This window comes from Moschus berezovskii, chromosome X (genome assembly GCF_049115385.1).
Source record: "Moschus berezovskii isolate FMDL1 chromosome X, NW_MosBer_1.0, whole genome shotgun sequence".
Classification (NCBI taxonomy): Eukaryota; Metazoa; Chordata; class Mammalia; order Artiodactyla; family Moschidae; genus Moschus; species Moschus berezovskii.
Genome location: NC_142488.1, coordinates 17,437,499 through 17,725,856, shown reverse-complemented (window position 1 = coordinate 17,725,856; position 288,358 = coordinate 17,437,499). Strand labels below are relative to the sequence as shown.

The following is a 288,358-nucleotide window of genomic DNA, read 5'->3' as shown; positions in this document are numbered from 1 at the left end:
TCACTAGGCAACTCTGCTAAGAGAATGTCTGAAGTATCACTGCTCTCAGAGGAATCTTCAAGTGGAAAAACCTTTCAAACCTGCATCTTCCCTTTAAAAAAATGTAACCTAGTGTGATATTTTGCGGCTAGTGGCCCTTCTGTGCCACTCAAATCTTCCGCCTCATGGGAGATGTACTGGTCACAGTGATGTTCCCATTTCTCAACCATCTGCCTACAAGTGGCTTCAGGCTTTATACAACTTGTCACCAAAAGGGATCCTTATAGCTCTTAAGATAAAATGCAAGAACAGTCAAAGTCTGACAGTTCTTCTAAAGTAGACCAAATTTCTACACTGTGAAGTGCTTGCTTCAGGGGCAGGATTATAAAACAGAAACATGGAAGCCATGTGCTGTTCCAGAACAGACCAGGGAAGAAAGGAAGTTATTGGAAGCATCAGGTGGTAGTAGGAGGAAGGGTAGCGGGTGGACCATCACTGGGTCCAGCTTAAGACCCAGGAGAAAGTCTGGGGAGCCTCCCATTCCCCATAAAAAGTGCCCTGTCACGATTCCCTACTGTCTCCCAGGCCTGCTCACAGCCCACCTCTCAGCCCATCCCTGACCATTTACTATACTGAATGCGACTACTCCCAGGCCCAGAAGCTTCCATCTGCACCTGGTGTTAGTGAAGTGTCTACTTCTACTACCCTAACAGATAGGTGGCGGAGAAGAGGAGGGCACATAGGAAGTTGGATCACTGGCATTCCAAGTCAGAATCTTCAACACACTTTTTACAGAAACACTGCTGTCATAAAACAGTGTTTGAGCTCTAGGATACTACTATACTCCTGGAGCACTGGTTAAATGTGTTTTTCTGGCCTGATCTGGGCCCTTAATCAACCTCTGTAACCCTGTTTCTGAGAGAAAATGCCATCAATTTAAACATAAACTTTTGGAGCAAAACCTCTTGGTAATTTGAAACCTCTCTCTCTCTCCCCCTCCACCTCTTCTGCTTCCTCCTCCTCCTCCTTTCCTTCTCCCTCTCTTCCTTCTTATATACACACACACACACACACACAAACATACGCGCACCCACATATCTCTCAAGTATTAATTAAAGGATCTAACCCTTACAATTGTCTAAAAATATAAGCTTCAGATAATATGCATTAGGTTTCTTCACTCATTAAACTGTAGCAAATTTCTGTAGACAGAACACATAACATAGGGAGTCAGTATGCAGGCCCACTCCTGCAATAGTGCACTCAAATTATACACACATGCCCTCAGCTTGCTCTGAGCTCTGCTACTCACCAGCAGGGTGACTCTGAACAAGTAACTTCTCCTCTTTAAGTCTTGGTTTCCTCATAATTGTACCTTCCTTTGATTAGCTAGAACTCAAAGAGAATCAGGTTTTATTACCATAATGTGACTACCACTGAAATAACTGCAACCAAGCCTATATTTACTCAGCACCTAAAAGGCTTCTTTGCCTCTATTTCAAATTAAATATGGTTCCAAAAGGTTTCCTTCAAAATGTCAAAGTGGGGAAAAGACTTAGTCATAGTTAAACAATTTGAGGGAGCAATGGTGCCAAATTGACACCATCTGGGAAATCCTCTGTCTATATTTAATGTATCATCTACTCATTTTTTTTTCGCTTTGCATTTTGTCCTGTTGAAAGCATCCATTTGTAGTGGTATCTGTTACTCAGATAATTAAGTCATAAAAATGTACAAATCATGGACAAAACCCTGACCTCACACTCTCCTTCCAGACTTGTGCCCTTTGCTTCTTGTGTAACCCACACAAAAGTCAGTGTTTCACGTAGTCCAGTCTCCATACTGAATGCCATTCGAAGCAGCACAGCTTAGCCTCCAAAAGTAACTAAACTTCGCTGAAATATCTGAGAGAGTACCAAAGCAGGCCCAATTTTCAAATCCCACAGCAATTATAATCCAGTTCTCTCCTTCTCACTCGCAGCATCTCTCCTATCATGTAAGTGCCTTGAATTTCTCAATCTCATTCTCCATCAATACCTTTTAAAAATCTCTCTATAACACTTAGCCTATATGATGTTCTCCCTTTTTGACTAAATCCTTCGACCCCCAGTTCAATCTTCTCTTCTTGCTCACTTTTCCACAGTAATATCAAATCAGCCATGTGCCTTGCCATTCTCCAGCTCTTTCTCTTCATTATAAGGACAGCCTCAGACTTTTTCACACGAGGGGGTACCATGGAAGGAATTGAGTTAAATTAAAATTCATATAGTGGAGCCCTGATTCCTAGTGTAACTGTATTTGGAGAGAGGCCCTTTAAAGAGGTAAATAAGGTTAAATGAAGCCCTTAGGGTGGGTTTGAATCCAATAGGACTGGTGTCCTTCAGATAAAAGGAAGAGACGCCAGGAATGGGCATGCACAGAGGAAAGGCTGTGAGTGGGAGGACACAGGGAGAAGACAGTCGTCTGCAAGCCAAGGAGAGAGGCCTCATGAGAAACCAAACCCGCTGACATCTTGATCTTGGACTTTCCAAAACTTTGAGAAAATAAATTTCTGTTGTTTGAGTCACCCAGTCCGTGTTACTTTGTTAAAGCAGCCCTAGCAAACTAATACAAAGGGCTTAGGGCAACAAATTGGTCTAGGCAAGATTCTGTAAAAATTGCATGTTTACATCAACGCACTGTATTTATTTAGACTGTGTATTTATTTAACTTGGGCTTCCCCAGTGGCTCAGCAGTAAAAAATCTGCCTGCCAATACAGGAGATGCAGGTTCGATCCCTGGGTCAGGAAGATCCTCTGGAGAAGGAAGAGATAACCCACTCCAGTATTCTTGCCTGGGAAATCCCATGGACAGGGAGCTTGGCAGACTACAGTGCATGCCATGGGGTCGCAAAAGGGTTGGACATGACTGCGACTAAACAACGTTTATTTAAATTGGCTTTCATGATGGTGAGGGTTGAAGAGATTATTTGTGGCATTCAAGTCCCCCACCACAAGACCCCTGTTTCCCTGTTTTTGCTGTTTAGTTGCTAAGTCGTGTCCAACTCTTTTGTGACTCCATGGACTGTAGCCCTTGACCAAATCCATCTGGTCACCATCTCCTTTACTCTGAGATATTTGAACACCTTGTTCCACTCTCTGGCGAAATTTCTCATCATCTCCCAGCTCTGAAGTCTGCTTTATCCTAACCAAGCAAACCTGCCTTCTTTGACCACAGGCAGCTGGTCTGTATGATGACCTCAGCATACTTCCTGTCCCTTCCTTCCCACCTCATTTTCACCAAAGATGCTCATGCCATTGCCTATAAGACCCAGTAGTCAGGGCATGTATTGAGAGCACTGTGCCCAGACTAAAGAAGTACATACTGCCCCCTCCATATTCATGTGCTAGGGCCGTGCTAACAAAGCACTGTAGACCAAGGGACTTAAACAACAGAAATTCACTGATTCACAGTCCTAGAGACTAGAGGCCCAAAGTCAAGATGTCAGCGGCAGGCATGGTTCCTTCTGAGAGCTGTGAGGGAAGAGCCTCTTCACTCCCTGGCTTCTGCAGGCAATCCTTGGTGTTCCTTGGCTTGCAGCCACTTCACTCCATTCTCTGTCTCCATGTTCCCCTGGCGTTCTCCCTGTGTGTGTGTCTATGTCCAAGATTTTCCACATTGGGTTAGGAGCCCATTCCAGCATGACCTCATCTTAACCAATTATATCTCATGATCATATTCCCACATAAGGTCACATTCTGAGGTACCAGGACGGGGGTGAGGTGGGGTGAGGTTAGGGCTTCAACATATGAATTTTGAGGGGAGAACACAATTCAATCCATAACACCCACGTTATACAAAAATATCTCTGGTTTCCAGAACACTTTAAAGCCATCTGCTCCTCCTTCCTCCTCCTCCATGGGAGTTAAAGAGAAGGGGAAATGGCAGAAAACAGCATGGTAGAAAGGCCACGCCATTTTCAAAGAAGGTTTGTGAGCATATCTCTCTGTACCTCAGTATAGCCTCCTCAGTAGTGATGTGAGGGGGCTGGGAAGCACTAGCTTGCTGATAACACTCCTAACTCCAAAGTTCACAGGGATTCCCCGGCAGTCCAGTGGTTACAGCTGCACTGTCACTTTGATCCCTGGTTGGGAAACAAAGATCCTGCAAGCTGTGTGGCAGGGCCAAAAGAGAAAAGAAAGATTCTCCAATCTATGGAAGTTAAGTACTTAAATTTCAATAACAAAAGACAGCCAAGTTAAAAGTTCCATAGATTTATTTTGGTGGTCATTTTGTAACATATACAAATATTGAATCATTACTTTGTACACTTGAAACTCATATACCCAATTATATTTCAAATTAAAAAATTAAAATTTAAATTAAAAATATTTATGTATACCAGACTTTTCCACTTGCATGTTAAAAACCTTCCAGTATGTAAATCAGCTATATTTCAATAAAAATAAATAAACTTAAATACATACATGAATAAATAAGACCTTCCAATGACTTCCCGTCATTAAAAAAAAAGAGTTCTAGAGCAGGGATTCTTAATCTGAGGTCTGTGGATTTGTTTCTGGTAGGGGTGGAGGGTGTCTATGGCTCCTGAAAAATTCCATGCAGAATGTGGGTTGATCTTGTGCACTCTTCTGCCTTTCTGAGGAAACAGTTCATATTTTTCATCAGGTTTTCAAAGAGGCCATACCTGCCAAAACTTACAGTCTTTGTCTGGGAGGCTAGAAGACTCACGCTCAGCAGAGCTGACCACAAAGCGATCACCAAGTATGGGCTGAGGTCTCCCTTGGTCGCCTACAACTTTTCTTAGGAATATGTCTCTCTGACTCAGCTTTTCACACCTGTCACCTGTCATCACTGCCTCTGTTTTCATCTCTGACTTGACTTCACTCAGCCTGTCCCGCCCACCTTATCCCTGATGAGACTTTACTTCTCTGTGGGCCTATTCCCCACCACTCTAACCCGAATTGTTTAATCTCTCTCTACCTCCATCTTTCGGCCTTAGCTGAAAACTATGTCTGCCCAGATACCCAAGTCTCCAGATCTCAAAATCCCTTAGAGAGGGTCACGCTGGGGCAAGGGTCTAAACTCGGAGCTGCTGCGCACTTTCCCCCATTCTAACTTGGGCGTTCAGGTGAACTGAGGTGTAAAGTAAAAGGTAGGACCTTGGGAGGCTGGGTGCAAAGGAGAACCAATAGGTTTAGAACCTGAGAACTGGACCAGGTTCCTGTTTGGAGCAATGTGGGTGATGTAGAGCCAGGGGACAAATCTAATCAGAGTCCCCAGAGACTCCAGTAGAAAGACCAAGTACATTTGTTCTACAGGTCAGGGACAGGATCTTGTAAGATTGAGAGTTACACATCAGAGGGAGACTAAACTTGGATAAAGAGCAAGGTAGAAACAAGTGAGAAGGATCCAGTACCATGGTCAAGGTGGGTTTAAGATACTCATTTTTATAACGGCGGTAGAGTGGTTCCTGGGAGAAGGAAATGGCAACCGACTCCAGTATTTTTGCCTGGAGAATTCCATGGGCAGAGGAGCATGGAGGGCTCCTGGGGTCACAGAGTCATACACGACTTAGCAACAAAACAAAATAACAAGAGTGGCTAAGACCATAGTTTAAATTTCAGCTCAGCCACTTCCCAGCTGACCTTGGACAAGTTACTTAAGTACTTCATGCCTCAGTTTACTCATCTAAGTGAAGTGGTGAGTTCAGTAGCTCATTTAGCTTCTATGAAGTTCCTCTTGAATAGAATTTATAGATAGAAACACTCAAGGTGATGTATTAGTTAAGTCTGTTTGGGGCATACATGTATAACATAAGCACATATACCTTTATCAGTTTGTGCACAAAGACTTCAAGGATTCAGTCCAGGATCCGTTTAGGTAATTAATATATTAGACATGATGGTTGTTCTCAGCTAATTACTGTTAGTTGCTATTTAAGACGATTTTTACTGCTTCCAAAGAAATTTTTTAAAATTTTAATAAAAGAGAGGCAAACTCCTTTCTCCTGGCACTTGTGATTTAAATCCTCCCTGCCCTCTTCCCACTTACCAGGCCTATAAGATTCCTTCCCTTTCCAGCTCTTTAACCTACATTGGTTCTTTCCTCCTTTCTTCAGTGACACAGGGGTCTTCATTATTTTGGAAAAGCCTGTCACTGCTACCTCTAGCTACCATCCCATTTTTCTCTGTATTTTACTTGCTTCCTTTTTGAACATGTGGTCAATATTCCCTGCTTTACTGCTGCAAATATCATGGTGTGGACAGAATGGAAATATGAAGACAAAGCAGAAGTGATGTGTGGAGCCAGGAATTTTGCAAAATTTGATCTAACTCAATAACAACTGCATTAGTCACTGTGTTCGGACCCCAGGATACAAAACGAATCAAACATGGCAGGTTCAAGAATGGGCTCCAGGTCACAGGTAGTAACTGGTGAAGCCCAGATTCCAACTTAGGTGTGTGACTTCAGAATCTTCTTTGGATGGATTTATTTGATGGCCAATGGAGAGGCAAGAAATGTGCCATGGGATTTCAGAAGAAGACATGCTTAATTATTAGTGCCATTTCAAGGTAGACAAGAAGTAAGAGGACTGGGAAAATGACAGCTTCCTGAGAGAACTAAAGATTGTCCAAGAATCTAGGTTCTCCTGTGCATCTGCAACTGGCCAGAGCTGAGAGAAAGTTAGGACCATCAGAAGCTCTTCTGGACTTGACCCTGTCCTGTTCAAAGGACACTAGGTGGTCAAGCAACTGGCAAAGCCCATGGTTTTTGGCTCTTCTCTTGCGCTGATCAGCATGACCTTAGAGGCCATACTCTCTCCACCATCTGCTTCTGCCTTTGATGCAGTTCACCTCTTTACCTTTCCCTGTTTCCTTGTATCTTCCTATTCCTTACTCTCCAAGAAAAGGCTGTTAGTGTACCGTCTTTTTCTCTTAATCATTCATCGCACAAAGTATATACAATCCCATGGCTTGAAGACTGCTCCCAAATCTGAATCAACAGCTTGCCTCCCAAGCCCCTGGCCCCTATACAAATGAACTTCCTCTAATCTTTCCCAAATCTTCCTGTCCCTCTCAGTGGCATTTACTGTCCTTAAGGGCATTACTATTCTCCCAACCCTTGTGAGTTCTGTCAATGATTTCCCAGTTTCTTTTTATTTCTTCCCTATTTTCACTCCTGGGGCCATGATCATAATTCAGTTCATGGCCTCCTTGTGTCATTCAACAATGACTTTGACCTCTGAACAGGGTCTTCTGCCTCTGGTTATCTCTCCCCTCCAGCCCACCCTGTGTGGAGATGCCAAGCTGACCTGCCTAAATCACAGCTTGGATCCTGTCACTGCGTGGCTAAGAAAACTAGGACTGCTCATGCTCTGCAAAGAAAGATCCAGGCTCCTCAAGGGACCGTGGAGGCCTTTTGTAGGCTGCTCCTTCCCTGGCAGGTAGAGGCATGAGCAGAATGATCCAGCTGGGGAGAAGCTTCAGACTTAACAGAGTCCTGCTCCAACCAGACTGCCACCCTGGCCAGAACTTCTGACTTACCCAACCCTCTGCCGGCCATCCAGGACGCCCCACTCTGTGACCGCTGCGATTTGACACATTCTGTTTTCCTTGTTTGGAGTGCTAACCCTCTTCCGACCCACTATACAGATCCCAGGCGGCATCAAGATCCCATTCCATTCCCACTGTCCATGAATTTCTCCCAGACTCTTCTTAGCGCTCCTTCCCTCTTCCAATCATCTCTAAAGCAGTCATGTGAGAATTAATCTTCTACTGCTATCACTAGATGTCTTGCACTGGCATGTCAAATTGTCAGTTTTCTCTTCATCTTTGTGTGGTCACCACCAAGCAAGCACTAACCTGTAACATAAAAAGTTATATTTCATGCCTTTGCATAGTAGATAACATCGTTAAAATTTTTAATATTTCAAATATATGGAGAGTAAAGACACCAGTATAACAGACAACAACATGGCAACCAAAACCCAGATTTAACAGATGCTAATATTTAACAAAATTTGGAACAATTAAAGCCTGCCTCCTTGGGAATCCCCTGGTTGCCTAGTAGGATTCTGGGCTGTCACTGCCATGGCCCAGGCTAAAAAAAAAAAAAAAAAAAAGACTGCCTCCTCCTCCTTTCTCTCCAGAGGTCACCACTCTATTCATTTCCATGAATGTTTGTACTTTTAATGATATATGTATATTTCTGTAATTGCATACTTTAAAATTTTGCACAAATATCATATTGTATCTTGGAGAAGGAAATGGCAGCCCACACCAGCATTCTTGCCTGGAGAATCCCTTGGACAGGGGAGCCTGGTGGACTGCTGTCCATGGGGTTGCACAGAGTCAGACACGACTGAAGCAACTTAGCATGCATGCATGCATTGGAGAAGGAAATGGCAACACACTCCAGTGTTCTTGCCTGGAGAATCCCAGGGACAGAGGAGCCTGGGGTGGGCTGCTGTCTATGGGGTCGCACAGAGTCGGACACAACTGAAGCGACTTAGCAGCAGCAGCATATTGTATCTTATCTGTTCTAATGTAACTTTTTCTATCTAATGAGGTAGAAATCTATCTATTTTTGAGGTATATTCATTGTGCCATTATAGAAATTGAATCAACCAGTCCCTTTAAGAAAGAGATGGGGAACTTGAAAGGAACTGAAGAAATTCTTACTAGAGGTGTGGGGGAGTTCTTTTGCTGCTGGGGAGTCACCTTTATTACAAAGCAAGGTGACAAATTAATGCCCAGAAAGGCATTAGGATGGTGAAATGTATTACCTCTTAAGGGCATTTGTGTTTTAAGCACTGACTTAAATGGCTGGAGTTCTAACAATGGATTTTAAACAGACAATTTCAGAGCTTTCTGACACATATAAAAGCAAATTTTTTCTCTCCTTTGAGAGGAAAGCCCTTGTCTTCTTCTTCACCACTTCCTCCACAAGCTTATTTTATTTTTCCTCATCCAGAAGAGTTCCTAATCTTCTAACTTTGGAGATGTAGATTTTAAATAGGTCCACATCTAGCAGAAGACGCCTGTGTTCCATCCTGCCAGTTTCCAGGACTTCCTCCTGGCTACAGGAAAACACTAAAAGTCATTATTTTTCCTGTAGCCAGGAGGAAGTCCTGGAACACAGTGCCATCTGTTGCCTAAAAGTGGGAAGCACAGCCAGTTCCTTTAACGCTTCTTTTACAAGAACAGGATTTTTTTTTTTTTTCTTAAAGGGGACAAACATCATTTTGGCTTGCTTTGCTTTGTATTGTAACATGGATGAACATCCGCATTCCTACATAACTGAAAAATTTCCCGAAACTTTTGGTCAGCTAAGAAGACATTGCCCAAGAAGTGTATTCTCTCTCAAGGGGTCTGAATCTGAGATTGCGCATTTCTAACAAGCTCTCAGATGACACCAAGGCCCCTGGTCCCAGGACCACATTCAAATAGTTTAGGGATAGAACAGAGTAGAACTTGCACCTGGGCAGGGGCCTTTTCAAAATGACCCTCTTTAAGGATGTAGATTTAGTTCAGATCCCGCATCGGGTTGCTGTTTGATTCTGTTTCCCCGGCTTCCTCCTAGCTAGGCAGCAAAGCCACTGATAGTTGTCTCACAGTGCCATCTATTGTCTGAGAGTGTAAGCACCTGAAAGTTCGGTTATTGTATATCTTCTCTCAAAGGAAACCAAGATTATTTGATTCATTGGTGTGTTTTGTTTTATAACACTAATACTTTTCTGAAGTTTTATATAAAAACTTTTTTAATGTATTTATTTTAATTGGAGGCTGGTTACATTATTGTATTGGTTTTACCATACATTGACATGAATCTAAACTTTTTAAAAGCCTTAAAGTTCTTTCAGTTCCATTCAGTTCAGTCGCTCAATTGTGTCTGATTCTGTGACCCCATGAACCGCAGCTCGCCAAGCCTCCCTATCTATCACCAACTCCCTGAGTTCACCCAAACTCATGTCCATTGTGGAGAAGGCAATGGCACCCAACTCCAGTACTCTTGCCTAGAAAATCCCATGGATGGAGGAGCCTGGTAGGCTGCAGTCCATGGGGTCACGAAGAGTCGTTGAGTCGGTGATGCCATCCAGCCATCTCATCCTCTGTCGTCCCCTTCTCCTCCTGCCCTCAATCTTTCCCAGCATCAGGGTCTTTTCAAATGAATCAGTTCTTTCCATCAGGTGGCCAAAGTACTGGAGTCTCAGCTTCAATATCAGTCCTTCCAATGAATACCCAGGACTGATTTCCTTTAGGATGGACTGGTTGGATCTCCTTGCAGTCCAAGGGACTCTCAAGAGTCTTCTCCAACACCACAGTTCAAAAGCATCAATTCTTCTGTGCTCAGCTTTCTTTATAGTCCAACTCTCACATCCATACATGACTACTGGAAAAACCATAGCCTTGACTGGACAGACCTTTGTTGACAAAGCAATGTCTCTGCTTTTTAATATGCTATCTAGGTTGGTCATAACTTTCCTTCCAAGGAGTAAGCATCCTTTAATTTCATTGCTGCAGTCACCATCTGCAGTGATTTTGGAGCCCCCCAAAATAAAGTCTGCCACTGTTTCCACTGTTTCCCCATCTATTTGCCGTGAAGTGATGGGACTGGATGCCATGATCTTAGTTTTCAGAATGCTGAGCTTCAAGCCAACTTTTTCACTCTCCTCTTTCACTTTCATCAAGAGGCTCTTTAGTTCTTCTTCACTTTCTGCCATAAGGGTGGTGTCATCTGCATATCTGAGGTTATTGATATTTCTCCTGGCAATCTTGATTCCAGCTTGTGCTTCTTCCAGCCCAGCCGTTCCTCATGATGTACTCTGCATATAAGTTAAATAAGCAGGGTGACAATATACAGCCTTGACAGACTCCTTTTCCTATTTGGAACCAGTCTGTTGTTTCATGTCCAGTTCTAACTGTTGCTTCCTGACCTGCATACAGGTTTCTCAAGAGGCAGGTCAGGTGGTCTGGTATTCCCATCTCTTTAAGAATTTTCCAGAGTTTGTTGTGGTCCACACAGTCAAAGGCTTTGTCATAGTCAATAAAGCAGAAGTAGATGTTTTTCTGGAACTCTCTTGCTTTTTCGATGATCCAGCGGATGTTGGCAATTTGATTTCTTTAGGAACATTTAAATAAGGGTTTTAGAATTTCTTTGAGCCCTCTAATAATCTAAAGTTTTGATTTTTATTATGTCTTCATTGGATGGTGCCAGAAATGAGATTTTCATTTAATTAGGCTGCTGAGGGAGGAAAAATTGTTTTCCCTCTACTCTTCTAGGTTTTTGGCTGAGACCTCCCTATAATAAGACAGATTAACAAGGGAAAAACAAACAGAAGTTTAATAATATATATTCTCCTGTATTCATGGGAGAGACCCCTAAAATGAGTTACTCTTGTAAATGATCCAAGTCATCACCTTAAATACTATCTCTAGCAAAAAACAAAAGAAGATGTTGATGGGGCTAAGTTATCAGACAAAGCACAGTAAACAAAGATAAGGCTGTTATGAAGATTTAAGTCCAAGCATTCTCCATTGGGAAGAGTTTCTAGAGATTCAGAGTCCTCCTCTTCCTGGTATAAAGAGGGAGTGTGTATGTTAGTTGCTTCTGTCGTGTCTGACTCTTTGTGACCCCATGGACTGTAGCCCACCAGGCTTCTCTGTCCATGGGATTCTCCAGGCAAGAATACTGCAGGGGGTTGCTATTCCCTTCTCCAGGGGATCTTCCCCACCCAGGGATCAAACCCATGTCTCCTGCATTGGCAGGCAGATTCTTTACCACTGAGCCACCAGGGAAGCCCTACAGAGAGGGAGAGACACTTACAAATGGAGATTTCTCTTATAAATGGAAATGTGTCTTATGAGAAGGTAACTTCTACTGGGTTTCCTAAGCTTTTGCTTTCTCTGCTGTTTCTTAAAAATAACAAGCTCAAAATAATCCATATGCCAAAGGAGCATATTTGGGGTAATATATTGTTTCCCTTCAAGGCTTTCACACCATGAGTGTTTTTAGAGCATCTACTAAGGACAGAGTTCTGTGCCTAGACCTTTGCAGGGATTTGTAGGTAATGAGACTCCCCAGAGATGGGGCTGGAGATGTACAAAATCCTGGTGGAACATGAAGATTTTGCTGATGGAGGGCCAAGCTTTCCCTTAGGAGAGAGAAAGCTCAGAGGGGCTTCTTGGTGATGCTTGGTGAAAGATTACCAGAGAGAGACCATCTTTCTCTTTCCCAGGTTTGGGAGGCAATCAGCTCTAGCAGGGACATTTATAGACCACTCACCCTCAGAGCACCAGTCAGAAAGCCCCTCTCACCAAAGCATCAGTTGTGGCATCAGGATTCTCTAGTTTGTAAAACCTCCATTTTCTTTTGAATGGAAGCAGTAAAAATGCCTCTCCTTCTACTAGAAGTGATCGTTTGTCACAAGGGCACACATTCAGGATTGCTTTTGTGCTGAATTCCTACAGAATTTATAATGAAATCATTTTCCCACTTAAAAAAAATCCTCCTCCTTTACCCATAGGGCTTAGGTCTGGTGCTAAGGGATCAAGGCCATGAGGTAAATTTGAGTGATCAATTTCTTTTGGGGAGTTATACCTCACACAGCCCAGGCTCTGTCACTTCACCAAGTTTGATCCTCTGTTCCTGTAGGATGGGTTTGTGACTGCGAGTCTCCTCAAGCTGTGCCTGGGTTCATGTCCTTTCAGATTTAAGAGTTAGCAACCCAAGTCAACTGACTTAAGCTAAAACAGAAACGGGTTTGTGTTACTGAGAAATTTGGGCATAAACTTCAGGCATGGATGGATCCAGGGGCCCCCAGGATGCTAACAGGGCTGTCTCTGTTTCTAACCATTAATTCTACTTTTTACTCTGCTTGGCTTCATTCTTTTCCAGTTTATAAGAGCTTCCTCCATGTGGTTGAAAACATGACCACCAAAGTCTTCAGACTTATAGCACTGCAGCTTGAGAGTCAAGGAAAATGAGCGTGGCTCTCATTCCCAGCACCTGTATATATGATTCTCAGAGATGCATTCAAACAGGCCTCATTCGAGCCGTATGTCCATCCCTCAACCCAATCAGTGGCTAAGGTGATGTGGTGGTGAAGTCAAGCGCTGCAGTAACCTGCCTCCATGATGGCTCCCAAGGATCCCAACCTCTTGGTTTTAACTCTCTTGTGTAATGTCCTGCCACATTGTATCAGGCTGGACTGTGCGACCAGTAGAAAAAAGCAGATGTACCAGTATGTGACTTCTGATACCAGGTTATAAAATGTCCTGAAACTTCCTCTGGGTCTTTCTCTTGGATCATTCCCTCTGAGAGAAGCCAGCTGTGTGTCCTGAGAGGCCCACATAGTGAGGAACGAAGGTCTCTGGCCTACACACCTCAAGGAACTGAGGCTTCCTGCTAACAGCCACATGAGTGAGCTTGCAAGCAGATCCTCTAGCCCTGGTCTAGGCCTCAGATGATTGCAGTCCTGGCCAACATCTCGACTGCTACCTCCAGAGACACCCTGAGCCAGAGCCACCTGGCTAAGCTGCTTCCAAATTCTTGATCCATAGAAACTGCGAGATAATACATGTTTGCTGTTGTGAGCCATTAAGTTCTGAAGGAATTAGTTATGTAGCAATAGATGACTAGCACATGTGCCAACATTTGTGGTCAGGGAAGCCAGGTAAAATAATTGAAAACCCTATCTGAACCAGAGCCAAACCAAATGGGACAAGTGGAAGCTTCCCAAAGGAAAGCTGAGATGTCAATACCAGAAAAATGGAGATCTTGCTGATTCATGAAAGGATACTGGACAGGCCAAAATAACAGCTGTCTAATAGGTTCCAAATTGGGAAAGGAGTACGTCAAGGCTGTATATTGTTACCCTGCTTTTTAAACTTATATGCAGAGCACATCACGCGAAATGCAGGCTGGATGAAGCACAAGCTGGAATCAAGATTGCTGGGAGAAATATAAATAACCTCAGATATGCAGGTGACACCGCCCTTATGGCAGAGAGTGAAGAGGAACTAAAAAGCTTCTTGATGAAAGTGAAAGAGGAGAGTGAAAAAGCTGGCTTAAAACTCAACATTCCAAAAACGAAGATCATGGCATCTGGTCCCATCACTTCATGGCAAACAGATGGGGAAACAATGGAAACAGTGACAGACTTTATTTTCTTGGGCTCCAAAATCACTGCAGATGGTGACTACAGCGATGAAATGAAAAGATGTTTGCTCCTTGGAAGAAAAGCTATGAGAAACCTAGAGAGTGTACTAAAAAGCAGAGACATTACTTTGCTGACAAAGGTCCAACCAGCCAAAGCTATGGTTTTTCCAGTAGTCATAGATGTAAGAGTTGGACCATAAAGAAAGCTGAGTGCCAGAGAATTGATGCTTTTGGTGTTGGAGAAGACTCTTGAGAGTCCTTTGGACTGCAACGAGATCAAACCAGTCCATCCTAAAGGAAATCAGTCCTGAATATTCATTGGAAGGACTGATGCTGAAGCAGAAGCTCCAGTACTCTGGCCACCTGATGCAAAGACTGACTTGTTGGAAAAGACCCTGATGTTGGGAAAGATTGAAGACAGGAGGAGAAGGGGGCGACAGGATGAGATGGTTGGATGGTATCACTGACTTGATGGACATGAGTTTGAGCAGGCTCCAGGAGTTGGTAATGGGCAGGGGCCTGGTGTGCTGCAGTTCATGGGGTTGCAAAGAGTTGGACATGACTGAGTGGCTGAACTGACTGAATACCATTCTTCAGACAAATAAGCCTTCAGTCTCCTTCCAGGACTTCAAACCTGCCCAGGTTGGCATGAAGCCCAGTGGTGGCCTTGGCTCCAGTTCCTTCTACTACTACTAGAGGATTCATTATCAAATGTACAAAGTTATTTCTGGGCCTAATTTTCCCTGTTACCAAGAGATGGATCTCGGCTGCCAGCTGCACGACTATGTTGCCTCTCTAAGACTCATCTTCCTCATCTGTAAAATGAGGTAACAGTTATATCCACATCTTAGGGCGATGGTGAGGATTAAATAAACATATGTGCTTAGCCCAATACTTCCCATGTAATGAATCTCAAATATATGCTGCTGTTAGAGTATCTGGATTGGCCTGAAACGCAGGCCAACCATCTCAAGGGTCCTTAAGAGAGAAAGGCAGAGGGAAATTTCATAAACAGGAGAGGAGAAGACAATGTGACCACGGAAGTAGAGGTTGGAGCCGTGATGCCATGAACCAAGGATTGCTGGAAGTCACAAGGAAAAAGAGGCAATAAACAGTTTCCTCAAGAGCCTCTAGAGGGAGCATGGACCTGTTGACACCTTGCTTTTGGCCCAATGAAACCGGTTTCAAACTTCTGACCTCCAGAGCTGTAAGAGAACATGAGACGAGTTGACTCACTGGAAAAGACTCTGATGCTGGGAAAGGTTGGGGGCGGGAGGAGAAGGGGACGACAGAGAATGAGATGGCTGGATGGCATCACCGACTCTGTGGACATGAGTTTGAGTGAAGTCCGGGAGTTGGTGATGGACAGGGAGGCCTGGCGTGCTGTGATTCATGGGGTCGTGGAGAGCCAGACACGACTGAGCGACTGAACTGAACTGAACTGAACCTGTCCAGTCCAAGGCAGGCAATGTAAAAGAAGATGCAGAAATGGGAGTGATTTAGTCATTAGACTTCATTGTTCCTGGCATCTCCTATGAAATATATAGAAATAGCCTATATTATAGAAATGTAGACATTCACTTTTAACTTGCAAGCTAAAAAGATTAAAAGAACTTGGCAGAAAATTTGACCTGAAAGTTCTAAAGAGAGAAAAAGAGATCTTAAAATGGTACTTAAACACTTTTTTACTGTCAATAGCATAAACTACTCTCCTGAAAAAAAGCTTTAAATCATATGAACACACTAGTTTGGGAACTCTTTTCTGACAGTTCTTTTTAGAATGCTTCTTTATCAACTTATCACCTTCAAATTTTGGTAGACTGAGAATATTGCTAGCAGAATTTGTCACCAGAGCAAAGACTTATCTAAGCCATCTATTGAAATTCTTTTTGCAGACTTCTATTTCAGGAGTGTAATTAAAATCAGCTACAGAAGCTTGAATTCTCACTGGATGTAATCTCTGATGGCCAATCTCTTTTGTGAATTCCATTTCAATGTTATATTAATTACACAATACATTTAATTAAGTTTTCTACTTTGTGGTCCTTCTGCTATGCTTTATGCCTTGATATTCCTAAGGTGAACCTGACAGTCATTGCTTTGTATGTGCATCATGTGTATGTTTTGTACCTACAGGGAATTCCACAATGTAGAAAGTTAGAATTTGTGCTTTATAAGGCATAATGTCTGGGGGACTCTTTCTATATTGCCTCTGTTGATGGAGGATTTGTAGCTGTAATACCTTGGTTCTTACCAAGCCAGCTTCAAAACTACCCTATTCTGGGTACTAGGGCAAGGTATGCTAGAACTGCAGGGCACAGATGCCTGGGTGTTATCAAGACAAAGACTCGGATGGTACAGCCACAGAGACAAGAGCTCCTGCTGCTCACTGATTTAACTCTTGTGTGTGGATACCAAAAATAGAAGCAGATTCTACCTCTTCTTTAGTGGCTTCCCGCTAATGGCATAATGATGGATCAAATGTTAAAACTTCCAGGGCTTCAAAATCCTGATTTCACACTAATTGAGCCCCTTTAAAACTGTCATGACCATGTGACACAATGACAAAGGAGGTGGTTTTGAGAAGCACAAACCTATCAGGACAGCAGCAGGCGAAAGAGAGAGGACTGTAGTCCATATACCGAATATGTAGACACCATACATGGTAGGTGGCTGGGCCAAGACTCACGGTCATGAGGGGATATGAATGTGAGATCTTTCTAAACACTGAATTATACACCATGATTTTCAATGTTTGAATCATCTGGATCTTGATAGCTTTACTTCATATGTGCTGAAAAAGTTTCAGTATGACTTTTCATCTGTATCCAAACGCATGCTATTTATCTTCTGCAGCTGACTCTGCTTTGGGTTCGTGTTCAGTTTGTTCAAAACTGAGAATAAAATTGCATTTAGAGAAAATAAAATTACATTTCAGGGTCAGAGATTTGATGGGCATGTCCCAACAGTAATGCTGAAGAAGCCGAAGTTGAATGGTTCTATGAAGACCTACAAGACCTTTTAGAACTAACACCCAAAAAAGATGTCCTTTTCATTATAGGGGACTGGAATGCAAAAGTAGGAAGTCAAGAAACACCTGGAGTAACAGGCAAATTTGGCCTTGGAGTACGGAATGAAGCAGGGCAAAGGTTAATAGAGTTTTGCCAAGAGAACACACTGGTCATAGCAAACACCCTCTTCCAACAACACAAGAGAAGACTCTACACATGGACATCACCAGATGGTCGACACCAAAATCAGATTGATTATATTCTTTGCAACCAAGGATGGAGAAAATCTATACAGTCAGCAAAAACAAGACCAGGAGCTGACTGTGGCTCAGATCATGAACTCCTTATTGCCAAATTCAGACTTAAATTGAAGAAAGTAGGGAAAACCACTAGACCATTCAGGTATGACCAAATCAAATCCCTTATGATTATACAGTAGAAATGAGAAATAGGTTTAAGGGACTAGATCTGATACATAGAGTGCCTGATGAACTATGGATGGAGGTTTGTGACATTGTACAGGAGACAGGGATCAAGACCATCCCCATGGAAAAGAAATGCAAAAAAGCAAAATGGCTGTCTGGGGAGGCCTTACAAATAGCTGTGAAAAGAAGAGAAGCAAAAAGCAAAGGAGAAAAGGAAAGATATAAGCATCTGAATGCAGAGTTCCAAAGCATAGCAAGGAGAGATAAGAAAGCCTTCCTCAGCGATCAATGCAAAGAAATAGAGGAAAACAACAGAATAGGAAAAACAAGAGATCATTTCAAGAAAATTAGAGATATCAAGGGAACATTTCATGCAAAGATGGGCTCGATAAAGGACAGAAATGGTATGGACCTAACAGAAGCAGAAGATATTAAGAAGAGGTGGCAAGAATACACAGAAGAACTGTACAAAAAAGATCTTCATGACCCAGATAATCACGATGGTGTGATTACTCACCTAGAGCTAGACATCTTGGAATGTGAAGTCAAGTGGGCCTTAGAAAGCATCACTACAAACAAAGCTAGTGGAGGTGATGGAATTCCAATTGAGCTATTTCAAATCCTGAAAGATGACGCTGTGAAAGTGCTGCACTCAATATGCCAGCAAATTTGGAAAACTCAGCAGTGGCCACAGGACTGGAAAAGGTCAGTTTTCATTCCAGTCCCAAAAAAAGCAATGCCAAAAAATGCTCAAACTACCGCACAACTGCACTCATCTCACACGCTAGTAAAGTCATGCTCAAAATTCTCCAAGCCAGGCTTCAGCAATATGTGAACCATGAACTCCCAGATGTTCAGGCAGGTTTTAGAAAAGGCAGAAGAACCAGAGATCAAATTGCCAACATCCACTGGATCATGGAGAAAGCAAGAGAGTTCCATAAAAACATTTATTTCTGCTTATTGACTATGCCAAATCCTTTGACTGTGTGGATCACAATAAACTGTGGAAAATTCTGAAAGAGATGGGAATACCAGACCACCTGACCTGCCTCTTGAGAAACCTGTATCCAGGTCAGGAAGCAACAGTTAGAATTGGACATGGAACAACAGACTGGTTCCAAATAGGAAAAGGAGTACATCAAGGCTGTATATTGTCACCCTGCTTATTTAACTTCTATGCAGAGTACATCATGAGGAACGCTGGGCTGGAAGAAGCACAAGCTGGAATCAAGATTGCCGGGAGAAATATCAACAACCTCAGATATGCAGATGACACTACCCTTATGGCAGAAAGTGAAGAGGAACTCAAAAGCCTCTTGATGAAAGTGAAAGAGGAGAGTGAAAAAGTTGGCTTGAAGCTCAACATTCAGAAAACTAATATCATGGCATCTGGTCCCATCACTTCATGGGAAATAGATGGAGAAACAGTGGAAACAGTGTCAGACCAATTTTTGGGGCTCCAAAATCACTGTGGATGCTGATTGCAGCCATGAAATTAAAGGATGCTTACTCCTTGAAAGGAAAGTTATGACCAACCTAGACAGCATATTAAAAAACAGAGATATTACTTTGCCAGCAAAGTCCGTCTAGTCAACGCTATGGTTTTTCCAGTGGTCATGTACGGATGTGAGAGTTGGACTGTGAAGAAAGCTGATCGCCAAAGAATTGATGCTTTTGAACTGTGTTGCTGGAGAAGACTCTTGAGAGTCCCTTGGACTGCAAGGAGATCCAACCAGTCCATCCTAAAGGAGATCAGTCCTGGGTGTTCATTGGAAGGACTGATGCTAAAGCTGAAACTCCAATACTTTGGCCAGCTCATGCATCGAGTTGACTCACTGGAAAAGACTCTGATGCTGGGAGGGATTGGGAGCAGGAGGAGAAGGGGATGACAGAGAATGAGATGGCTGGATGGCATCACCGACTCGATGGACTTGAGTTTGAGTGAACTCCAGGAGTTGGTGATGGACAGGGAGGCCTGGCGTGCTGTGATTCATGGGGTCGCAAAGAATCGGACTCGACTGAGCGACTGAACTGAACTGAAGTGAGGGAAAAGGGAGGCCCTTGAAGCCAGCCAGATCCTTCCTTAATGCCACATTGCCTGCTAAGAGGTGGGACATAGGTTTAGTCATGTAACTCTACTCTCTAGAAAATTCAGAGGCACCACAAGGAGGCAGGTTGTCAAGTACAGTGGTATCATAATATTTTCTCAAATGATCATTGTGGCTGCTACACAGCTAGTAATTACAATTAAACTTCCTTAATAACTATACTAGTAACATTGACTTTGTGGTTGAGCTGAAGCATATTGTATTTTCTAAATGAAAATCTGTTGAATAAATTAAGAGTGCAGACAAGACCATTGAGTGGAGAGGCTGTATTCAATCCCTTTAGAGGCAGCCATTTACATATAAAATGCAAACACTTGATATGCTAAATATAAGCACTAAATCAGTATGCTGATGACAAAAATGTTCATTTACTTGCTAAAATTGGTTTCCTGGGCAATGCATCATTAGTCCAATTACAGATGCTGTATATTCTTGAAAGCATGAAAATGTGTTTTGCTTTAGATAAAAATATTCCTGCTGTTCTCTAAATGAATATACTTTTGGTTTAACTATTTCTTAAGTAATAGAAATCTGATCTAATCATGTCATTTTAGTGACTGAGGATCAAGCGCTTCAATGATGAGAATACACATTATTCTGTGACAATTGGGCTACTGTCATAGACTTGAATACTTTCTTTCATAAGCACAAAGAAGGTTCAAAGACACTGTCCTGCCACAGTGGTCACTGTAAGCTGCTACTTTTGCCATTTATATTCTCCCCCATCTGTTTGGTGGGGACTGGCATTTGGCATGCATTTCAACCTTCTCATGTGGATACTGTACCACAGGGGCTAAAAAGCTAAAAACTACATTCCCCAGTGGAAGTGAAGTGGAAGGCACCTACTAGCTGTTTCCATGTTTACGCTGACACACACAATCCTGAAGACAATCTGGGGTCTAGTCAGCCTGGTGAGTGGCAAGAGGCCACCATAGCCACGGAAACTAGGTTTTAGTTGTGTATCCAATCATTATAATAGCAACCCCTGTTTTTCAGCTTCTTTTTCACTGCAGCCCCAACTCCAGGAAAAAGTGTCCACTAAGACCTACTCTCTCTCCACTTAAGCTACTCTGGGTTGCTCTAGCACAGCTGGAGGACCCAGGATTCTATATCCACCTTGGTCCCTGCACTCCCTGCAAATGAAAGCTGATGGGGAGCTCTGGGAGTTTTAATTCTTTTCTTGAAAAAACAAACAAATGTCGTTTCTGGGGGAAAAAATCTTCCTCATAATACACATTTGGATAGACAGCACAGGAAAAAAATACAGAGGCACTTGAAAATTTTTGTTCTTAATCTGTAAGAAGTGAAAGTGAAGTCGTGTTCGACTCTTTGTGACCCCATGGACTGTAGCCTACCAGGCTCCTCCATCCATGGAATTTTCCAGGCAGGAGTACTGGAGTGGGTTACCATTTTCTTCTCCAGGGGATCTTCCTGATCCAGGGATTGAATCCCGGTCTTCCACATTTCAGGCAGACACTTTACCATCTGAGCCACCTGGTAAGAAATGAGGAGCAATGAAATGCTTTAGCATGATAACAAAGATATGTCTTTTACAAACAAAGATATGTCTTTTACAAAGATATGTCTAACAAGAATTAGAGAAGAAGGTGGAATCAGGTAAGCTATAGAATTAGGTAAGCTACCTAGCAGGCTGTTTTCATAGAGACTTCATTCATTCATTCATTCATTCATTTGAGAGACACTTAACAAGTTGTTATTACTACCCAGGCTTTGCACCAAATGCTAAGCATACAGTTGAAGCAAGATGGACTATGCCTTAGAGAAGCTTATAATAATTAAGTGAGAAACAACAATCCAGCATACTAAATGCTAAATAGAGGATACTCTGAAAACACTTGGGTTTCCCTTGTGGCTCAGCTGGTAAAGAATCCGCCAGCAATGCAGGAGACCTGGGTTCGACCCCTGGGTTGGGAAAATCCCCTGGAGAAGGGAAAGGCTACCCACTCCAGTATTCTGGCCTGGAGAATTCCATGGACTATATAGTCCATGGGGTCTCAAAGAGTCGGAAATGACTGAGCAACTTTCACTTCACTGAAAACACAACAAGGACAAGTAGAAAAAGCAACATTTAAGCTGACAACTGAAGGATGAGTGAGGAGTGACTCCACAGAAGGATGAGGTGAAGTGGTGGGAAAATCCATCCAGGCAGAGTGAAAAGCATGTTCAAAGGCTCCCAGGTGAGGAAAGAGAGCTTCTTTGAGGAACTGGAAGACGTTTGGTGTGTCTGGAGCCTCTGAGTTGGAAGATGGGAAAGAGGAGGGGAAAATGGGGAGAGATGAGATTGGAGAGAGAGAGTGAGGCTTTGCAGGGCTTTCCAAACCTGTTACGAAGTTCAGGATTTCTCCAGGGAGCATGAGACAGCTACTTAAGCAGAGCAGGGACAAGATTACGTTTGCACTGTAGAAATTCATTGTCATACAGAAAATGGATCACAGGGGAAGAAACCGAAGGTTGAGAAACCCACGGGGAGGCTGCTGCCCTAGGCTAGGAGCAAGACAATGATGGCCTAGATTAGGGCAGTGGCAGATGGCAATGGAATGGACCCAAAACACTTTTCAAAGAAGGATCTTCAAGATGTCCCTTTGTTCAGTTTTTTTTTTAATAATTTCAGTTTTTCAAATTGTTTAAGTAGAATTATAACTTTGATACACGTCTTATTTGGCAACATTGGAGTGGCCTAACCACTGGACACTATACACTCAACAGTAGCTGCTGAAATGAGGGGCTTAGGGCCACAGAGAATATAACAAACTCCTATAGGGAGTCATGAAAAATTAAATCAATTTTGTGATGCCAAATATCTCCCTCAATTCTTTAGCTGAATTCTTAGATTCCAGAAGGCTAGGCTTGTGGTGTGAGATGACTGTGGAGAGGGAGGAAGGGGTCAGTTCATGGAGGACCTTGTAAAACTCAGCAAGGACTTTTGTCTTTATCTGAAGAACAGTGGGAAACCATGGAGGGCTATTCCAATTGAGAACAATAAAAATGGTAGATTGTAATTTTAACAGAGAAAAAAGAATTTTGGAGAGGACCCAGTAAGTGTGAGAAGATCATAAATTCACCTTAGGGCCTGATGAATTTGGATGAATTTGAAGAACCTTAGAGCCATGCAAGAAAAGTCAAATCGAAAGTGAATATAAATGCCTGGCACTCATGGGAGAGGCCTGGAATGAGCATAAAAATTTGTGTGGAAGTCATCTATGCATAAACTGTTATCTTTTTTCTTAATAAATGCTGGTTCTTTATATATTATGGAAATTAATTATGGGACTATAATTTCTGTAACAAATATTTTCTACTGGTTTACTGTCTTTAAACTAGTAGTGTTTTTTAAAATAGGAGAGAAGGTTTAATCTTTACTTGGTTAAAATTATGAATATTTCCCTCATTAGTTTCTGAACTTTTTTCAGGATGATTGACTCTGCATCAGGTTTATAAACATGCTCCCATATATATTTTAAAAATATTTTCAGAGTTTTTTTTTTACAGTTACACCCTCAATCCATCTGGAATTCCTTTTTGTTTATTGTGTAAAGTATGAGTCTTTTTTTCCCCCAATAGATAGCTAATCATTCCAACACTCCTGACCAGGCTGTCCTTTAATTCCACCTTTATCATACGTTATGAGTCTATTTCCAAACTCCTTATTCTGTTTTATCAATTTGGTGTCTTCATTAGTATCTAGTTATAGAGAATATTTTGATATCTGGTGAAGTATTGTCTCTAATTGGGCATGAGTAAGAGAGTGCCTGGAAAATCTCATGGACAGAGGAGCCTGGTAGGTTACAGTCCATGGGATTGTGAAGAGTCCAACATAACTGAGCGACTTCCCTTTCACTTTTCACTTTCATGCATTGGAGAAGGAAATGGCAACCCACTCCAGTGTTCTTGCCTGGAGAATCCCAGGGACGGGCGAGCCTAGTGGGCTGCCGTCTATGGGGTCTCACAGAGTCGGACACGACTGAAGCGACTTAGGAGTAGCAGAAGAGAATTCCAGAAAAATATCTATTTCTGGTTCATTGACTATGCCAAAGCCTTTGACTGTGTGGAACACAATAAACTGTGGAAAATTCTGAAAGAGATGGGAATACTAGACCACCTGACCTGCCTCTTGAGAAACCTGTATGCAGCTCAGGAAGCAACAGTTAGAACTGGACATGGAACAACAGACTGGTTCCAAGTAGGAAAAGGAGTGCGTCAAGGCTGTATATTGTCACCTTGCTTATTTAACTTCTATGCAGAGTACATCATGAGGAACGCTGGGCTGGAAGAAGCACAAGCTGGAATCAAGATTGCCGGGAGAAATATCAATAACCTCAGATATGCAGATGACACCACCCTTATGGCAGAAAGTGAAGAGGAACTCAAAAGCCTCTTGATGAAAGTGAAAGAGGAGAGTGAAAAGGTTGGCTTGAAGCTCAACATTCAGAAAACAAAGATCATGGCATCTGGTCCCATCACTTCATGGGAAATAGATGGGAAAACAGTGGAAACAGTGTCAGACTTTATTTTTTTGGGCTCCAAAATCACTGCAGATGCTGATTGCAGCCATGAAATTAAAAGACACTTACTCCTTGGAAGGAAAGTTATGACCAACCGAGACAGCATATTAAAAAGCAGAGACATTACTTTGCCAACAAAGGTCCGTCTAGTCAAGGCTATGGTTTTTCCTGTGGTCATGTATGGATGTGAGAGTTGGACTGTGAAGAAAGCTGATCACCGAAGAATTGATGCTTTTGAACTGTGATGTTGGAGAAGACTCTTGAGAGTCCCTTGGACTGCAAGGAGATCCAACCAGTCCATCCTAAAGGAGATCAGTCCTGGGTGTTCATTGGAAGGACTGATGCTGAAACTGCAACTCCAATACTTTGGCCACCTCATGTGAAGGGTTGTCTCACTGGAAAAGACTGATGCTGGGAGGGATTGGGGGCAGGAGGAGAAGGGGACGACAGAGAATGAGATGGCTGGATGGCATCACCGACTCGATGGACATGAGTTTCAGTGAACTCTGGAGTTGGTGATGGACAGGGAGGCCTGGAGTGCTGTGATTCATGGGGTCGCAAAGAGTCGGACTCGACTGAGCGACTGAACTGAACTGAACTGAAGTTCCAGTGCTGAGATTTGTCCCTCTTCTTTTGTTAAAGAATCCACATGATCCATTCTCAACTTGCATTTGTCATTACAAAATCTCATTTTACACATTACAGTTTCCAGGTTAACTGGAAATTTTCTTTCATATTTTAGGTTGATAAAAGGTTATAATCTTAGCATCAGTATGTGTTAAATTACATCACGCTGGTATAACCTGGGACAGTTTCCATCAGCCAACACTCTCCATGCTGTCTAGATTCTCGTGAATTACTAATAGTATTCATTTCTTTTTGATCTTTGGTCTGGATTTAGGAGGCTTTCTCTATTAATTTTGACTGATCTTTAGCTACCCATTAAGTACCTCATTTACACTAGGAAACTGAATTGTCTCAGCTTCTTGCATTGAATTGAACGTCATCAAATGTTAGCTCTGCTTTTATTCTGATAGATGGGCACACTCTTTCTGTTGTTTGAATTTAAGCAGCGAAAGACACAGAGGAGAATGTCTAACTTCTCAGCAACTTTTAGGTTGCTTTAATTTTTAAAATTTCATTTTTTTGGCCACACTGATTGGCTTGTGGGATCATAGTTCCCCCATCAGGGATCAAATCCATGCCCCTTGCATTGAGAGTGCAGGGTCCTAACCCTTGGCCTGCCAGGGAAATTCCTGGGTTGTTTTTTAAAAAATGTTATTATTCACTGCCTCCAGCCCATTAAGAAAGTATTGGGTATGACTGAAAGCTTTGTGTGAAGTTAACTGTAGCTAGAAAAGGAGAGGTGGCTTGATTTCTATGACTTGCCCAATACATTTTTTTTAAAACTAGCAAAATAAAATATAACATCTTTTAACTCGAATAAAAAGGGGTATGGCATTAAAAAGGGATATGATCAAGATGTGACTAGTAAAAGTTTTCACTATTCATCAATATCCTTATCATTTAAACTATTAGGGGACTTCCCTGGTGGTCCAGCGGTTAAGACTTCACTTTCCAATGCAGGGGGTGTGGATTTGATCCCTGGTCAGGGAGCTGAGATCCCATATGCCTCAGGACCAAAAAGGCAAAACATGAAGCAGAAGCAATATTGTAACAAATTCAATAAGGACTTAAAAAAAATGATCCACATTTTAAAAAATCTTAAAAAAATAAACTATTATAATTTTTTTTAAATGTGAAAAATGCAACAGAAACTGGTTACACGAATAGTTTTTGTCAGAAATCCTTCCAGCCTGGAGTCTGCCATAGCTATAGAATTTTGAAACCTCACACACGGTGAGGCCAAACAAACTAAAACAAAGTTTGGAGCAGAGAAAGGTTTACTGCAGAGCCACACAAGGAGACAGGTAGTTCATGCCCTAAAAAGCTCAGAGGTTCCTGAAGGGTTTTGGCAAAGCACTTTCATTTTATTTTTTATTTCCTTCTTTTTTTTCTCTCTTTTAATTTATTTATTTTAATTGGAGGCTAATTACTTTACATTATAGTATTGGTTTTGCCATACATTGACATGAATCTGCCCCGGGTGTACATATGTTCCCCATCTTGAACCCCCCTCCCACCTCCCTCCCCATCCCATCCCTCTGGGTCATCCCAGTACACCAGCCCCGAGCATCTTGTATCATGCATCAAACTTGGACTGGCGATTTATTTCACATATGATAAGATACATGTTTCAATGCCATTCTCCCAAATCATCCCACCCTCGCCCTTTCCCACAGAGTCCAAAAGACTGTTCTATGCAAAGCACTTTTAAAAGCCAGGTGAGGGAGGTGGGTCGGAAGGTCTGTGATCAGCTTGTGCACAACTTCCTTAATGGCTGATGGTGAGGTAGCAGAGTGATGTCATAGGGGTGAACATTATCAGTCCTTAGGCTCCAAGAGGCCTGGGACTCTGTGCTCAGTCATCTCGTTCTTCACATAGTTAACATATTCCTTTTGCTGGAGAGAGGGAGTTTTTTACATTTATATAGCCCAGCTGGTAAAGAATCCATCTGCAATACAGGAGACCCCAGTTCGGTTCATGGGTTGATTTATGGGTTGGGAACATCCTCTGGAGAAGGGATAGGCAACCCACTCCAGTATTCTTGCCTGAAGAATTCCAGGGACAGAGGAGCCTAGCAGGTTACAGTCCATGGGGTCGCAAAGAGTTTGACACAACTGAGCGACTTTCCCTCACTCAGGTTCTTCAGAAAGGAGCTAAGGCAAAGGATATGGGGATATTGGGGAAGGCCGGTCCTGGGAAGGCCCTTTAGTGTCCTGCTTGGTTGCAATTAGGTTTCAGTCCTTTTACAAAAGGAGCTTTTCAAAGCAAACAAACAAATAAATGCTCATCTACATGTTGATGAACAAGTTATTTGCATGTTCATTGAATGTCTCACAAACCCCCAAACTCATGTGGCCCACCCTTACAAAACCTCATGTTATATTTGTACATTTTCCCCCTCTGTCCTTTATAGAGGCTATAGGGACTTCTTTGTCTCTTGCCTGAAATTTCCTCACCTGTGAACTCCAATTCAACTATGGAGATCCAGTTCAAATGTCACCTCCTCTCAGAAGCCTACTTTATCTTCCCAGGCAGAATTAGTCACTTTTCTCATAGTAGAGCTTCCTTACTTCTGTAGTATCAGTTTACTTGCTCATCATCCTTTAAAAACTGAGATCCTCAGCACCAAACAATATTTCCACAGTAGTTGTGTACAACAATTGGAATGAATGAAGGAATAATAAAAGCTGAGATTTACTTATCTTTCTCTTCTTGATATTCCATTCCTTATTCTTTTCCTTAATATGCTCTCAGTTCAGTTCAGTCTCTCAGTCATGTCTGACGTTTTGCGACCCCATGAACCGCAGCATGCCAGGCCTCCCTGTCCATCACCAATTCCCAGGGTCCACCCAAACTCATGTCCATTGAGTTGGACCATCCAACCATCTCATCCTCTGTCGTACCCTTCTCCTCCTGCCCTCAATCTTTCCGAGCATCAGGGTCTTTTCAAAAGAGTAAGCTCTTCACATCAGGTGGCCAAAGTACTAGAGTCTCAGCTTCAATGTCAGTCCTTCCAATGAACACCCAAGACAAATCTCCTTTAGGATGGACTGGTTAGATCTCCTTGCAGTCCAAGGGACTCTCAAGAGTCTTCTCCAACACCACAGTTCAAAAGCATCAATTTTTCGGCGATCAGCTTTCTTCACAGTCCAACTCTCACATTCATACACAACCACTGGTAAAATCATAGCCTTGACTAGACGGACCTTTGTTGGCAAAGTAATATCTCTGCTTTTTAATATGCTGTCTGGGTTGGTCATAACTTTCCTTCCAAGGAGTAAGTGTCTTTTAATTTCATAGCTGCAATCAGCATCTGCAGTGATTTTGGAGCCCAAAAAATAAAGTCAGTCACTGTTTCCACTGTTTCCCCATCTATTTCCCATGAGGTGATGGGACCAGATGCCACGATCTTAGTTTTCTGAATGTTGAACTTTAAACCAACTTTTTCACTCTCCTCTTTCACTTTCATCAAGAGGCTCTTTAGTTCTTCTTCACTTTCTGCCATAAGGGTGGTGTCATCTGCAATACGCTCTCAGAATTTTTCAACAATACTAATGTCTTGTTTTTCATAGTGTTTTACATTTTCTTAAGTAGTTCCATTTATTTCCAGACTTTCAACTTTCTTTTGATGGGCAGGGTGTATCCTCCCCCACCTCATTTTCATCAATGAGGAAACTGAGACCCAGAAATGCCAAGTGTTGCATGATTGCCCAATTAGAAAGAGAATCAGAAATGGATCTTAGGCTTTCTGACAACAGTCTAATGTTTTTTTTCCATGATATGATGCTTTTTCTACAATATCTTCATTCTCCAGAGATTTAGTTGAGTTAGTGCAAAAAAGCAAAATGGCTGTCTGAGGAGGCCTTACAAATACCTGTGAAAAGAAGAAAAGCGAAAAGTAAAGGAGGAAAGGAAAGATATAAGCATCTGAATGCAGAGTTCCAAAGAATAGCAAGGAGAGATAAGAAAGCCTTCCTCAGTGATCAATGCAAAGAAATAGAGGAAAACAACAGAATAGGAAAAACAAGAGATCTTTTCAAGAAAATTAGAGATATCAAGGGAACATTTCATGCAAAGATGGGCTCGATAAAGGACAGAAATGGTATGGACCTAACAGAAGCAGAAGAAGAGGTGGCAAGAAGACACAGAAGAACTGTACAAAGAAGATCTTCACGACGTAGATAATCACGATGGCGTGATCACTCACCTGAAACCAGACATCTTGGAATGTGAAGTCAAGTGGGCCTTAGAGACCATCACTACGAACAAAGCTAGTGGAGGTGATGGAATTCCAATTGAGCTATTTCAAATCCTGAAAGATGATGCTGTGAAAGTGCTGCACTCAATATGTCAGCAAATTTGGAAAACTCAGCAATGGCCACAGGACTGGAAAAGGACAGTCTTCATTCCAATCCCAAAGAAAGGCAATGCCAAAGAATGCTCAAACTACCGCACAATTGCACTCATCCCACACACTAGTAAAGTCATGCTCAAAATTCTCCAAGCTAGGCTTCAGCAATATGTGAATCGTGAACTTCCAGATGTTCAAGCAGGTCTTAGAAAAGGCAGAGGCACCAGAGATCAAATTGCCAACATCCGCTGGATCATGGAGAAAGCAAGAGAGTTCCAGAAAAACATCTATTTCTGCTTCATTGACTATGCCAAGGCCTTTGACTGTGTGGATCACAATAAACTGTGGAACATTCTGAAAGAGATGGGAATACCAGACCACCTGACCTGCCTCTTGAGAAACCTGTATGCAGGTCAGGAAGCAACTGTTAGAACTGGACATGGAACAACAGACTGGTTCCAAATAGGAAAAGGAGTGCGTCAAGGTTGTATATTGTCACCCTGCTTATTTAACTTCTATGCAGAGTACATCATGAGGAATGCTGGGCTGGAAGAAGCACAAGCTGGAATCAAGATTGCCGGGAGAAATATCAATAACCTCAGATATGCAGATGACACTACCCTTATGGCAGAAAGTGAAGAGGAACTCAAAGGCCTCTTGATGAAAGTGAAAGAGGAGAGTGAAAAGTTTGGCTTGAAGCTCAACATCCAGAAAACGAAGATCACGGCATCTGGTCCCATCACTTCTTGGGAAATAGATGGTGAAACAGTGGAAACAGTGTCAGACTTTATTTTTTTGGGCTCCAAAATCACTGTGGATGCTGATTGCAGCCATGAAATTAAAAGACGCTTACTCCTTGGAAGGAAAGTTATGACCAACCTAGATAGCATATTAAAAAGCAGAGACATTACTTTGCCAACCAAGGTCCGTCTAGTCAAGGCTATGGTTTTTCCCGTGGTCATGTATGGATGTGAGAGTTGGACTGTGAAGAAAGCTGATCGCTGAAGAATTGATGCTTTTGAACTGTGCTGCTGGAGAAGACTCTTGAGAGTCCTTTGGACTGCAAGGAGATCCAACCAGTCCATTCTAGAGGAGATCAGTCCTCGGTGTTCATTGGAAGGACTTATGCTAAAGCTGAAACTCCAGTACTTTGGCCACCTCATGAGACGAGTTGACTCACTGGAAACGACTCTGATGCTGGGAGCGATTGGGGGTGGGAGGAGACGGGGACGACAGAGAATGAGGTGGCTGGATGGCATCACCGACTCGATGGACATGAGTTTGAGTGAACTCCGGGAGTTGGTGATGGACAGGGAGGCCTGGCATGCTGTGGTTCATGGGGTGGCTAAGAGTCGGACACGACTGAGCGACTGAACTGAACTGATACTACAAAAACATGCAAAGCAAATAACATCTTAATGTGAAACTCTGAAGACTTTCTTTAAATAGGGGAAAAGGCAAAAATGATCATTGTTCAGTCAGTTCAGTTCAGTCACTCAGTTGTGTCCGACTCTTTGCGACCCCATGGACTGCAGCACGCCAGGCCTCCCTGTCCATCACCAACTCCCGGATCTTACTCAAACTCATGCCCACTGAGTCAGTGATGCCATCCAACCATCTCATCCTCTGTCATCCCCTTCTCCTCCTGCCTTCAATCTTTCCCAGCATCAGGGTCTTTTCCAATGAGTCAGCTCTTCACATCAGGTGGCCAAAGTATTGGAGCTTCAGCTTCAGCATCAGTCCTTCCAATGAATACTGATGCTAAGACAAAAATGGTCATTCTTACCACTTTTAATTCATCACTTTGAATGTTTTAAATATTGCACAATTTTAAAATTTATTAAGCTAGTTTAAAAAGCAGAGTCTAATCTTTAATCTCTAACTTTGTATTTTAATTCCTGCTTTGAACAATAGCATTTGTTTTAATCTGAAAAATAACCCTAATCACAAATCCTGATTTTTTTTTTTTAATTGGTACTCGACATACACTTGATCTTAGCCAAAAGGCTGAGAAGCGATGGGTACTTGACATACAAAAATTACGCTGGCATGTTTCATACATTTTTGGATGAACTATGTCCCTTTATAAAGTCCACAGGAAAAGTTTTCTGAATTACATAAAGAGAGAAAGCAGCACCAAAATATGTTCTTGACTATTAGCCATTTCTTGAACTGGTGCAAGCAATGAATGAATGTTCCAAAATTATTCATTCGATTTGGAACTTGGCATATGTTGTTCCTCATAGTTGGTGTTCCCAGAGTTTCCTCCTTTGTTCCTCTTTTCTTCTTCAACAAAGTGTTCTCCTTGGATGATCCCAGCTCTTCCCATGGCTTCACCTTCTAGATGCCTGCTTATAACTGCCAACATTTTAATTTCATCTATGATCAAAGCGGTTCACTAAGAATTTTCTCAGGCTACTTGATACTTCTTCCTTGGTGTCTAAGTCAAATTGAACGTGAACTCATTATTTCCTGCGCTCCTGGCATTTTGTCTCCTTGCTCCCACCTCCTCCACAAATACTGTAGGAACTTATTCTCTATCGCCAGGGCCACTTCCTTATCCAGGTCTTTGTCTCTAGCCTAGTCTGTCCCAGAGTGCTTATCTGATTTTTTGGTCCCCTGTCTCCCCCTACTGGAAACTTTCCTGGTGGTCCAGTGACTAAGACTCCGCACTCCCAATGCAGGGGGCCTGAGTTCCATCCCTGGTCAGGGAACTAGATCCCACATGCTGCAACTAAGAGTTTGAATACTGTGACTAAATATCACACAAGCTGCAACTAAGACCCAGCACAGCCAAATAGATAAATGAATATTTTAAAAAATCAAACAATAGGGAAAACTGGTACGTGGTATATGAAGACTTTCTGCACTATTGTCACAACTTTTATGTAGGTTTGAAAGTATACTAAAAATTAGAATGCATTTAAAAATTTTAAAGCGAAAAGAAAAAAAACGACTCTCCTGGCTACATGTTTATAGGATTAATCTAAACCCAGTGTCACTGACATCAGAAAGTCCTTCACAATCTGGCTCCATCTACCACTACAGACAAAGTTTCTGCTGCTGCTGCTGCTGCTGCTAAGTCGCTTCAGTCGTGTCCGACTCTGTGCGACCCCATAGACGGCAGCCCACCAGGCTCCGCCGTCCCTGGGATTCTCCAGGCAAGAACACTGGAGTGGGTTGCCATTTCCTTCTCCAAAAGTTTCTGCTACTTTCTATATATCCAGTGCTTCGCTCTCAATTTACTGTTCTCCAAATGTACCAGGTTTCAGCATATTTTGTTGGGTCAATGGTTAGGTCTGCACGCAAAGCCCTATTTAACCCAAATATACAAGACGTGTTGGTTGCACTCATTCCAAAAGACATTAGGTGTGCTAAGCTTGTTAAAAAGCAAAGTAAACTGCTTTGCAGTACCTTGCCCATCAACCTTCTATACAATGTCTTCGGCCTTTACTCTATAAGACATTGGTCTTTCAAAGAATTCTAGTATGATTAAGGCAAAATATTAATAAAGAGAAAATAAACCACTTTTGATCTTGATTTTGTAAGTTTTGCAGTATAATTTCAATTTTGTAAAAATACCTGAAACAAAAAAGGGCATTTATGCCTAGGAAAAGAGAAAAAAAAAAGGAAGGAAATCCATTTAAAAAATAAACTATGTGTACTCCCAAATGGTGAATTATAGATAATGTTTCTTGCCTTTTTGTGCTTTCTTTTTGAAAATTATGACATATAATAAACATGCAAAATGTATGTCAAGCACATGTACTTTTACTTTAAAGCCTAAACCAAATACAGTGTAACTGTCACCTGTGTCAATAAAATAGATCTTAACAGAGGTTTTCCACATGCTACCTCCTTGACCATGACCCTCAGCCTTCCCAGAAGTAACTGGTAAGTCCTGATAAACAAGTCCTTGTTTTCCAAGTTTGTTTTGTTTTACCCGTAGGTATGCATCCTGGGCTTCCCAGGTGGCTCAGTGGTAAAAAATCCACTCGCCAAGCAGGATATGTGGGTTCGATCCCTGGATCAGGAAGATCTCCTGGAGAAGGATATGGCAACCCATTCCAATACTCTTGCCTGGAGAATTCCAGGGACAGAGGAGCCTGGCAGGCTACAGTCCATGGCGACGCAAAAGAGTTGGACATGACTTGGCAACAGCAATGCTGGATTGAGTGATATCTGAATGGAATCATAACATTTGGGTCCTCTTTCTCTCTCTCTCTTCCTCTCACTCTTGCTATTTCTTCTTTTTTATTTTTCTAACATTATGTTTTGTAGCTGTGTATTTTCATTGCTATTGAATATTTATTTTGTTGAATAATTATGCCACAATACATGCTGCTGTTGTTGTTCAATCGCTAAGTCGTGTCCGACTGTTCGCGACCCCATGGACTGCAGCACTCTAGGCTTCCGTGCCCTTCACTATCTCCCAGAGTTTGCTCAAATTCATGTCCATTGAGTTGATGATGCCATCTAAGATATCATCTTCTGCCACCCCCTCCTACTTTTTCTTTGATCTTTCCCAGCATCAGGGTCTTTTCCAATGAGTTGGCTGTTGACATCAGGTGGCCAAAGTGTTGGAGATTCAGCGTCAGCATCAGTCTTTCCAATCAATGTTCAGGACTGATTTCCTTTAGGATTGACTGATCTGATCTCCATGCAGTCTAAGGGATTCTCAGGAGTCTTCTCCAGCACAATTCCAAAACATTAATTCTTTGGTCACAGCATATATTCCCAGTTTACTATAGGTGGACCTGGGGGCTACTACAAATCATGTTGCCATGAACATTGTTAAAAGTTTATTTGTGGGACTTCCCTGGTCCAGCGGGTAAGGCTCCACGCTCCCAATGCAAGGGCCTCTGGTTCAATCCCTGGTCAGGGAACTAGATCCCACATGTCACAACTAAGACCCTGCACAGTCCAAAAAAAAAAAAAGGTCTATTTGTTTATGATGTGCATGCACGAGTTTTCTGGGGCATATACATAGAAGTAGACCGGCTGGGCCATAGTCTGTGTTTATCTTCCACTTTACTAGATAATGTCAAACTGTCTTCTAAAGCATTTGTACTAATTTATACTCCCACCAGCTGTTTATGGGAGTTTCTATGCTCCACATCATTCTCAAAACCTGATAGTCTTTTTTTTTTTTTTTAAAACACCTTTTTATTGATGTATAATTGGCATTCTTTTAAAAGACTGCAAATAAATTTTTTTGCCAGTCTGGTGGGTTTGTAGTGATATCCCACTGTGGTTTTTATTTTCATTTCCCTGATTTCAAAAGAGGTTAATGGAGTTTTCTCAGGTTTTGATTGGTAGCCAAAGATTCCTACTTGCAGTTCCAAACTTTTCCTGCTTCTTGTCTAACTTCCCTTCTTACCATATCTAAGTTTATATGATCACCAGAGTCTTAATTATTAATTTATTGACTCTTGGTTCCAAGCCCATCCTTCTTTTTCCTACTTTGTAATACGGAACTGGTCTCTGCAAACCCTATTTTCTCCTTTGGCAACTGGCTCCATGTTAGGCCTTGCCAATAGGAGGCGCCAGAGGACTTTCCTGCTTCCTGTTTGCTTGTTTCTTCCCACTGCTGCGATGGGTCGACCGGCTCGAAGAGCAACTGATCCCTGCAGCATTCCTATGCGGTGGGGTGCTCTTTCTGCCCAGCCGCCTCCCGCGGGTTTCTCCCGCACTCTGGCTGGCGGTGGATGAGGTGTTTCTGCAGCAGACCGCACGATCTCCTTAGAGGTCTGAATCTCAGCTTTGTAGGGGGAGGTGGGAATCTCCTTGAATTTTCCAAGTTCCTTCTTCGTTTACTTTTCCCTCAGCCCTGAAAGTGGCAGCCTCTTTCCGCAGTAATTTCTGTTACACCTTTTGGTTCTCTCTGTTTCAGAAGTTAACCACCCTTTGCTAGTTAATAATTCTTCATATTCAGCTTTCCCTGTTCAAATCGCTGGTGTGGTTCTGTTCCCTGACTAGACTCTGATTCTGATTTTGACTCCCCCTTGCTCTCTATCCCTTGGGCTTCCCCAACCAAGTCCTGAGATAGATAGCTCAGTTGGTAAAGAATCCGCCTGCAATGCAGGAGACCCCTGTTCGATTCCTGGGTGGGGAAGATCCCCTGGAGAAGGGATAGGATACCCACTCCTGTATTCTTAGGCTTTCCTTGTGGCTCAGCTGGTAAAGAGTCCGCCCGCAATGCGGGAGACCTGGGTTTGATCCCTGAGTTGGGAAGATCCCGTGGAGAAGGGAAAGGCCACCCACTCCAGTATTCTGGCCTGGAGAATTCCATGGACTACAGTCCATGGGGACGCAAAGAGTCGAACACGACTGAGCTACCCTCACTTCACTTTTCTCTATATCCCATCCGGGAACTGCAGTTTAGGGGCAGTGCCCCAGTTCTTGCAAGGATCCCAGACTAATGAAAAGATGTCATATTCTCAAAGCTACTGACCAAAAACGAGGGGCAGAGGCCAAGGTAGAATTAAATGATAAGATCTGGAGCCCCTAATAGGGAACTGAGATGTTAAAAAAGTTTCCAGAACAGGAACTAGGATGCGGTGACAAAGTCAGAATCAAATTATGAGAAAAGGCAGCCTATGTCCAGTCTAGCCTTGCAGGTTGCTAGAGGCTGTTAAATGCTTCCTGCTGTAGGTCACTTTCATCCTGGGATCTGGATCAGCCTTGATTTTACAGGTGTGGCCAAGACTAGACACATTACTTTCTCTCTTGTAGTTATTTCTGCTGTATATATGTCACCTCCTCCACAGGTCTGCATGTTCCCGAGGCAGGGCTTTCTCTGGTTCACCTTCTTATAGTTCCCATTGTACTTAATTCAGTGCATTGCATATAGTGAAAGTGACTGATACATATTTATTGAGTGAAGAAAGGAAGAGCCCTGGATCTCCAGTGAAGAAATAGGAACTGTGGTGTGGTTGTTGGGGTTGGAGAAGGAGCTGTACATTCAAAAAACGTAGACCCGCTTGTCAATGAGATGTGATGAGAAGCCAGGACCAGTGAAGCGTGGGAGAGATGCTAGGCTGGAGCAGGGTAATTTGGGTTGAGGGGATGGAAACCCTGTTTGGCAAAGTTGGGAGAGGAGGCTGTTGTGCGCGAGGTCCCCTGGGTAATTATTTGTAAGAAGGAAATTATATGTGTAGAGGTGTGTGTGTGTGTGCGCTCAGTCACTCAGTTGTGTCCAACTCTTTATGAACCTGTGTAACGTAGCCCACCAGGCTCCTCTGTCCATGCGATTATTCAGGCAAGAATACTGCAGTGGGTTGCCACTTCCTACTCCAGGGGACATTCCCGACCCAGGGATGGAACCCGTGTTTCTTGTATCTCCTGCATTGACAGGCAAATTTTTACCTCTGTGATATGTATATTGGTTAACCCAATATATAGTCAGATACAGGTCAAAGAGTGGCTGAAAGTGGAAACTTGCTGAATATGTAAATTAGGAGATAATTATATGCACAACACAGTGGTTATTTCATACAGAAAGATTTGTTATAGGGTTGCTCATAAAAGCAAAAATAGCAACAAAAGTCAAGGTCCAGTAAGACATTTGGAATTTGATTCTGTTCCACTGGCAAAAAAAGGTTTGTGTACAGTTTTTCAGAAGTACATCCACTTCAAGTGAATATGTGCATTCTAATTTTTCTATTTTCTTTAATTATGAAATATTTTATATGTGACCTGTTTTTAATGGACTTTAGGTACACATGTTTGGATTAATTTTAACCCTTGGTTCAAGACTACTCTCATCATTATTCCATTTTTAATACTTTCTATTATGTCTATCTATCTATCTGTCCATCTATATAATTACATTTACAGTTAAGTAAGAATGATTGGATCTACCATCTAACGTGAAAGCTAGGACTTGTACAACAGTGGTCATCCAGCTATGTGATCTTCAGCCATTTCATCACTCTGGCTTCTCTTGAGCTGAGCTAAGCATCTGAATCCTTTGTTAGTCATTCTCTTGCTTTCCTTTTTTTTTTTTAATTATTGGACTACAGTTGGTTTACACTGTTGAGTTAGTTTCATGTATACAGCAAAATGATTCAGTTATGGATATACAAATATCCACTCTTTTAAAGATTTTTTTCCCATATAGGCCATTACAGAGTATTGAGTAGAATTTCGTATGCTACAGAGCAGGTTCTTTCTTATTAGTTGTCTATTTTATATATAGTAGTGTATATATGGGGCTTCCCAGGTTGTGCTAATGGTAAAGAACCCAATTGCCAATGCAGAGGACATAAGAGACATGGAACCTGGTGGGTCATAGTCCATAGGGGTGCAAAGGGTCAGATATGACAGAAGCGACTGAGCATGCATGCACACAGTGTGTATATGTCAATTTATCCCTGCCCTCCCCTTATCCCCTGGTAACCATGTTTGTTTTCTACATCCGTGACTCTACTTCTGTTTTATAAATAGGTTCATCTGTATCCTTTTTTTTTTTAAGATTCCACATAACAGTTCAGTCACTCAGTCATGTCCAACTCTTTGTGACCCCATGGACTGCAGCATGCCAGGCCTCCCTGTCCGAGAGTCCACATATAAGTGATATCATATTACATTTGTCTTTCTGTATCTGACTTACTTCACCTAGTATGATAATCCCTTGGTCTATCCATGTTGCTGCAAATGGCATTATTTTGTTCTTTTTTATGGCTGAGTAATATTCCATTGTATATATGTTCCACATTTTCTTTATCCATTCCTCTGTTGATGGACATTTAGGCTGCTTCCATGTCATGGCTATTATAAATAATGCTGTGATGAACATTGGGGTTCATGTATTTTTTCGAATTATGTTTTTTTCTGAGTATGTGCCCAGGAGTGTGATTGCTGGATCATACGGTAGTTCTATGTTTAGTTTTTTGAGGAACCTCCATACTGTTTTCCATAGTGGCTGTACCAATTTACATCTCCACATCCTCTCCAGCATTTATTATTTGTAGATTTTTTGATGATGGCCATTCTGACTGGGTGTTAGGTGATACCTCACTGTAGCTTTGATTTGCATTTCTCTAATAATTAGTGATGTTGAGCATCTTTTCATGTGCTTTTGACCATCTGTATGTCTTCTTTAGAGAAATGTCTGTTTAGCGCTCTGTCCTGCTTTCCTTGATCTTATCTATATTCAGACCTAAGTCCATTTTTAATTTTAGTTGTTTTTAACTTTTAAAAAGGGTATCATGTTGTATGAAATATTTGCCCTTACTCTTTTCACTTAGTATTATATTGCTAATATTTGTCCTTGTTGGTATGTGTTGCTGTAGCTTATTCATTTTGACTGACTATAGTATTTCATTTTATGAATGTACTACAGTTGATAAATCCAGTCATCTATCGATGAATACTTGAGTTGTTTTCAGATTTTTGCTATTGTGAAGAATACTACTATGACTATATATGTGCATGTCTCCAAGGATACACATGTAAGAGTTTCTCTGTGATAAATTTAGGAGTAGAATTACTGGATCATAGGGCATGTGACTGTTCAACATCATGATATAAGGTCAAACAATTTTCTGAAATGATTACATCAATATGCACACCTAACAGCAGCAATTCTGTTGCTCTATATCATTTTCAACACTTGATATTGCTAGACTTTAAAATTTTTGTCAATTAGTATGTGGAAAACAGCATCTTATTTTGGTCTTGGTTTGAATTTCTCTGATCATTAATGGTATTTAACAGATTTTTCACATGCTAATTGTTCATATGTGTTTTGTCTTCTGTGAAATGTATGTTCTTGCCTGTCTTAGAGAGTTGGACTGTGAAGAAAGCTGATCGCCGAAGAATTGATGCTTTTAAACTGTGGTGTTGGAGAAGACTCTTGAGAGTCCCTTGGACTGAAAGGAGATCCAACCAGTACATTCTAAAGGAGATCAATCCTGGGTGTTCATTGGAAGGACTGATGCTAAAGCTGAAACTCCAATACTTTGGCCACCTCATGCAACGAGTTGACTCACTGGAAAAGACTCTGATGCTAGGAAAGGTTGGGGGCGGGAGGAGAAGGGGACGACCGAGAATGAGATGGCTGGATGGCATCACTGACTCTGTGGACATGAGTTTGAATGAACTCCGGGAGTTGGTGATGGACAGGGAGGCCTGGCGTGTTGTGATTCATGGGGTCGCGGAGAGTCGGACACGACTGAGCGACTGAACTGAACTGAACTGAACAGATATCATGGACTGGGTGGCTTATAAACACCAGAAATTTATTTCTCACAGTTATGGAGGCTGGGAAGTTCAAGATCAAAGTGCTGGCAAATCTGGTGTCTGGTCAAAACCCACTTTCACATTCATACATGATCATCTTCTCGCTGTGTCCTCACATGGGAGCCCTCTAGAGTATCTTTTATAAAGGCACTGACCACCCTCATGACTTAATCACCTCCCAAAAGCTTCACCTCCCAATACCATCACATTGGGGGTTACTATTTCAACATATAGATTTTGGGGGACACAAACATTCAGTCCATAACAATGCCTTTTGCCCATTTTTCTGTTTGGTTGCTTGTGCTTCCTTATTTATTTGTTGGAGTTCTTTATATATTCGATTTGTGTGGATTGAAAATATATTCTCTTAGTTTGTAATTTGAAAGGAGGACTATGTCTGGGCTCGATGGTCTATTCTAAGGTCATGTAATTGGCCTAGTTACTATAGCTTCTGAGATCTGGGAGACTAAGTCTGTTCTACTATAGAAGTATTCTGGCTATTTTTGGTCCTTTCCCTTTAAAGCCATAAAGCTGTCGTTCTCTTCTGGAAGTGAATTTGTCACACTCAGCCCCACCCCTGACACTGCACTGGCAATGTCTGTAGTCATTTTTGATTGTCACAACCTGCTATGTAGTGGGAGATAGGTTTCTACTAGTATATAGTAGGTTGGAGAAGGCAATGGCAAGCCACTCCAGTACTCTTGCCTAGAAAATCCCATGGATGGTTGAGCCTGGTAGGCTGCAGTCCATGGGGTCGCTAAGAGTCGGACACGACTGAGCGACTTCACTTTCACTTTTCACTTTCACACATTGGAGAAGGAAATGGCAACCCACTCTAGTGTTCTTGCCTGGAGAATCTCAGGGACGGGGGACCCTGGTGGGCTTCTGTCTATGGGGTCACACAGAGTCGGACACGACTGAAGTGACTTAGCAGCAGCAGCAGTATATAGTAGGTAGAGGCCGGAGACGCTATAAAACATCCTACAGTGACCAATGCCCTGGGAGAAAATATTATTCAGTCCCAAATGTCAACACTGTCAAGGGTTAAGAAGCCTGTATATAAAATTTATAATCTGATTATCAGAATTCTTGGGAAAAAACCCATTGAAATTTTGACTGAAATTTCACTGAATCTACAGGTTAATCTGGGGAAAATTGATGACTATATGGATCATTTTTCATGTTGCTGTTGTTTTAAGAACCAACTTTCAGCTTTGCTAGTCTCTGTTCTTTGGTTTTCATTTCATTGATATTCTCACTTGTTTTTATTTTGTCTTTCCTTCTACTTTCCTTGGGTTTATGCTTTCTGTTTTTAATTTTAAGTTGTACAGTTTAATTAATTTTAAGGCTTTCTTATTTTCTACTCTAGCCATCTAGGGCTATAAAAGTTAAGTTATCAAGCATAATAAGAAAATTAATATTTTGGTACCAACCACCTTCTGTTCTCTGAACACTTCCCTTTCACATTTTCCTTATTAATAGTATATTTTGACTCTTATTTCTTCATAGTTGGGTAGTCTTTTTTCTGGGGGTTTCTTATCTGCTGCTACTGCTGTTATAGTATTGTGACTTTGTTTTATGTGGGTCTCATTATTGGTTCATTTAAGTCAACAAGTAGATGTCCATCTGCAGATGAATGGATAAGAAAGCTTTGGTACATATACACAATGGAGTATTTCTCAGCCATCAAAAAGAATGCATTTGAATCAGTTTTGATGAGGTGGATGAAATTGGAGCCAATTATACAGAGTGAAGTAAGCCAGAAAGAAGAACATCAATACTGTATATTAACGCATATATATGGAATTTAGAAAAATGGTAACCTGAACCCTGTATAAGAGACTGCAAAAGAGACATAGGCATTTAGAACAGTCTTTGGGACTCTGTGGGAGAGGGTGAAGGTGGAATGATTGGGGAGAATGGAATTGTAGCATGTATATTATCATAAGTGACCAGTCCAGGTTCGACGCATAAATTTTCCTCTGTTCAAAAAAAAAAAAAAAAAGAAATGCTCAGGTCTAAAAAAAAAAAAAAAACAGTGCATTGGCTTATTGAGTGACAGTTCATCAGCTGTGTTCTGAGAGATAGGCTAACACGGGTGACAACTAATAGTGTTCACAAATATTGTCACCCGCCTCCATAGTTAGAGCAAGGACAGGGCAAATACAGTATGGAGCAGAGCTGCTAAAATGGAAATGTGTGGAGTAGAAGTGCACTGTATTATACAGCAGGAAGGTGATGTCTAAGGGGACCTTGAGGAAAGGAGATAGACTTAAATGAGTTCCTTCCCCCCACCGTGTGCAAACAGTCATGTCATCTCCATCAAGCCTTCCAGACTACCAGGCCAAGATACACCGAGGTTTCAGACTACTGCTCTAACATTCTGGGAAACTAAAATATCAGGTCATGGCAAATGCTTAACTGCCCTTGAAGACACAGAATTCAGAGTTTCCACAGCATCTCAAAGGGTCTCACCTACTGGTATCAGAGAAATGATTATTTGAATTGATTCTTTAAATATCCTACCTTCAGTTCAGTTCAGATACATCTTATATGTGATTCAAACAAAAGCTTTGGATGTGTTTTTATTATAGATTTTTGATCTCTTGTATTAGATAAAGAAATTTATTTTCTATACCTAGTTTGTTAGAGATTTTTTACCACAAATGAGTATTGAAATTTATCAAATGCTTTCTCTGTATCTTTTGAGATGTTTCTCCTATAATCTATAGGTGTTTCTCCTATAATTTATGTGGTAAATTATCTTGGCTCTTTTTGATTCTATTTATTTGTGATGAGCCAAACTTACATTTCTGGGATAAGTATATACTATGCTTTTTTTAAAAATTCATTGTTAAATCTGTCAAAATTTTGTTGTGATTTTTTTAATCTATGTTTATGAGTGAGACTGACCTATGATTTTTTTCTATACAGTCTTTGATTTTGATTCTAAGTTACATTCATCCTTTGGAAGAATACTCCTTTCTTTTCATTTATCTGGAAAACATTCTGGACATTTAGAATAATCTGTCTCTTGAACATTTAGTAAAACTTCTCTGTAATATGAAGAAAAAAAAAGTCAACAAGTATATATTTTAGGGTAGGATTTATAGGCTTCAAGAAATTAGAAAATTAGAAAAAAATCTCATTTTTATCTAGAGCTAATCATTTTATTTAGAAAACCAAGACAAAATTAAAAAAAGGTAAGATGTAGCAAAACCAAAAAAGTCTCACACAGAATTCTGATTATATAACATAGAAATTGGCAAAATAGCCAAAACCTTATATATCAACACTTCATGTTTTAGCTCATGAAATACAGAATAAGCTCTTTAGCTATGTTTCTAAACTACATAGATTGTTGGATTTACTTTTAATGCCATTTCATTTTACCCCTATTTAAAAATTTAACACCCAATTTTAAGATCAGAAGTAGTTTTGAAATCTAATAATTTATAGTTTTAACTTGAGCTGCCCATCAGAATCCTGGGGAATTAAAAAAAAAAATCAATGCCCAATTCCAGAGTGAAGGACAGGGAAGCCTGGTGTGCTGCAGTTCATGGGGTCACAAAGAGTTGGATACAACTTAGTGACTGAACAACAATTCCAGAGTAATAAGGATCACTTAGAGTGTGTGCGTGTTAAACATATTGGTTCCCAAGCACCTGCTCTGAAGAGTCAAGTGTAGTAGATCTAGAGCAAGGCCCTGGACCCTGAATGATTCATGAGTGTACTAGGTGATTTTCATGATCAAGCTAGGTCTGGGAAATGCCAGTTTGGACCAATGCTCCTCAAACTATGCACACAAATCGCCTGGGTGATTTGTTAAAAATGAAGATTCCAATTCCGTGTGTTTTGTGTAAGGCATGAGATTCTGTCTTTTCAACAAGCTCTTGGACTTCATTGGTAGTCCAATGGTTAAGACTCAATGCTTCCAGTGCAGGGGGCGTGAGTTTGATCCCTGGTCAGGGAACCAAGATCCCACTTGTCACATGGTACAGCCGAAAAAAAAAACAAAAAACAAAAAAACAAACAAGCTCACACATGCTGAAGCTGCTGGCCTACCTTTTGAGTAATAAAGATTTAGAACAATAGAATTTTATTTGAGATGGAAATGTTCTGTACTGTCCAATATGACAGACACTAGCCACAGCGCTTGAAATCAGACTAGTGTGACTGAGGAACTGAATTTTTCATTTTATTTTAATTAATTTAATTCAAAATGACTACATGTGATTTGAAAAAGAATAAATACATGTATACCTATAACTGAATCGCTTTACTGTATACCTGAAACTAACACAGCATTGTTCATCAACTATGCTCCAATATAAAGTAAAAAAGAAAGATAGCTATATCTGGCCAGTGACTACCACAGTGGAAGCCAGATTTAGAACAAATATCCTTCAGGATAACTTGCAGAAAGAACTCTAGAATCATTTCAGATTAGTAAGTTGTACTGGTGTGTCACACCTTTGATTTAGTAATCAGCATTCTCATATAGTGAAAACTGTGAATCTTATACTATTTCTGGAAGCCTCAATAGAATCATGTTGTTTTTAATATGCTTTCTAGGAAATTTTTATTTATCTCATCTTCTGCAATTTAGCTACGAAAGTTCGTTTCTCATTTACAAAGTTTTTCAAAGTCACTTAATATTTGAGAAAGGGAATTAGGACAACTCATTTATTGAAATATTTGAAAAATATCCTCCAAAAATAATCCTGAATGTCCAATTCAGAAATAGTAAAACATATTTGGGACTGTCGGCAACTCTATTTACTCAGGATTTAAAATACTTAAGGCTGTTCACACCAAAAAACATTTGCAGTCATTTCCTCAGAGAGACGGCCAGAAAGTTGGCCCATCCTACACTGCCAAAACGCTTTATGAAAATTTTAAGCTTGCCTGTTATTTGTGGAAACTTGCTAGCAAATGGGTAGACGACAAGGACTGGATTGTTCATGATACTAAACCTTTAACGTGTTGTGTCATGCTTTGGAAATTCACGGAGTTAGACTTGGTAAATTTTTTTCCCCTTTCCTAGCCGATACTATATAATAAAAAAGGTTTGCACACTTTGGGTTTACACAAAGCATCCCACAAAACCACAACTTTCCATCTTCTTTTCTCAGGCACCTGGATTGAGGTCCCTAGCACTAGAGGGGAGAAGAGAGGCCATTGAGAGCACTATGCTATTCGAGGCCTGCAGGACCCTGGGCTTTAGACCATGTGGTTGACTGACTCCCTCTCTCTAGATGCCCAGAGGCATGGTTTGGAAAGACAGCTTGCTGGAAATGTGTGAAGGAGAGTTTGGTGGAAATTTCCAAAAGCCAGAAGCTAAAGATTTTCTTTAAGAAAAGGAAGAAAATATTCTCTGAGTGAACTTCATGTTGGCTTGTCTGATTTTACTATGTCCTATATTCAAAGTTTACAAGATTTTGTATGAAGGGTGATTTTTATTCATTTACATAAACATAGGTAAGGGAGCTTCCCTGGTGGTTCAGAATCTGCTTGCAATGCAGGAGACAGAGAAGATACCGGTTCCATCCCTGGGTCGGGAAGATCCCCTGGAGAAAGGGAAGGCAACCCATTGCAGTATTCTTGTCTGGAGAATTCCATGGACCATGGAGCCTGGTGGGCTACAGATCATAGGATCAAAAAGAGTCGGACAGGGCTGAAGCGACTGAGCATGCATGCAAACACAGGTAAGAGTCCATTTGCTTAACAAGTGAATACCTACTGGTGCCTATAATTGGTATGTTAATTTCACTGATAGCTCTTTGCCTTAAGATTGCTTCTTTGTCTGTGGGTTGTATGCATTTAGCACTTGACCCAAGTGTAGTAGGCTCAGTAAATATGTTCTTCCTGAATGAAGGCTGAATGTGTCCAGGGTATCATGCAGACGGATTACAATGCCAGATACTGGGTTTAGACCAGCCCAAGTGGGGCTTATGGTTGGCCGGTGGGGTTGTTGGAGTCTGGTGCCCTTTAAATCAGTCACAGTCCTAGAAAGGAGCAGAGCCTAATTTAACCCAGGTCCCCTGACTCCCCATGCTTTCTCTAATGCTGCTGCTGCTGCTGCTGCTGCTAAGTCACTTCAGTCGTGTCCGACTCTATGTGACCCCATAGACGGAAGCCCACCAGGCTCCCCCTTCCCTGGGATTCTCCAGGCAAGAACACTGGAGTGGGTTGCCATTTCCTTCTCCAACGTGTGAAAGTGAAAAGTGAAAGTGAAGTCGCTCAGTCGTGTCCGACCCTTAGCGACCCCACGGACTGCAGCCCACCAGGCTCCTCCATCCATGGGATTTTCTAGGCAAGAGTACTGGAGTGGCTTGCCATTGCCTTCTCCGTGCTTTCTCTAATACCCTCATGATAAACCCTATTCAGAAACCATGTACTTTGGGAATAGAGGTACTGCTATAAAACCTGTCTAGAATACTTGAATTGTGGTTATCTTTCTAAATTCAAACCTTTGAATGTCCAAGTGTCCACAGTATTGCTTTTTGTTCTTTCCATCAATTTGCTCATTAACTCAACATTGCTGTTATTATTGTTCTCCTCTTTTTAAAATCCTTCCTAAATCTTGATGAGAGACTGTGTAGATTCCAAAACAGTCTTAACTTACTCTATTAATTCAAACAAATAAATTTAAATATTTTTTAAAGGGTAAGCCTTTGTTTTTGAGTTTCTCTAATGTGTGTTTTGTGTTTTGGGAAACCAGGATTTTTCAACTAACAAATTGTAAGGGGAAAAAAAACAGATGGAGGAGTAACCTATAGATAAAAAGACTCTAAAGTCTTATCATCCAAACTTGTGGACCTTATTTACATCCTTTTTTTCTAAAGCTGGGAAAAAGTGTAGTATTTTATGGGACAATTGGAAATTTGAACAGTGAATGGATATTTGATGATATTAAGAAATTATTTCTAATTACTTAGGTCTTGCTGTTATTCTGGTAGATAACAGAGGATAATGGCTTTTCTCAAAGATGTTCACATCCTAATCCATGGAACCTGGGATTGTATGGCAAAAGGGACTTTGCAGGTGTGGTTAAGTTAATGATCTTGTGTGGGGAAATTATTTTGGATTATCTGGTGTGCCCAGTGTAATCACAAGGTCCTTATGAAGGAAAGAGACAGGGCAGGGGAGTCAGAGAAGTTGAGATAGTGGAAGCAAAGGTCAAAGTGAGGAAGTTTTGAAGGTGTTATACTGCTGGCTTTGAAGATGGAGAAAGCAACTGTAAACCAAAGAATGTAGGTGGTGTCTAGAAGCTGGAAAAGACAAAGAAACTGATTTTCCTCTGCTGCTGCTGCTGCTAAGTCACTTCAGCCGTGTCCGACTCTGTGTGACCCCATAGACGGAAGCCCACCAGGCTCCCCCATCCCTGGGATTCTCCAGGCAAGAACACTGGAGTGGGTTGCCATTTCCCTCTCCAATGTGAAAGTGAAAAGTGAAAGTGAAGTCGCTCAGTCGTGTCCGATCCTTAGCGACCCCACGGACTGCAGCCTACCAGGCTCCTCCATCCATGGGATTTTCTAGGCAAGAGTACTGGAGTGGCTTGCCATTGCCTTCTCCGGATTTTCCTCTAGACCCTCCAAAAGAAACACAACCCTGCCTACTCCTTTTGGACCTGAGACCTCCGGAACTATAAGATAATAAACTTCTGTTGTTTTAACTTGCTAAATTTGTGTTAATTTGTTATAGCAGCAGTAGGACACTGATATAGTTATGTTAGACAAAGAGTCATCTTTTAGAGATATTTAATGAAGTATTTACAAAATAAATATGACATCTAGAAGTTATTCCAAAATAATAGATGATAGGGGAGATTCGAGAGGGGTGTGACTGAGACAGAATTGGTCATAATCACTGGGGCTGAGTGATGGACGCCTAGGGTCCATTAAGCTATTCTACTTTTGTGTAGTTTAAAAATTAAATACATACACAAACACAAAAAATAGTTAAGTGTAAGTGTTATGACCTAAAAGACTTCAGAGATCTAAGTTGGTAAAATCAAAGCTGTACTCACTTAGGGATGGTAACACAGCCAGAGTAAATCACAATGAACATCCCACCAAACATATATATATATAAAAGTATTATCAGTATGAGTAGTGAGAGGGGCCATTTGTCAAACTGGTACTGGAACGGGAGGCTGGCCCAGAAAGACAGGGATTGGAAGGGAAATGAAAGGTGTGAAGCCCCAGGGAAGTTGAAGAGTTACATCTCCAGACATCCATATTCACAAAGGAACAGAAATGCAATAAATTGAGCCACTCAGGAACAAAGAACATTCCGTGCTTCACAGGACAAAAAAAATGTTATGTGCTATCTCTTAGACCTCCAGTCACCTTGGCCTTTGAGGGTAGGCAGGTAACTACTTCTATTCACCATGTTCCCACTTCTCTCGAACCCAGACTCTCCTAATTATACTCTTTCTTTTGTCAGATGCCATTGCCTGCTTTTCCATTATTCCTTATGTTAGTTTGCTTTTCTACTTTTCCGATCAAATTCTCTTGGTTGTTGGCTTTATTTTTTTCTTGTTTACTTTTGGCAGAGCAGAAGTAAATAGCAAACAAAATGCAACTGCCCAAATCTATGGACCAGCCCCTGTATTGGTTTACAAATCTGTATTTAGACAGAAAACTCAAAATGGAAGAAAGGTCAATAGTTTACCTACACACTACCCCACCTCGCTTGACTACGAAGTGAAACCTGCCCTTGACTTTGAATAAAGCAAAACTTTAATTATCAGATAACTAAGGTTTACTATAATTGGAGGCCAAACTACTGCCTTAATTAAAGAGAATTCATCATAAGAAGGAAAAGGAGAAAATAATTGGAAGACAAATTACAATAGCTTTAATCAAACAGAACAGCTTGTGGGAAAGTGGGGGACAGCAAAGTCATCTGCAATGCTTGCTAAGAATGAGGGTGATGCTTCAACAATATGGATGAATCTTGGGGACAAAATGTTAAGTCAAAGAAGCCAGACACCAAAGAGGACATACTGTATAAATCCATTGGTAAGATATCCAAGAATAGGCAAAACTGATCTACAATGATAGAAGTCAGAACAATGGTTACTTGAAGGCAGGAAGGGAATATTCTTGACTGGGAGGAGTCATAAGATTTTCTGGGGTGCTGGAAATCTCTATACCTTGACGTCAGTGCGAGTACATCTGTGCATGCATATGTAAAAATTAATCGAACTCTACATTTATGATATGTGCACTTTATTGAACGTAGGTTTAAGGTCAATTAAAGAAAAGAAACAACCAACAATGAAACCACACTTGTTGAAATGGCCTTGTGAGGTGGTCAGTCCAGCTTGCCAGCTGCCTGTTCTGATGCTCCAGTCCTCATTCCCCTCCCTGTGACCATCAAAGCCCAATTGCTCTGACTGTTCCCAACCTCTGCCCACTCCAGTCCACACTCTCCAAGGCTGCTGCTGGATGGCCAGTGGCCTCCTGCCAGCACGTGCCCATCTTGACTGCTCTCACAGAGGTCAGCCTTCCATTGGGAGACAGGAGCAGAGCCCTTGGCACTGTAGCAGCAGCTTGAGGGGTTGTGGGATCTGCATTTCTCTTTCTGCAACTACCCTGCTTAGCAGCCTTCAGTAGTTCAAACACCTTAGTGTGACACTCAAAGTCCTTTCTAAATTGACCCCTTCGTATTTTGTACAGCGCAGTGAATGTTTTGAATCTTTCACTGTTCAAAGACCATGCTGTGACTTTTCATTACCTTGCACATATGCTGTTCCCTATGATCTTGTTTGTTTGGCAAACTCTGCATTCTTCCCCTCTGAGTTCAAATATCACCTCTTTCACCCTCTAAAAAAATAGGCTATGGGGAACTAGTAACTGTGGAGTGTTTATTATCAATAAACAGATAGTATTTAGGTGTTTTTTTTTCACACATTATCTTCTTTAACCTTCACTCTAAGACAATATCTCCAAGTTGATTTTATCCACAGTATTATAGTGACTTGTTTACACATAACAGGCTATGACATCCTAAGGTGCTATATAAACCACAGTGCCTCAGGTTTATAAGTTCTCAAAACAAATATTTGAACCCCCTATTCCATCCTCTCAATTGCAAGGCTTAAAATATGAGAATAAAATGATTTCAATAATGGTCCAAGCGGGAACAGAAGGTACAGTCATATATAATTTTGAAGAGCATTGAATGAATTATTTACAGAAGTGTAGGTAGATTTAGGGAAACTAACAAAGGATGCTGAGATTGCCTAGGAATTAGTAGAAACTGTACCTGCTCCTCCCTCTTCCTGAAGGCTTAGTGAGAATCAGTCTTGAAAGGGGAGACCCTGCCCAGAGCTGTCGTAGTGGAGTCACTGTCACTGGCAGTCTGAGGTCCCAGGCAAGAAGAGAGTGAGAAGAACTCTGTTTCCCCATCCTGTGTCCCCCTAACCCCCATCACATTTGCCATTGGCCAAACCAGCTGACAAAAGGGCCAGTGCTACTGAAAAGTAAGTCCCCACCCAGGGACAAAGAGGGTAAAAATGCATGGGGGAGGCGGTGTGGGTAGTGGCTCAAATGGAGAATAACCAGCACAAAAAGTGTAAAATCAGAACTAGTAAATGTTTTAATTAACTGTCCAAAGGACATCATGTCAGTTGGTCAACTGCAATTCCATTCATACAGTCATGCAGTATTAGATGGTACATCTAAGAATTTTTGATATGATGAAGGGTGTGATAAGAGATACTTGTTCTTTTGAAGATTTTAAACCCCCTCCTTTCCTCCCTCTTTGGATTGGGTGTAAACTCCTGGAGTGTTCAGTTTGTCTTATTCATTTTGATATCCCCACCTCCAACAGAGCTGCATACAAGTGTTCGATAAATGTTTGGTTTTTGACTGAAGGACTGGGTGAATGTAATAATGGCAAAGTGTACCCTATAATCGGAGAAGGCAATGGCACCCAACTCCAGTACTCTTGTCTGGAAAATCCCATGGATGGAGGAGCCTGGTAGGCTGCAGTCCATGGGGTCGCTAAGAGTCAGACACAACTGAGCAACTTCACTTTCACTTTTCACTTTCATGCACTGGAGAAGGAAATGGCAACCTACTCCAGTATTCTTGCCTTGAGAATCCCAGGGATGGGGGAGCTTGGTGGGCTGCTGTCTTTGGGGTCGCACAGAGTCAGACACGACTGAAGCAACTTAGCAGCAGCAGTAGTATCCTCTAATGTTCATTGAAATTATGCTAATTTTCACAGTATATAAAATATCTGACTTGGACAAAGTCATCTTATATCTCATACATTTTGTTGGGAAGAGATGAATCTATGGTTTGTTTTTTTTTTTTTAAGTGTGGGGATCCATTAAGGGAAGACCTTGTGGTTTTCTGATAGATTTGAGTAGCACTTTCTCAGCTGTGGAGTGTGGCAGATTTTATTACCTCCATTTTTAAAAGGAAAAAAGTTGAGGGATGGAAAGATGCTAAAGAAATCTAGTTAGTAGATGATAGACTAAGAATTCAAGATAAGAGCTCAGACCTCCTGATGCAGCTCTGTCTTTTGATAAGACATAGTCTTTCTGTTAGATTGGCATCTCTCTCTTCATATCACAGACTTTACCTCTTGATATTTTTCCAAGGAAGTTACTATTTTGAACTTAGGAAAAAGAAGTTTATTTTAACCAACAATAATAATCCTAAATAAAAAACAATTTATATCTTATTGATATGTGCTCTTGATTTTATGGGGAAAAAGTGAAAGTGTGTTAGTCGCTCAGTCATGTCCAGCTCTTTGCAACCCCAGGGACCGTAGCCCACCAGGCTCCTCTGTCCATGGAATTCTCCAGACAAGAATACTGGAGTTGATTGCCATTCCCTTCTTCAGGGGATCTTCCTGACCAAGGGATCTAACCCGGGTCTCAGGAAAGGGTCAGTTTGTTAGAAACAAGTATCTGAAGATGTTTGCAAACCCAGTTACTATTTTAATTAGTTATTCAATACCAACTATATAGATTTTTTCACTAAAGTGAAAACATGCATGGTGAGTTTACCAGGAATACTTTGGATCTCTAGCCTCTGCCAGGCTTAGGCTTCTGTGTTTTAGGGAGAAAGGAGTGCATGAAGTGGGAAAACTAGAGTGTAACTTCACTAAGCATCTGAAAACTTGAACTTGACTTGTGCAAATAATATCGTTTCAATATACAGATGCCTACTGATGGAAATCTAGATTAAACCTGCTTACCTAGGAAAGATTACTGGAAAAACAATAGCTTTGAATCCCAGATTGGTGGGAAAGATTGAAGGCAGGAGGAGAAGGGGACAACAGAGGACAAGATGGTTGAATGGCATCACCAACTCAATGGACATGCATTTGGGCAAGCTCCGGGAGATGGTGAAGGACAGGGAAGCCTGTTGTGCTGCAGTCCATGGGGTCGCAAAGAGTTGGACAGGACTGAATGACTGAACAACAACCTAGGAAGGAAGATCATATTTTCATTCTGATGAACTAATATTAAATCCGAAAGAAAGGTACAAAAGGAAGTAATCAAACATACTTGAGATACAGGAGTATTTTGCATTGGATTTGGGCTGGCTGGGGATGACAGATCTCCTTTAAGCTTGTCACAGGTTTTGGGCTGAGTCAGGAGAACGATAGGAGCAAGTCCACAGAAGGAAATCTGAGGCTTGAAAAATAAGCATGAAATTTAGATTTTACTAGTCTTAGTCCTTATTCTTTCAGTTCAAATAGTCTCATTTTCATGTTTTCTAGGCAAAATTAATTAAACATCATAATAGTGGGTATTCATTATCCATTCATCTATTCACTCATTCAACAAATATTTACCAGCTTTTTACTGTGTGCAAGACACTTCTGTGTAATGTAAAAGAAACAGTGATGTTCCAACCTACGCTGACACTAAAAAGCAGTCTTGAGTTTATTTTGGCAAAGGGAGAAAAGCAAGGTACAAGTAAATAAAATAATTTTTATTGAATGTCTACATACACTTTGCTGACAAAGGTCTGTACAGTCAAAGCCATGGTTTTTCCAGTAGTCATGTACAGATGTGAGAGTTGGACCATAAAGAAGGCTGAGTGCTGAAGAACTGATGCTTTCAATCTGTGGTGCTGGAGAAGACTCTTGAGAGTCCCTTGGGCAGCAAGGACATCAAACCAATCAGTCCTAAAGGAGATCAACCCTGAATATTCATTGGAAGGACTGAGGCTGAAGTTCCAATACTTTGGCCACCTGATGCAAAGAGCCAATTCATTGGAAAAGACTCTGATGCTGGGAAAGATTGAAGGCAGAAGAAGGGGGCAACAGAGGATGAGATGATTGGATGGTATCATCCACTTAATGGACATGAGTTTCAGCAAATTCTGGGAGTTAGTGAAAGACAGGGAAGCTTGGAGTGCTTCAGTCCATGGGGTCTCAAAGAGTCAGACATGACTGAGCAACTGAACAAAATACATGATCTATGACAAAAGCATATGATTGATGACTAAGTTGGAAGGGATGGGGAAGTTTCAAGTGTATATTCAGAAGCTGATTCTGGCACGTATTTGTGATGTAATGTTACATTTCCTCGTCTGTAAAATGGGAATAAGAACTTTGTGAAAGACTGTTATGAATTTTGAAAATTATGTATCTAAAGAGGCTATCATGATTCTCAGCACTTGGTAGGTGCTCAATAGATGGTGGCTGTTATCGTTAATAATATTTAATATAACAAGGAGGCTCTTCTATAAATGCTTAGGTGATCATAGTCAATGAGAAGATATTCTAATATAGATTATATAAATTAAATTATTAGAATTAGGACTTCAGTAATTTCATGGGAAATATGGGAAGTAGATGAGGCATTCTTGAGACAGGCAGTTTACAATCAGAGTACTATTTCTACAACTTAAGAAATGGTCCATACGTGTAAGAGTCTTAAGTGATAACTCAAGTCTTTCAGAGAATGTAGGATGAATTTCAGATATTTTCTACTGCATCAGGATTAGAAAGACAATGGCCAGTAGTTAAAAATTTACCCCCCGCCAGTAGCCCATACTAAGGGTTTGCTAAGATTAAACTTAAATCTGTTTATTTTTTTTCTGTTAAAGGTAACTTTCTAGCTTTTAAAAACATTTTGAACCTTCATCTTAGACCATTTCAACTTTTCCTCCTATGTGATAATATACAACTGATGGAACAAATCTCGCTTTAATATGCACCTGAACCAGTGAACCAGTGAAGTTGTTCAGTCGTGTCCGACTCTGCAATCCCATGGACTGCAGCCTACCAGGCTCCTCCGTCCATGGGATTTTCCAGGCAAGGGTACTGGAGTGGGTTGCCATTGCTGTCTCCACCACGGAAGCCCTACTTTGCACCTAATATGGCCTAATTTTTCTATTTTCACCTTCAAATTTTCTTGAATTTTGCACTAACAATTATTTATTCATTTTAAAGGATGCATTTTGATCTCGTGCTATTCTCTAGTGTTTAGATACAATACACAATACTTTAATTTGGTCCTTGTTTAACATTGCATAAGTTGTGTCATATGAAAATAATTTTATTCTGCATTGTAGAAAATAGATATATTCCGCATTAAAAAAATTTAGGTTTCTATTCCAGAATTATGATTTAAAAACTCATATCCTATATACTAAGCTAAGCAGATCACGGATGCAAAACCTTCATCCAACTTTTGAAAAAAGTTGTAGAGAGAAAGGCCTGCCAATGGTTTACTTTTAGCTAACACAGCACATTGTATTATTTTTCAGACAAAACTTTTAAATCTGCCTATACCCAACCTCACAACGAGGAATGGGATGTTTTTCTCTGTTTTTTTGTTTGGTACATTTTGTGCGGGAGAGATTCCTTTTGGAGCTTCTTCTAACACCCGCCCCCTGCCCGTAGGTGCGACCTCCACCTGCGCAAACCGCTGGGTTCGGGGCCAGGGGGATTGAGCAGAGGAGACCCCAAAACCCACTCTCGAAGACGCTCCCGAGTACCTTCAAGCGTGTGAGCAAATTATTTTACTCTCCAGGTTAATCTAGTTCCCGTTAGCTCAAGCCTGGGTTTAAAGGAACAACTAAATCTGGAATGTGGAGCTGGAGGGGATTGCTGGCAAAAACTCATGGAAAAAAAAGAAAAGCTGTTTCAAGGGCTATGCTGCAACCCGCGAAGGAGTGGCTTTGCTCAAGCTGCTCTAACGAACTGCTTTTCCCCTGCTCATCGAACTTGCTCGAGCTTCTAGGGGAGCGCCTGCCTTTTCGGTGCGTGGCCAGGGTGGGCGGTGGCCGAGAGTCACAGTCGATGGCTAAGGGGAGCGAGTTCCCCTTGGATGAAACTTGATGCGCATCCTGGGCTCCCAGTTGGGGGCCCACCACGGTCTTGGGTGCAGGGGCTGCGACTTTTTTATTTTTTGGCGGGAGGGCAGATTGGGGCGGGGTTGGGGGGGGGCGGACGAGGGAAAACTGGCAAGGTCTTGCCGGGGCTTGCAGAGTCTCACTGTTGGCCACCCGGCGGGAGCTTCCGGCAGAGCCCCCGGCTCGGGCCCCGCACGCGGCAAACGGTCAAAGTGCGCGGCTGCGGCAACCGCAGGGCACGCGGACAGAGGGGAGGGGGCGGGGCCGCGGTGGCGGTTGCGGGGCATGCGCGGCTTCGCGCGCGGCTTCTCAAACATGGCGGCGGCGGTGTGAAGACCGGTGCTGGCTCGCGGGACCTGTGTGACAGAATTTCGCTCTTTTCGCCGACGAGACTCGAGGTGTGAGGCGACTCCGGGCTCCGTGAAGACCAGAGAGGCGGAGTTTTGGCGTTCTGGGCTCTGGCTGTTTTCCGCAGAAGGTAGGGAGTCTCCGGCGGCGCGTCCCCCGCGAGGAACGCCCCCTCACCGCTCCGCGGGGTCCGGCCCCAGATCGGTCCCGCACTCCGGCCAGTCACTCTCCGCGGCTTCACCCCCGAGGTCCGGGCTCCCCTACACCTCGGCGGCCTCACCCCCAAGGCCGGGGCTCCCCTGCCCCATGTAGCGCTTTCCGCGACGCCCCTCAATCGCTCTCGCGCCGCCCCTCACACTCACTTGGGGCCCGGTCGCCCGGCACCGGCCCATCCCGCCCGCGGCGTTCGGAGGCCTCACTCCTCCAACGGTCCCCTGACCCGAAGCGCGGACAGCATCTTCTAGAGCATCCTCCGCCCGTAGGTGGGGCTGGGCCGGGGTCCCGGGGCAACGCAGGTGGGTGGCGGGGCTGAGGAGCAGGGATGACTTTGGTGGTCTGTGCTGAAACTGGCCCCGGAGTTTTCCGGAGACTTGTGAGAGAACTTTTGGAGTTTCTGAAGGAAATGTCAGTTGGGAAGGATGCGCTTGTGGCCGAGCGCGGGCTTGGGCCCCAGTGCCAGGTGTCTACGTTAGACTCGCGGCCCGGGTCTCGGAGCGGATGGGTGGGGGGCAGCGCCGGTGGCTCGCTCTCGGGGGAGATAGGGGGCGGGAGGGCGCGGCAGGCTCTGGCGCTGGGGTGCGGGTGGGAGTGGGGGGCCGGAGAGTGGGTCTGCAGCTCTAGGGAGCGGCGAGGCGGCCGCCGCGTTATCGTGGCGAGACCGGGTCGCAGGACTACTGTTCCTTTTCGAGATATCGTTCTCGCTTTTTCCACCTGGATAGTGGTTGTGCTACATTCTAGTGTGAATCGCCAGGGGGAGAGCGAGTAGGAGAGTTGAATAGATTTTGCGTCTTGAAGTTGTACGTAACTTTGAGGGCTGAGCTATAAATTCGCGCCGCCTTCCCCTCGTCCCTCACCCCAAATGTTAGGGCAGCACAGGTAGTGACAAGTTTACGTTTAAGACTATTGATTTTTTTTTTTTAAGGTTGTAAATACATTGGTCATTCATTATAAGGTGTGATTACAATTTTGAACTAGCCTCTACTTTGAAGAATTAGAAGATTAGCATTTACGACTTAACGTGTAGGTTGACTTTAGGACAGACGTCTCTGAGAGTGAATGGGGCGGCTGGAAGGGGAAACTGAGGCAGAGAAAGTGAATATTTCCTTATGATCATATGATGTACAAAGTTATTGGAGATGGTTTTCTTTCCGAGATGTTCGTATGTCTGTTTTGGGGAAAGAGTATTATAAAATGTGTAACGTTTATGGAGTACAACTTCCTATGACAATCAGTTGTATTTTAACTATAACTCATAGATGCATGCTGCTACTGCTAAGTCACTTCAGTCGTGTCCGACTCTGCGTGACCCCATAGACGGAAGCCCACCAGGCTCCCCCGTCCCTGGGATTCTCCAGGCAAGAACACTGGAGTGGGTTGCCATTTCCTTCTCCTCATAGACGCATATTTATTATTTTTTTTCAATAACACTGCTTGGAAATGTTCAATAAAGACAGTTTTGCCTTTCTTACCATTCTTTTTCTTAATTACTCATTAAATGTGTTTCCAAGGATGAATGTTTTCTTTAATTATGTTTGTGGTTTTGTATATTCAATGGCAGGAATGTGAAAATAGCTTTTGGAATTGAGTCCATTTGGGATTTTGAGAATAGAGTTCATCAGTACTTACATGATGCCTTGCATTTGTTTGTCTGTGACTTTATCCATGTTCTTCAAAACAGTCGGGTGGATTTTTTTTCAAAAACTTAGCCAAACAGTACTTCCAGTGGCTCTGTCGTTTTTGAGTAAATTTCATGTATATCACACAACCTATGATCTTCCAAGGATGTATACCTGTTTCCCCCTAGAGAACCTGATTTGTTTTGAAATTGATACTTTGAAAAAAGATAAATGTGGGCAAACTACATTGTTAATGTGTGAGGATGCTTTAAAGTTAATGATGTCATATGTACACAAAAACTGGAGTCAGTCTTAAAGAGGTGGTTTTTCTCTTGAGGCAGCAGTTGGTCAGTCCTTTTGATTTATAATTCAATCAACACATCTTTATTAAGTACCTATGCTGCCTGTAGTATGGCGTTTAGTTCAACTTACTGCTATGTGTGCTGGTTTCTAGGGTGTGTAAGGCTTCCCATTAGTAGTTTATTACTGAAAATTTCAAGGTTATAATTAAGAAAATCATTGTGAATGTAGAACAAGTAGTCTTTTTCTTTCAGTGGCAAATTCAGGGAGTCAGTGTTTTGGTCAAAATTTTCTAAACAAAATTTGAGTCTTAACTTGAATTATTTCTGACTTATGTGATATTAACTGTGCTTCTTTTGTTATGATTATATACACCTATATATATATATTTTAAATAATTTATGTATTTATTTTTGGCTGTGCTGAGTCTTCATTGCTGCGCAGGCTTTTCTCTACTTGTGGCCAGCAGGGGCTACTTTCTAGTTGCGGTGTATGGGCTTTTCATTGTGGTGGCTTCTCTTGTTGCAGAGCATGGGCTCTAGGCATGCAGGCTTCAGTAGTTGTGGCACATGGGCTCAGTAGTTGTGGCTTCTGGGCTCTGGAGCACAGGTTCAGTACTTGTAGCCGTGGGCTTAATTGCTCCACTACCTGTAGAATTTTCCCGTACCAGTGATGGAACCTGTGTCTCCTGCATTGGCATGCAGATTCTTTACCGCTGAGCCACCAAGGAAGCCCAAAGCTATATTTTATGAGAGATTATTTTTTGGGTCAAACAGATGTCATACTGGTTAGGCTTGAGGGAGAAAATGAATTACTGGTAAAAATTGAAATCAGTACGGGTTCTGGAGAGTGGGTATTTTTTAATGCTAAGTAACTTCTGTGACTGAGTAGTTTAGGCTGTAACTAGATATTAAGTGACAGTTTAGAGCCCTTTCTGTTTTTCATAACATTTCAGATGTCTCTCTGAGCTAAAAAATAACAAGGGTTATGATGGTCAGCTATAAGCCAGATGTGACTCTCATTTTCTTTAGGGTTTGTTCCTTTTTAGCTGCCTGCCTGTTCCTCCCAGATGCTTCCTATCACCCCTCTTCCTGCCCCTGTTCCCTTTGCTGTTGGTGTCTGTTTCCGCATCAGTGAAATGGTCAGGGTAATCCTGCACTGCCTCACTGAGAAATAATTGATAATAAAGTGCCTTGTGAAGGCTGAGTAAATGCCAATTTTTTGAATGAGAATGATGTAGTCCCTTGTTCCATTTAAGGAAGGCCCAAATGCCAATTTTAGCTTGAGCTCTTAGAGTATGGGGAGAGAGGGAGGGAGGAGGAAAATTGCACTTGAAAATTTACTGCCCCCCCCACCCCGTTTTGGTTAATAGAAATGACTGTTGGAACTTTAGAAACTGGAACACTGATGAGTGCAAAGGATCCTTCGCTATTTGAGTCATTAGTCACCTCAGTTTTTTGTTTTTTTTTTTTGGCCAGGTTACTTTGTCTGTTCCTTTTTACGTTTATGCCAGAACACTCTTTTAGCTCATCTCCCTGGGAGTCAAATTGTCTTTTCCTAGTAATATTCCTGGTTTTTAGAATATGTAAGATATGAATTAAGTGAACTCTGCTAGGCATCAGCTAGCAGAGCCATGAGGGTATGGTATGAATATTGGTCTGGCATTACCAGGTATTTTGTAGTTTGGAGTGAGAAAATCAAATACCCCTAGGAATTTAAGGAACATTATTAGTGTCTGAAAATTACTACATCCATTATATCTTAGAATTTGAAGTGATAGTTGATTTTAGGAAGCAAAAGCCTGGATGTTTTGAAAACGGCAAATGTGGTTCAGTTTGAAAGAAAAAGTTTACCCTTCCTTAGCTTGGGCTCTTAATCTTTATAATCCTTTTGTCTTGGGGAAATAAATGAGAGAAACCACTGTTTATTTTAGATTAAAATAGCTTGGCATAATTTAGTGGCAAGTAAGTTTTCTAGGCTCTAACTAGTTTGGGCTTTGGTTACTCTTAAGAGTAGAAATGCCTTTACTGTAGTGATAACATTTTTTAAGATACCAGAGGTGGCGGTTCTTAAAGCAGGCTGCTGCTGCTGCTGCTAAATCGCTTCAGTCGTGTCCGACTCTGTGCGACCCCATAGACGGCAGCCCACCAGGCTTCCTGTCCCTGGGATTCTCCAGGCAAGAACACGAGTGGGTTGCCATTTCCTTCTCCAAAAGCAGGCTAACTTCAGAAAATTAAAAAAAAGATTTGAAATATGCATGTGCTGTTTGGTTTTCATGAGGAAGACATTTTTGCTCACTTTATCTTTATGTTGTCTAATATAAGTAATCCTTGGTTACCTTAGAAATAATAATGCTAGTTATTTTTATGCTAAGTGATTTCTACTAAACATATATCCCTAAATTTTTCTCTTGCTTTCATTCTTTAGGCATGTGATGGAAAGCTTTTAAAGAAATGAATTGTGTTAATAGTGAAAGATTTGAGGCTTCTATAAGCAGTTTATATGATGGTGCTGTTCAGTTTAATTTCATATTCATCTGACATAGACTAGTGAATTTCTTATTTAACCAAGGAGTTAAAAAAAGAATATGCTTTGTATGAGTAAAGAGCTGGGAAACATTTGAAGGTAGAGAGCATTTGACTGCCTACTACTTGTGACCTGTGTTTATGGCTGTGAATCTGCCTCTTCCTAAGTTTATAGGAGCAAATTGTTGTAAGAGCGGAAAGAGAGTGCCCACCTTTTATGGTAACGTGCCATTGTAAACTTCAGAAGGGACAGATATATTGCAATTCTAGGGCATATCTTGAGAACACTTTCTTTTCTCAGGGGAAAGTTGATGGAATTCTCTTTGCTTATTGTGTTTAGAATACATATTTGATTTTTTTCGGCCTCTGTTTCTCATAAGGATTAACTGGTGCTGAACTCCAGACAGACAGCTCCATTTGCTTGGGTACCTTGTAGCCTTGATATCGTCTTATAAGCAGATGTATTGACAAACTTTTTTTAGTTTTAAATTAAGCAGTGAGTGAATCACATGTTTCTTCGCTTCTCTTGCCTCCCTGAATACAGTTGTAAACTTGTGCCCTTTGTTGTGAAACTGCCTTTTTTTTTTCCTTTGAAAGATGTGAAGTATTATTTGGAATATTTTCCAATATACTTTAAAGGTATTTGAAAGGTAATGATCATTATTCTCTTTGTTTTTTTATTAATTTGGTAGAGTTTCATAAATCTGTTCAAATGAACTACATTGTCTTTGATGATTATTAAAAGAATTAAAATATAGTACTCAGTAATTGAAATACATTTATATATTGCTTGGTTTTAGATTATAGACTCTTGAGATTTTTTTGTGTTGAGATTTTGAGAGATTGTAGAAATATTTAAATGGGTAGTTTACTGACACATGCTTCATGTTTGAAGTATGGTCATGGATGTTTAGTTTTCTGGTCACTTCAGATTATGGTTTATTGCTTGCTTTTCTGTAATCTGTTGTCTAGCAGGGATTTTTGCTGTCATCATTTCCATTATTTCTTGTAGGGCCAGTGTTAGAAGCCATAAATCTAGACGTGATAATAGGAACAGGCTGTAACCTGACCCAATTCTTTTGTCACAACGTCCGCACTGAGAGCTGCCTGTAGTAAATTGACATGCCTGGCTATTAACTTCAGTCATCTGCAAATGTCTGTGGGCAGCAGGTCTTTGGGCAATTAGCCTGTGGCTGTGCTTTAAAACCTTAGGAATTTACAACTATAAACTGGATTTTGGCAGCCCTTTCATTTAACTAAATGCATAGATTTCATATATATGTTGTTTTAAAATTGTAGGGGATTAATTATTTAACTTGGAGACTTTAATTCTTTAGATAAATTAAAAATTCTTAGAAGTAGTTGTTTTCTTCTTGGGTTTGCTTTGACATAGAAAAATAACTAATTTCTAATTCGTTGGGGTCAGACTTTACTAAAGCATAATTAAAACTGCTCCTCCAGGAAACTTGTTTTGATACATTTCACGGCTAAAAACATTCATTATGATTATTTACAATTCAGAGATGGGATTTTATTTTTAAAGGTAATTGCAGCCTTAGAATTGAGGTTTTTTTCTGATTAATATGATAAATATATCAGAAAATGGGAAATTTGATTACTAAGTAAATTGAGTAGGTGCTTGTGAAATCTTAAAGTGATGAATCATGTCCAGTTCAACAAGTTATGCTATGCAATGGATATCCTACAGTTGTCCCTCTGTATCCAGGAGGTGTTGGTATCAGGACCCCCTCGAATATCAAAACCTATGGGTGCTCAAATACCTTATAAAATGGATTAGCACAGTCAGTCCTCTGTATACATGGGTTCTGCATCTGTGGATACCGAGGACCAACTGTATACACTTTTTGAAACTGTATCAAGGTAATCATCTTACCAGGAGCAAATTTTTAGTTAAAAGAGCCAGCTTCTCTTTGTCAATGGAAAATATATACCTATAATATATTTCAATTAAGTCAGTAAGTGCTTTTGCATTTAGGTGTAAATGTGCAGTACTTCTTGAAATCAAAATAATAAACGTTTCATGTCAAAATGAAAAACTTAAAGGTGTTGTTTTATGCAGTTAATTTAGACTCCCTGTTATCTTGCATATTGACTGAGCAATAAAGAACTTTTGCATTTGTGTTTCAAGTTTGAAAACAGTATCTTTATAACAAGGTAGACTAAAAAGGAAAAAGCATTCTACCTGTGCTATTTCATTAATAGTCTGTGGTGACTTGTGTGTATATATAACTTTGACCACCTATTCCAACCTTTTCTTTAAAACCACCAGCAACCATATGTTCAAGGCTTTTAGCCTTGAAACTTCTTATACTTTTGATTATGCTCAAGGGGATATAATGAAATATTTTTGCCACTAAATTATTTTGTGTGTAGGTTCTGTGCCTTTTCTCTCTTTTTTGTGAATATTGGTTAAAGCACATGTTTTAGTTCAACTGTTATGTAGTTGGAATTTATAAACTGAATTCTGGTACAGCATAGTACACATAGTTCTTCTTGGAAAAATACTTATAATAACAACATTTGTATTAGGGCCTGTCTTTTTGAGACTTCAAACATTTTAGAAATCAAATTCAGAGTAAAAAAAAAAATGAAGGTCTATCAGATGTTGGAAAGGAGGAAGTTGTGGGAGTGGGGGACTGTCTCAGATCCCACAGAATTTTATCCTTGGCCCATTGATTTAGGCTCTAAGCTACAGAGTAGACGTTGCAGGAGAGAATGGAGAACAATGACAGCCAAAAGAAAATCTCACCAAAAAATTTTTTTAAAACTACGATATTCTAGGACTATATGGTTTAGATATAAGTATACTGTAGCACAACAGATTTACTAATTTTGCAAACATTTTTGGGGCCCTACTTTGTGATAGACCTGGTGGATAGATATTACAGAATACAAAAGTGAACAAGAGTAGGGTTCTAGTAGGGTACCACGCATTTAACAGGAGCTCAGTAAGTGACAGCTCTTAGTATTTATTATTACCACTGCCAGCACCACCATCAGTAGACCCCAGGGACCATAATCGTCATTTTCTCCTATCTTCAAGGATCCATTCTGTGCAGGGTGTCTGTCTTCTTACTTCTCCCTTGTAAAGCACGAACAGTGTTTGGAGCTCTGTCTTTTGTTTTGGTGTCTGACACACCTAGATTTGAATCATTTTTCTTTCACTACTTTCTTTCTGAGCTTCAGGAATCAACAGAACTTGGTAACTGATAAGGTATTGGACAGAGGAGTAGGGTACTCAAAGATGACTTCTAATTCAGAAAGATTGGTAGTTTGTAATATCTAGAGTCTTCATTCCAGTCCCAAAGAAAGGCAATGCCAAAGAATGCTCAAACTACCGCACAATTGCACTCATCTCACACGCTAGTAAAGTCATGCTCAAAATTCTCCAAGCCAGGCTTCAGCAGTATATAAACCGTGAACTCCCAGATGTTCAAGCAGGTTTTAGAAAAGGCAGAGGCACCAGAGATCAAATTGCCAACATCCGCTGGATCATGCAGAAAGCAAGAGAGTTTCAGAAAAACATCTATTTCTGCTTCATTGACTATGCCAAAGCCTTTGACTGTGTGGATCACAATAAACTGTGGAACATTCTGAAAGAGATGGGAATCCCAGACCACCTGACCTGCCTCTTGAGAAACCTGTATGCAGGTCAGGAAGCAACTGTTAGAACTGGACATGGAACAACAGACTGGTTCCAAATAGGAAAAGGTGTACGTCAAGGTTGTATATTGTCACCTTGCTTATTTAACTTATATGCAGAGTACATCATGAGGAACGCTGGGCTGGAAGAAGCACAAGCTGGAATCAAGATTGCTGGGAGAAATATCAATAACCTCAGATATGCAGATGACACTACCCTTATGGCAGAAAGTGAAGAGGAACTCAAAAGCCTCTTGATGAAAGTGAAAGAGGAGAGTGAAAAGGTTGGCTTGAAGCTCAACATTCAGAAAACAAAGATCATGGCATCTGGTCCCATCACTTCATGGGAAATAGATGGAAAAACAGTGGAAACAGTGTCAGACTTTGTTTTTTTGGGCTCCAAAATCACTGCAGATGCTGATTGCAGCCATGAAATTAAAAGACGCTTGCTCCTTGGAAGGAAAGTTATGACCAACCTTGGTAGTATATTAAAAAGCAGAGACATTACTTTGCCAACCAAGGTCCGTCTAGTCAAGGCAATGGTTTTCCCCGTGGTCATGTATGGATGTGAGAGTTGGACTGTGAAGAAGGCTGATCGCCGAAGAATCGATGCTTTTGAACTGTGGTGTTGGAGAAGACTCTTGAGAGTCCCTTATACTGCAAGGAGATCCAACCAGTCCATTCTAGAGGAGATCAATCCTGGATGTTCATTGGAGGGACTGATGCTAAAGCTGAAACTGCAATACTTTGGCCACCTCATGCGACGAGTTGACTCACTGGAAAAGACTCTGATGCTGGGAAAGGTTGGGGGCGGGAGGAGAAGGGGACGACGGAGAATGAGATGGCTGGATGGCATCACCGATTCTGTGGACATGAGTTTGAGTGAACTCCGGGAGTTGGTGATGGACAGGGAGGCCTGGCGTGCTGTGATTCATGGGGTCGCGGAGAGTTGGACACGACTGAGCGACTGAACTGAACTGAACTGAACTGACTGAATATCTAGAATAGGCAGCAGAGGGAGAGAAACTCATTTTGGAGTTTGCTTTTTTTTTGGCCATGCCATGCAACTTGGCTGGAACCTGGGCCCTCTGCAGTGGAAGCTGAGAGTCCTAACCACTGGCCCTCCATGTATCCCCTGAATTTGATTTTTAGAAGTATGTCGTATTTGACGTTGTGAGGCATTCAGAGTGATGTTTACTTGGCTAGAGTAGACATTTTGGAGAGAAGTTTGTATGAGGGGTTTTCATATAGGAGTTATCCACATAGAAGTTTGGGTGAACCATGAAATAGAATGAGATTCTAGGTTCTAAAAGTTTCTAGAATGTAGAGAAAGAGACTGAATGACTAGAGAAGATCAATGGCTAGGACAGTGGGAAGAAGTAGACACAGAGGGATAATAGATGTAGGACAACCAGGGAATAAATAACACGTGGGGCTCAAAGAGGAGAGGTGTCTGGGATGAGGGTTGATGGATCTATCACAGAGGGCTCCTAAAGTGTCAAGGAAAAGTACGACTCAATGCTGAAATAGGGTTTGATGTCTGGGAGGTAACTGGGGCCTTGGAAAGCAGTTTTAAAGAGGGAACGTAGAGGCCAGATCACAGAAAGTTAGGGAGCCCAGCAACTCTGTATTATGAGTGTTATCATTGTATTTATTACCAAAACCCTGGTCATCAGGAAAGATTACTTTGGTAAAGATATAGTTGAAAATCTTTTCTACACCTATAAAAATTCAGTGTTGTCTCTTTTTAAGGTCACAACTCTTTCAAAACATCTGGATTTTAATATCTGTCAAATGGGAGGTTGAATGAACAGGTGAGTAATGAATGCTTAAATTTGGACGCTATCCCCACCTTTGGGGCTTCTGTCTGGCACATATGGCAGCAAACTTTGCTGTGAGTGAGGGAACACATTTATTTTTTTCAGCTTTGCATCTGTATTTTGTTTATGTTCTCTCAGGTTGTGATTCTATAATTCCATCCATTTTATAACATCTGACTAATAGCCTAAATTTAAAAGGGCCCTGGGAAATTTCCTGCTAGTCAGACTTGTTTAGTTCCTGTCCTTATCAAAATGTTATCCTTTATTGACTGTTCAGATAGTGATTTCTAACTAGAGACTCAAGGTGTATTACCTCTTTTTCAAAACAAAACACAAGGGAAAGGCAGAAAGAAAAAAAACACCCAAACAAATAATGGAAGAGCCCTGTAATCTTAGAATTATGGACCCGTTAACTTGCTAAATAGTTCTTTAAAATGGTCTTTTTAAAAAAAAAATTGTAGAATTTTCTCCAGAATCTGATAAGAGCAATAGGGGTTTTAGGTTGAATAATTCCACTTTAATCATTGTTTTGCATTGTTTAATCATAGTAAGAAAATGATTTAAAACAGTGTAAGACTTTCAAAGCATTTTTGATTTATTATCAGCTCTTAATTCTGTTATAAGATATAATTTGCAAAACAAATGGTTTTGTAAAAGACCCCTGCCCCCCACTATCTATCCTTGTTCAAAGCCTTCTAGATACAACTGCTAGATTTAACGTAATTGTGGTCTTTGGTAAAGGAAATGCCAGTGTCAGATACTATAACATAGTACCGTTTTTGGCTTATATTTGAATATTTTTTTTTAATGGCGCGACGTTGCTCCTTATATGCATTTAGTGAAACAACTTCTCTTAGTTCTGGCAAAAGTAAAACAAAACTTCTAATCTTTTTTTTCACCAAAATTTTCTCTCCCATGTAACATGGAGAACTACTTTGGGGGTCTTATTTGAGTTTTTTTTTTTTAAGTGCTGAGTCAGCTCAAAGTATATTGAGAGCAAAGTTAAGCTTTTCTGCAGTTTCTTCTGGAGACTGCCACTGTGGAAATGAGGTATGTCTTTATTTTGGAAAGAAGATCAGGGTCCTAATATTTTCCAGAAAGATAACAGCTGTGCTATATTGCATATCTGGTATGTAAGTCATATGTTCTAACTCCACAGTATCTTTGAGGTGTTCTGAGGATTCAGCTGTGAATTGATGCTATCAAGTGTTTACCAAAAGAACGTGGTGTAGTCCTTTAACTTGTATAATGTCTGTCCTATTGTAAAGACATAAGTGAATTACATTATAATGCTGGGGCATTTTAAGAGGGACAATCCAACTTCTGTTTTTTCTCAAATTACTTAGTCAAAGATACTTTCTATTAAAGTAGCCAATATTCCTTTACATCAAAATCTATACAGATTTCTCCTAGTATTCATCTGCTAGGCAAGTGCCTGTCTTTCCCATTCAATTTGTGTATATTTTTATCTTGAAGTGAGGCTTTGGTAGACCAGAGAGAAATTATCATTCTGGCTGAATACTAAATTTTTTCCAACTAGTACATTTTATTTGCTCTTTTTAATTAAAAGCCCCACTTGGTTACAAGTGTATTTTTATATTGGAACTGCTAATCCTTTTAAAAAAGAGAATGGTGTATAACAATTATATAGAAAGTGGTGGAAAGTTTTGATGAGATCAAACATTATAAAAAATGTTTGATAAGTATAGTGATAAACTTAAAAATTATTCCCAAATCCTAGTAAATGGATTTTCATCTACCTTGTTGTTTATCACTTTTTAGATTGCAGAATAAATAATAACTTTTGTCCTGCTCTGAATGCTAATCTTGAGAATAGTGGAGTTTTTCCTTAAGGCATGAACTGTTAAAAGGCATTTATTTTTGTCTAGTTTTCATTTTAGCTAAAAATATTGACTTTTTAATATGGGCAGAACTTTACTTGAGGTTTATTGATATATGAGATTTGTCAAATGTACATTTAAAAGTACATTTCAAATGTACATTGTATATGGATTTATATGAGATTTTTTTTAAGTTGAAAGGATATATACACCAGATGGTTAACAGCGGATATTGTCTTTTTAAAATCTTATTTATTTTTCTTGAAGTGTAGTTGATTTACAGTGTTGTGAGCAGGTAGTGTTTGATGTTGGGATTATATGTGATTTCCTACCCCCCCCCCCTTTTACCTATCTGTGTTCTAATTTTTAAGAGTTGATGAATGTGTGGAAAAAAAGGAAAAAAAAAATCCCCAAACTATTCTAGTAGTTCATAAAGGCCATTTAGTTCACAAAAAACCTAAAGCTGTTTTTAATACTCACCAACCCTAAAGGAAATAATACATTCATGAATAATTATACCTCAGAGTCATCCAACATGGAGTGACATCAAGATTTTTTGACTCCAGCTAGAATGTATAGGCTTTCTGATAATGCTAGCTGGGAGATGGTGGCTGCTTTCTTTGGTAATTATATGTCTGGGCATTACGTATATGTATATTTGTTAGTTTAATTTAAACTTAACATTTTAGTTTATACTTTGAAAGTGAATAAGTAATTCTCACGAATCAAAGTAGGACTATAGGTTCATTTTACAGCATAATTGCTGTTGTGTTAATGCTAAAACTCATTCCTCTTGGGGAGTTTTAATTAGGACAGATGGGATGGGATAGAGAACAGTTTTTGAGTTTCTAGTTGTTCAGGATACTATGCTAGATGCTCTACCTGCACTATCTCATTTAATTTCATGACCACAGTACAAAGTGTAGATGGTAATAGTCTTAATTTACACATGGGAAAACCAAGACTCAGGGAGATGAAGTAATTTGTAATGGCTTTGAGCACTAGAAATAATATTTCTGTGTAATTGTTATGGCTACCAGTAACCATCACAGTAACCACATAGTTTATTAAAACTTGTGTGATAAGCCAGGCATTTAGGGATTATTAAAAAAGAAAAAACAACTGTCAGGGTACATTTCCCCGCAAATGAAAATAGCTTTCTCTGGTTATTTAATATATACTATGGTAAAGAATTCAAATCATATGTAAAAATATAAGGAAGAAAATAAAGTTCACCTAAAATTTCACCACTCTGTGATGCACAAAAGGAGGATCACCAAAATATTTTTGCATTACTTTATGCAAACTTATGCAAACTTTTATACAAATAGAATTATATCACACAAAATAGATTTATAATGCCTCCACACATACCATCATCTTATCTTTACCTTCCCAAGTAAGCCTTAATAACAGCCTAGTATATGTCCTATGTTTCTTTCCATGGTTAAATAACTTCAATCTGTTATTCATGTAATCCTACAGAGACCTATATATACACTTAGAGTGAGATTTTAGTTACTATCAGAACGTTTGAGTACTTCTTTATAGGTGCAAGTCTTTGTGCTAGTTGTGGGAGAACTACAAGGTAGAGTAAGTGATTGTCAATCACTTTGTAGTATGTGAGGAGAGGTGAGCAGGTAAACATACAAGACTTGGTTTGATATCTGCTAAATGTTGGTTGGAAACACAGGCTGGGAGCCCTGCAGGGGAGCTCCCAGAGGGCAGAGGTCTTGCCTTGTTGATTCTGATGGGCATAAATTCTTCCCTTGCTTGACCCATGGGATTATGGGTACATGTCTGTAAGTAAAAGTATGTGTTTAAAACAAAAATGATTATTCTGTTTACAGGTCTAAGCGGATTGGCTTTTGTAGTTTGAGAGTCCAATAGAGAAGCAGTTGGTATATTTGTTTCTTTGTAATGGAATTATCCATTTTCCCATCAGAGAGTTTATTTCTTTTTCTTTTAGAGTTTGGGAATTTTTGTAACAAGGAGGACCCTGTAATATTTCACTGTACAGTTTAGTGTGTATAGTGCAAGGCCCTTTGAAGTTTAAGATAGTTGAAGTAGTTAGTGATTCTTTCTAACACAGATCCTTATTTGCTCAAAAGTAAGCTTAAGCATTCACTTTGATTGTACATTTGATGCATAAATTGAATGAGAATTTATACATTTGCATACGCCAAGTATTGAACTTGGGGAGAGTAAGAAATAAGTCTCCAATGAGATGATTGACTTTCAAAATGTTTGAAAAGAAATAATGTTTTATTAAAGGTTGGTGAATATTCACTCAGGTGTTCAGTTTGCCTAGCACTGTTCTAGATGCTCTGATATATATATATATATGCTGCTGCTGCTCCTAAGTCGCTTCAGTCATGTCCAACTCTGTGCAACCCCTGGCAGCCCACCAGGCTCCGCAGTCCCTGGGATTCTCCAGGCAAGAACACTGGAGTGGGTTGCCATTTCCTTCTCCAGTGCATGAAAGTGAAAAGTGAAAGTGAAGTCGCTCAGTCATGTCCGACTCTTCGCGACCCCATGGACTGCAGCCTACCAGGCTCCTCCATCTGTGTGATTCTCCAGGCAAGAGTACTGGAGTGGGTTGCCATTGCCTTCTCTGATATATATATATATATATATAAAAGAAATAAAACAGGGCAGGATCATAGTCTCTTAAGGGGAAAACTATTTCATTTAACATTGAAATGAACATGGAAGCTATGTGGCTCGAGGGAAAGCAGTAAAGGCTGTTTATAGTGAAGAAGAGTGTTTAGGGCAAATGATTTTGATTTTATTGTGACCCTGAAAGAATCCTTAAATTACTGCGATGGACACAAGCTCACTTTTGTTGTCTTAACAACTCTGAACTTTAACGCCATAATGACTGAAAAGGAAGGTTTATTTAGTCACTGACTCATTTCCTAAAGAGTTTGGGTTCTTTTTGTATGCTGAAGTCTTTATTTGACATGACTTTGGACTTCACAGGAGGATAGGTCTGCTCATTGGTGCTGAATGTCTATGATAATTGAAAAGGGAATGTTTCTAAACTCTAATAAAAGAGTTGGTTTTATTTAATATGGCTAATCTCAAACTAAAGGGGTCTGGAATTCTTCCTGTTTTTATCTAGGGATAAGTAGAATATTTTATTCTTTGGTGTGTGGTTCTACTTCTAAAGTAAGTGCTTTGGATTCCAAAACATTAGTTTTAAAGTTAAGAATATTTACTTTGTGTTTAGCTCTAAGAAGGTTCTATGTTAAAAAATACTTGTTTTCTATTACCATCAGCAATGAATGAGTTCCAGTTCCTCATCTTTACCAACATTTGGTAGTGTCAGTCTTTTTAATTTTAACCATTTATGTGGTGATATATCATTGTGGCTTTAACTTGTGCTCCCCTGAATACTGATGATTTTAAACATTTTTTTCACATGCTAGTTGGCCATTTGTGTATCTTTAGCGAAGTGATTGTCCAAATCTTTTGCCAATTATGCTTTTATTGGGCTCTGTTTGCCTTTTTAAAATTGAGTTGTCAGTTTTTTGTATATTCTGGATACAGGTCTTTTATCAGAAATGTGTTTTGGAAACATTTTTTTCCGTTCTGTAGTTTATCCTTTTGTTTTCTTAATAGTGTCATTTGAAGAGCAGTTGTTAATTTTTATGAAGTCCAATTTATCAATTATTTGTTTTGTACATTGTGCTTTTTTCTGTCATATCTAAGAAATCATTGTCTAATTCAAAATTACAGTATTTTTGTGTTTTCCTCTAGAAATTTTATAGTTTCAGGCTTTATGTTTAGATTTATGAGCTATCTCAAGGTAATTTTTGTTTATTTTGAGTGAAGCATTGTTTTCTTTTTTGTTGTTGTTTAATTGAAGTATATTTGATTTACAATGTTGTGCCAATCTCTACTGTACAGCAAAGTGACTCACTTATAAACATACAGACATTCCTTTTTGTGTGCTTTTTCATTATGGTTTACCATAGGTTATTGAATATAGTTCCCTGTGCTATACAGTAGAATCTTATTGTTTATCCATCCTATATATAGTAGTTTGCATCTGCTAATCCTACTTTTCCAGTTCTTCCTTCTTCTACCCGCCTCTCCCTTGGCAACCACAAGTCTGTTCTCTATGTCTGTGAGTCTGTTTCTGTTTGTAGATAGATTCATTTGTGCCATATTTTATCTTATTTATTTATTTTTAATGTTTTTTAAATTATTTTATTTTTTTGCAGTCTTTATGTTTAATTGTAGGATAATTGGTTTACAATATTGTGTTGGTTTCTGCCATATATCAACATGAATCAGCCACAGGTATATATGTCCCCTACCTCTTGAACCCATCTCCCACCCCACCCCACCTCTCGAAGTTGTCAGAGAGCACTGAGTTTGAGCTCCCTCTGTCATACAGCAATTTCCCACTGGTTATCTGTTTTACATACAATAATGTACATGTTTCAGTGCTGTTTTCTCCATTTGTCCTACTCTCTTCTTCCCCCACTGTGTCTACAAATCTGTTCTCCATGTCTGTGTATCCATTACTGCCCTGCAGATACATTCATCAGTACCATCTTTCTAGATTCCATATATATGCATTAACATATGATATTTGTTTTTCTCTGACTTACTTCACTCTACATGATAGACTTTAGGTTCATCCACCTCATTAGAACTGACTCAAATGCGTTCCTTTTAATGGCTGAGTAATATTCCATTGTATATATGTACAACTTGTTTATCCATTCATCTGTTGATGAACATCTAGGTTGCTTCCATGTCCTAGCTGTTCTAAATAGTACTGCAGTGAACATTGGGATACATGTGTCTTTTTCACTTATGGTTTCCTCAAGGAATATGCCCAGCAGTAGAATTATTGGATCATATGGTGGTTTTATTCCTAGTTTTTTAAGGAATCTCCATACTGTTCTGCATAGTGGCTGTATCAGTTTACATTCCCTCCAATAGTGCAAGAGTATTCCCTTTTCTCTACACCCTCTCCAGAATTTATTGTTTGTAGATTTTTTGATGATGGCCATTCTAACCAGTGTGAGGTGATATCTCATTTTAGTTTTGAAAACAAATATCATTTCTCTAATAATGAGCCATGTTGAGCATATTTTCATGTATTTTTTAGTTATCTGCATGTCTTTGGAGAAATGTCTGTTTAGGTCTTCTGACCACTTTTTGATTGAGTTGTTTGTTTTTCTGGTATTGAGCTGATGATTCTTTTATTTATTTATTTTGGCCATTTTTTATTTTTATTTTTTTTTAACACTCCAATAAAATTTTACTTTTTTTTTCTTACTTTACATTATTGTATTGGTTTTGCCGTACATTGACATGAATCTGCCCTGGGTGTACATGTATTCCCCATCTTGAACCCCCCTCCCACCTCCCTCCCCATCCCATCCCTCTGGTTCATCCAAGTACACCAGCCCCGAGCATCCTGTATCATGCATTGAACCTGGACTGGCAATTCATTTCACATATGATAATATACATGTTTCAATGCCTTTCTCCCAAATCATCCCACCCTCGCCCTCTCCACAGAGTCCAAAAGACTGTTCTATACATCTGTGTCTCTTTTGCTGTCTCGCATACAGGGTTATCATTATCATCTTTTTAAATTCCATATATATGCGTTAGTATACTGTATTGGTGTTTTTCTTTCTGGCTTACTTCACTCTGTGTAATAGGCTCCAGTTTCATCCTCCTCGTTAGAACTGATTCAAATGTATTCTTTTTAATTGCTGAGTAATACTCCATTGTGTATATGTACCACAGCTTTCTTATCCATTCGTCTGCAGATGGACATCTAGGTTGCTTCCGTGTCCTGGCTATTATAAACAGTGCTGCAATGAACATTGGAGTACATGTGTCTCTTTCAATTCTGGTTTCCTCAGTGTGTATGCCCAGGAGTGCGATTGCTGGGTCATATGGCAGTTCTATTTCCAGTTCTTTAAGGAATCTCCACACTGTTCTCCATAGTGGTTGTACTAGCTTGCATTCCCACCAACAGTGTAAGAGGGTTCCCTTTTCTCCACACCCTCTCCAGCATTTATTGCTTGTAGACTTTTGGATAGCAGCCATTCTGACTGGCGTGAAATGGTACCTCATTGTGGTTTTGATTTGCATTTCTCTGATAATGAGTGATGTTAAGCATCTTTTCATGTGTTTGTTAAGCATCTGTATGTCTTCTTTGGAGAAATGTCTGTTTAGTTCTTTGGCCCATTTTTTGATTGGGTCGTTTATTTTTCTGGGATTGAGCTGCAGGAGTTGTTTGTGTATTTTTGAGATTAATCTTCTGTCAGTTGCTTCATTTGCTATTCTCCCATTCTGAGGCTGTCTTTTCACCTTGCTTATAGTTTCCTTTGCTGTGCAGAAGCTTTTAATTTTAATTAGGTCCCATTTGTTTATTTTTGCTTTTATTTCCAATATTTTGGGAGGTGGGTCATGGAGGATCCTGCTGTGGTTTATGTCGGAGAGTGTTTTGCCTATGTTCTCCTCTAGGAGTTTTATAGTTTCTGGTCTTACATTTAGATCTTTAATCCATTTAGAGTTTATTTTTGTGTATGGTGTTAGGGAGTGTTCTAGTTTCATTCTTTTACAAGTGGCTGACCAGTTTTCCCAGGACCACTTGTTAAAGAGATTGTCTTTTCTCCATTGAATATTCTTGCCTCCCTTGTCAAAGATAAGGTGTCCATAGGTGCATGGATTTATCTCTGGGCTTTCTATTTTGTTCCATTGATTTATATTTCTGTCTTTTTGCCAGTACCATACCGTCTTGATGACTGTGGCTTTGTAGTAGAGCTTGAAGTCAAGCAGGTTGATTCCCCCAGTTCCATTCTTCTTTCTCAAGATTGCTTTGGCTAGTCGAGGTTTTTTGTATTTCCATAGAAATTGTGAAATTATTTGTTCTAGCTCTGTGAAAAATACCGTTGGTAGCTTGATAGGGATTGCATTGAATGTATAAATTACTTTGGGTGATATATTCATTTTCACAATATTTATTCTTCCAATTCACGAACACGGTATATTTGTCCATCTATTAGTGTCCTCTCTGATTTCTTTCACCAGTGTTTTATAGTTTTCTGTATATAGGTCTTTTGTTTCTTTAGGTAGATATATTCCTAAGTATTTTATTTTTTTCATTGCAACAATGAATGGAATTGTTTCCTTAATTTCTCTATTTTCTCATTATTAGTGTATAGGAATGCAAGGGATTTCTGTGTGTTGATTTTATATCCTGCAACTTTACTATATTCATAGATTAGCTCTAGTAATTTTCTGGTGGAGTCTTTAGGGTTTTCTGTTTAGAGGACCATGTCATCTGCAAACAGTGAGAGTTTTACTTCTTCTTTTCCAATTTGGATTTCTTTTGTCTTTTTCTTTTCTGATTGCTGTAGCCAAAACTTCCAAAACTATGTTGAATAGTAGTGGTGAGAGTGGACACCCTTGTCTTGTTCCTGACTTTAGGGGAAATGCTTTCAGTTTTTCACCATTGAGGATAATGTTTGCTGTGGGTTTGTCATATATAGCTTTTATTATGTTGAGCAATGTTCCTTCTATTCCTGCCTTCTGGAGGGTTTTTATCATAAATGTATGCTGAATTTTGTCAAAGGCTTTTTCTGCATCTATTGAGATAATCATACGGTTTTTATTTTTCATTTTATTAATGTGGTGTATTACATTGATTGATTTGCGGATATTGAAGAATCCTTGCATTCCTGGGATAAAGCCCACTTGGTCATGATGTATGACCTTTTTAATGTGTTGTTGGATTCTGATTGCTAGAGCTTTGTTAAGGATTTTTGCATCTATATTCATCAGTGATATTGTCCTGCAGTTCTCTTTTTGTGTGGCATCTTTGTCAGTTTTTGGTATTAGGGTGATGGTGGCGTCATAGAATGAGTTTGGAAGTTTACCTTCCTCTGCAATTTTCTGGAAGAGTTTGAGTAGGATAGGTGTTAGCTCTTCTCTAAATTTTTGGTAGAATTCAGCTGTGAAGCTGTCTGGACCTGGGCTTTTGTTTGCTGGAAGATTTTTGATTACAGTTTCAATTTCCGTGCTTGTGATGGGTCTGTTAAGACTTTCTATTTCTTCCTGGTTCGGTTTTGGTAAGTTGTACTTTTCTAAGAATTTGTCCATTTCTTCCAAGTTGCCCATTTTATTGGCATATAATTGCTGATAGTAGTCTCTTACGATCCTTTGTATTTCTGTGTTTTCGGTTGTGATCTCTCCATTTTCATTTCTAATTTTATTGATTTGGTTTTTCGCCTTTTCTTTCTAGATGAGTCTGGCTTGTGGTTTGTCAGTTTTATTTACCCTCTCAAAGAACCAGCTTTTGGCTTTGTTGATTTTTACTATGGTCTCTTTTGTTTCTTTTGCATTTATTTCTGCCCTAATTTTTAAGAGTTCTTTCCTTCTACTAACCCTGGAGTTCTTCATTTCTTCCTTTTCTAATTGCTTTAGATGTAGAGTTAGGTTATTTAGTTGACTTTTTTCTTGTTTCTTGAGGTATGCCTGTATTGCTATGAACCTTCCCCTTAGCACTGCTTTTACAGTGTCCCACAGGTTTTAGGTTGCTGTCTTTTCATTTTCATTCATTTCTATGCATATTTTGATTTCTTTTTTGATTTCTTCTATGATTTGTGGGTTATTCAGCAGTGTAGTGTTCAGCCTCCATATGCTGGAATTTTTAATAGTTTTTCTTCTGTAACTGAGATCTACTCTTACTGCATTGTGGTCAGAAAAGATGCTTGGAATGATTTCAATTTTTTTGAATTTACCAAGGGTAGATTTATGGCCCAGAATGTGATCTGTCCTGGAGAAGGTTCCGTATGCGCTTGAGAAGAAGGTGAACTTCATTGTTTTGGGGTGAAATGTCCTATAGATATCTATTAGGTCTAACTGGTCTATTGTATCATTTAACGTTTGTGTTTCCTTGTTAATTTTCTGTTTAGTTGATCTATCAATAGGTATGAGTGGGGTATTAAAGTCTCCCACTATTATTGTGTTATTGTTAATTTCCCCTTTCATACTGTTAGCATTTGTCTTACATATTGTGGTGCTCCTATGTTGGGTGCATATGTATTTATAATTGTTATATCTTCTTGGATTGATCCTTTGATCATTATGTAGTGTCCTTCTTTGTCTCTTTTCACAGCCTTTGTCTTAAAGTCTATTTTACCTTATGAGTATTGCGACTCCTGCTTTCTTTTGGTCTCTATTTGTGTGGAATATCTTTTTCCAGCCCTTCACTTTCAATCTGTATGTGTCCCTCGTTTTGTGGTGGGTCTCTTGTAGACAACATATATGGGGGTCTTGTTTTTGTATCCATTCAGCCAGCGTTTATCTTTTGGTTGGGGCATTCAACCCATTTACATTTAAGGTAATTATTGATAAGTATGATCCCATTGCCATTTACTTTATTGTTTTGGGTTCGAGTTTATACACTCTTTCTGTGTTTCCTGTCTAGAGAAGGTCCTTTAGCATTTGTTGGAGAGCTGGTTTGGTGATGCTGAATTCTCTCAGCTTTTGCTTGTCTGTAAAGTTTTTGATTTCTCCTTCATATTTGAATGAGATCCTTGCTGGGTACAGTAATCTGGGCTGTAGGTTATTTTCTTTCTTCACTTTAAGTATGCCCCGCCATTCCCTTCTGGCCTGAAGAGTTTCTATTGAAAGATCAGCTGTTATCCTTATGGGGATCCCCTTGTGTGTTATTTGTTCCTTTTCCTTGCTGCTTTTAATATTTGTTCTTTGTGTTTGATCTTTGTTAATTTGATTAATATGTGTCTTGGGGTATTTCGCCTTTTGTTTATCCTGTTTGGGACTCTCTGGGGTTCTTGGATTTGGGTGATTATTTCCTTTCCTATTTTAGGGAAATTTTCAACTGTTATCTCCTCAAGTATTTTCTCATGGTCTTTCTTCTTGTCTTCTTCTTCTGGGACTCCTATGATTTGGATGTTGGGGCGTTTAACATTGTCCCAGAGGCCTCTGAGATTGTCCTCATTTCTTTTAATTCATTTTTCTTTTTTCTTTGTTTCGTTTATTTCTACCATTCTATCTTCTAACTCACTTATTCTATCCTCTGCCTCTGTTATTCTACTGTTGGTTCCCTCCAGAGTGTTTTTGATCTCATCTATTGCATTATTCATTGTATATTGACTCTTCTAGATCCTTGTTAAACCTTTCTTGCATCTTCTCAATCCTTGTCTCCAGGTTATTTATCTGTAACTCCAATTTGTTTTCAAGATTTTGGATCAATTTCACTATCATTATTTAGAATTTTTTATCATGTAGGTTCCCTATCGCTTCCTCTTTTGTTTGCATTGGTGGGCATTTATCCTGTTCCTTTATTTGCTGGGTATTTCTCTGCTTCTTCGTCTTGCTTATATTGCTGTGTTTGGGGTGGCCTTCCCGTCTTCTGGCAGTTTGTGGTGTTCTCTTTATTGTGGAGTTTCCTCCCTGTGGGTGAGGTTGGACGGGTGGCTTGTCAAGGTTTCCTGGTTAGGGAAAGTTGTGTCGGTGTTCTGGTGGGTGGAGCTGGATTTCTTCTCTCCGGAGTGCAATGAAGTGTCCAGTAATGAGTTATGAGATGTCAGTGGGTTTGGAGTGACTTTGGGCAGCCTGTATATTGAAGCTCAGGGCTATTTTCCTGTGTTGCTGGAGAATTTGCATGGTATGTCTTGCTCTGGAACTTGTTGACCCTTGGGTGGTGCTTGGTTTCAGTGTGGGTATGGAGACGTTTGATGAGCTCCTATTGATTAATGTTCCCTGGAGTCAGGAGATCTCTGGTGTTCTCAGGATTTGGACTTAAGCCTCCTGCCTCTGGTTTTCAGTCTTATTCTTGCAGTAGCCTCTAAACTTCTCTGTCTGTCACTTCCAAGGTGGTTCCCTCTGTTTTAGGTTCTGTTTGCTGGTCTCTTCAGTGTCTAATTTCCGCCCTGACAGAAGGGGGCGGTGGTGGACACTTTTTTAAGGCTGACTTTTTCAGTCGTGTTCTGGGAAGGGAAGAATGGTGCAGACAATTATCTCTGGCGTCTGTGGGGAGTGTTCGCAGTGTCTCGGCCACACTGGCTTTGCCCCTGCTCACGGTGTGATTTCTGTCCCAGTCTACACTGCACAGCTTCTAGGTTGCTCTGCCGGGAACTGTCTGAGGCCGGCGCTGGGTTGCATGCACATCCCAGGTCTAAGCCGCTCAGGTTCAGGTACTCGGGTACTCCACAAGGGTGCAGACTTGGTTGGGCCTGTGTTTTGTGCCCTTCCCCAGTCTGAGCAGCTCAGGTGACCAGGTGTTTGGCGAGCGTGGTCACTGCAACTTATCACCTCCCCAGTCCCTGCCGCTGGTTTTTCTGGGTGTACAGCTGTCGCACCTTCTCAGGCGGATGTCGACTGGCCAGAAACCAAAAAAGTCTTGGTTAGCAACGAAGACTGCTTGCAGTTTGGTATCGGATGCCTGTCTGGGGCTGCGATTGCCCCCTTCTGGCTCTGGCTGCCCTTCCCTGCCTTTCTCGGTGGGGTATGGGCTGTCTGTAGCCGACTAGCTCTGCTCAGTCCTTTGTTCTGTGAGCGGAACTGGCGGAGTCTTAGGTTAGGGCTTTTTGCCTTTTCGTGGGGAAGCTATCCCAGTCTGCTTTGCTATCTCCAGTTAGCTCTCTCAGATTGCTCTGGCGGCATTCAGGCCCAGTCCTCACTCCAAGCAGTTCACCCGGCTCCTCCCTGCCCAGCCCCCTCTTGCTAATGGCGGATGCGGGTGTCTGAACTGCTTCTCTGCTGGGAGTTACCATTGGGCGCGTAATCTGTGGGTTTTAATTATTTATTTCTTTTTCCTCCTGGTTATGTTGCCCTCTGAGGTTCCAAGGCTCGCCGCAGACTCACCAGTGAGAGTGTTTCCTGGTGTTTGGAAACTTCTCTCTTTCTTAAACCTCCCTTCCCTGGATGGAGCTCTGTCCCTATCTCTTTTGTCTCTCTTTTTATCTTTTATGTTTTTTCCTACCTCCTTTCCAAGACAATTGGCTGCTTTTCTGGGTGCCTGGTGTCCTCTGTTGGCATTCAGAAGTTGTTTTGTGGAATTTACTCAGCGTTCAAATGTTCTTTTGATGGATTTGTGGGGGAGAGAGTGGTTTCCCCATCCTATTCCTCTGCTATCTTCCGCTATTCTCTATTTTTTAATTGGAGGAATCTTTCTTTAAAATCTTGTGTTGGCTTCTGCCATACAACAGCACAAATAAGCCCTAATTATACATGTATCACTTTCCTCTTGAGCCTCCCCTTCCCCCTTTGCCATATTTTAGATTCCACATACAAGTGATTGCGTATGGTATTTGTCCTTCTCTTTCTTACTTCACTTATGATTATCTCTACTTGCATCCATGTCACTGCAAATTGGCGTTATTTTGTTCTTATCATTTGGTAATTTGATTTTTAGTTATCTGAGAAATCTCCATATTGTTCTCCATAGTGGCTGCACCAACTTAACATTCCCACCAACAGTGTAGGGGAGGATCCCTATTCTCCACACCCTCTCCAGTATTTGTTATTTGTAGACCTTTTAATGATGGTTGTTCTGACCTGTGTGGTTTTGATTTGCATTTCTCTGATAATTAGTATTGTTGAGCATCTTTTCCTGTGCCTACTGGCCATCTATATGTCTTCTTTGGAGAAATGTCTATTAAGATCTTCTGCCTATATTTTGATTGTTTTTTTTTCTGTTGTTCAGTTGTATGAACTGTTTGTGTATCAGTTCAGTCACTTAGTCATGTCCAACTCTCTGCGACCACATGGACTGCAACACGCCAGGCTTCCCTGTCCATCACCAGCTCCCAGAGTTTACTCAAACTTATGTCCATTGAGTCAGTGGTGCCATCCAGCCATCTCATCCTCTCTCATCCCCTTCTCCTCCTGCCTTCAATCTTTCCTAGCATCAGGGTCTTCAAATGAGTCAGTTCTTCGCATCAGGGGGCTGAAGTACTGGAGTTTCAGCTTCAGCATCAGTCCTTCCAATGAATATTCAGGACTGATTTCCTTTAGGATGGACTGGTTGGATCTCCTTGCAGTCAAAGGGACACTCAAGAGTCTTCTCCAACACCACATTTCAAAAGCATCAATTGTTTGACGCTCAGCTTTCTTTCTAGTAGAACTCTCACATCCATACATGACTACTGGAAAAACCATAGCTTTGACTAGACAGACTTTTGTTGACAAAGTAATGTCTCTGCTTTTTAATATGCTGTGTAGGTTGGTCATAACTTTTCTTCAAAGGAGGAAACATCTTTTCATTTCATGGCTGTAATCACCATCTTCAGTGATTTTGGAGCCCCCCAAAATAAAGTCTGTCACAGTTTCCATTGTTTCTCCATCTATTTGCCATGAAGTGATGGGACCAGATGCCATGATCTTCGTTTTCTGAATGTTGAGCTTTAAGCCAACTTTTTCACTCTCCTCTTTCACTTTCATCAAGAGGCTCTTTAGTTCTTCTTCGCTTTCTGCCATAAGGGTCATGTCATCTGCATATCTGAGGTTATTGATATTTCTCCTGGAAATCTTGTTTCCAGGTTGTGCTTCATCCAGCCTGGCATTTCTCATGATGTACTCTGCATATAAGTTAACTAAGCAGGACGACAGTATATAGAATTGACGTACTCCTTTCCCTATTTGGAACCAGTCTATTGTTCCATATTTAGTTCTAACTGTTGCTTCTTGACCTGCATACAGATTTCTTAGGAGGCAGGTCAGGTGGTCTGGTATTTCCACCTCTTTAAGAATTTTCCACAGCCTTTGACTGTGTGTTTGTGTATACTTTGGAGATTAAGCCCTTGCCTTTACATCACTGTTGAAAAAAAAAAAAAAACAAAAACCCAAAACCATCCTTTCTCCACTGAATTACCTTGACACTTTGTTGAAAATCTGTTGGCGATATATATGTGAACCTTTCAGGACTCTGTTCTTTCCATTGATCTATATATCTGCCCATATGCCAATACTGTGCCATCTTGATTATACAGTGTGCTAAGTGGTTTCTGTTGTGTCCGACTCTTTGCTACCCTATAGACTGTAGCCCCCTGGGCTCCTCTGTCCATGGGCTTCTCCAGGCAAGAATACCGGAATGGGTTGCCATTTCCTTCTCCAGGGGATCTTCCTAACCCAGGGATCGAACCCTTGTCTCTTATGTCTCCTGTATTGGTAGGTGAGTACATTACCAGTAGCACCCGATTGGGAATGGGAGCTAGTAATGGGAAGACTGATTATACTGTACCTATGGATAAACAGAAAATTAAATCGTGATTAAATCCAGTTTACCATAGGATTAGTGCATTTTAAAGCCTATTCAAGAAATCTTCCAACTTGTGAACATGGTTCAGTTCAGTAGCTCAGTCGTGGCTGACTCTTTGCGACTCCATGGACTGCAGCACGCCAGGCTTCCCTGTCCATCACCAACTCCCGGAGTCCACCCAAACTCATGTACATTGAGTTGGTGATGCCATTCAACCATCTCATCCTCTGTCGTCCTCTTCTCCTCCTGCCCTCAATCTTTCCCAGCATCAGGGTGTTTTCAAATGAATCAGCTCTTTGCATCAGGTGGCCAAAGTATTGGAGCTTCAGCTTCAACATCAGTCCTTCCAGTGATCACTCAGGACTGATATCCTTTAGGATGGATTGGTTGGATCTCCTTGCAGTCCAAGGGACTCTCAAGAGTCTTCTCCAACACCACAGTTCAAAAGCATCAATCCTTTGGCGCTCAGCTTTCTTCACCGTCCAACTCTCACATCCATACATGACCACGGGAAAAACCATAGCCTTGACTAGACGGACCTTTGTTGGCAAAGTAATGTCTCTGCTTTTGTATATGCTATCTAGGTTGGTCATAACTTTCCTTCCAAGGAGTAAGCGTCTTTTAATTTCATGGCTGCAGTCAGCATCTGCAGTGATTTTGGAGCCCCAAAAAATAAAGTCTGACACTGTTTCCACTGTTTCCCCATCTATTTCCCATGAAGTGATGGGACCAGATGCCATGATCTTCTCTTTCTGAATGTTGAGCTTTAAGCCAACTTTTTCACTCTCCTCTTTCACTTTCATCAAGAGGCTTTTGAGTTCCTCTTCACTTTCTGCCATAAGGGTGGTGTCATCTGCATATCTGAGGTTATTGATATTTCTCTCAGCAATCTTGAATCCAGCTTGTGCTTCTTCCAGCCCAGCATTCCTCATGATATACTCTGTATATAAATTAAATAAGCAGGGTGACGATATACAGCCTTGATATACTCCTTTTCCTATTTGGAACCAGTCTGTTGTTCCATGTCCAGTTCTAACTGTTGCTTCCTGACCTGCATACAGGTTTCTCAAGAGGCAGGTCAGGTGGTCTCGTATTCCCATCTCTTTCAGAATTTTCCAGTTTATTGTGATCTATACAGTCAAAGGCTTTGGCATAGTCAATGAAGCAGAAATATGTTTTTCTGGAACTCTCTTGCTTTTTCCATGATCCAGCGGATGTTGTCAATTTGATCTCTGGTTCCTCTGCCTTTTCTAAAACCAGCTTGAACATCTGGAAGTTCACGGTTCACATATTGCTGAAGCCTGGCTTGGAGATTTTTGAGCATGACTTTACTAGCGTGTGAGATGAGTGCAATTGTGCAGTAGTTTGAGCATTCTTTGGCATTGCCTTTCTTTGGGATTGGGATGAAGACTGACCTTTTCCAGTCCTGTGGCCACTGCTGAGTTTTCCAAACTTGCTGGCATATTGAATGCAGCACTTTCACAGCATCATCTTTCAGGATTTGAAATAGCTCAACTGGAATTCCATCACCTCCACTAGCTTTGTTCCTAGTGATGCTTTCTTTTTTTTGGTTAGTGATGCTTTCTAAGGCCCACTTGATTTCACATTCCAAGAACTATTTAGTAAATATAAATGTGTACTTACTTTATATTATTCAAATTATCTAAATAGAAAATAGCCCATACATCCCTCTTGAGTGTCCACATATCTTGAAGAGTCAATCATAACCGGAAAGTATATCTGATGTCTTTAATGGTACGCCTGGCATCCTTCCTATATTCTTCTTTAAGAAGCATGTCACTTGACAGTTCAAGCATCAGTAAGGGTAAAACAGCACTAGATTGAAACACACCATGTTATTAAATCCATTGGTTCATAACGATACTAAAAAAAGCAAAACAATACTTATTGGTCATCTGTGGAGAATGGTGGGAATATAATTCATTATTTTGAAAAGTAGAAAATAAAGGAGAAAGAATAAAGCATTGATTGTGACTTCCTTTTGTGATCTCTGCCTCAGTGCAAGTGAATGGTTGAAGAGGGGAGTTTTCTCTCTATAGAAGTTTTCTGGCTAATAAAGACAGGATGATAAAATTAGAATACCTCCATTATGTGACCACTGATGAGCTAATGGATCTAGGCAATAGTCATATGTGGCTGCTCATATCACAAAAAGAGAGCTAGGTATATTACGAACCTCCTGTGAGAAGTACACACCACCACCTATGAAGTCATTTTCTCTCTTCTTGAAAAAAAGCTAAACCTGAATGTGGTTAAGCTATTCTGGCTTGAAATAGCTATATCAATTTAGAGAAACTATAAGGACCAGAAGAACCCAGTATCATGAGGAAGTAGCAGACTGGAAAAGTCTGAACTGATATCACCAGCAAAAATATTGCTAGAGGAAGGGAAAATAAACAGAGGAGGAGGAGCCTACAGATCAAAAGAAATTTAAGAAATGTACCTACCACTGTCTGTATGGACTTTATTTGGGTCCTGATTGAAACATATATTTTAAATATTTAAGACAACGGGGAAGTTAAGAAGAGTGACTGCTTATTTGATAATATTGAAGATTGTGGTTAGTTTTTCAGCGTAATAATCACAATGAGTCATTTAAGAAATACATACTATAATAAATGTGGATGAAATATATCTTAGATTTGGTGAAGTTCCAAGGTCCAGTGCTGTTTGAGCTCAGCCTAGCACAGAGAAAAACTTTTCCTAGTCTGTTGAAGGACAGGGAACCCTGGTGTGCTGCAGTCCATGGGGTCACAAAGAATCACACACAACTAAGTGACTGAAAAACAACAAACAGTCCGTTGAATTACATTGTATTCTAGCTTCTCTGTTGTTTTAAATTCTCAGAAGTATGCACTTTATTGCTGGGACACATTATTCTGAATATTGTAAGGATCAGCTTAGCTCATTTTGGTTTATTCATTTATTTAACAAATGTTCAAGAATGTTCTGTATTCACTGAGGATAAAAAGTAGTGAATAAGAGACAAAATGAAAAAAATTCTGACCTTTTGGAGCTTACATTTGAGTGAAATGAGACATGCAATAAACAAATTATAAAGTACATTATATATTAGAAAGTGAAGTCCTATGCAGAAAATGAGGATTTATTTATAAAATTGAAACTGTTTCCTATTAGAAAATACAGTTTAGGTTTTTGTAAGTACTCTTTCAAACTGTTGCTCTGTTCTTCTGGTATTACTCACTAATTTCTTTCTTTTTTTAAAGAGTCAATGGATGTAAAGAAGGAGAATCAAGAGAGAGCTCCTCAATCAGGCACATCTTCTGTGCAAAATGGTAGGTTTTAAATTAATTCAGTAGAACATATATTTCTTCTTCACTCAGTATTAGTATGAACTCTTTTCTTATTGCTTTTGGTATAATCTATGTATAGTAAGCTCTTGTAAATATAAAATCTAAGCAATAGGAAAGACCAAAAAGATAGTATTTAATTTTGAAAATTTTACTTTGGTTTTACATAGAGAAGGATTAAGTTAAAAGATAACTATGTATTTCAGTGCAGTTTTGCCAAAGTAAAGATATCTAGTTATTAATTACCATGTATTTCCAATTTAAAATAATTTGATTTTTAATAAAAACCTTTCTAACAGTAGAGTCAATGTGAATGTCTTTTTTGATGGTTAAAAGACAGTCTAGTGGATTAAAGCTTAGGCATTTGGGGGATCTGACAGAGCTCTTCTAGAATCTTGGCCTCATTTTTTACTGGCCTTGTGACCTTGGGCAAATTACTCAATGTTCTTAGTCTCTGTTTTCTCCTGTGTGGCACAGGGATAATAACTACTTACTCATGGAACTATTAGAATCAAAGAAAAGGAATGTAAAGCACCTAATATAATGCCTAGGCTTGTAGTAAATGTTCAGTAAATGTTAACTTTATTGTCTGAGTTATTAATTCATATTTTAAGCTTTTATTGTTAATAGCATGTGTATAGCACTATATCAGAGGAGAAGGCAATGGCAGCCCACTCCAGTTTCCTTGCCTGGAGAATCCCATGGACAGGGGAGCCTGGTAGGCTGCAGTCTGTGGGGTCGCTAAGAGTCGGACATGACTGAGTGACTTCACTTTCACTTTTCACTTTCATGCATTGGAGAGGGAAATGGCACCCACTCCAGTGTTCTTGCCTGGAGAATCCCAGGGACGGGGGAGCTTGTGGGCTGCCGTCTATGGGGTCGCACAGAGTCGGACACGACTGAAGTGACTTAGCAGCAGCAGCAGCAGCACTATATCAGAGACTCAGGAGATAGATTCTGACCCATTGCGCCTGCTCTTATGGAAAATGAGGAAATAAGTCATATGCAGACAAAAGGTTGAATTAAAAAAAAATACAATAACAAACTTAGTGTGTTTACCAGCGATTTCCAGGCAAGCCTCTTGCCCCTTGTGTTTCTGTTGTACCTTCCCTGCCAACCCCACTCTTGGAGTAAGTAGTTCATCCATGACTTTCTGTTCCTACGAAAAGATTGCCTGTAGAGGTAATCCCGTGGAGTCATTCTTTGTTGCTGTAGCTAGGTCCTCAGTGTTTCCTTAGTTCTCTTTCTCATTGGCCTTACTTGTTCCTCAGCTCTTCCTTCCAATCCCCAAAACTCTCCAAGGAAATGGAGGCTGTTAGGTTAGAGTGCTCTTCCTCATCCTTACAAATTCCTTTCCATTTTTTAATATAATAATTTTATTGAGATATCATTCACATACCATAGAATGTCCCCATTTCAACTGTACAGTTCAGTGGTTCTCAGTAGTGTATTCCAGAGTTGTGTAACCATCACCATGATCAGTTTTAGAATATTTTCATCACCCTAAAAAGCAACCCTAGTAAATCCCATGGACGGAGGAGCCTGGTAGACTGCAGTCCATGGGGTCGCGAAGAGTCAGACACGACTGAGCGACTTCACTTTCACTTTTCACTTTCATGCATTGGAGAAGGAAATGGCAACCCACTCCAGTGTTCTTGCCTGGAGAATCCCAGGGACGGGGGAGCCTGGTGGGCTGCCATCTATGGGGTTGCACAGAGTCGAACATGACTGAAGCGACTTAGCAGCAACAGCAGCAGCAGTACCTAGCTAGTAGTCCCTCTCCATTTCCTCACATTGCCTCTCCCTAGGCAACCACTTATCTACTTTCTATCTCTATGGATTTGCCTATTCTGGAAATTTCATGAAAATCAATTTGAAGAATATATTCTTAAAAGTTGAAACTAGTAACTTTTCAAAATTTTCAAACTTTTCTGTTTGAGAAACTGATTAAAAATGAGATTACTTAGTCAAATTGACAGACATTTGCAGAAATTTCTCAGTGTCCTGACCCTAACATCTTATTTTAGAAATCAGTGAGTGACTACTAGAAGGTAAGCTCCAGAAGATCCAGGATATTTGTCTGTTTTATTAACTGCTGCATCTGCAGTACCTAGTATAGTGCCTGGGAGATACTGGTGACCTTCTGTGGGAATCCAGTAATGAATAAGACAAACATGATTCCTATGGTCTTTGAGCTTGCATGCATGTGTGTTCAGTTGCTTTGAGCTTTGGTAGATATTAAACAAATGTCCAGTTATAGTTGTGGTAAATGCTATAAGGTAGTGGGTGCTGATCATTCAGCTGAGAAGCTTCAAGCTCTAGATACTTTACTCATTTTCTTTACATAGCCTCTGAACCCAAGCCTAGTACTGGTGGAATACATTATGATTCTGATTTACTCTGGAGAAGAATGGGGGGCCTCATAGATTATGTTCATTTTGCTAAAAGGTGTTTGGGCTAGTGTATGGACTAGAATAGATTAGAAATCAAACAAGAAGGACCACAGACATGTGTAAGCAACAAGCAGATCACAACATTATGTACATCTGTCTCATGAAAAGTCCTATCAGTTCCCAGGGTTCTTTTCTGAAAGAGTAAATCCCCACCCCCAGCTGCTAATCTGTCAATGAGGATAAAAATGCAGAGACAGATAGGGACTTCAGGCTTGTCTGCTACTTTCTGAACTATTTTTGTCAGAAATTCTCACTGTGGTATTGTAGATGTATCAAATCTAAATTAGTAAAGCCTTTTGCTATGTGTGTTTCCACTATGTTTTTGGTAGACTCTAAGCATATGGGCATCCAAGCTGAATAGTGTTGTGGACTGAGAATTTTTGCCTTTAAGAACAAAGAAAAAAATTAAGGCTCCAAAGGTTACATTAACTAGCAGTGTGATAGAAAGAACTTGTATTATATAGCACTGATATAAAGGATTTGCTAGCTCAAATTATAGCCCATTATTGCCTGGAGAAATATCAATAACCTCAGATATGCAGATGACACCACCCTTATGGCAGAAAGTGAAGAGGAACTGAAGAGCCTCTTGATGAAAGTGAAAGAGGAGAGTGAAAAAGTTGGCTTAAAGCTCAACATTCAGAAAACTAAGATCATGGCATCCGGTCCCATCATTTCATGGCAAATAGATGGGGAAACAGTGACTGACTTTATTTTTCTGGGCTCCAAAATCATTGCAGATGGTGACTGCAGCCATGAAATTAAAAGACGCTTACTCCTTGGAAGGAAAATTATTACCAACCTGGACAGCATATTAAAAAGCAGAGACATTACTTTGCCAACAAAGATCCGTCTAGTCAAGGCTATGGCTTTTCCAGTGGTCATGTATAGATGTGAAAGTTGGATTATAAAGAAAGCTGAGTGCCGAAGAATTGATGTTTTTGAACTGTGGTGTTGGAGAAGACTCTTGAGAGTCCCTTGGACTGCAAGGAGATCCAACCAGTCCGTCCTAAAGGAGATCAGTCCTGGGTGTTCATTGGAAGGACCGATGTTGAAGCTGAAACTCCAATACTTTGGCTACCTGATGCAAAGAGCTGACTCATTTGAAAAGACCCTGATGCTGGGAAAGATTGAGGGTAGGAGAAGGGGATGACAGAGGATGAGATGGTTGGATGGCATCACCGACTCAATGGACATGGGTTTGGGTGGACTCCGGGAGTTGGTGATGGACAGGGAGGCCTGGCGTGCTTCAGTTCATGCGGTTGCAAAGAGTCGGACACAACTGAGCGACTGAACTGACTGACTGAAGACACAAATGGTGATAGAGTATTTTAAACATTGTCTTAGATGAATTAAGTATTTTCCAGTGTCCCTGAAAAATTTTACAAATGTAACTGGTTTGTGGAAAAGTCTTAAGTTCTTTGAGGTCTAACTGTGAAATGGCTTTGATTTCTCAGTTATTATTTCCAACTTATACTCCTTTCATCCTGGTATGGTGTTTCTTTAATGATATCCTAGTCAGATTTTTTTCCCCCATTCATGTTTTGTTTTCTTCTTCTTCTTCTTCTTTTTTTTTAATGTTCTCCAAGATCATATGGTGGTAGAGCTTCAGTTAGAACCTTGGGTCTCTTGATTGTCAGGTTAGTGCTTAGGAGGTCACTGAAGTAACCTGGTTAGTTAAATTTTGGAGCCATGGATCTCAGTTTTCACTTTTAATATAGCTATTCAGTATTTTTAAGTTTAGGCACAACCATGACATTTCAGTTCAGTTCAGTTGCTCAGTCATGTCCAACTTTTTGTGACCCCATGGATTGTAGCACGCCAGGCTTCCCTGTCCATCGCCAACTCCCGGAGCTTGCTCAGACTCACGTCCATTGCATCAGTTATGCCATCCAACCATCTCATCCTCTGTTGTCCCCTTTTCCTCCCACCTTCAATCTTTCCCAGCATAAGGGTCTTTTCAAATGAGTCAGCTCTTCGCATCAGGTGGCCAAAGTATTGGAGTTTCAGCTTCAGCATCAGTCCTTCCAATGAACATTCAGGACTGATTTCCTCTGGGATGGACTGGTTGGATCTCCTTGCTGTCCAGGGGATACTCAAGAGTCTTCTCCAAGACCACAGTTCAAAGGCATCAGTTCTTTGGTGCTCGGCTTTCTTTAAAGTCCAACTTTCATATCTGTACATGACTGCTCGAAAAACTGTAGCTTTGACTAGATGGACCTTGGTTGGCAAAGTAATGTCTCTGCTTTTTAATATGCTGTTTAGGTTGGTCAAAACTTTTCTTCCAAGGAGCAAGCTATTTTTAATTTCATGGCTGCAGTCACCATTTGCCTTGATTTTGGAGCCCCCAAAAATAAAGTCTGTCACTTTTTCCATTATTTCCTCATCTATTTGCCATGAAGTGATGGGACTGGATGCCATGATCTTAGTTTTTGAAAGTTGAGTTTTAAGCCAACTTTTTCATTCTCCTCTTTCACTTTCATCAAGAGACTCTTTAATTTTTCACTTTCTGCCATAAGGGTGGTATCATCTTCATTTCTGAGGTTATTGATATTTCCCCCAGCAATCTTGATTCCAGCTTGTGCTTTATCCAGCTCGGCATTTCACATGATGTACTCTGCATATAAGTTAACTAAGCAGGGTGACAATATACAGCCTTGACATATTCCTTTCCCTATTTGGAACTAGTCTGTTGTTCCATGTCTGGTTCTAACTGTTGCTTCTTGACCTGCATACAGATTTGTCAGGAGGCAGGTCAGGTGGTCTGGTATTCCCATCTCTTTCAGAATTTTCCACAGTTTGTTGTGATCCACACAGTCAAAGGCTTTGGCGTAGTCAATAAAGCAGAAGTGGATGTTTTTCTGGAACTTTCGCTTTTTCGATGATCCAACAGATGACGTTTAGTTTTATGTCTTTACTTTATTTCACTAATTAGTATGTATTTATCAAGTTATTTACATGCATACTACTTCAGTTCTCAAAAATACCTTATACCATACGTATTACTTTCCTCATTTCATAGATAAAGGAACTAAGGCCGAGAAAATGAAGTGACTTGCTCAGGGTCACTGGCTCGTAAAAGGCAGAGTTAGACTTTTTGTGTCAAGAGCCTGTGTTCTTGACATTTTGCTGCATACTCTTCAGTACTGTGGTAGTGCTTGCTTTACATGATCTGGAAGCAGAATTAAACCCAGTATTTTTTTAAAGTGGAAAAATCTCTATAAGGGTATATACAGTGGTATGATATGACATGCTTAATACCATATGTACACACACATATTAAATGCATAATTTCATGTAACAGTGATACTCCGAATCTTGCTCACGTTTCACATCAGCTCACATTTCTTCCTAACTTTGTGGTTGGTAACTTTACCTTGGCATTTTTCAATCAGCCATGGTGGTGGTATTCACATCACAGAAACATGCAAACACTACCAGTTCCAGTCAGGCTTTTTGTTTGTATTTTCTAGAAAGCTGGCCGTTAAACATTTATCAGCAGTGCGTGAGTGTGTGTGTGTGTAAGTGGAACAGTTAAGTCTTTGAAGAATGTATAAGGGGCTAGTAACAGATTTCCCTAGGGAGGGAACTGTGAAACCCTAATATTTTTAGTTAAGAGATTAAACAGGGAGTATAGAAAAAACATGTTTGATGAGGATTAAACTTTATATGAATTAATAGTACCTTTAATATACTGCTGTCAAGTATTTCAGGGCGTTGTGACTGACACAGTGAATTGAAGTGTCCGGGAAAAGTGTACTGCCTTCTGACCTTTACTTCTAGCATTATGTGTCATCAAGACTAAGTGAGAGAAAGAACGGAAAGAGTTTGCAGAAAATATAGATTGTTACAACAATCTGTGTTAGTCATTGCATTGATGACTGGTTTCTGCTTTGTTCTGCCACCATATTCTTGACACCCTGGATGGAGATCTAATAGTCAATTGAGAAACAACGCTGGTTCTCAGAGTTTTTCTTTCCATAAATTAATGCTTTAGTTCTGCTATGCCACACACCTTTAGATCGATCCCTGTGAAAAACAAAGAAACATCTTCAGAGTAATGGGATGAAATGATAAAGACATATTTTGAGTAAATTTGTGTTAGAGACATATGAGTAGAATTTGCTATTACTCTATAAAAAGTCCTTTAGTTGTTTCTAGAGTTCACATTTTTAGAGTCACTGTGATGCAGTCCTCATTACATCAAGAAGATCTGGATTATCATTTATATCAGAACCATTATTATCAGGAAATGGTCTTATTTTTTATTTCCATGCTGGTAGTCAAATGAGGAAGTTTGAATGTGTCCTTGAAGAAGTTTTTCTTTAAAGAGATATGGAACTAAAATCCATTTTATTCCTGAAAGTTAGTATGCATATTATATATCTTTAAAAAATCCCTGAGAATTCTCTGGTAATCCAGTGATTAAGACTTGATACTTTCACTGACATGGGCTTGGGTTTGCTCTCTGATTGGGGAACTAAGATCCCATAAGCTATGCTGGCAGGGCCCAAATAAACCAAAAAAAAAAAAAAAAAAAAGACGCCTATTTTTGCATGTTTTTTCCAGATGATTTTCAATGGGAAAAATACTTGGAAGAGACTGGATCTTTAAGTGCTCCTTCAGAGTATTTCAGACAGGTATGCCAAAATTCTGTAGATACCATGTTATATTTATTTTTGTAAACTATTAACTTGTTTAAGGGAATCTGTTATTAGGTTCTATTAGTGTGAAGTGATCATGGGATTGTGGCAGTGCTGCTTAAGAACCAGATGGTCTCTTTGCATTCATTGATTAAGAATTTACTTTATGTCAGATATACTAAGCTCTTATGACTGCCCATCTGGAGGGAAAGACAGCCATGTAAATAATTAATGATAAAAAGGGTGATAACTATACTGGAAAGGGCTCACAGAAGAGGTCCTATCTGAGGTAGTTGTAATGAGGGGAAGGATATTCCAGTCAGAGAACATACAAAGGAAAGAGACATGGGCGTAAAAGAACCTGAGTGTTGAGGGATGGTATGGGTAGCTGAAGCACTAAGTAGGTAGAGGTGATAGTATGGGAGTAAGGTTAAAGTGTGGTGGCTTTTAAACTATACTGACTGTTTGGACTTTACATTAGGCAGTGGTGAGCTGCTTTTTGGCTTACTTTAAGAGGAAAGGCCTAATCAAATTCTTACATTAGAAAGGCACTCAGGATGCATTTTAGAGGTTGTATTTGGTTTGCCTGGAAGTGGCAGATGAGTGACAAGCAGTGGGCAACCATGTCAGACTGTGTGTCAAGCCAAGGAGAGAGTTTGGAGATCTTTTTCTTAACCCTTACAGCTCTCACTTTGTTCACCAACTGTTGCAACTGTTACTTAAAATGTTCCTCATGTATTCTGGTAACATAACTGACCATTTGATTTTCCTACAGTTAAAGAGTTTTAACAGAATTTTATTTGTATGTGTTTGTGTATATAGTCTAAGATTCCGCCAGCTAATGACTTCAAAGTTGGCATGAAGTTGGAAGCCCATGACCCTCGCAATACGACTTCAGTATGTATTGCTACAGTTGTTGGAGTTACAGGTGCCAGGCTGCGTTTAAGATTGGATGGTAGTGATAACCGAAATGACTTTTGGCGGCTTGTTGATTCTCCAGACATACAGCCTGTTGGGACATGTGAAAAGGAAGGGGACTTACTTCAGCCTCCACTGGGTAAGGATAAACAGTTTTAAAACAGCATATTCTTGCTAATGTAGTGTTCAGTAGAAATAATTTTAACTGACCTTTTAAAAATCTCTTCTCCTGGGCATTCTGGCAAACAGACGGTCAGGTGGGTACTGTGGAGAAGGTTTGAGAAAGTAACTCAGTACCATATGTTACAGTTTCATTTAAGTACATATTTGGCATATGTGTGGCTAAAGGTTCCCCACTCCAGAGCAAGACTCCTTCTGCCTTAAAACTTGAAATGTCAAAAGCAGCTCTGCTAGATTACACATGCAGATTCAGAAACCCTTCTGGGGGAGAAGTTTGTAGCATTTGATATGAGTCACTTCCTCCCTCAGTATTGTCTAAGGAGCCATTCATCCTTTTTGGTATGGGGATTAGCACGGCAGAAGATGATTTTACATTGGGACTCCAGTGTCAGGCTTGGGAATTTCATCACACCTGTGTGGGAAGAAATCATAGTGAGAGAGGTAGGAATCAGTACCTTTAGGTCTTTGTAAAGGAAGAGATTGATGGAACTCTTCAACAAAGGTTTTTAATATAAAATTCTTGATTTTGACCAAGTTTTTAAAAGAAATAAAGTACGTGACCCTAATTTTGTGCAAACATTTTCTGTTTTAATACTTTGCTGTACCATGGTATTTTGTAGAATATAAGTATTTAGTTTATTACTTACACATTCTGAGTGAATGGTGGGTATTGGTTTTTGTTTCTTTTTTACAATGCTAAAAAATGAAAATGCTCTATTATAATGCACAGTGAGACAATGAATTTTTTTTGTCTCCAACTAGTGAAAGATGTTGTGAGAATAAAAAAATTAAGACAATAATAACTGTTCTTTTTAGCAACATCGTTTTATATTGGCTTTGTTCTAATGGTTAACTAATACTAACTTGGTTTAAAATATTTTTAAAAACCAATCAAGTATGTGTTATTCCCAGGAAGATGGTTTAGGATATGTGTGTTTTCTGATTTTCCCCTTTTCTTCATAACATTCACATTTTTTTGTTGCTTATTTTTATAATATCTTAAATCATACAGACTTCTGTAACAGATATACATCTGAGGCTTAGTGCTTCCCTGTTTGGGTTTTATTTCTCTATTGACAGTATGCTAGTATGTGTTTGTATTTTGTTTAAAGGAAGCATAGCTATTGTGATTATCAGCATTTCAGACACATAACCAAATTTATAATCATTCTTTTTTCAAATTACTTTCAGAGTTTATTAATTAAAAATATGAAATACATAGCAATACATGCTGATTAGTATGTATTTTGATACCACATAAAAAATATAATTTTTGCCAATTTGCTCATGAGATGCTTTTGAATAGTTTAGTTTCCATTTTAATATAACACAACTTACATAGTTTTAGTTAATGGCAAACCACTTCAGTATACTTGCCTTGAGAACCCCATGAACAGTATCAAAGGGCAAAATGTTAGGATACAAAATGAGGAATTCCCCCGGTCGGTAGGTGCACAGTATGCTACTGGAGATCAGTGGAGAAGTAACTCTAGAAGGAATAAAGGGATGGAGCAAAAGCAAAACCAATACCCAATTGTGGATGTGACCAGTGATAGAAGCAAGGTCCGGTGCTGTAAAGAGCAATATCGCATAGGAACCTGGAATGTTAGGTCCATGAATCAAGGCAAATTGGAAGTGGTCAAACAGGAGATGGCAAGAGTGAACATAGACATTCTAGGAATCAGTGAATTAAAATGGACTGGAATGGGTGAATTTAACTCAGATGACCATTATATCTACTACTGTGGGCAGGAATCCCTTAGAAGAAATGGAGTAGCCATCATGGTCAACAAAAGAGTCCGAAATGCAGTACTTGGATGCAATCTTAAAAACGACAGAATGATTTCTGTTCGTTTCCAAGGCAAACCATTCAATATTACAGTAATCCAGGCCTATGCCCCAACAGTAACGCTGAAGAAGCCAAAGTTGAACGGTTCTATGAAGACCTACAAGACCTTTTAGAACTAACACCCCAAAAAGATGTCCTTTTCATTATAGGGGAATGGAATGCAAAAGTAGGAAGTCAAGAAACACCTGGAGTAACAGGCAAATTTGGCCTTGGAGCACGGAATGAAGCAGGGCAAAGGCTAATAGAGTTTTGCCAAGAGAACGCACTGGTCATAGCAAACACCCTCTTCCGACAACACAAGAGAAGACTCTACACATGGACATCACCAGATGGTCGACACCGAAATCAGATTGATTATATTCTTTGCAGCCAAAGATGGAGAAGCTCTATACAGTCAGCAAAAACAAGACCGGGAGCTGACTGTGGCTCAGATCATGAACTCCTTATTGCCAAATTCAGACTTAAATTGAGGAAAGTAGGGAAAACCACTAGACCATTCAGATATGACCTAAATCAAATCCCTTATGACTATACAGTGGAAGTGAGGAATAGATTTAAGGGACTAGATCTGATAGAGTGCCTGATGAACTCTGGACGGAGGTTCGTGACATCGTACAGGAGACAGGGACCAAGACCATCCCCATGGAAAAGAAATGCAACAAAGCAAAATGGCTGTCTGAGGAGGCCTTACAAATAGCTGTGAAAAGAAGAGAAGCGAAAAGCAAAGGAGAAAAGGAAAGCTATAAGCATCTGAATGCAGAGTTCCAAAGAATAGCAAGGAGAGATAAGAAAGCCTTTGTCAGCGATCAATGCAAAGAAATAGAGGAAAACAACAGAATAGGAAAAACAAGAGATCTCTTCAAGAAAATTAGAGATTCCAAGGGAACATTTCATGCAAAGATGGGCTCGATAAAGGACAGAAATGGTATGGACCCAACAGAAGCAGAAGATATTAAGAAGAGGTGGCAAGAATACACAGAAGAACTGTACAAAAAAGATCTTCACGACCAAGATAGTCACGATAACGTGATCACTGACATAGAGCCAGACATCTTGGAATGTGAAGTCAAGTGGGCCTTAGAAAGCATCACTACGAACAAAGCTAATGGAGGTGATGGAATTTCAATTGAGCTATTTCAAATCTTGAAAGATGATGCTGTGAAAGTGCTGCACTCAACATGCCAGCAAATTTGGAAAACTCAGCAGTGGCCACAGGACTGGAAAAGGTCAGTCTTCATCCCAATCCCAAAGAAAGGCAATGCCAAAGAATGCTCAAACTACCGCACAATTGCACTCATCTCACACACTAGTAAAGTCATGCTCAAAATTCTCCAAGCCAGGCTTCATCAATATGTGAACCGTGAACTCCCAGATGTTCAAGCAGGTTTTAGAAAAGGCAGAGGCACCAGAGATCAAATTGCCAACATCCGCTGGATCATGGAGAAAGCAAGAGAGTTCCAGAAGAGCATCTATTTCTGCTTCATTGATTATGCCAAAGCCTTTGATTGTGTGGATCACAATAAACTGTGGAACATTCTGAAAGAGATGGGAATCCCAGACCACCAGACCTGCCTCTTGAGAAACCTGTATGCAGGTCAGGAAGCAACAGTCAGAACTGGACATGGAACAACAGACTGGTTCCAAATGGGAAAAGGAGTGCGTCAAGGCTGTATATTGTCACCTTGCTTATTTAACTTCTATGCAGAGTACATCATGAGGAACGCTGGGCTGGAAGAAGCACAAGCTGGAATCAAGATTGCCAGGAGAAATACCAATAACCTCAGATATGCAGATGACACCACCCTTATGGCAGAAAGTGAAGAGGAACTCAAAAGCCTCTTGATGAAAGTGAAAGAGGAGAGTGAAAAGGTTGGCTTGAAACATTCAGAAAACAAAGATCATTGCATCTGGTCCCATCACTTCATGGGAAATAGATGGAAAAACAGTGGAAACGTGTCAGACTTTTTTTTTTGGGCTCCAAAATCACTGTGGATGCTGATTGCAGCCATGAAATTAAAAGACGCTTACTCCTTGGAAGGAAAGTTATGACCAACCTTGATAATATATTAAAAAGCAGAGACATTACTTTGCCAACAAAGGTCCGTCTAGTCAAGGCTATGGTTTTTCCCGTGGTCATGTATGGATGTGAGAGTTGGACTGTGAAGAAAGCTGATCGCCGAAGAATTGATGCTTTTGAACTGTGGTGTTGGAGAAGACTCTTGAGAGTCCCTTGTACCGCAATGAGATCCAACCAGTCCATTCTAAAGGAGATCGATCCTGGGTGTTCATTGGAAGGATTGATGCTGAAGCTGAAACTGCAATACTTTGGCCACCTCATGTGACGAGTTGACTCACTGGAAAAGACTCTGATGCTGGGAAAGGTTGGGGGCGGGAGGAGAAGGGGATGACAGAGAATGAGATGGCTGGATGGCATCACCGACTCTGTGGACATGAGTTTGAGTGAACTCCGGAAGTTGGTGATGGACAGGGAGGCCTGGCGTGCTGTGATTCATGGGGTCGCGGAGAGTCGGACACGACTGAGCGACTGAACTGAACTGTTTTATTTAAATGTTAAAGGTTATTATTTAAAATTATTTTTTTAAGTTTTAACATACATGGAGAAAAGTGTACAGCTTATAAATGAACACGTATAAAAACCAACACCCAAATAAAGAAAGAACATTGTCAGCACCCTAGAAGCCCCATTCCTGCTGATCCCCAGTCATATCCTCCTCCTTTCCAAAGGTAACTGTCCGGACTTCCTAACAAGATGAATTAGTTTTAGCTGTGTTTGAATTTTTTACATGCACTTTGATCTGTGTTTGACTTTAGGCAATTCAGGATTGAGGAAAATGCTAAATTTAAAAAAAGTCATGGTACCTCATGTAATAGGATAAGATGCAGGTTAAGAGAAAGGCATAAGGACCAGAGAATGATTGTCATGCGCTATTCTAACCATAGTGTGGAGAATCCATGCTCTGGATAGCTATTTAATATTAGGTATCACTAGTAATGGGCTTCCCTGGTGGCTCAGAGGTAACGCGTCTGCCTTCAGTGCGGGAGATCCAGGTTCGATCCCTGGGTCGGGAAGATCCCCTGGAGAAGGAAATGGTAACCCACTCCAGTATTCTTGCCTGGAGAATTCCATGGATGGAGAAGCCTGGTAGGCTACAGTCCACGGGGTCGCAAAGAGTCGGACACGACTGAGCAACTGAACAGAACAGAACAGATCACTAGTAATACTGATTTTTTTTAAGAGGGTGTGTAACAACCCTTTACAATTCCCCAGCAACAATTATTTTCCTAGTCAGATTAAGGGTGTTTTGATTCATGATTATTATAAAATGACTTTCTGTCTGAACTTTCTTGTATATTTTATCCTATTGATGGACCCACTGGCAATGTGATTCATGTGCCTCCCTATCTTAGTGCATGTATTCATCAGGGATACATGCCAAGTTCTCACCAACCAATTCTGGCATCAAGGTAGGCAAGTATTGCATGTAACAGATTGCCCCCAGAAAATAGTAATGCTAGCAGACTCCTGCTCCCTGCTGCACATGCCACATGCTGTGATAGTCACCGTTAATTGATGAGAATTCACATGTTGAGTCTATTTTGATAGCATTTGATACAAATCCTAATATAAGATCATTTAGTGTGTGGGGGGATTGCTAAAGTGAGAGCTGTCTTTTTTCCCAACTTAATGCATGAAAAATTTCAAACATATAGAAAAGGTGAAAGAATTTTCCGGTAAACACCCACATACCCACTGCTGCTGCTGCTAAGTCACTTCAGTCGTGTCTGACTCTGTGCGGCCCCATAGACGGCAGCCCACCAGGCTCCGCTGTCCCTGGGATTCTCCAGGCAAGAACACTGGAGTGGGTTGCCATTTCCTTCTCCAGGGCATGAAAGTGAAAAGTGAAAGTGAAGTCGCTCAGTCGTGTCTGACTCTTAGGATGCCCACTATCTACATTCTACCCGTTATCATTTTACTATACTTGCTTTATTGCTTACTTGCCTTTCTGTTAGTTCATCAGTGAATTACATATATATTTTTTTCATCAGTGAATTATATTTTTAAATGCGGTTCAGGATAAGTTATTGACATCAGTACATTTCCCCTAAATACTTTAGCATGCATATCATTAACTAGAGTTCACTGTTTATTTACAGTTTGTTTTTCTTTTGAGGTAAAATTTACATACAGTGAAATGTACCATCATAAGTGTACATTTACTGAGTTTGACAGAAAACTGTCTTCCTGAAAGGAAGTAAGGCAGAGGCTCTGAGGAAAAAGAGGGGCTGGTAGTCTTTTGCAGCCTTTTTACTCTGCATGTGTGGTGGTTGGTGGGGAATGGAACCTCTCCTGGGTTTTGAATTGGATCTCTCCTAGTATTATGGTCCATTCCCAGCATATATGTGTATGTTTGTGAACCCTAGCTAATGGGTTTTTTAAAGTGAAAATTTCTACCCCCACTGTAGCATTCTTGTCTAACAGTACAGTGGATACAGTAGCACTGATTGGAGGGTGCATCTGCTCCTCTAGCCCATTTCCTGCGTTCCTTGATAAGAAAGTCATTCTTTGGAGAAGAATGGTAAATGGAACGTTTTTTTATGCCAGCTTGCTATAATGTCACAGAGAGGCTATAATATCACAGAGAGGCTTTTAAAGAATACCTGCTTTATTTTATAAAATAGGGTACCAGATGAACACATCATCTTGGCCAATGTTCCTCTTGCGAACACTGAATGGATCTGAAATGGCACCTGCAACATTCTTTAAGAAGGTAAGAAAGATGTTATAAAAAGCTTCCATCAACTGGGCTGTTTTTTTTTTTAATTGATTTGGTGGGGTTCTTAAATGCTTTGTCTTCTCTAACATGTGTATCGAAAATACTTTGTAAACTGCTTGATTGGCAAATGTGTTAGTCTGCTCAGTCTGCTGTAGCAAAGTACCACAGACTGAGTGGCTTAAAATAACTGAAATTTATTTTTTCACATTTCTGGAGACTAGAAGTCCAAGATCAAAGTGTCATCAGGGCTGGTTTCTGGTGAGGTGTCTCTTCTCAGCTTATAGTCTAACCTGTGTCCTCACATGGCCTCTGCTCTGTGCATGTGGTGGAAGGAGAGCAATCTCTGGTTTTCCTTTCTTTTCTTGTAAAGACATCCTGGACTTGGAGCCCCACCCTTATGACCTCACTTAACCTTTATTACCTCCTTAAAGGCTTCTAAATATACTCACATTGGGAATTAGGGCTTCAGTTTATGAATTTTGAAAAGATGTAACTCATTTCATAACAGTGGCTTAAACAGAAGTTTATTTTCTCACTTTGACTTTCTCACGCTTCTTGGTTTATAGACAGCCATCTTCTCCTCTTTGAGTCTTTTTTTTTTTTTTAGATGAAAAAGGCCAATTTTATTTATTTATTTGTTTATTTACTTTACATTATTGTATTGGTTTTGCCATACATTGATATGAATCCGCCCCGGGTGTACATGTGTTCCCCATCTTGAACCCTGCTCCCACCTCCCTCCCCATCCCATCCCTCTGGCTCATCCCAGTACACCAGCCTCGAGCATCCTGTATCATGAATCGAACCTGGACTGACAATTCTCTTTGAGTCTTTACATGAGTTACATATCTGTGTCCTAATTTCCTCCTCTTAGGACACTGGTCATATTAGAACCCATCATAATGACATTATTTTAACTTGATTATCTCCTTAAAGACCCTGTCTCCAAATACAGTCTCATTCTGAGGTATTGGATGAAGAATTAAACATATGTATTTTGGTGGGATAGGGGGTGAGACACAGTTCAGCCCGTAACAGCAAATCATAAAAAACGCTCATTTTTCATCACTCAGTAGTCAAAGTGAATTAGTACCTCTTTCTTGACCTCAGATAGAAATGGGTACTTTACTGGAAGCAGATGTTTGTTACTATTTTTTATTTACCTTCAGAAGTGAAACTTCTCAGTTTGCAATGTTAGTCATCTCTTTGATATTGGAGAAAATGATGGGACAAGAAAACTTGACAGTTATTTGGACAGATTTGGTTGCAGAAGTAAAAGAATGTTAAAAACAGTCATCAGAAAGAATTTTTTTATAAGGAAATACTTGTTATATAACAAAGAGGGAAAATTCCAAAAATAGTTTATGCTCTTGAGAAAAAGTTGAAAGAGAGTACACTGTGTTAAGAAGCAGTGAATGAAAGCTAAGTTTTAGTTAAATTATGGGTCAAAATATTTTTCACTCTGTCCTCATTGTTTTTTCAGTTAAATTTTATTATAGCCATTCGTATCAGGAATGGTAAACATTGATTACAGTTTTAAAACCTTTTCAAGAAGATTAAACGTACAAAGATGTGAAAAGTCAATTGACATGATTTCATCATTGCAGAGAAAAATTCTTTGAGTATAGCTTTGAGCAGCATGAAATGCTGTAAGTATCTTGCCTTACCAACAAGGGGCACAAGTGAATGCAGTCCTTTTGGGCACTGTGTAAAGTGTATTTGACGATAGTTAATAACAAAAGAGATGTTTTGTAGTTCAGTCACTCAGTCGTGTCCGACTCTCTGCGACCCCATGAATCACAGCACGCCAGGCCTCCCTGTCCATCACCAACTCCCAGAGTTCACTCAAACTCATGTCCACAGAGTCGGTGATGCCATCCAGCCATCTCATTCTCTGTCATCCCCTTCTCCTCCCGCCCCCAACCTTTCCCAGCATCAGAGTCTTTTCCAGTGAGTCTGCTCATCGCACGAGGTGGCCAAAGTATTGCAGTTTCAGCTTTAGCATCAGTCCTTCCAATGAACACCCAGGATTGATCTCCTTTAGAATGGACTGGTTGGATCTCCTTGCAGTCCAAGGGACTCTCAAGAGTCTTCTCCAACACCACAGTTCAAAAGCATCAGTTCTTCAGCGATCAGCTTTCTTCACAGTCCAACTCTCACATCCATACATGACCACGGGAAAAACCATAGCCTTGACTAGATGGACCTTTGTTGACAAAGTAATGTCTCTGCTTTTTAATATGCTATCAAGGTTGGTCATAACTTTCCTCCCAAGGAGTAAGCGTCTTTTAATTTCATGGCTGCAGTCAGCATCTGCAGTGATTTTGGAGCCCCAAAAAATAAAGTCTGACACTGTTTCCACTGTTTTTCCATCTATTTCCCATGAAGTGATGGGACCAGATGCCATGATCTTGGTTTTCTGAATGTTGAGCTTCAAGCCAACCTTTTCACTCTCCTCTTTCACTTTCATCAAGAGGCTTTTGAGTTCCTCTTCACTTTCTGCCATAAGGGTAGTGTCATCTGCATATCTGAGGTTATTGATATTTCTCCCAGCAATCTTGATTCCAGCTTGTGCTTCTTCCAGCCCAGCGTTCCTCATGATGTCCTCTGCATAGAAGTTAAATAAGCAAGGTGACAATATGTAGCCTTGACGTACTCCGTTTCCTATTTGGAACCAGTCTGTTGTTCCATGTCCAGTTCTGACTGTTGCTTCCTGACCTGCATACAGGTTTCTCAAGAGGCAGGTCAGGTGGTCTGGTATTCCCATCTCTTTCAGAATTTTCCACAGTGTTTTGTAGTAGTCTTTATTAAATACTTATTAGCTTAGACTGTGGCTTTAGAAAAGCCATTGGATCTATTTTAATTATCAGTTTATCAGTTAGTCACATGCCACATGTCACATACATTGGTTTTTCCATTTTTAAAGTTATAAAAGTAATTTATCTTTGTGTGTGTGGAGGAATCAAGCTATATCCTTAACTAAAGTGGAAAATGAGTGTCCATTTATCCTATCCATTCCTTCATTCTACTCTTCTCTCCAAAAAGTTCTTCATGACCTTTATCTGTGCACTTACAAACATATATGGACTTTATTTCTTAAATGTGAATTGGAATATATTCTATGATTTAGTTTTTCCCCTAAAGTGTGTATGCTTTGGAAATTTCCATTTTGTTTCATACATATTTTAGGTTGTATTGCTCTCTTCTGTGGTATGGATTACCATAACTTATTTAACCTCTCCCTAAGGATTAATGTTTAGGTTGTCTCCATATTCTTGTTTAAATCATCTACAGTGGACATTCTTGTATAGAACTTTTTATATAAGTATGAATGGCTACACTCTTATTAATAGAAGTAGAATTCCAATGTTTTTCAAGTAGTGTTTAAATATATTGTTAAATTGCACCTAAAAAGGGTGTTTCAAACTATTCTCCAGTATTAGTGTTTAGATATGTTCACATTCCCATTCCTTTACTAGCACTGAATATTATCATCCATCTTTTAAAATTTGGTGAATCTTTTTTGGAGGTGGGGATGGTAATGGTATCCCATTGTAATTTGTATAGAAGTAATTACCAGTAAAATGGAACTTTCAAAATGTGTTTAATGGTCTTTTATTTTTCTGTGAATTGGCTGATTATAGATTTTGCCTGTTTTTCTATTGGATTTATTTTCTTACTCTTACTTACTTGTGGGGTGCCCTTTCCAGCCAAGCTCGAAACTTGACTAGGAGCCATGTTAAATCCTCACTCCTTCTTGACCCTGCGCTCTGGATAGCCGATTAATTAGGAAGGCCGCCTACTTAACTTGCTAATTATTTCTTTGTTGTGTCTCTTCTTCCTACTTATTACCACTCCTGCAGGCTTTTCTCTTGTCTGGACTATTCAACTAGCCTTAAAACTGCCTCTAACACCCTTACACACAACACTAGAAATATCTGATACAGGAGCCATAGTGCATTATTCCATACTTAAAACTCCTTTGAAGTTCCCATTTGCATTCAGGATGAAATATGTTTGTTAATATGGCCTTTAAGGTACCTTGTGATCTGGTTTACAGTTGCCACTTCTTGCTTTGGATCTTAAGTTCTAAATTGCTTGTAATAGCATGTCCATACCATGTTCCCCTTTTTAAAAGACTGGTTATCTATGGTTCGTTCCTATTTTTCTTAACAACATTCATCTCAGGCATTAAATCCTCCAAGATATCTTCCCTAATTTCACCTCTCTATTCTTATACTTCTGTAGCACTTTGTGCATATGTCAGTCTTTGTAGATATTGGATTATATTATTATTTTCATTCTCTCTTGCTTCCTAGACTATATAGTTCCTTTTGAGAAGTTAATATGACTTTGTATTCTCATTGCCTATCCTAGGTCCTGGTACATACTTATTTGTTCAATGAATGAAGAAAGAATGAGAAGTACAGGAAGGTGAATACTTAGAGAGGGAGAAGATGGGTTTAGTTTTTGACATGTTGAAAAGTAAAAGTATTTAGAATTTAGAAATAAGATTTAGCTTCGGTACATGGATTTAGGATATTTTAGCTTAAATGGTGGTGATAGAAGCCTTGAGCGTGAATGAGCCAGTTCAAAGGCAAAACAGAGGAGAGAAGAGTGTCAAGTTTAGAACCTTGAGAAATACCCACTCACCTTTATAATATTATAAGTACCCATATCAGGAACTTAGTAGAGGTCAGTTAAAAGGAAAGCTGATTCTTGACTGTTTTATAGAGGAAGTTGATCAGTTACATTAGCAAGAACTGAAGACCAACTGAAAAATGTCCTCAGATAGAGTGAAGTTTATAATCCTGAAGGCAGAATATTGTTAGAGTTCATTCCTAATGGCCTCAGTTTACTCTGAAATGGAAAACCGACAAAGGCTAGAGGGGAGGATTCATACATAGACTGAAAGTATACTATATTCCACCACCAAGGCAGAGAGCTTACTATGTGGTTGGGGAGAAAGTCAATTAACAAATAAAATAATAAACATTTAATGAGGAAACATTGGTCTTAAGACAAATGGTAAAGGTTTGGAATAGCTGTCATATGGGATGGGAGAGGGATTGACCTAGGGACATATGACAGTATTTTGGAGGGTTTACCCGAGGACGAAGACTAAGCATGTGTAGCACTGCATGTAATACGCATGTGGGAATTTTCTCCAGCAGTGCTCAGCAGCTAAGTATAAATAGGTGAAGTGGAGGGTGATACTGAACTAAAGTTTGGAGATAATAGAACCAGGACAAGGGGATAAGTTGGTTTAGGGTGCTGAGAAGAAAATGGTGATATGATGCTCTGTAACCTGGATTTGAAAGGATGTGATAGAAGTTGAGTGTTTGGTCTTTTTCTTTACACAGTAGTTCTCAACAGGGGATGCTTTTGGTTATCACAACTGTTGTGTGTGTGGGGTGCTACTTATATCTAGTGAGTAGAGACCAGGGATACTACTAAACATCCTACAATGCACAAAAGAGCCCCCACAACAGAATATTCTGATCCCAAATGACAATAGTGTCATGTTTGAGACACTGATCTGTATTAATTCCTTGGTGATTAATCTAATTCCTGACTTTAAGTACAGTTTATATGCATATGCCTTTCAGATTTATATTTCTGGTCCAGACCTTTTGCTCCCAACTCAGACTTCTATATCCAGCCCACCTACTCAGTATCCCTCCTTGGGGATGTGTCTCAGTTCAGTTCAGTTGCTCAGTTGTGTCCGACTCTTTGCGACCCCATGAATCACAGCACGCCAGGCCTCCCTGTCCACTACCAACTCCTGGAGTTCACTCAAACTCATGTCCATCGAGTCGGTGATGCCATCCAGCCATCTCGTTCTCTGTCGTCCCCTTCTCCTCCCGCCCCCAATCCTTCCCAGCATCAGAGTCTTTTCCATTGAGTCAACTCGTCGCATGAGGTGGCCAAAGTATTGGAGTTTCAGTTTTAGCATCAGTCCTTCCAATGAACACCCAGGATTGATCTCCTTTAGAATGAACTGGTTGGACCTCCTTACAGTCCAAGGGACTCTCAAGAGTCTTCTCCAGCACCACAGTTCAAAAGTATCAATTTTTCAGCACTCAACTTTCTTCACAGTCCAACTCTCACATCCATACATGACCACTGGAAAAACCAAATAGACATCAAACTGCTCAACTTGCAGCCTTTCCCATATCAAGGAATAGCAACTGTCTTTCCATTTGCTTAAGCCAAAAACCTTGGTGATTATTTTTGTCACACACTGCATCCAGTCCATATGGAAACCCCATTTCCTTTATCTTTAAAATATATTTGAAATCCAACTACTTCTTGCCATCTCAGTTGCTGTCAGACTGGTACAAGGTGCCTTTATCTCTCACTTGGATTACTGAATAACCTCTTTATTGATCTCTTTACAGTCTGTTGTCAACATAGCAGCCAGAGTATTCCTTTTAAGACATAAGTGAGATTATATCACTCCTCTCCTCAAAGTCATCCAGGGGCTCCCTGATTTACTCAGGGTAAAAGCCAGAGTTCTTAAGTGGCCTCCATAATTCTATGATATGACCCCTCATTATCTCCCTGACCTTGTTTCCTACTGCCCTCCTACTTGCATACTACATTTTAGTCACACTCTGCTTCCTTGTTCTTTGAACATTTCAGACACGTTTTCTGTTCTAGGGACTTGGTTCCTAGCTGTTGTTTCTGCCTAAAGCACTCTTCCTCTAGATAACTGGCTAATAATCTCCTTCAGGCTTCTGTTCACATGTCACCTTCCAGATGAGGCTCGTCCTGATTTCCCTGTTTATTTATTTTTAAAGAATTTTATTTATTTATTTATGGCTGTGCGTGCTGCATGTTTGTTGCCGCACGGACTTTACTCTAGTTTTGGTGAGCAAGGGCTACTCTCTAGTTGCAGTGTGCAGGCTTCTCATTGTGGTGGTTTCTCTTGTTGCAGAGCACAGGCTCTAGGGCACACTGGCTTCTGTAGTTGTGGCACCTGGGCTCTAGAGTGCAGGCTCAATAGTTGTGGTGCATGGGCTCAGTTGTTCCACAGCATGCGGGATTATCCTGGATCAGGGATCAAACCCGTGTCTCTTGCATTGGCAGGTGGATTCTTTGCCACTGAGCAACCAGGGAAGCCCTGATTGCCCTGTTTATAATCTCACAACCCCTCCCCTACATTGCTCTCTGGATCTCCCTTACTCTGCTCTCCTCTCTCTTTCTGCAAAACATTTATCATTTGTAACATAGAATATATTTTACTTATTATGTTCCTCATCTTTCTCTTTACTAGCATGTGAGCAGTGCACAGGTGGGGTTTTTTGTTTATTTTGCCAGCTAATATTGGGTTGGCCAAAAAGTTCGTTGGTGTTCAGGTTTTTGCAGAAAAACCTGAATGAACTTTTTGGCCAACCCAATATATATCAAGAACCTTCAGTAGTGTCTGGCACTTAGTAGGCACTCAGTAAATATTTGTAAATGAATAAATGAAGGTTAAAGGACTAGAATTCTTGATGCAATAAAAGAAGTAATTGATTAAAAGTAAGGAAGTAGAAATTTAAGGATAGGAGTTTGTGATCAGAGGTAGACTCCAGGAATATAGCTGTAAACTTAGCTATAAAAGACTCCTTCCTTTATGGGGCTTAACTTCTAGTTGAGTAAATTTATAGTAAATTATAATAAATGCATTGTATTATGCTTGATAGTTGTATATGCTAAGGAGAACAAAGGGGTGATATTTTAGATAGTTTAGCAAGGAAGGTTTTGCTGAGAAGGTGCCATTTGAGTGAAGATGTGAAGAAAGGGAGAGAATGAACCTTGAGACTACAAGGGTAAGAATATTTCAGGCAGAAGGGTAATGTAGATAATGCTAAGACTGGCTTCAGTCGGTGAGATATCGGGGAAAATAGCCTGTAAGAAGAACCATATTGTAGGTAAGCAAGAAGGGAGGTTAAAAGGCCATTCTTTGCTAGCCACCTTTTAGAACATAGTCATTTTTTTACAGTAAAAGAAAAGAGAATGATCCCTTTTTATTTAAGCTTTTGCAGATTGTATCTTTGTGTTTAGGAAGTCATTCAAGAATGGGTAATGACAAACTATATTCTTTTAAAACATATCTTAAAGCAACAGTGTATCATTACCTTTTGTTGACAGCAGAGGGAACCATTTTGCAAATTATCTAAATCTGGAAGGAGGTTGGTTTGTGATAAAGCCCTTTCATTTACTATGTTATGAAAAAAGAGTTAAGTTGTTATGAAACAAATTGAAATTTGTTTTCTTCTAGAGCTCTATTAATACTTATTCATGTAAGAAAATTTGATAGGGTATTCATGAAATTTAGAAGAAATAGGGGTTTCCCTGGTGGCTCAGATGGTAAAGAATCTGTCTGCAATGTACGAGACCTGGGTTTGATCCTTGGATCGGGAAGATCCCCTGAAGAAGGGAATGGCTACCCATTCCAGTATTCTTGCCTGGAGAATTCCTTGGATGGAAGAGCCTGGTGGGCTACAGTCAATAGGGTCGCAAAGAGTCAGATATGACTGAGGGATCAGAGAATGCATGGAATGATGAGATGGGTTTAAAGGGGACATTTTTAAAAGGAACCCATCTACCAGATAGGTTTTAAAAATTATATCTTGTTGAAAGAGGTAGTTCAAAGCTTGTTTACTGTTCTCCAGGTGATTTTTTGGTTCATTCATTTAAAAAAATGCGTGCCATTGGGTACAGTGCTGGAAATAACAATATGAAAAAGATCTCAGAGGAGTGAACACATTTTCATAGTTTCACAATTGAAGGCAAGATTGCCTCTTTGGTGGACCTCAAATAGCAGGCATTGTTCAGGGAAGCTTTAAAGAGACCAAGAGAACTGGGCTTTGAGGTGTGGAAGAGTTGGAATTGGCTTGGCAGATGTTGGGGTGTAGAGTGTTCCAGAAAGTTGACAACTTAGACTTAAAATCTAGCTCTGATACTTATGATATAGTCTTAGGCCATTGTACATCAGTTTTATCATCTGTAAGATGGGTAGAATAGCTGCACTGGCTTCATAGGACTGTTGTGAGTGAGAATTAAATGAATATATAGAGAATATTTAAACTCTGCATATACTCAACAATTGAAGGTGGTTGTTTTTGTTCAGTCGCTAAGTTGTGTCTGACTCTTTGTGCCCCTATGGACTGCAGCACACCAGGATTCCCTGTCCTTCACTATCTCCTGGAGTTTGCTCAAACTCATGTCCATTGAGTCAGTGATGCCATCCAACCATCTCATCCTCTGTTGCTCCCGTCTCCTCTGCCCTCCATCTTTCCCAGCATGAGGGTCTTTTCCAGTGAGTTGGCTCTTCACATCAGGTGGCCAAAGTATTGGAGCTTCATAATCGGTCCTTCCAGTCAGTATTCAGGGTTGATTTCCTTTAGGATTGACTGATTTGATCTTCTTGCTGTCCAAGAGACTCCCAAGAGTCTTCTCCAATACCACAGTTCGAAAGCATCAATTCTTCAGCACTCAGCCTTCTTTATGGTCCATCTCTTACAACTGTACATGACTGTTGGAAAAACTGTAGCTTTGACTATATGGATCTTTGTCAGCAAAGTGATGTCACTGCTTTGCCATCCCAAAGGAAAATAAATGCAAGAAGGCAAAGTGGTTGTCTGAGGAGGCCTTACAAATAGCTGAGAAAAAAAGAGAAGGGAAAGGCAAAGGAGAAAGGGGAAGATACACCCAACTGAATGCAGAGTTCCAGAGAAGAGCAGGGAGAGATAAGAAAGACTTCTTAATTGAACAATGCAAAGAAATAGAGGAAATTGAAGGTTTACCTTTATATAATGTGTTTCCTAATATTATGTATTTTCTGATTTCTGAAAGTCTTAATAGAAGAGAAAGTTAACTTTAAATGTTGTTCTAGAGATCTAGGGGGTAGAATTGGCAGGTTGTAGTCTCTGAATGTGAGTGTTAGGGGGAAAGGATGCGTCTAGGGTAGTGGTTCTCAGCCTTGGATGCACAGTAGAATCATCTGGGCAATTACAATGTGCCCTAGGCCCCATGTCAGACCAGTTTTATCAATATCTCTGGCAGTGTCGCCCCAGGAAATTCTAATGTTTAGTCAGGCTGAGAACCACAGGTCTAGGGCCATTTCCAGGTTTCTGACTTGGGAAACTGGGTTGCTGATGGTGCCATTTACTGGGATAAAAAGCAAGAGTGGAATAAAAGAAGATGTTGCTTTTAATGTAGCCCTTGGTCATTAAGGAATGTTTTTAAATATTTGTTTCTGGATTGCATATCATAAATGACCCTAGACTGTGACTTTCATGTTCTTGTATCTACATTTTATATTTTGAGTTTCTTTTTAGATATTATCTGTTACTATTCCTTCTCTTTGGATTTATCTTTCAAAGTACTCTAATTTACATATTTTTAGGTTTGTTTGACTCCCTCTTTTAAAATTTCTTGTTATTGCTTCCTCCCCTTCACCCTGTCTGGCCTCCCAACCACTGCTACCACCACTATTAGAATGCGATGTCTACAAGAACAGAGATCTTGATATTTTTGTTCACCTATGAATGGTAAATTCCTGGTACATAATATGTAATACACATTTCTTGAAAGATGACCATCAGGCTGGTTTTGTTTTCTTCTAGGTTCTTGATTATGCCCCAGAGTAAGTGAGATATTGTAGAGCAGTGTTTCAAAGGGATCTGTGAGAACTGTCTCTTCCTGTATTTAATTGATAAAAATGAACCTTAATTTTGGTTGCTGAAGATTGTAAGAATACAGTTGAGCAAATGCTTCTTAATACATCTTAACAATGAAAACCTTTTTTTTTTTTAATATTTTGGTAGGAACCACCAAAGCCACCTCTAAATAATTTTAAAGTGGGAATGAAACTTGAAGCTGTAGACAGAAAGAACCCTTATCTGATCTGCCCTGCAACTATTGGAAATGTTAAAGGAGATGAAGTTTATATCACATTTGATGGCTGGAGCAGAGCTTTCGATTATTGGTGCAAGTATGATTGTCGAGATATTTTCCCAGTTGGGTGGTGTAACCTTACAGGAGATATATTACAACCACTAGGAAGTAATGGTAAGATAATAACTAACTAATACATGTTCTTTAATATTTTTGAAGTTAGATTTAACTGCTGTTGACATTGAGGGTAGGATGCTGTTGACATTGAGGGTAGGACTTCATGCCCAACTGAGGAACAGCAGGCAGAACAGTGAGGGCACTGTTCAGGTTAGAGAACTCGAGGTAAAAGGTTATAATTAGAATTCTTGAGGGTCAGCACAGCGTCATGGTCTGAATTGATAGACCACACTGGCCAATATGGGCAAAGCTGCAGGTCACATTTACACCATGAAGCTTTGCTGCTATAAGCATTTTGGGGGTGCTTAGCTACGTTTATAGTTGATGTCCTATTTAAAATTACACATGGCATTCCATTGTTAATATCTTGAAGATTTTTTTTAAAGGTTGGGCATAGCAATTGTTATACATGTTTTAAATGATTTTGGTTGATTTTTCAAGTTAAATTGGTGCTTTGATAGTGTTAAGATTTCACTTCTGTAGAGATTTTACTTATGCATGTTAAAATTTTTTGAATATGAAAGCCATCATAAATTAGTATATTATTTATTATGTTATTTCAGTCAAGTGTTTATCAGTTGTAATGCTGTGCTTCCAAAATTGAATACTGTGTTATCTAGCCTAGATGTTTTCTTTCAGGAAAAAGACATCAAAATATTGAAGCTCCTTGGTCACTCTTCCAAGGACATAGACATACATAACCTGGTCTTCTGTGATGAAATAACTGCTGAGATTTAACTGGAGTCTAAGCACAGAACCCAATCATTTGATCCAAGTTAAATGTGAACTTACTAGTGGAATCAAATCTAAATCTACTTAAAATTTACCCCACTGTATTAATTTATACCAGAAAGAAAAGAAAGTTGAGTGTAGGAAATGAATAGGTAACGTGTGTAGAGGAAGGCAGTACATAAATATGAGCATATAGCCATAATATTCTTGTAACTGCTAGTAGAATCTTATGTAATTTGGAACTTTAAGACATCCCATTATTCTACAGTACTACATACCATGATGTTCTTTTTATTAGGTACCTCTTTTTACCAGTTCCCTGCTGTCATAATTTTAGGTAACAGATGTTAATGGTTGATTTTTGTAAAATTTAGTATGGTACAGATTTATGTGCTGCTGCTAAGTCACTTCAGTCGTGTCCGACTCTGCGACCCCATAGACAGCAGCCCACCAGGCTCCCCAGTCCTTGGGATTCTCCAGGCAAGAACACTGGAGTGGGTTGCCATTTCCTTCTCCAATGCATGAAAGTGAAAAGTGAAAGTGAAGTCGCTCAGTTGTGTCCGACTCTTGGCGACCCCATGGACTGTAGCCTACCAGGCTCCTCCGCCCATGGAATTTTCCAGGCAGGAGTACTGGAGTGGGGTGCCATTGCCTTCTCCGATTTATGTGCATATGATTCTAAAATAAGGCATAGTCTCTGCCCTCAAGAAGTTCACCTTCTACTGGGAGAGGGATGAATGGAGGGATAGACTTTTTAAAAAGATACAATACAAAATTAGCAGTGTAAAAATAGAGATATATTCTAGATATGAAGGTGGCCAAAAGACATCTTGGTTTGTTCAGGCTGGCGGTAAAGGTGGTTGGATAAAGGAACGCTTCACAAAAAGATGCATGATGTGAGTATTAAGAAAGGAGAAGGAGTTTGCCAGGCAGAATGGAGATAAAGGTAGGAGATAAAGACATCACAGAGGTGTGAAATTGCACAGTGTATTCTGCAAACTGATGAGTTCAAGTTGGGACATGGTAACTTCGGAAGGTGTAGTCAAGAATGCTATTGTCGTTCAGTATCTGGTTTCCCCCCTTTTTCTCCCCTTAGTAACAGTTTGGCTGCCTAACGTAAAGACTAGATTTGTAGTCTTTTTAGGAGTTAGTTATGGTCTTGACACTTAAATCCTTGTCAGTGGGATAAAAGCACAGGTAGCGTGTTACAGAGAGGTGAATGTACCCTTCTCCCTTCTTGCTTCTGTTCTGCTGTTAGAAATGTGGTTGTTTTGGATGGAGCTCTATCTTGAACTATAAAGTGGGGACCATATTCTAGGCATTTTGAAGTGGAAAGCAGAAAGGAGCCAGACTCTCTGAGAACTTTGTGGAGCAGAATTTTTATACTAACCTATTCCAGACTGGGAACTTCCCTGGTGGCTCAGACGGTAAAGCGTCTGTCTACAATGCGGGAGACCCAGGTTCAATCCCTGGGTTGGGAAGATCCCCTGGAGAAGGAAATGGCAAACCACTCCAGTACTATTGCCTGGAAAATCCCATGGACAGAGGAGCCTGCTAGGCTATAGTCTATGGGGTCTCAAAGAGTCGGACACGACTGAGCGACTTCACTTCATTCCAGACTGTTATTTGAGAGAAATCAACTTCTGTGTTATATAAACCACTATTTTAGGCTTTTCTGTTACTGTTAGCTGAATTTAATCCTAACTGATTGATTCAGGGTAATTTAGGACATCCAGGTGGACATGTCCATTGGATTGATGCACATGCAGGTATGATGCCTACAAGTTAGGTCTTGGTTGACAAAGCGGCTTTGAGAATCATCACGTTCATTCAAATAAGTACTCTTTGTGTCGGGGGGATTATACTTATTGGCAGGGATGGGGGTTGTGGAGTTAAGGCAGCTTACACATCCTGTTGATAGCAATAACTGGTGGAAGTTTTCGGTGTGATTTTTGGTGCATGTGTAACAGAAGGTAGACGAGGACTGACAGAACCTTGTGGGTAAACATTTAAACCAATAATTCTTACACTTAAATCAACTGGGAGACCTTGTTAAAAGGCTGATACCCTGATACTCATGACTTGGTGTTCTGAATTAGTAGGTCTGGAGTGGGGCACCGGTGTTTCCATTGCACATGGTTTCAAGCCCAAACTTTGAGAAGCACTAGAGTAAGAGACGGGTAGATGATAGAATTCTATTTAGGACACTGAGAAACAATACATATAAATGTAGGAGATTCGTTGGAGAAGGAAATGGCAACCCACTCCAGTACTCTTGCCTAGAAAATCCCATGGGTGGAGGAGCCTGGTAGGCTGCAGTCCATGGGGTTGCAAAGAGTCGGACATGACTGAGCGACTTCACTTTCACTTTTCACTTTCATGCATTGGAGAAGGAAATGGCAACCCACTCCAGTGTTCTTGCCTGGAGAATCCCAGGGACAGGGGAGCGTGGTGGGCTGCTGTCTATGGGGTCACACAAAGTCGGACACGACTGAAGTTGCTTAGCAGCAGCAGCAGCAGGAGATTCATTAGATTGATTTCCCCAGCAATGGAAGAGAAAAAGATTTTAAGTAAATAAGTATTCAACACTATCAAAAGTGGCATAATTCTCTCTCTTTATAATGTTCAACTTTTATCTGTCCTAAAGAGATGCATTTCTTGCAGATAGTTGGATTTTTTTTTGCCATTCATCTAGTTTGTTTTTTTAACTGGAGCTTTTAATCTATTTATATTTATTGTAATCACAAATATATTGAGTTTTCAATATACCATCTTATTTTGTGCTTTTTTAATTTATTTTTTATTGGAGGCTAATTATTTTACAATATTATATGGGTTGGTTTTGCCATACATTGACATGAATCCGCCCCGGGTGTACATGAGTTCCCCCTCCTGAACCCCCCTCCCACCTCCCTCCTCCCTTTATCCTCCCTCTGGGTCATCCCCGCACACCAGCCCCGAGCATCCTGTAACATGCATCGACACTGAACTGGTGATTCGTTTCACATATGACAACATACATGTTTCAATGCCATTCTCCCAAATCATCCCACCCTCACCCTCTCCCACAGAGTCCCAAAGACTGTTCTATACATCTGTGTCTCTTTTGCTGTCTTGTCTTGCCTTTTCCATGTTCTAGTTTCTTTTCTTATCCTTGGATTATTTTTTCTTATTCCATTTGTTCCCCTCTTGTTTGGAAGTTATACACTATATTTTCTGTTTTTATAATACTCTAGTAATTTTAACATGTTTTCTTAAAGGAAGTCTAAAATTAATATCTTTATTCTGCATCAAGACAATAAAGAAAACTTAGAATATTCTACCCATTTATGCCTTTCAAATTCATGTTATTACTGTTGTATATTTTAATTATGTATTTTTGTAACCCTATAAACTATGTGTATGTGTGTGTGTGTGTGTGTGTGTGTGTATGCTTCCCTGATAGCTCAGTTGGTAATGAATCCACCTGCAATGCAGGAGACCCCAGTTCGATTCCTGGGTTGGAAAGATCTGCTGGAGAAGGGATGGCTACCACTGCAGTATTCTTGTGGCTCAGCTGGTAAAGAGTCACTTGGCAATGCTGGAGACCAGGGTTCGATCCCTGATTGGGAAGATCCCCTGGAGAAGGGAAAGGCTACCCACTCCAGTATTCTGGCCTGGAGAATTTCATGGACTGTATAGTCCATGGGGTCGCAAAGAGTTGGACATAACTGAGCGACTTTCACTTCACTTCATATATATATATATATACGCACACACACACACACACACATACATACATATATACACATACTGCATCTTCTTAAACCAGCTGTCTGTTGAAGGGCATTTGGATTGTTTCCATGCCTTGGCTATTTTAAATAATGCTTCTATGAACACTGGGTTGCATGTATTTTTTCAAATTAGTGTTTTCATCTTTTCTGGATGTATACCCGAGAGTGAGATTTCTGGATCATATGGTAGCTCTATTTTTAGTTTTAAAGGAACCTCCTTACTGTTTTCCATAGTGATTATACCAATCTGTATTCCCATCAATAGTGTAGGAGAATTCCCCTTTCTCCACACCCTCTCCAGCATTTATTATTTGTAGACTTTGTGTGTGTGTGTTTTCCCAGTAGAATTTTATTTTTTTTTACAGTTTCAAATTTACTTTTTAAAAAAATTTATTTTTTTATTGAAGGATAATTGCTTTACAGAATTTTGTTGTTTTCTGTCAAACCTCAACATGAATTAACTATCGGTATACATATGTCCCCTCCCTTTTAAACCTCCCTCCCATCTCTCTCCCCAGCCCACCCCTCTAGGTTGATACAGAGCCTCTGTTTGAGTTTCCTGAGCCATACAGCAAATTTCCTATTTTTTAAAATAGCTATTTTACATATGCTGATGTAAGTTTCCATGTTACTTTTTCCATGCATCTCACCCTCTCCTCCCCTCTCTCTGTGTCCATAAGTCTATTCTCTATGCCTGTTTCTCCGTTGCTGCTCTGTAAATAAATTCTTCAGTACCATTTTCCTAGATTCCATATATATGCATTAGAATACGGTATTTATCTTTATCTTTCTGACTTACTGCACTCTGTATAATAGGTTCTAGATTCATCCATCTCATTAGAATGGACTCAAATGTGTTCCTTTTTATGGCTGAGTAATATTCCATTGTGTATTTGTACCACAGTTTCTTTATCCATTCATCTTGTCAGTCGACATCCAGATTGCCTCTGTGTTCTAGCTATTGTAAATAGTGCTGCAGTGAACAGTGGGATACGTGTGTCTTTTTAAATTTTGGTTTCCTCAGGGAATATGCCTTGGAGTGGGATTGCTGGGTCATATGGTGGTTTTATTCCTAGTTTTTTAAGGAATCTCTATACCATCTTCCATAGTGGCTGTATCAATTTACATTCCCAACAACAGTGCAAGAGGGTTCTCTTTTCCCCACACCCTCTCCAGCATTTATTGTTTGTAGACTTTTTGATGATGGCCATTCTGACTGGTGTGAGGTGATATCTTGTAGTAGTTTTGATTTGTATTTCTCTAATAATGAGCCATGTTGAGCATCTTTTCATTTGTTAGCCATCTGTATGTCTTCTTTCAAGAAATATCTGTTATGGTCTTTTTCCCAGTTTTTGATTGGGTTGTTTGCTTTTCTGGTATTGAGTTGTACGAGCTGCTTGTATATTTTGGAAATTAATCCTTTGTCAGTTGTTTAATTTGCTGTTATTTTCTCCCATTCTGAGGGTTGTCTTTTCATCTTGCTTATAGTTTCCTTTGCTGTGCAAAAGCTTTTAAGTTTAATCAGGTCCACTTGTTTACTTTTTTTAAATTTCTGTTACTGTAGGAGGTGGGTCATAGAGGATCTTGCTTTGATTTATGTCATCAAGTGTTCTGCCTATGTTTTCCTCTAAGAGTTTTATAGTTTCTGGTCTTCCATTTAAATCTTTAATCCATTTTCAGTTTATCTTTGTGTATGGTGTTAGGGAAGTGTTCTAATTTCAGTCTTTTACATGTAGCTGTCCAGTTTTCCCAGCACCATTTTTGAAGAGTCTGTCTTTGCCCCATTGTATAGTCTTGCCTCAAACTTTGTCAAAAATAAGGTACCCATAGGTGCATAGGGTTTATTTCTGGGCTTTCTATCTTGTTCCATTGGTCTATATTTCTGTTTTTGTGCCAGTACCATACTGTCTTGATGACTGTAACTTTGCATTATAATCTGAAGTCAGGAAGGTTGCTTCCTCCAACTCCATTCTTCTTTCTCAAGACTACTTTGGCTCTTCGGGGTCTTTTGTGTTTCCATATGAATTGTGAAACTTTTTCTTCTAGTTCTGTGAAAATGCCATTGGTAATTTGATAGGGATCACATTGAATCTGTAGATTGCATTTGGTAGTATGGTTATTTTCACAATATGGATTATGCCTACCCAGGAACATGAAATATCCCTCCATCTGTTTATGTCATCTTTGATTTCTTTCATTAGTGTATTATAATTTTCAGTGTACAGTTCTTTTGTCTCCTTAGGTAAGTTTATTCCTAGATATTTAATTCTTTTTTGCTACAGTGGTGAATGGGATTGATTCCTTAATTTCTCTTTCTGATTTTTCATTGTTACTATATATAGAAATACAAGTGATTTCTGTGTATTGATTTTGTATTCTGCAACTTTGCTTAAATTCACTGATTAGCTCTAGTAATTTTCAGATACTATCTTTAGGGTTTTCTATGTACAGTATCATGTCATCTGCAAACAGTGAGAGCTTTACTTCTTTTCTGATCTGGATTCCTTTTATTTCTTTTCCTTCTCCAATTGCTGTGGCTAGGACTTCCAGAACTATGTTGAGTAATAGTGGTGAAAGTGAACATCCTTGTCTTGTTCCTGATCTTAGGGGAAATGCTTTCAGTTTTTCACCATTGAGAATAATGTTTGCTGTAGGCTTATCATATATGGCCTTTACTGTGTTGAGGTAGGTTCCGTCTATGCCCATTTTTTGAAGAGTTTTAATTATAAATGGGTGCTGAATTTTGTCAAAGGCTTTTTCTGCATCTATTGAGATTATCATGTGATTTTTATATTTTTATATTTGTTAATATGGTATATCACATTGATTGATTTGCGTATATTGAAGAATCCTTGCATCCCTGGAATAAACCCAACTTGATCATGGTGTATGAGCTTTTTGATGCGTTGCTGAATTCTGTTTGCTAAAATTGTGTTGAGGTTTTTTGCATCTGTTCATCAGTGATACTGGCCTGTAGTTTTCTTTTTTTGTGCTGTCTTTGTCTGGTTTTGGTATGGTGGCCTTGTAGAATGAGTTTGGACATGTTCCTTCCTCTGCAATTTTTGAGAGTTTTAGAAGGATAGGCATTAGCTCTTCTCTAAATGTTTGATAAAATTCTTCTGTGAAGCCATCTGGTCCTGGGCTTTTGTTTTTTGGGAGATTTTTGATCACAGCTTCAATTTCAGTGCTTATAATTGGGTTGCTTATAATTTCTATTTCTTCCTGGTTCAGTCTTGGAAGATTGAACTTTTCTAAGAATGTCTGTTTCTTCCAGGTTATCCATTTTATTGCCATATAGTTGTTCATAATAGTCTCTTATAATCCTTTGTATTTCTGTATTGTCTGTTGTGACCTCTCCTTTTTCATTTCTAATTTTGTTGATTTGATTCTTCTCTCTTTTTTCTTGATGAGTCTGGTTAGAGGTTTGTCAATTTTGTTTATCTTCTCAAAGAACCAACTTTTAGTTTTATTATCTTTAGTAGTGTTTCTTCCATTTCTTTTTCATTTATTTCTGCTCTGATCTTTATGATTTCTTTCCTTCTACTAATTTTGAAGTTTTTTTGTTCTTCTTTTTCCAGTTGTTTTAGGTGTAACATTAGGTTGTCTCTTCAATGTTTTTCTTGTTTCTTGAGGTAGGACTGTATTGCTATAAACTTCCCTCTTAGAACTACTTTTGCTGCATCCCACAGGTTTTGAGTTGTTGTGTTTTCATTGTCATTTGTTTCTAGAAATTTTTTGATTTCCCTTTTGATTTCTTCAGTATTCTGTTGGTTTTTAATGAACATATTGTTTAATCTCCATATGTTTGTGTTTCTTACAGTTTTTTTTTTCTGGAAATTGATACCTAGTTTCATAGCATTGTGGTCTGAGAAGATGCTTGATTATTATTTGTAGACTTTTTGATGATAGCCATTCTGACTAGTGTGAGATAATACCTCATTGTGGCTTTTATTTTCATTTTTCTGATAATTAATGATTTTCAGCATCTTTTCACGTGCCTGTTGGCCAACTGTGTGTCTTCTTTGGAGAAATATCTGTATGAGTTTTCTCATATTGCAATTTTTTGATTAGTTTGTTTGGTGTTTTTGATGTTCAGTTGTATGAATTCTTTGTGTGTTTTGGATCTTAACCCCTTGTTGGTGGCATCATTTGCAAATATTTTCTCTCATTCTATAGGTTTTCTTTTAATTTTGTTGATGGTTACATTTGCTGTGCAGAAGCTTTTAAATTTGATTAGGTCCCATTTGTTTATTTTTTTCTCTCTATTTCTTTTGCTTTGGGAGACTTATCTAAGAAAATATGGCTACAATTAATATCAGAGAATGTTTTGCCTATATTCTCTTCTGTGAGTTTTATGGTGTCATGTGTTTTTTAGTCTTTTAACCATTTTTAGTTCATTTTTGTATGTGGTGTGAGGAAGTGTTCTAATTTCATTGGTTTACATGTAGCTGTCCAGCTTCCCCAGCACAACTTGTTGAAAAGATTATTTTTTTCTGCATTGTATGTTCTTGCCTTCTTTGTCAGAGATTAATTGACCGTAGGCTTTCTGTTCCGTTTCATTGATCTGTATGTCTGGTTTTGTGCCAATACCATTGCTGTTTTGATTACTGTAGCTTTGTGGTTTCATTATAACTATTTTTGAATACAAATAATCCAACCTGGCTTCTCTGGTGGCTCAGATGGTAAAGAGTCTGCCTGCAATGGGGGAGACCTGAGTTTGATCCCTGGGTCGGGAAGATCCCCTGCAAATTGAAATGGCAACCCACTCCAGTATTCTTGTCTGGAAAATACCATGAATGGAGTTGCCTGGCAGACTACAGTCTATGGGGTTACAAAGAGTCAGACATAACTGAGTGACTTTCATACACAATCCAACCTATGCCAAAATAGTATTTGGAAGCGGTAGAATAGAAACAAAGATATGCCCCCTGGTACCGCATTCTGATATGTAAAGATTCACGGATGTTCCCACAAGAACCTTAGGATTCTGGGAAGAGTATGGTTAAATGTTGTTAGTTGATATTCAGAGACCTTGCATATAGGATTCACTTTTATTTTTTTCAAGCTTTGCTTATTAATTACAGATAGATTAATAGTTAGTACTATACTTACACAAGCTGAAATACTCTGTTTTTTAGTAGAGAAAACATTTACTTTAGCCAATATATCATTCATTAAATAGCAGCTATAATATAGAAGTATCATTTCTTAGACATAATGTGATATATTCTTTTTATTTATTTATTTTTGGCTGTGCTGGGTCTTTGTTGCTGTGCAGGTTTTCTCTAGTTGCAGTGAGCAGGTCTATTCTCCTACTGTGGTGTGTGGGCTTCTCATTGTGGTGGCTTTTCTTGTTGTGAAACTTAGGCTCCATGGCATGCAAGCTTCAGTAGTGGTGGCTTGTGGGCCTCAGTGGTTGCAGAGCCTGAGCTCAGTAGCTGCAGCTTGCAGGCTCAAGAGTACAGACTCAGTAGATGCGGCACACGGGCTTAGTTGCCCCATGGCTTGTGAAATCAGGGGGATTCTTAACCATTGGAACATCATGGAAATCCTAATGTGATACATTTTTGAAAGCCAAATGTTTTTAAATTATTTTTTATTATTTTTAGTATAATTTTTTCTAATAGAAAGAGTAATAAATGCTTAAAGCAGAACAGTGAGAAAAACATACTGAGATAACCATGGCAAACAGTTTTATCTGTATTTGCCTTCATAATGCTTTTTAAAAATTTTTGTTTTACACATATAGCTTAAGAATACAGACACAGCAAAGCAGTAGAAAAATGTTAAGTTATAGTATATTTATTCTTAAAAATCATATAGAAGAATTTAGAAGAATGAAACTGTTCCTGTTTACTAAGAAAGAAAACTCTTCAAGATGTATTAATTGAAAAGAACAACCTCCCTAGTACATGCAATATAATACCATTAAGTTAAAATAAATATGTATTTCTATATTTAATTTTGAGTTCAGTCGCTCAGTCGTGTCCGACTCTTTGCGACCCCATGAATCACAGCACGCCAGGCCTCCCTGTCCATCACCAACTCCCGAAGTTCACTCAAACTCATGTCCATCGAGTCAGTGATGCCATCCAGCCATCTCATTCTCTGTTGTCCCCGTCTCGTCCTGCCCCCAACCCCTCCCAGCATCAGAGTCTTTTCCAGTGAGTCAACTTGTTGCATGAGGTGGCCAAAGTATTGGAGTTTCAGCTTTAGCATTAGTCCTTCCAATGAACACCCAGGATTGATCTCCTTTAGAATGGACTGGTTGGATCTCCTCGCAGTCCAAGGGACTCTCAAGAGTCTTCTCCAGCACCACAGTTCAAAAGCATCAATTCTTCGGCGATCAGCTTTCTTCACAGTCCAACACTCACATCCATACATGACCACTGGAAAAAGCATAGCCTTGACTAGACAGACCTTTGTTGGCAAAGTAACGTCTCTGCTTTTTAATATACTATCTAGGTTGGTCATAACTTTCCTTCCAAGGAGTAAGCATCTTTTAACTTTAGATATATGTAAATTAATACATAGAACAGATCTGAAAGGCTATACAGATTTGTAACAGTGATTATTTCTGGAAAGGGTGGTAATGGGGACTTTTATCTGTGGTTTTTTGCTGTTGTGGTTAGACCAGAATGTATTGGTATGTTACATTTGTGTCTAAATTAATTCATGGTTTCAGTTTGAAAAGAGATTATACTGCATGCTCCACTCTTTTGTCTACTTTTTCCATGATATCTTGTGACTGTATTCCCATGTGAAGTACATTCCTCCAATTTCAATTTTGCTTGTTTTGTGCTCCATCATGTGGCTGCACCATAATTTATCCAAACTTCTGTTTTTTTTGAATTTAGGCTGGAAAAACAATAGCCCTGACTAGATGGACCTTTGTTGGCAAAGTAGTGTCTCTGCTTTTTAATATACTATCTAGGTTGGTCATAACTTTCCGTCCAAGAGCAAGCATTTTTTAATTTCATGGCTGCAGTCACCATCTTCAGTGATTTTGGAGACCCCCAAAATGAAGTCTGACACTGTTTCCACTGTTTCCCCATCCATTTGCCATGAAGTGATGGGACTAGATGCCATGATCTTCGTTTTCTGAATGTTGAGCTTTAAGCCAACATTTTTACTCTCCTCTTTCACTTTCATCAAGAGGCTCTTTAGTTCTTCTTCGCTTTCTGCCATAAGGGTGGTGTCATCTGCATATCTGAGGTTATTGATATTTCTCCTGGCAATCTTGAATCCAGCTTGTGCTTCTTCCAGCCCAGCGTTCCTCATGATGTACTCTGCGTATAAGTTAAATAAGCAGGGTAACAGGATACAGCTTTGACGGACTCCTTTTCCTATTTGGAACCAGTCTGTTCCATGTCCAGTTCTAACTGTTACTTCCTGACCTGCATATAGGTTTCTCAAGAGGCAGGTCAGGTGGTCTGGTATGCCCGTCTCTTGCAGAATTATCCACAGTTTATTGTGATCCACACAGTCAAAGGCTTTAGCATAGTCAATAAAGCAGAAGTAGATGTTTTTCTGGAACTCTCTTGCTTTTTTGATGATCCAGCAGATGTTGGCAATTTGATCTCTGGTTCCTCTGACTTTTCTAAAACCAGCTTGAACATCTGGAAGTTCACAGTTCACGTATTGCTGAAGCCTGGCTTGGAGAATTTTGAGCATGACTTTACTAGCATGTGAGATGAGTGCAATTGTGCGGTAGTTTGAGCATTCTTTGGCATTGCCTCTCTTAGGGATTGGAATGAAAACTGACCTTGCCAGTCCTGTGGCCACTGCTGAGTTTTCCAAATTTGCTGGCATGTTGAGTGCAGCACTTTCACAGCATCATCTTTCAGGATTTGAAATAGCTCAACTGGAATTCCATCACCTCCACTAGTTTTGTTCGTAGTGATGCTTTCTAAGGCCCACTTGACTTCACATTCCAGGATTTCTGGCTCTAGGTGAGTGATCACACCATCGTGATTATCTGGGTTGTGAAGCTCTTTTTTGTACAGTTCTCCTATGTATTCTTGCCACCTCTTCTTAATATCTTCTGCTTCTGTTAGATCTGTACCATTTCTGTCCTTTATCGAACCCATCTTTGCATGAAATGTTCCCGTGGTATCTCTAATTTTCTTGAAGAGATCTCTTGTCTTTCCTATTCTGTTGTTTTCCTCTATTTCTTTGCATTGATCGCTGAGGAAGGCCTTCTTATCTCTCCTTGCTATTCTTTGGAACTCTGCATTCAGATGCTTATATCTTTCCTTTTCTCCTTTGCTTTTCACCTGTCTTCTTTTCATAGCTATATGTAAGGTCTCCTCAGACAGCCATTTTGCTTTTTTGCATTTCTTTTCCACGGGGATGGTCTTGATCCCTATCTCCTGTACAATGTCACGAACCTCCGTCCATAGTTCATCAGGCACTCTTGTCTATCAGATCTAGTCCCTTAAATCTATTTCTCACTTCCACTGTATAGGCATAAGGGATTTGATTTAGGTCATACCTGAATGGTCCAAAGAGTTCCTTTTCAGTATCCTTCCCCACTTTCTTCAATTTAAGTCTGAATTTGGCAATAAAGAGTTCATGATCTGAGCTACAGTCAGCTCCCGGTCTTGTTTTTGCTGACTGTATAGAGCTTCTCCATCTTTGGCTGCAAAGAATATAATCGTTTTTATTTCGGTGTTGACCATCTGGCGATGTCCATGTGTAGAGTCTTCTCTTGTGTTGTTGGATGAGGGTGTTTGCTATGACCAGTGCGTTCTCTTGGCAAAACTCTATTAGCCTTTGCCCTGCTTCATTCCGTACTCCAAGGCCAAATTTGCCTGTTACTCCAGGTGTTTCTTGACTTCCTACTTTTGCATTCCAGTCCTCTATAATGAAAAGGACATCTTTTTTGGGTGTTAGTTCTAAAAGATCTTGTAGGTCTTCATAGAACCATTCAACTTCAGCTTCTTCAGCATTACTGGTTGGGGCATAGGCTTGGGTTACCGTGATATTGAATGGTTTGCCTTGGAAACGAACAGAGATCATTCTGTCATTTTTGAGACTGCATCCAAGTACTGCATTTCAGACTCTTTTGTTGACCATGATGGCTACTCCATTTCTTCTAAGGGATTCCTGCCCACAGTAGTAGATATAATGGTCATCTGAGTTAAATTCACCCATTCCAGTCCATCTTAGTTCGCTCACTCCTAGTATGTCGACGTTCACTCTTGCCATCTAATGTTTGACCACTTCCAATTTGCCTTGATTCATGGACCTGACATTCCAGGTTGCTATGCAATATTGCTCTTTACAGCATCAGACCTTGCTTCTATCACCAATCACATCCACACCCGGGTATTGTTTTTTGCTTTGGCTCCATCCCTTCATTCTTTCTGTAGTTATTTCTCCACTGATCTCCAGTAGTATATTGGGCACTTACAGACCTGGGGAGTTCCTCTTTCAGTATCCTGTCATTTTGCCTTTTTGATACTGTTCATGGGGTTCTCAAGGCAAGAATACTGAAGTGGTTTGCCATTCCCTTCTCCAGTGGACCACATTCTGTCAGACCTCTCCACCATGACCCGCCCATCTTGGATGGCTCCACATGGCATGGGTTAGTTTCATTGAGTTAGAAGGGCTGTGGTCCCTGTGATCAGATCAACTAGTTTTCTGTGATTATGGTTTCAGTGTGGCTGCTGTCTGATGCCCTCTCGCAACACCCTCCATCTTATTTGGGTTTCTCTTACTTTGGACATGGGGTATCTCTTCATGGCTGCTCCAGCAAAGTGCAACCTCTGTTCCTTACCTTGGACAAGGGTTATCTCCTCACGGCCGCCTCTCCTGCCCTTGAACGTGGAGTAGCTTCTCTCAGCCCTCCTGCGCCCATGCAGCCACTGCTCCTTGGATGAGGTTTATTACACATTTATGTTATTAAATTAGATGATACGAAGAATATATCTTTGCATACTTCTCTAATTATCTACGTAGAATAAGTTTGCTGAGTCAGAGTGTATGTTTCTAAGGCTGACAAATTGTCATTCAGAAAGGTATACTCACATCCATTCCCCGCAGTGGTGGGTGAAAATGTTTTTTCTTTCTCTGGTCAACTTTGGGCATTATCTTCTTAGTTTTGCTAATTTAAAAATTGTTCATTTAAAATTTTACATTTCTTAGATTACTAGTGAGGTTGAATCTTTTTGTTTCCATGTATTTTAAGTATTAATATTCCTTTATAATTTTCCTGCTAATTTCCTTTTCTCACTTTTTTCTTATTCCTTTCCTTGTGGATTTGAGTGCTTCATTTGTTGCATATAATCAACCTTTTGTCGTAAAAATAAAAGCTTTTCCTCAGTCATTCGCTTTTTAATGTTATTTATGGTCTTTTAAGAGAATGTCCAGAAATACTAAACTTATTGACTTGAATATTAAATAACTTAAGGGGCTTAGTTAAATAATTTCAAAAAGGACAAATGATATTAAATTAGTAGAATTTCATGAATTTTTAAAAATCTGTATTTTTATTTGTTTTGAATATTTTTCAAACAGTTTGGAATTTTTTTTTTGACCTTTTTAAATTGCTTTTCCTTTTTTTTTTTAAAGACTATAGCACATAAAAACTTTTCAAATAATTAATGAGTAAAGACAGTTCAGGCTTCCCTGGTGGCTCAAACAGTAAAGAATCCGCCTGTGATGCAGTAGCAGAAGGAGCTGCAGGTTCTATCCCTGAGTCAGGAAGATTCCCCTGGAGAAAGAAATGGCAACCTACTCCAGTATTCTTTGCTGGAGAATCCCATGGACAGAGGAGCTTGGCGGACTATAGTCTGCTGCTGCTGCTGCTGCTGCCAAGTCACTTCAGTCGTGTCCGACTCTGTGTGACCCCATAGACGGAAGCCCACCAGGCTCCCCCGTCCCTGGGATTCTCCAGGCAAGAACACTGGAGTGGGTTGCCATTTCCTTCTCCAATGTGTGAAAGTGAAAAGTGAAAGTGAAGTCGCTCAGTCGTGTCCGACCCTTAGCGACCCCACAGACTGCAGCCTACCAGGCTCCTCCATCCATGGGATTTTCCAGGCAAGAGTACTGGAGTGGCTTGCCATTGCCTTCTCCGGGACTATAGTCTATGGATTCACAAAGAGTTGGATAGGACTGAAGTTACTTAGCATGCATGCAAAGACAATTCACTTGCATAATTTCTTAAAGAAATATAGTGAAGCTTCCATGAGTGCTACTTTATTTGACTTTGCATTAAAAACCTTATTTAAGCTTTACTGCTTTTCTTTTCAAGAATAGTAATAAGGTTTAATTTATTTTAAAACTTTTTCTATTTTTTCCCTGGTGTTAACACTTCTGTAATCAGAACAAGCTAAGTTCTTATCAGGCCTATCATTGGTATAGAAATCCTCTGAGAAACATGCTTTCCATAAAAAATAAAGCAAGCTGAGTGGCTTTTCCCCTTCTTGTTTTAAATAATTTTCCTTTGTTGGCTCTTGTTAATGACTCTCACCCTTTACTTTCAAAGCCCTTTACTTCTATTTGGTGCTGTCACAACTCATCAGATTTATTCTAGAGACCTGAACGGGGCATTTGGTGAGAAAGAGGAAGGAAGTGTGTGCTGCCGTGTCCTTGGCAACTTAAGGCTGAGTCAAGTAAACTAAAACACAGTCCATTGTAGATTTTTTTCTTGCAAAATTTATTTGATCTTGCTGTTCTCTGTTTTGGTTTTCCCCCTTCCTTTTGTATCTTGTATCTTAGTTCTCTTCTAAATAAATGATATAAATTTGGGAATGACTTATAAACTGTTGGTTAACTATTAGTTTCTTTCCACATTGCCTTCCTTTTGTTTCCAGCATATACACTTACTGGAATTTATAACCAATCATTTCATTAAAGTCCAAATGTTTAATACATGAAGAATAAGACTTGGAATCTAGCAACTTAGACTCAGAGCTGGGTCAATCATTGTTTTAAAGGCTATGTATTTTTTTTTTAAACTTCTTTGCTTGTCTTTATTTGGAAAATTTTGTAAACAAATATGTTGCTGTTTTGTTTCATAAACACAGTAAATGTAGATTTTTAGTGTTTCGAGAAATTGGGGAAACTCAGAAACAGGATTTTTTTAAAAATTTGATTCAGTGTTAATTTTTTCTAATATTGTGAGATATTCAAAGTTTTTTGTTTTACAAATACTTATAAACCATTCTACCTGACTTTAAAAGTATTTAAATACTCTTAAAGTTAACTATATAAATTAAACTTTAACTTTGTATAATTTCTGAAACATTAATGAGTTTATTTAAATTAGCTCAGATTTATGCCTCATTGATAATAGATTAATGACCCACACTGGTGTGAAATGTCATCGTGTAGTCTAATTCTTTAAGCATTTGTGGCCATACAGACCAGGAAAGAGGGCAGTAAGCTTCCAGATGCTTAGAGTATAAAATTTCTGGATCCCAAGGGTATAGAGGAATTCCTCTTGTCTGAAGGGAAATGTGGAGGAGGGGAAAACCTAGAATCAGAAAGGTGTAGCCAAGCATTCCTGTATAATGGCACAGTATGTTGTCAGTGATCATTTAAACTCTTCTCTTGATCAAATCCTTCAGTTTATTTGGGTCTCTCACTCCCTGCCTCTCATGGAAACAACTTTAATTTCCAAGTGGAACTCAGTGGTAACGTGTCATTTCATTCACAACTTTGTAAAACATTTCTGATTATGAATAATTGATAGAACTGGCATATTAGATTTTCTCTGTTGGTAATTAAGACATAAATTGTATGAATAAGAACTTTTTTCTTAAGATTAAAGTGAAAAGTTTTAAATATGATTATCTTGGGCATTATTAGCTGCTGCTTTGAGTGATGGTTTATTTTATGTCCTGTGTATGCACATGTTACAGGAAGGGGGACCCCTCCAGGGCCCGAAACTGGGCTCCTGTCTAACACTTGGAAGTGAATTTTCCAAGGAGACACGTGTGCTGACAAAGCAAGTGATTTTATTGGGAAAAGGTGCCCAAGAGGAGAGCAGTATGGTAAGGGAACCCAAGAGAACTGCTCTGCCATGTGGCTCACAGTCTCTGGTTTTATGGTGATGGGGTTAGTTTCCGGGTTGTCTTTAGCCAGTCATTCTGACTCAGAGTCCTTCCTGGTGGTACATGCCTTGTTCAACCAAGATGGATGCCAGTGAGAAGGATTCTGGGAGATGGTCGGACATGTGGTGTCTCCTTTTGACCTTTTCCAAGCTCTTCTGGTTGGTGGTGGCTTATTAGATCCGTATTCTTTACCAGGACTTCCTGTTGTAAAACAGCTCATGCAAATAGTTACTATGGTGCCTGGCCAGGGTGGGCATTTTCAGTCAGTGTGCTTCCCCTAACACACACACATGTATATGGTTTAGTTATTTAATTAAAAATTTAAGGGAGTGGGTTTTAAAATCTAAACTTTTGATCCTTTAAAATATATAATTAATCATTATACGTTATAGTCTTATTTTGCTCTTTGTAACATTTTCCTTTGGAACTATTTAAAAGTTAATCTTTTAAAAAATTTTATTGAACACACACACACATATTCCTATTCAAAGTTAGTTTTTTCAGAAGTATTTCAAAGCTTTTATGTGTGGACAAGAAGTAGCTTTACTCTCCACCCCCATCTCATTCTCATTTTTTAAAAACCAAAACCACAAATTATGACTGCTTTTGCTCTTTGTTCAGGTAACCAGAGGACTATGTGTTTCCTGTAACTTGTGCTTCACCGCTTTAAATTTTAAAATTAAGATTTTATAGTTTTTCAGACATCTTTCCCAATTTTTTTCCCTCTTTATATGACTGTGTGTTGAGTAAACACCACATGAAGCAGCACTTTTCATTTCTCTATGTTGTGGTGGGTCAAAAATAACAGAGGTACTTATAAAATTAAGGCTGTAAAAAATTCAAGGTGTATCAGTTCTATCAGAAAGCTTCTGAATATACATTTGAGTATTTGTTTAGAGTTTTGCCCTTAATGTAGCTTTTAATAAAATGATGTGAAGAGCTGACTCATTGGAAAAGACCCTGATGCTGGGAAAGATTGAAGGCAGGAGGAGAAGGGGACGACAGAGGATGAGATGGTTGGATGGCATCGCCGACTCGATGGACATGAGTTTGAGCAAGCTCCGGGAGTTGGTGATGGGCACGGAAGCCTGGTGTGATGCAGTCCTAGCGTCCCAAAGAGTTGGACAAGACTGAGCAGCTGATGCTTGATTTATGCTTAGTATATTTAGTACTTTTCCTGTTTGGTATAAAATAAATAGTTAGAAATGCTGTCAGCCCAAATTATTCACTTACAAGCCAAGAAATTTTAAACAGCTTATACTTTCTTTTTCATATGAACAGCTTGAAACAAATGTTTTGCTTGTGCAAATGAGATAGCTATTATGATGCAAAGGAGTATCTTGAAGAAAAAAATAAATGTCCTTTCTTTGTTTTAAGTACTTCAGCTAAGTATTGCAGTAATTGCAAGCAGAGCCTGAAGCTTTTTCTTCTGTTTTATGATATATTTTAACAAGTCCTCTTGAGACTATTAAAATGTCTTGGTTTTTAGTAGTCCAGCAGGGATAACTTTGTCTGTGGACACAATCGGGTTGGCAGTTAGATTTTTGCTTGTCTTCTTGTTTCCAGATTCTGTGACCCAGGGTAACCTTTGTTTTTTCTCTGAAGGCAGGAGTGAAGGAAGTTTGAGCAGGTGACTGATGATCACTGTCTATACAGCCCACAGACAATATGTGAATTACTTTAGCAGTCCTCTTAGTCCCTTCCTCCCACTCTCCCCTTCCCCAAACTAGCAGATGCAAATAGCTTCATCCCTATTTGCTAGAAATTCAGGCTTACTCCAGCAACATGGGCTTTGTTGTTAACTCGCTTTCTCCAGAAAGGCAGTTTTATTCCCGGTAAAGGAGAAAGGCTATCAAGTGGAACCTAAATCACCCTCTTGGTAAATACAGCACCAGCTTGTTTCTCTTGAATATTTCTAAAGGTAGGAATTACCCCCAGAGTTTCTTTCTATTGCAATTGAAGTGTGGTTAAAGAAATTCATTGTCTGCCTTGTTAGCTTTTGTATACTAAATATCGCAGGCATTTCTGTTAACCAAAAAAAAAAAAAAAAAAAAAATCCTCTATTTGTTCTAAATATTCTGTGCTAAATTGTTGGCACCAATTATTTGGTTAGTCACTTCTAAAAATTGTTTTATAATACAAGGAAAAGTCAGATTTTGGTTATTTCCATGATAAAAATATTTTAAAATAGGAAAGAACAGCCTTATTGTAAATCAAACTTGATCATTTAAATCTCCAGTTAGTGATGAAAAGTTGCCAGATACTTTTCTATAGCATTGAGGAATTCAGCATGGTTTTTCACTGGTATTACATGAGACTTATTAAAAGGATTTTTATGATATAGAAATGTATATAACATTTTGCTAATTAAATATTGTATCAATACATTTAATGTGTTTTGTGGAAATTATAGTGGTGACTGCTGTGATTTTTTTTTTTTTAATTTTTTGGAGCATAATGAAAGTCACTCTATAGAAGTCATTTGATAAGAAAAAAGACACTATGGTCTAAAAATGGAGTGACTTTTCAAAGCTGAGTCTTGTTAGACTATATGAATTGACCTGACACAACTGAAGTTGCTTCTTTTTGTGCACACTTTCCTTTGAAAATTTTCTTTTGTCAGTTTTGGTAACTGTTATCTTCTTCAGTAATGTCATTTTAACCAAAATTTTGGTTTCTTATGAACTGAGCAGATAAGAGTAGTAACTGTGAATTAAAATGATCTTCATGGAAAGCACCACCCTTGAAGCTGAAGGGAGTGGTTTACAAAGCATCTATGATCTGCAAGTCGAAAACAAATATGTTTTTAAAACAATTGTCTTAAAACCCTTCTAAATTCTAATTATGACTTCTAGCTTGTTCTTGCATTTTTATGATTTTGTTTATAGACTAAATACATATAAGATATAATTATATAACAGGGTAGGGAAAAACAATATAAATTCAACTAATAGATTTTCTTATTTTAATTTTGCATATATGCTAAGGGAAGAAGACATTGTCACTTAGGCTTGGAGATGAACAAATTTAACTGGACTTTTGCAATTTTTATAAGTTAGAGAGCTATTGTATATCTTTTCAATTTTGTTTGGAGAATTTTCCCCAGAAACATTATTACATGTTTCAAATCACCTTAAGTTGGAATATTCTATGCAGATTATATTTTATAAGGCAGGTGTTTGAAGAATTTCTTCTCTCTTCTTTAATCTTTTTATATTATATCTCCAAGCCCTGTTTTGAAATGGGGGGAAGGACTGATTCAAAACTTCAGATCTTTTCAATATATTTGATTTTGACTTAGTTGTCTAGGCTTCCCTGGTGGCTCAGATGGTAAAGAATCTGCCTGCAATGCAGGAGACTCTGGTTTGATCTCTGGGTTGGGAAGATCCCCTGGAAAAGGGCATGGCAACCCACTCCAGTATTCTTGCCTGGAAGATTCTGTGAACAGAGGAGCCTGGTAGGCTATTATAGTCCATGGGATTGCAAAGAGTTGGACATGACTACCAGAAAAGACATTGCAGCACTTCCCAAGTGGGGATGCACTCTGAAGACCCCAAAAGCAAGTTCTTTTTTATTTTTTTTAACTTTTTATTGTATTGGGGTATAGCCGATTAACAGTTTTGTGACAGTTGCAGGTGAACAGTGAAGGGAACTCAGCCATGCACCTGTTATTGTTCAGTCACTAAGTCGTTTCCAACTCTTTATGACTTTATGAACTGTGGCACACCAGGCTTCTCTGTCCTTCACTATCTCCGGGAGTTTATTCAAGTCCATGTCCATTGAGTCAGTGATGCCATCTAACCATCTCATCCTCTCCCATACATGTACATGTATCCATTCTCCCCAAAATCGCCCTCTCATCCATACTGCCACATAACATTGAGCAAAGTTCCATGTGCTATAGAATAGGTCCTTGTTGGTTATCCATTTTAAGTATAGCAGTGTGTACATGACCATCCCAAACTCCCTAACTATCCCTTACCCTTCCAACCATAAGTTTGTTTTCTAAGTCTGTGAGTCTTTCTGTTTTGTAAGTAAGTTCATTTGTGTCACTTAAAAGCAAATTCTTTTAAGTAAGATCTTTATTTTTCTGAGTGAATTTCTTTTTATGTGTGAGTTACCTTTTATTATATGTTTAAAGTGTTTTTAATACTGTAAAACTGTGGTTCTTGGTGTTGAGAGAAACCTTACATGGGTCAAGAAGGACAATCAGGAAGGACAGTGGAGGAGCTAAGGGTTTGTTCACTCTAAGGGTTTGCTCACCCACCAACCAAACCATCTCTGCTTGGTCAGTGAGCAGAAAACTGGGCAGTCCTTAGGTTGCAATAGGTAACTGGCTGCAAAGTCCAGCGAAGGTTAAATTTGAAAAGACAAGTCCCACCTCCATAGAACCAGAAGAGTTACCACTAAAAATTGGACATCTTGTTTTCCTTTGTAACTCTTTTTCCTTGTAGTGATTAGTTGTGAAGCAAATAAACCTTTTAAAATGAATGAAGAGTGAGGAGTGGGGTGCAGAGGTCAAAAAAGGACTTTTATGTTTGTTTTGGTCAAGTTCAATTCAGTTCAGTCACTCAATCATGTCCAACTCTGCGACCCCATAGACTGCAGCACGCCAGGCCTCCCTGTCCATCACCAACTCCCGGGGTTTACTCAAACTCATGTTCATCGGGTCGGTGATGCCATCCAACCATCTCATCCTCTGTCTTCCCTTCTCCTCCACCTTCAGTCTTTCCCAGCATCAGTGTCTTTTCAAATGAGTCAGTTCTTTGCATCAGGGGGCCAAAGTATTGGAGTTTCAGCTTCCGCATCAGTCCTTCCAATGAATATTCAGGACTGATTTTCTTTAGGATGGACTGGTTAGATCTCCTTGCAGTCCACGGGACTCTCAAGAGTCTTCTCCAACACCACAGTTCAGAAGCATCAATTCTTCAGTGCTCAGCTTTCTTTCTAGTTGAACTCTCACATCCATACATGACTACTGGAAAAACCATAACTTTGACTAGACAGACCTTTGTTGGCAAAATAATGTCTCTGCTTTTTAATATGCTGTCCAGGTTGGTCATAACTTTTCTTCCAAGGAGTAGGCATCTTTTCATTTCATGGCTTCAGTCACCATCTGCAGTGATTTTGGAGCCCCCCAAAATAAAGTCAGCCACTGGTTCCACTGTTTCCCCATCTATTTGCCATGGAGTGATGGGACCAGATGCCATGATCTTTGTGTAGTGAATGTTGAGTTTTAAGCCAACTTTTAAAAGTGGTATGATAGAGAAATCTTTAAGTGATGATAAATGGAAGGATAAGCAGAGACCTGGGGGAGGCAGGATTGAAGTGTGGAAGTGTATTTGACCAGGATAGAGAGTGCCCCTGCTACTATGAATGGTAGGCACCCTATGTCTCTGATGGTCAACTGCTTGAGCAGTAGAGATGCTTTCATGATTCTGTTCTGCTGAATCAACTTCTCTGAAATATTTCTGCCTTGGTACTAAAGGGATCTGCTCTTCAGTTCTGAAACTGCTGGAGCCTGAGCTGTAGATTCTGAAGGTCACTGTAGGTATACAGTGAGCCTGTGTGAATTTTTCTAATGTTATTTTTAGTGGATTTATGTATGCTAGTCTAAAAGTTGTATGGCTTTTTATCAAAATAGAATCTTATATTTATGTTGAATGATTGTTTTTCTTTAGAGACATCTAAATAAAGTGACTGGTTCTATTCTTATTCAGGAAGTGACTGGGTTTATCTTTTGTTGGGGAGTTCATATTTTCAGTGACAAAATTGGTGTTTATAGTGGAACATTTAGAAAACAAAGATAAGTGATGAGTAAAATCTAAAAATTGCTTATATTCCTACCATCTAGATATAATCACTGATAATATTTTGGTATATGAGCATTGCTGCTGCTAAGTCACTTCAGTCGTGTCCGACTCTGTGACTTCATAGACGGCAGCCCACCAGGCTCCGCCGTCCCTGGGATTCTCCAGGCAAGAACACTGGAGTGGGTTGCCATTTCCTTCTCCAATGCAGGAAAGTGAAAAGTGAAGTGAAGTCACTCAGTTGTGTCTGATTCTTCGCAACCCCATGGACTGCAGCCCACCAGGCTCCTCTGTCCATGGGATTTTCCAGGCAGGAGTACTGGAGTGGGTTGCCATTGCCTTCTCCAATATGAGCATTACGAAGCTTTAATTAAAAAATGAGAAATATTATTGCCAAAAGTCATTCAGATCAGCCGAGGACATATGCATATGTTATGTTCTATTGCATGCACACAAAATTGTATTAATTTGGTCTCATCTAGTTAATTGTTATTCTAGTAATTAATAGATACAAAATGTGTTATGATTGTAAATATTTGAATTAGAGAAAATCCACAAGAAAATTAAAAGAATAAAGAAAGACTGTCAGAAAGTACTTCAATATTTGATGCAATTTTTTCCCTTAAGGGTTTATATTTGGCCACGAGAAGTGAAAAATCTAAAGCACCTAAAACACTGAATTATTAAGGGCATATTGATCAATTGTTTTCAGTGTTACTTTAAATATTTTTCTTTGCTGTTTACATGTAAGCTTCCTCAAATTTCAACCTGAAAAAATGTAATTCTGCATCTTCTTCATTAAGTTTATAGAAGAAAATATTTTAATTAAAAGATCACATCTTTTCATTTTTTTCCTCATTAATAAAAAATAGTACCCAGTTTAAGCAAAGAGCATTGGCTTTTGGGTGATACAAACCTGAATTTGAATCTCATTTCTACCACTTCTAGACTGGATGTGTGGATTTTGCTAATTTTCCTGAGCCTCTGTTTCTTTATGTGTAAAATCAAGATATTAGTACTTGTTTTACAAAATTTTCAACACAAATTTTAATAATATATGTGTAGTCTCTGTCTCATTTCTTCCCTTTTCTCCTCTAGTATGTTTTTTAAAATTCATTTAATATAAAACCAGACATTTAAAAACTTACAAATTTGGGAGCATTTAGAGCTTCCCTGGTGGTTCAGCTGGTGAAGAATCCGCCTGCAAAGCGGGAGACCTCGATTTGATCCTGGGTTGGGAAGATCTCCTGGAGGAGGGCATGGCAACCCACTCCAGTATTCTTGCCTGGAGAATCCCGTGGACAGAGGAGCCTGGCGGGCTACAGTCCGTAGGATCTGCAAAGAGTCAGACATGACTGAAGCAACTGAGCATGCATGCACACACACTATAAGATCTGTGCCAGTAGAGATAAACTCAGTATGTGTGTTGTATGAATATTAAGATTCTATGGTTTGACTTGGAACTTAGTGCTTGAATTTTTCAGAGCCAGTTTTTGAGCTGAGTTCCAAGTAATGTAGGTAGTTCAGCTAGTGGCAGGAGAGGGAAGGCTTTTCTTGGGTCAGCTTCTGCAAAGACAGTGAAGGTCAGAATGTTTGGGGCTTTGAAGCAGATGATTATGGCTGACTGAAATGATAGATCGGAAAGAGATGAAGCTGTGAAGATAACTTAGTGGGTCTTGGATACCCGGCCAAGGAATTCAGATTTTAGTATATGGGTAATGTGACATCACTGATGATCTTAAATGGAAAAGTTACATACAATTTATATTTTGAAAAAATCATGCTAATGTACTATTAGAGTATGGATTGAAAACAACAGCCAGGAATGCCAGTTAAAAAGCTAGTACTGTAGCTTATATGAGAAGTCATGAGGTCTTGGAGCAAGTCACTGACAGGCACAAGGAACACAATTAGGAAATACTTAAAGGAAATAGTCTTGATTAAACACGTGAAGGGAGGATAAGTACAAAGATGGCTTCAAGGTTTTTGACTTCTGGTAATTTTGTGGAAAAAGGTAATATCATTCATCAAGATAGAACATATAGGATAAGCATGAAGATTCTGCTGTTGGACATTTTGAGTTTGAGATGCCTATTTAAATTGTCTAGAGATGTTGAAAACAGCTCTGGAACTTGGGATAGGCTTGTGGGGGCTGTGGTAGGGGGACACGGGCATGTAAATGCTTGAGTGAGCAAGAGAACAATTTGGGAATCATTATTATGTGTAGACAGTAGCTGAAATCAAGGATGTGAACTAAAGTGCTCAAAACTGCGATGAGGGTAAGGAGAAGATAGCTTATCCTTGGGAACACCATAGGAAAAGTGAGAGAGGAGGTAAGAGGAGAACAAGGAGTGAGTGGCCATGTGAAATCAAGAAAGAACTTTAAAAAGAAGTGTTTGGTGCTTGCTGGAAGTCAAATAAGAACAGGAAGAAACATCATTGTCAGTGATTGTTAGGAGGTTATGGGTGGTGTTAGCACTCAGATTTCCTAAAAAGAGGTGCCTTGGAGTATTTTTGTAGAGGGTGGAAAATTGAGAAAATGAAAATAATAGTGAATGAGACCTAATCATTCCAGAAGTGAAGATATTAGCTGTAGATAATGTAGATAAATAGGAGTTCCTTCTTTGGGGGACTTATTTCTTCCATTTGTCAGTCATTGACAGCAAGATTTCCCCAATATCCAATCCACTGGTGAGGAGGGCAAGGAGCACTCTTTGGGAAGGAAGAGTAGGATGAGACAGGGATGATGATGATGGTAATAACAGCTTTTGAACTGTAGTGCTGGAGAAGACTCTTGAGAGTCCCTTGTACTGCAGGGAGATCCAACCAGTCCATTCTAAAGGAGATCAATCCTGGGTGTTCATTGGAAGGACTGATGCTAAAGCTGAAGCTCCAATACTTTGGCCACCTCATGCAACAAGTTGACTCACTGGAAAAGACTCTGATGCTGGGAAAGGTTGGGGGCGGGAGGAGAAGGGGACGACCGAGAATGAGATGGCTGGATGGCATCACCGACTCTGTGGACATGAGTTTGAGTGAACTCCGGGAGTTGGTGATGGACAGGGAGGCCTGGCGTGCTGTGATTCATGGGGTCGCGGAGAGTCGGACACGACTGAGCGACTGAACTGAACTGAACTGAACTGAACCATGTACCACATGCAGATTTCAGATAATTTGCTCAAGCTATTATTTCTCATAGATACTGTGTGGTAAAGCTGGATTTGAACCTAATTAATCTGGAACCAGTATCTCTGCACTAGATAGTAAGAAGCAGGAAGAGGGAATCGGTATAAAGAGTGGCTAGTACCAGAGTTCCATGTCCATCTTATCTCTACCCTGTTTCTTCCGAGAAAATTCATAGTCCTTTGCTGGCTTCTGCCTTCCAAAATGCCTGCTGTGATAAGGGTCAGGAACCTGCTTGCTTGTTTTCTTTTCTACTAGTAACTACCCCTTGTGGTTTCCTTCAAGAGTTTTTCTTGGCTTATTTGAGATTTTCTAAATGGATTTTTTATTGCTAAAAATAAGGAAATAAATGTATTTAAAAGACTGTCAGTATGCTTATGAAAAGGTAGAGTTATTCTTATGTTATAATAATACCCCTTTTGTATTCATAAAGCTAGTTTTGAAGCTTGTCAGTTTTGAACATTTAATTCCTAAAGGAAGGTTTCTGGGATGGGATTATGGCTTCTTTGGTATAGATTTGGGGAGAGGAGAAGAAATGGGGTAATGTCTGAAGATACCAGTCAAGGAAGCCAGTGCTGTGGCATGAGATGGCAGCAGGAATGAATGAAGGAAGGGAGTTCAGAGGATTAATACTTGACTCTGCCTCCCCTTGGCTGTTACTGCTGCTGCTGCTGCTAAGTCACTTCAGTCGTGTCCGACTCTGTGTCCGACTCTGTGTGACCCCACAGACGGCAGTCCACCAGGCCCCCCCCGTCCCTGGGATTCTCCAGGCAAGAACACTGGAGTGGGTTGCCATTTCCTTCTCCAATGTGTGAAAGTGAATGTGAAGTCGCTCAGTCATGTCTGACTTGTAGCGACTCCATGGACTGCAGCCCACCAGGCTCCTCCGTCCATGGGATTTTCTAGGCAAGACTACTGGAGTGGCTTGCCATTGCTACCCATGACCAATCAGTTTGTGGCAACATGGGCTCTATGGAACAGAGAGTAAAGTTCCAAGTAAGGGCATTGGGTACCTTGAGTGAGTTTCTGTAAATACCAGACCTCCAGGTTGGATAGGTTAGGTGTAGCCATCTCTGTTAATAATTTTCGTATTTTTAAAAATTGAGGTGTGTTGTTTCTTTGGTTTTATAGTTACCAGTATGAAAGATCATTAACAGTAATGACAGTTTCATTGTACATACATTTTTAAATATAAGGAAGATGACTTGCGAAGAATTTCTAAATCTGAAAAAGTTTCCAAAATGAAATGTTTACAGTGACAGTTTTTTTCTTTTTTACTCAGTTTTGATTTTTCCACACCGTATTTTGCTTTTCTATTTTTGTCTATTCATACTTTGATTTTGTCTATTTCCAGCCTCAAATTCAAGGCATCTGTTTTCATACTGGTTTCTGCCCTTATGGTATGGTTATATATACATAGCATTAAATTTCTGAGGAGAAAGAAATCATAATCTATATACTTAAGGAGATATGAATTATATATATATATATGCACAAATATACATATAAGAGGTGAATGGTATTACTCGGACCATATTTATTTCTTCTTAATGTCCTAAATTGCTTAGATTGGTAAAAAGAACACACTGGGTATGATGGATGGAAAAATATGGAGAACAGTAAGCAGTCATATCTCTATCAAATTTTTTAGATCAAAAGCAAGATCCATATTAATTTATATCTCTAATCTATGTTCAGAATATGGTCCACTAGAGAAAGGAATGGCAAACCACTTCAGTATTCTTGCCTTGAGAACCCCATGAACAGTATGAAAAGGCAAAAAGATAGGACACTGAAGGATGAACTCCCCAGGTCGGTAGGTGCCCAGTATGCTACTGGAGATCAGTGGAGATAACTCCAGAAAGAATGAAGGGATGGAGCCAAAGCAAAAACAATACCCGGGTGTGGATGTGACTGGTGATAGAAGCAAGGTCCGATGCTGTAAAGAGCAATATTGCATAGGAACCTGGGATGTTAGGTCCATGAATCAAGGCAAACTGGAAGTGGTCAAACATTAGATGGCAAGAGTGAACGTCGACATTCTGGGAATCAGCTAACTAAGATGGACTGGAATGGGTGAATTTAACTCAGATGACCATTATATCTACTACTGTGGGCAGGAATCCCTTAGAAGAAATGGAGTAGCCATCATGGTCAACAAAAGAGTCTGAAATGCAGTACTTGGATGCAGTCTCAAAAATGACAGAATGATCTCTGTTCGTTTCCAAGGCAAACCATTCAATATCACGGTAACCCAAGCCTATGCCCCAACCAGTAATGCTGAAGAAGCCGAAGTTGAATGGTTCTATGAAGACCTACAAGATCTTTTAGAACTAACACCCAAAAAAGATGTCCTTTTCATTATAGAGGACTGGAATGCAAAAGTAGGAAGTCAAGAAACACCTGGAGTAACAGGCAAATTTGGCCTTGGAGCATGGAATGAAGTAGGGCAAAGGCTAATAGAGTTTTGCCAAGAGAACGCACTGGTCATAGCAAACACCCTCGTCCAAAAACACAAGAGAAGACTCTACACATGGACTTCACCAGGTGGTCAACACTGAAATCAGATTGATTATATTCTTTGCAGCCAAAGATGGAGAAGCTCTATACAGTCAGCAAAAACAAGACCGGGAGCTGACTGTGGCTCAGATCATGAACTCCTTATTGCCAAATTCAGACTTAAATTGAGGAAAGTAGGGAAAACCACTAGACCATTCAGATATGACCTAAATCAAATCCTTGTGATTATACAGTGGAAGGGAGAAATAGATTTAAGGGACTAGATCTGATACAGAGTGCCTGATGAACTATGGACAGAGGTTCGTGACAATGTACAGGAGACAGGGATCAAGATCATCCCCATGGAAAAGAAATGCAAAAAAGCAAAATGGCTGTCAGGGGAGGCCTTACAAATTACTGTGAAAAGAAGAGACGCAAAAAGCAAAGGAGGAAAGGAAAGATATAAGCATCTGAATGCAGAGTTCCAAAGAATAGCAAGGAGAGATAAGAAAGCCTTCCTTAGTGATCAATGCAAAGAAATAGAGGAAAACAACAGAATAGGAAAGACAAGAGATCTCTTCAAGAAAATTAGAGATACCAAGGGAACATTTCATGCAAAGATGGGTTCGATAAAGGACAGAAATGGTACAGATCTAACAGAAGCAGAAGATATTAAGAAGAGGTGGCAAGAATACAGAGAACTGTACAAAAAAGATCTTCATGACCAGATAATCACGATGGTGTGATCACTGACCTAGAGCCAGACATCCTGGAATGTGAAGTCAAGTGGGCCTTAGAAAGCATCACTACGAACAAAACTAGTGGAGGTGATGGAATTCCAGTTGAGCTATTTCAAATCCAGTAAGATGACGCTGTGAGAGTGCTGCACTCAATATGTCAGCAAATTGGGAAAACTCAGCAGTGGCCGCAGGACTGGAAAAGGTCATTCTTCATTCCAATCCCAAAGAAAGGCAATGCCAAAGACTGCTCAAACTACCGCACAATTGCACTCATCTCACATGCTAGTAAAGTCATGCTCAAAATTCTCCAATCCAGGCTTCAGCAATACGTGAACTGTGAACTTCCAGATGTTCAGGCTGGTTTTAGAAAAGGCAGAGGCACCAGAGATCAAATTGCCAACATCCACTGGATCATCAAAAAAGGAAGAGAGTTCCAGAAAAACATCTATTTCTCCTTTTGACTCTGCCAAAGCCTTTGAGTGGATCACAATAAACTGTGGAAAATTCTGAAAGAGATGGGAATACCAGACCATCTGACCTTGTCTCTTGAGAAACCTGTATACAGGTCAGGAAGCAACAGTTAGAACTGGACATGGAACAACAGACTGGTTCCAAATAGGAAAAGGAGTACGTCAAGGTTGTATATTGTCACCCTGCTTATTTAACTTCTATGCAGAGTACATCATGAGGAATGCTGGGCTGGAAGAAGCACCAGCTGGATTCAAGATTGCCGAGAGAAATATCAATAACCTCAGATATGCAGATGACACCACCCTTATGGCAGAAAGTGAAGAGGAACTCAAAAGCCTCTTGATGAAAGTGAAAGAGGAGAGTGAAAAAGTTGGCTTAAAGCTCAACATTCAGAAAACGAAGATCATGACATCTGGTCCCATCACTTCATGGGAAATTGATGGGGAAACAGTGGAAACAGTGTCAGACTTTATGTTTTTGGGCTCCAAAATCACTGCAGATGCTGATTGCAGCCATGAAATTAAAAGATGCTTGCTCCTTGGAAGGAAAGTTATGACCAACCTAGATAGCCTATTTAAAAGCAGAGATGTTAACTTTGCCAACAAAGGTCCATCTAGTCAAGGCTATTGGTTTTTCCCGTGGTCATGTATGGATGTGAGAGTTGGACTGTGAAGAAAGCTGAGTGCTGAAGAATTGATTCTTTTGAACTGTGGTGTTGGAGAAGACTCTTGAGAATCCCTTGGACTGCAAGGAGATCCAACTAGTCCATCCTAAAGGAGATCAGTCCTGGGTGTTCATTGGAAGGACTGATGTTGAAGCTGAAACTCCAATACTTTGGCTACCTCATGCAAAGAGTTGACTCACTGGAAAAGACCCTAATGCTGGGAAGGAGGAGAAGGGGACAACAGAGGATGAGATGGCTGGATGGCATCACCGACTTGATGGCCATGGTTTGGATAGACTTCGGGAGTTGGTGATGGACAGGGAGGCCTGGCATGCTGTGGTTCATGGGGTCGCAAAGAGTCAGATATGACTGAACGAGTGAACTGAACTGATCTGAATCCATGTTAGTTCCTCTCAAGTCAGACACACGTAAACCAATCCAGCAGTCCCTTAAAATAGGGGGTTGCTGTTCATTTCTAACTATAGTTCCTTTTCTGAGGTGCTACTCTCTTTTCTTAGTTCAAAGAGTACAAACAGTCTCTTTCAATAATAAAGCATCTTCATGTGTCAACAGAAATGTACATTTAATGAGTATGTTAATTTGGCAGCAAATAATTAAATAAGGTTAAATCCCCAGTCTTGAAGAGTTTTATCAGCATGCTTTTGTCTGTACTTGTTAATGTTTTCTCCTTGTAAGTATGCCTCCATATCGTATTTAAAAAAAAAACAAACCAAGACTCCTTCTGTCAGAGAGCACCTTGCAACTACTAGTGAACTCTCACATAGGAGTTCACAAGATTGTCTTTTGGGCCTTCTTTTTTTAAGAAAACACACGCACTTTGACTCAGGACAGTGAATTTAATAGCCTTTTTTTGTTAGAGGACAGAAAGCAAGGTGGCATATTAGAAAAAGTGCAATTAGAAGTTAGAAGCCTCTTAGCCAAATGGGTGATATCGGCAAAGTTACCTAACGTCACGGAACCTGAGTTTCCTCGTGTGTAAAGTGGGGAACAATACCTACCTCATAGGACATTTGAGAGGATTACATGTGATAACAGATATTGAAGTGCTTAGCATATAATGGGTAGCCAATAAATGTTGGCATCTAGCTCCTTTCTTTCTTTGGTTCCCCCTGTTCCATGCCTTATCTTGAGTTTAATTCCTGCCTTTTTATTGTTTCCCAAATTTGTTCATTTCTTTTGCATTTTCATAATTGAGTAACTTCATTATCTTACCCAAACATTGTCTCTCTTACCTGAAGAAAAGCTGAGGAACCAGGTAAATTTTGTGTTAGGTATTCACATAAAAATTTTATTGAAGATGATTAGCATATCCTTCTATATATATTTTATATGCTGTTTTCAAAGATGTTTTTACTGTTAACACTATAAATATGGTTATAGTGCTATATATATACTTTTAACCTTATCTCTTAAACAAATCTATTTTCCTTTAAAATAGTTTAATATTGAAAAGAATTTTAGCATGGTGTGTATATGTTATATGATTGCTCTTTGGAGGAGAGATGAAAATACATGTATAGTGTATATAGTTTAATTTTGTTCAGTGTATTGAATGATTATTCATTCCTGTTTAGTTAAAGTAGTTTAAAAAGTATTTTGTTCTAGGCACTGGGAATATGGCAGTGAACCAAACTGAATCTTTGCCTTTGAAAAGCTTGCTTTCTAAAGTGAAAAATTTTTTCATACATAAAAGTTTTTATAATGCATTTTCTTTGCTCATACATACATTTATACCATGCATCAAAAAGTTCTTATTGTAAAATAGAATATTATATTTTGGGAGACTCTTTGAAGCTACAGCTCAAATATTTGTGTCCCAAGATTTATTAATATCAAATTTCAACATTTTTATATCAAATATTGCTTTCATTACATTTGCCACGTTCCACAAAGTAATGTTTTATTTGTTACTACGTAATTCTTTATATAAAATATACTTGTTTTGGAGGTGAAACATTGGCTTGCAGGTTGAAAGTATTTTTCATTTATTTGGTAAATATTTTTTGAGGACCTCCTATACTCCTAGGTTCTGTCTTAAACTAATCTAGTGTAGGAATTTAACCTCAGGTCCAGAGCCCAATTGTATTTGCTTTTCTTCATGCCATATATTAAAAGGTGGGGACCAGAACTGTGGAGATGAAGAGATTCATCAAGAGAATGAGGATTTATTTGGATTTAGATACTAGGAAGAGGTCATTACTGACCTTAAAGTGGTTGGAGGAAGAAAAGCTTATTATAGGAGGCTAAGGAAACACAGACTAATAAGGAAATTGAAATATCAAGAAGTGATTCTTCTTTGTATCATGGTAGTGAGTAGGAGGAAGATTTATGCATGGGCTAGAAAGTACCAGAAACTAGGGAAGGAAACTTCAAAATAAAGGATATATATTTAAGGGTTGTAAGAGAGAGCAAGAGTTTAGGGATCAAGTGATTAAATACTGTGAAGAGAGAAGATAATTGAAACTGTAAAATGCCAGAGAAACCAAAGAAGATAGTTATGGACTTAAGTGAAAGGGGATTTGGCTTAGAAGAGTAAAGAGAAAACTTCATTTGATAGAATAGGAAAAGATGAGAATGAATGAAAATAAGAGTATTTTAAGATGGAGAAAGTGAAAGTGGAAGAAAAGCTGTGACCAACCTAGACATCACATTAAAAAGCAGAGACATAACTTTGCTGACAAAGGTCCATCTAGTCAAAGATGTGATTTTTCCAGTAGTTGTGTATGGATGTGAGAGTTGGGTCATAAAGAAAGCTGAGCACTGAAGAATTGATGCTTTTCAACTGTGGTGTTGGAGAAGACTCTTGAGAATCCCTTGGACTACAGAGAGATCCAACTGGTCCATCCTAAAGGAAATCAGTCCTGAATATTCATTGAAAGGACTGATGCTGAAGTTGAAACTCCAATCCTTTGGCCACCTGATGTGAAGAACTGACTCATTTGAAACGCATCCCTGAGACTGGGAAAGATTGAAGGTGGGAGAAGGGGATGACAGAGGATGAGATGGTTGGATAGCATCACCAACTTGATGGCTATGAGTTTGAGCAAGCTCTGAGAATTGGTGATGGACAGGGAAGCCTGGCGTGCTGCAGTCCATGGGGTCGCAAAAATGACTGAGCGACTGAACTGAACTGAAGATGGAGAAATGGGATGGTTATGATCACTCCCACAAGATAGCCTTTAATCTTCTCTTAAAGTAGAAGGTAGGGTCATTTGCTGAAAGGAATAAGGTGAGAGGGAGAGAGGAATTTAAAAGGGGGAGAATGTTCTGCCATGGAAACATACTTGGAAATCAGTGAGTTCAAGCAGTGACACCTTAGTTGAGATTAGCATAGATGTTACAGTGTTCAGCAGTATCCTAATGTTCTGTAGCAGGAGTTGGCAGAGTATAATCTGAGGACCACATGTAGCCTGTGAGCTGTGAATACTTTTTATATTCATAAAGGATTAAAAAAACTGAAGAGACAAGATTGTGTGAGAGAGACCACATGTGACATTTAAAGCCTGAAATATTTACTGTCTGGTCCCTTACAGAAAGATTACTGACCTTTGTTCTATAGCTCAGGACCAGAGGAAACAAATGAGAGTGTGACTCAGAGGTTGGAGCTGACATGTTGGACATGATCAAAGATCAGGGTGTGATAATGTAAGGGATACTAGTTACGGAGATTTGGTGGGGGTGGACAGTTGGGTGCAGGTTAATAGGGAGTAAAGTAAAGCCAGAAGATAGCTAATAAATTGGATGAAAACGAAGAGGGCTTGTGACTAAGTCTTATAATGAGAATGAAAAGCATGATCAGTTGGTATGAAGCAAAAATGACAGATAAGGGAGCTGGATGTAGACAAGGGGAGCACAGTTGATTATCTTAGAGGTAGAAGAGCTTCACAAATTGTCTAATGATGAGATCAGGATGATGAAGCATCAGAAGTATGATCTTTCAATTCCCGAAGGTGATATCTGGGAGACTGTAAGAAGAACTAATGTGAATTATGTTGCTAGAGTTATTTGAAAAAAGTGGAAGTGAGCATGGAGTATGAATTAGATGATGATAAAGAGTTAAAAAGAGGCCAGTGTAAGTAGGTGAATTACTATAAGTAAGGAGAAGAGAAAAGAGAAGGCGGCAGTTAAGTGGTCTTACATTTGCCCTGGCAGCTGAGCTGTTCCACCCTCTTGACTTGGTGACTGATAGAGATAGATAAAAAGGCTGCAGGGAAGATGTGGTATTCCCCATAGAAGGTCAGTTTATACCTAGTCTTTGAGGATGGGAGAAGCCAAGTGGTAAATTCGTTTCAGGTTGTAAAATGTTGTTGTTGTTTGGTTGCTAAGTTGTCTTAGACTCTTTTGTGACCCCGTGAACTGTAGACTGCCAGGCTCCCCTGTCCGTGGGATTTCCCAGGCAAAGATACTGGAATGGGTTGCCATTTCTTCTCTAGGGGATCTTCCTGACCCAGGGATCAAACCCACGTCTCCTGCATTGAAGGTGGATTCTTTACCACTGAGCCACCAGGGAAGCCTTAAGTTGTAAAATGAAGCTCTCAAAATAAAATTGCAGTGCTTGATCACTCAGTCTTGTTTGACTCTTTGCAACCCATGGACTGTAGCCCGTCAGGCTCCTCTGTCCATGGAGATTGTCCAGGCAAGAATATTGGAGTGGGTTGCCACGCCCTCCTCCAGGGGATCTTCCCAACCCAGGGATTGAACCCAGGTTTCCCGAATTGCAGGCAGATTCTTTACCATCTGAGTCACTAGGGAAGCCCAAGAACACTGGAGTGGGTAGCCTATCCCTTCTCCAGGGCATCTTCCCGATCCAGGAATCGAACTGGGGTCTCCTGCATTGCAGGCAGATTCTTTACCAACTGAGCTACCAGGGACCAAATAAAAGTAGTTGATTTTTTTTTCATAGATGTATACAGAATCAGGGGGCTTCCCTGGTAGCTCAGCTCTTCCTGTAAAGACTTTTTGACATCAGTATTATTTACTAATTAAAATTCATTTTTTTGTACTAATGAAATTAAGGGATTAATACTAAAAATATCTTTTTACTTAACTGTGAATATACGTAAGAGTAACCTGGCAAGTACCCTTCATTTGAAATATTAAAGCTGTCTTGATTGGGCTGCAAGTAACAAATTCAAGTCATTTGGATATGATGGTCCTTCTGTGACCATGTTAATGTAGAGTCTATATTGTAGCTTATAAAACTTTACTATTAAATATACATATAGGGATATAATGTATTTTAGCCACTAAAAATCAAGTAGGGTGATTCCTTTGACCTTTAGAAGATGAAACAGGAGCCATTGTAGCTGCTTTATGTTTTTCTATATTGATGGGCAGAATTATTCCTATATATGGCATCATTGGATAGTATTTTCTGAAGGAAAAACTTTTATCTGCCAAGGAAAAACTTTTATCTGCCAAGGACTAGAAATATGAGAAACAGACAAAAGGTAAATTGATAAGAGTTTTTCAGTGTGCCAGGTAGTTTGAAGTTACTGGTTCTTATAAGAGCATCTTTATTTTTTCTAGAGAATCAGACTATTTCCTGATAATCTAAAATCTTAAATATCTGTAACTTGATTTTAAATGGTACCTTTATTTCAGGTGATTTTCAATGAGTAACCTTTGGAATATTTTTAAATATTGAGTTAAAGGTCTTTTGAATCAAGAAGAAAATACTTTAATTATGTCATTTACTTTAATCATATTTTTGTGTTGTGTGTTTTTTCCCTCAGTTCTTGTTACAAAGAATACCGCAAAAACACAGCCACCTCTTTCCAAGGCAGCTCAGCGCTCAATGCAGTCTCCACAGGACAGTGCTATAACATTACCAACACAAAAGAATAAGAAATCAGATCGGATTAAACCACCTGGATATCCTTCAGTCCCCAAGAAGGGAAGTTCTGTTAAGAATACCACAACAAGGAAAAAAGGCACACAGTCAGGAAGAAAGGTTAGTTGTATCTCCTACTAATTTCTATTATGGGTCTCTGTAGTGCCTTATTATTAAACATACAGTTTAGGATTTACTAAGAGTGACTGTGTGGATCACAATAAACTGTGGAACATTCTGAAAGAGATGGGAATCCCAGACCACCTGACCTGCCTCTTGAGAAACCAGGTCAGGAAGCAACAGTTAGAACTGATCATGGAACAACAGACTGGTTCCAAATAGGAAAAGGAGTACGTCAAGGTTGTATATTGTCACCCTGCTTATTTAACTTCTATGCAGAGTACATCATGAGGAATGCTGGGCTGGAAGAAGCACCAGCTGGAATCAAGATTGCCGGGAGAAATATCAATAACCTCAGATATGCAGATGACACCACCCTTATGGCAGAGAGTGAAGAAGAACTAAAAAGCCTCTTGATGAAAGTGAAAGAGGAGAGTGAAAAGTTTGGCTTGAAGCTCAACATTCAGAAAACAAAGATCATGGCATCTGGTCCCATCACATCAGGGGAAATAGATGGGGAAACAGTGGAAACAGTGTCAGACTTTATTTTTTGGGCTCCAAAATCACTGCAGATGCTGATTGCAGCCATGAAATTAAAAGACGCTTACTCCTTGGAAGGAAAGTTATGACCAACCTTGATAGCATATTAAAAAGCAGAGACATTACTTTGACAACAGAGGTCCGTCTAGTCAAGGCTGTGGTTTTTCCCATGGTCATGTATGGATGTGAGAGTTGGACTGTGAAGAAAGCTGATCGCCGAAGAATTGATGCTTTTGAACTGTGGTGCTGGAGAAGACTCTTGAGAGTACCTTGGACTGCAAGGAGATCCAACTAGTCCATTCTAGAGGAGATCAGTCCTGGGTGTTCATTGAAGGACTGATGCTGAAGCTGAAACTCCTATACTTTGGCCACCTCATGCGACGAGTTGACTCACTGGAAAAGAGTCTGATGCTAGGAGGGATTGGGGGCAGGAGGAGACGGGGACGACAGAGAATGAGATGGCTGGATGGTATCACCGACTCGATGGACATGAGTTTGAGTGAACTCCGGGAGTTGGTGATGGACAGGGAGGCCTGGCGTGCTGTGATTCATGGGGTCGCAAAGAGGCGGACATGACTGAGCGACTGAACTGAACTGAAGAGTGTTATATGGGCTTCCCACATGGCTCAGTGGTAAAGAATCCACCTGTCAACAAAGGAGACGTGGGTTTGATCCCTGGGTTGGGAAGATCCCCTTGATAAGGAAATGGTAGCCCACTCAAGTATTCTTGCCTGGAAAATCCCATGGTCAGAAGAGCCTGGTGGGCTCAAAAGATTTGGACACAACTTAGCGACTGAACAACAGCAAGAGTATTATGACACCCTTGAGGAATGTACCAAGAGTGTATAAGGCTTTTTAACAAGGGGGAATGGGGAGAGAAAGGGGTTGGGATTTTGGGACTAGCAGATGTAAACTGTTATATATAGGATCCAAATACATCTTGTCTGTAAGAAACATACTCTTTAGTATAAAGGTGTAGAATCTTGGATAAACTTAAGACTGAATAGTGTTTGACCTCTTCAAAGCCACACTGAAAATACTGCATGGGTGTATTTATCTTTGGGGCAGTTTATTTAAAACTCAGTATACTTTAAAAGGGCTTCCCTGGTGGCTCAGCAGTGAAGAATTTGCCTGCCAGTGCAGGAGATGCAGGTTCGATCCCTCAGTCAAGAAGACCCTCAGAGAAGATACTGGGAGAAGGCAAGTATTCTTGCCTGGGAATTCCCTTAGACAGAGGAATCTGGCAGGCTATAGTCCATGGGGTCGAAAAAGAGTCAGACACAGCTTAATGACTAAACAACAATACTTTAAAAATAACATAGTTTACTGTGCTACTGTGAACCCAGATAACGGTCACTAATTTAAACAAAGAAAAATCCAATAACACAGAGTGTTCTGCTTTTTCTCCTTTGTCCCTGCCTTTTAAATATCTCTATTATTACCTTTGCTAGGCGCAAGGTCCTCTTTTCTGATACTGGAGAGTCTTGTTTGAAGTTAGCTCCTAGAAAACGCCAAGAGCTGATATAATATAAACCACTAGTGATTTTTAACAATACCCAGAAGACATTTGTTCTTACATACAGTGGACGTAATTCTGTATGGACTTTAGCAAGCCACTTTTAATTTTGTCAACATTATCATGTGTAATATGGAGTAATGCAGGCTAGATACAGTAAAAACCCAGATGAATGACTGCTTTCTGAAGACAAACTGTCCTCTGCCTTGTTGAGGTTCCCCAACCTCATTTGATGAATTGCTGAATTAGATTTCCAGAGTGTATAAAACTTACATGTGTGCATGCTCAGTTGTGTCTTGACTCTTTGAGACCCTATGAACTGTAGCCCGCCAGGCTCCTCTGTCCATGGCATTCTCCAGGCAAGAATACTGGAGTGGATTGTTATTTCTTCCTCCAGGGGATCTTCCCGACCCAGGGACCCTGCATCGCTTGCATTAGCAGGCAGATTCTTTACCACTGAGCCACCTGGGAAGCTAAAAAACAAAAAAACAACAAACAAAACACAGGTTTTGCATAGTAACTATTTTGGCTAAGGTATGACTAGGTGGAGCAGGGATAGCATTGGGAATCCCAGCCTTTTGGTCTCTTCCTCTCCTACTTGACTAGCTTATGGACCCTCTTAGCACAGTTTGAAAAGTACTACAATTTGTAACAGAGAAATTTCCATCCCAAAGGACTTCTGACCACTGATCATTTGTGGACCAGTGATGCCAATGATTTTCTGACCTGCTTATCTAGGAATTTTTTCTTTTTTAACAGGAAAAATGTATTCCTGTCATTTGCTCCACATCTTCAACTTCTCTAAATGCATTGGCCAGAGACCGTGGTAACATTTCATATGATAAGGATGTTGTCCCTGGATCATCTAAGATAGTGATGTCTACAGGTAAATTAGTATTTTTAGGAGTATAAAATTAATACTTTTGTTGTATTCAATGTCTTTGAAGTCCTGAAAATAAAATAAGAGGGAGAGAAGATGATAATAAGCATTTCTTTGAGCATTTTTCATATTAAAATATTTTGAAATTCTAGTTGTTTATTTTGATGTTAAGGAAAAACATGAGTCTGTTTAAATACATGAGTCACTTGAAAATTCAGCATCCTTAAGGTATTTTATCCCTCTTGGTAAAATTTATAACATTTACATTATTGTCAGATCTGTTCTTGTTTTCCCATTATCTCATTTCACAATTTGTCTTTTTGTCTTGTATATATTTTTAAAGCTACCTCAAACCTTTTTAAAATGCCTTTTAAAATTTTCACAGATCCTTGCCTGTCAAGGGACATGATGACTTTAAATTGCTCCTTGCTGTGTAAAGAATGTGAAATGACAGGCACCCAAACTAATTAATCCCTTTGATTTGTCATTTTCTGCAGATTTCCTTATTCCTTTCCTTTTTTTTTATAGCAAGTTTTATTGCTTCCTCTCCTAGATTCTTAATTATCTCTCTCTTACATTCTTCTCTTCCCTAGACTTTTCCCCTCAATTTTTCTTTTCTTACTAAAAAGAAATTATACTTTAATTTCTTGAAATAGGTATCACTTTTAAAAATTATTATTGTTACATTTCCCATTTTGTTACTTTATTATTTCTGATTTTTAGTCCATTAGCTGGTGAGACTGACTGAATGAGTATAAACATTGAAATCATTGTTTAGCTCATTTGTGCTCAGTAGAACTTTGTCCAGGCCATCAGTACCTCAGGTTGTTTTTAGTACGTGATATTTCTATGGCAGGATTGATCCTTCTTCTGGCTGTTGCCATAAAGTTGAGAATTATCATATATTTCAACATGGTGAAAGTGAGATTAATGGGTTTTTATTGTACTAAATACAGACTTTGTATAGATGAAAATTTTGCAATAAAGCAGTGGAGAAAAATAACATACCTTTTGATTTAGGGGGACAGTATATTTTCTTTTTGGTAATAATCATATTACATTGTACGTTGATTACAATTTGATTCTCAGTGAAGAAAAATTAAGGAAACCTGACTGTGATTATAGGGTATTTACTTTTTATTATACTAAGGAAAGCATTTATTCTTAAAATTTTCTTTTGTGAACCTCAGCATGTATAGAAAGAACATTTTTATTTTCTTAAAATCAATGAAAAATTTTCTCCAGATCATTAGAACTTACTGTGACACATAAATTATGTGGTTACTTTAGAAAATACTGTATAATGAATAAATGCAATATTGTTGATTTAAAATAAATTCAGTCTGAAAGGAATGTGCTAACATGACCAGTTTTGAGAGAAAATTCTTGCACTGTGACTGCAGTAAAATATTCTTGTCTTTAAGCCATTTTTATATAATACAGGAATGTGCAAAGAATTGTTTTGTGATGCTACTAAAACTTCTATTGTTTCTATAATTAGTTTGGCCAGAAATCTAGAAAATTGAAGAAGCTTTTGGATTATTTCTTTCTATGTTTAATATATTTACACAATGTGAAACTATGTTTACATATTTTTAGGTAACAGAAATGATCATTGATATTAACTCTGTTTAGGTTCTCTTTGAGTGAAGTGTGGCTAATGGGATATATAGTGATTATGTAGTGTTTATGTTCCTTCTAACTAATCTCATTGTTTGTTATATCTATATACACACTTTTCATCAAGTCTGTGTCTATATAAACAAACATGGAAACTGTGGCCCTCACCTGGATCAGAAGAAAATCCAGCAGCTGCCAGACCACTTTGGCCCAGGCCCTGTCAATGTGGTGCTCCGGCGGACGGTGCAGGCCTTTGTGGATTGTGCCATTCAAAGTAAGACTGTTTTTGGATTCCTTAAACCAGATCATCGTGGAGGAGAAGTGATAACTGGTATGCACATCTAATCCTTTATCAGCTTTTGTTCTCTAATTGGATGTTAGGTTTCAAGAAGGCAAAGATTTTATAAAATACATAGATTATTTTCTAAATTTTTATTCTATTAATGATAATATTTGAATATTTATTTTGTTAATATATAGGATATTTATAATAATTATATGTTTATAGACTTTTAACCCTATTTTGAAAAGGTTAACTTTTAAAATAGACCAATGTCAGAGTAATACTGTAAATTGAGGTAAGAGATACAGATTTTTCCTTTTACCTTCTTTATTAAGCTCACTATAGATAAAGTGAGCTTTATATTAATATATTTTAATTTTTTTAGAAAACAGACTAATCTATAAGAATCTCTAAATAAAAATGTGATTCAAGAAGTGATTAAGGGATAAGATACATATGGCTTTCATGATTGTGTGATCAGATACTGCATTTGTACCCATGGAATGTTTGGAAGAGTAGAAAGTATTGTAGATCAGTGGGTTTCTATTGTTGTTGTTTACTTTATGAATATTTTTAAATGAGAATGCTTTTCTTAGTTCAGACTATTGTGTTTGAATGAGAGGAACTTAACATATAATTTAAGATTATTCCTTTATAAATTACAAAAATCACACATTAGACTTATGTTTTCTAAATTGATGGCTTTTTTTGTTGTTTATGTTATGGTTCTCATCTTTCTATTATGTGACTCTGACATCTTTTTTCCCCTTATAATAGCTGCATTTGATGGGGAAGTTCATTCCATCCAGCTGCCTCCAGTGAACAGTGCATCATTTGTTCTTCGCTTTCTTGAGAACTTGTGCCACAGCCTGCAGTGTGATAACCTTTTGAGTAGCCAGCCTTTTAGCCCTTATAGAGGTAATACTCATAGTCCTGAAGAGAGTGATCAAAATAAACCAGGTAAGAGAAAATGTAAAATTTTATACTGTGCTTCTATCTTACATTAGATTCTTCACTAACTTGAGAGTCTTGTATAATTCAGTTTTTCCTTGTGTCCTTCTTAAGGTAAATCTTTTGGCCACAGTGAACTATCTAGGCATGTATAATATATAGTTTTTTGTTCATTCAAAATGGAAAAGTAATTTCTTACTGTATTCATAATGAACTTGAGAATCAAAACCTCAAAGCTATTGGGTTGGCCAAAACCTTTGAGTTTTTCTGTAACATATTATGGAAAAACTGGAATGAACTTTTTGGCAGCCCAATATCTTTTTGGTTTGATTTGCATTTTCCTAGTGGCTAATGTTGAACATCTTTATGCTTATTGGCTATTTGTACATCATCTTTGGAGAAATGTGTATTCAAATCCTTTGCCCATTTTAATTGGATTATTTGTCTTTTCATTATACAGTCATTTTTATATTTGTTATATATGTATATATTTGTTATATATAAATATATAAGGAATTCTTTATATTCTGATTAAAAGTTCCATTCAGATATGTGCTTTGCTTATATTTTCTCCCATTCTGTGAGTTGTCTTTTCACTTTCTTAATGGTATCCTTTGAAGTAAAAAAGTTTTAATTGTGATGAAGTCCAATTTATCTATTTTTTCTTTAGTTTCTTGTACTTCTGTTGTCATACCTAGGAAAACATCGCTTAATATAAGTTCATAAGGTTTACTCCATGCTTTGCCCTATGTTGTGAGATGTAGGGGCCCAATTTCATTCCTTCACATGTGAAATCTAGTTGTTCATGCACTGTTTGTAAAAGGCCACTTTTTCCCTCTTGTCTTGACACCCTAGTCAAAAATGAGTTTGCTATAAATCAAGGGTTTATTTCTGGATTTTCTATTTCATTTATGTCTAGGTCTATCCTCATGAAAGTATTATACTGTGTTGATTACTGTAGCTTCTTGTAGTGAGTTTTGAAATTGGGAAGGATGAGTTTTCCAACTTTGTTCTCCTTTTTAAAGATTGTTTTGGCTGTTCTGAGTCCCTTGCATTTCTATATGAATTTTAGAATAAGCTTGACAGTTTCTGCAAAGAAACCAGCTGGGATTATAATAGGGACTGTATTGAATCTGTGGTTCAGTTTGGGAATAATTGCCGTATTAGTATTGAGTCTTCCAGTTCTTGAACATAGAATGTCTTTCCATTTATTTAGGTCTTTTTAAATTATTTCAACAGTCTGATATAGTTTTCATAGAGTACATCTGGCAGTTCTTTTGATAAATTCATCCATAAATATTTCATTCTTTTTTATGCTATTGTAAATAGAATTACTTTCTTAACTTAATTTTTGGCTTGTTTATTGCAAGTGTATAGAAATACAATTGATTTTTGTATGTTAATCTTATAGTCTATAACTTTGAATTTGTTTATTAGTTTTCATTGGGATTTCTGTATGTGTATGAATTCCTTAGGATTTTCTTAAAGTCTATTTTGTCTGATATTAGTATAGACATTTCATTACTGTTTGTGTGGTATATTTTTTTCCAAATCCTTGTATTTTCAACATTTTTGTGTATTTGAATTTAAAGTTTGTCTCTTGTAGTAAGTTTGTAACTGGAGCTTAAAAAAAATCCATTATGCCAATCTAATGTCTACTGGAGTGTTTATTTCATGTACGTTTAATATACTTACTGATAAGATAGGATTTACTTCTACCATTTGATATTTGTTTTCTATGTGTCTTTTTTGAGGGGGGAGTTCTTTTCCTCCATTATTGCCTTCTTTTGTTTTAAATAGATGTTTTCTTGTGTGCCATTTTAATTTCCTTGTTCTATTTATTATTTTTAATTAATTTTAGTTGGAGGCTAATTGCCTTACAACACTGCAGTGATTTTTGCCATACATTGACATGAATCAGCCATGGGTGTACATGTGTCCCACATACTGAACGCCCCTCCCACCTCCATCCCTATCCCTCAGAGTTGTCCCAGTTCATCAGCTTTGAGTGCCCTGTTTCATACATTGAACCTGGACAGGTGATCTATTTCACATATGGTAATATGCATGTTTCAATGTTATTCTCTCAAATCATCCCACCCTCGCCTTCTCCCACAGAGTCCAAAAGTCTGTTCTTTATATCTTGTGTCTCTTTTGCTGTCTCGGATATAGAGTCATCATTACCATCTTTCTAAATTCCACATATATGAGTTAATATACTGTATTGCTGTTTGTCTTTCTGACTTACTTCACTCTGTATAGTAGGCTCCAGTTCTGTCCACCTCATTAGAATGGATTCAAATGTGTTCTTTTTAATAGCTGAGTAATATTCCATTGTGTATATGTACCACAGCTTTCTTACCCATTCATCTGTTGATGGACATCTAGATTGCTTCCATGTCTTGGCTGTTGTAAATAGTGCTGCAGTGAACATTGGGGTACACATGTCTCTTTCAATTCTGGTTTCCTCGGTGTGTATGGACAGCAGTGGGATTGCTGGGTCGTATGGCGGTTCTATTTCCAGTTTTTTAAGGAATGCCCACACTGCTCTCCATATTGGCTATACTAGTTTGCATTCCCACCAACAGTGTAAGAGAGTTCCCTTTTTTCCACACCCTCTCCAGCATTTATTGTTCGTAGACTTTTTGATAGCAGCCACTCTGACATGAGATGGTACCTCTTGTGGTTTTGATTTGCAGTTCTCTGATAGTGAGTGATGTTGAGCATCGTTTCATGTGTTTGTTAGCCATCTGTATGTCTTTTTTGGAGCAATGTCTGTTTAGTTTTTTGGCCTATTTTTTGATTGGGTCGTTTATTTTTCTGGTATTGAGCTGCATGAGCTGCTTGTATATTTTTGAGAATAATTCTTTGCCAGTTGCTGCATTTGCTATTATTTTCTTCCATTCTAAAGGCTGTCTTTTCACCTTGCTTATAGTTTCCTTCGTTGTGTAAAAGATTTTAAGTTTAATTAGGTCCTGTTTGTTTATTTTTGCTTTTATTTCCATTACTCTGGGAGGTGGGTCATAGAGGATCCTGCTGTGATTTATGTCAGAGTGTTTTGCCTGTGTTTTCATCTAGGAGTTTTATAGTTTCTGGTCTTACATTTAGATCTTTAATCCATTTTGAGTTTATTTTTGTGTATGGTGTTAGAAAGTGTTCCAGTTTCATTCTTTTACAAGTGGTTGACTAGTTTTCCGAGCACCTACGTGTTAAAGAGATTGCCTTTTCTCCGTTGTAAATTCTTGCCCCCTTTGTCAAAGATAAAGTGTCCATGCTGCTGCTGCTAAGTCACTTCAGTCGTGTCCGACTCTCTGCGACCCCATAGATGGCAGCCCACCAGGCAAATAGGTGTGTGGATTTATCTCTGGGCTTTCTGTTTTGTTCCATTGATCTGTATTTCTGCCTTTGTGCCAGTACTATACTGTCCTGATGACTGTAGCTTTGTAGAATAGTCTGAAGTCAGGCAGGTTGATTCCTCCAGTTCCATTCTTCTTTCTCACGATTGCCTTGGCTGTTTGAGGTTTTTGTATTTCCATACAAATTGTGAAATTATTTGTTCTAATTCTGCGAAAAATACCATTGGTAGCTTGATAGGGATTGCACTGAATCTGTAGATTGCATACTCATTTTCACTATATTGATTCTTCCAATCCATGAACATGGTATATTTCTCCAACTATTTGTGTCATCTTTGATTTCTTTCACCAGTGTTTTATAGTTTTCTATATATAGGTCTTTTGTTTCTTTAGGTAGATCTATTCCTAAAATATTTTATTCTTTTCGTTGCAATGGTGAATGGAATTGTTTCCTTAATTTCTCTGTTTTCTCATTGTTAGTGTATAGGAATGCAAGGGATTTCTGTGTGTAAATTTTATATCCTGCAACTTTACTATATTCATTGATTAGCTCTAGTAATTTTCTGGTGGAATCTTTAGGGTTTTCTCTGTGGAGGATCATGTCATCTGCAAACAGTGAGAGTTTTACTTCTTCTTTTCCAATCCTTTTATGTCTTTTTCTTTATGATTGCTGTGGCCAAAACTTCCAAAACTATGTTGAATAGTAGTGGTGAGAGTGGGCACCCTTGTCTTGTTCCTGACTTTAAGGGAAATGCTTTCAGTTTTTCACCATTGAGGATAATGTTTGCTGTGGGTTTATCATATATGGCTTTTATTATGTTGAGGTTTATTCCTTCTATGCCTGCTTTCTGGGGCGTTTTTATCATAAATGCATGCTGAATTTTGTCAAAGGCTTTCTCTGCATCTATTGAGATAATTATGTGGTTTTTATCTTTCAGTTTGTTAATGTGGTGTATCACATTGATTGATTTGCAAATATTGAAGAATCATTGCATAGCTGGGATAAAGCCCACTTGGTCATGATGTATGATCTTTTTAATATGTTGTTGGATTCTGTTTGCTAGAATTTTGTTGAGGATTTTTGCATCTATGTTTATCAGTGATATTGGCCTGTAGCTTTTTTTTGTGTGTGTGGCATCTTTGTCTGGTTTTGGTATTAGGGTGAAGGTGGCCTCATAGAATGAGTTTGACAGTTTACCTTCCTCTACAATTTTCTGGAAGAGTTTGAGTAGAATAGCTGTTAGCTCTTTAAATTTTTGGTAGACTTCACCTCTGAAACCATCTGGTCCTGGGCTTTTCTATTTCATTGCTTGTGATGGGTCTGTTAAGATTTTCTGTTTCTTTCTGGTTTAGTTTGGAAAGGTTATACTTTTCTAAGAATTCATCCATTTCTTCCAAGTTGTCCGTTTTATTGTCATCTAGTTGCTGATGGTAGTCTCTTATGATCCTTTGTATATCTGTGTTGTCTGTTGTGATTTTCCACTTTAATTTCTAATTTTGTTGATTTGATTCTTCTCCCTTTTTTTCTTGATGAGTCTGGCTAAAGATTTGTCTATTTTATTTACCTTCTCGAAAAACCAGCTTTTAGTTTTGTTGGTTTTTGCTGTAGTCTCCTTTGTTTCTCTTTCATTTATTTCTGCCCTAATTTGTATGACTTTTTTTTTTCTTCTACTAACTCTGAGGTTCTTCTTCTTTTTCTAGCTGCTTTAGGTGTAAAGTTAGGTTATTTATTTTATTTTTCTCTTGTTTCTTGAGGTAAGCATGTATTGCTATGTTCTTCCCCTTAGCACTGCTTTTACTGAATCCATAGGCTTTGGGTTGTCGTGGTTACATTTTCATTTGTTTCTATGCATATTTTCATTTCTTTTTTGATTTCATCTGTGATTTGTTGGTTATTCAAGGCATGTTGTTTAGCCTCCATTTTCTCCTGTAGTTGACATCTAATCTTATCTCATTGTGATCAGAAAAGATGCTTGAAATGATTTCAGTTTTTTTGAATTTATCAAGGCTAGATTTATGTCCCAGGATGTGATCTATCTTGGAGAATGTTCTGTGTGCACTTGAGAAAAAGGTGAAATTCATTGCTTTGTGGTGAAATGTCCTGTAGGTATCAATTAGGACTAACTGGTCCATTGTATCATTTAAAGATTGTGTTTCCTTGCTAATTTTCTGTTTGGTTGACCTATCCATATGTGTGAGTGGTGTATTAAAGTCTCCCACTATTATTGTGTTACTGTTAATTTCCCCTTTCATACGTGTTAGCCTTAGCCTTACATATTGCGTTGCTCCTATGTTGGGTGCATGTATGTTTATAATTGTTATATCTTCTTGGATTGATTCTTCGATCATTATGTAGTGTCCTTCTTTGTCTCTTTTCACGGCCTTTATTTCACAGTCTATTTTATCTGATATGAGTGTTGCTACTCCTGCTTTCTTTTGGTCTCCATTTGCATGAAGTATCTTTTTCCAGCCCTTCAGTTTCAGCCTGTGTGTGTCCCTTGTTTTGAGGTGGGTGTCTTGTAGACAGCATATATAGGAGTCTTGTTTTTGTATCCATTCAGCCAGTCTTTGTCTTTTGGTTGGGGCATTCAACCCATTGACATTTAAGGTAATTATTGATAAGTATGATCCCGTTGCCATTTACTTTGTTGTTTTGGGTTTGAGGTTATACACTTTTTCTGTTTCCTGTCTAGAGAAGATCCTTTAGCATTTGTTGAAGAGCTGGTTTGGTGGTGCTGAATTCTCTCAGCTTTTCCTTGTCTGTAAAGTTTTTGATTTCTCCTTCATATTTGAATGAGATATTTGCTCAGCGCAGTAGTCTGCATTGTAGGTTTTTTCTGTTTCATCACTTCAAGTATGTCCTGCCATTTCCTTCTGGCCTGAAAAGTTTCTATTGAAAGATCAGCTGTTATCCTTCTGTGTAACAAGATTATCCCCTTGTGTGTTATTGTTGCTTTTCCCTTACTACCTTTGCTATTTGTTCTTTGTGTTTGATCTTCGTTAACTTGATTAATATGTGTCTTGGGGTGTTTTGCCTTGGGTTTATCCTGTTTGGGACTCTCTGGGTTTCTTGGAGTTCTGTGGCTATTTCCTTCCCCATTTGAGGGAAGTTTTCAGCTATCATCTCCTGAAGTATTTTCTCATGCCCTTTCTTTTTGTCTTCTTCTTCTGGGACTCCTGTGATTCAAATGTTGGAGCGTTTACCATTGTCCCAGAGGTCTCTGAGGTTGTCCTCATTTCTTTTAATTCTTCTTTCCTCTCTGCTTTATTTATTTCCATCATTCTATCCTCCACCTCACTTATCCTGTCTTCTGCCTCAGTTATTCTACTATTGGTTCCCTCCAGAGTGTTTTCGATCTCAGTTAACTCAGCAGTGGCCACAGGACTGGAAAAGGTCAGTCTTCATTCCAATCCCAAAGAAAGGCAATGCCAAAGAATGCTCAAACTACCGCACAATTGCACTCATCTCACACGCTAGTAAAGTCATGCTCAAAATTCTCCAAGCCAGGCTTCAGCAATATGTGAACCATGAACTTCCAGATGTTCAAGCAGGTTTTAGAAAAGGCAGAGGCACCAGAGATCAAATTGTCAACATCCGCTGGATCATGGAGAAAGCAAGAGAGTTCCAGAAAAACATCTATTTCTGCTTCATTGACTATGCCAAAGCCTTTGACTGTGTGGATCACAGCAAACTGTGGAACATTCTGAAAGAGATGGGAATACCAGACCACATGACCTGCCTCTTGAGAAACCTGTATGCAGGTCAGGAAGCAACAGTTAGAACTGGACATGGAACAACAGACTGGTTCCAAATAGGAAAAGGAGTACGTCAAGGCTGTATATTGTCACCTTGCTTATTTAACTTCTATGCAGAGTACATCATGAGGAACGCTGGGCTGGAAGAAGCACAAGCTGGAATCAAGATTGCTGGGAGAAATATCAATAACCTCAGATATGCAGATGACACCACCCTTATGGCAGAAAGTGAAGAGGAACTCAAAGGCCTCTTGATGAAAGTGAAAGAGGAGAGTGAAAAGTTTGGCTTGAAGCTCAACATTCAGAAAATGAAGATCATGGCATCTGGTCCCTTCACTTCATGGGAAATAGATGGTGAAACAGTGGAAACAGTGTCAGACTTTATTTTTTTGGGCTCCAGAATCACTGCAGATGCTGATTGCAGCCATGAAATTAAAAGACGCTTACTCCTTGGAAGGAAAGTTATGACCAATCTAGATAGCATATTATAAAGCAGAAACATTACTTTGCCAACAAAGGTCCATCTAGTTAAGGCTATGGTTTTTCCTGTGGTCATGTATGGATGTGAGAGTTGGACTGTGAAGAAAGCTGATCACCGAAGAATTGATGCTTTTGAACTGTGGTTCTGGAAAAGACTCTTGAGAGTCCCTTGGACTGCAAGGAGATCCAACCAGTCCATTCTAAAGGAGATCAGTCCTGGGTGTTCATTGGAAGGACTGATGCTAAAGCTGAAACTGCAATACTTTGGCCACCTCATGCGACGAGTTGACTCACTGGAAAAGAGTCTGATGCTAGGAAGGCTTGGGGGTGGGAGGAGACTGGGACGACAGAGAATGAGATGGCTGGATGGCATCACCGACTCTGTGGACATGAGTTTGAGTGAACTCCGGGAGTTGGTGATGGACAGGGAGGCCTGGCGTGCTGTGATTCATGGGGTCTCAAAGAGTCAGACACGATTGAGTGACTGAACTGAACTGAACTGAACCGATTACATTATTCATTATTGATTGACTCTTGTTTATTTCTTCTAGGTCGTTGTTAAACATTTCTTGCATCTTCTCAATCCTTGTCTCCAGGCTGTTTATCTGTAACTCCATTTGGCTTTCAAGATGTTGGATCATCTTTACTGTCACTATTCTGAATTCTTTTTCAGGTAGACTCTCTATCTCCTTTTCTTTTCTTTGTTTTGGTGGGCATTTATCATGCTCCTTTACCTGCTGAATATTTCTTTGCCTTTTCACTTTGTTTAAATTTCTGTGTTTGGGCTGGCCTTTCTGTAGGCTGGAAGTTTGTGGGTCCTCTTTATTGTGGAGCTTGCTCCCTGTGAGTGGGGTGGGACTAGTGGCGTGTCAAAGTTTCTTGGTTAGGGGAAGTTGCATCTGTGTTCAGGTGGATGAAGCTGGATCTCTTCTCTCTGCAGTGCAATTAAGTGTCCAGTAGTGAGTTTTGGCTTGTCTATGGGTTTGGCTTGGCTTTGGGCAGCCTGTATTTTAATGCTCAGGGCCGTGTTTCTGCATTGCTGGAGAATTAGCGTGGTATATCTTGCTCTGGAACTTGTTGGCTCATGGGTGGAGCTTGGTTTCAGTGTAAATATGGAGGCTTTTGGATGAGCTCTTGTTTATTAATATTCCCTGGAATCAGGAGTTCTCTGGTGTTCTCAAGTTTTGGAATTCAGCCTCTGACTCTGGCTTTCAGTCTTTTTATTACAGTAGCCTCAAGACTTCTCCATCCGTACAGCACAGATGATAAAGCATCTAGGTTAATGGTGAAAAAATTCTCCACAGTGGGGGTCACCCAGAAAGGTTGAGATACATGGAGAAGAGAAGAGGGAGGAGAAAGAGGTGACCAGGAGAAGAGGGGGAGTCAAAGGGGAGAGAGCTATCTCGGCAGTTATCAATTCCCTATGTGCTCTCCACAGTGTGGAACACCCAGAGAGGTTCATGGAGTTACACAGAGAAGAGAAGAGGGAGGAGGGAGATAGAGGTGACCAGGTGGAGAAGAGGGAAAGTCAAAAGGGGAGAGATTGTTCCCTAAGTGTTCTCCACAGCCTGATACACCCAGGGAGATTCACAGAGTTAAGTAGAGAATAGAAGTGGGAGGGAGGAGATATCAGTGACCAGGTGGAAAAAAGGGATTGTCAGAAATGGAAAGAGCAATGAAGCCAGTAATCACACCCCTTGTGAAAATGGTTATTGCAGGTTAGATTCTTAAAGGTACAAAATTGATAACAAATACCAAAAAGCAAAGATTAAAACCCTAGCGTAGAGATTAGACTCTGAAAAATACAGTATTAAAAATACAAAACAAAATCACAAAAATTATAAAAAATATATATATGCTATTTGTGTTAAAAATAGGGTCTGTTTTTGCAAGTTAATAGTAGGTTATAAAAATGAAAATTAAACTAGTAATAAAGCACTTAAAAATAAAATATGGTAATAGTAAAAATATGTTTAGAAATTTCTCTGGAGCTGTTGTGGGCAGTGTGTGGTCAGTTCAGTTTCAGATATTTCCTTGTTCCAGCTTATACTTCTTTTCAAGGTCTATAGGCACCTTCCAATGCTTGCTGCTGCTGCTGAGTCGCTTCAGTCGTGTCTGACTCTGTGCGACCCCATAGACGGCAGCCCACCAGGCTCCGCCATCCTTGGGATTCTCCAGGCAAGAACACTGGAGTGTGTTGCCATTTCCTTCTCCAGTGCATGAATATGAAAAGTGAAAGTGAAGTCGCTCAGTCCTGTCTGACTCTTAGCGACCCCATGGACTGCAGCCTACCAGGCTCCTCCATCCATGGGATTTTCCAGACAAGAGTACTGGAGTGGGTTACCATTGCCTTCTCCACTTCCAATGCTTAGTCAGTGTTAACTACAGGGTTTTAATCTGTTGCACCTGTCAGTTCCAGAGCAGTGCCCTCTTCTTTATTTTGGCTTCCTCTGTTTGCAAGTCTCTTCAGGGTCTAATTTTCATCCTGAGACAAGTGGGCAAAGGTGGTCACTTATTTAGGCTCACTTGTTCAGTTGTATTGTGGGGAGGGAGTAACACTGCAAACAAATATCATGGGTGTGTGTGGTGAATGCTCACAGTTATGGACCACACTGGGTTTTCCCCAGCTCATGGTGGCCTGTGCTTTCCAGGTCTACACTGCTCAGGCTCCAGGTTGCTCTGCAGGGGTCCTGTCCAAAGCGGGCCCAGCGTTTCTTGCACTTCCCAGGTCTAAGCTGCTCAGGTTCAGGTTCTCGTGTTTTCCATAAGGGCACAGACTTGGTTGGGCATGTGTTTTGTGCCTGAGCAGCTCAGAACGCTGTGCGTCTTAATCACCTCCCAGGTACTGGCTGCTCGGTTTCCCCAGTGTGCCATGAGAGCACTGTTTCTGGTGTGCCGTGTGTCTCATCTGGGGAGCTGATCTCAATTTGCAACCCTCCTGGCAGATGTCAACCATCTAGGATCCCAGGAAGCCTTAATTAGCAACTGGGAGCCTGCTCACAGTTTGGCGGAGGATGCCAGTCTCTGGAGCCGAGATGCCACTTGCCTTCCAGCTCTTGTTATCACACACCTTCTTCTCTGCCTTTGGTGGGGAGGGGCCTGTATGCAGCAGTTAGCTCTCCTTTGGTATTGGCTCAATCCTTTGTTCTGTGAGTGGGCCAAGCTGCGTGTTAGGTTAGAATCTTTGGTGGGAAAGTTCTCTTTTTCTTCTCTCTGGTTATCCCACAGTTTGGTTTGCTATCTCCCATTAGGTCTCTCAGATTGTCCTCAGGGCATTCAGACCCAGTCCTTAGCTTAAACATGCAGCCCGCACCTCCCTGTCCAGCCCCCACTCTTTGGTGGCTGGACATGAGTGTCTGGGCTGCTTTTCCACTGGGAGTGGCAGTTAGGCATGTGTTCTGTGGGAGAAATGCTGGGCTGGAAGAAGCACAAGCTGGAATCAAGATTGCCAGGAGGAATATCAATAACCTCAGATATGCAGATGACACCACCCTTATGGCAGAAAGTGAAGAGAAATTTAGCCTCTTGATGAAAGTGAAAGAGGAGAGTGAAAATGTTGGCTTAAAGCTCAACATTCAGAAAACTAAGACCATGGCATCTGGTCTCATCACTTCATGGCAAATAGATGGGGAAACAGTGGAAACAGTGTCAGACTTTACTTTTTTGGGCTCCAGAATCACTGCAGATGGTGATTGCAGCCATGAAATTAAAAGACACTTACTCCTTGGAAGGAAAGATATGACCAACCTAGATAGCATATTAAAAAGCAGAGATATTACTTTGACAACAAAGGTCCATCTAGTCAAGGCTATGGTTTTTCCAGTAGTCATGTATGGATGTGAGAGTTGGAATGTGAAGAAAGCTGAGCACCGAAGAATTGATGCCTTTGAGCTGTGGTATTGGAGAAGACTCTTGAGAGTCCCTTGGACTGCAAGGAGATCAACCAGTCCATCCAAAAGGAGATCAGTCCTGGGTGTTAATTGGAAGGACTGATGCTGAAGCTGAAACTCCAATACTTTGGCCACCTCATGTGAAGAGCTGACTCATTGGAAAAGACCCTGATGCTGGGAGGGATTGGGGGCAGGAGGAGAAGGGGACGACAGAGGATGAGATGGCTGGATGGCATCACTGACTCGATGGACCTGAGTTTGGGTAAACTCCGGGAGTTGGTGATGGACAGGGAGGCCTGGTGTGCTGTGGTTCATGCAGTCGCAAAAAGGCAGACACAACTGAGCGACTGAACTTAACTGAGATTCCAAAAATCCCCACTGACCTGCCAGTGAGAGGGTTGCCTGGTGTTCTGGAACTTCTCCTCCTTCATGACTCCCTCCCCAGGACAGGTCTTGGTCACTAACTCTTTGTCTCTCTTTTTGTCTTTTATACTTTGTCCTACCTTTTTTCGAGGAGAATGGGCTGCCTTTCTCGGTGCCTGGTGTCCTCTGCCAGCATCCAAAAGTTGTTTTGTGGATGTTGCTCAGCATTCAGATGATTTTTAGATGAATTTGTGGAGGAGAAAGTGGTCTCCCCATCCTATTCCTCTGCCATTTTGGGACCGCCCCTGTATATTTTGAGTTATTTTCTTAATTGCCTTGGGGATTAAACTTAACATCTCATTTTAAAACAGTCTAGTTTGGATTAATACCAACTTAATTTTAATATTATGCAAAAATGTTGCTCAGTGATAACTATTTCTTTCACCCTTCTTTGTGCCATTATTGTCATACAGATTGCATTTTATACTTTTTAAACTGGTACTGTTTCTTTCTAATGTAGATTTAACTTATTGTCTATTTTCGTTTCATCTTGAAGTAGTCTCTAGTATTTCTTATAGGGTAGCTCTCTACAAATGAGACAAATGAGAGTTTTTATCCAATTTTCTTTATGGAGAATTTCCTGTTTTCTCCTTCATTTTTAAAAGGTTAGTTTTGCTAAATACATAATTCTTCATGGACCATCTTTTTGTTTCAGTGCTTTGAATATATTTCTATTTCCTTCTAGCCTCTGTAGTTTCTGATGAGAAGTCAGTTGCTAGTCTTGTTTAGGATCCTTTGTATGTGATGATTTGGTTTTCTGTTGTTGATTTCAATATCATCTTTTGTCTTTTGCTTTTGATGGTTGACTGTGTTTTTTTTTCTAGTTGTGGATATCTTTGAGTTTATCATAATTGGAGATTTTTTTAATTTTTTGGATTATACAGATTAATAGTTTTCATTAAATTTGGGAAGCTTTTAGACATTATTTCTTCAGATAGTCTTTCTGTTCCTTATTCTCTATCCTCTCCTTCCAGGAGTCTCTCATCATGGGTATTTTGGTACTGCTTGGTCTTTGATATCCCATAGGTCTCTGAGGTCTGTTCATTTTTTCTTCTTTTTTGAAGAAAAATATTTTTATGTAATTCTTAAATAACAACAGTTGCTTAGTAATGGGATTTATGCAGCTGTTGTGAGTTTGGGTAAACTCCGCGAGTTGGTGATGGACAGGGAGGCCTGGTGTGCTGTGGTTCATGTGGTCGCAAAGAGTCAGACACGACTGAGCGACTGAACTTAACTGAGATTCCAAAAATCTGCATAACTCCTCAAGTCTTGGAGTCAGATTGGACAAGGCCACCCTCATTTCCTGTTTTACACTGATATTTAAAAAAAGAATTTTTTTTTTACTGGAGGGTAATTGCTTTACAGTGCTGTGATGGTCTTTTCTTTTTCCTGTTCCTCAGACTAATTTCAATCAACATTTTTCAAAATTTGGTGATTCTTCTGATAAGTCTGCTGTTGAGCCCCCTAGTGTATTATTTTTTTATTTCACTTATTACCCTTTTGAAGTCCTGAAGTTCTGTTTGGTCCTTTTTTAAATATTTTTTTATCACTTTATCAATAGTGTGAGACATTGTTCTTATACTTTCTTTTAATTCTTTAGACATGATTTTTTTTTAAGTTCTTTGTCCATATATAAAATAACTGATTTGATATCTTTGCTTAGTAAGTCCAATGTTTGGACTTGCTCATAGGCAGGTTCTGTTGACTCCCCCCGCCCCATGTATGAGTCATACTTTCCATTTCTTTGCATGTCTCCTAATTTTTAATTGAAATTTAAAAGTAATATAATGCAGCAACTCTGAAAATCAGGTTCTCTACTCCTTCTTAGGGTCTGTTGTTGCTGGTGATGTTTGTTTTTTTTTAGAGACTTTACTGGACTAATTTAATGACTTTTCGTGGGCTAATTTTGTTATATGTGACTACTGACATCAGTTCAGTTAGCTTAGTGGTCAGCTAATGTTTGGACAGGGATTTTCCTAAGTGCCCAGAACCAGTATATTTTCCAGCCTTTGTCAAGGGTTTTTTTTGTGTGTGTGTGTTGAAACTTACCTTCAACACTCCTGTGCAGAGCTTCAAAATTGTCAAAAAATGAAATATTAGGACCTTCTAAAGTCTTCCCGAAGCATTCATAGAGCCATGCACATACATACGGCCTCATAGATTTGCAGCAGTATCTCAGTGCTTTTCTAAGTGCCCTAATGGACATCTCGTCCTCCAGTTCTTTTGGTCAAGCTTTTTGTCAGCCCCAAGTGATAATCCTGCCTCAGGGAGCGTCACTGCTAAACAGTTGCCACTTTTGTGGTTTTTTTGGTTTTGATTTGGTTTAATTTTTGACCAGTGCTTTGGAGATAGGACTGTTCACACAGAGCAGCCTCTGATTTAGGTCAAATAAAACAAGCCCAGAGATCAGAGGTTTTCAGTGACAGTTCTCTGGGGGTGGAGCTTTTGTAGAATTACAAATGCATTGTGCCCCTTCCAGTGTTAGGCTGCTAGCTTTCACAGCTACTATAGTTGCGAAGCTGTTGGTTTGCAAAACTGCTGAAAAACTGAGATTAAGATGGGGGAAGCTAAAATGTCACAGAATTTGTGGTTCTGAGATTCAGCCATTTTTCTTGAATAAGCACTTTTTTGGTTGTTGTATCCACTGGAGAAGGGATAGGCTACCCATTCCAGTATTCTTGGTCTTCCCTGGTGGCTGAGACATTCAAGAATCACCTGCAATGCAGGAGACCTGGTTTCGATCCCTGGGTTGGGAAGATCCCCTGGAGGAGGGAATGGCTACCCATTCCAGTATTCTGGCCTGGAGAATTACATGGACAGAGGAGCCTGGCAGGCTGCAGTCCATGGGGTCACAAAAGTCAGACATGACTGAGTGACTTTCACTCACTCAAGCCTTTTGTTAACATCCAGAATTTTGAAGAAGTTGATTTTGCCAGTGCTGTCATTAGTTTTATGAAGGAGTGGAAAGTCCTTAATCAGTCATCTTGGAAGTGCCTCTCTATGATGACTTTTAAAGTACTTTGTAAATTATCTGGCTTAGTTTCTAGTTACTCTTCAGGAACAGTTTCATGCCTTAGCTCACTACAGTACCCAGAAACAGAAGTCCAGAATCAATTTTATGTTTGTATCAATCCCAGATAGTAGACCATATACTAGCTTCATAAACTTTTCATAAAGTATTATAATGTTGTAAGTAAAAGGTAAGTAAAGACTTTTTCTGATTTGTTATAATTCTGAAGTAAATATCCATAGAAAACTGTAGAAACTGTATACTTTAATGTTCAAATTTTCTGTATCAGTAAATTGGTATGAAAAAGTCAGTTATTTCTTTTCTTAGAATTTAACAGTTCTAATTGTAGAAATACGTCTTATTCACTGAAATATGTTTTGCCTGTTGAGTTTGTAGTTGATGATTAAAAATAAAATCAAATGTCGAGAGCTCTCTTAGACTCATTCATAATCAGTCAGTAACTGGATGTTTAAAAATTACTTATCAGATGATTTTTTTTCCTTTAGCATTATTTTATTAAATCATAAATGTACAACTGCTTCATGTAATAATTCTACACACTAAAATTTAAGGAATAATGTTAGTAATATGTTTCATTACAGCATACTTTTAAGGGACATGCCTGACCCTTAGCCATTTTTAACTAGATGAAGTTTGACTTTGGTACTTTGTCATTGCTGTCTCTCTCCTTTCTAAAGATCTATTATCCTACTTTATAGATTTTTATTGTACTTTATTTTTCCTTTTATTTGGAGATTAAATCAAAATATTGATTCATTTCAGGATTATGCCTTAAAGAATGGTCTTTTAAGAAGAAATGCATTTGCTTGAATGATAAGTAAGCGGTAGAACTGTTGTAAGAGTAGCCCTAGGCCAGGATTGTTACCTATAAAATGGAGTGTTCTTTGTACTCTATCTACTCTAACTTCTCTGAATTCTTAACCTTTGTTGTTCATGGGAGCAATTTTCTCAGGCCTTTTTAGTTTCCTCACTGCTGCCTGAGAGAGTTAGAAAAATATGATGACCCTAGAATAAGTGAAGCTTAGATATATGGTTTTAACCCTTGTATATTACTGAAATATTTAATAGGATGAAATGAGCACATCTTGTTCATAAACAAATGATTGATTATTGGTGAAGTTATAGTAGACAAATGATATACAAAGAAGTGTTTTATGCTGTTGATATGAAAATGCTGAAGTATATTAATTAGTTACAACAGACATCTCTTTTTTTGAAAACAGTAGAAGAAGATGTAACAGAAAAGAAAATCACCAAACGACCTTCTGAGCAACCTCTGCCTTATGTTGCTCCTCTCTCTCCTAAGCAACCCAAAATAATAGTGCATTCCTCTAAAGGTAAACAGTAGTTACATGCTGCAAGATTGGGAAGAAAAGTCACTCTGCTATCACTTATGTATGCTGTTGAGTGTTGGTATTGGGAATAGGGGAGTATATTTCCCCAAATCTGTTTGGCAGTTAGCTATTACTTTGGCAGCTTTGTTGAGCACTTCATTCCCTTAAGAAATGCACAGTTGTCATTTCTCCTTAGATTAAAGAAAAACATTTATAGCAGCATTTCCCATTCAGTGTTGTATTGCTAAAAGCTTTATAGAAAGAGGAATAGAAAAACCTAAAACATTTCTCCAGTGAAGGTTTTTAAGTGCCCGAGTCTTAAGCAAATGTTAGAAACCAATTGTGTGATTGTATTATAACAAATAGTTGTGAAGAACTGTATCCATAAAAATAAATGTTTTAGTGAAGTGTTCATAGTCTTGGTGGCAAGACTGGCAAGGGTTAGTTATGAGAAAAAAAGATGATGTCATTAGAATCAATTTGGATTTCAAGACAGTGTCCATTACTGTAAACATCAAGAAGGGGATGGCCATGTGCTTTGTGTTAGAGGTTTGTAGTTCATTATAGCATGGCTTAAGTGAACTATTGTTGCCAATTTAGGGGATTTTTGACATTTTAGTAGTATTAAAACTGTAAGCCTGTTGAAGATATTTGCCTTTGTCTTTTTCTTATTGCCTTCGTATTTTTTTTCTTGTAGAGGAAGTATTACCTTCTGAGGAAGATGGCATGGCCAAAGAGGAAAAGCTTTCTGAAGAGTCCAAGAAGTCACCACTTAGTTCAGCAAATTCTTTGAGTCCTGCCAGAAAAAATCCTATAAGCACTCATACTCCAGTCTCCATGAATGGTTCTCAAAGTATGCCATGCACCTCAAGCCCCAAAGTAGTGGAGACCAAATCATCTATCAACAGTAGTCAGCTTGAAGTTGAATTTGAAATGCAGAGGGAAAGTGAAGGTATTTTCCAAAACAGCGATTCTCATCTGATAGGTTTGTCTTTCCCCTTAAGGTTCCCATGCCCCACATCATCCCCTGAGAGTTTATCACATTGAAGAAATTGTCAAAATTGAGGAGGTAAGGGTCCTCCCCTTCACATCATTGTCAGGGCCAAGCTGCTGCAGATGCTCTAATCCTCATGGCATTACAGAACTGTTTCTGGGGATCTGGATCACCAATCATGTTTCTGATAGAGACTTCTCATTTTATTGGTTTTCATTCCATTGTAGTTTCTCATTTCCTTGGAAACTGTCTGGACTCACAAACCTTGCATGACTCTGAGGCCTAGAAGGATGCACTCCCTCTTCATTCTGATGTGCTCCCTTCCTTGTCCCTCTTGAGACCTTTCCTGGCCCCAGCCTGTACGTGGCTCCCAGATCTCAGCTCTGGCATCCTGTTGCTGCAGACATTTCCCTGTTTTCCACACTCTGTTGTTCCCTTGCACGCACCAGGAGAGTATGATGTGTATAAACTGTACAGCATCCTACCACTCATTTAGAAAGAGCCAGAACAGCCTTCCACGTGCAAAGATAGCTCCATCCTGTACCCTTTTAAAGATTAAGGATGTTGGGGTGGAGGGAATAAGTGTTTTGTCTTTTTTCACCAGATAGGCATTTAGGCAAGGTTGAGGAATAAAGGAAGTAGGAATCAACTCACTCCCTTGCCTTTTATCATGGATATCTTCTGTACACATGCTGTGACACATTTAATATTGTCACTCCCATCTCATATACCCCATATAGATTGTCTCTGGTTTTGGAGTGATTTTTGTAAATAATGTAAAGATAGATGTTCATTTTATAAAGGGGTAGTGTATTGTAAGTTTTTAGATATTTTCACTATATGAGCTTATGAAGATAGGCCTTCTTAGAAGAAGGCTCTAAAGGTTACTTATAATGCCGAATCTCACTTCCAAATGTATGTCTAACACTACCATGCCAAAGGAGCCTGTTTTGGGGTTTGAGGATGCTAGCTTCTAGTCTTCCTAATAACGTTACTTAATAGTAATAAAATAATCATCTTCATTACCATCTGATATTATGTGCCAGCACATAATATTTTACCTTGCTTCATGCATTACACCTTTACAACAGTTTCTTGAGATGTAGGTGCTGGTAAACATTTTCAGGTAAGAAATCTGAGAAGTTGCTTAACTAAGGTCTCCCAACTAGAAAGTGGCTTGGCCAGTCCAGGCATTCTGACTCAAGGGCTGTACATCTTCAGAGAATAGGTAAGCATTTCACTTTATTTTCTTTAAGGTGTTGGAACTGTTACTTAAAGCTGAGTCTACCTTGATTTCTGATGATGCTCACACAACCTCCTGCCCTGCCCCACCCTGATATTTGAATGAAACAAATTGCTGATTTTTATTATAGGAAAGAAATTCAGTATCATCTGGGATAAAATCTAGTCACTTTCATTTTATTTATACCAGAAATATTTACTGATATTTCAGTGTATATAAGACAGAGCCATTAAGGAGAAGAGTGTGACTGGACTTTAATTATTTTTCATATAATTATGTGAATAATAATACTAATATAATGTTTATAACCTTCTCTGATTATCTTGAAGATATGGGCCCAATTAAAGTATTTTTCCATGGTAGATTAGAGATAGGTGGTCTCACAGCTGTTTTATTTTTAATACAAAATTATAATTTTATACCAGAAATCCTATTTTTACATATAGTTTATTTGTCGTGATCTGTAAAACAAGTTACATGTTATTCAAGACATAACCATACCAGATTCTGATTACAGAAACCAAAAATCCCACAAAAATATGTTAATTTAGAGGTATGATTAGCCTTGCCAGTAATTTTTTAAATATTAAATTGAGTCTCTTGAGTTAAAGGAGAAGACTTTTCTGTCTGAATTGTTAGAATGCCTTAGACATGACATGGTCTGTATCATCATCACTTTTACTTGAATTGATACAACCTAGCAGCATTTCTTGGTAGACCAACATTTTTATTTCTGACAAGTAGAAAGTAGGATGTGAGTGAAGTGAAGTCACTCAGTCGTGTCCGACTCTTTGCAACCCCCATGGGCTGTAGCCTACCAGGCTCCTCTGTCCATGGGATTTTCCAGGCAAGGGTACTGGAGTGGGTTGCCATTTCCTTCTCAAGGAGAAAGTAGGATAGATTTTAGTAAAAAATTTTTATTTCACATCGAAGTTATGATATTTAAAAAGAAAATATATAAAATTCTGAGCTACACCAAAAATTTACCATTGCAAGTTCTTACATCTTCTGTTTTCTTTTGCCCTTTCCTTGGGTGAATACCCAAAATAAAATGGCTAGAGCACAGATGACAGGAAAGAAACAGTTCGCTTTTGGGTAATTCACACACACAAAAAGATCAAATTTGTGTTGATGATCTTTGTTTAGAGAAACAAATCTTCCTAGCAAAGCACCAAACCCTTTTCTGTTATCATATACTAACTTTAGAGAGTCAGGCACTCTGGTTAAGGAAACAAATACATATCTGGACAGAAAGAAATTTTGAGTACAACTTAGTGAATAGCACAACTATAACTTTTTGAGGTATGAGTACTTAAATTATTTCATGTTTTGATTTTTTAAAATATATAAACCTTCAACCAAAATATCTATCACTATGCAGTGAAATTTGAAAGAGGTATTCCGTATAATGTTAAAGTTGCTTCTGACCTAGCTAAGTACAAAATAATCTTGTTTTCTTCAAAATTCAAGTAACCTTTTAAGCCTTGAGAGACAGGAGTTTAAAGAATAAATTGATGCTAAAAATAATCCTTATTGAATACATGGGAGAGATTCAGTAAAAAAACTAATTTGGTTCTCAAGAGATAATATGGTTTATTGAAAATTTATTGATTAAAGTGAATTAATTTAAACAGTTATAAAACTGTAAATTCTGGGGATTTTCATTGCAATTAGCTAGTAAAAGACTCAAACCTAGTCTTGAGTCTTTTCTCAAGAGGAGGAAGATTGACAGAAATTCTTCAAAATACTTAAAGGAGGAGAACAATAGGTTAGCTTAGATTAACCTTGATTTAACCTAAGTTACAGGTATTTTTCTGTATTTGCCTGTGGCCAAAGAGGCCTTGGATTGCATGGTCTGCATTATGATCTTTGAAACTCTAGGGTACATTCTGAAGTTGCTTTTGTTGTTTGGGGGAGGTCAAGTGAGACATTCTTGGGTAGCTATCCTCAGGTCATCTTTATCTAGGCTTTCACTAAATTTTACCTGTGGAATCCTGGGTCCATGCTGGGGTACTTCACAGAACATTCCAGGAATGATAAAATTATTCCCTGCTTAACATGTTTTCTTTCAGGATAATGGTCAGGTCAAGTATGATTTGTCTTTTTCCCCCCCCAGTTGAAGCTCCAAGTTATATAGCTGTACCTGAGCCCAGTGTCCTGAAGCAAGGCTTCTCTAAGGACCCTGCAACCTGGTCTGTGGATGAAGTGATACAGTTTATGAAACATAAAGATCCTCAGAAATCAGGCCCCCTTGCTGACCTCTTCAGGCAACATGTAATGTATCTTTTGATCCAGTTTTCCTGCTGTAATGACTTTGAATTATCTCTCTGCAGGCCCTTCAATTGGTTACTGATTAGTGTGGATGGTGGGGGAACCCTATCAACTGATTTTTCCATATTTGAGAGAGTTCACTTTGCCCACAGTTAGATCCTTAAAGGGTAGAGGCTGGATCTGTGCTTTAAATGGGTACCCAAGTACCTAACATACTACACGTCTTTGAATTCTCAAGAGATGATTTAACATGGCCACTCTCAGGTGTCTTCTCCTTTGTAAGATCAGCTGCAAAGATCCTCCTCCCCACCTGCTCCCTGCTTGGCCCTGGGATTGTGAGTAGGAGGGAATGACCACATTTGTAACATGGTGTCCTTCTTATTACCATGCCCGATGAATCCAGTTACTGTATAAGATTAAGTGCAGCCTTATTTTAAATAGGAACTCAGGAAAATCAAACATACTTCCAAAACATATATTGTTTTATTAAGCAAATAAATAGTATTAGAGGATACCTTGTGTCTGTTAAATAATGTTTATAGTCTTTTCTAACAAATCAAATTCATGACCAAATGTATCCTTTTGTATCCTTTTTCATATTGTAACAAAATCAGTAATATGTTTCAGCATCTAATTAGCTTCATATAATTAAGTGAATAGCTTTCAACATAAAGACAACACTGTTTAGCACATTTACAGTTTTCATTAATGCTGACATACATTCCCAGCCTTTCTAAGAAGGTTAAACCACTGTCTGAAATTCATTTCTACAATTCATAGATTTCTATCTACCGTTTGTCATAGATATGTGGTATTTTATTCAACACATAGTTTTTAAAATCAAATAGTTTGATGCTAAGGCCATTTTTCAAAGATACTGGGTTAAGTTTACTTTTTCTTAAAATTTGAAGCAAATTTAGAAATTTTCAAATGATGTTTCACATATAAGTTATGTTTTTAATAGTTGTCAGGAAATAAATGCATATTCAGAGAATATATATTGAGAATGTACAGCTACTCTCTGTTTACATGTTCTTATATGTAAGTAACTTGACAAAATGTGAAATCAGTGTTAATAATTATAATTTATTTCTCTCTATAGGAAATTGATGGGAAGGCTCTGCTACTACTCAAAAGTGATGTGATTATGAAGTATATGGGGCTGAAACTGGGGCCAGCCTTAAAGTTATGTTATTATATTGAAAAACTTAAAGAAGGAAAATATAATTGAAAAATATATAAGTTTAGATTAGGCATAATTTTCCGTTGTTTTGATAACTTTTAATTTAAAAGTATTTTTATTCTCATAGCAATTTTTGTTTTGTAGACAGTTCCTCTAAAACTACATTATATCCAGAATTGCAGAACTCTATTATAAGTCCAGTCTACTTCTTTAAAAGCCATTAACATGTTAGTATTAGCATATTCAATTGGCAGTTCTTTATCTCTGTTTATTATTTTATTGTAGAGTTTACAAATACAGTTCATGCAGGAAACAAAGAAACACCTTTGATTTTGGTTAATGTATATATGTAAAACCAAAACAGCTAAATCCCAAAGGGGAAAGTATCAGGGACTGACAGGCTCTCTAATGAAATTCATGGGAAGTTTTCCTTAGAAGAGAATTTAAAGATGCAACTATAGATATCATCTCTTTCTCAAATACTTTGTCTGTTACTGCAATGTTCTGTTTGTGTTCTATCAATTTCCTGAAAGGGAATAGCCATATAAATTATCTTCCTTTTGTTACTATTTCTCTCTATGTTGTATTTGTTCATATTTAAAGAAAAAAGAAGCTTATAAACTTTCATAACGTGTTTTTATCAGTTTTTGATGAATTTTGAACAATTATAGAGTGGTTGTTCTATGCAGGAGATATTATACTACAAGGGTGGTTTTGATGGAGTCCAATTAAATTTTTTCAGTGAAATACCTGTTATTTCAAAACTTCACATATTTTCTCCAAGCTTAGACATTTAACTTGGGATTCTTTCTCACATCTTTATATGAAGAAGACTATCCCTTCTCCAGTGGATCTTCCCAACCCAGGAATCGAACGGGGTCTCCTGCATTGCAGGCGAAGTCTTTACCAACTTAGCTATCAGGGAAGCCCTTACATGAAGACACCTGTGCCCAAATTTTAAAATATATATATATTTTATTGTCTGTGTTTATTCCTCATATGAACTCAATACTGTATTTATATATTATTCTATACTTGTAGGTATTCAAACAAGTTAACCTGTTCTTTTTGAATTTAATATGGCACTTTGCATTGCCACAGAGGTAATGGTGAACTATTTATATAGTTGGATGTTTTTATTCTGAAAAAATATTTGCATCATTTGCTATCACTAGTACCTCTCAGCTTAGTCTTCAGGGGATAAGAAACAATCCATAGATTGGTTTCCATACAGGGAAGTTCTCTGTCCTATGCAATGTTGTTAGTTAATTTGCTTAGTTCTGAGCCATTTATTCTGCTAAATTTTGGAAGATGCATTAATTCTGACTTATCATTTTGGGTTTTATTTTTAAAGTTAGAACTTTTGAGGGAAAATGGTGCTATATGTTAATTGTTATTACTTTGTATAATTTTGGTGTAATGTTTATAAGCTATGAGAATCTGTGCTAAAAGTATTAGCCATTTGTTATAAATGCCAATAAAATGTACACCAGGGGCAAGAATGTACATTTTTAGAAAACCAAATGTACTTTATATGAGAATGCTACTATTTAAAGGGTGGTTTCATCTATGTTATTCACTTTGTGTTTTAAGACAAAAATTCTAATTTAAACTGTCTTCTCTCAAATTGTTTGTGTGAAGATGCTGTGCCCAGTTAAACAGTCCTCAGGTGTTTGTATAAATACTGTTTTACAGTCTTCAGATTTTAAAATATAATAAAGTTAAATAACCTCAATTAATGTGAAAGCCTCAGATTTGATTTTACTTGCTTTTACCACATTATATTAACGTATGAATAAGTTACAATTGAAAAATAAGCACTCTAGTAAGTTTGTGTTTTTGTGTCCAAATACTTGGTTTTAACACTTGGCCTCATTCTGCTGGTAAACAGATTCTTAGGAGCAAAGGGTTTATCTTTTGCAGGGGCCTTAAATGAGACCCCAGGGAGGCAGTAAGAAGTTAAATCAATGAGCTTTATCTGTACTCAAAGCTTTTGTTACTTTGGTGATGATGCAAGCATGCTAGAAAATGGCAGTGCCCCCAGATCCCTCATCCCACCAGAGTTTATGACCTGTGCTTTTCTTTTATGGCTGTGCTTTTGCTGCTGGGGTCCAGAAGCTATACTGCTACTCAGCCTTCAACTCTCTCAACTTATGTGCTGGAAAAGCCTGGAGGCTCAGGGTTGTGGTTCAGTCACCTTCAAGATTCTACCCCTCAGCCCACCTGTCCCAGGAGTTGGTGCCTTGGAATCCAGAAACTGTTATCGCTGTTCATTGGAGATGACCGGGCCCCAGCTGAGGCTCCAGAGATGATGATCTCAAGTAACTGGAGGGGGTGGTGTCAATTTTCACTGTGTGGTTTGTAAATTTTTGTCCAGGGACTATCATGCCATGTTAGCATGGCCGTCCATGGGGTCGCACAGAGTCGGACACGACTGAAGCGACTTAGCAGCAGCAGCAGCAGCAGCAGTGTTCCCTTTCAGTCCATCCTTCAACCTCCTGTAGGCAGCAGGACTCTGCAACTTGAACCCCAAAGTGCTCTGGACACATTGAGCATTTGCTTTCTGATTTTTGTCTATGTAACTTCTACTCATTGGAGAGTCTTATAGTACATGGTCCAGAGTAGAATTTCCCAGACTTCTAAATTGGGACTCCCTTTGTAAGCATGAAAAAGCCTTCAGTTCAGTTCAGTTCAATTGCCGAGTCAAGTTTGACTCTTTGTGAACCCGTGGACTGCACCACACCATGCTTCCCTATCCATCACCAACTCCCAGAGCTTACTCAAACTCATGTCCATCAAGTAGGTGATGCCATTCAAGCATCTCATCCTCTGTCGTCCTCTTCTGCTCCTGCCTTCAATCTTTCCCAGCATCAGGGGCTTTTCCAATGAGTCAGTTCTTCGTATCAGATGGCCAAAGCATTGGAGTTTCAGCTTCAGCATCAGTCCTTCCAATGAATATTCAGGACTGATTTCCTTTAGGATTGACTGGTTCGAACTTCTTGCAGTCTAAGGGACTCTCAATAATCTTCTCCAACACCACAGTTCAAAAGCATCAATTCTTCTGTGCTCAGCTTTCTTTTGTAGTCCAACTCTCACATCCATACATGACTACTGGAAAAACCATAGCTTTGACTAGATCGACCTTTGTCAGCAAAGTAATGTCTCTGCTTTATAATATGCTGTTTAGGTTGGTGATAGCTTTTCTTCCAAGGAGCAAGCATCTTTTAATTTCATTGTGTCAGTCACCATCTGCAGTGATTTTGGAGCCCAAGAAAATAAAAGTCTGTCACTTTCCATTGTTTCCCCATCTATTTGCCATGAAATGATGGGACCAGATGCCTTGATCTTAGTTTTCTGAATGTTGAGTTTTAAGCCAACTTTTTCATTCTCCTCTTTCACGTTTATCAAGAGGCTCTTTAGTACCTCTTCACTCTCTGCTATAAGGGTGGTGTCATCTGCATATCTAAGGTTAGTGATATTTTTCCTGGCAATCTTGATTCCAGTTTGTGCTTCATCCAGCCCGGCATTTCACATGATGTACTCTGCATATAAGTTAAATAAGCAGGGTGACAATATACAGCCTTGATGCACTCCTTTCCCAATTTGGAACCAGTCCGTTGTTCCATGTCTGGTTCTAACTGTTGCTTCTTGACCTGCATACAGATTTCTCAGGAGGTAGGTCAAGTGGTCTGGTGTTCCCATCTCTTGAAGAATTTTCCACAGTTTGTTGTGATCTACGTAGTCAAAGGCTTTGGCGTAGGCAATAAAGCAGAAGTAGATGTTTTTCTGGAACTCTTGCTTTTTTGATCTGACGGATGTTGGCAATTTGATCTCTGGTTCCTCTGCCTTTTCTGCATGCAGCTTGAACATCTGGAAATTCATGGTTCATGTACTATTGAAGCTTGGCTTGGAGAATTTTAAACATTACTTTGCTAGCATGTGAGATTAGTGCAATTGTGTGGTAGTTTGAACATTCTTTGGCATTGCCTTTGTGTGGGATTGGAATGAAAACTGGCCTTTTCCAGTCTTATGGACACTGCTGAGTTTTCCAAATTTGCTGGCATATTGAGTGCACTACTTTTACAACATCATCTTTTAGGGTTTGAAAGAGCTCCACTGGAATTTCATCACCTCTACTAGCTTTATTTCTAGTGATGCTTCTTAAGACCTACTTGACTGTGCATTGCAGGATGTCTGGCTCTAGGTGAGTGATCACACTATCGTGGTTATCTGGGTCATAAAGATCTTCTTTGCATAGTTCTTCTGTGTATTCTTGCTACCTCTTCCGATTATCCTTTGCTTCTGTTAGGTCCTTTATTGTGCCCCTCTTTATTGTGCCTTTATTGTCCTTTATTGTGCCCCTCTTTGCATGAAAAGTTCACTTGGTATCTAATTTTCTTGAAGAGATCTCTAGTCTTTCGCGTTCTATTGTTTTCCTCTATTTCTTTGCATTGATCACCGAGGAAGCCTTTCTCATCTCTCCTTGCTATTCTTTGGAACTCTGCATTCAGATGGGTACATCTTTCCTTGTCTCCTTTGCCTTTCACTTCTCTTCTCAGCTATTTTTAAGGCCTCCTCAGACAGCCATTTTGCTTTTTTGCATTTCTTTTTCTTGGGTATGGTCTTGATCACTGCCTCCTGTACAATGTCATGAACCTCTGTCCATAGTTCTTCAGGCACTCTGTCTATCAGATCTAATCCCTTGAATCTATTTGTCACTTCCACTTTAGATCATACCTGAATGGTCTAGTGGTTTTCCCTACTTTTTTCAATTTAAGTCTGAATTTGGCAATAAGGAGTTCATGATCTGAGCCACAGTCAACTCCCGGTCTTGTTTCTGCTGCCTATACAGAGCTTCTCCATCTTTGGCTGCAAAGAATATACTCAGTCTGATTTCGGTATTGACCATATGGTGATGTCCATGTGGAGTCTTCTCTTTTTTTGTTGAAAGAGGGTGTTTGCTCTGATCAGTGCTTGGCAAAACTCTGTTAGCCTTTGTCCTGCTTCGTTTTGTGCTCCAAGGCCAAATTTGCCTGTTACTCCATGTATCTCTTGACTTCCTATTTTTGCATTCCAGTCTCCTATAATGAAGAGGATATCTTTTGGGTGGGTGTTAGTTCTAGAAGGTCTTGTAGGTCTTCATAAAACCATTCAACTTCAGCTTCTTCAGCATTATTGGTTGCGGCATAGACTTGGATTACTGTGATGTTGAATGGTTTGCCTTGGAAAAGGACTGAGATCATTCTGTCATTTTTAAGGTTGCTTGCAAGTATTTTGTTGATTTGTCTCTTGTGGGCTCACTCTTCTGTTGATTATGAGGGATAATCCATTTCTTCTAAGGGATTCTTGCCCACAGTAGTAGATATAATGGTCATCTGAATTAAATTCACCCATTCCAGTCCATTTTAGTTCACTGATTCCTAAAATGTTGATATTCACTCTTACCGTCTCCTATTTGACCACTTCTAATTTACCTTGATTCATGGACCTAACATTCCAGGTTCCTATACAGTATTGCTCTTGACAGCATCATACTTTACTTCCATCATCAGTCACATCCACAGCTGGGCGTTGTTTTTGCTTTGGCTCCGTCTCTTCATTCTTTCTGGTCTTATTTCTCCATTCTTCTTCAGTATCATATTGGGCACCTACTGACATGCGGAATTCATCTTTCAGTGTCCTATCTTTTTGCCTTTTCATGCTGTTCATGCGGTTCTCAAGGCAAGAATACTGAAGTGGTTTGCTATTCCCTTCTCCAGTGGACCATGTTTTGTCAGAACTCTCCACCATGACCTGTCTTGGGTGGCCCTACACAGCATGGCTCATAGTTTCATTGAGTTAGACAAGGCTGTGGTACTGTCTGAGGAGGCCTTACAAATAGCTGTGAAAAGAAGAGAAGCAAAAAGCAAAGGAGAAAAGGAAAGATATAAGCATCTGAATGCAGAGTTCCAAAGAATAGCAAGGAGAGATAAGAAAGCCTTCCTCAGTGATCAATGCAAAGAAATAGAGGAAAACAACAGAATAGGAAAAACAAGAGATCTTTTCAAGAAAATTAGAGATATCAAGGGATCATTTCATGCAAAGATCGGCTCGATAAAGAACAGAAATGGTATGGACCTAACAGAAGCAGAAGATATTAAGAAGAGGTGGCAAGACTACACAGAACTGTACAAAAAAGATCTTCACGACGAAGATAAACACAGTGGCGTGATCACTCACCTGGAACCAGACATCTTGGAATGTAAAGTCAAGTGGGCCTTAGAAAGCATCACTACGAACAAAGCTAGTGGAGGTGATGGAATTCCAATTGAGCTATTTCAAATCCTGAAAGATGATGCTGTGAAAGTGCTGCACTCAATATGCCAGCAAATTTGGAAAACTCAGCAGTGGCCACAGGACTGGAAAAGGTCAGTCTTCATTCCAATCCCAAAGAAAGGCAATGCCAAAGAATGCTCCAACTACTGCACAATTGCACTCATCTCACACGCTAGTAAAGTCATGCTCAAAATTCTCCAAGCCAGGCTTCAGCAATATGTGAACCGTGAACTTCCAGATGTTCAAGCAGGTTTTAGAAAAGGCAGAGGAACCAGAGATCAAAAATAGCCAACATCCGCTGGATCATGGAGAAAACAAGAGAGTTCCAGAAAAACATCTATTTCTTCTTCGTTGACTATGCCAAAGCCTTTGACTGTGTGGATCGCAATAAACTGGAACATTCTGAAAGAGATGGGAATACCAGACCACTGACCTGCCTCTTGAGAAACCTGTATGCAGGTCAGGAAGCAACAGTCAGAACTGGACATGGAACAACAGACTGGTTCCAAATAGGAAAAGGAGTACGTCAAGATTGTATCTTGTCACCCTGTTTATTTAACTTCTATGCAGAGTACATCATGAGGAACGCTGGGCTGGAAGAAGTACAAGCTGGAATCAAGATTGCCGGGAGAAATATCAATAACCTCAGATATGCAGATGACACCACCCTTATGGCAGAAAGTGAAGAGGAACTCAAAGGCCTCTTGATGAAAGTGAAAGAGGAGAGTGGAAAGTTTGGCTTGAAGCTCAACGTTCAGAAAATGAAGATCATGGCATCTGGTCCCTTCACTTCATGGGAAATAGATGGTGAAACAGTGGAAACAGTGTCAGACTTTATTTTTTTTGGGCTCCAGAATCACTGCAGATGCTGATTGCAGCCAGGAAATTAAAAGATGCTTACTCCTTGGAAGGAAAGTTATGACCAACCTAGATAGCATGTTAAAAAGCAGAGACATTACTTTGCCAACAAAGGTCCGTCTAGTCAAGGCTATGGTTTTTCCCGTGGTCTTTTGTGGATGTGAGAGTTGGACTGTGAAGAAAGCTGATCGCCGAAGAATTGATGCTTTTGAGCTGTGGTGTTGGAGAAGACTCTTGAGAGTCCCTTGGACTGCAAGGAGATCCAACCAGTCCATTCTAAAGGAGATCAATCCTGGATGTTCATTGGAAGGACTGATGCTGAAGCTGAAACTCCAATGCATTGGCCACCTCATGCGACGAGTTGACTCACTGGAAAAGAGTCTGATGCTAGGAGGGATTGGGGGTGGGAGGAGAAGGGGACAACAGAGGATGAGATAGCTGGATGGCATCACCGACTCTGTGGACATGAGTTTGAGTGAGCTCCAGGAGTTGGTGATGGACAGGGAGGCCTGGCATGCTGTGATTCATGGGGTCGCAAGGAGTTGGACATGACTGAGTGACTGAGCTGCTGTGGTACATGTGATCAGTTTGATTAGTTTTCTTTGATCATGGTTTTCATTCTGTCCTCTGAAGAATAAGGATAAGAGGCTTATGGAAGCTTATGGAGAGACTGACTGTGGGGGAAATTGGGTCTTGTTCTGATGGGCATGCAATGCTCAGTAAATCTTTAATCCAATTTTCTGTTGATGGGTAGGGCTGTGTTCCCTCCCTGTTGTTTGACCTGTGACCAAACCGTGGTGGAGGTGATGAAGATAATGGTGACCTCCTTAAAGGTCCTGTGCATGCACTGCTGTACTTAGTGCCCCTGACTGCAGCAGGCCACGGCTGACCCTGGAGATGTGACACCACTCACACCTCCACTGGAGACTTCTGGACACTCAGAGGCAAGTCTGAGTCAGTCTTTTGTGGGCTCACTGTTCCTTGCTCCTGGGTCCTGGTGCGCACAAGGTTTTGATTGTGCCTTCCAAGAGTCTATTTCCCCAGTGCTGTGTAAGTTCTGTAATCAAATCCCACTGGCCTCCAAAGTCAAATTCTCTGGGGGTTCTCAGTCCCTTTGCCAGATTCTTAGGTTGGGAAATCTGTTGTGGATCCTAGAACTTTGGCCTTGTAGGAAAACTGAAAAAAAAATCCCTCATCTTTATGAATATACTGAAAAATTTGTCATAGATGCAAACAAAGTGTGTGTATATGTGCATGTTTAACTAGGATTTAAAGATGTAACTATGAGCTGTAAACACTTAAAACAACTTTAAGAAAGCTGTCCCATGTCCTACTGACAACTTTTATGTCTGCAAACCAGTTACTGGATGGTTCCATTTTTATTGAGCTGGGCTAATATTTTTCTCTTCAGTTGCTGCGTTGTGTCCACTATGTGTGACTCCATGAACTGCAGCGTGCCAGGGTTCCCTGTCCTTCACTATCTCCCGGAGATTGCTCCATTTGAAACCATCAGTTCTTTGGCACCAAGCCTCCGTTTGGTCCAACTCACATATTGGTACATGACTACTGGAAAAAACATAGCTTTGACTATATGGACCTATGTCGGCAAAGTGATGTCTCTGCTTTTTAATACACTGTCTAGGTTTGTCATAGCTTTTCTTCCAAGAAGCAAGCGTCTTTTCATTTCCTGCCTGCCGTCACTGTCCATGGTGATTTTGCAGCCCAAGAAGATGAAATCTGTCACTGTTTCCACTTTTGCCCCATCTGTGTGCCATTAAGTGATGGGACTAGATGCCATGATCTTAGTTGGTTTTTTTTTTTTTTTTGAGGTCTTCTCACTGGATCATGGTTTTTTTCTTAATTAATTAATTTTAATTGGAGGATAATTATTTTACAATATTGTAGTGGCTTTCGCCATACATTGTCACGAATCAGCCACGGGTGTACACGTATCCCCAATCCTAAACTCCCGTCCCACCTCCCTCCCCATCCCATCCCTCAGGGTTGTCCCAGTGCACCATCCCTGAGCGCCCTGTCTCATGCATCGGATCTAGACTGACAATCTATTTCACATATGGTAATATACATGTTTCAATGCTATTCTCTCAGATCATCCCACCCTCGCCTTCTCCCACAGAGTCCAAAAGTCTGTTCTTATATCCGTGTCTCTTTTGCTGTTTCACATATAGGGTCATTGTTACCATATTTCTAGATTTCATATATATGCATTAATATACTGTATTGGTGTTTTTCTTTCTGACTTACTTCGCCCTGTATAATAAGGCTCCAGTTTCATCCACCTCATTAGAACTGATTCAAATGTGTTCTTTTTTATAGCTGAGTAATAGTCCATTGTGTATATGTACCACAGCTTTCTTACCCATTCATCTGCCGATGAACATCTAGGTTGCTTCCATGTCCTGGCTATTGTAAACAGTGCTGCGATGAACATTGGGGTACATGTGTCTCTTATCAATTCTGATTTCCTAAGTGTGTATGCCCAGCAGTGGGATTGCTGAGTTGTATGGCAGTTCTATTTCCAATTTTTAAGGAATCTCCACACTGTTTTCCATAGTGGCTGTACTAGTTTGCATTTCTACGAACAGTGTGAGAGGGTTCCCTTTTCTCCACACCCTATCCAGCATTTATTGTTTGTAGATTTCATAAGATTGCTGGGAGAAATATCAATAACCTCAGATATGCAGATGACACCACCCTTATGGCAGAAAGTGAAGAGGAACTCAAAAGCCTCTTGATGAAAGTGAAAGAGGAGAGTGAAAAGGTTGGTTTGAAGCTCAACATTCAGAAAACAAAGATCATGGCATCTGGTCCCATCACTTCATGGGAAGTAGATGGAAAAACAGTGGAAACAGTGTCAGACTTTGTTTTTTTGGGCTCCAAAATCACTGCAGATGCTGATTGCAGCCATGAAATTAAAAGACGCTTGCTCCTTGGAAGGAAAGTTATGACCAACCTTGATAGTATATTAAAAAGCAGAGACATTACTTTGCCAACCAAGGTCCGTCTAGTCAAGGCAATGGTTTTTCCAGTGGTCATGTATGGATGTGAGAGTTGGACTGCGAAGAAGGCTGATCGCCGAAGAATCGATGCTTTTGAACTGTGGTGTTGGAGAAGACTCTTGAGAGTCCCTTATACTGCAAGGAGATCCAACCAGTCCATTCTAAAGGAGATCAATCCTGGATGTTCATTGGAGGGACTGATGCTAAAGCTGAAACTGCAATACTTTGGCCACCTCATGCGACGAGTTGACTCACTGGAAAAGACTGATGCTGGGAAAGGTTGGGGGCGGGAGGAGAAGGGGACGACGGAGAATGAGATGGCTGGATGGCATCACCGACTCTGTGGACATGAGTTTGAGTGTACTCCGGGAGTTGGTGATGGACAGGGAGGCCTGGCGTGCTGTGATTCATGGGGTCGCGGAGAGTCGGACACGACTGAGCGACTGAACTGAACTGAACTGAACTGAACTGAACTGAGACTTCGTGATGGTGGCCGTTCTGACCAGCATGAGATGGTACCTCATTGTGGTTTTGATTTCCATTTCTCGGATAATGAGTGATTTTGAGTATCTTTTCATGTGTTTGTTAGCCATCTGTATGTCTTCTTTGGAGAAATGTCTGTTTAGTTCTTTGGCCCATTTTTTGATTGGGTTGATAATTTTTCTGGTATTGTGCTGCATGAGCTGCTTGTATGTTTTTGAGATTAATTCCTTGTCAGTTGCTTCATTTGTTATTATTTTCTCCCATTCTGAAGGCTGTCTTTTCACCTTGCTTATAGTTTCCTTCGTTGTGTAAAAGATTTCAAGTTTAATTAGGTCCCATTTGTTTACTTTTGCTTTTATTTCCATTACCCTGGGAGGTGGGTCATAGAGGATCCTGCTGTGATTTATGTTGGAGAGAGTTTTGCCTATGTTTTCCTCTAGGAGTTTTATAGTTTCTGGTCTTACATTTAGATCTTTAATCCATTTTGAGTTTATTTTTGTGTATGGTGTTAGAAAGTGTCCTAGTTTCATTCTTTTACAAGTGGTTGACCAGTTTTCCCAGCATCACTTGTTAAAGAGATTGTCTTTTCTCCATTGTATATTCTTGCCTCCTTTGTCAATGATAAGGTGTTCAGAGGTGCGTGGATTTATCTCTGGGCTTTCTATTTTGTGCCATGGATCTATATGTCTGCCTTTGTGCCAGTACCATACTGTCCTGATGACTGTAGCTTTGTAGAATAGTCTCAAGTCAGGCAAGTTGATTTCTCCAGTTCCATTCTTCTTTCTCACAGTTGCTTTGGCCATTTGAGGTTTTTTGTATGTCCATACAAATTGTGAAATTATTTGTTCTAGTTCTGTGAAAAATACCATTGGTAGCTTGATAGGGGTTGCACTGAATCTATAGATTGCTTTGGATAGTATACTCATTTTCACTATATTGATTCTTCTGATCCATGAACATGGTATATTTCTCCATCTATTTGTGTCATCTTTTATTTCTTTAACCAGTGTTTTATAGTTTTCTATATATAGGTCTTTTGTTTCTTTAGGTGGATTTATTCCTAAGTGTTTTATTTTTTTCGTTGCAATGGTGAATGGAATTGTTTCCTTAATTTCTCTGTTTTCTCATTGTTAGTGTATAGGAATGCAGGGGATTGCTGTGTGTAAATTTTATATCCTGCAGCTTTACTATATTCATTGATTAGCTCTAGTAATTTTCTGGTGTAGTCTTTAGGGTTTTCTATGTAGAGGATCATGTCATCTGCAAACAGTGAGAGTTTTACTTCTTTTCCAATCTGGGTTCCTTTTATTTCTTTTTCTTTTCTGATTGCTGTGGCTAAAAGTTGGAAAACTATGGTGAATAGTAGTGGTGAGAGTGGGCACCCTTGTCTTGTTCCTGACTTTAAGGGAAATGCTTTCAATTTTTCATGATTGAGGATAATTTTTGCTGTGGGTTTATCATATATGCTTTTTATTATTTTGAGGTTTATTCCTTCTATGTGTGCTTTCTAGGGGGGTTTATCAAAAATGGAAGTTGAATTTTGTCAAAGGTTTTATCTGCCTCTATTGAGATAATTATATGGTTTTTATCTTTCAATTTGTTAATGTGGTGTTTCACATTGATTGATTTATGAATATTGAAGAATCCTTGCATCCCTGGGATAAAGCCCACTTGGTCATGATGAATGATCTTTTTAGTATGCTGTTGGATTCTGTTTGCTAGAATTTTGTTGAGGATTTTTGCATCTATGTTCATCAGTGATGTTGGCCTGTAGGTTTTTTTTAATCAGAAAAGATGCTTCAAATGATTTCTTTTTTGTTGTTGTTGTTGAATTTACCAAGGCTAGATTTATGGTCCAGGATGTGAACTATTTTGGAGAATGTTCTGTGTGCACTTGAGAAAAAGGTGAAATTCATTGTTTTGCAGTGAAATGTCCTGTAGATATTAGTTAGGTCTAACTGGTCCATTGTATCATTTAAAGATTGTGTTTCCTTGCTAATATTCTGTTTGGTTGACCTATCCATGTGTGTGAGTGGCGTATTAAATCCTCCCACTATTATTGTGTTACTGTTAATTTCCCCTTTCATACATGTTAGCCTTAGCTTTACATACTGTGGTGCTCCTAGTTGGGTGCATGTATGTTTATAATTGTTATATCTTCTTGGATTGATCCTTTGATCATTATGTAGCGTTCTTCTTTGTCTCTTCACGGCTGTTATTTCAAAGTCTATTTTATCTGATATGAGTATTGCTACTCCTGCTTTCTTTTGGTCTCCATTTGCATGAAGTATCTTTTTCCAGTCCTTCAGTTTCAGCCTGTGTGTGTCCCTTGTTTTGAGGTGGGTGTCTTGTAGACAGCATATATAGGAGTCTTGTTTTTGTATCCATTCAGCCAGTCTTTGTCTTTTGGTTGGGGCATTCAACCCATTGACATTTAAGGTAATTATTGATAAGTATGATCCCGTTGCCATTTACTTTGTTGTTTTGGGTTTGAGGTTATACACTTTTTCTGTTTCCTGTCTAGAGAAGATCCTTTAGCATTTGTTGAAGAGCTGGTTTGGTGGTGCTGAATTCTCTCAGCTTTTCCTTGTCTGTAAAGTTTTTGATTTCTCCTTCATATTTGAATGAGATATTTGCTCAGCGCAGTAGTCTGCATTGTAGGTTTTTTCTGTTTCATCACTTCAAGTATGTCCTGCCATTTCCTTCTGGCCTGAAAAGTTTCTATTGAAAGATCAGCTGTTATCCTTCTGTGTAACAAGATTATCCCCTTGTGTGTTATTGTTGCTTTTCCCTTGCTGCCTTTGCTATTTGTTCTTGTGTTTGATCTTCGTTAATTTGATTAATATGTGTCTTGGGGTGTTTTGCCTTGGGTTTATACTGTTTGGGACTCTCTGGGTTTCTTGGACTTGGGTGGCTATTTCCTTCCCCATTTTAGGAAAGTTTTCATCTATTATCTCCTGAAGTATTTTCTCATGTCCTTTCTGTCTTCTTCTTCTGGGACTCCTGTGATTCAAATGTTGGAGCGTTTACCATTGTCCCAGAGGTGTCTGAGGTTGTCCTCATTTCTTTTAATTCTTTTTTCTTTTTTCCTCTCTGCTTTACTTATTTCCACCATTCTATCTTCCACCTCACTTATCCTGTCTTCTGCATTTGTTATTCTACTTTTGGTTCCCTCCAGAGTATTTTTATCTTAATTATTGCATTATTTATTATGGATTGACTTTTTTTATTTCTTCTAGGTCCTTGTTAAACATTTCTTGCATCTTCTCAATCCTTGTCTCTAGTCTATTTATCTGTAACTCCATTTTGTTTTCAAGATGTTGGATCATCTTTACTATCATTATTCTGAATTCTTTTTCTAGTGAACTCCCTATCTCCTTTTCTTTTGTTTGATTTGGTGGGCATTTATCATGCTTCTTTACCTGCTGAATATTTCTTTGTCTTTTCACTTTGTTTAAATTTCTGTGTTTGGAGTGGCCTTTCTGTAGGCTGTAAGTTTGTGGTTACTCTTTATTGTGGAGCTTGCTCCCTGTCAATGGAGCTGGATTAGTGGTTTGTCAAGGTTTCTTGGTTAGGGTAGCTTGTGTCTGTGTTCTGGTAAATGGAGCTGGATTTCTCTCTGCAGTGCAATTAAGTGTCCAGTAGTGAGTTTGGGGGCATCTATGGGTTTGTTGTGACTTTGGGCAGACTATTTTATTTCTTAGGACTGTGTTCCTGTGTTGCTGGAGAATTAGCATGGTATGTCTTGCTCTGGATCATGTTGGCTCTTGGGTGGAGCTTGGTTTCCGTGTAAATATGGAGGCTTTTGGATGAGCTCTTGTTTAATTCCCTGTTCCCCGGAATCAGGAGTTTCCTGATGTTCTGAAATTTTGAATTTAAGCCTCCTAACTCTGGCTTTCAGTCTCATTCTGACAGTAGCCTCAAGACTTTTCCATCCATACAGCACAGATGATAAAACATCTAGGTTAATGGTGAAAATATTCTCCACAGTGAGGGATACCCAGAGAAGTTCACAGAGTTACATGGAGAAGAGATAGAGGGAAGAAAAAGATAGAGTTGACCAGGAGAAGAGGGGAAGGCAAAAGTGAGGAGAGCTATCTATGCAGTAATCAATTTCCTATGTGTCTGGAACACCCAGATAGGTTCACAGAGTTACACAGAGAAAAGAAGAGGCAGGAGGGAGGTAGAGGTAACCAAGAGGAGAAAAGGGGGACTCAAAAGGGGAGAGATCAATCTAGCCAGTAATCAGTTCCCTAAGTGTTCTTCACAACCCAGAACACCCAGAGAGAGTCACAAAGTTAAGTAGAGAATAAACCTGGGATGGAGGAGGTAGAGGTTACCTCGGAGAGGAAAGGGATAGTCAAAAGGGGAGAGAGCAATCAAACCAGTAATCACACCCCTAAGTAAAAATGGGTACTGAAGTTTAGATTCTTAAAGGTACAAAATTGATAAATACCAAAAAGCAAAGATTAAAAATCTAGAGCAGATGTTAGACTCTCAAAAATAAAATATTAAAAACACAAAACAAAATCACAAAAATTATAAACAGTATATTAAGAAATTTGCTTTAAAATTAGGGTCTCCTTTTTTTTGCAAGGTAATAGTAGGTTATAACTGAGTAGGTTATAGAAATGAAAAAGGAGTAATAAAGCCCTGAAAAATAAAAATTAAAAAATGGTAATAGTAAAAATATATCTAGGAATTTCTCTGGAGCTGTTGAGGGCGGTGTGGATCAGTTCAGTTTCAAATAGTTCCTTGTTCCAGGTTATACTTCTCAAGGTTTATAGGCCCCTTCCAATGTTTCATCATTGTTAACTACAGGGTTTTAATCTGTTGCACCTGTCAGTTCCAGAGCTGTTCCCTCTTCTTCGTTTATTTTGACTTCCTCTGTTTGCAAGTGTCTTCAGGATCTAATTTCTTCCCTGACACTTATTTAGCCTTACTTGTTCAGTTTTGTTGTGGGGAGGGAGGAACCCTACAAACAAATATCACAGGTGTGTGTGGCGAGTGCTTGCAGTGTATGGACCACACTGGGTTTGCCCAGGTCATGGCTGCGTGTGCTTTCCCAGTGTGCTTACACTGCTCAGGCTCCAGGTTGCTCTGTGGGGGTGCAGTCCAAAGCGTGCTCTGCGTTTCGTGCACTTCCCAGGTCTAAGCTGCTCATTTTCATGTTCTCGGGTACTTCACAAAGGCACAGACTCTGTTGGGTGTGCATTTTGTGCCCTTCCCAGGTCCTAGCAGCTCAGGCAACCAGGTGCTTGGCGAGCGCACTGTCCCAGTTGGGCCATGGGTCTTAATCACCTCCCTGGCCCAGTTGCTTGGTGTCCTGGGTGTGCCATCTCAGGTGTGCTGTGTGTCTCCTCTGGGGAGCTGATCTCAGGCTGCAACCCTCCTGGCAGATGTCAACCGTTTAGGATCCCAAGAAGCCTTAATTAGCAGCTGGGAGCCTGCTTACAGTTTGGCAGAGGATGCCAGTCTCTGGGGCTGAGATTGCCCCTTGTCTTCTGGCTCTTATTATTGTACACCTGCATCTTTGCCTCTGGTTGGGTGGGAGGGGCCAGTCCTCAGCCAGCTACCTCTCCCTTGGTGATTGCTCAATCCTTTGTTGTGTGAGCAGGCCAGGCTGTGCCTTAGGTTAGAGGTTTTTGTGGCAAAGTTTTCTCCCTCTTTTTTTTCCCTTCTCTGGTTATCCCACAGTTTGGGTTGCTATCTCACATTAGCTCCCTCTGATTGTCCTCAGGGCATTCAGGTCTGGTCCTTACCCTAAGCATGCAACCCACACCTCCCTGTCCAGCCCCTGCTTGCTGGTGGTGGAGGCCAGCGTCTGGGCTATTTCTCTGCTGGGAGTTGCAGTTTGGTGCATATTCTGTGCGTTTTTTTTTTCCCCTCCTGGTTATTTGCCCTCTGAGATTCCAAAACTCCCCATAGACCCTCCAGTGAGGGAGTTTCCTGCTGTTTGGAAACTTCTCCTCCTTCATGACTCCCTCCCCGGATGGGTCTCTATCCCTAACTCTTTTGCCCCTCTTTTTGTCTTTTATATTTTGTCCTACTTCCTTTCAAAGAGAATGGGCTGCCTTCTGGGTGCCTGGTGTCCTCCACCAGTGTTCAGAAGTTATTCTGTGGAAGTTGTTCAGCATTCAAATGATCTTTTGATGAATTTTTTGGGGAGAAAGTGGTCTCCCCATTATATTCCTCTGCCATCTTAGGACCGCCTCTGATGTTAGTGTTTTGAATGTTTGCCAGCTTTTTCACTCTCTTCTTATACTTTCATCAAGAGGCTCTTTGGTTCCTCTTCACTTTCTGCCATTAGGGTGGTATTATCTGCATATCTGAGGTTGTTGATATTTCTCCCAGCAATCTTGATTCCAGCCTGTGATTCATCCAGCCTAGCATTTCACCTGATGTACTCTGTATGTAAGTTAAGTAAGCAGAGTGGCAATATGCAACCTTTACATACTCCTTTCCCAGTTTTGAACCATTCCATTGTTCCATATCCAGTCCTAACTATTGCTTCTTGACCGGCATACAGGTTTCTCAGGAGGCAGGTAAATTGGGCTGGGTATTTCTATCTCCTTAAGAATTTGCCATAGTTTGTTACGATCCACATAGCTTTAGCATAGTCAATGAAGCAGAAATAGATGTTTTGCTGGAATTCTCTTGCTTTTTCTATGATCCAGCGGATGTTGGCCATTTGGTTCCTCTGCCTTTTCTAAATTCAGCTTGTACATCTGGAAGTTCTCAGTTCACCCTACTGTGAAACTTAACTTGAAGGATTTTGAGAATTACCTTGCTAGCATGTGAAATGAGCACAACTGTATGGTAGTTTGAACATTCTTTGGCATTGCCCTTTGGGATTGGAATGAAAACTGACCTTTTCTACTCCTGTGGCCATTGCTGAGTTTTCCAAACTTGTTGACATATTGAATGCAGAACTTTAACAGCATCATGTTTTAGGATTCAGACATGGTGAATAAGAAACTATAGTCGAACCCCGCAATCTATATATTTTAACAAGCCCTCTAGGTAGTCCTCAGTTCAGTATTCAGTTCAGTCGCTCAGTTGTGTCCGACTCTTTGTGACCCTGTGAACCTCAGCATGCCAGGCCTCCCTGTCCATTACCAAATCCCAGAGTCCACCCAAACCCATGTCCCATTGAGTTGGTGATGCCATCCAACCATCTCATCCTCTGTCGTCCCCTTCTCCTCCTGCCCTCAATCTTTCCCAGCATCAGGGTCTTTTCCAATGAGTCAACTCTTTGCATCAGGTGGCCAAAGTATTGGAGTTTCAGCTTCAGCATCAGTCCTTCCAATGAACACCCAGGACTGATCTCCTTTAGGATGGACTGGTTGGATCTTCTTGCAGTCCAATGGACTCTTAAGAGTCTTCTCCAATACCACAGTTCAAAAGCATCAATTCTTTGGTGTTCAGCTTTCTTTATAGTCTATCTCTCACATCCATACATGGCCACTGGAAAAACCATAGCCTTGACTAGACGGACCTTGGTTGGCAAAGTAATGTCTCTGCTTTTTAATATGCTATCTAGGTTGGTCATAACTTTCCTTCCAAGGAATGTCTTTTAATTTCATGGCTGCAGTCACCATCTGCAGTGATTTTGGAGCCCAGAAAAATAAAGTCAGCCACTGTTTCCCCATCTATTTGCCATGAAGTGTTGGGACCGGATGCCATGATCTTAGTTTTCTGAATATTGAGCTTTAAGCCAACTTTTTCACCCTCCTCTTTCACTTTTGTCAAGAGTCTTAAGTTTGAGAACCATTGCTGGGCATTAGAAGACAATTTAAATGCTATCTAGACAGCATATTTCCTAAAGGAAATCAGTCCTGGGTGTTCATTGGAAGGACTGATGTTGAAGCTGAAATTCCAATACTTTGGCCCCCTCATGCAAAGAGCTGACTCATTTGAAAAGACCCTGATGCTGGGTAAGATTGAGGGCAGGAGGAGAAGGGGGCGACAGAGGATGAGATAGTTGGATGACATCACCGACTCAATGGACATGAGTTTGAGCAAGCTCTGGGAGATGGTGAAGGGCAGGGAAGCCTGGTGTGCTGCAGTCCATAGGGTTGCAGAGTTGGACACGACTAATTGAACAACAACAATTGATGCAACCTACGAGATAACTAGAGTTAAAAGGATATGTCTGTATCTTCTAGGACAAGAGCCATATGGAATTTAGAGGCAGAGAGGATGTTTATTTTTCTTTAAAAAGGGGTTTATTCTTTTTATCTTTATGAGGAATTCATAGCTGACAGGGCTCCCTGGTGGCTCAGGCGTAAAGATCCCACCTGTCATTATAAAAGATGTGAGTTCGATCCCTGGTTGGGAAGGTCCCCTGGAGAAGGAAATAGTAAATATATTCTTGCCTGGGAAATCCTATCTGGACGGAGGAGCCTGGTGGGCTGCAGTCCATGGAGTTGCAAAGAGTCGGACACGACTTAGCAGCTAAATAACAACAATAGCTGACAACTATATCTAATTAATAGTTTCTATAATGTGTAATTTTTAGCTATGAAGTTTTCCTCAGCTTTGAAGTTTTAACTGAATTTTTGTTGAACCTTAATTGTTAACCATAAATGTGTAATAACTGTTCTAGTCCAAAATTTATAAATCACATTTCCAGTGTTCCGCCTGCCTTAATGAAAGTTGCCGAAGATCTTCCTTTATTATCAAAGTTCAAAGACATTTATGCCATGGCATATGGTAAGTAGATTTGAAAATCGTAAAAATGGAGACCATTAGAAATTACCATTTGACCGGACTAGGGAGGATCCAGTTGTTGTCAGCCTCTTATTTGCTGTGGGATAAGTCATGGGAATTTGAAGGGGTGGTTCAGAGGTTTCTGAAGCAATTCTCACAGCCCGAAGGGTAACAGGGCAGCAGCCAGTGAGGGCACAGCCTTGGGAAGCCATGAGAGTCTAGGACCGAGCCACCCCTCAGGGAAAGGTCAATACACAGTACTCCTGTCCATGTCATAAAATCATACAAAATCCAAAATTTAACAGAAGAGGATTACATTAAACAGAAAGTAACCTATAGTGTTCCTCTGAACCCCAGTAGAGAATCTCCAGTGCTCTATAGCAAGGGGCCCTGATGTGGGGGTCTTGGCAGGCCACTGGGTGTGCTGGATGTGCTAACATCCCTCAGGGAGGCTCCTCCTGGCTTTACCCTGTCCACAATGGGCCCCATGGTGTTTTCCTGGTCTCTCCTTTTGGAGCATTTTCTTGGCCCCCAAACATCAGAGTGTTTCCAGGGATGTTAGAAAGAGTTCTGACAGAGAACGATATACCCAAAGGGACTCAAGGTTAAACCCCCCTCCTCTGCTGTTTTCTGTTTGTGGCCCTTTGTTAAGCTCTCAGATAGGAGGATAACCACTTCCCTCCAGGGGTGTGAGAATTCGGGGAGAGGAGGATGGGAAGCAGCTTGACACAAAGGGTACAGGAACCATCCTTTTATTCCAGCATTGCCTCTCCCTCCACTCAGTCGCTGCTGCTCCCTTTTCCATATCCTATTCAAGGCTTAAACCTAATTATACTGGAGGCCCAGGAGAGCAGCTGTGTGGCCTTGATATTAAAGAAGACTTTAGATTTGTTCTTAAATTTCAACATGGATTCTGGAGAGTAGAAGGAAGCTTGGAATAGGAAGGGCGTTGGGTCAGCTTTGGATGGCGCTCAAGGGCTTCTCTAGTAGCCCAGCTGGTAAAGAATCTGACTGCAATGCAGGAGACCTGGGTTCGATTCTTGGGTCAGGAAGATCCACTGGAGAAGGGATAGGCTACCCACTTCAGTATTGCTGGGCTTCCCTTGTGGCTCTGCTGGTAATCCACCTGCAATGTGGGAGACCTGGGTTTGATCCCTGAGTTTGGAAAATCCCCTGGAGAAGGGAACGGCTACCCACTCCAGTATTCTGGCCTGGAGAATTCCACAGACTGTATAGTCCATGGGATCGCAAAGAATCAGACATGACTGAGCGACTTTCACTTTCAAGGACTGTGCTGTGAGAAGCAAGTAAAGAATTATAAATTGGAGGTATGTGTGGCGGTAGCTCACAAGAAGACCTACATTATGGATGAATCATCCTGGCAGCTAGTGAGGGCAGGGAGTCTCAGCAAACAAAACCCATAGATCGTCTGCAGTGCACAGAGCCTCCGAGGCACCCCCGTCCATGTTATGTACTTGGGGGCAACTCCAGGGGTTTCATTCTACCTTTTTCTGAGCTCTTCTCAGAGGAGGAGACATCCCTCTGAGAGACACCCTACTTGTTTACTGGGTTCAGCACTGCCCACAAACAGTCCAGCACAACCACCATTCTCTTTCACATGAAATTAGTGGTTCCTTTCCAGATCACCGTGATTCGGGAGGTCCAGCTTTTGGCAGGGGTCTCAGAAGAGCTTTGGGGGCCAGGGACGAAGCCAGGAAGGCACCCAAGAAGCCTTGACCGCTGATGATGTAGGTTCCAGGTTGCCGAGCCCAGCGCACCCAGCTCAGGAAAAGAAAGTTCTGGGCCCAGCGGGAGGGCCGTGTACGCCGCGGCTGCTTCCCAGTGCAAAAGGGCAATGGGGTGCAGACGGATCTCCCCACCTCACCCAGGTGCCCAGGAGCCACGCACAGCGGCCAGGAAGCCATGTGGGACTCGCGTCACCTCACAAAAAGACAGGTGAGGAGAGGCCCCGAGTCCTGTGTCTTTGGACGGCCGCCACCTGGCGGCAAGAGGGTGCTCCCCAGCCACCAGGGGCCCAGGCTCAGCTGGGGAGGCAGACAAGCTGTTGTCCCACTTATCTCACTTGATGCCACCTACAAAGTGTAGGTCACACGGCAGTGGAGAGGGGTTGGATTTATTTCCCTCTGTGTCTTCTCTGAAGTGTCTCTTCTATTCTCAGCCCCTGGCTAGCCCCATCTTCCCCCACAGTCTCTTTCACACACCCCATCCCCATTTCAGCCTTAATGAGCCAATGGGATCCAGTTTCACCACCACTGGAAGCGGTGTTCTGTGCCTCTCCCAGGCCTTTTCCTGTCTTTATAAAGAGAACTTAAGTTGGTCAAACTTGTACCTGTGTTGTTGCCACCCCTCCTTTCTCCCCATACCCCACAATGAGAACTGTTCTTCAGGCCTTGGATTCAATAGCCTCATTGTGACCCTGTGAGGTGAGGGTGGGGAGGGATCAGCAAGGACTCAGGAAAACACGTCTTGGTCAAGTGTGAGTTTCCATACCTGGACTCTGCAGGCCCCAGCATTTCAGGCTGTTTAGCATCTGTCAGTACTGCCTTGTGAAATCTAGCCCTGGCTTGCAGTAGTTTTATGTTTGCTGGATCAATAATTTTTTTTTTTTGACGATAAACCTGTATTATCATTTATTTAATGTTTAAGCTCTTGCACTAGATTTTTACAAGCTGGTGAACACTGACAAATTATTTCTCCCACAGAACTATAACCACTTGTTCCCGGACAGTATAAATATATGGTTGAGTTAACGTTAATACACATCACCATTTTATCAATTACATAATAAAACAAATTGTCAAGTATCCAAATATTAAGTTACACAGCTCAAAAGGTATATAAAATATTAAATATCTGCTCAATTCATTAGCAGAAACCCACTTTTTTTTGCAAGAGAGGCTGGGAATCACACTTCAAACAAAACTAAGTCGGTAAACAACTTCAGGTTAAGTATGAAAAAAAATTACAAGAATTTCAGAAATTTTGATTAAGAATTATTTTAGTTACAGTAACAAAGTATTTCTACCTTTTAAAAAATATTTACTAAATTAAAGCACATATTCTACATGTTCTACACAAGACAAAGGCAACATTTTACTAAAAATGCTTAATAGCCCCCTCCCATTCTTTCTTCAGGCCCTCCCTGAAAGTTGCACCCCAAAGTGCAAACATTAAAATGAACTGTAAGGCTTTTGTCTGGAGACATTAAAGACATATGCTTCTTCTGTACAATGTAGATTTTCAAAATGGAGGCCTTCTACAACATAAAATGAGATTTATAGAAAGATATTAAATAATCACTGTAAGACTTGGTTAATTAAAAAGGGAGCAAATCTGATGTATACTAGTATGAATGTGGGAGATGTAAACATATTGTGAGCAAACAAACCTCATAGGCCCTATTTTCTATTTTTGAAATGATGCAAGGAATAAACCACATAAGGTCCAGAGTGTTCATAGTTCCTAGGATTTGTTCTATATGATACTAAAAATATACAAGTATTGTGCTGGGTATTTTGGCACCTAGTCTTTCTAAATTTCTTACATATTGGTAAGATTCTGGCATGGAAACAGATTTAATGACATGACTCAATACTGCATGATTTCAGGAAAGGTCAATTGGTACAAATTATAAGCACATATTAAATGCTGAACAGCAAGAATTCTTTACTAGTATCCAAATAGGTTGATCATAACCTGAACAGAGACTGCAATTCTGCCAGGCCTGTGGCCTGGTAAAACTGCTTTTCAGCACTCCTATGGAAGCTTCATCAGGCTTATTCACCAAGTCAACTGGGCTATCTGCTATGTACAACAAATTGCATCCTGTCTCAGGTTCCACTTCCAAGCAATGGCATCATGCACCCTGGCTTTATTGAACGCAACAGTTGTTTCTATGACCATTGGAGTCTTTGAAGCGCAGCCGCATTTTAGGATGATATTTCTCCAAATACAAAAGTTGCTTGCTGTTAAAAGCTCCTCGCTGCTTTTGTCTTATGAACTGTACTGCATCTTCATATTTCATTCCACCTTCAATTAATGCTAGGGCAACAAGCACTGGAGCTCTGCCAAGGCTTGCAACACAATGAACAGCAATACAACAACCAGGGTCTTCACGAAACTTAATTTTCACAATCATCAACAATCTGGTTAGATGGTGGTGCGCCATCATCAAAAGGCCAATTGAGAACATGGATGCCTTCTTTCTCCACAAGAGTAGTGTCATAAGTTGCTTCACATACTCTTACGATTGTGGTAACTCCATACTTCTTAAGTTCCTCTATAAATTTGCTTAACGTTGTATTAGTTGGGTTGTGTGTAATAAGAAATCTCATGTTCCTGTATGTAACTTCCACAGGAGCTGGGCGGTTCATTCGAGCCATGTTAATTTAGTTAAAAAACACTCAATAGGGATATGAGAGAATTTAAAAAATTGAATACAGAAATGATGCAAAGAAACACAGTCAACTTCAATATACTCCACTTGAAATTCTCAGTGCTTTTAAGTATGAAGGTGGGAGTAATGGATTAATGAACCTATTAACAAGAAGCAGCAATTCTTCGATCCAGTAATACTGAGGCAATAGAAAGGAAGTGCACTGAGGTTTACCCATCCAGATCAGAACTCTTGTAAAAAAATGCTCTGCGGATTTCAATTCAACACTTCTGTGTCCAGGTTAAGCAGTCTTATGGGTTGAGCAATAATGAATTTCTGCAGTTCACTTGTCTTTATAGAGGTCGTGCTGTGCCTGGCAGTAATCTCCACTGCCCTTCAGAAACTCCATAAATGTGTGACCGAGAACACCACAGAACTGAGGAATATGTCTACTCATTGAAGATTGTGGCCTAACAATACAGCCGGTCCCGAGGCGGCGGCTTCGCGGGCGGTTGCACCGGAGTATGTCCTGCAGTGAAGGGCCCTGGGAAGAGTGCGCAGCTTCGCCGCCCGCAGCCCAGGCAGCCAATGCGCGCGCCGTGGCCTGCATCAATAATTTTGTACTTTATTTATTTAAAATTAAATAATTTGAATTGAATATAATCAATTATTAAATTTTAGTTATATACATACTTATATAAATCACGTCTTCATATCCATTCATTTATTGATGGACACTTTGGTTGCTTCGATCCCGTGACCAGCCTCTCGTGGGGTGCAGAATAGTGCCTCTCAACCCGGTACCTGTGAGAAACCCCTGCAATTCTTCAGCCTCAGAGCCTAGCTCCCCCTGACCAGGGACCTGGGGATCTCTGGGGCCCAGACCTGGGCACCAGTGTTTCCAGCTCCCCTGGTGTTGGTGGGCGCAGCAACCAACCTGATTGAAGACAGTGAGCAATGCCTCGGCTGCCCTCCCCTGGGAGCAGTGGCTAGAGCTGGGCCCCGTGCTCCCCAGCTTGCTCCTCCAGCTCCCTTGGAGACCCTGCTTTCCATCCCCCTCTCTGTTGTCTTCCAAGAGCCCTGCCAACCTTTCCTGGCTCTATTGTTCTCACCCTGGCAAGTGTTGAGGTCTTTAGCTCACCACACTATGCAAGGGGTGGTGCCCTCAGCTGGTATTGTTGCCTGCAGGGGATGCTAGAAAGGCCTGGGAACACTAGTCTCTCCCTGGCTTTGCTGGAACACGGTTTCCTGTCACTAAATGGTGAGGAAGGCTTTCTTATCTCTCCTTGCTATTCTTTGGAACTCTGCATTCAGATGCTTATATCTTTCCTTTTCTCCTTTGCTTTTTGCTTCTCTTCTTTTCACAGCTGTTTGTAAGACCTCCCCAGACAGCCATTTTGCTTTTTTGCATTTCTTTTCCATGGGGATGGTCTTGATCCCTGTCTCCTGTACAATGTCACGAACCTCCGTCCATAGTTCACCAGGCACTCTATCTATCAGATCTAGTCCCTTAAATCTATTTATCACTTCCACTGTGTAATCATAAGGGATTTGATTTAGGGCATACCTGAATGGTATAGTGGTTTTCCCTACTTTCTTCAATTTCAGTCTGAATTTGGCAATAAGGAGTTCATGATCTGAGCCACAGTCAGCTCCCAGTCTTATTTTTGCTGACTGTATAGAGCTTCTCCATCTTTGGCTGCAAAGAATATAATCTGATTTCGGTGTTGACCATCTGGTAATGTCCATGTGTAGAGTCTTCTTGTGTGTTGTTGTAAGAGGGTGTTTGCTATGACCGTGTGTTCTCTTGGCAAAACTCTATTAGCCTTTGCCCTGCTTCATTCCTTACTCCAAGGCCAAATTTGCCTGTTACTCCAGGTATTTCTTGACTTCCTATTTTTACATTCCAGTCCCCTGTAATGAAAAGGACATCTTTTTTGGGTGTTCGTTCTAAAAGGTCTTGTAGGTCTTCATAGAACCATTCAACTTCAGCATTACTGGTTGGGGCATAGGCTTGGATTACTGTGATATTGATTGGTTTGCCTTGGAAACAGAGATCAGACCACCTGACCTGTCTCTTGAGAAACCTATATGCAGATCAGGAAGCAACAGTTAGAACTGGACATGGAACAACAGACTGGTTCCAAATAGGAAAAGGAGTATGTCAACGCTGTATATTGTCACCCTGCTTGTTTAACTTATATGCAGAGTCCATCATGAGAAACTCTGGGCTGGAAGAAGCACAAGCTGGAATCAAGATTGCCGGGAGAAATATCAATAACCTCAGATATGCAGATGACACCACCCTTATGGCAGAAAGTGAAGAGGAACTAAAAAGTCTCTTGATGAAAGTGAGAGAGGAGAGTGAAAAAGTTGGCTTAAAGCTCAACATTCAGAAAACTAAGATCATGGCATCTGGTCCCATCACTTCATGGGAAATAGATGGGGAAACAGTGGAAGCAGTGTCAGACTTTATTTTTTTGGGCTCCAAAATCACTGCAGATGGTAATTGTAGCCATGAAACTAAAAGATGCTTACTCTTTGGAAAGAAAGTTATGACCAACCTCGACAGCATATTAAAAAGCAGAGACATTACTTTGCCAACAAAGGTCCGTCTAGTCAAGGCTATTGTTTTTCCAGTAGTCATGTATGGATGTGAGAGTTGGACTGTGAAGAAAACTGATCACCAAAGAATTGATGCTGTTGAACTGTGGTGTTAGAGAAGATTTTTGAGTGTCCCTTGGACTGCAAGGAGATCCAGCCAGTCCATCCTAAAGGAGATCAGTCCTGCATGTTCATTGGAAGGACTGATGCTGAGGCTGAAACTCCAATACTTTGGCCACCTCATGCGAAGAGTTGACTCATTGGAAAAGACCCTGATGCTGGGAGGGATTGGGAGCAGGAGGAGAAGGGGACAACAGAGGATGAGATGGCTGGATGGCATCACCGACTCGATGGACATGAGTTTGAGTGAACTCCGGGAGTTGGTGATGGACAGGGAGGCCTGGCGTGCTGCGATTCATGGGGTTGCAAAGAGTCGGGCACGACTGAGTGACTGAACTGAACTGAATTGAAAGGTTGAGGAGGCTCCTTCCTGAAAACCTGGGGCCTCGAGGATTTTCAGTCTGGATCCTTCCCATGGATGTCCTGAGATCCCCCCAGACCAGCTTCCTCCAGAGGACCTGGGTCATTAGCAAGGTTCCTTTGTCAGGGCCCCTATGCACAGAGGCCCCATGTTGTCGTGGAGGGTAGAGGGTGCAGCAGAGGCGTCTGCCCCCCAGCATAGATTTTTTAATTGCTTCTTTATTCAGCTGTCTTATGTTTTCTATATCTGATCATATTTCACCTCATGCTAAATATTCTATTTAAATATTGTTTGGGGAAATAAGTTGATGTTCTCTTCCTAGGAAAAAATTTTTATTTGCTTATGCCAGGCACATGGGAATGCTGAATCCCTAGATGAGATGAGTCTGAGCTACAGCTGGTGTGGTTAATTATTGGTTAATATTGTTGTTGTTCAGTCACTCTGTCACGTCCAGTCTTTGTGACCCCATGGACTACAGTGCATCAGGCTTCCCTGTCCTTCACCATCTCCTGGAGCTTGCTCAAACTTGCTCAATATTGTTTAATATTGAATCACTTTTACTCTGAAGGGATTACTCTTTATGGTCCCCATCCAGGGAAGGAAGTGGTTTACCAGCCCTGTTTGTTTGGTGGCTCCCAGAGTCTGACCTTGTTCTTCAGTCCAACAAAGCCAACAGTACTACAGCAAGGCCTCTCATCCTTTTATGGAAGAGCAGTAAATACCCTAGAGCAGAAGCCATCCTCTCAGCTGCTCACAGTTCTCTAGTTTTCTGGTCTTTCCCAGCTCTTAGCTCAGTAATTGCTCATAATGTTAACTTTTTGATGTTCTTGAGACTATTTTTATTCACATTTTTAGCTTTTAAAAATATATTTTAAAAATTAATTTATATTGGAGTATAGTTGCTTTACAATGTTGTGTTAGTTTCTACTGTATGGCAAAATGAATCAGCCAAACATATACATATATCCCCTCCCTTTTGGACTTCCTTCCCATTCAGGTCACCCACAGTGCATTAGGTAGATTTCCCTGTGCTATACAGTATGTTCTCAGATACTATTTTTAGAACATTTCATCCAGCATTTTTAGTTGTCTTCCAGGAGAATGGATGCTCTGCAGTTCCCCTGTCCATTATGACAGGAAGCACAAGTTCATGACTGCACTGGGTATTGATTAAAATATCTCCTCTTCTGTAGGGATGGTGGCTCAGCTCTCACCTCAGCCAAGGTTGATGGTACTACCAGCATCTCTTCCCACTTCTCCCATGTCTGCAAGGTCTCCTGGACACAACGTTCGGCCCTACTTGGTCAGGTTAATGCAGCTTAGGCCAACTAGGAGGAGGAAAGCTAGCTTTAGGAGAGAACCATGGTAAGAAAGCATTTCCACCTACCATTCTGTGTCCCTGCATGGAGAAGATGGGTCAGTCAAAAGAATGGAGAGATCTGAATAGAAATGAAAGTGAAGGGATTGTTGAGCATCTGTTGGATGTTCAATAACATTCTAAGAACAGACATTGGGTCCATTGGATGAGTGGATCAGTCTGGATATATAATGATGAGAAAAAAAATCACATAATTGGAACAGAGAAAGTTTAATACAAGGATGTATTCAGTATAACGGTGCATTGTAGTAATGAGGGACTGGCTAGTAAGAAATACAGAAAACAGATATAGAAATAACAGCTATAAGGAACAGTGACTACCTCTAGGGCTGCTAGTGGGCCCAAGAGGGCACAACTATGAATGATACAAATGATTATGCTGCTGCGCTGGTGGGACTTGTTAGAAATTAACCCTCTGGAACTTGCCAGAAATATTCCCTGTAGGGTAAAACTTGTTTCCTCTGCAATCTGTCTTCAGTACCTCCTACTGAAAGAAGCTTAAACTGTGCTATTGGCAAAGGGAAAAATTAAGGGTCCATATCCATTTTCACAGAGAAGACAAAAGGGTGAATGTGAAGTTGAAAGGGAGCACCAGTGTCAAAAATTCAGAAAAATTAAAAATAAGTAAAACCAATGAATCACTGAGGCAGTAATTAGTGAAAGTTTATTTTGCACACACCAAAAGGACCTTTTGCAGACCAGAAGCACTGAAACTAAAATATGGAATGAGACGCAGAGGTATATTGTTATAAATCAGCTTATATAGTGTGGAGGCAGTGATTTTCTTCACAGAGATTCATTATAATATTAGAATTTTCTTAAATGAGAGAATTGGTTAATGGTTACCTCATATCAATTTTGGGGAATAATTTGTTTCACCTATGATATTTAGAAGCATAAGCAAGAAGTGAGCCAGGTGAAGTTAGCCTCACTTGCCTTGCAAAATAAACTAAATTAAGCTTTGCTTGTGTGACTAAACTGGTTTTGTATGCTCAGGGAATTTTCAAGTCTGGTCTCTGTTTGTGTTAGATTTTAACACCAGCATACTGCATCCTTTCTATCACTCAGCTTGCTTGTGCACCCTCTTACACATATTTACACTCTTGTACTCCCGGGAAGCAACTCTACATTTCTACCCAAGGAGATAGATCCTTCTTTCTTACAAGTGAAGAAACTCTTACCCTTCCACCCAAATGACAAGATGTACAGTGCCAAGAGTCACTGTATAACTGCCCTGGTGAAATGAAACCAAAATTCCAGGCACTGTGCTAGGTGCTCTATATTTTATAACATTTAATTCTTAGAACCTTGGGAGGGAAGTGCCATTTAAATATAAAGAAGATGTGGTGCTTTTCTTCTGGAACTTAGAAGGAGAGAAGAATGTCCACACAGATTTCTGTTATCAGGCAAAGTGACAAGTGCTAAAAAGAGGTGACAGGAACCCACTGTGGAATCCTAGAGAAGAAGCTACTAGTTCGTTACCAGGGGTCTGTAGAAAAGGGTCTTGGTACAGGTATTATTAAGACAAATGTCCTTCTGGAACAGGCTTCAAGGAATGTGAGAAAGTTCCAGAAGCAATTGAGCACGATAGAATAACAGGGGATGGGAGTATCTGCTATGGGGCAGGGAGGCGTGGGTCTGGGCGTGGGGTGGGGGGACAATACCTTTGTTCAAATCAGAACTCTGCCACCAGCTTTGGGGTTTTGAGCAAGTTAATGAAACTCTTTAAGCCTCAGTTTTCTCATTTTTACTATGTGACAGTAATACCAACTTCTTAGTGACTGGCATGTGGAAAGAAAGAAAGAGAGAGAGAAATAGAGAAAGAAAGGAAAGAAAGAAAGTGAAGTCTCTCAGTCGTGTCCGACTCTTTGCGACCCCATGGACTGTAGCCTACCAGGCTCCTCCGTCCGTGAGGTTTTCCAGGCAAGAATACTGGAGTGGGTTGCCATTCAGCACTCCGTAAATTGTAGCTGTTATTACTTAGTGGCGGAATGGTGCACGCGCATGGCTGTTGGAAAATAGCAAGTAAGGAGCGGTCCATCTAAAGGGCAGGGTGGCACAGATGTGTGCCGTGTGCTAAGTTGCATCAATCGTGTCCGATTCTTTGCGACCCTATGGACTGTAGCCCGCCAGGCTCTTCTGTCCATGGAGATTATCCAGGCAAGTATCCTGGAGTGGATTGCCATGCTCTCCTCCAGGGGATCTTCCCGAACGAGGGATCGAACCCCCGTCTCTAATGTCCCCTAAAATGGCAGGCGGGTTCTTTACCCCTAGTGCCACCTGGAAAGCCCCCGGCAAAGATTTAATGGGCCTTATTAAAGGCACATTTTGAAAGTTGGATTATTCCCGGATTTGTACCCAAAGCTGGTGTTGAATATGAGTACAAAACCCAGAAAACCTTAGACAAAGTCTGAACTCAAATCACTTACAGTCTACAAGTTTCCTATGGTAGAATTACTCTGGTGGCTACCAGTTCACTTATTTTTTTCGTATGTGTCGAAAAGGTACAGTTAGGTAGAAAGGGAGGGAGGCAAACCACCGCACTTGGCGTCCTGCCTGGTGTCCCCCTCCCCTGCGGGGGGAGCCAGGCTCTACTGCGCAGCCGTAGAAGCTTGGGTGGTTTGCGCACTTTCGCTTCCGCACCTCAGTCTGTGGCAGTTATTCCGCGAGCCGAGTCTCGTTCCGGCAGCAGCGCAGACGCCCAGCCTGAGGGTCCTGCCTCACAATGTCCGACGAGGAAGGTAAGATGCCCCCAAAGCTGACCCCCACTAGCTTTTTCCTCTCCTTACGTGGTTCGGGGAAAGGTTCTGATATGGTTTGAGCCCAGTCCGTTTAGACGGTTGCGTGGGCCACCACAGGACTGACTGGGTATCGGCCAGGGCGGGCCTGGTTATGGCCTCTCGGCTTCAGTCGCGTACTGGTCAGGCATACCCGGGTCTAGGGTGTTCGAGAGGCTCTGGCTGGTCCTGGGGCTTTTGGGGTCCCGGGGTTCATGGTGCCCCAGGGGTTAGAGGTGACCCAAAGCTTGTGGGTTCCCAGGGTTGAGGGTTCTGGGGCTTTTGGGAGTTCTGGGGTTCATGGAATCTCTGAGATTTAAGGTGATTTGGGGCTTCTGGAGTCCCGGGATTCATGGTTTCTCAGGGTTTGAGGTAATCTGGGGCTTTTGGGGTCCTGGAGTTCATGGTGTCCGTGAGGCTTGAGACTATCTAGATATAATGGAGTCCTAGGTTCATGGCGTCGCGGCATGATGTGATCCAGTTCATGGTGTCCCAGAGCATGCCAGGGGGTACAGGTTTTCTGGTGTCCTAGGGGCTCAAGAGGATTCTGGGGCTCAAGGCGGTTGCAGAGTTCATGGCATTCTGGGTAGGGGTTTAGGGGATCCTGAGGCTTTCAGGTCTCTGGCGTTTATGGCGTCTTTGGGACTTGACATGATCCCAGAGGACGTTGATTCTAATGGCGCCAGCATGTGGTGAGAGCCTGCCTTGTTTTCCGCGTGAGGGCGGCAGTTATTTCCAGGACCTCTAGTGGCGGTAGAATAGTCTCAATCCTCACGGTGCCAGAGGTTCGGCCACCTTGGTTGTTTACCGCACCCTCCAGAGGGCGGGTGCCACACTGGCACGCAAAGCAGTTGTGTGTAGCCGCAGTTTTATTATTTTGTTTACAGTTTTGAATTTTCTTTTTTTTCTCTCTCTTTTTTAAAACTTAATTTTAATTGGAGGCTAATTACCTTACAATATTGTATTGGTTTTGCCATACATTGACATGAATCTGCCCTGGGTGTACATGTGTTCCCCATCTTGAACCCCCCTCCCACCTCCCTCCCCATCCCATCCCTATGGTTCATCCCAGTACACCAGCCCCGAGCATCTTGTATCATGCATTGAACCTGGCCTGATGATTCGTTTCACATATGATAATATACATGCTTCAATGCCATTCTCCCAAACCATCCCACCCTCGCCTTCTCCCACAGAGTCCCAAAGACTGTTCTTTACATCTGTGTCTCTTTTGCTGTCTTGCATACAGGGTTATCATTACCACCTTTCTAAATTCCATGTATATGCGTTAGTATACTGTATTGGTGTTTTTCTTTCTGGCTTACTTCACTCTATATAATAGGCTCCAGTTTCATCTACCTCATTAGAACTGATTCAAAAGTATTCCTTTTAATGGCTGAGTAATACTCCATTGTGTATATGTTCCACAGCTTTCTTATCCATTTGTCTGCTGATGGACATCTAGGTTGCTTCCATGTCCTGCCTATTATAAACAGTGCTGCGATGAACATTGGGGTACACATGTCTCCTTCACTTCTGGTTTCCTTGGTGTGTATACCCAGCAGTGGGATTGCTGGGTTGTATGGCAGATCTATTTCCAATTTTTTAAGGAATTGCCACACTGTTCTCCATAGTGGCTGTACTAGTTTTTTGAACTTTATTGCAAGGCTTCTGGTGCTTGGGCCACCAGCAGCTGCATTGCACAGGAAAGTGATTTGGCTTAATGGCTGGGGCACTCCTGGAAGGAAAGGATTTGCTTTGCTGGCACAGCCAGTTCTAACCTCAAATTGTAGCAGCACTTTGGGGGATGGGGTGTCCGTCCTCTCCCCCCAACCCCCCCTCCAGGGATGTCGGAACATTGTGGGCTTTTGAGATTTAGCCACTTATTTTTTGAGTACTTTGTGCTGCTTTTCTGGAACAAATCCTTTATTCTTTCTTTTCTCTGTCAGAGGGGGTTGGGTTCCAAGAAGGACCAAGACTTTCAGCCATTATGTAGACTTTTAAAAAATATTGAAACTTTATTGTTATTTCCTTTTAGATTTGCATTTCGCTGAGGTAACATTGGTTCATAACATATGTTTCATGTGTGCCTTATATTTCTATTTCTGTATACCCTACAGCATACTCAGCACCAACATTTTATGTGGAATTTTCAGTTTATAGAATTGACAAGCTAGCGAGTTGATTCATTATAACATCTTTTGAGATTGGGGCGTTGACTTTGAGGCTGTGTTTGATCAAAGACAGATTGGGCAGCCTCTGTGTTTTATGGTAAATATGCAAATTAAGAGAAAGAAAATAAAGATATATGTATGGAGAAATCCCGGCGCAGAGTGCATTCTTTGCTTCAAGAGGGCAGATGCAGGAGTCAGAGAACACTGCAAAATGTGAGGACCCTTCTGAGCGAGCTCCAGGACCAACCTGCCGGCTGTATGGGTTGTTGAGCATGGTTCGGTAGAAAAGACTTAATTTAGTAAGTTGAGGATAGCTTCCCTCCCTCCTCTACCCAGTTTTCTCCGAATTAGGACTGCTCCCAGGTTTTATAACAGGAGGTCGTCAACTGGTTTAATGTTTACAAGTAGAGATTTTACAAGCATCTTTTGTATGCATTGTTTTATAAAGCAGGGCATGGGGTCAGTTCAGTTTCAAGCCTGCCTGTAGCAAATGCAGGGCGACAGGACACAGTATTATCCTTTGGGATCAGGCAGACTTCGTAGTCTTTAAAGTTGATTGAGAGAGTAGAAAGACTGCTTTGTAGAGTCCTGACAGAAGATTTAGAAAGTGATTGTTCTGATGCACATTTTTGCTAAAAACAAAAAAAAAGAAAGGAATGATCTGGCCATTGTTATCTGTCCTGTTTAGTTGTGTATATTCTGTGTATATTCTTTGAAGTAGGCTTCCCTGGTGGCTAAGACAGTAAAGAATCTTCCTGCAATGCAGGAGACCTGGGTTCAACCCCTGGGTTGGGAAGATCCCCTGGAAAAGGGAATGGCAACCCTTTCCAGTATTCTTGCCTGGAGAATTCCATGGACTGAGGAGTCTGGCAAGCTACAGTCCATGGGATCACAAAGAATTGGGCATGATTGAGTGACTAACACTTTCACTTTTCATTTTTTGCAGTAGTTGTTATATGAAAGGCAGGTTTCAGCCCTCATCATTGTGAAGTGTGTTACTTGATAAATTCATGGCAACTTAGTTCCTTGCATCTTGGGAGCATAATCTTCAAACAACTTCTAAATGTTATAGTGTCTTAAAAATTGCCTGTGAAGGCTATGCGTCTACCTAAAGAAATTAATTGGAATTTTGCAAATTAACTGAGAAACCATAGTGGAATTGTCAATTGCTTTACTCATACTAGTTTGAAAGATCTGTTGATGTACAAAAGCTTATCTTAAATATAAAATTTCAATTGCCTTTGCTTTTGTTATTTTCTTTTGATTTTTGAAGTCTAAACTTTATTGTAGAGTATCTTAACAAATACAAAGAAATCTAATGAAGATAATTTTGCCACCCAGAAATAGTGACATAGAGATAACCATTGGTATGTTTCCTTCAGCTCTCAAAGTTAAGATTATGCTGTATTTTTCTGCTTTGAATCTTTTCGCTCCTTTAAGATTATTTCACAAGCATTTCTAATATTAATAAATGTTGAGAATGTTCTTCTCATTGTCAATATACCATTCTATCATATAGAACTACCATAATTTATTTAACCAGTTTCCTTTTGTTTGGATACCAGGTAGTTTCTAAAGTTTTGTTTTATTTCTTTGAGGACTATTAAGTAGATAGAGTTCACTGCAACTCTCCAAAGCCAACCCCAAAGTTTTATGGATGACAAAGCAGAGGCAAAAGAGTAGATATATCTGGCCCAGAGTTCATATCTCTGGATAGCTAGAGAGCCTGAATTGTAACCTACACTACGTGACTCCTAATTTAGTACCATTTTCACACCATCTTACACTGGCTCATTACTTTATTCTAGTACTTTGGTCTATTTGAAATAAATATACTGAATCCAAAATATATAAGTTAATACTTAAAGCTTAAACATGTTCTTTTTTCAGACCAACTTTAGGAAATAAGAAAGCTCATTTATATACTTTACAGTTTGCATATTGTGCTATCTTTTGTATTCATTAAAATACGAAGTTTGCCAAGTTTATATTTCACAGGTAGTTTACTTGTAGTCATCTATTTCACATTTTGTGAGAGTCAATTTATATTTAATTTTTGATAATAATATTACTTTTGTATGTTATTTCTCCATTATTTAGTATCCTAAAGATTAATATTAATTTTTAGAGAACAAGTTTGGAAATTCATGGTCACCCCAGAGTGTGGTTGTATAATCTTAGTTGTATCATTTAAAAGTTAAAAGCACATCACTGAACACAGTACATGGGCCAGGTGGTCTAATTTCTTAAAGGAGAAGAAATTTATTGCTCTTTAGAATTTAAGGTCCTAGAAATAATACTATTTGTGTTTATGTATACATATATCTCTCTAAGCTTTATACTAAGCAATTGATTTCTTAGCTAACTTGGCGATGATTGGAGATATGAAAATATTTAATTTGTTTCAGCTAAAATGTTTCTTAAACACTCCATAACTTCATAAGGTAGTTTTCGCTAGAAACTTTTTATTTAATGTGGCATCTGATCTACACATTCTCTTTGCTTCTTCTTAGATTGTGTAGTTTTATCTGTTGGAGACGACAGTGATGATGATGATGATAATGATGTTGAAGTTGTGATAATACAAGACTCTGATACAGATATTACTGAGGACTCACTTTCTGATGATGAAGTTTTGGTTCTACTAACAGATTCTGACGATGACAGTGATTTCCCTGAGGAACTGCCTGAATTTTCATATGGTAATTTCGTTAAGTTTCCGCCTGTGCGAAATTTTGATCCCCAGTCCCCATTTCCAGTAAATTGCTTAAACATTCCTCTAACTCTTACCATATTTCTTTATTATCAGAAGGCCAAGCTGATAGCACAGTATTTAGTTGTGCTTGCATTTTCCATCTATTTAAGCTCTGTCATGTCTCCTTTACTGTTTTTGTTCTATGGGGAGTGGGGAGGTAGCCTTGGAAAGCACTGGGGAGAGTATATTTTGTCTCTGAAAAATTATTTATACCTGGCAACTAAAATTATAACTATTTGGTGGCAAAGCTAAAATTGAACTTTTGGGAGAAACAGCTTGGGTCAAGAGTCCATGGAATAGATGACATGATTTTCTATGTTGAAGGTCTTAAAGAATCACCAAAAAACCTCCTAAGCAATTATAGCAAGCAATTATATAATTGATAAATTAATAAATAGCAGTTATAAGCAAGGTTCTCAGGATACAAGGTTAATGCCAATACCTTCCCTGTATACAAGCAATAAACATTTGGAACTTGAAATTCAAAACACAGCATTTTATTTACATTAGCACCCAAGAAAAAGTCCATGGAAAGTAGAATCCTGCAACCAGAACTCTAGCTACTTGTCGTCCTGGTGGTTGCTTCTCAGCCACAATCACAAGGAAATGGGAGACCCATTGCCTCCTCACTTATACACAGAGCCAGGAGACATTAACCCCTTGGGAACATCCCCTCATTAACTATATGACAGTATGCTCTTCGCCGTTTGCATAGAGAATTGGGTTTACTACTCTTTAAAACATTGAAATATTGCTGCTTTGATTGGAGGTTAGCAAACTTTTTCTGTAAAGGGCCAGATAGTAAATATTTTAAGATTTGCAGTTGTAAGGCCTCTTGTTGCAGCTACTCAATTCTGCTGTTGAAACAGGAAAAGAACATTATATGAGTAGACGAGTATATGGCTGTGTTTCTCTCAAACTTTATAGATGCTGAAATTTGAATTTACTGTAATTTTTCCATTTCATGTCTTCTTTTGTTTGTGTTTTTTAAAATTTAAAGCTTAAAAATGTGGGGAAAAAAACCCTTCAGCTAAAACCATTTGTAGCTCCTGGGCTACATAAAAACAGGCAGCAGGGTGGGTTTGGTCTGCAGGCTGTAGTTTGCCAACCCTGGTCTAAATGATGCCAGAAGTCATCACTTTTTATTGGTTCTGGTTTTAAAACTATATACAGGACCAACAGGATGCTTTCTTAGTGTATTATAAATATCAACAACAGCCCTCCTTAGTGTGGAAAGAAATAGAGGAGAATTTTCAGTTGTGGATACCCTTTTACCTATCATTTCTGCTTCTAAGAATTTATCCCACAGAACTACTTGCAGAAGTGCAAGACTGTTCAGCCATGTTCTTTGCCAGAGGGAAAACTTTAGAAGCAACTTGAATATACATGAGTTAGGGACTGGTTAAATAAATTATGCATGGCCTATTTGCATGATAGGAAACTGAGAAGCTGTTAAAGTGATTGCAGTATACCTAGAGGATTTTATTTGAGAAGACCAATACATGTTTAGTAGAAAAAGGAGGTTGCAAAGCAGTACTTATAGTTGGATCCCTTTTATCTTATCTAATGAAAGAAAAATTTAGGAGATTTCAGAGAAGGTGGCTAGGTAGTTTTCTTATTATGGTAAAATATATATATTTACAATTTTAATCATTTGTAAGTGTTCAGGGTAGCATAAGACAGCCTAATTGTTGTTGCTCAGTTGCCAAGTTGTGTCCAACTCTCCATGACCCCATGGACTGCAGCACGCTAGACCTCCCTGCCCCTCACCATCTCCTGGAGTTTGCCCAAGTTCAGGTCCATTGAATTGGTGATGCCATTCAAACATCCTCTGTCTCCTTCTTCTCCTTCTGCCCTCAATCTTTCCCATCATCAGAGTCTTTTCCAGTGAGTTAGCTGTTTGTATCAGGTGGCCAAATAATTGGAGCTTCAGCTTCAGCATCAGTCCCTCCAAAGAGTATTCAGGGTTGATTTCCTTTAAGATTGACTGGTTTGATCTGCTTGCTTTCCAAGGGACTCCCAAGAGTCTTCTCCAGCACCATAGTTCAAAAGCATCAATTCTTATGGTGCTCTGCCTTCTTTATTGTTCAGCTCTCACATCTGTACATGACTACTAGAAAGACCATAGGCTTGACAGAGGAAATCTGTCAGTGCTTCCACCTTTTCCCTTTGCCATAAAGTGATAGGACCAGATGCCATGATCTTAGTTTTTTTAATATGTAGTTTTAAGGTGACTATGCTTTCTCTTGGCAGAATTCTGTTAGCCTTTGCTCTGCTTCATTTTGTATTCCACGGCCAAACTTGCCTGTTACTCCAGGTATCTCTTGACTTCCTACTTCCAATCTCCTGTGATGAATAGGACATCTTTTTTTTGGTGTTAGTTGTAGGAGGTCTTTTAACTCTTCATAGAACTGATTAACTTCAGCTTCTTCAGCATGAGTGGTAGAGGCATGGTCTTGGGTTACTGTGATGTTGAATGGTTTGCCTTGGAAAAGAACTGAGATCATTCTGTCATTTTTAAGGTTGCACCAAGTACTGCATTTCGGACTCTTTTGTTGATTTATGAGGGCTACTCCATTTCTTCTAAGGGATTCTTGCCCACAGTAGTAGGTATAATGGTCATCTGAATTAAATTCACCCATTGCTGTCCATTTTAGTTCACTGATTCCTAAAATTTTGATGTTCACTCTTGCCATCTTCTGTTTGACCGCTTCTAATTTGCCTTGATTCATGGACCTAACATTCCAGGCTCCTATGCAATACTGTTCTTTACATCATTAGATTTTACTTTCCTCACGAATCACATCCACAGCTTAGTGTCAATTCCCCTTTGGCCCAGCCGCTTCATTCTTTTTGGTGGTATTAGTCATCCTCTGCTCTTCCCCAGTAGCATACTGGACACCTTCCGACCTGGGGGGTTCCTCTTTCAGTGTCTTATCTTTTTGCCTTTTTGTATGGTTCATGGGGTTCTCACAGCTAGTGTACTGGAGTGGTTTGGCATTTCCGCCTCCAGACAGCCTAATAGCTCTGGTTAAGATTTTTAGTATAATGTTGATAGTGGTGAAAGTGGGCATCCTTTTCTTGCTCCTGATCGTAGGGGAAAAGCTTTCGAGTCACTCACCACTGAATGTGATGTTAGCTGTGGGTTTTTCATAAATACCATTTATCTAGTTGTGGAATTTCCCCTCTGTTCCTGGCTTTCTGAGAATTTTTGTAAGAAATGATGTTGGATTTTGTCTGATGTCTTTTTGGCATTAATTGATATGATCATGTTTTTTTCCCCTCTTTATTCTATTAATGTGATGTGTTACATTGATTGGTTTTCTTATGTTAAACCAACCTTGCATTCCTAGGATAAATCCTTCTTGGTCATGGTGAATAATTCTTTTAATATGCTGTTGGATTAGACTTGCTAATATTTTGATGAGGATTTTTACATCTGTATTCATAAGGGATATTGGCCTGTTTTTTTTTTCTTATAATGTCTTTATCTGACTTTGGTATCAGGGTGTAATTCTTAAATTTTTTGGAAGAGTTTGAGAAGGATTGGTGTGTTAATTTCTCCTTAAATGTTTGGTAGAATCCAGCATTGAGGTCCTCTGGTCCAGACCTTTTCTTTACTGGGAGATTTGTGGTGATTGATTCAATCTTTTAAATTGTTATAGATCTGTTGAGATTTTTTTTTCCTTGGGGCAGTTTAGATAATTTTTTAAGTTATAAGGACAGATTATTTTCTCACATACCAGCATCAAACAATTTAGAAGATATATAGGGAAAAAACCCCAACAGAGAATGGCTACAAATAAATATTTTAAATTGTAAGGAATAAAAAAGTAACAGAACCTATATGAAAAGAAAGCACATACTTTACTGAGGGTCATGAAACAAGGCTTGAGTAAGTGGAGAAACACAAATTTTTCCTGGTTGAAAAAAAAATACCCTAGTGTACCTTTTTTTTTTTTAATTGGAGGCTAATTACTTTACAATATTGTGTTGGTTTTGCCATACATTGACATGAATCCGCCCCGGGTATGCATCTGTTCCCCATCTTGAACCCACCTCCCTCCCCATATGGAAAACCTATTTAATGGACAGGTGGTAATTTACCATATCAAACACACAAAACATATAAAAGTACAATTATTGAAATATTATGGTACTAGTTTTGAAGTAGGGAGCCAGATTTAATGCAATAGGAAGATCATAAACAGAATAAAGAATTTAGAGTTAATATACTACAGTATATTAATATGAATAACATATTACATAGCAAATCATGCTGGCATGGATGGTTAACTATTAGAAATGGGGAAGCCCACTTGATTTTGCCTCACATCACTCTTAAATAACTTCAAGATAAATTAAAGAGCTGAACATGCAGTAAATGGAAGTATGGAAGACTAGATGAAAGCATAGTTGAATGTTTTTTTCTAATACTAGTGGAAGATTGAGTATAGAAGCAGTTCAAGAAAGCACAAAAATATTAATGCATTTGATAAAGTTAAGGACAAATTACCCCTCCCTATCTCACAAACTCAGACCTCAAAAGTCACATCAATACCTGGGAAAAGTATTTCCTGAAAATATGCATTTTCCAGAGTTACTACCCTTAAGATAGCAAGAATCATGCAAATCAAACAGGAAACACTGAAACTCTAATAGGGCAATGAGCAGAGGACATGGACATGAAAAATAACAAGTTACAGGACAAGAAATCTTAATAGAAAACATCTGAAAAATATTCAATTGCATTACTAACAAGATATATATATATATATATATATATATATGAATGGGATACAAAAATGAGATAAACTTTGATCAATCAGATTAGCAATTTTTACCTGATTTGTTTTAGTGTTAATGGAGAAAAACAATTGCACTACAGTTTTTATGAATGTAAATTAGTGTAATGTTTTTGGACATTTTGGCAGCACCTGTCAAGAGCCCCTGAAAGATTCATAGCCTTTGACCTAGGGATTCTTCTATATATCCATTATAAGGAACTACTCAGAGATATACATAACTATTTACATTTGAATGTGTACACATCATTATAGCAGAATAGTGAGCAATTGGAAGCCGTATTAATGTCCTGCAACAGAAAACAAATAACATAACCTGTGGACATACACATAATAGAATATTATGCAGGCATTTAAAATATTTTAAAAGTTATAAATGGCATGTAAAATTGCTCAGTGTACAGTATGGGTCAAAGTACTATATGAAATAAAGAGAGAGTAAAAAAAGAAAAGGAATTGTATTTCAGGGTTATGATATTTATTAGTGATGGATACTGAATGAGGAATTCCCCAGGTTGGTAGGTGCCCAGTATTCTACTGGAGATCAGTGGAGAAGTAACTCCAGAAAGAATGAAGGGATGGAGCCAAAGCAAAACCAATACCCGGGTGTGGACGTGACTGGTGATAGAAGCAAGGTCCGATGCTGTAAAGAGCAATATTGCATAGGAACCTGGAATGTTAGGTCCATGAATCAAGGCAAATTGGAAGTGGTCAAACAGGAGATGACAAGAGTGAACGTAGACATTCTAGGAATCAGTGAACTAAAATGGACTGGAATGGGTGAATTTAACTCAGATGACCATTATATCTACTACTGTGGGCAGGAATCCCTTAGAAGAAATGGAGTAGCTGTCATGGTCAACAAAAGAGTCCGAAATGCAGTACTTGGATGCAGTCTCAAAAATGACAGAATGATCTCTGTTCGTTTCCAAGGCAAACCATTCAGTATTATAGTAATCCAAGCCTATGCCCCAACCAGTAACGCTGAAGAAGCCAAAGTCGAACGGTTCTATGAAGACCCACAAGACCTTTTAGAACTAACACCCAAAAAAGATGTCCTTTTCATTATAGGGGACTGGAATGCAAAAGTAGGAAGTCAAGAAACACCTGGAGACTCATGCTCTGTTCATTTGTTTTCAGCACTTATGCTGTAGCTTTTAGATTGTAAAACATTTGCTTCACAATTTAGAACTGTGTTTGTTCTGGGTTCTTATTCATACTTGTGGGCAATAAAGTCCTTCAATTTTTAAAAGTTTATCCTAAATCACTAATAGAAGAATTCTCATTTTGTTGTTCTCTAAAATTCAGCTAGAACTCCCAATTCAACCTGACTTGGCATTCTGAAAACATATCCATCCATATTAAATTTATTAAATCAGTAAGAGTGTTAAGTAACTTTTTTATGCATTTGCTTTTCAGAAATTGAAGATTTTGCAGCATTAAATAACCAAGTAGTTTCATGTCTGGCAAGTTTAAAAAGAGGTAACCCTGACTCAGAGGAAGTGGAGTCTATGCCATTGTGCAAAAAAGGGCGACTATCTCTTCCAGAAGACAATTGCATGGTTTGTACAGTAAAGTGAAAATTTTTCTTTTTTTCATTCAGCTTTATTTCTTTTAATAGATTGAGTTTAATTTCATACAGTGAAATGCACAGATCTTAAGTATAACTTGAGATCTTAAGTTCAGTGAGTTTCAACAAATATGTATGCCCCCCTCTATCAAGGTAAAGAATATTTACATCATCTCAGAAAGTTCCCTCATAACTGTTCCCAGTAAGTCTCCATCCGCTTGAGCCTTGAAATACCATTCTGATGTTTTTTCCATCATAGATTAGTTTTGCCTCTTCTAGAACTTTATAATTAAAATCACACAGTGTGCATTCTTTCATGCCATGGTCTCTTTTCCTTAGAGTAATGTTTTGAAATTCATCTGGTTGTAGCAATGTTTCATTTCCATTTATTACTGAGTAATATTCCATTGTATGAATATCTATGATTTGTTTATTCATTCTCCTTTTAATGGACATTAGGGTTGTTTCCAGTTTGTGGTTATTACGAGTAAAGTGGCTATGAATATTATTATGGGAGTCCCTTTGTCAACATAGGTTTACATTTAATTTGGGTAAATCCTCAGGAGTAGAGATACTGGGTCACAGGGTAGATTAAGGTTTATAAGAAACTGACAAATGGTTTTTTGAAGTGGTTGTGCTATTTTACATTTTCATCATATTGTGCTATGCTTTTAGATCTCTGAAGTTGAATAAAATAGATTATTAAACTGTTTATAATTAAGTTTAACAGAAAATACAGTAATTTACTTACATAAGGATGAGGATAGTAATACCACCTAATTAGTGTAGGCAGTTCTTTTAACTTCTGTCAGCCCCAATGTTTTAATCTTTGGGGGATAGTGTTATTTGCCTTCCAAGAGCCATGGTTTTTGACATACTTATGTGGAAGTACTTTGAAAAGCATAAAGCATTGTAGAAGGGTAAGATGAAAATATTGTTTTTATAATTACTGATCTATTATAATTCCATAAAATTTTTACTGCCTAATAAATTTGTAATGCGGGGCTAATTCAGATAATTTTAAAAACAAAGACACTGATAATTACTTGGTATAGTTCTATCAAAATTATCCTTATAATCCATAATTTAGCCTTAGAATAAAGAGTTATTATAATTAAATGGCTATTTGCTGTCTGTTTACTTATTTATACTGTGTTTTATTCCAAAAAGGGATTTAAGGTGTCTTAGAGTAATTTTATTAAGAAAAACAGGTGCTTAAGTGCTTCCTGCTTTGTCCACAGAGTGTCACTGTTGGATTATTTGAAAGTTAAAAGTCATATAACATTTAGTTCTTTGTGATTAGAAATATTTGTTTTTAAAGCAGTTCTGGTGCCAGATTACTAGACTAGTCTTTCCATCCTGAAGTACATAAGGAGTTAAGCTTAATGGAAAATGTCTTAACTATAGTTGTCTTAATGAGAAAACAGTTCTGCAAATATCTTTCCATGTTATTGTAATGCCTGCAGTGGGCAGAGGTCCTTTAGGCCTTTGATGCTTGTAAGCGAAATTGAAGTCTTAAAGCTTTTCTTTCGATTCTTTCTTTTATATTTCCTTTTGGTTTATTAATAAATCCTCCCTCTGTAGGAACATGAACACCTGATTGTGAAGAAGGTGGAAGTGTCATTAATGAATGTACATCAGACTGAATATTTTTGTAGTATTAATTGATAATTGCTAAATATATTCACACTTGCTTTCATAAAGAAAATGATTAAAATTCTTTTCAGCTTTCATTTACTATGGAGTTACTCTGAACTTGTGACCCCAAGGAAATATTTCTCTTACATGAGTACTTTACCATTTTATTTCCCTCTTTTCCTTATCTAGTAGAAAGTCATAGCAGTTTTGTACCCTGCTTCAGTAAATTTTCTAATTTTTGAAATGGTTTTAGATTTATGGGGAATTCCCTGGTAGCTCAGATGGTAAAGCGTCTGCCTGCAATGCAGGAGACCTGGGTTCGATCCCTGGGTCAGGAAGATCCCCTGGAGAAGGAAATGGCAATCCACTCCAGTACTCTTGCCTGGAAAATTCCATGGACGGAGGAGCCTGGTGGGCTACAGTCCATGGGGTCGCAAAGAGTCAGACACGACTGAGTGGCTTCACTTTCTTTCACTTAGATTTATGGAAGAGTTATGAATATATTACAGAGAGTTCTTGTCTTTCACAAAATTTTCCTAAATGTTAACTGAACTGCGTAACTTAAAGTTATGGTAATTGTTTAACCACAGTACGGTTTTCAAAACCAGGATATTAACATTCAGTTCAGTTCAGTTCAGTCGCTCAGTCGTGTCCGACTCTTTGCGACCCCATGAATCACAGCATGCCAGGCCTCCCTGTCCATCACCAGTTCCCGGAGTTCACTCAAAGTCATGTCCATCAAGTTGGTGATGCTATCCAGCCATCTCATTCTCTGTCGTCCACTTCTCCTCCCGTCCCCAATCCCTCCCAGCATCAGACTCTTTTCCAGTGAGTCAACTCGTTGCATGAGGTGGCCAAAGTATTGGAGTTTCAGCTTTAGCTTGTTACTTTACAATTAGCTAATCAATCCTTATTTGAATTTCACCATCCCCTCTGTTCCAATCCAGTATTCCTCATTGACTTTAGCTGCGTCTTCCAGTTCGTGACAACTCCTTAGTCTTTCCTTGTCTTTTGTGACCTTGACAGTTTTGATGAATGTACTAATCATTTATTTTGTAAAATGTGTCTCTTGATTTTTTTATGTCTGATATTTTCTTTTGAATAGATTGAAATTATGCAATTTGGCAAGAACACCACATACACCATATTGTCTCCTCATGAATCATATCAAGAGTTTGAGATGTCCATACGTCTTTTTACTGGTGATGTTAACACCAATCATCTGGTGGTCTTCTGGATTTTTTCACTGTAAAATTACTATTTTCCCTTTGTAATTAATAAATATTTTGGGAAACAGTATACTTTGTGCTAATATCCTGTCCTCAACTATTTGCTCTGTGTTAGCTCATGGATTTTATCTGCAACATTTACTACTGTGGTGTTTGCCTATTGGTGACTTTCTGTTTCCCTTATTACTTTGTATTTATTAAGTGGAATTAATTTGTAAGGAATAACTATCCTTTCTCCCCCATTTCTTTATTCAGTTATATATTTTATATCAATATGGACTGGTGGGCATTTATTGTATTATACATTATAATCCAATATTGCCACTATTTTATCAATCAAATTTTACAGCTTTGATGATATATTGAGAGCTTCTTCTGGCTCCTGTGACCTTTTGACATTCTCCCACTTCTTTTTTGAGCATTTCCATATTTTCTGACATTATAAGGTATTCTAGCCTCATATATACTTTCCCTGTCCCAGCTCTGGAATTCACCTCTCTTTCAGTTCACCTCTGGTTCCTTTTATTGGAGAGCGGTATTTAGAAACCAAGCTCTGGACGCTAGGTGTGTTCATTGCCACTCTTGTGTCATTGATCTTAGTCCCACTTAGTGGACAGAGCTAGGAAATAAGTATGTCTACTAATCCAGCATACACATATGTTTATGACTATGTCTGTTTGTATGTATATTATAAACTGTTCATATGAATATTCAGGAACTTTTCTTAATCTTAGCTTCTTATATAATAATTTCATTCTTTTAGCCCTCTTTTTAATTTGCTCTTATCTTTTTCATCCTCATGATTGTGGGGTTTGGTTTTACTTCATCTATGCTTTATATTGTAGATTTCTGAAATCCTTTTGAGGTAAAAAAGAAAACAATTAAGATAGAGAAATATATATTTTTAGTGCTTTATTTGGTTCCTAGAGATAATTAAGTATTGACTTACTTATTTTTCTGATATTAATAGGAGAACAATGCATCTGAAGATGTATTTCGTGGAAATCGTCTTGACCAAGTTGCTGAACTCGAACGCTATTGTCAGGTATCAAAGTTGTCTTAAATGTAGTTTTCCAAAATATTGATTATAGTTTTCTGCACCTCATTTAATGTCATTGTACTCATTTTAATAATATTTATTTATTTGGCTGCTCTGGGTCTTAGTTGCAGCATGCGGGTTCTTCCATCTTCATTGTGGCCTGCAAGATCTTTTAGTTGCAGCATGGGTGTCATTGTACTATTAACAGAAATCTTGCTATGCCAAGTTCTCTATGATTATTCATTCCATTGTGATACTTTAAAAAATATCTACTTAGAACAACATTCCTAAGTGAAAAACTTGAAATAAAAATATGGTTTTTGTTTTCTAAAAAATATAGCCCATAACTGGTCAAATGTAGTTAAGTGTCTTTCATCTAGACTGTTCAATACTGAATTTCTCCAATATTCTCTTTTAAGGAAGTTGGCTGATTTGGATGAAATTTATTATGCCTAAATGCCTGTTAAAATATCTCAGTTGAAGCAAAATGGCAGCCCACCTCTGTTTTTTTAATGAGTATATCTTATATAATTTTGAGGGGATTTTGTCAAAATTGATATATTGATGGAGACTGATAGAAGTATGTAACTATTAAGGATTTTGTGAGCTGCATACCCTAGCAATAATGAACATTTATAAAAAATAAATTTTCTTAACATATAAAATTTCCTTGATACAATGAACTAACATACTTTGAAAAGGAAGAAGTGTTTATGAGAGTCTTTATCATCATCACTATTGAGAACAGAAGTGGAACACTTCAAGGGGACTTGTGGTGTCTTCTGGGGAAGGATGTACAGAGAGCGGGAATGTAGGGGCCAAGTAGGGAGTTCTGATTTTGAGCAGTGCTAGCCCAGCCTGCTTTACATCAGCATCCACGAGGTTGATGAAAGAGGTTGACACGGCTCTGCCAGGACCTTCTGAACGATTGTGCAAGATGTGGTGGGATGGAGCATCTCCCATAAGACATGCCCAGGTTTCAGAGTCACAGCCCTGCAGTGGGCCCTGGGGGATCCTCTCCATTTCTCCTCCTGTGCCAGCTCCCTCCTGTCTTCCGCGCCTTCCCTTCCCAGTCTAGGCCACACGGGGCAGCACTTCCACCTGTTCTTTTTTATCCTTCCCAGCGTCCCCTTTAGTGAAACCCCAGCCCTGTCCAGCCAGGCTGGGAAGTAGAGGGGAGGACCTCTGCTGGGGACTGATGACCCTCAGACAACCCCAATCCTTCTCGCTTATCTCATGGAGAAAATGGGGAAGCGTGGAGCAGAAATCCCCTCCAAGTCCCGATTGTTCTCACAGCCCACAAACCTGCCTGGTTCCATCTCTGCCAACCTCCATCCTGACCGCTGGAGTGGGAAAAGGGTTCCCCCTGTAAGGCTAACATTAACATCTCCTCTGGTTTCTGCAGCTGATCCTCTTTCCCTGTGTTCAGACACCTCCTTTCATCCATCACTCCCCTCTCTCCCGGATCTTCAGCCTCTGTCTCTGTCACTCTCAGCATATTCATTCTCACACTGTTATTTTTTAAAATCACTTCTTTTGGCCTCCTATCCCTCTCTAGCTGTCATCTTCTCTCTCTGCTTACCTTATATAACCCAGTTCTTTAAATGTCATTTATGTTATCTAAGCACCTGACTTCCTGTTTTAAGCTTTCTTTTAATCGTAAAAGTAAAACATATGCACGCAATTCAAAGAAAAGTTAAAGAATAAAGAATGGCTTAAATGAAACATGGAAGTCTTTTCTTCTCCACCTTTGGCCCTATACCTTGGAGGTAACCACTTTTAATAGGCTATTTAAAATTCTTGTAGTTTCTACCATTATACAAATAATACACCCTATTTCTTTTTGTGTTAACTTTTGGTGTTAACTGTTAACACTTTGAAAAATTAGGAATTTAGCTCTTTCATCTTCCCCACTGTGAAATTAGTTATACTGATATTTATAGTTTATTGCTCTCTGTTAGTTTTTGCTATTAAGCTTATATTACCTGTTCTGTCAGCTTTAGACAGCAGTCTTTTAACTGTAATCACACCCAATTATATAAGAACTAGACATTCATGTTCCATACACTGTCCTCCATTTATCTTCCTTGTAATGCTCACTTGTCACATTCCTAACACTGACAATCATAAATTCTGCTCTGTAAACTATTAATAAGCCTTCCATGTTTTAGATACAAATTATTTATAGAAATAAAAATTAATCAGTACATACAGTGCTAGTATTTTATAAACATTATTTTCTATACAACCAAATGGTATCTTTGGCCTCATAGGGAAACATATATCTTTATTTCTAACTGAAGCATAATTGACATACAACATGATATTAATTTCAGGTGTACAGTATAATGATTAAACATTTTTATACATTGTAAAAATTACTACAATAAGTCTAGTTATCACTGTCATCATACAGAGTTACAGAGTTTTTTTTTAGGATGACAACTTTTCTTATGTTACTTTCAAATTTGCAATACAGAGTTATTGGCTGGAGTCGCCATGCTGTACATTACATCTCCATGACTTATTTTATAACTGGAAGTTTGTATCCCTTGATCCACTCTACCCATTTCACCCACCCTGCAACAGCACTCCCTTCTGGCAGCCACCAACTGTTTTCTGTATCTATGAGTTTTGTTTTGTTTATTGGGTCCTGCATGTAAGTGAAATCGTGGTGTTTGTCTTCCTTTGACTTATTTCACTTAGCAATCTATGTTGTCACAAATGACAAGGTTTCATTCTTTTTTATGCCTGAGTACTTTTCCACTGTATGTATATATACCACATCTTCTTTATTCATTTGTTCACTGATGAACAGTTAGGATGTTTCTATATCTTGACTACTGTAAATAGTGCTTCAGTGAATGCAGAGGTGCATGTATCTTTTCAAATTAGTTTTTCATTTTCTTTGGACAAATATCTAGAAGTGAAATTGCTGGATCATATGGTATTTTTAAGTTTTCTGAGGAACCTCCATATTATTTTCTGTAGTGGCTGTGCCAGTTTAAATTCCCACCAAAAGCACTGGAGGGTTATCTTTTCTCCAAATCCTTGCCAACACTTGTTATTTCTTGTCCTTTTGATAATAGCCGTTCTGACAGCTGTGAGATGATATCACATTGTGGTTTTGATTTGTGTTTTCCTGATTAGAAATGTTGAGCATCATTTTAACGTGCCTATTGGGCATCTGTATGTCTTCTGTGGAAAAATGTCTGTTCAAGTCTTCTGCCCATTTTTTGATCAGTTTGTTTGTTTTTTGTTGAGTTGTATGAGTTCTTTATATGTTTTAGTTATTAACCTCTTATCAGATACATGATTTACAAATATCTTATCCCCTTCAATAGGTTGCCTTTTTATTTTGTTGATGGTTTCCTTCACTGTGCAGAAGTTTTTTTTTTCTTTAGTTTGATATAGTTCCATTTGTTTATTTTTGCTTTTGTTGCTGTTGCCTTTGGAATAAGATCCAAAAAAACTTTGCTAAGACTGATATCAAGGTACTTTCTGTGTATGTTTTCTTATAGGAGTTTTATGGTTTCTGGTCTCACATTCACATCTTTAATCTATTTTGAATTAATTAAGAAATATAATCTTATAAGTTGCTAAACTGCTAATTCTCTACTAGTCAGGGTCCTAAGTGTTAAGGTCAATGGATTCTCTCCTGTCTTCCAATTGCGCTCAAAATCATGTCATATTCTAGTTGGATTTTATTTGAACAGTGACTTTTTATTTATCTAAACATTTTCTTATATAGAAGATTATTTCTTTTGGAGTTTGTGCTGACTACTTTTGTTGAAAGGAGAAATATGCCTTTTTATTTCTTTGCTAGGATTTTTGAGCTTCAGAGTCATTTCCATGTTGAATGGAGTCTGCTTTCTTCTTAACGTAATTTTCCCCCCACAAATCCTTCCTGTTATAATTTGCACCAATTACTTTAGAGGCACAACTGTCATCTCAATACTTCTTTTGACTGCCTGCTGTTTCTTGGATCACATGGTTTCTTCATCTTGGATTCCCCTCTTGCTTTCTTTATAATTTTCTCTGAGTAACTACTTTTTAAACATTTTTTTTTCCCACAGAAAGTTGCATAGGAGTTGAATTTCCAGTCTTCATATATCTGAAATTTTCTTTGTGTCCCTTTATGTCTCTTATACCCCATATTTGTCCCACATGCTGCGTATGCAATTCTAGATTCAAAATTACTTTCCCATAGAAATTCTATTCTAGCATCCGGTGCTCTTGAGAATTTTGTTAGTATTTTGATTTTTTTTTATAGGTGAAATTGTTTCTCTGGCTTTGGAAACTTTTAGAATCTTTATTTTTTCCCCATGTATCCATGGGCCCTTTCAATTTGAATATTTGTGCCATTCTTTAGCTCTGATAGAATTTTTCTTCATTTCTTCCTTTCCATATACTCTATTCCCTTTGGAGTAGCTTTTATTTTATTAAAAATTAATTAATTTGACTGCATTGATCTCAGTTGTAGCATGTGGGCCTAGTTGTCACATGGTGTGTGGGATCTTAGTTCCCTGACCAGGGGTTGAATCCACGTCCCCTGCATCAGAGGGTGGATTCTTAACCACTGGACCACCAGCGAAGTCCCTGGAATGACTTGTAATTGGATGTGACAACTCATCATCCATGTTGCTTAATGTTCATCTCATTTTCTGTCTCTGACCTATGTATAGCATTCTGAGAGATATCCTTGTCTTTGTATTCCTGATGTTGTGTTTGTATTTTTGGGGCACAATCAATTATATTTGTAATTGTCAGTAATTTGTTATTTTCTGATTGCCACTGTTTTATAGCATTAATATTTTTGTTTTATTGTGTGATATTATCCTGAGTGTCTATGAGCATTTCGATTATTAAAAGTGTTGCTCTGTTTTTTGAAATTACATCTTTCTCCTTTAAGTTCATTGTGCTGTCCACTTGTCCCCCTCCGCTCAGTCTAAATCTACCTGAATGATTCTCTCTTTACTAAAGGTTTTGCTTTGATACAATTCTGATTCCCAAATCTGTCTTTAGCCTCTGCCACTTTTCACAGCTCCAGAATCATGAATGTATCTAGCCAATGCCTGCTGAAGAACTCAGTATAATGTGTACAAAATCACTTTCTCCATATTCCCTCTCTCAGGTTAACTACCATCATGTCTTTAATTAAGCTGGAAATCCAGACATTATCTTTGACTAGTTCCTTCCCCTCTCCCCCATTAACCAAGTCCTGAGGATTCTCTTTCCTTAATATCACTCAAAACAGTTTCTTGTACATCCTAACCACCACATCTTTGATTCAGATCCTCACCATTTTGCATTTTAATCTTTTCTAAAGACGAGTTTGCCTCATGTCTTTCCCATGCTTGAGTTTCTGTTGGGTGAAAATCTCAAAATGGCACTACTTGCCTCCCCAGCCTTCTTCCCCAATGCTTTTTCCTCTAAGTTTCACATTTTGTATTAAGCCATAGATAGTTCCCTAAATATATTATGCTAGTTCATGTTCTGGTATTTTAGAATTTTCTGTTCTATATGCCCTTCCATGCATCCTCACCATGTGAATAGTTTCTCACCTTTTAATTCTCAACATAGACATTTCCTTCTCTGGTAGGCCTGGATTGGGTCCCATTATTTTCTGTGCACAGTTATTACTTGTGTCATGGCACTGGTAGTAATAATAATAATAGATGAGCATTATTGGACCGGTTATTATGTACTATAATTATTATGTTAATATCAGTATAAGACTCCATTACCTCATTTTGTCCTCAGGATAACTTTGAGATTTTTATCCCCAATTCTACATATGAGAAGATTGAAGCACAGAGAAGTTAAGTGCCCAAGTTCACAGAGCTAATAAGTAGTAGAACTCTAGTGTTTGAACCCAACCTTGTCCCCCCAGACCCTGTGCTATTTATCCCAGTGTAATAAGTCTCACACTTGATCATGCATTAGAATTACTTGGAGGGCTCTCTCCTAGTGATGAGTTCCTGTATCAGCAGGTCTGAGGTGGGGGATTTTGCATTTCTGACAAGCTGTAGGTGATACTAATGCTGCCAGTGCATGGACCACAGTTTGAAAACGACTGTTCTAGGCTGCTAATCAATTTATTTATTGAAATTGTCTATTTTTCTCTCTCCCCAGCTAAAATAGAAGTTCCTTAGGGCAGGAGTTTTCTTTTTTTTTTTTTAGTGCACACATTCCCAGCATCTAGCAAAGTTGTTCTGACAGGTAGTAAGCCCTCAATGAATGTTTACTTGAATTAATGAATGAATGAGGTAGTGGTTCTAGCCTCTTTGTATAAGCGTATTTTTGCCTGAATGAAATTTCTGTGTATTTCAGGATTTTTCAGGTTTTATCAGTCACATACTGATTGGCATAGAGGGGCTATGTACTCAAAGGTTTTGTAAGGTTGTTAATTGCATGACTTTAAAATACTTTGAAGCCAAACATCTGTTGTATTTGGCTCACTATTCTTTCTGGAATGGGCTGCTCTCTGCCCGTTAGTTTATACTGACATTGTGTGGAAAGAAGCTCTTTTGCCTTTTAGCAGATTTGAACATTTTTTTTTCCTAAAAAAGCACCTTCCTTGATGTAAAATAACTCCATCATAAATGTGATGGCTTATAGGAATTGTGGTACATTTACTTTCCAGTATTCAAACTTCTTCAAATGCCTGTATGATATGGAGTAGTTGAGTGGGAGGTTGGGGTGCTTTATCTCAGCCAGCTTGGCTCTGGATTACCAACAACCAGGCATCAAGTGGGAAACAAGAAATTTCTGATGGCTTGAGAACTTTCTTTGATTCTGGCAGTCAAAGTTTGGTTTATTGGTATTTTCTTATATGTTACTGTTTTTTTCAAAATAGGAAAACTAAATTTTTTATTGTAACAGAATTTGCATGAACTTACTGAAATCATTCAAAGGCAGATTTACCAGCTTTGTGAAATAGTTTCAGAAATGCAGCGTTCTTTGGAGAGATCACAGATGCTACCCTGTGTAAGTGTTATAAGAACATTTTTACTACTTCCATAAACCTATATTTCCTACAGATACCACTCAGTTAGAAGTGAGAGAGAGCTAATAACTCTGAGATTAGCAAGACTGAGCTATACTTTAGCAGTAGGTTGGAAACTAAACTTCTGTTGGAAGAATGCTAAAGTTTAGATTTGAGACATGATGCAGAATATTTTTGTTTGTAACCATAAGGTATAAAGTGCAATCAAAATGTAGGTATGAAGAGGAATAAAAATCATATAATCAAAATTCAGCATTTATACTTGACTGTGGAAAATGATGTTGCAGGGAAAATAAGGTATTAATGATTTTACCTACTTTTCAATGTTTATTTTTACTCACAGATGATTTATACTGGCTATGTGTCATTTTAAAGATCACCTGGATTTACACATAAAGGTTTTGACTGTATACCTCATGGAAAAATTAAGGTCTAGAATCCAAAGAAAGGAGCTTAACCCATCCTGTTTTTTGATCCTGGACAGGGAGATGGTAACCCATATTTACCAGCAGAGAGGCAGGAAAATGATGCTGAGACCAGTCCAGGAGGAATATATCTTCAATCAGCAGCATCCCCTGAACTCCTGCAACTGGTGCCCGGCGAGAGTCCACCACTTCCCAGGATTGTCGCTACATATTCATTACAGCCGAGTCATGACTCAGGCAGCCCATCTTCTAGGCTTACTGATCCGTCCACTTTCATTGAAGGTGATGAAAGTACCAATATTGATCTTTCATCTGCCCAGGATTCTCTAGCGGAACTTACAGCAGATCTTCCACAAGCAGAATCCAGTCTGCCCAACAACTTTGAGACAGTGAGATATTCAACTATAAGTAACAGCATGAACCCAGACACTGCCTTGCCATCTCTCTGCATCCCTGTCAATTTTGGTGAGTTTGAAATGGCATACATTGTAAATAGCATCTTGGTAATCTAGATTCAAAAGCTTCCTCAATGCAAACCAGTGCTAGTGGTTTTTCTATTCAGTGGACATGAACTTGGGCAAACTCTGAGAGATGGTGAAGGACAGGGAGGCCTGGCATGCTGCGGTCCATGGGTTCACAGTCCAAGAGTCGGACACGACTGGGTGACTGAATAACAACAACAAAAATACTGAGATCATTGTAGCTTCACATGTTGTTGTAAGAAATAATAGAGTCATAGCCTTTACCCAATTTCCCAAAGTGGTAACATCTTGTGAAACTATGATAAAATATCACAACCAGGATATTGATGTTGATATAATCCATGGATCATATTCAACTGTTCCCAGTTTGACTTGTATTCATCTGTGTGTCTGTACTTTTAGTTTTATTCTGATTTATCATGTGATAAGATTTGTATGTCCACCACCATAGTCAAGGGACAGAACAGTTCCATCACATAGATCACTTGTGTTGCCTTTTTATAACCATGCCCATCACCCTCTGATGACCTGGCCCTCTTCATTCCTTTATCCCTAATTCTTGGAAACCACTGATCTATTCTTCATCTCTAGAACTTTGTCATTTCAAAATTGTTATATATTTGGAGGCATATAATATATAACATTTTGATACTGGCTTTTTTCACTCAGTATAACGCCCTGGCGGAGAAGGCAATGGCAAGCCACTCCAGTACTATTGCCTAGAAAATCCCATGGATGGAGGAGCCTGGTGGGCTGCAGTCCATGGGGTCGCTGGGGGTCGGACACGACTGAGCAACTTCACTTTCACTTTTCACTTTCACACATTGGAGAAGGAAATGGCAACCCACTCCAGTGTTCTTGCCTGGAGAATCCCAGGGACGGGGGAGCCTGGTGGGCTTCCGTCTATGGGGTCACACAGAGTTGGATACGACTGAAGTGACTTAGCAGCAGCAGCAGCATAACGCCCTGGAGATTAAACCAAGTTGTTCAGTAGTTCCTTCCTTTTTATTGCTCAGTACTGCTACTTGGTATGGATGTGTCATAGTTTAACCATTCACCTGTTTAAGAAAATTTAGAGTTTTGTAATCCAGGTTTTCATGTTAGGACTAAGGCTGCTGTGAATCTTCATGTACAGGTTTTTGTGTAAATAGAAGTTTTCATTTCTCTGACATGAATACCCAAGAGTGCAATTGCTCGCTTTATGTTAACCACATGTTTAATTTTATGAGAAACTACCAGGCTTCCCTGGTGGCTCAGATGGTTAAGAATCTGCCTGCAATGCGGAGACCAGGGTTTGAACCCTGGGTTGGGAGGATTCCCTGGAGAAGGGAATGGTAACACACTCCAGTATTCTTGCCTGGAGAATCCCATGCACAGAGGGCCTGGCAGGCTATAGTCCATGGGTTGCAAAGAATCAGACATGACTGAGTGACTGTAACTTTATACTTTCCAGTGTAGGTGTACCATTTTCCATTCCTGCCAGAAAGGTATGAGTGATCCAGTTTCTCTGGAGCCATATTTCTGCTCTCTTTCTTGTTCTTTCTTCCTATTGATGCTTCATGATTCCTTCTTTCATCATATCCTATCTGGTAGAAGATTTTCTTTTAAATTTACTTTAAGAATAAGTCTGCCAAGGACAAAATCTTTTAGTTTTCCTTTGTGTGATAATGTCTTTGTTTCCCCTTCTTTTCTGAAGGACAATTTCACTCAGTATGGAATTCCTGGATGAGAATTTTTGTATTATAGCCCTTGAAAACTTTTTATTTGTAGAAACACCAGGAGAAGCAGAAACCAGCCTTGCAAGCAGCACTGAGATAGAGCATTACCCAACTTTACTGGAAAATGGCAGTGGCCAGGATACTGTCTCATCTGTCTTCATTCCTCCCAATTTTGGTGAGTTTAAAATGATACACATTGCAAGTAGCACTGTTTTATCTAGATTCCTTAATGCACCTCCGTGGTAGCTCTTTTATATATTATGCTTTTAATTTTGAGGTAATTTTAGATTCATGTGTACTTGTAAGAAATTATACAGAGATCCTATTTTTGCTTCATCTCTCCCTTAATAAAAACATCTTGCAAAACTATAGTAAAATAAAAAAAAACAGTATACTGACATTGATTAAATCCATGTGTGTGTATGTGTGTGTGTGTGTGTGTGTGTACATTTAGTTCTATGCAGTTTTATTTCATGCATCAGTGTGTTTGCTCTGGGTTTCCCTGGTGGCTCAGATGGTAAAGAATCGGCCTGCAATGCGGGAGACCAGGGTTTGATCCCTGGGTTGGAAATATTTCCTGGAGAAGGGAATGGCTACCCACTCTAGTATTCTTGCTTGGAGAATTCCATGGACAGAGAAGCCTGTTTGGCTACAGTCCATGGGTCACAGAGTCAGACATGACTGAGCGACTAACACACACACACAGAGTCATGATACAGAACATTTCCATCATTACCACAAACACCCTTCATATTGCCCTTTGCGTAACCACAACTACTTCCTTCTGGTCACCCTTTCCTCCCACCCTGCCCCATCTTAACACCCCAGGCCAGTCCAGAATTGACTTTCTATAATTTTGTCATTTGAATATTGTTATTTAAATGGAATAAAGTACTATAGAACCTTTTGGGCATGGCTTTTTTTTTTTTTTTAACTGAACATAGGTGACTCAAGTGGTAAAGAATCCACCTGCTAATGCAGGAGACACAAGAGATGTGGGTTTGATATCTGGGGTGGAAAGATCCCCTGGAAGAGGAAATGGCAACCCACTCCAGTATTCTTGCCTGGAAAATCCCATGGACAGAGGAGCCTGGTGGGCTACGGTCCATGGGGTCGCAAAGAGTTGGACATGACTGAGCACATGCACACACACATTGCTTGTATCAAGAGTTTCTTCCTTTTTATCATTGAGTTGTATTCTATGGTATGGGTATGTAACTGTTTATTTGTTCACCCATTGAAGGACATTTGGGATATTTCCTATTTTTTGCTGTTACAAGTTTAGCTCTATGCACAGTCCTTTGCCAGCTTTCACATCAATATAAATCTACATTTCTTTGAGATGAATGCCCAAGAGAGCAATTCTGGGTCACATGTAATTCCATGTTTAGTTTTATAAGAAACTGCTAAAATTATTTTTCAGAGGAGCTATATAATTTTTCCTTCTACCCATAATATATGTGTGATACAATTTTTCTTCATGCATATTTATTCTCTTTCCATTGTTCTTTCTTCTTGATGCTCAAAGGGACAACTTCTTTTAGTTTTCCTTCATGTAAGAATATATTTATTTCCCATTTCTTAATGAGGCATAGTTTTACTGCATATAGAATTAATGATTGACAGTTATTTTCTTAAGCACTCAAAAATGTTTTTACTGTAACTATGCCAGAGCTAGCAGAAACCCGCCTGGAGAACAACCCTGAGACAGTGAGTTACTCAGCTTTATCAGGAAATGACAGTGACCCGAGTTCATCATCTGTCAACCTCCCACCATATTTTGGTGAGTTTCAAATAATATATAGTATAAGTAGCACTATGTAATCTAGATGCATCAGCATTCTTAATGCAAGTTAGCAGTAGCCTGTTTTTTGAAATTAAACTTTTTATTTTGGAATAATTTTAGATTCACATATATTTATAAGAAATAATATAAAAGACCCCTTTTACACTTGACCCTTTTCTCTCAATGATAACATCTTACAAAACTAGTAAAATATCACAACTCAGGTATTGACATTGATATAATACACAGATGTTACTGAGATGTCCCTAGTTTTACTTGTGGTAATTTGTATGTGTTTATTTTGTCGGATTTCATCACATGAGTAGATGTGATATCCACTACCACGTCAAGACATAGAAACATTTCCATTACCATAAGGATGCCTCTTCTTGACCCTTTATAGCCACTCCCACCTCTCTTAGGTGACCCTCTCCTTCCCCACTGTTTATTCCCTAGCCCCTGGAAAGCACTGGTTTCTATAATTTTATCACTTCAAGAACATTATACAAAAGGAATCTTATGGTACATAAACTTTGAGGATTTTTTTCACTCGGCATAATTCCTTGAGGATTCATCCATGTTGTTGCATGTACAAAACTTCCTTTTTTTTGCTGAATAGTTTTACAGGATTTCAATATGCAGTAATTGTTTTTAACCACTCAGCCATGGAAGGACATTAGTTTTTTCCCCATGGTTTTTAGTATTAAGAGTAATGATGTTATGAACATCCATGTACTGGTTTTTGTATAAATGTAAGTTCTAATTTTTCTGTCTTGGATTCCAAGGGTGCAATTTTTGAGTCTTATGGTAATAGCATGTTTAATTTTGTAAGAAAAGGCCAGTTTTCTGGAGAGGTTGTACCATTTTCCATTCTTGCCAGCAATGATCCAGTTTCTTTACATTCATATTTCTGTTCTTATCATAGCTCTTTCTTTCTTCCTGATGCTCCCAGTTTTCTTCTTTCATCCTATCCTTTCTGTTTGAAGATATTCCTTTAACCTCTCCATATGGGTAAGTCTGCTAGGGACAGATTCTTTTAGTCTTCCTTTGTTTCAAAATGTTTTTGTTTCAGCTTTTACTTGGAAAGGATAGTTTCACTTTATGTAGAATTCACGATTGAGAGTTCTTTTCTTTCAGGGGTTGAAAAATTCATCCTTACACAAATGCCAATAATGGAACCAACTGGTGTGGAAAACAGCTCTCAGACAGCGTATTATCCAGCTTTATTGGGAAGTATCACTGGTCCAGGTACTGACTCTTCATCTCACTCCGTCCCACCTAATTTTGGTGAGTTTGAAATGATACATATTGTGAGTAGCACTGTTTAGTCTAGATCCATCCACATTCTTAATACAAGCCAGTTGTAGCTCTTAAAACTTTTTGGTATAATTTAAGATATACATGCAGCTGTAAAAATAATGCACAGAGATCCTATTAATGCTTTACTTATTTTTCCCAATGACTACACCTTGCAAAACAATGGTACAGTGTCACAACCCATATACTGACATTGATACAACCCACAGACATTATTGAGGTGCCTACAGTTTTATGTGTATGTGTGTGTACACTTTGATGTGTGTATTTAGCACTATGCAGTGCGTGAGTACACTACAGTCAAGGTAGATCCCTTGTTACTGCTTTTATACAAACAGAACCAGCCTTTCCTTCCTCCTAGACCAATCACTGACACCTGGCTACCATTGATCTCTTCTCTGTTTCTATAATTTTGTCTCAGATTGTTGTATAAGTGGAATAACATACCATATACCTTTGGGATTGGCTTCTTTCGCTCAGCCAATTCCTGGAAGAGTCATCCAGTTTGTGGCATGTGTCAATAGTTTATTACTATTACTGCTGCAGAATATTCCGTGCTATGGATATACAACATTTTAACTCTTCACCTGTTGAAGGGCGTCTGGATTTTTTTTTTTTTTCAGTTTTTGGCTATTAGGAGTAAGGAAGCAGCTATACATATTCATGTACATACTTTTGTGTAAATATAAATTTTTATTTCCTAATAGTTCCTTCCTACTGATGAAGAGTTTTCCATGGTGTGTGTATATATACACACACAATGGTTTATTTATTTGTTTTTAATTCATACATTGAAGGAAATTTGTTTTTTTTCTTTCTGAGTTTTTGGATACTTCAAGTAAAGTGCTGTGAACATTGATGTATTGATTTTTGTGTAAATATAAATTTCCATTTCTCTGTCATGAATGCCAAAAGTGCAGTTGCTGGGTCTTATAAGTAATAGCATGTTTCATTTTATTAGAAACTACCAAACAATTTTCCAGAGAGGCTGTACCATTTTACATTTCCAGCAGCAAAGTGTGGTTGATCCATTTTCTCTCCATCCATATCTCTGATCTGTCCATTGTTATTTCTTCCTTCATGATGCTCCAAGATTCCTTTTTTAATGATACCTTTTCTTTTTTGAAGATTTTTCTTTATCCATTTTGAAGGGAAAATCTACTAGGGAAAATTAAAAAATCTTTTCCTTTGTGTCATAATGTCTTTATTTACCATTCTTCCCTGAAGGACAGTCTCACCCAGTATAGAGTTCACAGTTGAGAGTTCTTATCTTTCAGCAGTTGAAAAAGTTATACTTATAGAAATGCCAGGACAAGCAGAAACCACCATGGATAACAGCTATCAGACAGTGGGAAATGAAACTCTAGTGGGAAATGACAATGACCCAGATACTGGCTCTTCACCTCTCTCCATTCTATCCAGTGTTGGTGAGTTTGAAATGATACTTTGACATATATTTAATCTGGATTCATCACTCTCCATAGTGTAAGATAGAGGTAGCTCTTTCTAATTAAAGTTTTTATTTTCAGAAAAATTTAGCTGCACATGCAATTATAATAAATAGTACAGAACAGTCCTGGGTTCTGATTACCCAGTGTTCCCCAATGGTAGAATGGTATCTACCATTGTAAAATGGTATCATCTTACAGAACAATAGAAAATTACCACAGTCAAGATATCAACATGATACCATCTACAGATATTATTGAGATGCCCCCAGTCTCACTTGATTAATATGTGTGTATTGAGTTCTATACAGTTTTTTCATATGTACAGATCATGTATCTTCTACCACAGGTAAGCCTTGGAACAGTTGCATCACTACCATGCTGTCTCATATTTCTCTTTTATAACCACACCCATCTCACTCCAACTGACATTTGCCCTCTACTTCTCCCCTCTGCCCTGTTTCATGATAACTATGAATCTGTTCTCCAGATCTATTATTTGTCCCTTCAGCATTGTTATATAAATGGAATCATGTGCTGTTTGAGATTGGTTTCTTCCTTCAGTGTAGTTCCCTGGAGATTCATTCATACTGTTGTGTGTAGCAATGCTTCCTTCTTTTTTATTGCTGAGTATTATTTCATGGTGTGAACTTACCAGGGTTTATTTTTCTGTTCCTCTGTTGAAAACCTCCATGTTTCCAGTTTTTGACTGTTAAGGGTAAAGTTGATATGAATATTTATTCAAAAGTTAAGTTTAGTTCAGTCGCTCAGTCGTGTCCTACTCTTTGCGAACCCATGAACCGCAGTATGCCAGGCCTCCCTGTCCATCACCAACTCCCAGAGTCCACCCAAACCCATGTCCATTGTGTCGGAGATACCATCCAACCATCTCATCCTCTGTCGTCCCCTTCTTCTCCTGCCCTCAATCCGTCTCAGCATCAGGGTCTTTTCCAATGAGTCAACACTTCGCATGAGGTGGCCAAAGTATTGGAGTTTCAGCTTCAGCATCAGTCCTTCCAATGAACACTCAGGACTGATCTCCTTTAGGATGGACTGGTTGGATCTCCTTGGAGTCCAAGGGACTTTCAAGAGTCTTCTCCAACACCACAGTTCAAAAGCAGTAATTCTTCAGCGCTCAGCTTTCTTTATAGTCCAACTCTCACATCCATACATGACTACTGGAAAAACCATAGCCTTGACTAGACGGACCTTTGTTGACAAAGTAACATCTCTGCTTTTTAATATGCTATCTCAGTTCAGTTCAGTTCAGTCGCTCAGTCGTGATCTAGGTTGGTCATAACTTTCCTTCCAAGGAGTAAGCGTCTTTTTAATTTCATGGCTGCAGTCACCATCTGCAGTGATTTTGGAGCCCAGAAAAATAAAGTCTGACACTGTTTCCCCATCTATTTGCCATGAAGTTATAGAACTGGATGCCATGATCTTAGTTTTATGAATGTTGAGCTTCAAGCCAACTTTTTCACTCTCCTCTTTCACTTTCATCAAGAGGCTTTTGAGTTCTTCTTCACTTTCTGCCATAAGGGTGGTGTCATCTGCATATCTGTGGTTATTGATATTTCTCCCGGCAATCTTGATTCCAGCTTGTGCTTCTTCCAGCCCAGCGTTCCTCGTGATGTACTCTGCATATAAGTTAAATAAGTAGGGTGACAATATACAGCTTTGACGTACTCCTTTTCCTATTTGGAACCAGTATGTTGTTCCATGTCCAGTTCTAACTGTTGCTTCCTGACCTGCATACAGGTTTCTCAAGAGACAGGTCAGGTGGTCTGGTATTCCCATCTCTTTCAGAATGTTCCATAGTTTATCGTGATCTTTTAAATTTTTTCATTTCATTCATTTCACTCTTTCACAAAAATTTTCACTTCTCTGGATGAATGCCCAAGAATGCAGTTTCTAGAACCTGTGGTAACTGCATCCTTAGTTTACAAGAAATTGTCAAACTGCTTTCCAGTGTAGCTGTACCATTTTCCATTCCTGCCAGCCATGTATGAATGATCTGATTTCTCTGCATCCATATTTCTGTTCTTTCCATTGTTCTTTCTCCTTCTTAATGCTCCAGAATTCTATTATATACTTTTTGTTAGAAGATTTTCCTATAGCCATTTTAAGCAAAAGTCAGTTAGTGACAAATACTTTTGGTTTTCCTTTGTGAATGTCTATTTTTTCTTCATTACTGGAAGATAGTTTCATCAGATATAGGTATGAGGGTGGAGTCTTTTCTCACAGCATTTGAAGAACATTTTACTAACAGAAGTTTGGTCAAAGCAGAAACCAACCTGGAAAATGACACTCCAGTGATGAATCACCCACCTTTCTTGGCATATGACAGTGATGAAGATGCTTCATATATCTTCATCCCTTCTGATTTTGGTGAGTTTGTAATGATACATATTATAAGTCACACTATTTAATTTAGGTTTATTGACACCCTTAATGTGAGCTTTTCATAATTAAAAAAAATTTTTAAAGAAAATTTTAACTGCACATGCCATTATAAAAAAAATAGATTTTGTGTATACTTTACCAAGTTTCCCACAAAGATAACGTCTTGCAAAATTATAATATAATATCACAACAAGGATATAGACATTGATAAAATCCACAGATTTTATTGAGCTGTCTTTAGTTTTATCTGTATTTGTGTGTGTTTATGTTTGTGTGTGTGATTTAGTATTATATCATTTTGCAACCTGAATACATTTTCATATCCTCCATCACAGTCAATATTCAGAACATTTCCATTACTACAAAGATTCTCCCTTTTGCCCTTTAAAACCACCCCTACCTTTCTTCTCTCATGCTCCTACCCCTACCATTCCCTGTACCTGTCCTCAGCAACTACTAATCTGTTTTTATTCTTTATAATTTTGTCATTTCAAGAGTTTTATATAGACTTATATAATATGTATCCTTTTGGGATTGCCTTTTTTCATTCACCATAATTCCCTGCAGTTTATCTAAGTTGCTGTGTAGATCAGTACTTTTTTATTGTTGAGTACTCCATGGTATGAACCATTGTTTATCTGTTCACCAGTTGAAGGATGTCTGAGTTGTTACCAGTTTTTGGCCATTTGGAGTAGAGCTACTGTGAATGCTTGTGTATAGGTTTCTGTATGAACATCAGTTTTCACTTCTCTGGGCTAACACCCAAGAGCACACTTGCAGGGTCCTATGGTAATTGTAAGCTGAGTTTTGTAAAATATTGCCAAACTGTTTTCCAGTGTAGCTGTACCATTTTATATTCCCACTAGCAATGTATGAATGATCTAGTTTCTTTGCATGTGTATCTTTACTCTTTCTTTTTTTATTATTGATATTTTAAAAAGTTTTTTATTAAAAAAATTTTGGGGGGTGCTGCACCACATGGCACGTGGGATGTTAGTTCCCTGACCAGGGATCACGTGGGATGTTAGTTCCCCGACCAGGGATCAAATTTATGACTTCTGCAGGGTAAGCACTGAGTCTTCACTGGACCACTAAGGAAGTCCCTTTATTATTTCTGTTGTTCTTTCTTCCTTCCTCATGCTCCAAAGTTCCTTTCTTCATCATATCCTTTTGGTCAGATATATTTCTTTTAGCCATTTTTTTTTGAATTTCATTGTTTTTTTTTTTGGTAATTAATTTAATTTTTATTGGAGGCAAATTATTTTACAATATTATATTGGTTGGTTTTGCCATACATTGACATGAATTCGCCCCGGGTTTACATAAGTTCCCCCTCCTGAACCCCCCTCCCACCTCCCTCCTCCCTTATCCTCCCTCTGGGTCATCCCGGCATGCCAGCCCCGAGCATCTTATAACATGCATCGACTCTGAACTAGTGATTCGTTTCACATATGACAACATACGTGTTTCAAGGCTTTTAGCCATTTTTAAGGGTAAGTCAGTCGTGACATTTTTTTAGTTTTCTTTTGTCTAGGGATGTCTTTATTTTTCCTTCATTCCTGAATGATAGTTTTGTCTGAAATAAAAATTACTGTTGAGATTTCTTGTCTTTCAGTACTTGAAAATGTTTTCCTTATCAAAATGTTGTTCAAACAGAATCCAGCACAGAAATGAGTTCTGAAGCAGAGACTCATGCAAATGTAATAAAAAATGACAGTGACCAACAAACTGATTCAGAACCTTTCTTCCTAACTTCTGGATTTGGTGAGTTTGAAGTGACACCTATTATGAGTAGCACTCTAATTTAGACCAATAAGAATTCTTAATGTTAATTCTTAGTGATTGCTTTTTCAACATTAGACTTTTCATTTTGAGATATTTCAGAATCACATGTAGTTGCAAGAAGTAATACAGAGAGATCTTATGTACCCTTTGCCCAATATCTCCCAATAGTAGTATTTTGCAAAAATATAGTAAAATATGACAACTAAGATTTTGAGACTGATATGATCCACAGATCTTTTCAGATGTACTCAGCTTTACTTGTATTCGTGTGTGTGTGTGTTTAGTTCTCTGCACTTTTGTAAAGTTTGGATATTCACCACTACCGGTCATGATACAGAATTATTCTGTCACTCTCAAGAACCATCTTTTGCCTTTTTATAAACACACCCACATCTTTCTTGTCATTCCTTACCTGGCTTCATCTGCAACCCATCCAAATATTAATGTATACTATTTATAATTTTGTCATTGCAAGACAATGCTCTATTAATCAACTCATAGTATTTAATATTTCAGTTCAGTTGAGTTCAGTCCCTCAGTTGTGTCCAGCTCTTTGCGACCCCATGAACTGCAGCACACCAGGCCTCCCTGTCCATCACCAACTCCGGGAGCCTATGCAAACTCATGTCCATTGAGTTGGTGATGCCATCTAACCATCTCATCCTCTGTTGTCCCCTTCTCCTCCTGCCTTCAATCTTTCTCAACATCAGGGTCTTTCAAATGAGTCAACTCTTCGCATTAGGTGGCCAAAATATCAGCATCAGTTCCTTCCAGTGAACACCCAGGACTGATTTCCTTTAGGATGGACTGGGTGGATCTTCTTGCAGTCCAAGGGACTCTCAAGAGTCTTCTCCAGCACCACAGTTCAAAAGCATCAATTCTTCTGTGCTCAGCTTTCTTTATGGTCCAGCTCTCAGATCCACACATGACTACTGGAAAAACCATAGCCTTGACTAGATGGACCTTTGTTGGCAAAGTAATGTCTCTGCTTTTTAATATGCTGTCAAGGTTGGTCATAACTTTCCTTCCAAGGAGTAAGCGTCTTTTAATTTCATGGCTGCAGTCACCATCTGCAGTGATTTTGGAGCCCAGAAAAATAAAGTCAGCCACTGTTTCCACTGTTTCCCCATCTATTTGCCATGAAATGATGGGACCAGATGCCATGATCTTAGTTTTATGAATGTTGAGCTTCAAACCAACTTTTTCACTCTCCTCTTTCACTTTCATCAAGAGGCTTTTGAGTTCTTCTTCACTTTCTGCCATAAGGGTGGTGTCATCTGCATATCTGAGGTTATTGATATTTCTCCCGGCAATCTTGATTCCAGCCTGTGCTTCCTCCAGCCCAGCATTTCTTATGATGTACTCTGCATAGAAGTTAAATAAGCAGGGTGACAATATACAGCCTTGATGTACTCCTTTCCCAATTTGGAACCGGTCTATTGTTCTGTGTCCAGTTCTAACTGTTGCTTCCTGACCTGCATACAGGTTTCTCAAGAGGCAGGTCATGTGGTCTGGTATTCCCATCTCTTTCAGAATTTTCACAGTTTATTGTGATCCATACAATCAAAGACTCCCTTGAGATCCATCCAAGTTGCTGTACGTATTAGTAGTTCCTTCCTTTTTTGTTGCTGAGCACTATTCCATGGAATTTGTGTACCATGATTTGTTTATCTGTTCACCTACTGAAGGATATCTGGGTTGTTTCCAGTTTTTGAGTATTAAGAGTAAAGGTGCTGTAAACTTTTCTTGTGCAGGTTTTTGTCTGAACATAGTTTTAATTTCCCTATGATAAATGCTCAAGAGCACAGTTGCTGGGTAGTATGATAATTGCATGGTAAGTTTTATAAGAAACTGGCAAACTGTTTGCAGAATGACTGATTTTATAGTCCCACCAGCAATGTATAAGTAATTCATTCTCTCTGCATCTTCACTGGCATTTAGTATTTTCACTATTTTAAAAATGTTATCCATTCTGATAGGTATACCTTAATACTTTGTTGTGGGTTTAATATGCATTTGCCTTGGATAATGATGTGCAGCATCTTCACATGTGCTAATTTTCCATCTGTATGTTCTTTCTCTGAAATGTCTGTTCTTTTTTTTTTCACAACAACTCTTTTATTTTTTTTTAATTTTTTCAAGAACAATTATAGGAATCTTTACTTAAAAACAACCTTATCTTAAAATGGAGTAACTTTGGTTTTATGAGCAGCAAGCAAAGTACAGAAGCAAAAATGCATTACAGGAGCATTAAGTTCTACATTAGGTCACAGCGTCTAATCTGAAATCACACCCATAATATCATTTTTCAGGATATCTGGGAAATAGTTATTTCCCAGGATGTCTGAACCATAGCCACTCTATTTTGACTTTTAATTGTAAAAAAAAATTTTTTTAATAGCCAAAGCAGATTTCACCATTAATGACGTCAGTGTTTTTCTAGGTATGAGAAGATGCAAGAATTGGAACTCATAAAACCTTTTTCTGAAAAGATCTAACTATTTGAAGGCCTGTTCCGCCAGTTTTTTTTTTGTTGTTGTTTTTTTCAGAGCACAGAGTGCCTCATTCCTGATTTTCACCCTGAACTTCTTTCAGGGGGTGTTGAAGGTCAGCAGCTTGCAATGGTCATGATGTAATCTTTGTAGAGGCAGCTGGCAAGTACCAACTTCCAGTCAGCAGGGTCCCTTCATAGTCACATATCTGACCATGTGACACCATTTCATGGCCATTGTGTCCCGCGGTGCTGGGAAGGCTCATTCCCAGGTCTAGGGAATTGGTGGGCCACTCAGTGTGCTAAAATTGGACCAGACCTTGCAAGTAGCAAAAGTCTCTGGACCACTGTCTTACTAGCCTCCTGGTCCAGGAAAATATTTCCTCTTGTTGCTTTTTCCCATACCCAGAGTCACATTATTACAATTATTGATCTCATATGGAACTGTCAGTTCAGCATTATATCACAGGCTCAGTGAAACAAGTGACATAGAAAATAATATAGCCATAGCTAGAGTAAAATAAGAATTATAAGTCAAGAACTTTGATTAGATAAAGCCTGGTATACCCCCAAGTCACCTGACTTCATTTGTTAAATGATTATAGTCTGGTGTTAATCTCCTGGTTGTACATTATGGAGCATCCAACCTTTATCTGAAGATTGGTTGCTGAGATAAGCCTTAGAAACTAACCTAGAGTGTCCTTTTTAATAACTTAATTAAATCTTTTAGCAGTATCACGTAACAAGGAACTGTCTCAGCAGTGAGTCTTAGTAAACACTAGACATTTGCAATGTCTGTTCTATCTTATAATTTTTTTCACTGCTGTGTTTTGGGAGTTGTTTAGATATTTGAGATACCAGTATTTTTTTGTTTATGTAGTTTGCAAATAATTTCTTCCTATCTACAGCTTTCCTTGTCATCCTTTCTACAGGTGTTTTCGTTTTGTTTTACAGAAAGAAAATTTTTAATTTTTTGAGGTTCAATTTATACATTCTTTTTATGAATTTTATACTTTTAGTATAGAGTCTATGAACTCTTTGTTTAGTCTTTGATCCCAAATTTTTTCTCCTATGTTTTTTCTAAAGGTTTTATATTTTACAGTTTACATTTGAGTTAATTTTGTATAAGGTGTGAGATGTAGGTTGAGGTTCTTCTTTTTTTTTTTTCCCCTATGCCTATCCAGTTGCTGCAGCACAATCTTTCCTCCACTGAATTGTGTTTATACAGTAATCTAAAACCATTAGATCTATTTCTGGGTTCTTCATTGTTTTCCAGTGATCTATGTTTCTACCCCTCTGCCAAACCACAACCTTGTGATTGTTGTTGTTATACAGTAAACGTTGTCATCAGGTAGAATGATTCCTCCTACTTTATTCTTCTTTTTCAACAATCATTTTAAATATTCTAGGTCCTGTGCCTTTCCATCCTCATTTTAGAGTAAGCTTGTTTATGTTTCCCCCCAAAATTGCTGCGATTTTGATGGGAATTGTGTTAAACCCACAGATCAACTTGGGCTTGTAGATTCCTTTTTTGGGGGAGCTTTTTAATTGCAAATATAATATCCTTGATAGTTATAGGACTATTTAGATTGTCTCTGTAATCTTGGTTAAGTTTTAGTATTTGTAATTTTGGGAGAATTGGTACCGTTCTTTTAAGTTATCAAATCTGTGAGGGTAAACTGAATTATAGTATTGCCTATTATCTTTTTAATGGCTGCTAAATATCCCATGCATTCCTGATGTTGATGATTTGTGTCACCTCTTTTATTTTTGTGAGTCTTTCTAGAGATTTATTAGCTTTATTAATCTTTTTTGAGGTACCAGCTGTTTGCTTAATTTCTTTTCCTATTTTTCATATCTTCATTGATTTCTGCTTTTTATTATTTCATTATTTTTTGTATATTTTGGGTTTCTTTTACTCTTCTCTTCCCTTTTGGTGCAGAAACTTTGCTTATAGATTTGGGACTTTTTCTTCTCTTCTAATGTAAGCATTTAGTGCTGTAAATTTCACTTTCAGTATTACTTTAGTTGCATCCCATATCTTTTGATGTGTTGTATTTTTATTAAGTCCTATACATTTTATCATGTTCATGGAAATGTTCTCCTTATATATTAATTATAAATATGCTGTTTAATTTCTAAGTGTTTAAAGATTTTCTTCTATTATTGATGTCTAATTTGATTCCATTATGGTCAGACAATATACCATATATTATTTCATTTCTTTTAAATTTGTTGAGATTTTTCTCTGGCTCATAATGTGGTCTGTCTTGGTGAATGATGCACAGGCATTTGACAAAAATATGTATTCTGCTTTTATTAGCTGGAGTGAGTGATAGTCACTCAGTCATGTCCAACTCTTTGCGACCCCAGGGACTGACTGTAGCCTGCCAGGCTCCTTTGTCCATGGAATTCTCCAGGCAAGAATACTGGAGGGGGTTGACATTTCCTTCTCTAAAATGAGAATCCTGTTGGTTGATTGTATTGTTTGGGTCTTCTATATCTTTGCCGCTTTTTCTGGTTGTTCCACCAGTTGCTGAGAGGAGGGTGTTGAGGTCCTCAAATATAACTGTAATTCTGATTATTTCTCCTTTCAACTCTTTCACTTTTTTCTTTACGTATTTTGAGACTCTGTTGTTTGGTATATTAAGGATTGTTATGTCTTCCTGGAGGGTTGAGCCTTTCATCCTTTTTGTCTCTAGTAACTTTGTTTGCTCTGAAGTCTATTTTTTAAAAAGATTTATTTATTTTTGGCTCTGCTGGGTCTTCATTGCTGTGCCTGGGTTTTTTCTAGTTTCTGTGTTGTGGGCTTTTCATTGCAGTGGCTTCTCTTGTTGTGGAGCATGGGCTCTAGGTGGGCTGGCTTCAGTAGTTGAACCGTGTCCCCTGGATTGGCAGGTGGATTCTTAACCTCTTGATCACCAGGGAAGCCTGTGACATCTATTTTATCTGATATCCACATAACTACTCTTTTTTTTATTGTTAAGATTTGCGTGGTATATATTTTTCTATCATTTTACTTTAAATTTATTGATGTCATTGAACTTATGGATTTTCTTGTAAACGGCATATAGTTGGGTCTTGTTTTTATTCACTTTATCAATTGCTGCCATTTAATTGATATGGTTAAGTCATTTACCTTTAAAATAATTATTGAAATCAGAATTTTAAGTCTGCCATTTTATTATTTTTTGTTTCCTGATTTTATTTCTTGCATTTCTGTGGGTTACCTGAACATTTTCTATTATTTCATCTTGATTTATTTGTTTTTGAGTGCATTGCTTCTTATAGTTTTCCTTCTGGTCACTCTGGGTGTTATTATATATGTATGTGGCTTGTCACAGTCTACTGGTATCAACACTTTACTCCTTAGAATGACGTATTGTAACTTTAAATCTAGTTTCCTTTGCCCTTCTCAATTTTAACTATCATTCCTTAGGTGTCAAATGGTATTCTCGTTTCAGTCATTACATATGAATTACAAAACTCATGGTAATATTGTATTTGCCCATATTTCTGCTCTTTCTCGTCTTTATTCCTTTTTATTATTGAATAATATTCTGATACTGAATTTACCAGAGTTTGTTTAACCATTCATCTGTTGAAAGACATCTGGGTTATTTACAGTTTTTGGCTATTATGAATAAAGATGTTAAGAACACTCACATGCAGATATTTGTCATCATGAGCTTCTATTTCTCGTGATTTCTAAATGCCCCAGAAATTGCTGTGTCATGTAATTACAGGTTTTCCAGTTTGTTCCATTTTACATCTCTCCCAGCAAGGTATGAATGATTGAATTTCTCTGCATGCACTTTCCTGCTCTTTTTATTGTTCTTTCTTCCTTCCTGATGCTCCAAGTTTCCTTCTGTCATCATAACCTTTCTGTTTCAAGATCTTCCTTTTGCCATTATGTAAGAGTAGGTCTGCTAGTGACGAACATTTTAAATTTTCTTGTCTGAGAATGTTTATTTCCCCTTCATACCTGAAGGATAGTTTCCTCTATACAGCATTTGCAATTGAGACTTCTTTTAACACTTGTACCTGTAGAAGTATTGATGAAAGAAGAAAACAGCACAGAAAACAGACCTGAAACAATGAATCACCCAACTGTATTGGGAAATAACAGTAGCCAAGCTTCTTCCTCATCATCTGTCCTCATGCCTTCCAATTTTGGTGAGCGTGCAATGACACTATGTAACCTATATTCTTCAACTTACTTGATACAAACTTTTTTTCCCTATTCTGAGGACAGGTTTTGGATGATATTAGTAATAAAGAATAATATTTGTTGAGTATGTACTATGTGCAGGACACTGTCCTGATCAACTGACATGCCTCTTCTCTATTAATATTCATAATGACTTTATAATGTAGCTACTTGTATTACCCACATTCCCAAAATCACAGAGCTAAGTTCACGTTTCTTAACATCTCTTGTGTTGCCTATCAAGCCACAGTGGCAGAGATGAGAACACCCCAGGTTCCGTGGCCTCTAAGGTCAAGTCTTCCTAATACTTAATAGTTACATGTCCCTACTTCTAAGTAGGTAATCTATCATTAATATCCATGGGCAGGGCTCAACATACTTTTTCTGTAAAGGGCTAGATAATAACTATTTTAGGCTTTGTGGGCCATCTAGTGTCTGTCACACCTACTCACTTCTGCTGCTGTAGTATGAAAGCAGCCACAGGTGTAGGTAAGTGAATCAGTGTGGCTGTGTGCCATTCCAACCTTATTTACCAAAACTGGTGGTGGGATTGGCCTGTGGACTGTGGTTTGGTGACTATCATCCCAGAGGAGACTCTTTTTCTTTAAATTATTTTATTACCCAAACTAGAAGAAACTTAAAAAATTGTGTTCTTTGTATAAAGTAGGCTTTATAGAATTGTGAGGATCAATTGGGATAATTCATTTAAAGCCCTTAACACAATGCCCAGAACATAAGTGCAACATAAATGTCACTTGTCAGGAAAATCATGATGATAGGAATACAGACTTGGAAAAAAAACAAAATGGAGAAATATGCAAAGTATAATGATAACTGAAAAAAAGCAGGATTCAAGCTACATATAAGGTATAGTTTCAGTTTTGTGTTGAGAAAAAAGAATAGAAAACATTAGGTTTGAGACACTTGGCATAAAACCAGACAGACTTAGCTTATAAAACTAGTTCTATAATCAGCAGTGTGATCTTGTTCAAATAACTTAGCTTCATTGGGCCTCAGTTTCTTCATCTGTTAAGTGAGACTAGGTTGTTAGGATGATGAAACTGAGCTTATTGATGCAAAATATTTAGCACAGTGCTTGATATATAGTAGATACTCTATAAATTTCAACTCACACTTTCTAAATTGTCTTCAGGGATCATATACTCACTCGATAATATACCTCTGAGTGTACTTTTAGAATTTAGAAGGGAGCAATAGGATCTCAGAGCAACATGATTATATATGCACCTGTGGCTTAAGAATTAAATTTATTCAAGACAATGAACTGATTAGTTCAAGTACAGCAAATTCAAGACTAACAAAGGTGAAACATGCTAACAGTTATGCTGCTGCTGCTGCTGCTAAGTCGCTTCAGTCATGTCCGACTCTGTGCAACCCCATAGACAGCAGCCCACCAGGCTCCAATGTCCCTGAGATTTTCCAGGCAAGAGTACTGGAGTGGAGTGCCATCGCAGATGGCATCAAATAGACTCATTTAAGAAAAAGATGAAATAAGTATAGAAAAAAATTCACCCAAGCAGAAAATTTGTGAATTAAAAATCAATTAGTTTAATATTCTTAGACACTTTATTGGTAACCTTGCATGAAAAAAACAAGGATTTTAATTTTCCCCAATATTTTTAAAGGATATCTTGGTGATCCAAGAAGAAATGTCAGAATGCTTGATATTCATTTGATGGCTGTACAAAAGAAGGCCATACCTAGGCACGCAGCCTGCTACTTGGTTCGTATTTTGTTCTCCAAGGAAATCCTGATTTCCAGCTCAGTAGGTATCAGTTGCCAAGGCTGCCAATCCCTGGATCCAAACAAAATGGCTGCAATAAGAGGTATGTAGGGACTTCCTTGGTGGTCCAGTGCTTAAGACTCTGTGCTTCCACTGCAACGGGTGTGGGCTTGATCCCTGGTCAGGGAACTAAGATCCCATATGTCACACAGCATGGGGGGTGGGAAGAGGTATGTAAAGTCATTATAGGATCTTTGTTCATTTAGTTATCTGATGAGTGTCATTGATAGTTGAAGAAATAATGATGAAGTCTGTGTAAATCTTAGAACTGTTCACTTTTTCACCTTGTCTAACATAGATTTTTACAATTTAGTAGTGTATAATGGGTAGCAACTTCTAAAGAATAAAACGTGTTCATAGACTGATCAAGTAAGATAAACTTTATTGGTTATAGTTGCTTATGGTTAATACTAGGTCAATTCTTCAGTGCTGAAACTTGGCACTAAAAAATAAAGAAAAAGCCAAAATAAGAAAAAATGGGAAAATAAAGCACATTTCATTGCTAGGAACTGACAACACAGAAATAGCATCTCATAATTAATCCACTGTGGCCTCCTGCCTTCTTGTCTTCCAAGATGTGTATGGAGGTCCTGGAACTCATAGGCACTAAGAATACAACAATGAATAAGTAGTTCTGACCACAGGAGTTCACAGTCTAGAAAGAGACACACTGGGGAAACAGATCAATTCCATTCCAGTGTGGTAATGTGGAAACTCGGAGAGCAGAGCACCTACTTTGAGGGTATTAGGGAAGACTTCTTAAGGACAAGACATTTGAACTGGATTTAGAAAGTTCCTTAGCTACATGAAAAAAACAGGAAGAGTATTCTAGGCAGAGGGAGTAGCTTGTGGGGAAGACAGACATGTGATATGCACAAGTAACTTTATCAAGATGTGATAATATTTGTAATAATACTGTTTTCTCCTTATAGGTTTCTTTCTGTTTTTAGATCTAATTTATCCATAGGGTTATTAAAGGGTATTAGCACCTGAAATAATTGAATTTTTGTGACACATTTTTTTTTCCCTAAAGCACCGAAACCTCATCATGGGCTCCTTAGGTCAGTGTTTTAGGGAATTGCACATTAGAAGAAATGAGATATTCACCTAAGCATCCTCTTTGAGTAGAATTCCTAAACTCTTACTTAGAGAAAAGAATGACAATGAAAAAGAGAAAATTTCAGTATTTTAAATAAAATTTTTTTGTCAGTTTCTTTGTTATTTCCCCCTTAATTTTCGTGAATTCTTGGTGCTATTTGCAGAACATTTGGCGGAAGTTTTTCCAAACTATGATTTGAGTGAACATGGAGAAGAGTGGCAAGCCTGTATTTCCAATATCAATTCTCTGATCCACAATTTATGTTCAAGAAGAACACCTGTAAGTGATTTTTTTAATCTAAATATGGTCACTGCCATATAAGTACATATTGCATACAACTCCAGAACTGATGGTATGACATACAAGATCTTCAGTCCATGTGATCAAATTCTTGTTTATTTAATTTAGAGGCAAGGTGTGTTCTCTTGCATCCTGCCTGTTCATTTCATTCTTTGACATTTTGTGCCCCATAAAAATATCCTAAAGATAAATACAGTGTTATAATTAGTATATTTCAAGCCAAGGGTTACACTAGAAAAAGATTTCAACTACAAAGATATTTGGCAAGTCTTTTTCAGGATCCCACTGAGTAACACATAAAAGAGCAGACTGTGGTGCTACTTAGCTGTTCTAATGGTAGTTAGGAATGGCACAGAAGAAAAGGAAGGTACTTCATTACTTGCTCACTTTCAGTGATGGCATAAACTGGTGAAAATGATGCATATCATGAGGTTAAGTTTTCACAGATATTTTATAATCTGTATAGCTACATGGTAAGTGGGAATCTGACTTCTCTCTCACCCATCCTATCTTCAGAGTGCATTTGAGTTTCTTTTTTTTTTTAAACACAAACAGGTCAGTAGGGAAGAGAGTCATATGTATTGCCTTCTGATGAAGCATTTAACATAATGACAATTCCTAACTTCCACTCACCTCTCTAAAGCCTCTGTTTTATTCTCACCATATCTAGTCACTCCTGTGTCTTTAGAGTAAGTTGATGGAAACTGTTTGCCAAGAATATTTGTAGTTGAGCTTATGTTTTCTTGGTGAATGGCTTGATTTCAGTGATAACTCAAGCACCATCTGTATGAAACCAAATCTGCTTATTTTTCACATTCCCTTTTATATCCTACAAAAATTACACCTTAAACATTTGAATGTAAAATTGTGATACTTCCTGGAAATGGTAATTTGAATATTTCTTAGGCATCAGAAGAGAAGCAGCATCTGCCAGTGCCTGCTGTGTCCTTGATTAGGAGAAGGATAGGTCCTTACTACTCAAAGTGGGTCCATGGACCAGCAGCAGCAGCCTTGGAAAGCTTGTGAGAAATGCAGTCTTGAGTTTCATACCAGGCTAACTAGGCAGAATTTGAATTTTAGCCAGACCTCCAGGTGATTTTTGTGCACATTGAAGTTCGAGAAGCCCTAACCTAGAGCAGTGGTCAACTCTAGGTATATGTTAAAAACATGTGAGGCACTTTTTTTAAAAAAAAGTTAGTAATGCTGGAGCTCTCCCACTTCCTCCACCAGAGATTCTGGTTGAATTTGCCGTGAGTGGGGCCCCAGCACTGCTTTAAGAAAACACAAGATCTCAAGGGTAATTCAAATGCTCAAATGTACAGCCAGATTAGAAGACCACTGGGGAAAGAGGAAATAAATTAAGAAAAAACAACCTCAAAGTTGTCATCTTTGAGAAACTCATGTATTCATTTATGATATGTTCATTAAGCACTTATTTTGTGCCAACAACTGTTGTTTGTTGTTGTTTAGTCACTAAGTTGTGGTGTCTTGACTCTTTTTGCAACCCCATGGACTATAGCCCTCTGGGCTGCCTCTGTCCATGGGACTTTCCAGGCAAGAATATTGGAGTGGGTTACCATTTCCTTCTCTAGGAGATCTTCCTGACCCAGGGATTGAACAATCGTTTCTAGCATTGGCAGGCGGATTCTTTACTACTGAGCCACCAGGAAAGCCCATTTAGTTCTTTAGACTGCTACTAAATCCCCCAAGAGCCGACTCATTGGAAAAGACCCTGATGTTGGAAAAGATTGAGAGCAGGATGAGATGGTTGGATGGCATCACCGACTCAATGGACATGAGTTTGAGCAAACTCTGGGAGATGGTGAAGGATAGAGAAGCCTGGTGTGCGGGAGTCTGTCGGATCAGGAAGAGTCAGACAATGATTGAGTGACCGAACAACAACAAAGTCCCCCAAGAAGCAGCGAGTCATGGCAGCTGGAGGAGGAATCAACCTATAGTTTTATTTCATGCCACACAGGATTCGTGTGCTTCAGCCCAGCTGATTAGAAACAGTTGCTTCCTCATCACCCTGGAGGGCACTGGTAGATGATGAAGCATGTCTGTATTTTCCAACTATGGGACTTTGTTTATAGGTACAATTTTGTGTTTCAACAGAAAACTGATCAAAACAATGGAGGGCCTACCAAACCCGAAAGAGATTCAAATGATAAAAGAGATGGTGATGACAATGCAAGTAGTGCCCAGGTTTCTCAGCAAGCAGCTATCTCAGAAACAAGAGAACATGGGAATTCTCCCCAGAACAGCAGAGCTCTCCCTGAAGGAATTCAAGAACCTTCCACTGATGGTGCAGGAGTCTCTTATGAAACACTAGGTGAGTGTTAAAATAAGTTCTCTTGCTGATAAATGTTGAATCTCAGTGATGCATTTGTGGGGCTCATACTTCTCTACTTTTATGTAGAAAATTTTGAAAAATTTCATGAGAAAGCTAAACAACTTAAATCTCTTATATCTGTGATTAATGAACTATAGAGACCTAGTTCTGAGACTGATAGTTTTTAACATTAAACTAAGTCTATTATTTTTCCTTTGAAAAGTGGTTCTCAGCTGATTCCTTTGACTGGTGTGAACTCTCTCAGGTTAGTCACCTTTTTCTGCAGGTAAAAGAGGAGCTACAGCTGGATGGGCCAGGAGCAGTTCAGGATCTTGCTCTCTGTGTGCCAGGAACATTGTAAATGCTTCATAAAGTGTTTTTGCATGACTTAATGAATCGTGTTCATCAGAACACTGGCCCTCACTGCTAGCTAAGTGCTGGAGGCATAGCCTGCTTTGTTAGTGTCAAGTAGAGTGGGTTCTGTGGGTGACTGTGCACTCACACCTTGCATTGCCTTTCCCCAGGATGCTGGAATTTAGTGGCATCTGAGGTAGGAAAACTTTTTTCTGTCTTTCCCTGGCCCTCCATATCAGCCCTAAATAGACTATTCCCTATGAATCTGATCAGACAAAATTACTTTAATAATGTGTCTTTATAGTATATTTTTTCCATTATAATCAGGTTGTATGTACACCATGGAAACAGACTCTGGTCAAATTATACCACCACAACAAAATCACTGGGTGAATAGTTCCTAGATTAAAAGGAGCAGAGAACAAACAGCAGGAGCCTGAGCAGCCCTGAGACCGTGGCATCTGGGGTCCACTGATACCTCTGGGGCTCTGTGTCTGTAGCTTCCATGGTTTTTAGGTTCTAGTTTTCTATTGTCATTGTTCAGATTCCCAGGAGAGGGAATCCAGTTTGGGCAGCTTAGGTCACAGGTCTCTGACCCTGACTCAGTTAGAATCAGAGGACAGGGCAACTAAGCAGATGGTGAGCCAGGCAGCCATCACAATTTATGTGTAGTCTATTATGCCATTTTATTGAAAACTGGAATATATTTTGGAGGAAAGAAAAGTTTCCACAATCAAGATACCTTAACAAACTATGTGGACATTTTAATTTTCTCCCAGCTTTTTTTTCTTATGAACATTTTAAAGACTTATGGTCTCCATGTAATTACTCTTCTTTTAAATATATGTTTTTCCTTAAGAATATCCAGTCTTCATAATCATTTCATTTTAACAGGCATATAACATTTCATTAAGTGTAACATAATTTATTTAGCTACTTCCCTTTTTGTTGTTATTTTTTGTTTTTCATTTGAGGACTTTTTAGAGAAAATCATCAATCACGAAAATCATGCCATCAAAAAAGAAGAATTGTACATATTTTGGATTCTTTTAAATTATGTCCTCAGAATTTGAATTACCAGGTTAAATAGTATTTACCTTTTTTTTCTGAACTAGATAAATATTGCTAGATTAACCTTACAGATGTTAAGTCTTTGGACCCACTGAGTGAATTTTTAAAATAATTTAATCTCTCTTGCCAATTGTTGGGTCTGGGTGATTCAACAATTTATACTCACCCCTTAAATGATGGATTTCCAAGATGAAAAATATGTTTATTGTAATAATCATATCATGTTTGTCTAATATATTTTCCTGAACAAGTAATTCTTTGTTATATGTACAATATAATATTTTTAAGTATGATTAATTTAATCACTATGGACTGAAGAAAGATGGTGATGATTAGGCTATAGAGTTGAGAAGTAAAAACAGGCTTAAAATTTATTTTTAAGTTCAAGTAGCTTATCTAAAATACAATATTCTAAGATAAGTTTGTTGATATTTGAATTATAAACAATACCAAATAAATACCCTACATTTAAAGATTATAAATATTTGAGTAAGAATCATGATCCTTAATTTTGAAAAAGCCTTTTTTTATAAGTAGGAAAACAATTCATCAAAACTACTTAGAATTTTTGATGCAATAAAAATTAATTTAAAATAATTACTTAGAATTTGTTACCAAATGTAATGTTAAAACCGATTGTATCCTAAAAGGTAGCAGAGTACTGAATTGTCCTCTTAAAAATCAGAGCATGTACCATTATATCAGCAGTGATTCCTGTCTCATTTCTAATGCTGTCTCATGATACACTAAAAAGTTAAAGCTTTAAATTTTTAGCCTCTCAATTTCTCATTTTTTTAACTGTAGAAATTTTTATTTGAACTTCATTCCATTGATAGATCAACTTAGGTAAAACTGACATCTTAACTATACTGAATCTTCCAATTCATCAGCACAGTGTAATAGAATTCTGAGGTGACTTCAAGATCGCTGTTTGTGCATTGTGCATGCTGAATGCATATCCTCTTGAGTGTATCCTGCTAATGAATGTTAAATCCACTAATCCACACTCAAGGGGAAATGCAAGCTCTCAAATTCTTGAGCCTTAAAAGTTCAGCAAAATCAACTTTTCTATTACAATGTTTTAAAAAACTTGAACCTAACATTTGCCATGAAAATCGACATCTTTTTTCTCTTTTGCTTCTAGAATATCTTGGAGATCCATGTAGAAATATACAGATGCCAAAATCACTTCTGATTACAGCAAAAGAGAAGTCGCGCCCAGAGCTGTCAGCCAGATACCTTATTCTCAGCCTGTTCACAGAGGAAGTCTTGATAAGTAGTGTCCATGGCAGTCTGGGGTTTGGAGTGAACTCCTTGGATGCCAATAAGATTAATGCTCTTCGAGGTTTGTTACATGTTGAGTATGTGAGAATAAATAAAAGCAAAGTGTGTTAGAGAGGATAAAGAAAAATTTATTCAGTTTGTGTTAAGTTTTGAGGAGAGAGGCTGCTCTTTTACTAATTCCCTTATTAGGGTATGACAGGAGCAGGTTCATGAATGTGTTTCTTTTTGCCTTTGGGTTCTCGGGGCTAATTGCTCTGTCTTGAGCAGCATTATTAGAACAGGAAAGGCATTATCGACTGTGACTTCTGGTATGGACTGCCAGATGTATGGAAACTCAAACACGTTCATTTACTGGGGATCAAAATTGAAGCTGCTGGGCTTTATCAGTTTGCAGAAGTGTCAACAATAGTACAGCAGGTTAATTTGCTAGTTTTCCCTTGTGCACATGAGCATAGTATAGTCTTTATCTATGACATAAATGAAATAATAAAGCTTCCAGAAGCAACTCTGTGAAATCTTAAATTTAGATCAAGCAGTAAACAGAGTATCTCTTACTTATGTCACTGGTAACCAGCAAAGATACAGTTCTGAGCCCTGGCCTAATCTTAGTTGGCTGGTTCCTGCCTTCATATCACACGTTTCACATCCATCAGATTTGAATAACACTTGTGTTTCCCACTACACTAAAGAAATCTGACTTACAGCACCTTTTGTAAGCATTTGCTATCTCATCTAATCCAGTTGTTTTCAAACTTTTTTTACTGCAACCCATAGTAAGAAATATGTTTTACATTGTGACTCAGTGTGTGTGTGAATTTTTTAAAAACTGAAGCAAAAATTTCACAAACAATACTTACTCTTTTTATAACAGTTATGTTTCAATATTTTCTATTCTATTAACTTTTATATAAAAAAAGTGCTGCTATTACTGATTTCACAACCCAATAATAGGTCACAGCTTGCAGTTTAAACATCACTAACCCACCAGGCAAAAATTCGAAACCCATTTGCTCTTTCCTTACAGTAAAAAAAAAGAATAGAGTTTGTAACCAGTTTGGAAATGAAGGTGTTTATAGAAGAAATAGTCTTTCTCATTAAAAAAATGTGTTTTAACTGCTGATTGCTGATTGGTATCAGCAATGGGTAAACCTCATTATTCTATTCTCATTTCACTGTTTATCCTAAGATTTTATAATTTGGAGGGAACTCTTCCGGCAATTAGTAGTCACAGATAAATATGTCCAGAAGCCAAAGATATTGATGTTATATAAGAAATTATGATGTGATGCTCTTTGAGAGCTCAGTTATCATTTAAGGGCTCTTTAGAGAATGGTCCATATGGAGAAAGTTAATAGGCTGTATATTTGTAATGAGCAAACAACCCTTACTCCTGCCCCTCTCCCCTCCATTTCTGAATATCACAGAACTGGAAAATTATAGCAATAGGAAGTACATTCAGTTCATTTCAGTTCAGTCGCTCAGTCGTGTCCAACTCTTTGCGACCCCATGAATCACAGCACGCCAGGCCTCCCTATCCATCACCAACTCCCAGAGTTCACTCAAACTCATGTCCATTGAGTTGGTTATGCCATCCAGCCATCTCATTCTCTGTTGTCCCTGTCTCCTCCCGCCCCCAATCCCTCCCAGCATCAGAGTCTTTTCCAGTGAGTCAACTCTTTGCGTGAGGTGGCCAAAGTATTGGAGTTTCAGCTTTAGCATCAGTCCTTCCAATGAACACCTAGGACTGATCTCCTTTAGAATGGGCTGGTTGGATCTCCTTGCAGTCCAAGGGACTCTCAAGAGTCTTCTCCAGCACCACAGTTCAAAAGCATCAATTCTTCGGCGATCAGCTTTCTTCACAGTCCAACTCTCACATCCATACATGACCATGGGAAAAACCATAGCCTTGACTAGACGGACCTTGGTTGGCAAAGTAATGTCTCTGCTTTTTAATATGCTGTCTAGGTTGGTCATAACTTTCCTTCCAAGGAGTAAGCATCTTTTAATTTCATGGCTGCAATCAGCATTCGCAGTGATTTTGGAGCCCCCAAAAATAAAGTCTGACACTGTTTCCACTGTTTCCCCATCTATTTCCCATGAAGTGATGGGACCAGATGCGATGATCTTAGTTTTCTGAATGTTGAGCTTCAAGCCAACCTTTTCACTCTCCTCTTCCACTTTCATCAAGAGACTTTTTAGTTCCTCTTCACTTTCTGCCATAAGGGTGGTGTCATCTGCATTTCTGAGGTTACTGATATTTCTCCCAGCAATCTTGATTCCAGCTTGTGCTTCTTCCAGCCCAGCGTTCCTCATGATGTACTCTGCATAGAAGTTAAATAAGCAGGGTGACAATATACAGCCTTGATGTACTCCTTTTCCTATTTGGAACCAGTCTGTTGTTCCATGTCCAGTTCTAACTGTTGCTTCCTGACCTGCATACAGGTTTCTCAAGAGGCAGGTCAGGTGGTCTGGTATTCCCATCTCTTTCAGAATTGTCCACAGTTTACTGTGATCCACACAGTCAAAGGCTTTGGCATAGTCAATGAAGCAGAAATAGATGGTTTTCTGGAACTCTCTTGCTTTCTCCATGATCCAGCGGATATTGGCAATTTGATCTCTGGTGCCTCTGCCTTTTCTAAAACCAGCTTGAACATCTGGAAGTTCACAGTTAATGTATTGCTGAAGCCTGGCTTGGAGAATTTTGAGCATGACTTTACTAGCGTGTGAGATGAGTGCAATTGTGCGGTAGTTTGAGCATTCTTTGGCATTGCTTTTCTTTGGGATTGGGATGAAGACTGACCTTTTCCTGTCCTGTGACCACTGCTGAGAGTGAAGTACATTAGGTCCTCTAATACAGCGAATCTTTCTGAGCAGGCATTCCCACCAGCATCTGTCACCTTTGATTCACCAGATCTCTTTACTTTGGGATTTTTCAATGGAGACTAACTCTGGAGTTAAGCATTTCGTACGTGCACAACCAAAATCTTTCCCCACTAAGTAACTTTTATGACTAATGTTTCAGAGAATACATTTTGGGAAACAACCAATGAATTTAGGTTCCTCGTTGCATTCTGTTGAAAGCTTTGCAGGTACTTGTCTTCCAGTCTATTATCTGTCCCAGTTTTGCTGTCTTGGGAGATGGAACAAGCCTGCTTTCCATAACTTCTTTCTTGTTAATAAAAATATGCAGCCGGATAGAACTTGATACTGAATCCAGTGTCATACCACTAAAGCCTCCTTCCAGGCTACCACTGATCTGTTAGTCCTTTGAATATGAAAGCATTTTTACTTTGTCACATGACGTGCTAAAAAATTTTCACATACACTGTTTATGGCATTGTCCTGATTTCCTAGCCTGTTTTTTAAATTTTAAAAATCTATTTTATTTGACCAGAATACATTAAATATCATCACTTCAGCATGTAATCAATATAAAAATTACTGACAAGATAGTTTACCCTTTTTCCAGCCTATTAATCCTATCAAAAAGCAGATGACATTAATGTAGCCAAGTAATGCTGGCCAGTAGTGATTGCCAGATCCTTTTCTAAGAGCTCAAAGGTACTTAGGAAATTACCTAAGAAAGTCTTTAAGAGCAGCTCTGGTCTTCTGGTTAACACCTGTCTTCCCCACCTTTCCCTTTGTCCTCCCACTTTCTCTAAGAGTGCTCCTTGAGGTATGTTGCCCTGTCCCTTTTTGTTACAGAAGTTTTCATTTAACTTCAATATCTAAAGACTTATTTCTTTTATCTGAGATAAACCAAACAGTGGCAAAGAATTTAGCAGTCATAGCTTCTTGCCTCTAAAATTACGAAAGACACTGCAGCCTCTGGTGTATTAGAGCCTTATTATTAATAGCATGTCTTTATGATACAACGAATAACATGCTAGATGCCTGTTTGATAAATTTAAGAATAAGGAAAGTTTATATTGGGTACTGAATAGAGCAGAGGGTTTCCATCGTGGTTATACAGCAAGATCATGGGATATTGGGTTTGTGTGTGTGTGTGTGTGTGTGATTGAAGAATGGTGCTATTTCATATTATTATCCTTTCAGATGAAAAGATTTGTTCAGCTAATTTAATGAAAGTTACAGTCCATGTGTTTTAATTAAAGTCTTAATGATCTTTTCACAGAAAGAGAAATAGTACTAAGGTTGAATAAATTCATTTCTCTGAGAAGTGATTTCTAATTAACTGTCATATTTTGGGACTTTACCACCAGAGTTTCTCCAGGACATCTACCCGACTTGTGATCTATCGGAAAATGGATACGACTGGAAATTGTGTGTGATGGCTATCAATAGTTGTATTCATAGTCTTAGATATGACCCGAAGAGGTCCACAGCTGAATCACAGTCACCTCCAGCAACGACTCCTTCAACAGAGTCCAAGCCAAAAGATACCGACTTAGCTGACTAAATGTTAGCCATCCAACCTTTTCTTTTTTGCTATTGTACCAGCCTGTATGTTTCTCAAGTTATTAATTCCAAAATTAGCCTGTTGTACTGGCATTGTAGATCAGTATTCACACTTAAAGAAATAACCTATGTTCTTTTTTTGCCCACAAGGGAGGCAGAATTGCATTAGGAAGATAGGTGATGTTTCATCTTATGGGTAAAGTGATGGGCAATATTCCAATAAGAACCTCTCAATAAGAGAATGGTAGTAAACTCCTAAAGACTGTTATTTTTGCTGTTTTAATGTAGAGTGAAAGTAGTACATTTAGCTCTTAATGACAGATGTAATCTGAGTGTTAGTGATGCAGATATGAGTAGTGACGTAGAGCCATACTTGGATAGGCAAACCATAATACGGAGCATGGGAACTTGCAGGTATTGATACTCAATATGTCAAGTGATTTCTGCAGTACAGAGCTTGAGTTAAGCTACACTGTTTCAGAAGGGCAGTATGGCTTACATATAACCAAAAAATCTTGCAGATTCTTAATTTCAGATTAATTCATCTAAATTAGTCTTCGGCTTCACTCTTCACTATTATTTTGAAAATAATTTTACAAACTACTAGTAATAGAGTTAATATAGAAAAGTTAATTTATACCCTAGGCAAGATTAAATTTCAAATTGTATGTGCAGATTTAAAATTTGATTTGTATTTTGTGTTATCTGAAATATTTCCTGTATTAGAAGCAGAATTTCAAAAACAAAAACTGCATATTTACAGAAAATTTTTAAGATTTATATAGTTAGCTCTGTTATGGTGTTTGTTTATATAAGTTACAAGACCAGCCCTGTCCAATAGAACTTTCCATTATATTGGTAAAATTCTATGAGTTTACATTGCCCAACATGGTAGTAGCCACCTGTGGCTTTTGAATATTTGAGATGTGGCTACTTAGATGTAGCCTTTTAAATTGTATCTCATTTTAACTAATTAAAATTAAAATTTAAATAGTCATATGTGGATAGTGGCTACTATACTAGATAGCACAGATTAGAATGCACATTAAAAAAAAAGTGTTTAAAATTGTCCCCATAGTTTGAGTTATAGTAATATACATACTGGAGAAGGAAACAGCAACCCACTCCAGTATTCTATTCTTGCTTGGGAAATCCCCATGGATAGAGGAGCTGGGTGGGCTACAGTTCATGGGGTCAAAAAGAGCAGCTGAGTAGCTTTTACTTCATTTCCATATATACATAACTTTAATATCATACCCATTGAGCAAAATAAGTTTCATAAAGGTGTTTCAGATCTTATTTAAACTAAATTAGACCTTTTGTATCCAGAACAACAACAATGTTCAAAATTTCACAGGTCAGTTTTGTTATTGTATTAGTCCAATGTTAAACATTTAAAATGCCTGTTCATAAGACTTGTTTTTGATAAGTTTATCTTTACTGTATTGTTTTCCAAATAAATACAGTAAATAAACATCTTATTTCCTTAATACAGATGCTTTATTTTTTTTCATGTAATTTTATAGAACTTTTACTAATGTCATCTATACCTATTTCCTGGTGGCTCAGATGGTAAAAGAATCTGCCTGCAATGTGGGAGACCTGGGTTTGATCCCTGGGTTGGGAAGATCCTCTGGAGAAGGAAATAGCAACCCACTCCAGTACTCTTGCCTGGAGAATCCCATGGACAGAGGAGCCTGGCGGGCTACAGTCCTTAGGGTGGCAAAGTCCTTAGGGTGGACAATACTGAGTGACTAACACTTTCTGCATAGCATTTTTAATTTAATGATAACATTTCCAGCCAGGTTCATTAATGTGACACAGTTAGAATGTTTGCTTTCTTGCTTCATAAGCAAACAGAATAGTTTAATCCAGTAACAATAATTTACCACTGTGGGTATAACTGTAGGGATCTTGAAAACTTTGGAAGTGTTTTGCCCTTCCTGGGTAAAACAAGTGTTACTAAAGCATAATACTATTTTATACTTTAATATTTATTTAAATATATGCCAATATTTTAATTTTGGTCAGCAAGGCTTCAATGTTTACCTCTGGCTTTTACTTTTCTTTATAGCCCATGTCCACATCTAGTAAAGTAATATTTTTGCAACATTAGGCAACAGCGGCGATCTAACCACATTCACTCTTGTGTAGAAGTAAAGCACTTGTCACTCCTTCCTTCACCCTAATTTAACTCACGTTAAATTTGCAATGAAATTTTTTCACCATAATTAAAAAAAAATCCCTGCACATTCACTGAGATGGAATAATTGGGCATCTCAAATCATAAGTAAAATTAATTTGAAAGATTGGCGGTTGACAGGTTTAAATCTCAGGACACCAGCACAGGTGGGCAAGAAACACTTTTTCTATATCAATTCCTGTTTTGATTTCACAGCTTTCAGGTGATCTCGCCAGCCGCTTTGGGCCAAGACCCCCGCCCCGCCCCCGGGAGTCCCCAGTGGGCAGGGCTAGGTTTTAGCTCACTAGGCTGCGAGGACTGGGTCGGATAAAGCCGGGCTTTCCAGGCAGGGTTCGGCTCTGAATTCCCCTCCACCCTGGGCGGTAGCACGGGGCCCCTTCACGACGTTCCGGCTGTTCTCGGGAGGTTTTCAGCCCCGCCAACCCACTCTCAGCTCCCGCACGGCTGGCCTCTCAGCGTCCAGGTGTCCGCTCCTCTGGGGAGACCGGCCAGGAGACGCTCTCCTCAGAGCCTTGCTTGAGTGGGCAAGTCAGGCTCTGGGGCCGGCAGAAAACCTCGTTTGAGGGCCCCGCCGAGGGGCCTGGTCAACGTGCTGCAGCTGAGCGCAGGGGCTGCTTGTGACTACTGCTCGGGCGCTGCAGGTTCGGTCTCAGCCCAGGTACAAGCGCTGGTTTGTTGCCAGCCCCTCGGCCACTTCTGAGTCACAGTCTGACTCCCAGTGGGCAAGCCCTGTGGGGCGACACTGGAGTAGGGGCTCCCATAAAGTGACCCACTTTGTCACTGGCTTCCTGCCACCACCTGCCCCAGCCCCTTTCCCACCTGAGGACTCGAAGACTCGGGGGAGACGGCAGTGAGGGGCTGCGCGCGCATGGGGGACGGGCAGTGTGCTGTGTGGAGCCACTTCCTGGAACTTTCCACGCGGTGTCTAGGGCTCTGCGGTGCAGAGGGTGCTTCAGCCTCACCCTCGCATTCTAGGCTCGCCTCAGTGGTCTCTTCACGAATGGTTGGTGGTTCCTGTGAGTGTGAGCCAAGTCGGAGCGACCTGTGACGCCATCTTGATGACGTCGCTCTTAGGCTCGGGTTTCAGCCTCCACGCGCTGGAGTGGAAACTTAGCATTAGTTATTCAAGGCATGTGAGTTTCCCACAACTGCGAGGAGAGCCCCTAGGATGTGAATGGAGATAGTAGGTTGGAGAATACCAACTGGCGGGAGTTTTTATCCGTAGTTGTAGGGGTCTTACACAGTGCTTTGGCTGGGGAGAGGTTTCAGAATTGGTTTCTTGCCCTTTTTCTTAGCCATCAGCTGAGATAGCTAGTTGTCCCGTCTGCTCTTTAGTCATTGGCCTAGAACGATCCTCATTTCTGTCCACAGGACCCATTCAGATGGAGCAGCTCCTATCTCTTTTCCTTCCAGGTCCCCCTGGAGCTCATGGGAATTGTTTGGTTGCCGCTTCATAATTTTGCATCACGGGAAACGGGCTTTATCCAGTTTTCCATATACTTCTTTTTTATATTTAATTTTTAAAATTTATGTTTGGTTGTGCTGGGTCTTTGTTGCTATAGGGTCTTTTCTATGGTTGCAGCAAGTGGGGGCTACTCTCTAGTTGTGGTGCTCAGGGCTTCTTGTTGTGGCCTCTCTAGCAGAGGAGCACAGGGCTCTGGGGTACTGGGGCTTCAGTAGTTGTGGCGCAGGGGCTCATTTGTTCCAAGGCATGTGGAATCTTCCTGGATCGGGGGTCAAACTGATCCAGGGAAGATTGGTTCTCCCCTGCATTGACAGGCAGATTATTTACCACTGAGCCATCAGGGAATCCCGTTTTCCATATACTTCTGTTACCGAATTAGGTAACGGACTGCCACTTGGGCCCTAGCCTGGCCAAGGCCCGCACTGCCTTGAGATGAAGATTCTTTTTATGTTCAGGTTCTGGCAGCCAAAAAGTAAACTCAAGCTGACATCAAAGCAGGGCAAGTTTAATTCAATGGCCAGAGGATGGAACAGTGAGAACTCACTTTGCCAGTCAACTTCTCTATATGGGAGTGGGAGGTTGGGGTGGGGGATGAGGTCACGAATAAGACAAGATTTTTAACCAGCAAGGTTAAGAAGGAGGAGTCATGTACTTTGATTTTCTGGGAATAGGTGGGGTTCTTCCTGGAACTGGAGTGCCATCTCTTTTCTGCCCTTGTATGGTCCTTTTTCATTTGGGTCAGAAGCAGGTCAAACCATCCTGGCGAGGACAGGTGGAGATCTTACTATTACAGTGAGCTGGTAATGAGATGCAGGGCAACCTTTGTCCCACTCTGGAAGCTGAACAAGCTTTCACTAGTTTTCTTGTGGATGGATTCTGTTGTTCTGTGCTGTGAAAACAGCTAGAGGATATGGTTAGCTTTGGTTTTCTGCTCCTCTGCCTGGATGGGGAGGGGCAGAGGTATGATTCTGTGGCAAGAGCCTTGGGAACACTTCCATGTTGAACCTGCTACTTAAGTGGCTCAGAGGGTAAAGCGTCTGCCTGCCATGCGGGAGACCTGGGTTTGATCCCTGGGTCAGGAAGATCCCCTGGAGAAGGAAAAGGCAACCCACTCCAGTACTCTTGCCTGGAAAATCCCATGGACGGAGAAGCCTAGTAGGCTACAGTCCATAGAGTGGTAAAGAGTAGGACACGACTGAGCGACTTCACTTTCACTTTTTCTTTCATGCAAAATGATGAATTCAGGTTTGATACTGTTTAAATAGCATGTTTTTTTTATTATTTAGAAGTTTTTTATTTGAAAGATAATTGCTTTACAGAATTTTGTTGTTTTCTGCCAAGTATAAACATGAATCAGCCATAGGTATACATATGTCCCTTCCCTCTTGAACCTCCCTCCCTATCCCTTCCCTATAGATTGTTACAGAACCCCTGTTTGAGTTCCCTGAGTAATACAGCAAATTCCCATTGGCTATCTATTTTACATATGGTATTGTAAGTTTCCATGTTACTGTATCCGTACATCTCACCCTCTCCTTCCTTCTCTCCCCCTATCCATAAGTCTATTCTCTATGTCAGTTTCTCCATTGCTGCCCTGCAGATATATTCATCAGTACCATCTTTCTAATTCCATATATATGCATTAGTATACGATATTTATCTTTCTCTTTCTGACTTACTTCACTCTGTATAATAGGCTCATTGCTGCTGCTGCTGCTAAGTCACTTCAGTCGTGTCCGACTGTGTGTGACCCCATAGACGGAAGCCCACCAGGCTCCCCCATCCCTGGGATTCTCCAGGCAAGAACACTGGAGTGGGTTGCCATTTCCTTCTCCAGTGTGTGAAAGTGAAAAGTGAAAGTGAAGTCGCTCAGTCGTGTCCAACCCTTAGCGACCCCACAGACTGCAGCCTACCAGGCTCTTCCATCCATGGGATTTTCTAGGCTAGAGTACTTGAGTGGCTTGCCATTGCCTTCTCTGTCGTCCACCTCATTAGAACTGACTAAAATGCGTTCCCTTTTATGGCCGAGTAATATTCCATTATGTATATACATATCACAGCTTCTTTATCCATTCATCTGTTGATGGACATCTAGGTTGCTTCCATGTTCTAGCTATTGTAAATAGAATAGCACGGTTTTAATTTTTAACATTTTATTTTGGGATAATTTTGGACTCACAAAAGAGTTGCAAAAGTAGTACAGAGAGTTTCCGTAAACCTTTCACCCAGCTTTTGTAAATGTGATACAATTATCAAAACTCAGAAATTAACATTGGTACAGTGCTGTTAACTCCAGACTTCATGTGTATTTCCCCAGGTTTTCTGCTAAAGTTCTTTTTCACTTCCAGAAGTCAATCCAAGATCCTATGTTTTTTTTTTTTAATTTTCATGTGTCCTTAGCCTCCTCCCACCTGTGGCAGTTCTCAGTATTTCCCTGTTTTTCCTGACTTTGATACTTTTGAAGAGTACTGATCAGTCATTTTGTAGAATGTCCCTCAATTTGAGTTTGATGTGTTCTTGTGATTAGACTGAGGTTTTGCATTCTTGGAAAGAACACCCTAGAGGTGATGTGCTCTTCTCAATATCACAGCCTTTTCAATTTTTCAGTGAAATGGTTATAAGAAGGTTCATTGGTTTGCCCCAAATCAGAGCTGCTAGTGCCAAAGCCAGGAGTAGACCTCAAGTCTCACTTTTATGCTAGAGTTGTTAGTGCAAATCTGTAAATTCTTTCATGTATTTTTCAACACTACTGAATTATTCAGAAGTTGCCTTTTAGGATTATGACTGCTGAGCCCTTGTTTGGCTCCTGCACAATGAAGTAGGGGGAAGGGGAGACTGGATGATCGATGGACAGAAATCCTAAAAGAAAAATAGTACAATTGACCCTTGAACAACGTGGAGGTTAGGGGCTCTGACGCTCCACAAAGTCAAAAATCCATGTATAATTTATAGTCAGCTCTTTCTGTATACCTGGCTCCTCTGTGTTTGCAGTTACTCTGAATCTGAGGTTCCACATCAGCAAATTCAGCCAACTGTGGATTGTGTAGTATTTACTGTTGGGAAAAAAAATCCACATATAAGTAAACCCACACAGCTCAGACTTGAATTGTTCAAAGGTCCCCTGTACTTTCAAGTGCTCTGAAGTTGAGCATTTGCTCAGTGACTCTGCCAGTTTGTGAATGGTATGGGTGATGGTCACCACTTAGTGAACCCCAGCTATGTGCCTGGTCTCAACCCAGCATCCCCATCTCCCCTTTGTAGAATCTCTGCTTTGCAGAAGAGAAGCTGAGAACCACATTTCCCAGAGCCCCTATCTCAGTATGATTCTGGTTTAGAGTTCGTTGATGAGAGAACTGGCATGAAATTTGAAGGCAGACGAAAAGAAGCCATTTTCCTCCACAACTGGGACACATGGGCAGACTGAGATTAACAGAAACTTCCTGAAGAACTCATGAGAATCATAGACTTCACTGCTGCAGATGGGTCAGGGTGGGAGGGGTTGATTTTCAGAGAATCTTCATGAGCTTCCCAGTAATCTTTTGAGAATTTTCCACCTTGGTGCTTCAAGCTGAGGTCTCCAGTGTCTGTTTCCTTGATTTTTGGTGACACTGTCTTTGACCTATCTTTCCTACTTCTTTTACTCCTGTAAACCATTAATTGGGGCTTCTCAGGTGTTACAGTGGTAAAGAATATGTTTGCCAATTCAGGAGACACAAGAAATGTGAGTTCAGTCTCTGGGTCAGGAAGATCCCCTAGAATAGAAAATGGCAACCCACTCCAGTATTCTTGCCTGGAAAATTCCATGGACAGAGGAGCCTGGTGGGCTATAGTCCATGGGATTGCAAAGAGTTGGACATGACTGAGCGGACACGTAGTAGCAGCAGCAAACTTCTTATTCCTGAGCTTCTTGAAGGCAAAGACTGTGTTGTCAGTACCTAACACAGTGGTCTGGGATTAGTAGGTGCCCAATAAACAATAACATTCCTCATTCATCTTGTCTTGCTGCTGCTGCTGCTGCTAAGTCACTTCAGTCGTGTCCGACTCTGTGTGACCCCATAGATGGAAGCCTACCAGGCTCCCCTGTCCCTGGGATTCTCCAGGCAAGAACACTGGAGTGGGTTGCCATTTCCTTCTCCAATGTGTGAAAGTGAAAAGTAAAAGTGAAGTCGCTCAGTCGTGTCCGACCCTTAGCGACCCCATGGACTGCAGCCTACCAGGCTCCTCCGTCCATGGGATTTTCTAGGCAAGAGTACTGGAGTGGCTTGCCATTGCCTTCTCCGCATCTTGTCTTACTGTGCTTCAAATTCTACCCTTGTTACAATTTCTCTCTATTCATCTTCTGTGTCTTCATGTAGCTGAACTTGTTATATCCATTCTTCAAAGTTGGTTTGTTTGGAAGTGTGAGAGAGCGTGAGGACTTCTTAGTCTTGAGACTTTGTATAGATACAAAGGTAAATGTGCAGTAATGGTTGCAGCATCCTCTCTAATAGGATAAAAAATTAGAAGCAATATGTAAAAGGTAAGATATGCCTTTTGTACAGATATAAAAGGAACACGTTAGAGATTTTATTTAACTCATTACTAATGAGGGAACTTGTCAGATGTCACAACCATTTAAAAGGACAATCCAAAGAACAGACACATTTATAGATTAGAATTATTAAAATTAAAGCACAAATGAAGAAAAAAATGGCTTTTCCCATAATTGGGGAGGAAAGTCAATTGAATCTTCACCAGACAATTTATTTGCATGTCTATAGATAAGAATTATTTTGCATTGCTATCAGTTATATGCAATTTACAGAATGGAAAATCAGAATCAGATGACCAAGTGTTCTCTAAACAATATACAGTTTTCCACTGAAGCACAAATTTTTCCCTATAAGTGTAAATATCCATTAATAGAGAATGGTAATATAAATGAAGAAGCCACTAACTACAGTGGGAGAGAGTGAAAAAGCTGGCTTGAAACTCAACATTCAAAAAACTAAGATCATGGTGTCCAGTCCCATCACTTCATGGCAAATAGATGAGGAAACAGTGGAAACAGTGGCAGACTTTATTTTCTTGTGCTCCAAAATCACTGCAGATAGTGACTGCAGCCATGAAATTAAAAGACGCTTGCTCTTTGAAAGAAAAGCTATCACCAACCTAGATAGCATATTAAAAAGCAGAGACATTACTTTGCCAACAAAGGTCTGTCTAGTCAAAGCTATGGTTTTTCCAGTAGTCGTGTATGGATGTGAGAGTTGGACCATGAAGCAAGCTGAGCACCGAAGAATTGATCCTTTTGAACGGTGGTATTGGAGAAGACTCTTGAGAGTCCCTTGGACTGCAAGGAGATCAAACCTATAATCCTAAAGGAAATCAGTCCTGAATATACATTGGAAAGACTGAAGCTGAAGCTCCAATACTTTGACCACCTGATGTGAAGAACTGACTCACTGGAAAAGACCCTGATGATGGAAAAGACTGAAGGCAGGAGGAGAAGCAGATGACAGAGGATGAGATGGTTGAGTTGGATGGACATGAGTTTGAGCAAGCTCTTGGAGTTGGTGATGGACAGGGAGGCCTGGCATGCAGCAGTCCATGGGGTCGCAAAGAGTCGGACACGATAGAGCAACTGGACTGAGTGGGGAAGAACACATCTGTTGAAAAGAATGTAGCAGATGTTAAAGTGTGAAGACACTGTGTTTTTCTTCCTGATAAAGATCCTATAATATCTTGCCATATAAACCAAAAGATTCCACCAATCCTCTGCTCACGAAGCTTACACCTTTTCTCTGAGAGACAGAAGCTCCCTTCCCCAGGAAGTGGCAACACCTATGCAGCTGGGTCCCGGTCTGTGTAAAGGTGACAGTTTTCCCCCTTTGGCAAATCCCTGACCTGTGTTTGGATCTCCAAGCAGCCAGATTCCTGTGAATCTTCTTTAGTGTGTTATTGGTATCCATGGCTTCCTTCTGGTAGAATTTCTTAGAGGTCTCCATGTTAAAAGCTGCTGCATTCTTCACTGTTTACAATGGCCAAGACATGGCAGCAACCTAAATGTCCATCGACAGAGGAATGAATAAAGAAGTGGTACATATATACAATGGAATATTACTCAGCCATGAAAAAGAACAAAATAAGGCCATTTGCAGCAACATGGGTGGACCTAGAGAGTGTTGTACTGAGTGAAGTAAGTCAGACAGAGAAGGAGAAATATCGTATGACTTTCCTTATATGTGGAATCTTAAATGATACAAATGAACTTACTTACAAAACAGAAATAGGTTCTCAGACTTGGAGAACAAACTTATGGTTTCCTGGGGAAAGGATGGGGGGCAGGGAAGGGATAATTAGGGAGTTTGGGATGGATGTGTACACAGTGCTATGTCTGAAATGGGTAACCAACAAAAGACTTTCTGAATTGCACAGGGAACTCTGCTCAGTGTTATCCAGTGGCAGCCTGGATGGGAGGGGAGTTTGGAGGAGAATGGATACATATGTATGTATGACTGAGTCCCTTCCATGTTCACCTGAAACTATCACAACATTGTTTGTTAACTGGCTATATTCCAATACAAAATAAAAAGTTTCAACTGAAAAGAAAAAAAAGAAAAGCAAGACCTAGGTTGAAAATACTCACATGTATCTGTCTGATAGAGGACTTGTATACATTATATATTAAAAAATCTATAAATTGATAACAGTGAACACCCCAGTTTTAAAATGGGCAAAATTCTTGAATGGGCACTTCATGAAAGAAGATATAGGAATGTCCCATAAACACATGAAAATGTGTTCAATATCACTGGTCATCAGGAAACTGAAAATTAAAGTTGTAAGGTGATGTAAGCATACACCCACCAGAATGGCTAACATGTAAGGACTGACAATACAAATTGCCTGGATTTGGACAATTGAAACTCCATACACTGTTGGTAGGAGTATAAAATGTGATAGTCTCTGTGGAAAAATATTTGGTAGTCTCTAATAAAATTAAACATATACTATCCGTGACCCAACAGTTATATTCTCAAGAGAAATGAGTGCACATGTCTACAGAAAAGTTTCTAAAAGAATGTTCATAGTAGTTTCATTCTTGAGAGACCCAAACTGAAAACAACCATAGTTGTGGTGGGAATACCATTCAGATACTGGGATGAACCAGAGGGATGGGATGGGATGGGGAGGGAGGTGGGAGGGGGGTTCAAGATGGGGAACACATGTACACCCGGGGCAGATTCATGTCAGTGTATGGCAAAACCAATACAGTAATGTAAAGTAAAAAAAAAAACACAAAACTAGCATACATGCAAAAATATGGATGAATCTCAAAGGTATTATGTTGCATGAAAGAATCCAGATACAGAAGAATAGTTACTATTCGAGTCCTTGAATGTGAAGTGTAACAGGAAAACTAATGCTTGGTGTTGGGAGTCTTGAGTAGTGACTATATCAGCGGGTGGTGGTATTGACTTGAAGGGACATGAGTGAATCCTTCTGGGGTGATGGAAATTCTATATATTGATCTGGATGGTGGTCGCATGAGAATAAATATGTGAAATATCCTCAAGCTGTACTTAAGTAATGTGCATTTATTGTATATAAATTATTCCTCAACAAAGTACTTTTGAAAAAATGCAGTCAATTTAGATAAACTGATTTAAAATTTGTCCTTACAAAGATGTGTCTCTTAAGTTCAGACAGCAAGTCACAGAAGAGTAAATGTAATGCAATTTCATTTGGATTATTAAAAACCATTGATATGTGGTTATGGGCAATATATGAATGCATCACAAAAGATGGAAGATACTTGTCTGGATATTTACTGTGGCTCTTCTGGGCAGTGGATAAGAATAGGTGTGGAGACGGTTTATGGTTTGAATCATTTAAAATGTAAATGTATGCACAATTTTAAAAGGCTAATTTTAATTCAAGTAATATTCACAGAATATTTGGGCTTCCATGGTGGCTCAGATGGTAAAGAATCTGCCTGCTGTGAGGGAGACCTGGGTTCGATCCCTGGGTTGGGAAAATCCCCTGGAGGAGGGCATGGTAACCCATTCCAGTATCCTGGCCTAGAGAATCCCCACGGACAGAGGAGCCTGGCGGGCTGCAGTCCATGGGGTCACAAAGAGTCGGACGTAACTGAGCGACTAAGCATAGCATAATATTCACAGAAAATGGAATACACCATCTAAAAGAAGAGTGCTGAAAGGGACACTTATGCAGTTGGACCAGGCTAGGCCTGAGGTCTCATCTGGATGTATTTTCAGAAAAAGTTCTCTTGGCAAATAGAGGGATTTTAGTCAGCTCTAAAAGCCAGAGCCAGAGATGATTTGTGAATCTAGTCTAGTGCAAAAATACAGTTTGGGTTTTGGCCCTCTAGTATCGTCTTTCACACTGCAGATCGTTTCCCATCAGTGTTGGTGAAATCAGTTTAATGAGTTGGAACTTGCATTTTTAAAAAATGAAATAGAAAATATCAGAGGGCAGTATTATTTTGGAAAATGTTTGTCTCAGTTTTGAATCTATACTGATTTAGGAACTGAGTTGCCATGTAAAATGTGTTTCTTATTCAGGTCACAAGTCAAAAATAATGAAATCTACTGGCTCTAGTAACTTTAGCTCTGCTCTGCTTAGGTCACTGCATTGATGAGTGCAGGGTGACTGGTTTTTCCCTTGCCCTGCAGTTTAGAGAGATTTAAGGGACAGTCCAATGGAAGGGGAATGATTTTCCCTCTGGCTCCAAGGAGAGCACCAGCTTCCCTTCAGTCAGAGTCACAAGTGACTCCATCAGCAATGGCCTTTGGCATCCAGATCAGATTTGGGAAGCAGGGACTGTACCACAGTGGGTTGTGTTTAGTGGAATGAACTTTCTTGTTGTTACATTCCACCTGTCTTTTGACTCTTGAAATACTTTCTTTTTAGTCCTTGAAATCCACATTGTTGTTTTAAACAAAAGCAATTTTATTTTATTTTTTAACTTTTACATTTTATATTGGAGTATACCTGATTAACAATGTTGTGCTGGTTTCAGGTGGACAGCAAAGGGACTCAGCCATACATAAACATGTATCCATTCTGCCCCAGACTCTTCTCCCATCCAGAAACAAAAGCTATTTTAGATGTCTGTTTAAAGGAAATGCCAACTGCAAGCCTTCAAGATGTAGTCAATGGTAGGTTTCTCCTCTTTCCCCATCTCAAACACAGAAAGAGTGATGTGGGAATGCGTCGGGGTGAGGGGGGAGACAGACAGACACACAGAGAAAAAGGAACATGTATATTACCAGGACCATTAGCAGCATATGTATTAAAGGACCAATATGTTATCCTTATACCTAAATGGCCAGATAAAAGTGAAGGTGGAGGTCGCTAGTTGTGTTCAGCTCTTTGCGACCCCATGGACTGTAGAGTCCATGGAATTCTGCAGGCCAGAATACTGGAGTGGGTAGCCTTTCCCTTCTCCAGCAGACCTTCCCAACCCAGGAATCGAACCCGGGTCTCCTGTGTTGCAGGTGGATTCTTTACCAACTGAGCTATGAGGGAAGCCCCGATGGCCAGATAAAGGCTCTGCTTAACTGAGATATCTCACTTGGACAGGCCCATTCAAGCCCAGCCTGAGGAGGCACTAATATATTTACATTGCTAACATATTCATTTCTCAAGAATGTTAATACTTCAGGTTTTTAATGGCACCACTTAAGTGAATTTCTAGGTAAGTCACTTTCTTTAAAGTGATGTTACCGAAATAAAATATTCGTTTTAGTGGATATCACTTTTCTCTATTAACACTTGCATTTTCGAATTAATTGATTTACTTAAGTGATGAATGGTGCCTATTTATGGAAGATGTAACATATTGATATGTTTTTGCAGTGCCTGGCAGTGCAGTATCCTGTACTTATATCTGTGCTTACTTACTGGGCTCCAAGAGTAATTATAGTTTTAACACCATTTTGATCTACCTAAGAATGTGTGTGCTCAGTTGTGTCCAACTCTTTGCAACCCTTTGGACTAGCCCGCCAGGCTCCTTTGTCTGTGGGACTTTTCAGGCAAGAATACTGGAGTGGGTTGCCATTTCCTTCTCCAAGGGATCTTCCTTACCCAGGGATCGAATCCTCATCTCTTGCATTGCAGGTAGATTCTTTACCATTGGGGAAGCCAGTGCTTAAAAATACTAAGTAAAGTTGTCACCAAATTTACAAACTGTGGGCTTAAGAACAGAAGTGTTCACATAGGCACATTTACCAGCTTGTCAGTCACTCAAGCATATTAACTAATTCATAGACTTTAGCGTGCATCAGCGTATGCAGGCAAGTATTCTAATGTGTGATGAGTATGATACACAAGGCTATTATTGAATACTATTTGGGTCTATTGAGGGGTGGCAGAGAAGGCAATGGCACCCTACTCCAGTACTCTTGCCTGGAAAATCCTATGGACGGAGGAGCCTGGTAGGCTGCAGTCCATGGGGTCGCAAAGAGTCGGACACAACTGAGCGGCTTCACTTTCACTTTTCACTTTAATGCATTGGAGAAGGAAATGGCAACCCACTCCAGTGTTCTTGCTTAGAGAATTCCAGGGACGGCGAAGCCTGGTAGGCTGCCATCTATGGGGTTGCACAGAGTCAGACACGACTGAAGCGACTTCGCAGCAGCTAGCAGCAGCAGAGGGAGTCAAGCTTTGTTATTCTTATCTTAAAGATTCTTTTTTCTCAGATGGGCCTGTGCTTTCTAGATTATTACTCTAGAAAAATAGCTTTCGAACTTCATTCTAAGAAATCCCAGGAATTTCACAAATGGTTGATTAGAGTATCATTGAAAGCAGCATTAAAAACTTTAACCTCTCACTAATGGAATTATTGTTGATTTTCTTAGGTGTAATGATAGCATTGCGGTGGTGTAGATTGCATTTATTTTTGAGTGGTGCCTGCAAAAGTATTTAGGAGACAAGTAAGATTATGTCTTCAATCCTACTTTCAAATTGTATAGCAAAAAGAAAAGGAAAAAGAAAGTATGCTAATAATTACTGAATCTCAGTGGGAGTATATGAGTATTTGTGGTGTTAGTCCTTCTGTAGATTTGATGATTTTCAAAGTAAAAATTAGGGGAAATTGCGTGTATACACTGAGGGACCAAACTCAGATCTCCTGCATTGCAGGCAGATTCTTTACTGACTGAGCCACCAGGGAAGCCCTATATATATGTTGTGGTTGTTTGGTTGCTAAGTTGTGTCTGACTCTTTGTGACCCCATGGACTGCAGCAAGCCAGGCTTTCCTGTCCTTCACTATCTCCCGTAGTTTTGCTCAGATTCAAGTCCATTGAGTCAGTGGTGCTATCCAAGCATCTCGTCTTCTGCCGCCCCCTTCTCCTACCCTCAGTCTTTCCCAGAATCAGGGTCTTTTTCAGTGAGTTGGCTCTTTACATCAGGTGGCCAGAGTATTGGAGCTTTAGCTTCAGCATCAATCATTCCAATGAATATTCAGGGTTGATTTCCTTTAGGATGGACTGGTTGAATCTCCTTGCAGTCCAAGGGACTCACAAGAGTCTTTTCTAACACCACGGTTCAAAAGCCTCAATTCTTCAGCACTCAGCCTTCTTTATGGTCCAACTCTCACATCCATAAAACAACAACAACTGTGTGTGTGTGTATAGAACACTTATATATGTTACATGTATAAGGAGAGAAAGCATTGAAACATTGTAAAAGGAGAGTGCTTCCTGGATCCAGGTGTAGGCTACATGGGTGTATGTTGTTCCTTCAACTGTCTGGGACCCCGAAGCAGGTGTCTCCCTGCGGAAGGTAGTGGTGGAGTGCTTTTGTGGGGGGGGGAATGAAGGCAGCAGGGTTCATCAGGAGGAGGAGTCAGCCACAGCTAAGGCCTCAGGTCAAATCATGGAGCTCTATGGCTGGGATGGCCCTTCCCTGTTGTCTTCCTTGAAGCATGGGGGTGGAGGTTTTATGCCTACTCACCCACCAGTCATTGGGTGTGAGCTGCCTGCCATTGGGTGTGTGACTTTGGGTGAGGTGGCTCTCTTTGGCTGAGAGCAGTTCCCAGATGGGGCCTCAGCTGGCAGCTGGCAGCCTCAAACACTGCACCTGGGGGATGGCGTGTCTGTACTGAAAGGGAGGTCTGGGTGGCTCACCACAGCATCCTCTATGCAGTTTTTCTTTCTCATATGTTCATTTATTTACTGGAGTCATATTCTTGTAAATGTGTTATTATTTTGGAAGTTTACAGCTTTCTCATGTGTTTCTGTTTTGTTGGTGGTGGTTCCCCCGCCCCAGTAATTTAGGCTTGTAGATTGGTCTTCTTGTAAAACACTGCCCCCATTCATGTGTACTGTGCTCAGTTATATGTCATCATCCCCAAATAAAAGAAATTGTAATAGCTCTCATTGTGTCAATATCATATTACACACAGTTGTAGGTTTTATGTTTTCTGTTTTGGTAAACTTTGAGTGCTGCTTATCTGACTTAGAATTTCTAAAATACATTTAGACAAATACCACTTTTAAATCTGCTTTATATATTGAAGATTCAAGTAAGACATAGTCTACATGAAAAGGAATTTGCTCCTTGAAAGCTATTGGTCTACAATTCCTCTCTAGTCTCTACCCAAGTTATGGCAGTGCTTGACTTCCAGATATGCCATGTGAAGTTCGAAAACAATAAAAGATAAAAAGAAAAGGTTTGTGATGCTAAGTGTAACTGGTATCTGACTCTGCTGAGCCAATCCATTCTTATCGTAACTGAGCAAGAATATTTTGCCTTGTCTGCATGCACTGGCCACTTTCTGGAACAAGAACAAGAAAGAACAAGGGAGGTTCTTTCCTGGTTATTTTAAGCACTTGTTTCCTTCTGATTTTCTTGTTTCCCTCATTGCCACAGTTTTTAATATGAGCTTCATTTATTCAGACAGACAAGGGTATAATATTATCCCCCTGGAGGAAAAAAACCAATAATTCCAAAAGCAGAGCCCACGTGTTGCAGAGAATTCAAAGTTATTCTTCCTGGGAAAAAAGCCTAATTTATTTTAGAATGGATTTAGCCTTTTAAAACATGGATACGAGAGTGGGCAGGTTTGCCCAGACAGTCGCTGCTTTCATGAAAGGTCTCCAGAGAAAGACCAGCCCCCACTGAAAGTGACAGTGTTGAATGTTGCAGTTGCCGCCTGGAAACCCCACTGCAGTCTCAGGATACCTTTGGAGAGTTGACCTATGAAACTTTTTAGAGCATACATAGACAAATCATTTGTGACAACCATAATATGAAGAATTGCTAACCCCTTCCTGGCCCCATGTCCTTACTAAATTCCAACCTTAAATAGTCTACTCTTCTTTAGTACTTTGTCCCTCTGCAATAGCCCAGTACAGCCCTTATTCTATGGTGTCATATTGTAAATAAGACCATTAGTACCCAGCTATGCATGCTGAGGGTGCTCACTAAATACTGTGTTCATTGGTCATATTTTACAATAAATTCCCTACGTTTCAGAAGATCAAAACGAAATGTTAATGACTTAATTATCTCTGACATTAAGCAGTAAGTACAAGGACTTCCCTGGTGGTCTAGTGGTTAAGAATCCACCTGGCAATACAGGAGACACAGGTTCGATCCCTGATCTGGGAAGGTCCCACCTGCTGCAGAACAACTAAGCCCATTCACCACAATTACTGAGCTTGTGCTTTAGAGCTTGGGAACCACAACTACTGAGCCTGCATGCTCTAGAGCTCATGGTCTGCAACAAGAGAAGCCTCCACAGTGATAAGCCTGCACATTGCAACTAGAGAGCAGTCCCTTCTTGCTGCAACTAGAGAAAATCCTTTGCAACAATGAAGACCCAGTACAGCCAAAAATTTAAATAAATAAATTATTAAAGAAGAATCCGCTTTCCAATGCGATGGACATGGATTCGATCCCTGGTCAAGGAACTAAGATCCCACGTGCCACAGGGCAAGTTATTCTGCATACCACAACTGGAGAAGCCTGAGCACCACAATGAGAAGCCCTTGCACTGCAACTAGAGAAAGCCTGATGCAACAAAGACCCAGTGCAACAACAGCAATAAAAAGCAGTAAGTACAAATTGTGCAAAACATGATGCAAATTTTTTTAAGTGTGGAAGATTGTCTTAGTTTGAGTTCCTGTAGACATAGATCTCAAGACAAGGATTCAAGTGCAAATCATTTAACTGAGAGGTGAAGGAAACACTGGAGTGGCGTGAGGAAATGAGACAGACATGGGAAGGAGCTAATATCAGGTGCTACTGGAGCTTAAGCCTACTGAGGGTCTCTGGGAGGTGGCATAAGAAACTCAGAGTTCTCCTACCTGAGGGTGAGGAAGCTGAAGCATTTCATAGACAGATCCCGTCAGTTCTGTGTTGAGGACCGTGAGGGTTGAGGGAGCCTTAATTTTCTAGCACTTTCATAAAGCCCTGGTGTCAAAAATGGGCTTTATGTTAGGTTAGGGATATGTGTGGGTGCTGCAAACATGCTATTGGATATCCAGAATGATATGCCATTATTTTTCAACAAGATCTGGCACTTCTATCATTTAAAAATTGTCTTTTTTTCTGGTGATGGGCAGGAGGCTGGTTTCATTTACTTGAGTTTAGTAGCTAAGAATAATAATACTTTTTCAACCTCACAGGTTTAACGTGAGGATCACGTAATAGTATCTGAGAAAGTACAACAGAAATGGAAGATGGAAGTTGAAATGATTTGATTGTTTGCAGTGGACAGAAAAATGAACCAAGGAAGAACAGCAAACTGGAAAATAAAACTCACAGATTTTTTCTTGTTTTACTGTGTTTTAAGTGGTTTTGCTTCTGAATCCCAAAATGTGGAGTTTCAAGTGATTTCGTTTATTTCATGTTTCCTGATTCATCAGAAAGCCTTCTTGGAATCTGACATGTACTTTGGGACTGTTGACCAGCTGTTCCTGATTTGGCCACATGAAGCTCAGACTGTCTCAGTCTCTGAACGAAAGAGAACCAATAGGGACTTCCCTGGTGGTCTAGTGGCTAAGACTCCATGCTTCCAATGCAATGATCTGGGTTCAATCCCTGGTAGGGGACCTAGATTCCACATGCTGCATCTAAGAGTTCATGTGCCACAACTAAAGATCCCACATGCTGCAATGAAGATCAGAGATCCTACAACTAAGACCCTGCACAGCCAAATAAATATAAATAAATTAAAAAAAAACACACACAGAACCAATAGTATTAGCAGATCTCTTACCACCAGGAATGCAAGGTTAATAGTCTCTTTGTAATCAATGTTTGTAACTGTTCCATTTGATTTCAAAATGAGTGTGTATTCTCTATTCATTGAGTGTAATATTCTTTGTATAGATACTAGATCAGCCTGTGTTTTTAGTGTGCATTTAATCTTTACTGTTTTTAATGTATATATGTTTCTTGCCTACCTTATTGATAACTTTTTGAGAGAAGTTAACTAGAAATCTTTAATGATGGTGAATCTGTTATAAAAATGTGACTCTGTATTTTGAAATTACATTATTCAGTGCATAAAGTTTCAAAATTATTATAGCTTCCTTGTTCTTTTTATCATCTAGTTAGGTCCTGCTTTATTCTTTCTTTCTCCTTTAAGTTCTGTTTTGCCAGATATTAATTTTGCTAGATAGATATTTTGTTGTTATTTGTCTAATACATATTTTTTCTAATCCTTTTATCTCACGTGTGTCATTGTGTTTTACGTGTGCCTTCTATAAATAGCCCATATCTAGTTTTTGTTTTTCACCTACCAAATATTAATAGAAATAGATTTACTTATCTGTTAAAGATAGTGATTAAAACCATAGATTACTGCTGTATTTGGGTTTAATTTTTGCTTTCTTGTTTTGTTCCTCTTTATTTTTTCATTTTTGTTTTCTTCTGGTTTGAAAGTTATCCACTCTAGTTATTTCTTTGTCATTCATTTCTTACTCCCATTTTGAATTGCCTTTTGACCTTTTATTACTAATGAGATGTTTTCTGCAAGGTTAATTGTCTTTCCTTATCGTGGAATAGAGTGAAAATATGATAAACACTTATCTTCTGGAATAACATTTATGGCACATTTGAGGGTTGTTGCTGTGTACCTAATGACGTAGAGGGTATATGTTGCTTTATTCCATGCTCACAGAGGATACAAGCACAAATTACTGAAATCTTCCCAAACTTTCTTCGGCATTTCTATCCATATAATTTGGCTGACCCTCCCTTTTTTTCCCCTTTCTCTTTCCTCATGATTTTTCTCCAGTAGCCTTTGAAAGGAGCCTTAGTGACAGGAGTTGCAAGAGGTAGCATGAAGGAAAATTAGGTATATCAAGTCCCCAAGCCTCAGCTACCCAATTCTGTAAAATTAATAGTTTTTAAAGAGAACCTATTTTTTTTTCTCTCTCTCTCCATTTGTGTGACAGCTTTGTCCTGTGACACATGCACCTTCAGCTGACTTTCCAAAGCCTTCTATTTCGGAGGTCATAATTTTGACTGATAGGCCTATAATTAGTAAGTGCTCATTAAGTACTCTGTCCCGAGTATTTCTGTGGGATGGTAGAGAATGTTCTTAGCAGCTGCCAGGGTGATAACGGTCCTGCAAATTGGCATGACTCCAAAAGTACTAAAGAACTTTGTTAATATTAAAAGTAAATGAAGGAACAAGCATAGCAGTAGCTGTAGCAGCAACTATAGCAAAGGAGAAAATAGTGTGAATGCTTTTTAGTTACCAAATCTAAGGACCTCATTTTTCTCCATAGTGTTCAAAGCTTGACACTCTCAGTTTTCCTCCCACCCATCTGAAGTCATGCCTCTTTCTACTGACTCTTTGTCCTCCTGCCTCCTAGCTACAGGTGTTTTCCACCTGTTTATCCAGAGTCCTTTTCTCTCTTCTGTGATCCTCCCCTACATAGAGCATTCCATTCCACTGGCTTCAAATATAAATTTATGCCTTCCAAATCCACATCTGTCTTTTATTCAAACTCCAGTTCCTCGTTTTTAATTGCTTGCTGAGTGTTTTCCCCGTACAGGTCCTGCTGAAGCCTTAACTAAATGCACCTAAAGTCATACTCTTTCCTTGCAAGCAACTTCCACACTCTATGACCCAGCAATTCCACTCTTACATATAATGAATAATGAAGTCGCTCAGTTGTGTACAACTCTTTGCAACCCCATGGACTGTAGCCTACCAGGCTCCTCCATCCATGGGATTTTCCAGGCAAGAATACTGGAGTGGGGTGCCATTTCCTTCTCCAACTCTTATATATGTAGCACAGAAAGAAATGTGTGCACAGTACACCAAGAGATGTGTAGTTAGAATGTTCATGGAACATGATAAATCATGACCAAATAGAAATTGACTCAGGAACATAAAGTTGAGTTAAAATTAGAAAGTCCAGCAGTTTAATTTATCACATTAATAGAATAAAGAGGGGAGAATGTGATCATTTCAATAGCTGTAGAAATTCATTCAATAATTTTAAACATCCTTTAATGGTAGAAACTCTTAGCAAAGTCAGAGAAGATGGGAACATCCTTAATCTCTAAAAGACTTACTGTGAACATGCTGTGCTGTGCTAAGTCACTCAGTCATGTCCAGCTCTTTGCGACCCCATGGACTGCAGCCTGCCAGGCTCCTCTGTCCAAGGGATTCTCTAAGCAAGAATACTGGAGTGGGTTGCTGTGCTCTCCTCTAGGGGATCTTCCCAACCCAGGGGTCGAACCCAAGTCTCCTGTATTGCAGGCAGATTCTTAACCATCTGAGCCACCAGGGAAGCCCTACTGTGAACATACTAAATGATAAATTGTTGAAAAATTTCCCTTGGAGATCAGTAATAAGAGAAGGATGCCCTGATAACCACTATAATTCTACATTGTTCAGAGTGTTCTGGCTAGTACACAAAACAAGAAAAAGGCATAAGAATTGTAAAACAGAAAACTGTCATTATTTATATATATGATTATGTTCATAGAAAATCCGAATGATTTGGCAGATAAACTATTTGAAATAATACGAGAATTTTAGCACAGACCCTAGATGTAAAAGCTCAATACTACAAAATCCAATATATTTCTCCACACCAGCAACAAACTAAAAAGATTAAAATACCAGGAAACACATCTAATAAAGGATGTGCAAGATTCTACAGAAAAAAATGATAAAACCTTATTCTCAGACATTAAAAGAGTATAAGAATGGGAAGATATACAATAGTAAATATGAACACAAAAGATGCCCATTCTCCCCAAATTCATTTCTAAATTTAATGCAATTCCAATGAATGTTTTTTGGTGGATATTGACAAACTGATTTTAAAATTCATATGGAAATCCAAAAGGCTAAGGATAACCATTACCCTTTTAAGCAGAAGAATAAGGGAGAAAACTTGATCCATTGGATAAGAAGGCTATTGTAAATCTATAGTAATCAAGACAGTATATCATTTTTCAGGGATAGACAAATAGACCAATGGAGTAGAATGAGTAATCCAGAAACATATCCACAGTTAAGGTTAATATTTGGTGTATGTTGCACTCTAGAAGAGAATTGTCAGTCCTTAGAATGAATAGTACTGAGACAATGGGTGCATGTGTGTATGCTCAGTAGCTCAGTCATATCTGACTCTCTGCGATTTCATGGGGTGTAGCTCGCCAGGCTCCTCTGTCCATGGAATTTTCCAGGCAAGAATACTGAAGCGGGTTGCCATTTTCTACTTCAAGGGATCTTTGCAACCCAGAGATGAACCCTCATCTCTTGCTTCTCCATCCTTGGCAAGCGGATTCTTTACCACTAGCGCCACCTGGGAAGCCCGGACAACATGTTCAGTTCATTCTCTAAGTCATGTCTGTCTCTTTGCGACCCCATGGACTGAAGCACGCCAGGTGTCCCTATCCATCACCAATGCCTGGAGCTTGCTCAGACTCATGTCCATCGAGTCAGTGATGCCATCCAACCATCTCATCCTCTGTCGTCCCGTTCTCCTGCCTTCAGTCTTTCCCAGCATCATGGTCTTTTCCAGTGAGTCAGTTCTTCATATCAAGTGGCCAGAGTATTGGAGCTTCAGCTTCAGCATCAGTCCTTCCAATGTGATTTCCTTTAGGATGGAATGGTTAGATCTCCTTGCAGTCCACGAGACTCTCAAGAGTCTTCTCCAGCACTACAGTTCAAAAGCATCAAGTCTTTGGCACTCAACTTGCTTTATGGTCCAACTCTTACATCCATACATGACTACTGGAAAAACCATAGCTTTGACTAGATGGACTTTATTGGCAAAGTAATGTCTCTGCTTTTTAATATGCTGTCTCGGTTGGTCATAGCTTTTCTTCCAAGGAGCAAGCATCTTTTAATTTCATGGCTGCAGTCACCATCTGCAGTGATTTTGGAGCCCAAGAAAATCAAGTCTCTCACCGTTTCCATTGTTTCCCCATCTATTTGCCGTGAAGTGATGGGACCAGATGCCATGATGTTTGTTTTTTGAATGTTGAGTTTAAAGCCAGCTTTTTCACTTTCCTCTATCACTTTCATCAAGAGGCTTTTTAGTTCCTCTTCTCTTTCTGCCATAAGTTTGGTGTTATCTGCATATCTGAGGTTATTGATATTTCTCCTAGCAGTCTTAATTCCAGCTTGTGCTTCATCCAGTCCAGCATTTCACATGATGTACTCTGCATATAAGTTAAATAAGCAGGGTAACCATATACAGCCTTGACGTACTCCTTTCCCAATTTGGAACCAGTCCATTGTTCCATTTCTGGTTCTATCTGTTGCTTCTTGACCTGCATACAGATTTCTCAGGAGGCAGGTATGGTGGTCTGGTATTCCCATTTCTTGAAGAATTTCCCACACTTTGTTGTGATCCACACAGTCAAAGGCTTTGGCGTAGTCAGTGAAGCAAAAGTAGATGTTTTTCTGGAATTCTCTTGCTTTTTCTGTGATCCAGTGGATGTTGGCAATTTGATCTCTGGTTCCTCTGCCTTTTCTAAACATCTGGAAGTTCATGGTTCATGTACTGGTGAAGCCTCTTGGAGAATTTTGAACATTACTTTGCTAGTGTGTGAAATGAGTGCAATTGTGCAGTAGTTTGAGCATTATTTGGCATTGCCTTTATTTGGGATTGGAATGAAAATTGACCTTTTCCAGTCCTGTGGCCATTGCCGACTTTTCCAAATCTGCTGGCATATTGAGTGCAGCACTTTCACAGCATCACCTTTTAGGATTTGAAATAGCTCAGCTGGAATTCCATCATCTCCACTAGCTTTGTTCATAGTAATGCTTCCTAAGGCCCACTTGACCTTGCACTCAAGGATGTCAGGCTCTAGGTGACAATGTGTAACTGTGATTAAATTAAACCTCTATCTCATGCTATATCCCCACATCTATTTCTGCTGCTAAGTCACTTCAGTTGTGTCCGACTCTGTGTGACCCCATAGACGGAAGCCCACCAGGCTCCCCCATCCCTGGGATTCTCCAGGCAAGAACACTGGAGTGGGTTGCCATTTCCTTCTCCAATGTGTGAAAGTGAAGTCACTCAGTCGTGTCCGACCCCCAGCAACCCCACGGACTGCAGCCTACCAGGCTCCTCCGTCCATGGGATTTTCTAGGCAAGAGTACTGGAGTGGCTTGCCATTGCCTTCTCCATCCCACGTGAATACAAGGGGGAAAAAGTGAGATTTATTTTAGTAATACGTTTTATTCGACCTAATGTATCCAAAAATATTATCTTTTCAACAGGCAATCAGTTTTGGATAAGACATATAATCTTTTATTATATACTGAGTCTTCAAAGTCCAGTGCAAACTTAATATTTATGGTGGATCACAATTTGGGCTAACCACATTTCAAGGGCTTAAGAGCCTCATGTGGCTCATGGCTCCCACACTGGACAATGCAGGGCCCTTTGGAGATGGTAATGCTTGAATTGTGTCGTCCTCCTCTTCTTCATCTGCAAGCCACCTGCCATACTTGTAGCCAGGGCAGCCCTTCAGAGAACAGACATTTATACAATGCACTGTTAAGAAGAGCTGCATAGTTCTGTTTAGGAGTTAAGCAGAAAAGTTTCTCACTCCTGGTCCTCAGTCATCCTGGCTCCATGAGCAGTCTACAACCCTTTGGCTTCTCTATTCTCACCCACTGTTAAGTACCACATGGACTGGGGACATGAGGGAGACAGGCGAGGCACCACCACGGTTGTAAAATTTAAATAGATGTCAAAAAAACTCAATAATCAAGATAAATATTTTAGAACAATATTTCTATATTGAAATTAATGCAAAAATTCCTGAATAAGATAATATCAAAATTTTAAATAACAAGGCTCCACTAGGGTTGAGATTGGGATCAGGTGAGGAGGGTGGGTGGTGCAAGTACAAGGACTGTTCTTCCTCTTTCCTTTGCCTCAAGTGGTTCTCAGTGTCATTAGACAATGGGGCCACTTTTCCAGAACTTTCCTAAGTTTTCAATATATACTTCTGGGTAATAAAATAAATGAATGAGCAAAAATAAGCCCTTTCTGAATAAAAAAGTTCTTTATTATTTAGGCTCAAATTCAATTTTAATGAAAAGCAGTAATGTATTGCTTTGACACAATTACAATGAAGACCTCCCTGGAATGTTTTTAACTTGACAAATTGATTCTAGAGTTTACACTGAAGAATAAGCAGGTCAGAATAGTGAACAGTGAACAAGAACATGTAAAAAAGAGTTGTTTTTATTGTGTGTAAAAATGTAAAAAGCAAGACCTGTCTGGTTTCTGCTTCTTGGCTGGGCAGCCCTCAGCTGGGGTTCCCACAGTCAGGCCCCAGCAGCAGCTCTTTAGTGTGGGGCAGATCATACCACAAGGGAGCCCTCTCCACTCCCAGATTTGCTCTTATCAGGTAAAATGAAAGTGAAGTCGCTCAGTCGTGTCCGACTCTTTGCGACCCCATGGCATACCAGGTTCCACCATCCGTGGAGTTTTCCAGGCAAGAATACTGGAGTGGGTTGCCATTTCCTTCTCCAGGAGATCTTTCCAACCCAGGGATTAAACCCGGGTCTCCCACATGGTAGGCATTGTAGGCAGACGCTTTACCACCTGAGCCACCTGTAGCTCAGTTGGTAAAGAATCTGACTGCAGTGCAGGAGACCCAGGTTCAATCTCTGGGTAGGGAAGATCTCCTGGAGAAGGAAATGGCAACCTTATCAGGTAAGAAGTAGTTAAATAGTCAGCACAAGCCTTGAAGGGGGATAAAAGCAAAAGAATGTTCCCAAAGTGCAGCCTGTGCCCTGAGGAGCTTGTGAAACCATGAGGTAAATGCCAACAGTCTCACCAACAGATCTTTAATCTCTCTCTCCCACCTCTGGACCACTCCCAGGACCTGGCCACCTTGTCGCAGCCCCTCTTCTAGCAGCATCTATTAGGTCACTTCCATGGCTGCCCACACTAGTGCTGCTAAGTCACTTCAGTCGTGTCTGACTCTGTGTGACCCCATAGACAGAAGCCCACCAGGCTCCCCCGTCCCTGGGATTCTCCAGGCAAGAACACTTCTCCAATGCATGAAAGTGAACAGTGAAAGTGAAGTCGCTCAGTCGTGTCCGACTCCTAGTGACCTCATGGACTGCAGCCTACCAGGCTCCTCCGTCCATGGGATTTTCCAGGCAAGAGTACTGGAGTGGGGTGCCATTGCCTTCTCCACTAAAAGCCTAAACATGAACAATATGAAAGTTCCTAAAAGACAATGTAAATTATCTTCATGAGGCTGGGGAGTAGGGAAGAATTGCATAAACGAGATACAGAACATACCTAACCATAGGAAAGGGGCATTATTGATAAATTTGATATTAACTTTAAGAACTGTTTATTAGAGAACTCTGTAAGAGTGAAAAGGTAAATCACAGGGTGAGAGAAGATATTTTCAAACTTCTGCAACTGACAAAACTAGTATTTTGGTGTATTAAAAACTCATATAGGCAAGTCTTGAGGAAAAGGATGAGGGTGGTTCTGACAGACACATTTGGGGAAAACTGAGGCCAATGAACTTTTGACTCATTTACTGCTTAAAAGTTTCAGAGGAGTCTTCTGGACAGAGACCTTTTGCCATCATGGGATGTCTCAGCCTAATAAAGAGAGGCATGGTCAGACATAGTATTTTAGGTCATGTTCACTCAAAGCAGAGCTTGAGACAGGGATTCCAGTGCATGCTGTTTATTGGAGGAATGCTCCTATGGGAAAGGGAATGTGGGAAGGGTGATAGGGCAGGGGAAGGTGTTAGGCAAGTATATGTTCTTAGCTTCAGCTTGAACCCACAGGTAGTTCTATAGCATGAACTACACCACAGAACTGTTTCCCCCTGAGATAAGGAGGCCAGAATTCCATGCCTATGTGGCATTTAGTCATTGACTGTGGGCTGTACCCCAAAGGTGGGAAGTGGGCATAGCTTCCTAAACAGATGAGGCCCCTGCTCAGCTGGGGGAAATTTTCCAAAGAAGGGGACTTTGTAAACTATTAGCAACCACCTCACAACATCTAGAGGGAGGGGTAGATTAGTTTGTAACAGGCATCACTGTGGCGCAACAGAGTATCCTCTGCAGTGAGGACTTGGTTAGTATGCCTGAGTCAATCTCAGTTCCCTTGTGGTATGGATCTTATGTTGCAGCCCAGAAGCCTAAATGAGACTGGACATCACAGGGCACAGTGATCTAGAGTAGAGGATAAAGAGTGAGCTCTGTTTGCAGAAGGCAAAGAGGAGGTTGTGACAGGGACTCAGAAGAATTTCTAGAGAGGAGATTGAAACAGCCACATGAAGAGGACCAATATTCTCCTAGAACACTGACTGAGCCAAAAACACAAAACCAAAAACACATCACAAGTTCATCAGCTGGCAACACTTTTTACAGCCAGCAGTGAACCCAACAGGAGAGAATATAAGGACATCTCTGTAAGATCAACCCATTTCCATCATCCAAGCTCTAACCTCGAGAAGACCCTAGGCATTGAAAATAAGTGCCATTGAGGTTTGTGAAGAATAATATGTTAGGCTTTTAAGAAATAAACCACAGTTACACTACACCTGAATTGTAGCATAAGTGACATTTCAACACCCACTTTAAAACACCTTACCGCCACTAGATTGTTATAGTCAGATACATAAATAGAGTAAAGAAAAGTTTGACCTTTGACAACAAGATCATTAACCCTTTGAGAGCAAGGTGATTAAACCCACACAGTGAAGTGTTAGATAATTCTATTTTATCTCATATTATTTTCCCTAATGAAGTTTGAAACTCACTGTCTTGATTCAACCTACATGTGTTACCAAGAGCCACTGGTAAAAGTCAGAAGACACCATGGAAGAAGAAAACTTGACTAGAAATTGCACTGGGATATCTGTTACTGGGATTCCCCAGGTGGCTCAGCAGTAAAGAATCCACCTATGATGTGGAAGATTCAGGAGACACCACAAGTTCAATCCTGGGTCAGGAAGATACCCTGGAGGAGGCCATGGTGACCCACTCCAGTATTCTTGCTTTGGAGAATCCCATGGACAGAGGAGCCTAGCAGGCTATAATCCATAGGGTCGCACAGAGTCTGACATGACTAAAGCTACTGAGCACACATCTGTTACTTAGAGAAAAATCACTTTAGACTCATGCATCACACCACAATGCCAGATTCATATATATATATATATATATATATATATAATTAATTCATAAGGAAAAACAATGAACTTTATGTGGTCTCTGGCATTCTCTATAAATTTTATAAGCTTTAAAATGAAAGCCATCACAATTATAACTGACAATTTCTGACTATGTAAAAATTTAAAGCCTAGTATATAAGAAACTAAAAAACACAGGGGAAATATTTTTTAACAAATATGGAAAACAGCGGTTTAATAACTTAGGAAAATTTTAAAAAATGATATCCTAATAATAAAGAAGAAAAAGACTAGCAATTCCAAATGATCTATGCTAAATAAAGAAGTATAGGGGAAATACTTATTGAGTATAATGGCTAGACACAGTTTTAGGCACTAGTAATTGAGTGTACTCCGGGAGTTGGTGATGGACAGGGAGGCCTGGCGTGCTGTGATTCATGGGGTCGCGGAGAGTCGGACACGACTTAGCGACTGAACTGAACTGAATTGAAGAATACAAATCAAATAACTAATTTGATACTAGAAAAACTGATACTTTCATATACTGCTGATGGAAGTAAAATTATGCAGTCCCAATTGAATTTGGCCATACTATCAAGTGATAGTATTGTTTTAAGTCAGGGATTTTACTTTGGGGAACATATCTCCAGAGGAAAAACTAATCCAAATAGGGGAAGAAAACATGTGCCTTAAGATGTTCCTCACATTGTATTTTATAAAGAGACAGAGAAAAAAACAATATATATGAAAACCCTTAAAGTATTTAGAATTTTTATTGAAGGTTTCTCAAATTTATTTTTCTATATAATCTTTTTCATAGAATA

The 288,358-nt window shown here is 39.6% G+C and overlaps 2 protein-coding genes and 1 pseudogene across 3 annotated transcripts; 2 read left to right on the top strand and 1 right to left on the bottom strand.

The window, feature by feature from the left end:
- The first annotated feature begins 55,098 nt into the window (after nt 1-55,098).
- On the top strand, nt 55,099-176,995 carry SCML2 (Scm polycomb group protein like 2). 2 transcript variants are annotated; one of them, XM_088833773.1, is made up of 16 exons: nt 55,611-55,808; nt 59,974-59,985; nt 64,798-64,823; nt 84,623-84,691; nt 91,729-91,799; nt 92,625-92,859; nt 99,451-99,539; nt 110,366-110,609; nt 147,302-147,519; nt 150,335-150,461; nt 152,203-152,406; nt 153,136-153,318; nt 169,469-169,582; nt 170,277-170,531; nt 173,933-174,090; nt 175,190-176,995. In XM_088833773.1, exons 1-16 carry the CDS (start codon nt 55,663-55,665, stop codon nt 175,316-175,318), a joined length of 2,280 nt encoding a protein of 759 aa, XP_088689899.1. In that variant the 5' UTR covers nt 55,611-55,662; the 3' UTR covers nt 175,319-176,995. The 2 variants fall into 2 exon arrangements, with proteins under 2 accessions (XP_055249521.1, XP_088689899.1); XM_055393546.2 differs by lacking the exons at nt 55,611-55,808; nt 59,974-59,985; nt 64,798-64,823 and adding an exon at nt 55,099-55,251.
- Nucleotides 176,996-198,550: 21,555 nt separating this feature from the next.
- On the bottom strand, nt 198,551-199,085 carry LOC129534840 (protein tyrosine phosphatase type IVA 1 pseudogene; annotated as a pseudogene).
- A 7,157-nt stretch (nt 199,086-206,242) lies between these two features.
- BEND2 (BEN domain containing 2) lies at nt 206,243-259,242 on the top strand. The gene is made up of 18 exons (XM_088834252.1): nt 206,243-206,258; nt 210,982-211,170; nt 217,448-217,590; nt 221,436-221,510; nt 228,390-228,494; nt 228,998-229,403; nt 231,167-231,313; nt 232,811-232,921; nt 234,062-234,211; nt 235,519-235,668; nt 237,976-238,077; nt 239,749-239,856; nt 246,365-246,544; nt 248,225-248,425; nt 249,645-249,760; nt 251,897-252,113; nt 254,683-254,883; nt 259,046-259,242. The coding sequence occupies exons 1-18, from the start codon at nt 206,243-206,245 to the stop codon at nt 259,240-259,242; spliced, it is 2,814 nt and encodes a 937-aa protein (XP_088690378.1).
- Nucleotides 259,243-288,358: the final 29,116 nt, after the last annotated feature.

What these genes read in the sequence shown, in the direction of transcription:
- SCML2 (XM_088833773.1), top strand. Translation starts at nt 55,663, where the DNA reads ATGACTTTGGTGGTCTGTGCTGAAACTGGCCCCGGAGTTTTCCGGAGA. An exon ending in TGGAGGAGAAGTGATAACTG is followed by an intron (nt 152,407 to 153,135) that starts GTATGCACATCT and finishes CCCTTATAATAG; the next exon opens with CTGCATTTGATGGGGAAGTT. An exon ending in AATAGTGCATTCCTCTAAAG is followed by an intron (nt 169,583 to 170,276) that starts GTAAACAGTAGT and finishes TTTTTCTTGTAG; the next exon opens with AGGAAGTATTACCTTCTGAG.
- BEND2 (XM_088834252.1), top strand. An exon ending in CTCCGTCCCACCTAATTTTG is followed by an intron (nt 234,212 to 235,518) that starts GTGAGTTTGAAA and finishes CTTATCTTTCAG; the next exon opens with CAGTTGAAAAAGTTATACTT. An exon ending in TATGTTCAAGAAGAACACCT is followed by an intron (nt 249,761 to 251,896) that starts GTAAGTGATTTT and finishes GTGTTTCAACAG; the next exon opens with AAAACTGATCAAAACAATGG.